Source organism: Harpia harpyja, chromosome 3, assembly GCF_026419915.1.
Source record: "Harpia harpyja isolate bHarHar1 chromosome 3, bHarHar1 primary haplotype, whole genome shotgun sequence".
In the NCBI taxonomy this organism is placed as follows: domain Eukaryota; kingdom Metazoa; phylum Chordata; class Aves; order Accipitriformes; family Accipitridae; genus Harpia; species Harpia harpyja.
Window position 1 is genome coordinate 44,167,489 of NC_068942.1, and position 288,358 is coordinate 44,455,846.

The window sequence follows — 288,358 nt, forward strand, 5'->3', positions numbered from 1 at the left end:
AGCCTTGGGTTTGAAGCCAACAAGCATCCGACCTCCCGCCTCCTTACCCTCCCTTCGCCATGCTTTTGGGGAAGGGCCTGAAAAAGATGGGCAAGAAACCCCGAGGCCAGGCTTCTGCCGAGCTTGCCGGTCCTTCTGGCCCCCGGCTGTGCCCACGGCCACCGAGAGCAGCTGCTGCCGCCACCGGCCACCGCCGCTGCCCGCCAGCCGGGGACCCCAGAGTTCACACGTGCGACACTGAAAGAAAAATTACAAAAGCTCCAAAATGCTGTCTGTGGGGATTTAAAGTGCAGCTCTCAAGGGGAGGTTGTTATCATTGCTGTTTTTAATTTGGGCATACAAAGTCTGTTGAGCTTTTATTTTACCCGTGGCAGCTCACCCACCCCTGGGTAAAGCCCGGCCTGGGGAGCTGCTGTGCTGTTCTTCTGTTGCTTGTGCCGTATCCACCATGTGCTTTTCATCTGCTTCCTTCTTCAGCTGATTGCAGGGAGGGGATGTGGGAGGAGGACTGGCTGCCATGAGTGCCAATTGCATGGGGACCATGGTGCCCTCCATGCACGAGGGCGATATGAGCCAGGCCTACAACATCTGTGGAGTGTTTCTTTTATTTTTATTTTTTACTTCATTAAAAAATATGCAAGCTAAAAAAAAAAACAGGTTTGGTGCCTTTGGGGATTTTTTTTTTTTTTTTGCTGAGGCTTTTATGTTTCATTTTGGGTCTAGCTATCTGCTTGCTCCTGCTTTCTTTTGGGCAGGTGCCTGGACTTGGTCACACTGGCTCTGGCTGGTTTGCCCCCCCCCCCAGCCCTCCAGTTTGGTACTGCTGGGAGGACCCTGCAATGCTTGCCCCAGGCTGGGTGGCGGAGAGGAGATTTTGCTGCTGGTTTTGTTGTCTCTGCTCCTTCCCCTTTGTTTCTGCTGTCAGCTTCCCATGGCAGCCTGCAATAACAGCCCCTGGCCTCTCTCAGCAGCCCTCGTACTTTGGGTGGCACATGCTTACCTTTCTGCCTCCTTCTCCCCTCCATCCCTGCTCCTCGCTGAGGCCCTGTCGCTTCTGCGGTTGTGGATAAATAACATGTCCTGACATAGGAGGGAAAAGCCAAGGTGATCAAAGGAGCTGCTTTGTCCCTGGGACCTGCCATGGCACGGGGACATGGTCTAAGGGCCACGCATGGTATGGGGCCAGCGGTACCTCTGGCTGCCTTCCCACCACTGCTGCCATGGGGTGCACCCCTGGCACCCCACGGGTTTTGCCATCCAGGTGATGCCGCACTGCATGGGTGCTGGTCAGAAATCAACCTTTGGGTAGAAAAGACTTTTGCAAAGAGGAGGAGTCACTCGCCTGTCCCCCTCAAGCTGGCCAGGAATCGTGTCCTGGGTTTGGCCGGTACCCTGCTGCCTCCTCACCCAGCGTCACCACTGACTGCTTTTTTCCACTTGTACTTGGGCTCCCGAGCCCAACAGTGCCCTTTACAGTGGGCCTTGAGCTAGAACCGTCCCCAAGTACATTTCTGCATTAAAAGGGTGGCTGGTGCAGCCCGTAACCCCGGGAACCCATCTTTGCCTGCCAGCATGGGGCTTTGCTTACGGGCTGCCAGGGGGGACCGGGGCTTGGGCAGGTCAGGGTGCAACGCAGAGTGCTCAGGCGGGGTGGGAGGACCCGCCAGCTGGGCACCGGCGCTGTAGGAAACACGGCCCCGGCAGAGCAGCCGTGGGGAGGCTGTGCTGCACATCGCTCCCTGGGGGCTGCCAGAGCTTGGCAAAGCCACAAAAAGGCCCCTGCCCCACTGGGTCCTGCACGCTCCCATCTCCCCGCAGGCCCGTGGGGTCACTTCCCACCCCTTACCCTGTCAGCTGGCTTGTGCCCCCATGAGCCAGCAGTGGCCACAACTGGTACGCCTGCTCCTGACCCAGGGGAAGCACATGAGCTCTGGCTCTAGCCAAGCACCCATTGCCTTTGACTTCAGTGAAGGGGCTGGGGGGGGGACGGGGGGGGGGGGGTGAGACCCTTTGGGGCTGGCTCACTGCCACTGCTGCACAGAAGCATCCTGGTCCCCACAGGTGCTGAGGCTTAGTCCGGGACCGAAGGGCTCCATCCCAGAGCAAGCTGGGAAGAGTAAGAGGAGCATGCAGGCATCAGGAATCAGCTGCGATTCATCAGTGAGAATGAAGTGTTAGTTAGAGCCATTGAGCAAAGGCTTTTCAGCTAGGAAGGAGGCAATTACAGCTCTTGGATTGGGCTTTGTCACCTTTTTGGCAGTTACTGTGGTGTTGGTGTGATCAGGGCTCTTCTGGACAAGGACAGATTAAACACAAAAATCTTCTGTGATGCACGTTTCCTCTGATTCCATGGCTGGGGCTGCTGGATGGTTTGGAAGTCACTTGTCCCTGGTATGGGACCCTCCATCCCAAAGTAGCAACACGACCTCACCTCACTGCACCATCTGCAAGGAGAAGTCCCCATTATCTATGTGTGCCACTTTGGGATTCAGCCACCCTGGCCCACTGCTGCAGTGGGATGATGCCTACCTGCATGTCTCCACCAGCGTAGCACTTCTTGCTTCAGGAAAGCATTTTGGAGGACACATAGTACTGTTTTACCCAGCCGCTGATGAGATAAAGTGTAAGTAACAAGACATTTGAGGAATGACCATCATCCACCTCTCGATAGCGCAATAGGACAGATATAGATAGTAACACAGAGGCATCCAGGAGATCTGGTCATGCTTGAACGTGCCACCATTCAAAGCCAGGAAATTTCAGCCCATTCTCAGTCACACTTTGGTGTTAAGTGGCAGCAGGTCATTGCTTGTATCATTCACCTGGAATTGCTTTTTTCCTGGGGAAAAAGCCAGACAAAAGCTTTTTGGGGTTAATTCTGCCAGGAAGTGGTTGCAGCCCTGACCTTGGTGTAGGAGCCAGCCTGCACAAATGGGAGCAGCAGTTGCTCAGCCCTGGCTGCAAGCTGGAAAGTACTTGTCACTGAGAATAACCTTTGTAGTATTATATGGAAAAATTGTTTTTAATGACCGTTGTCATCTATATGCGTGTGCCAGCAGCAGCCAGCTTGTTAATAACAGAGCTATGTGTGCCAGTGCCACTTAGTGCCCAGCAGAGAAGACAGTGCTCCCAACTTGCCTCTATAGCGGGAGGGGATTAAGGACCTCTTAGTATTTAAATGAGTTATTTAAAATATGTAGATAATTAACACCATGAGTAGATTTACCCCCCACTCCCTTGCCCTTCTCTTTGCCCAGCAGGTCTGTGCTTTCCCAGCAGCGTGCGGTGGCGGGGACAGACCAGCCCCCCAGGCCCATGGCTCTTCCCGGCAGATGGCCAGGGGATTGCTCATGCTTGCACCCTCTGCCAGCAGCAGAAACCCTTGGCCCCTCTCTACATTGCACTGGGAAACGCAGCCCTTCCCCACACTTGGCCTCGGGTGGTAATTTGAGCTTAGACATGGAGCCTGCAGGCATGATGTGAGGTTGATGATGAGCTCATCAGATGTTCTTGCTGCACCTAAAAGTGAGCATTCACCAGTGTCTCAGACAGTACCGCTGCTATTGCCACATATGTGGCAAGTTGAATGGGAGCTCTGGCTAAAGGAAAAATGGTGACCTACCTACTACTCATCGCTGGGTGTGCACTCAGAATTTGGCCCAGTTTGAAGAATGCAGTAAAAAAATTACACAGGTCTAGGAAGTACTTTGAAACTGGTATGAAAGCTAGGTGAGCTAAAGAAATATATGGTTCAAAAACAAAGGTATTTTTTTAGGGTGTAAGATGTGAAGTTATAAATACCTTCTTAGGAAGATGTCTCTACTGTCTAAGAAAATAAGCTTGCATTACAGAAACACTGGTCCCATTTTGTGAGAATTATTTGTGTACAGCTTGTGCACATCCTTGGCACTAAGGCATACTGTACAGAGCACCTCCATGCCTCTATCAACACTGTGGTTGTCCAATAAGCTCTTAAAAAAGCTATCAGTCCAAAGATGTTTGTTTGCCTCCTCTTCTTCAGGAACATCTTGGGTAGAAACTAACAGCAAACCCAAATGTGGGGGTTTTTTGACCCTGCTAATTTTTTTTCTTCTTGTTTTATTCACAAAGGCATGGAAAACAACTGATTACTATCCTTGTCGTGAGACCATTTTGTATGTGGTAAAGCCCTTCAGGTCCTCCACTTCCTCCTCTTCCAGCTTCCAAGAAGTCATTTCTGCTGGATTGCTGCCCGCTGGGTCTCGCTTTGTGTTTGCACATTCACACCAGCTGCCTCACGGCAGGTCATGGCATGCTCCTCTCTGCTGAAATTCATCCTGTTGACTTGGACTATTTCTTCAATCTGTATCAAGCATTCCGGTCCTACCTTTCATAGGACCCTCACAGCCTGCCCCCCCCCAGGTTAATATCACCAGGAAATTTTATAGCAAAGCAATTTCCTAAAGCTGCTGCTGAAAACACTGAACAGACCTGGACCCTGGACAGCCAGTGGAAATATTTCCCCAGAAAGCTCTCTGACTTTGACACCGAACTCAACATATTGTGAGTCTAAATAGGTTGCATTTCCTCAGCTTGCTTACAAGAATGTCTTCTGGGACAGTGCCAGAAGCCGTACCAAAGTCAAGACATATCACATCTAGTGCTGACCCCCCGAGCCGTGAGGCTAGTTATCCTGTCAAAGAATGGAATCAAATTAGTTTGATATGATTTGTCCTTAGCAAAACATCAACAAACCCATTCCAGCCATTTTTTTACAAATTTATAAATCTATCATCTAGGGCATTAGAGAATAACTGGTCAGTAGCTTCCTATTTTAGGTTTTCACACAGAGATATTAGGACATCAGGACTATAATTCCCTAGGTTTTTCTTCATCTCTAGTTAGATGATGTTGCCATGCCATCCTTAAGTCTCCTGGAAGCTCGCATGTAGCCTACAATGCTCCAACACCCATCCCATGTTTCGTATTTTTCCTTTTCGTGCTTCATTATGTGGAATAGCTCTTGATCCCCTTTATTGGTCTCTACTTACGCTCCCTTCATTTCCCTTGCAGCATGATAGTTTCTTATTGGGACTTTGACCTCAGCTCTTTTATCAGTGCTCAGATCCTTTTTTATCCTTTAGGACATCTCTTCACAGATTCTGCCCACCAGTTTTCTGAATTCATTGATACTTGATATTTTATTTTTTGGAGTCTAAGTACTTTAGATTAACTCATTTGACAAAGGTCTGGTATTCAACTGCATTTTGAGGAGAAAAAGCCTGCAGCAGACATCTGAACACTTGAAACAATCGTAACAGCTCAAGAGATGCAAAAATTCACAGTCACTTTAGGCTGCAGTTGAGCAGATCCAACTTCAGCCACCTTCATACAGCTCTGTCTGTTACAACCTGCCAGCTCATAGCGAGAACATCCAAGTCACTTCAGAAATAGCTCCGTCTCTCCAGCCAAATGCTGTGTCAACTCTTTTCTGACATGGTGAAGTCAGCAGGGATTACTTCAGTGGTCTCAGCCAAAATCATGACTGAAGGAGATAGTGGTACTTTGTGCTATGCAAGGCAAGAGCTGTACTGTGCAATGGGACGCTGGGCATTCAGACTCTGCAGTTTTTATTGCTTTTTTTGCACAGCACTGAGATGCTACAGAAGGACTTGTTTCACCGAAGTGAGTCCTTCATTCACATACCAAAAGGCAATGAGTTAAGGATCTGTTTTGTACTGGGACGGAATTTGTCTATTTTAGTAAGGTGAGCTGAATTCACCTGTACTCCAGCCTCCCAGATCTTGCACTGAGGAGCTACTCTGAGCTCCGAACTAGGGCCACCTAGTTGTGAATTGCATGCAGGAGGCCTAGGCCTGCTATTCCTACTGGCACCAGAGAAGAGGCAAGGTGTGGAAACCTCAACCTCTGCAGGAGCCACAACCTTCTGCCTCCCTCATCACCCCACGTACACCCTGTGCACCCCTCTGCCTGCAGCACAGTGCGGGTCTAGCTCAGGCAGGGAGCAGAGCCACCCACCGCCAGTGCCTTGTCTTCAAGGGGAGGCCGGTCGGCTAAGTACACAGCGGGGTCACGGCTCCTCTGCCTGGGCTGAGAGCCAGAAGACCCTCAGCCCGGTCCCAATGTGCTGAAAGAAAATGCGTAATGTGGAATAAACATTCATTTATGCTTTTGCAGGAGGTGGGGATATAGGTTTGTGCTACAACACATAGCACAGAGCCGGTGGTGTTTTCTGAACGAAAGCTAGGCACCTCCTGGTGTGCACAGGCAAGGCACCTCTGAAAAACAAAACCAATCATTAAAATCAGTAAGCAGGCCCTCAGATACAGAATGGCAGAAAGCATCATTGCTTCCCAAAGCAGCCAGCCTCGGCTCTTCTGGCAAACACTCCATACAAAAATCCTTGCTGTTATACTCCTAGTTCCTGAGGTGGTGGTTTTTTTAACCCACTTTGTTTTCAAGGTGTTTTCCAAACTAAGGACCGCCACTTCTGCAGATCCCGCTGTCCAATTTAATATCAGCTTTTGGAGGGTTGCCAAGTTCTTTTGCCTGAAATGGCTTGTAAGGGCTGGCTGCTGAGAAGTCAGAAGGTCGGCATTCTGCATGTGGATTTTGTTAGTTATGTCAAAGATGGGGGGGGGAAGCAGGGAAGAAGGAAAAGTCTTTGGGCAAATATCACTGTTGGAAGCAGAGGCAGAAGCAAGCTCTTTGTAGTTCTTTTGACTTGCTTACAGAATGACTGCACTGCCAGGGAAGGGTGAAGGCCTCTCAGAGTGCCTTATGTTGACCCCAGAAACAGGAGGCATGACCAAAGAATTGCTCTTTTTTTTTTTTTTTTTTTTTTAAATATTCTCTTCCTATTTTTAGTTGAGTCTTGCAGAACCCCGGAGATGACAACTACTGCTTCTCCCTTAGCCCCCATACTTGTTACCTTGGTAATGCAAGGAAATTAGCTCGGTTTGCCAGTTTATTCTTAACAAATCCACACTGGCTGTCACTCATCCCTGCATTTTCTCCTTTCATCACCAAACTTGCATCTAAGCCCCTCTTTGCCCATCTACAAACAATCCAGCCTGTGACTACTATACAAGCAGAAAACCTCCCTTTGGGACTGCAACTGCCTCCCCTTTGATGTGCAATAAATGAGTTGCAAGAGATTTACATGTGATCAAGCGAAATGACATAGACAGTGATGAGAAAACTGGTCATATCTGCTAGATGGGAACGGTGTGTGGCCTTCTCTGTCACGGACCTCATGCTGCAGCCTCTGATGAATACCACCTCCCTGTAGCCTAGGAAAAAGTGTGTTTTACAATAGCAGCAGCTTCGCAGCATAGCTTGTTACTTGTCATCTCTGAGGATTAAAAGGTTTTGGACAACAGCTGGAAGATACTATTTCAGGCTCCCATGTAGTGAGGCGTGACCTGCAAAAGTAAAGTAGGAAGGCTCACTTCTGAAAAGGGATGAGGAGATGTGAGGTGCGGTGCCTGCCTTCTATCCCTAGTTTAGGGGGACTGTGCTACGAGATCCCACTTGGCTGTGGGTCCCACCTTCTGTGGTCAACTCCACTCTCCTGCTGAAGCTTCACAGCCTTTCTAAGCAGCCTGGACAGATTCAGGCAGCTGTCATCACACCACCAAGAAGCACTCTGGGGCATGTTTTAATTCAGCCTGGAGGCTTACACACAGGAGAGAAACATCCAAGGACCTCAGATCCTGACCAAAGACTGACACATGACTCTCCGAGCAGGAAAGTCCCCTTCCCTCTCCTATGGCACTGTGTAGGTAACAGAATATTATGTGGAAGAGAGAAGTTCTGGAAATCAAGACTCAACAAGAAACCACCACAAGACACTGGAGCAAAAGTTATCTATTTTATTACAAAACCAAAATCAAACAGATGCCTTTCAGTCTAACAAATAATGCCATAGGCAGAAATGAGCTGGGGCAGGGTAAGTTCAATATAAACTCAGGCCATGGAAAGCAGTGCCTTCACACAGATGTATCCCACCGTAATGCAGTTCCCTCCGACACACTACACCTTTGGAGGATCAGCAAAAAAGGAAAGATTTTTGCTTCTGGCAGGAAGAGCAGATGACTTGCACTGCGGAGCCCTGGTTCTCTTCTCTGTCCCAGCTGTTTTCAGCTGTCATTCAAAGTAGAGCTGGAGAGGCCCAGGAGGACTTGAAGGATAAGGAGAGACATGCCCAGGGTCTGCGTCCAGGCACAAAACTGACACTCCCCATGCCCCAGCTTCAGTAGGATGCTACTGATGCAAGGCAGAGCAGAAGAATGCTTACCACCGCCAGGTAAGGACACGTTTGGCCTGGCAGCCAGGTGGACTGGCCAGTTATCTGGCAATAAAAGCAACAAAGGAAGAGGGGAGCTGAGGCACTGCTCTCTTCTGATGAGTACAGACTGTTTGGACAACTCATAGGATGGGTTGTATGAATCAGGACCAGTACTATCTGCATGATCTTCCAACAAACCCAGAACCCACAACAAGTAACCTAACCTCTATCCGGACGTTACCCAATCATGCTGGCTGGGTATTGCATGCCAATGTGCAAGTGTTGCCAGAAGCTGCTCAGAGGCCTGTGCAAACCCAGCGAGTCAGGATGCAGGGACTTGTCTCATGGAAGTAAAGGGGAAAGCAATATAATGTTTGGACCCAAATCCAACCATAAGGTCAGCTCTAGCATAGCAACATGAATACCCACCAATACCAAAGCTAACATCAACAGCCACCCCTTGTTTAGCCTCCTTGAAGAACTGACCCAATTTGAATTGCAAACTACATGTGAATGCAGGCCTTTTGGAGGGGAAGGACACAAGGATGAGAAAAAAGAGATCTGCAGAAGGATCTATGTGACAGGCAGGAGTGTTGGCTGGCTGGTTTACTGACATTTCCAGACAAAAAGATGCAGTGACTTTTAGCAGCTCTGCACTCCCCCCACAATCTTGTGGGGCATTGCCCAGCGCCAGTGGCGGGCTGACAGAACTCCTATAGGCATCCAATTGGCTGCTTTTGCTGGATGCAACTATACATTAAAAAACACCAAACAAACCAAACACCAACCCAGCAGCCAGAGCTTTTAATTCCTAAAACTAGCATATTAAAAAAGGAGAAGTTTGGTTTTTTTTTTATACAGCTGGATTCATTCTTTACTCCTACAATAGGATTAATGAGTGACAGGGACATTTCTAACTATACACTAAACCAAATCATTTCAACACACAAAAGATGTGCCCTGGGCATTTAGAAAGAGAAGATGCAATCAAGAAGATGGGAGCTTGCAGGCCAAAAGAGCACATACATTGTATGTGAGAAACTACAAAGATCCAGCAGCAGGATCTGCTGTTGCTAGAGACAACTTCTTTATGTTACGGTGGTGCGACGTATACTTCAGAGATTACCAGAGGTGTTTTCAACCATGCCAAATGCTTTAATTAGCTCCAATATATGTCCCAGAAGAAGAGTTATTACTACTCTTAAACAGTTATTTACAGAAAGATTTTTTTGTTTTTTCTTTTTTTAAACTTTCCATTTTGTCAACAAGGCCCTAACTTACTGCATCAGGACACTCCTGCTGTGATGCGTTTATCTCATGCTATCCTCACGATGACATGCCACAGAGTGAAGATGCTGTGTTGCAACATCCTCTACCAAAGCAACAAAGTCTCAAGGGACGAGCCCAGTCTCTACAGTAACGCAATGCTGTTACAAGCAATTGTTGCTGTGATCTTATATTAGCACGGCATGTTGTCATCTCCGACTGCAGATTCTTGGTCCAGAGCCAAGTGGCACAAGGATCGCCAGGTCTGAAGTGGGAGGCTGCTCAGAACACCTCCTACGAACAGGCAAGTGCCGCCAGTTGTTCGAAATGCACCAAGCGAAACGCTGTGTGTCCCATCACACTCTGCCCAAACCTAGGACGGCTGATATGGGTGTTCCTGCCCTGCTGCTGACTTCACAATTGTATCTGAGATTAAATAAGAAACTTTGGAAAAACTGCTGGTAGTTGAAACAGCCCCTGTGGCCTCCAAGAACACCAGGCTCCTCAATCCAAGCCTTCACTGTTACTGTAATGTGACACTGGAGTGTGATTAATACTGGTAACAGTGAATCTGGTGAAGTGGATACTCTAAGCTAGGCAGGCACACCACTGTGCAGGAGAGGAGCTTGGGATTCACAACCACTGAAGACAAGAATAGTCACTGCAGACAGACCTTTGCCAGTGAGCATGGCCCAAGCTGCAGTGTTGAAAGATAAGTAAACCAGACTCTTGGGGACCAGCAGCATGATTGCGTCTTCCTGCACTGACAAATATGTTCTTTGCTCTTGAGCAAAGCAACAGGCAGGCTAATGCTGCTTTTAGCAGGCTTCTCTATTTTTATTGTCGTACAACATATATATGAACGCTTTGTCAGAGAGGAAGATGCAAGACTTCACTCCACCGACTCTTATTAGGCCTACAGCTCCCACGTCCTTCCTACAGCGTTAGATCCCCGAGGCATGGCACATCTTTGCTAAGCATGTCTTCTGAGCCTGGAGAGTAATGCGTTTGCCATTCATTTCTGCCCAACTTACAACAGGTGCAGAAACTACTTTTGTATGTCCTTAATACAACCCTTTTCTATCCCTACTTTAAGCAGCTTTGCAGTGCACCAATACTTAGGTGAAATCTGTGCTCTCTCAAAAGCCCAATTGTCTGTGAGTTGCACAGGGCTTTACAGCAAGAAAAGAAGGGGTTCAGCTGCTCCCAAGAAGCATCTGGTACCTGGGGCACTGTGTGCACATCTGCAAGCACAAGTCATGCTGATATACTCGCTCCTTTTTGCATGGGCGTGTTAAGGTTTGCAGCTGAATGATGGTTTGGTGGCAGAAATGAATGCATTACTGTAATCCATTAAATGCAAAGTGTTCCTCTAGCCCTAACAGCCTTCAAAAGCAAAGGGAGGAACAGAACAGTGACTCCAACCCCTGTACAAGACAACTGTACAATTTACATATATATTTATATACAGTATATAAAATTCTCTTTCTTTGAGTCCCAGTGAACTCAATTTTACGTCATCAGTAGCTGTTCCAATTTTAAGTCATGATCCTGCTTCCCCCCACTCTCCAAAGTATTAGATAATGGCATTGAAAAGCAATTAAAAACAAACCCAAACCCAAACCAATTATTAAAAAGTGCAAACGTTCTGGGTGCCACTTCTGCTACGTTGGATGTTGCTAATGCTGCATGCTTGCTCACAGGCAGCAAGGTGTCTGTCCGTCTGTCGCTGGATCTTTCTTTCCTTTGGATTGGCTCCTGCCTTCCCTTTCCGTCTTCTGCTGCTACACCAGGCGACCTACTGAAAGGGTGGGGTGGGCAAGGAGGAAAAAAAAACAAAACAGAAGCAGGGAAAGTGAGGAAAAAAGGCAAATTAAAACCAAAAGGGCACCTGACTGATAAAGATACAGCACAGCCTCTGCTGCAGCCGTGGCCCCAGAAGGCTGAGAGCCCAGAGTAAGCTGTGAGGCTGAAAACAACCAGGGGCTAACGAGACAGCCTTGCTGAAAAAAGTGTTGAATGAGTCACACGGAGCCCTAGGGACTGATGTATTTTTAAACATAAACTTTCCTCTCCCTCCCCCTCCTCTGAAATGGGCACGCAGGCTGGGGAAACAACTGGTCTGACATCTCTCCCTCTGCTCTTCTGCCTGCCACGGTTGATGCAGAAGCCTCCTGCTGCCAGGCTGCCCTGCCACCGTCTTCCCTGTGAGCCACAGTCAGCTGCCTCCTGCCCGAGCAGGCAAGCAGGCCTCGGAGGAGGCAGGCACGCAGGGCACGGGCAAGCCACCTCTCCCCACCTCTGCAACAGCCCAATGCAGCGGTCTCCCTGCTCAGTGGTTCTCAGAGACCTGTCTGCACCAGGCACTCTGAAGCCTCTGAAGCTACTGAACCCGCAGCGGAGACGCAGCGTACTTGGAGCTGAGGGTGCCAGGACCCTGCTGAGCTATTAGTGTCCCAGCGGACGGTGCAACGGTGCTGCCTGGTGCTTCAGATAGATGCGCACGGCGCCACGCTCGTCTCTTCAGAAAGCTTTCGTTAAGCCCCTCATCAAAGGTTCTTAAAGAATCAAAGCTCTTATGGGATCAGAGCGAGAGCTCTGTGGATTAATTACAGGTGAAAACATGCTGAAGAGAAGGCAGAAGTGTGGATTTGGTTTTCGGAAAGGAGAAAGGTTACCAGACAGGCCTCACTGGGATCGGTGCTAATTGGCGTGCCCTGCCACGGGGGGTGAGTATTGTCAAATGCAAAATTATTCCAGATAGTCATATTTGAAATTGACTGCACAGCTCTGCCAAAGGCTCTCACAGTGCTCAATGACCAGCTCATAAAAACAGTGGATTGACTTCAATGTCTATACATGCAATGCAGTGGGGAGTGGGGATGACCTGTCCTACACTGAGCACTGAGTGACCAGGAAAGAGGTTGAAGCCAGAGTACGCAATTATTTGAATACCTCCGCTCAGCTTTTAGTGGCAGACAAAAATCAAATACGTGCTCAGAACTGAGGACACACCAGGAAACATCACTGCATCAATGTATAAGGCTTAGCTGATCTTTATCTTCAGTTCTCTGTTCAGCCCATCTCATCAGGACCAGATGAGGTACCCAGAAAAGTAAGGAGGATAGCAAGAAGTATGGGAAGACTTCTGTCATTAAGCAAATACGTAGCCTAGGTCTTTTCAACACAGAAAGGAGTCTAACCAGACATATGTTGGAGGGCTATAGAACAACAAGTAGCAGGTGAAAGATAAGCAGGGGAGAACTGCTCACGGTTTCTCACAGTCCAAAATGAGAAGCACCCAATGAAACCATGAGGCAGCAGGTCTAAAGGCAAAACAAATAGAAGTTGTTCTTCATGCCTGATGAATTCGTTGGCACAAAACACAGAGGAGAGCAGACCTTCACCGGGACAGAGAAGAGTCTTCATGGCAACTTGTCCACGGAGAAATGTAAACACAACAAATCACCTAAATCATTGCTTGCTAGAATCAGTGAGAATTGGGTAGGAGAGTGTTCCTCCCATAGCTGCTGTATCCTATTCTAATTCCTTAGCAACGTACTGTCCACCCCAGCTAAAGACACAGTGCTGGACTTTGAGATGATGCAGCGGAGCTGCATATTATTATATTCACACCTCTTATGAACAACTTTGGTTTCCAGCTGTTTCTGTATTGCTATTCATGAACATAGGAGAGCAGGGGAGACTGAATTTTGGGACACATGGTTATCACAGAAAAAAAGGAAACATTTTGACAAGATACTCACTGAAAGGGTTAAGGCCTTGTCTTTTTCCACTGGGGAAACTGCTCAGGCTACCTGTAAAATCCAAGAACCACATTAAAGGCAATAAATGCCGTGGCATGACAAAGGAGCCTCCCCACTGTCTGCTGCCGGAGGGCAGGTTCAAAGGAACTCCTCTGAGCGTGCACACAGCAAGTCCTGCCAGCACTCCTTAAGATTCACATGCAAGAATCAGATTAATGTGCTTGAGAGATGTTAAATACCTGGTGTTGTAGTAGCTGAACGTCATGAAATCCAGAGGTTTGGTGTGGGCAAGAAGCAACGATTAGAAGGTTAAACCGTGGAAGGAGGAAGAAGAAGAAAGGAAGGATGCAAGTAGTGCCATGAAGTTTCCCAAAACAGTTTTTGCTAACAGCAAGCAAAATAATGTCATGTAGAAAGGGGGCAGCCAGAAAAGAGTGAAAGCGTAGGCAATACAGATAGCCCAAGTTTACTAAATCTTTAGCTTGGGCCAAACAATCAAAAAGGTGCCCAAAATCAAAGACCTGAACTCATACCTGGCAGAAGAGCAGGGACAGACTGCAGAGCTGCGACTGTGTCATGAGGTACAGGCAGGCGCACCCTACACCAGATGGAGCTCATGACAAGGGTTCTCACCTCAGCAATAAACCTGTTCCTACCATGCCCTGGGTACAGGCAGCTCAGGGATTACAGGAGCTCTCGAAAGCACGTCACGTTTCCTGCTAGCTACTTGGTCCGACTTCAGATGAGAGATTAGCTGGGAATGGGAACTCCTGCTCCCCCCCAGAAGCAGTAAGCCTGTTGCCACCCTATGCTTCAGCCCAGCCTAAGACTTATCTTCGATTTGTGCATGCGTCTGACCTGATGGCACAGCTTGCTTTGCACGTTAAGTACTTTGCACGCTCGGAGCTAAAGCGCACTTTGCTCCGTGTGAGAGCAAGATGAGCAGAAGCTCAGAGAGCAGGGCTGAGACGGGGGAAGCCCCGGGGGACAGGAGGCTGGGCTGCAGGACAGAAGCGGAACCGCGGGGAAGGAAAAGAGAGGGGGAAAGAAAGGTGGCAGCGGCTGAATTTGAAATGGGTCACAAAGCACATCCTGTTGGCTTTAGAGATCGCTAAAAAGAGAAAGTGTATAAACACGGCAAGTTATTTCAAGGCCCCCGAACGCCACCCTTGTATCGGCCATCTGCCCTGGCGAGATCAGAGGAACCGTTGTTCCCTTATTTCTGCACCCGCGTGTAAAAAGCAGAGCTCCGTCGCCGAGAGGCAGCTTCCTCCAGAGCGGACTGGGACTCCCCCGGGGGGCTGCCGATAAAAACGCAGGGCCTTTACGAGCCGCGGCATCCTCGGGGGGGCGGGAGCCGCCGAGGCCGGGCCGCTCCCGGGGCCGGGGCCCTGGAGGGCGCTGCTGGGCCGCGCACGGCCGGCCCCCCCCCACCGGCCGGCTGCCGGGGTAAGCGAGAAGGCATCCGAAAAAAAGCCCTTTTGCACCCAGTGCAGCTAAGCCTACAGCGCATTGCTGTGAATGAGACGTACTTGTCTTCGGAAAGAGGCGGGGAGCCGGCCGTAAGTGGATACAAAAGGCAGGGAGCATCCGTGAAACGGCAGGGATGCTCCAGGCTGGATGGTGCACGCTTTTCCAGCAGCCAGGTAGGGCTCTGTGCTTTCCGTGGGTATGGTCCCATACATCCGTGCTGGGAAACCACCCTTGTCACTCCAAAGGCAGAGAGTATCGCCTTCAGCCGGCTGCCTTCAATATAAACACAGGCCAGCCACGTATACCTACAGAAGACAAAACCCCGCCAAAACAACACCGCACCAAGCATAAAGCTGACGTGAAAGAGAGGAAGGAATATGGCAGACGGTAACAGCCGGTTACTAACATATACCTGGGAAGCCCTTGGCTATTATAGGTAACATCCCATCATTCAGTAATTTCCATAATGCAGAGTATTTGCTCAGCCTCACAAGTACACCATTTTGGGTAACAATTCTAGCCACAGTGGAGTAGGCCAGGTGTCTTTCAAAAGGAAAAGCACCAAGGAAACCCCGCCAGCTTTTTATAGGCAGAAACGATGCCTCAGACTTACTGAGCAAAGCTCTCACCTTTGATGGGGGAGAAACACGCTACCACAAGCCTTATCTTGTGTTCTCAATGCAATACTGATGTCCTGATTGATATGAACCATCAGTAACTTTCCTCAAGATTAAAGGCGACAAACTACAGCACCTCTGCTGAGCTCCAAAGGGGTATAGCTGAACAAGGCAAACAAAACCAAGCACTGAACCAATGGACCTCGTTTGCATTCTAATCTAATTGTAATTACACATACTCTGAATTTCCTTTTTATTAACTCAGTCGTTACCTGGTTACAGTTTTCTCATAGCCTTTCAGACTGTTGTCAGCTTTCTACCATCATCGGTCCAGAGGCCCTTCCCAGGTGACTGCTCCTTCCTACCTGCTCCCACACAGCTGCTTGCACAGCAGTTGTACAGAGCATCCTCGTTCCCAGAAGCCTCCCAAGCACGCAGAGAATCAGTTACTTCTGCAGATACCAAGAAGAAGGGTCCCAAACATCACTGAATTAAATGTTTAGATTGTCCATTATTTTTCCTTCTTTATGAAGCATTTGCTCAGCTCCAGTAGAAAGTGACATGCTGTTTCATTACGCACACACCCATGCACTTTTTAATTGAGACATTTTGATCCTGTTTCTGGACTGTGCTCTTGGTAGCTGGCTGTTGGCACAGACAGAGGCTGGGTTCCACCCTAGAAGTCCTCACAGCCTATGAAGCGCGCCCAACACCTACCATCTGACAAGCTCTTGGATGGCAAAGCAATCACAGGATCTGAACTGGCAGAAGGAAACTTCCCGTCAGCTGGCGGAGGGACATTTCTTCATTGCTTAATCCCTTAGCTCCTCTTTGGGCAGGCACAAAATGCTGACTTTGTCTTCTGAATTTGGAAGAATATAGAGGTAAATCTCAACTCCAGCATTTTGCAGCCAACACAACTAATATTAAGCCTTGCTCAGATCTACAGTCCTCCTCTCTGAGATCACTGGACTCCAATTAATCTTGGGTCCAGTAACTTTCCAGCAAAGCTTTACAGTGCGTGTCCATCTCCACTCAAGGACCCTGCCTTTTGACTAATGCAGAGCGCTAAATTTGTTCTTTGATCACAGATGGTTCCCCCCTTAACTCAGGTTGTGCAGACTGCACTGATGAATCCTAACTTAACAGGCTGTAAATCAGTCTGTTTTCCTTCCACAATTCCTCAGACAATCCTAGATCAAATGATGGCAAAGACTGTTCCTGGTGTACTCCGAGCTACAAGCCCTCCCTGCCTGTTCTGTCCCACTTTAAGAAACCGTTTGCAGACTTCTGCAAGCCCTCAAAGGCTGGCTTTATGTTGCTACTCCATTCTGAGATCCAGGAATGGCATTTTTCTATCTGAGTTGCCCCTGATAGAAACACATCTGGTTTAAACAGAGGGGCAAGAGCTGTGCAAAGCGGCCACCAGACCTAGCTGACTTCCCAGCCACTTTCTAGGTCATTGTGCTGGTTTTGGCTGGGATAGTTAATTTTCTTCATAGTAGCTTAGTATGCGGCTATGTTTTGGATTTGTGCTGAAAACAGTGTTGATAATGCAGAGATGTTTTCATTATTGCTAAGCAGTGCCTACACAGAGTCAAGGCCTTTTCTGCTTCTGCAAGAAGCTGGGAGGGGACACACCTGACCCCAGCTGACCAAAGGGATATTCCATACCATATGATGTCACGCTCAGCATATAAAGCTGGGAGAAGAAGGGGACATTTAGAGTTACGGCGTTCGTCTTCCCAAGTAACTGTTAGGCATGATGGAGCCCTGCTTTCCTGGAGATGGCTGAATGCCTGCCTGCTGATGGGAAGTGGTGAAAGAATTCCTTGTTTTGTTTTGCTTGTGTGCACGGCTTTTGCTTTACTTATTAAACTGTCTTTATCTCAGCCCATGAGTTTTCTCACTTTTACCCTTCCGATTCTCTCCCCCATCCCACCAAGGGGGGGGGAGTGAGCGGCTGTGTGGGACTTAGTTGCCGGCTGGGGTTAAACCACAACAGTCCTTTTTGGTGCCCAGCGTGGGACTCGAAGGCTTCAAGATAACAACAGGTTTGACTGGAATGTGCTAGATTGAATTTATAGCTGTTATTGCTGTTTAGCTATTAAATGGCAGGCTCCCGTGCTTGCCATGGAGCTTGCTTGCCTTACTGTATATTAGAGTCTAGTGCTCGTTAGCGGCTGCTTTTTGCTTACGCTGCCTGCTGTACTGCTGCACTGCTTATCATCTGACTGCTGTGCCTGGGTACATTTTGATAACAGCAACGGCGATGTGCCTGGGCTGGCAGATGGCCAGGGCATTGCTGCTCCTTCTGTGCTGCTGGACAAGCTGGAACTCCAGTGTGAACTCGAAGGGCCCGTGACCTGAGGTACAGAGCAGGTACACCCCTGAAGAGACTGCAGCCATGGGTAAGGCCATGTTGGAGAAGGTTTACTTCTGAAGGGACCGTGGCTGTGGGTAAGGCAACGCTGGAGCAGGTATATCTCTGAAGGCATTGTGGCCCATGGAGAAGGCCATGCTGGAATAGTACCTCAAAGCGACTGTGGTTGTGGATAAGTCTATGCTACAGCAGGTACACCCCTGAAGAGACTGTGGCTCATAGATAAGGCTCCACTTGGAGCAGGTACACCCCTAAGGGACTGCAGTCCATGGGTAAGTCCAAGCCGGTGCAGGAGCAAGGGAAGGAGTTCATTGCAATGTTAAACCCTATAACCTGGCCCAAAGGGACCAAGGGTAGAGATTGTAATGGATATACCTTTAAATTGTTGTAACCTGGGACTTGAGTTGCATGTTATAGGAATTACTATAGCAGGAACCACCCGAACCAATGAAGGACAAGCCTCACAAGAAGCAGAGCAAGTGCAGCAGCGACCCAACCTGAGCTGGCTTTGGTGCCCAGTAACTCCATACAACACACCACCTCTCCTGTCCTGAGTGACCATCATAACAGATGTAGCCCAAAGCCATAGACTAAATGAACTCAATGGACATTCGTGGATATTTTACAGGGGTGGTCCACAGACTAAGGGAATGATATCTGGGTATTATATCAAAGGATGGGAAGGAGGGTGGTGGTTAATGAGGTTCTATTGGATAGTGTGGTAACTGAGCATGACATAAATGGTATGGAATAAGGGGTGGAGAATGTGCTGGGTTTGGCTGGGATAGAGTTAATTTTCTTCATAGTAGCTAGTGTGGGTCTATGGTTTGGATTTGTGCTGAAAACAGTGTTGATAATGCAGAGATGTTTTCGTTATTGCTAAGCAGTGCTTACACAGAGTCAAGGCCTTTTCTGCTTCTCACATCACCCCACCAGCGAGGAGGCTGAGAGTGCCCAAGAAGCTGGGAGGGGACACAGCTGACCCCAGCTGACCAAAGGGATATTCCAGACCATATGACATCATGCTCAGCATATAAAGCTGGGGGAAGAAGGAGGAAAGGGGACGTTCGGAATTATGGTGTTTGTCTTCCCAAGGAACCGTTACGTGTGATGGAGTCCTGCTTTCCTGGAGATGGCTGAACACCTGCCTGCTGATGGGAAGTGGTGAAAGAATTCCTTGTTTTGCTTTTCTTATTAAACTGTCTTTATCTCAGCCCATGAGTTTTCTCACTTTTACCCTTCTGATTCTCTCCCTCATCCCACTGGAGCAGGGGATTGAGCGAGCAGCTGTGTGGTGCTTAGTTGCTGACTGGGGTTAAACCATGACAGTCATCACAAGGATGGAAAAGAGGAAGGGTTGCTGGTGGACTGGATAGCTGTCTTCCCCACTGAAGAACCACTGGCTGGCAGTACCCACATATTAGGTTACCACAGGCATCAAGAACCTGCTGAGGAGGGGAAGACAGACAGGACTAGGTATCTCAGACAGATTTGATCCTAAACTGGAAAGAGCTCAGGTTTAGTTTTTGTCCTTATGAATATCCCAGCTGAATCCTCCCACATAAATCTTATTTATTTAGACTATCCAGTGCCCAAGAGGCATATAACAGTGCTGATTTATCTATGCCCTGTGCTTCCTTCAAGCAACACTATTTCCGTGTTTGGATGGAACTGGCCACAAAAACAACCCCAAAAGCAAAACACTGACAAAAATGCAGAAGCCTTAACATTTTTTTTCCTCACCATCCCAAATCCTACAAAATTTGTATTAAGTTTTATTTTCAAAATCATTACAAGTGTTCAGTTTGCCTAGCAGGAGGCACACTCACCTGGAATGATGACCTGCTTAATTTTAGTCCTTATGCTGCTGGATACTCAACCAGGATTTGGAACATCTGAGGCAAGTTCATTTGTAATGAAGTATACCAAGGGGAAATGATGACTTTCCTTGCCTCCCTCCAACCCTTCCTCATACAATCCAGACCAGAAAAATGTTTCCAGCAAAGCTTTTGTTGAAACATAAACATTTCCATGAAAAGTTTTGTTTCATCTGACTGGCAGTTTACAACTGAAAGTACGTCATCAAAAAGGTTCCGAACTAGCTCTGGGCTTGGACCCACAGTGACCTCAGCCCCAGCAGATGTTTGGAGGCCATGGTATGGAGAAAGAAACGGAGAGCAAATACACGGACTAGTTGACTGACTGCATGCACCCACGATCAGGATAAGGGAAAGTTGGAGAAGTGGTAAGCTACCGATTATTTCTTAATTTAGAAGTTCTTGTGAATAGAAAGTAGAGCAAACACGTCATCTATCACCTCACAAATTCATGACTTCTTAAAAAAGATCCATCACAAACTTGCTTACTGCACCTCTAGAGTACTCAGTTTTTTCCTACATGTTAGTACCTGCTCCCTGCACTGCCCCCTCTACGTCTTTTTAGCCCTCACCATCCTTTAGCCCCCCTCGGCCCTCCTTCCACATAACTTACCCATTTATCTTTGATCCTCAAGGTCTATCAGGCCTTTAGTAGGTATGTGGAGCTGTATGATAAAATGAGGTCAGAGCCTCCTTTTGCACACAATCCTGTCCTCATACAACAGAAGAAACCATGAAACGTCAAGGCTGTGTTCTCAGCAAATAGTTGGGCAATTGGGCACTCACAACAATGTCTCACTTTCTTTCCCCTTCACACAGGCTCAAAGATTCACATTTTCTTCCTTCTCTCCTTTCCCCCCCCCCCCCCCTTTCCATAAACTAAATTTTGAACAGTTGGTTGGCCAAGGCAGCAGATTCCAGAGGGTCTTATTCCAGGCCAAATAGCAATAAAACTCATTTGGCATATTCTTCTTATTGGGAAGGTAATAAAATTAAGGAACAGGGTTGCTATTTTGGTATGTCATTCCTCAGTAAGGTACCGATGACTAAGAAAAAAACTTCCACGGAGCTAGTGAAGCTGAATGCTTCTCACAGCTCACAAGTAATGCAACAGGCTTATCATAATAACTAAGATGTTTACAAAGCACCTAGAAAAGAAAATTTCCCAACACCCGAATGCACCGACTCCCTTCCCACTTGTGCTAAACCTGAGGAAAGAACTAGGGAAAGGTTAAGCCTGGCGAAACCAAGCTACCCACCCTTCCCAACTGGCACGATGGTTATAACAAGAGCTGTCCACACAGCCAAAACACCTGCACAGGAAATTAGTCCCCTGGAATCTCCCTGTTTGCCTTCTCCTGCCAAGCAAGTCTGCCCACAGTCAAGAATGACTGATAATTATTGAATTTGGGTTGAACAGTTTCAATTCATAAAATTTCCAAAAATATCAATTTGGTCCAGGTCCCAACAGAAGATGAGGTGAAGATGAAAGAGGAAGAAAAGGAAGGAGGGCGAGTTGGTTGCTCAGGCACTAAACAGAAAGGAAAATACGTTATTCATATGCCCTACTTCTCCCCCAATCTTAAAGTGCAATTTAACTCTGAAGAAGGGTAACAGTACAGCCCTGCGCTTTCTGAGTTGTTCTCTCTGCGTCATCCGCTTTCCTGCATGCTGGATTTAGCAATGAAAATAAATATTATTTCTGTTAGTCAACAGGGTCTCTGGAGAAGGACTGGGTCTGTGCTGGGTCATACATCATCCAACCTACATGGTTGAGACAACAGAATATTGTTAGTGTATTACTCAGAAGGGACCTGATCTGAACTATGGTTTCCAAGGACTTCTACAGTACAAGCAGGGTTCTGCGCAAGGCTCATCTTTTTGCCCTGTTTCTGTATAGTGCTTAGCACAAAGGTCCATCATAAGGGATGTGAGACAGAGCCATAACGCAAATAATGAACTACATTTGCGTGGCAGGGTATTAATCCCACTCATTTTCTCACACAAACCGTGGCACTTTTGATTCACCTGGGAGAAAAGAGATTCCCGAGTTTGCTTTAACTCCATGGATTCCTGAGTTTGCTGTAACTCAATGTCAGTCTTTCATTCTCATGCAACGGGGAAGCAAAGGCACTCACCTCCTTCTTTGCTGACTCCCAAGCACCCCTTGAGCTCCTGAAGCGAGATTGACTTGTCCTTGTTGAGGTCACAGTAGTCAATGAAACGTCGGGCACATTTCTTGGGCTTGGCTTTCTTCTTTACGTAACGCTTGAAAGGCTTCAGCTCCCGCTTGTTGATGTCATTACTGCTGTTGTTGTCCAGCTGGCTGAAGTACCAGTGTACCACTCGCTCCTCCAGTGTGTGGCTGGGGTCTGGCTCAGAGAACCTGGAACAGAGGAAGCACAGGCCCCCGACAAGTGGGTGCTCTCACCAACACTGTCAAGCACATGCTGAGGAGCCAGAGCTGACACGCATTATGCCATACTTAAAGCAGACAAAATACGCAGGTCTTACAATCTCCTCCTTTTAGCTGGGCTCTTTTCAGAGAGATGAACTTTTTCTAAAAATGTCCTTTAGCATTAACAAGTGGTGCCAAGAGATTCCTGGAGACTGATACCCTCAGTAGCTCCAGTTCTCCTCACACCAGTTGCTGAAACTCTGCCTAATCCCAGAATGATCTCTCTTTAGAGGGCAGGAGGCAACCTCCGTGGTCCTTTTGACCCTTGGACTCTCACTCAAGTTACCAGCAGGAAAGCCATGAGTGTCAGCTGTCATGGTAGTTTCTGTGATAGCAACATCTAGACTTCAGAAAGGGAACAAATTAATTTCATGCAAGACACATTCATTATTTGAAAATGTCCTTGGCAAGATGCAACATTCTTGCTGTATCTATTTATACGATCAGAACTCCTGTGCTGTATTTTCAGCATATTTAATGCTTTTCACATGGTTGATTTATGTACAAGAATTCCACAGCAGATAAGCACCACAAATCCATTAAAAGCAATACTACGGAACTGGCAACTTCAGTTTGCTTCATTTCCTACTCATTGTGATATTACAAGTTTGGCGTTATGTGGCTCACATTTTCTTTCCGTGGACAACAACAAACAATATCAGAGAGGAGGAGAAGAGGAGCAGGAGGAAAAGCAACAGCTGAAGATCCACAAATAGAGAATGCTGCCATTCAACGTCAAGCCAACACTGAACAGGCACTGTTATGTCGTACCATTTAAGCGGCGTCTGGTGTTCTGCAGCAGCAGTGGGAAAGGGGTTATTCCTCAGTGATACAGAGAACCAGGGAAGAAACTCTTTCTAAAGAAGAATTCTTTAAAAATCACACTAAGCTAGTCCATCTTTTCTCCATGTGATGAGTGTGCCAACAGAGAAAGCTGAAATAATGCTGAAATGAGGCTGAGACTTGAGCCTTTTTCCTCACTAGAATAAAGCATTTCAGTGCATGGAAATTAGTGGATAGGTAGTCAGACACACTACACTGGCAGTGGTTGCTCTGACTTATTCCAGGAGACACCTCCAGCTGCTGCCTAATTCCTTCCCCAGCAGTGAGAGAGGGTCAGTTGCGTGCTGCGGGCAGCCAGATTCTGGTGTGTTTCAGCATTCTAGCTGATGGGGAAGTATGAACCCAGGTACCTTATAAAATGCACTTTAAGACTGTCACCAACCTTGTTTCAGATACTGGTAGGATATATATTTAAAGGGTCACTGAAAATTTCTTTGTTGGGAACTGGAAGGAAGAAAATTCTTTTGACCTTCCAGTATGACCAGTTTTGCCTCTAAAACGCAGCTGCAGAGCCTGAAAAAGAAAAAACCTACCCTACTGCCATGGTAATTTAAATCACTAGTGAAGGGGAGTCTGCAACATGCAGAAAGCAAGCACTGGAGCTTAGGTGGAGATCAGAGATCCCCATTAACCTTCTCTGATAGCTTTTACAAACGAGGATACAATTTAGAAAGGTAGCCCCTATCCAGAGACATCTGGATCCTCGAAAAAAGTAATCACACACAGTAGGGAGAGGCAAATAAACTGCACCACATTTTTCCCAAAGTTTTATTTCAAACTATCTCCTTCATCGTTCAGTTTTTAACTGAGAAGCAGCCTGGCATTCAGTCACAGCATCTGGTCAATGTACGGTGGGATAAACACTGTGGGGGAGGAAGAAGAGGTTGGGAATCAGTTTGGCTTAGTTTGCGGAGCCAAAATACAAGGCAAGCCCCTGGAGCCACCTATGGACAAGCAGAAATTGCAAAAATCTCCCCAGGAAGCTAAGGGAGTGCCCGGATTTTTCAGAGCCTTGAAACTGTATGTGAAGACCAGGATGACAGGGGAGAATAAAAACACATCCTGTGGCTTGTTTTTATGACATTTATGAACACAGTCACTGGCCTCTCTCCCTTTTGGAAATGAACTGGGTATCATTTGAAGACTAGCACATTTCCAACAGCCACAGGGAATTCCTGTATTGCAAGGGCCAATATTCTGCTTTTGCTGAGATAGAGGAATAAAACCTGAGCTTTTGCATGTGAGATTCCCCTTGTCCACACCTTTGTCTGCCCTTTGTTTCCTGAAGGCCCACAACTGGACAGGCAGAAACGGAGAAAATAGCAGAGCATCTTAGAACCAACAGCAGAAAGATGACAGGAACACAAGCTTCCCTCTACCTGCTGAAGAGACACTCAGAAGCAGGACTTAGAAGTGCCTCTTCTTCAGAGGCACACCAAGGAGGAGCTCTGATGAGTTACCAAGAGAAGCAATATAGCTCTCTCTAGCACTTCCATAAAGAACATCAGGGAAATCCACAGGCTAATACAAATACATTGACTCATGAGGTGATGATATATCAATTTTTGCCATTACAAACATGCTGAGAGCTCGTGCTGAAAACTGCAGCATGCTAATGGAGCTAAAGAGAATTAGTTTGATTGCTGTGATTGTAAGAGGAAGGAAGGTATAGCCATTTCTGAGTTTCTACCACTTCCTGTTGGCTGGCTTAGCAGGACTGCAGTTCCTGAGTTGGTTGCCTGCCCTTTCTGATGATCATCCAGAATCCCAGCACAGGAAGGATCCACATCATCTCAGTGCAGCCATATCTCCCTGGCTCGTGAAATTACATGATACACTAAAGAAGGCTGAGGTTACAACACCATATCTAACTGTCTTGACTTTTGACAGCTGCCCATGCAAGACACTTATGCACCATCCATGAAACAAGAATTGATGCAACTTCACAGCACTGCTAAGCCGCCCAGCTTTGATGATGTGCCATGACAACAACCACACCTGCTGGGTCATCTGAAATAAATCTGGGGGTTCTAGCTGTCCTGCAAGCACAGGCTTTGCAGGAATATTCCAGGGGAATTTCCCTCTACTACCTCTCCATTGCTGTTGCATGAGAAATAGGTCAGCCCTCACGCAAACTTCATTTGTTGGGCTGCCTCTCATTCAGACCATAAAGGGATCAGAAAAACCAAGAGAGAACAAAGCTGCTTTGTACATTCTCAACCCCCAGCAAAACAACATCTCTTGCTCTTACACCAGTCACACAAAAATCCACTGAATTCCAGTCTCTCACTCCAGTGCTGCAGCAGCTTTGTAAGACCTAGCAAAGACAGACATTACCAAAATGCAGACAGTCTTCTCATGTTGACTACATTACAGCTGTACTCACTTTTCTTCCTAATTGTTTCTCTTTAGCACTCTATGGCAAAACAATCAATCCTAAAGAATGAGTGCTTGGTAAGCAAAGAGCTCTGTGCAAGCTGATTTTCCAAATCTAACCTGCTATTGCTGGACTGCTGCCATACATAAGCCAGCAAGTTTAGCTGCATTATGCAGCATAAGCCCACCCACAGTCCAACAATGAAGAGAAGCATGGTCTGTCATTAACAGTCTAGGACAGGGAACCTACTCTCTCGCCTTTCTTACAAATTTGTTGGCATCAAGTACATAGTCTTCTCTAAGTAGGCTTTTGCTCCTCCTCCTGTATAACGTGCTATCAGCTCCCTCATAGGAGGAGAATACTTATTTCTTAGGTGGCTTATGCTTGGAGATATGGTTTAAGGTACTGTTACTTTTAACAATACTATTTTCCAGTCGAGACACTTCCACAGAATACCTTCATATCAGCTGGTGTAACTGGGGTACAGGCAGAAAGCAAAGAGGCTATGAAAAGACATGGGCATGCACTTTTGCAGCTGCACTGAATTCTGGAGCAGAGAGAGAAGAATATGCCAAAACATCAAATAGACAGCTTGAATATGCACTTTGCATGCAGTCTGTAATGCTTTCCAGCCCTTGAGGCCCCTTGCAAGAAAGGAGGAGTTAACTCAGTGGGAAGGAGTAGGGAAGAAGGGGAGGTATATAGGGTAAAGTATACAAAAGCAGCAAATGTCAGACATTACTCACATACAGAACCGTGTACAGTGTGCAATCACATTATCTTCCATAGAACTGTGCTGTCAAAGTGTAATATGTCCCACTAAATTTTACTAAGTAAACTGAAGTCCATTCCTACCAAAGCTGATCCTTTGCTCCCTGAATACTTGCAGCCCCACTGCATCCCACTGCAAAGGCTGCAGGGACCCACAGTACTGTTGCAGTGACAGAAAATCCTAATACAAAATACTGCTTTGACAGAAAGCGAGGTTGCAAACTCTGAAGTACCCAGCAGATGATCACCTGTTTGAAGACCTTTAGAAAACCTATTCTTTTGTAATATAAACTTTATGTAGCAACAATAGCAGCTGAGGCAGAAGGAGGGGAGTAAGACCAGCCTAACATCACCCAACGGGACTGCAAACAGACACTATAAACCAGAGGGAGCTATTCCAGGATGAAAGAACACTGATGGACAAGAAGCTGCTAGCAGAAGTGACAGAGTAGAAAAAAAATTAGTCCAGCTTCCACTCCTAACACACAAGGTATGTTTGTGGTCAGGATGTCTACAGGAGTTAAAGTTGTAGGTTTCTATGAACTGAAAATATTTTGCAAGGATATATACATTGCTTGGTGCTGTTGCTGAATGAAGAACAGATGAGAGCAAAGGTAAAGAAATGACAGGACTGACCCTGCCAGTCAACACCCATGACAGCATTGATGATGTCCACCAAGGTGCCTGTCGGGAGTGGTGGAAAGCAGTGAGTTTAACAAACTGAATTAAAATTCAGAATTGTTCTTGCTCTGCTTCCTCTTTTTAGTCTCCTTTTCTTGTTCTTCGTGGTTGTCTATTCTAAAGTTAGAGGCTGTAATGGTGGAACATGGCTTGAATCAAAGAGTATTACTCTAATGGAATTGCAAAAGGATCCTGTATCTGTTTTATTATTCTCCCTTTCCTGTAGCCAAAGAATCAAGAAGCCAACAAAAAACTAAACTGTGTTCAGACTAAACAAAAGGGTACTACGCAGTCCAAATTCATTACAGGGAATGCATAATTCCTCTACAGTTAAAACTTATCTTCCTATTACAGGCCCAGTTTCTTCCTCTCCTCCAGCTAAGTTGTGTATGAAACATTATTCCAAACACTTTTCTGAAGATTGTGGGATAAATCGTTTAGAAGGTTTAAAAATCACCTCCCTTCACTCATCATTGACTGTTCAAGATTGTCCTCTTACATGAACTCTCCCGTATCTTTAATTAGGCTAGAATTTCCATAGGAGCACAAAGAGAAGTTGGTATCCAACTTCAATTGAAATGCAATAGGAGTTGGGCATTAACTTCCCCGCACTGTTCGAAAGCGTCAATCTTTATTAAAACATGGCTCGGCTTCAGAACACCCTGGAGATGTGGTGAGCTGTGCTTGCCTGCTTCAAACTGCTCAACTAGAGCATGAAAGGGAACCTTGGGGGCAATTTTCTGAAGTATTTTTTAGGGCTATTACATGAGGAATAATTGGCAACTTAAAATGAAGGGACACAGCCGCTGTGTTACATGATAAGGGTGGCTGTTGTAAGCTGCCCTTTTAACCCTGAATTCCACAGGGCAGTAATATTTTTGCTGATAATGTAGCAAGCCATAGTGCACGTATTTTGGCAACTAAAATTCATTTCTGAATTGGCAGGGACCAAAGAGAGTTTCTCAGATCAGGGACACCCAGGCTGGGATCCCCCTTTGGTCTATTTTAGTTTAGGCCCTGTGTGATACGAATATGTCAGAGTTAGAAAATAGACTAAAATGTACTAAAGCGAAGTCTAAATTTTAAAAAGTCCTGCTCTTATTATATAGGATTTATACATGAACAATTTCAATGATGCATTTTTTCAAAAAGGGTACTAAACACTGGTTAATAAACCAATTTCCTACAAGCGCTCCCTCAATTACTTTGAAAACATACAGTAACAAGATGTGCCTTGGAGTTATTACATAAACTTAAAATTAAGAATGAATTTTACCAGAGATTTTCTGTTTCAAAAGTCTAAATGAAGTCTACTTGGCTATTTTGCTGTAATATAAACCAGGGCCATGAGGAAGGGAAGTTCTCATCTCATTTACATTATTGTAAAGCAAAAGTAACTCAATTAAAGTCAATAGCTTTGAACTTGCTTAAACGAGACAAGACCTATAAGGGATTACAAGGTCGTTTTAAGCATGCCCAATAAAAAAAAAAAAAAAGGTCTTATCAGGTTTTACTTACATGGCCTGCAGCAATCCAAGTTGTACAGCCTCACTTTGCTGCTACTAGATTGTTTCTGTGTGTGCCAAGTATAAAGTCTGCAATTTAGCACAGCTCTATGTAGTACTTTAAATGCAGATCTCCATCGTTTCTCCCCATGCTCCCCCCCCCAAAAAAAAGCTAATATGGACATTAACTGCAAGGCCACAGATAGCTTTGCAGCATAAGTAGGTAAAGTCTTGAAGATGAAGACACTCAGCAAATGCAAGAAGTTTTCACTCGTGTATCCAGATTCAGACTGAAGGCAGCAGGGTAATCTAATCTGATTTCCTGTATTACATACTCACAGAATGTGAATCAAATTACTCTTAGGACCATAACTCGGGTTTGACTAAAGCAAGTCTTTCTGAAAGGCATCAGGCTTAAGATGAAAGCCTTAGAGAGAGGGAATCTGTCAGCTCCCTCATGACTTCATTCTGCCTTAGAATTGCCCTCGCTTTAAAGAAATTTTGATCACAAGTTTGTTTATATTCAGCTAATCATGTTCTTCCCTGCTAGAATAAAGAGCCTGCAGAGCTTTTGTCCCTATGGAGATACTTAGATTATATGAAATCATCTTTCAACCTTTTTTTTCTTTCTTTTAATACGCTAAGGAAGGCTGAGCTCCTTAAGATTCTCACTGTTAGGCTTTTTCAGTCCTTGACATTTTGGAAAGGCTCTTCTCTGCGTTTGGTCCTATATTTTAATGTTGATACTAAAGACACATATTGTATGCCAGCATCATCTCTGCTGCCATGGAGAAACAGGAATAGTCCCCCCTTCCCCAAAACTCCTACTTGCTGCTTCTCTGATTGATTAAAATACATAGGACAACATATAGGGCCAGTCGACATGGGGGTACGGCTTGCTGTTTGCTTGGCCTGCCCCCTGCAACAGGCACAAGCTTTGCTGGTGATACATTAAAAATTTACCTTGGATCATTGGATGCATTTGTTCAAACTCTAAAAAAGGCCCAGGAGGATGAAATGCTGAACACTGTAAAGGAACAGAAAGAGGAAGGCTACAGAGGGAACCAGTGCGTGTTTAAATACAGAATCTATTCTGCCACCATTATGGCAAAGATGGATAAGAGCCTGCAATAGGTGAAGCTTGCCTCACAAATAAGAAAACTGATGTTAAGACATTAAAACTGACATGAGTGACATTAAGAAAAACCAGGTAGCCAGATCTCCAGCTTTTCTTTTCAACATGACCTTCTCAGCAAACCTGGGCCAGGGAGATACAGGATAAGCACTGTCATAAATCCAGTATTTTGTTAGTTGTTAAGGTTGGAAATGAATTAGCCCTATGATTAACCCTATAGGTAAAATATCCCTTCGTCTTTGAAAAGAGCTTTCATTTCCAGTGCCAAAGTCAAGTTAGGTCACCCAGACAATTTCAGATATTCCTGAAGAGAGGACTCAGGACATTCGTCCCCTTGGGAAACTTGGAAAGCAGGACTCATTATGCAGGGACAGCTTCCCAATTCTGCAAATCCATATGAAATGAAAGCTGTACTGATTAAAATTTTATGTAAGTACCAAAAATTCCTTGAAATGCTTTTTTTTTCAAAATAAATGGTCCCATCATGGCATGGTGGGATGGAAAAGCTTGACGCACTTTCTTTGGGATATGCGCTTAGCCTAGCTGATGCACACGGAAGTTCACACCAGAGCAGTTTCCTGAATTTCATCGTGGCTGTGGGCAGGCAGAGTATTTGGGTGGTAGCAGTCTTTCGCCTTACAAAAGACAGGCTGCTAAAAGATTTCTTTTTCCCCTTGCAACTGGACTGCTGACACTGGAGCTGAAAATAAATCAACATGATGACTGTGTGAAGAGCTGGGCAGTGAAAAATTCTATCAGAAAGGCCTCTATTGAAAGCTGAGAAATACACAAAGCTTGGGTAACATTAGGAAGCAAGCCTGCTGGTTTACAGAAGTGCAGTGGGGGCATATATCTCTGGTCTCTACAATATTGGTTTATATTAAGCTTTATTTTAAGAGTGATGATGGCATTGGCTGGGCTTCAGTCCCAGTGCCAAAGATGCCAAACAAATATCAGATACTCTCCAGGGCTTCCCGCCACCCCTACCCATTGCATTTGAACCATGCAAATTAGACAGAATTGACATTAGAATGCTTATGGCTGGGAGAGAACGACATTATTTCCCATCCTTGGGGCATTTTTCATCCTGTTTATATGAATACAGACATGCTAGGCGAATACTGCTAATTCGATGGGTTACGGAATATTCAGCGTGCAGGCACTCAGCCACTGGCCTGATTTGTAAGGTCCAAATGCGAAGTTAAAACCATACAGGTTCACAAGCAATCCATACTGAAACCAAGGGGCACAGAGGTGCCACCCAGGAAGTTTTTTGTCTTAAGTAGTTAAAGATGGCACAGCTTCCTTCTACATTTTGAAAGAGGAAAGCAGGGGATCAAAATTACTCTCAGTATGTTGGAGCAATACCCATGGTAGTAACACATGCACAGAGGCACCTCCTTCATCTCTACACCCCTATGAACATGAGCACACTAGTCGTTGTGGCATCCCTGCGTGCTAAACTAGTACTGACTCCATTTATAGTTGGGGGAATCCAGAAGCATAGAAGCCCTGCCTAGCCAAGGCAACACAGCACTTCTTTTAAATCCATGACAGTCCATTCTCAATGGCCTGGCCTGCCGCAGCACTGCAGCTGCTGCGCTAAGGGGATTTGCTGTTATCAAGCAGAAGGGGGAGACAAGACCTCAGCTTTTCTCCAGTTCCCCAGAAACGCAGACTTCTGCCCACCTCTTGCAACAGGCCTGACCTGCTGCTCCTTCGAAGAGGGATGGATGAACAGGCAGCTGGTCAGAGGGGAGGGCGGTGAAAAACAGCTCCTCTCCTCATCGGCAGGCTGGCTCCAGCCCCACAGCAAAACCACAGCACTGGTACTGCCAAGAATTCAGTTCACATTCTTCACTCCCTGTGGTAGCCACTAGGCCACACGGTCTCCTTCAATCCATTTGCATTTTATTAGGTCTTTTCATGCACCAGGGGACAAAAGAACAAGCCACTTCCTCCCACTGAGCTCTCATTTCACACTTCAAATGGGCTATACTAACCTTTATGGTGGAGCAGCTGCCAGGGAGGAGGGGTGGCAGGAGGCAGGCAGGGCTACGATGACAGGACAGAGCAGCGGCTGAAGATGCAGCCTCAGCTTCTCTCCCAGCAACCCAGAGGAACCTGAACCAGCACACAGCAACACCTTTCCCTCCCGCCCCCACCTCAGGGGCACCCCGAGCTCTGCAGCCACCTTGGTGGCATTCAGCCTGAGTGCTTTCTGGACTCACCTCCCACCCCCAGTAGGTGCTGCTGAGTTAATAGCCTGTACCATGTCCGTAGTCAGAGCATCAAGTAAGCTGGTAATAAATTCAACTTTCTTCCCTTCTGGGCAGCCTGCAGAGAGAAAAGAGGAGGTTTAATGCAAGAACACACAGGATTGGTCTCCTACCCCAGTTCAGCCAGAACCTCCTTTGTTTGTAACATGGCAGTCATCATCACAGTCCCTAAGGAAAAGCAAAAGAATCCCTCAGTGGGTTTCTCTGCATGGCAGTTTGTCCTGCAGCTTTTGTCCAGGCACACACAGGGTCACCAACAATATCTGGCAGGAAGACTGTGTGGTTAGCTTTATGGCCGCTCCCAGTTCTCTACCAGCATAACCACAGGGATGTGCTGGAAGTGCCTGGCAGACAGGAGTTCCCATGGTGACATTTGTAGAGAAGTTTACAAAACAACTCATTACCTCCTGGGTCATCTTCCTCGGCAAACATGGCTGTTCTGAGGTCCTAACTGACAGCTTAAAGCTTCCCAAAGCACGGGGCCAAAGCAAGGACTGTTGCTTGCACTCTCCTGTTCAGGCACAGAGAGGGTTGCCTGCCAGCAGCTACCACAGTAATTCAGTTCTTTGCGTGATCACACTGCATGGGAAACATGTCAGTCTAAGTCAACACGAGGTAATCGCCCCCAGTCACTGCTGGCTTAACCAGGACAAAGCGGGCTAAAGACAAGCTTGGTAACCATTTCCATTACTTAGTGCTGAGGCTGTCTAGTTCCCCACCATCATAACCACAGACTGACAGAACCTCCTATCCTGAACAGTGCCAGCCTGTTACGACACAGCTGAGATGAAATTCTCCATCTCCTCACCTTTATGAGGCAATCTACGCTGTTTCCTTGCTTCTTAAAGGAGCAAAAGCATGCTTCATTTACTACCACATTAATACCATAACAATTGCTCTAGGCTACCAAGAAACGAGCATACTTAACTTCAACCCACCACCTCCAAATCTATTGTCCAGAATCCATCACCTCCGGTCCTATTGTCTTCTCTTGATGTGACAGAGAAGCCATCACGACATCCCTCACCTCTTCTCTTTCCCCAAACCACCATGCACTACCAATTAGTCAGCTGATTACGGCAGCAGACGTCAGACAACAGCCTCCCCCAGCAACATACAGCAGCGTCAACACTTTCTGCTTTTCTCGGACAAGCAGAGAAGCACGTGTACCCCAAACAGAGCACCAGAAACTTACTGTAATCCCTTGACAGCTGAAAGCAGCTTGCAAATTGATCTGACAAAACTCCCTCCTTTGCTGTATTACAGGCTCTGTTCCCTGCAATAGCTAACCAACAGTCCCTCGCCTGTCTCCATATTATGTGCATTACACCCCCCCCCCCCCCCCAGCACTCGTTTGGCACATGGTCCAGAAAATGTCAGCATTGTAATGGGTAAGCTGCTATGGCAGCCAGAGTAGACCACTCACTTAAAGGAGCTTTTTGTTGCAGTAATGAGAAGGTTGAAAAACCATTTGCTAGAAGTCATCTCCCTGGGGCCTCAGCATCTCACCGTCTGCAGGAATTAGCAGCTTGCCATTTGCTATGTGCAAGCAACACTTTCCTTCCTTCTTTTTTTCTTTTTTCTGGCCACAGCCATGACACAGTTTGTGAAGAGGGTATGTGTAGGTGTGCAAGGATCTGGACTTATGTCTCCCCCACCTTGGCCTCTGCTGTGTCTCTTCACACAGGTCAAGGAGCACACTGCCTGCAGCACTGAGAGTCTGAAGAATGGGCAAACCTCTAGAAGAGGAATAAGGTATGGGGTCCCCCTTACAGAATTGAGTGCAAATGGAATGATCAGTCTCAAATTAAAAGAGGGGGTTTTCTTAAAATTCAGTTCTGCTAAGAAATAAGAGTGGGAAAAAAATAAAAAGAAACATCCTCTCTCACCCCCTGCAGTTCTGGCTCACCAGTGAATTTTTGCATACAAGGGCATCTAATCAAAAAAACCTCAAGTCTGCATCAAAAGATCACGCAGCACAGCATCTCTCAAGCAGACAAACCAGGATCAGATCCTCCATCTCCTGGTCTCTCCATAGACAAGGGTATTTTCAGTGACAGGAACCATCATGCCAGCCAATACAGCCAAGCACAGAGCTGAAAGTTTACTCAGGCACAGAAAAGTGGCTTGAGCAGAGAGGGGAACTCTCCTGGAGTCTGATGCTGGGACCAGACCACTAAGCTACACAGTATCATGTGTCCTCTCCTGCGTCAAGCAGTTCCTGTCCCCTTGTCTAGCTGCAGTGCAGAAGGGCAGGGAGAACGGAAATGAAACCATACTGTCTTTCTGAGAGATCAGAAAGAGACTCTCAAAGAAAAAGCCCAAGAGCAAAAGGATTTCCACAGAGGAGTTCTGGAGAGGCAGGGGGGAAGCGCACAGAGAGGCAGTAAAGCAAGGGAAGAAGGGGGTAGGGAAGAAAGGAAGTAAGGTTATTCTATTTTAGCGTGATTTCCTAAGGAAATGAGCCTTAATGCAATCATTTAGCTGGTTTCCCTCTCCTTCCCTCTACCCCCCGAAGTAATACTTGAACCAATTGGCCAATTTCATTCAAATTTGAGAGGGAAGCAGATAGGAAATTTCTACGTGACTTGTGAAAAATGAGGAGCTGCATAGAAGAGAGCCCTGCTGAGGGCAGAGTTGCTAAGCAGAAAGCTATGGGGCCCAAGGTCAGGAGCTGGCAGAAGAAGAATTAGGAGACACAGAAGGCAGATCTGGAACAAATCTCATTTCCTTTGCTAACCTGCTCAGAGGCAACTCACTTTATGCTAGCCCTAGAAAGGGCCAGGAGAAAATGAAGGGGATCCAGGGCTAACACCTCTTTCTGCAGAGTTCTTGGTCTCTACCACTCCCTCATGGTGGAGAGGGACCCACTGTAGCTTCTGTTTTCAAGCAGTCAGCCCCATCCAGAAGAGCAACGGCTGACCTGTCAGTGAGGGCACACTCACTCTGCTCCTTAGGAAGATGTCGGGAAGGCAAAAACAGCACAGGCAGGTAGAATAGCATTTTTAAGAGCTGCACAGACACCTATGCCCAGCACATCTTCCTAGCGGAAACAAGGTAGGCAAACAGTAAATTATGGCTTGTCACTCTGTTAAGAGGAAAAAGCAGAATATAAAACAAGCAGCAATGGGAGATAAAGCAGGTCACAGGCAGAAAATAAGGGATAAAGTCCAATTAAGTGAGGAGCCAGCATGAGTTAAGGGACCTTAGTGCACCAGGAACGCTGCCCTGCCTGGTCCATGCAGTGTCAGGGAGCCAGTTGGTCCACTGACAATTGCCAGCTGTGTCCTCTTTCATTGCTCAGGGGGCACCAAGCTGCTGAAAATCCCCGCTAAATGGAAAGAATCCTGTCCTGGCCAGACTTTGAAGAAGAACTTTCAATGCTGAGCCCATTCTTCCCCCACGGGACCTCCAGGCATCCCAGTTTCTTTCCTGAAAATTCTGATCCCAGACATGTTTTCAAAGGGCAGACAGGCAATAAACCGTCCCCCAGGACACTCCCAGCCTTTTCCAATTCACTGCTGACACTGGAGGTGATCCAAAATAACACAGAATAAAACCCATGGTAAAACATGCGTGGTGAGGGAAATCCCGCATCTCCTCAACAATATTCTTGGCCCCTTAAGAGTCCCAAGGTGGGACAAGGGAAGAAGGCAGAGACAGGATCTCGTTCCTCTCTGACCTGGAAGTTCTCTGTCCTTGAATGGATCATCAATCTCTGTGCTCTTCGATCTGGCATCGCTTTCACACACTGGGGTCTCATAGCTGAAAAAGGAGAACAGCAGATGCTAAACTATGTGATAGCTTTAGTGTCATCAGATCATTGCTAAGGGGTTGTGTCTTATCTGCTTACTGCAGGGGAAACCAATAAATCTGCAGAAGAAATATTATTCTCAAGCATCTGTCTGTTTATGGACAGTTGGTAACAGCAGCAGAATTGGAGAGAGAAAGAAGAGCATACTCTGAAGTCCAGTACCAGCTACCAACCCAAACCCACAAACAGCACAAGGCCCTCTTCCAACTCTTGTAGGCACAGGCTGAGCTTTTTTTCAAAGCTGTCCACGCTCTGCAGAATCACTGTATCTAGCAGAGTTTAGGTCCCAAATCCTACTGGCCTGTTTTTATAATTTGCCAGACCCACAGTTTGTCTCCAAAGCCCAAGTGAGAAAAGATTCCCCAGGCAGTTTTAAGATACAGAGTAACTTAAAGAAAAATCTATCACTGGTTTAAAATCCATGAATGTACAACCAAGCAGTCTTCTAAATCTGTACTGGTGAGGGTCCAAGTGGCTGCAGCATGGAAGTATAAAGCAGAGGATAATGCACCAAAGCCACTTGCCTTTTCACTGCTCATGCCCCTGATCTGTACTCTTGAGAAAAGCCTTGTTTCCTGCTACTGCCCAAAAGCTGCAAGCCAGATTAAAAAAGGCTGATTGGCTTGAATACTTAACACTCAGGAAAGTAAGGGCAGTAGTTACTATGCACCAACTCCTACAGAGAGGGAGCTGCAGAGTAACATTCAATAGGGAACATCACAGAGAGCGTTGCGAGCTCTAGGGAAGGTAGTACAGAGCTGACTGCTCTAGAAGTAGGAACTTATCTGATATAGCTACAGTATTTTTTTTATAAGTCATCTTCTCCATGCAGGCATCTCACCAGGCCTATAGCTCTTACCGAGTGGAAGTGCCAGGCAGCGGGCGTCCCGTGTCCACCAGGACACACCAGCAGTACCCAGTCGACTGGTGGCATTGCACTGGTTTGTAGAGCCCTCCAGGAGCGCACTCGGGGATGACGATACCCTCACGGGGATTCTGCCTGGCCTCCTCCAGGGCGCTCTGCCTTTCCTGGTCACAGGAGTGAACTTTCTCTGGAAGATGGGAGGGAGGTTGGAGGGGGGGGGGGGGGGGGGGGGGAGAAAAAAAATCAAATCAAGATCACCTTCCTCAGCTCAGCAGGATATGGGTATCCTTCACATCAGGAGACCTTTGTGTCTGTTTCCTTCTCAGCAAACACCAGTAACTACATCCCTAGGGACTCAGGGACCTCTGGGTAGTGAGCTTCCTCCTACATTTAGCTGTGACACAAGAAGATTATGGATTATAGACATTGACTGCCAAGTGCCTGGCAAGCCAGGAACAGCAGGAAAAACTGTTCCCATTCACCTAGGTTTTGGAGCAGAGCTATCAGATAACAATAATTCACTATTGCTGCAGCCACGGGGTAAGCATTTCCCAGATGATGTTTTCACATACTGAAAGATCCTAAATTGTGACTTGTATTTTCAAACACGAGGGCAAACACCCTGCCCTACGCCACATCTCTTTCTCCAGACTGCAATGCACTCTTCCCTCTCAATAGCATCTCTCCAACACAATCCCAAGAGGAGCAGAAGGTTTTAACACCGCCTTATCCGGTGCACCTGCACACACCTCAGCAAGAAACAGAATGGGATATCCCATTCTACCTATACTGCCATCACCTCTCCAGCACACTCCACCTTTGTCTTCACCTGGAAAACAGGGAACCCAACATTGCTTCCTACCACGGGGTAGATAGGACCCTGTCCCTTAATAGCTTATTACACAGATAAGGTTATTTCCAAAGACATCATCAACCAGAGAACAGAGTACACAGATGGCATGCACCAAAGAACAGAAAGAAGCCCAGAAGTGGCTTCTGCAGCCAGCCTTCCACCTTCCACCCTAGAGCTGCCTCTTCAACCACCGCCTGCAGAGGAGTGACGGATGCATGGAGAGGTGCCAGGCTGCTGCCTCTTATATGGACCAGCCATTAAAAGGGGAAGAGATGCACAGAGTACCTGTGGGACGTTAAGACCTATTTGGCTCAACAGCCGGAAGTTCTCAATTACAAGTCTTCAAACATTCTGGCCCTTTGAGGAGTAGGAAAATTATTTAAACTTTAGAAACCACTGAAGGTATCACAGAGAGAAAAAAAGCGTGCATGTAGGACAGAAAGCAGTCCAGGCAGCTGATCACGGGATTTAAAACATGTCTAAGTCTAGGGTAAAAAAAGACAACAGTGTAACTCCTAACTTTTATCCTTAGGAGAGTGACAAAAAACAGAAGCAGGAACAGTTGTTCTCTCCTTCCCTAGCTTTCCTCTCCCTTGCAGTTTAGTGTGTTTTTTCTTTTCTTTTTATAAATAAGCCACATCATCTGAAATTCTTTGCCACAGCCAAGAATCCCCTCAAGCTTTCAATACATAAAATGCTTCAACACTGACAGGCAATGACACCACAGGTTCATCCCAAACCTGCAGATGTTTGCATGGTCAGCCAGCAGACATGGCATGACCTCAGCATCCTGCCCCCAGGACAGGCTCTGCACACAACTAACACACGCTCACTGTTTCCGTGTATCTTGCCTGCCTGTCTGTACCCCATCAGTTACATCTTATATTTTGGTGATAAATTCTGGTGCAGAGAGTAATTTTTGTTCTGTATTTGGGGAACAGAAAGGGTGCCAATTCACAGCTAGAATTCCTCAGCTTGGTAGCAGCAGGTACAACACAAAAAACTCCAGCACGTCTGCACAGCGTCACCTGAGTACAGCACGCTTTGGGTACCAGAAGCACCTTTACTGGTTTCTAATTGAACTGTAGCAGCTAAAGAGTCTCAGAGACCCAGAACGGTCTCCCTCTCCTCAGCATTTCAGATCACGGTCAAGACTGGGAATGTGAAGGGCACCTGAACTTTGCCACACAAATCCACACAACCAAAACACAGAATAGAAACTTTTAAGTGTCGGCAAGTCTGACTCAAGCAGAGAGAAACTTGATCGGGAAGGAGCAGGAGGGGATAAAGTCAACAAAAACCGAAAGGGAGCTCAAGCCTCAGCTGATATTTAAGCTGACTTCACTTTGCTGACAGATTTCACATGTGAAAAAAAAAGCCCCACGACTGTTCCCAAGCTGTACGTGGACAGAGAAGTCATTGAGCAAGAGGTCTGCAGGCTCCTTAACAAACCACTTACATCACGAGGGGCCCCCGCTTACCCACGGTCTGCCAACAGTAATTCACACCTTGGCCCTCAGGTGAGGAGGATCATTTATGCAGCTTGGGGAAGCAAAAACAGGTGCAGAATTCCCTATCATCATTTTATATAATAAGCAAAAGAAAAAAAACTTCTGCTGAAGAGAACTACATTCCAGGAATTTTTCTATCTAAATCCCCAAGGCTTCCTGAGTGCACAAAGTCAAACCAAGGTCTCTCAAGTCCTTTGAGTCTTGCAAAACTAGCACTAAAAATGACTCTGAAAAAACCAAAGTGGGGTTTTTTTGTGTGTCAGAACAAAAAATATGCCACTTTTATTGAAACCAAGAAAAAAAAAGAAAGAATAAATGTCTTTGAATGAGTTAGTATCTTATTTTACATACACTTGCAGTTAGGTATGCAAATTACACAGAATAAATGTACATACTTAGACACACGTTTGTACTATGCCATAAAAAATGGCAAAAAATTCTCTGCACATATTAACAGAAATTTGTGGGAATTGAATAGTCACAGCATTTACTACCAGAACACAGAACTAATTGGTAGTCACTCCTGTTTGAAGGGTGTTTAAAGGCTGAGTGAAACAAATCTTACAGGTTTTGTTCAGTTGACATCAAATAGACGTAATGATGCAAAATCCGCCATCGTCACTAGTATTCAGTGGCCCGTCATTAGCAGTACAACTGAAATAGTAGGGAGATCAGATTTTTCTCATTTCTAGCATACATCTAGAAGTAGCCACTATGAAAGTCTCATCTATTCTGTTATATCCTGAAGAACATAAAACAGACATACTGGGACAAACCGAAGGCCCAACTTGTCTGTTTCACCTCTGGCCATGGCCAAAAGCAGAAGCTTAGAGGAGAACAGAAGAACAGGACAAGCATATACTTCTTTCCCCCATGTATTTCATGTCTCAACCAGTTGTGGATCAGAAACTTGCAGAGACAGACATGGAGTTTGTATCTAGTGAGTGGCAATGGTTTTTCCCTTCCACCAGTTTGCCATGTCTCCCTTCATAAACTTTTATTGACTATGACATCCCGCAGCTAGTTCTGTGGCTTGACTACATGTTGCATGTGGAACACAGCACATTCTTTGGTTCGATCTAAACCTGGCTCCAACTAGGTTTGTTTGCTGACACCCTAGTTCTTCCAGAGGATGAAACAGTGAACAGTTTGCAGTCTCCCTCCCTGCCTCTCACTACTTTGCAGATTCCTATTCATCTCTTTTACATGCTGAAGAGTCCCAGCTGACCCAGTTCTTTCTCTGAACCCTTTCCAGATCCACCATACCTTCCCTGAGCTAGAGGGGATCAGAATAGCAAACACATTGACAATATATGGAGGCTCTGACAACAGCCTTGTGGAAAGTTCCTTCAGTGACATCTGTCTACTAAGCAGAAGAAAGTAATAACTAGCTCTAGCCCCCAGAGAGGCTCTTTCTGCCAGGCTACCACTCTAACAGCACTTAATTCCCTTAAAAAATAAACAGGAATATTAACAGTTAGGGTGTACTTCAACAGCCAGCAAAATCAGCTGGGAAATCCGTACCATCAGCTTCCCTAGTATGGGACTTGGCATGAACTGAATACACTGTCACCCTGAAAGATGGTCTTGTGGGTAATGAAGGGACCATCAAATGCTATCCCAGCTCCAGGACACTGAAGTCAGGCTGTTCCAGTCAGACTGCTTACTGGAAACTTTGCTGTTGTTGCCAAGGCTAGGTTTATGGAGGATAGTGAAAGCCTATGGCCAAGCTAGAAAGTTTAATGCCAGCTATGAAATTAAGCTGTCATCTTAGAAAGCAGCGTATATTTATTATACATGCAGGGTACTTAAAAGCCTACTCCCTGTTTGAGTTAATGGGGGTCGCAGGCACAGAAAGATAAAGAAAAAAGGTTTTCCTTCTTTCCCTATATTAAACATTTAGAGAGAGAATATTTAAGACAGCAAGTCAGTGGGACACAAACAGCCTTCCCAGGACCAACAATAATATTACAAACCTTTTTTTTTTTTTTTAAGGCACTGTCACATTCCCCTGTTTTCTGCCATCTCTGCTTTGACTTAAGACAACCATCAGCAAAGAAGCTGAGTAACACTTGCCAACTTGCTGTTGCTGGGGAGCGAAACCTTTGGGAGACAGCAAACCTAGATTACAACAAATCCAATGACAGCAAAAAAAAAGATAGGGAATGCATGCACACACAAAGGAGAGAATCACTGGCAGAAATATCCATTTAACTGCTCAGCTCTAAAATGCTGTTTGTTCCTTCTTACTCTTGACTGCTTCTAACACTGCTTAAAACATTAAAAAAAGTACTGTCTCTGAAGCCATGAGCTATTGCAGAAAAGCATGGCTTGGACATCTGCAGTTGTACATTATTTATGCAACAATTTTCCCCTAGTAATGGCCTTCTGAGAAATACATGGTCAGATTCATAAAAAGGTCTCTCATTCCTGGTCCCTTAAGTACACACATTCAAACATACATCTAGTGACTGCACAATAAAAATAAAAATGATGGATGAGGTAAGGGACTCATCTGACTGTCTAATAAACTAGATGGTTATTAAAGAGATGGGGTGTTTGTTTACCTTACAAAGGTGAGAAGAGAGGGTGTCTAGCAGCATCTAACCAAAGGCTTGTGCTTAACAGTTCTCATGCTCAGCTTGCATGGCTAGATGCAGCCAACGTGCTGCTCTGGGGACAAGGCAGCCTCCCCCAGCTGCTCTCCTGACACGTAACAACTCTCATAGCTATCACAGCCAAAGGACCAAGCATCAATCACTGGGGCTGCGAGGATGCTATGGATAATTAGGGTGGGATATAAGGAAGATATGCCACCCAACCACAGCAGATTATTTTTTGAATATTGCTCTTCTGCACCCAATTTTTTTCCTATTAAAAGAAGAGGAAGACTGTGACACCAAAGCTAACCACGTTGGAGAGATCCCTACACCATTGAGAGACAGGAGTCCTTCTTCCAAACCAGGCAAAAGAGAGGGTCTAACCTCCCTCTGTGCTTCTGCCCAGCCCCGATGAACCTATGTGAGTAGCCTAACCCCAGAGCTACAGGCTATGCCAGGCAGGGCAGATTTCCTTCTCTTTCCCTCTCTCATTTCTTTTGACCAGAAATTCTGTCTGGACCGGGGAAACTTTTCCCATGGAGTTCCCACAAAAAGCTTCAGTTTTAATGAACAAGCATTCATCAGAAGGCGAGGAAAAGGTCTTTTACTGAAGGATTCCTGACCAACCCCATTGTTAGTGCTGCAACAGGGACCTGACTTCAAAATACTATTTCAAAAAAATCAAACACATGCCTCTCCCAAATTTTTTTTGTTCAACTCCAAGCTTTCCCCTCCATGAGGAACTAGTGCAGCACAGAACAAAAGGCAGCAGCATGGATATCTAGTGCCAAGTTCCTACCGACATCCTGTGCCAACCCAAAAGTGAGGACTAAGAGTCTTTGTGCCTCACACTTCCTCTAAGTGAGAGAAAGTGTCTGCCTGTCTCCCAGGGAAGCTTAATTCAAACAGGGTTAATTTCTCATTTTTATTTAGCCTGTCTTTATGCTGCTCTGGCAAAGAAAAGGAGCCTTGATCTGGTTATTTTATTGTAGCATGTACACCAGCTTAAAGGTGCTTTTACATTGCATAAGGGAGCTCTAACGTGAACAGGACCCAGGTCTGCTCCAGGAGAACAGGTGCCTCATCCCAGTATGGAGCTTACAAAAGCTGTGGGCAGAAAGAACAGCCTCATTCCACAGAGAAAGTTGAGCAAGTATCAGCAGCCCAAATGAAAGTATCAGCAGCCCAAATCTGCATCCGTTGCACCTCAGGGGGTAAAAAGAATTGGAAAAGCCTTGGGTTTGGACATGCACAAGGGTTGGTAGGACTAGCAAAGCAATGCAGTGAATAGGCACTAGCTGCCGGTCCCCCGAGCAGGGCTGTGGGTGAAGGGAGAGGAACAACCCCTTCTGTGTTTACTAGGAGCACAATAACAGCTGAGCAAATACGGCTCATGGGGATAGCATAAATCTCTCCACGCCTCTGTTAGTCATCAGCACTGCTACCCGCTCCACCCTCTTCTGTCTGGGACTGTGGCCCTTCCAGGGTATTCTGGCTAATGTAAAGGTAAAGAATAAAACAAACCTTACAGGTGCTCCCAGACTGTACCAGTTGAGCAGTCCTTGCTTTACCTTGGTACTCACTCAATTTCATTTCTCAAGGCATAGGCTACAGAGGAAGCAGAGCTTACTACACGTTCCAGTGCTGAACAAGTACAACGCAGAGGTTTAACAGGTGGCTTATAATTTTTAAAAATACATTGTTCCAAGTGGCTCATTAAACTTCAGCTATCCAGGAACACGTCCTTCCTCTACCATTTTCCTTCTGCTCAAAGCGATAAAGCTGCACTGCACTCCTCCCAGTGTTACGTGATGAGAAGCCTATTCAGTACCTACCCTCTAGCTTGAAATAAGGAGGAATGGCTGAAGGAAGCACTGTCCCAGGGATTAGAGTGAACTTGCTGAGGGACTTTTTGATGCACAACTTGTGCTCGCTTTGCAGAACCTGTGGGCATTGGGTGCTGCCCAGCTAGGAAAGGAGTCCGCTCCACCGGGTTTCCAAACTACACAGGAATAAAGCTCTCCACCTGAGCATCTTGAAACCTGCCAGTTGAAAGCTACCTGTCCCTGCAATTCTAACCGAACTGTCTTTCAGGCAGAGCTTGAACTCCTTCTACCAGCCCATCTCTCAAGCAGTCAGTCACACAGTCCTAGCCCTCCTAGAGTTGTAGCCAGACTAGCTGAAGGATGGCAGAAAGAGAACAATACCTTTTTTATGGCTACAGTACATCATCCTGGCAAAAAAATGCAAATATTTGCATGTTCATACATAATGCATTAAACGGAGCTCCGATTAAATTCTGGTTCATTAGAGTAAAAGTTGTGTCATTCTCATAAGCAAACGAGGGAAGTGTAGACTACATACAATCACTACAAGATAGTTGCCTAACACTGCAGGTTAAGAAAAACATGGTCCAAGAGGAAAAGTCCCAAAAGTTCTCTGTGAAACACTTCTTCAGTATTGAAAGTGATCATAAGACTTATCTTGTATCAAATTAAATGACCAATTTGGCTAATGGAACATAGCACCAAATTTACAGACTGAAATTCAGGAAAGAATTCAAAGTCATCTTTATAAATGGTTTTAAATCAGCATGATCACAACTTACAAGTATAAACTGTAACAACCAGCAAGGAGAAATCCAGTGCATGGAGAGGAAATCACTGGCGAGACAGCAAGACTTGGAAAAAAATGGTCAGGAGCTTCAGTAGACCACAAAAAAGTCTGCAACTTCATGACATTGAAAACAACAACAAAAAAAATGAAAACAGGTAAATCTAGCTGTGGGATGTAGTGACAGGGGCCTCACATAAGAAACAGGCACTAAGGACTGGTGAGCCTTTAAATCAGCCCTGTGTTCAGCTCTGGGCACTGCACTTTGAGGGAGAGGTGGACTGTTTGGCAAGAGTGCAGGAGAGAGCAAAGGGAACAGGCAGAGGTCTAGGAAACTTGATCTATGAGAAAAGGCTGAAAGAATTCCATTTGTTTAGTCTAGGGATGACATTCAGTCTTCTGAAACATAAAAGCTGTTATATAAAAAAAGATGGTCATAGATCATTTTTTTAATTCCCCATGGGTAGTTCAAGTAGCAGTCAGCTTAGTTGGAGAAAGGAGATTTAGGTTTGATATAAAAAAGCTCTGGTGATTAACTGTTCACTCAATGGAAGAGACAAAGGGATCCCTGTCGCTGCATTAGGAACAGGTTACACACGACAGAGCTGCTGTTAACTCGATATGACCCTGAGTTAAAACGGGGAGGAAAAAAAGCTATGGGACCTCTTCAGGTCTTTTCCGCTCTCCTCACACAGACTGAGAAGCTCCAGGAGATCCTAGATGACTGAGGCAACCTCTTTGCAAATACAGCCTAAAATCTTGGAGATATTTGATTTGGTTTAAGTTTCCAGATTTGGGGGTCTGATCTTCCTAATGCACCTGGCTTCCATATTCTGTATGACAGCTGTCGCTGGGCAGTACCTTCACAACGACAACAGTTTCTGCAGTCTGAGCAGAGAAAGTTTGCCACCAAAATGCAGCCCTCTTCAGTTCTTTACATCAGCACAGTTCCTCATCAGTAGAGAAGCTTTCAACCTTAGACTGCCCTTGTGACTTTGAGAGGAAGCTACCCAGAGCCTGCATTTTTTCTTCCCTAACTCCCCTTTTCCATTTCACATAGTTTCTAAGCGCTGTTAGCTTGTGGCATAACTAGCTTTGAGATAAGCCACCTGCCTTTGAACACATTCATTCATTTTCCCTGTACTCCTTTCTCACTGCACTCTTTCCACACTGAGGAATGCTATTCAATAAAATGAGAAGCCATAGGTGTTTCCACTGGAGCCTTAACATTATTGGGAAACTATTTGCACTTCCACACCTCTTTTTAATAGTGCTTGGAACAACTAGCACAGCAATTGTTGGAGAACTTGCCTACCTCTGCTGCCTGGAGTATACGAGCACACTATTTTTGCAGTATTGTAAGTGTATAACTATAGGACACCAAAGAGAAAGCTTTTGAAAACTGGCACAGGCAGGTAAAAAGTATTTCAGACTGGTCTTTCTAACTACAGTAATATTCTTTTTTTATGATGCTGCTGGTGAGTAAAAGGGGGGGGAAGAGGGACAGGTTTACAGTGTGATGAGTCTTTTCATGTAATGACAGATCAGCCTTTTCCCTATAGTATTTAGCACTTTACGAGGAGGCAGAGGGAATTGCCTCTGACAGGAGTACTAGCACTCACTCTTGGACATTCAGCTTGAGCCAGCTGTCTCTGGGCAAAATGTTCAGGCTTTGGAAGTTCAACAACATAACATGGGATTCAGACATCAGCCACAGGACAAAGAAACTGCTCCCACTTCAGTGGTATTGTGAGATGGAGGTAGCCCTCTTCCACGCTCTGGGTTGAAAGACAAGGGAAGGACTACAGAGTGATACTATAGCTGAGGTTAGAGTTCTTTCCAGCAGGACTTCTCTGAATTGGAGCCTTACACAGGCAACAGTCCCTCCAGCTGTGGGACCCCATGCATTCTGGGGGTCCCAGCTCCAGAGAGAAGCTGCAGCTTTGTGCTATCAGAGCCTGTTCAATGAGCCTAAGATGAGGTGGGAGACTGATGACACCATCAGGATCACAGACCTCCCTGCATTAGAACTAGTGAAACCAGAGAAATGCCATTCCATTCACCCAGACTCAGGGTAGCCACTTTAACACATCTTCTTCCCTCATGTGTTCCAGGAGATTGAATGCTGCCTTGCTTTTTAAACATCTCTCTGTTTGGCTCTGAAGGTGGGTTCTCCGGCCAGCCTTCTTTCCTGACTCTTCAGAGACAACCCTTGGGACCTTCTACCAAGAGGTCTTTCCAGCAACTTGCACACCATTTCAACAGCCTGAAAAGCATGCAGTTTTAGCCACCCCTGAACCGCACCACAAAATGTACTCATTGGTTCCCATTGACCACTTTCTTATTTTGGTGGTCTGGCAAAATGCAAAAATGAGATGACCACAAAGAGAAAGGGAACATGAGGATGGCAGCTTTTACTCATGTCCTCTCCTCCCCCCGCCCCAAAACATACATAGTAGTCTTACAACACAGCTCACAAGTATGTTGACATCAGTTTGAAAGTGAAGAGAACACTGTCAACGTACAAGGAGGTTGTAGCGAGGCGGGTGTTGGTCTTTCTTCCCAAGTAACAAGTGATAGGACGAGAGGAAATGACCTCAAGTTGCACCAGGGGAGGTTTAGATTGGATATTAGGAAAAATTTCTTCACCAAAAGGGTTGTCAAGCATTGGAACAGGCTGCCCAGGGAAGTGGTGGAGTCACCAACACTGGAGGTATTTAAAATATGTGTAGACATGGCGCTTAGGGACATTGTTTAGTGGTGGACTTGGCAGTGCTAGGTTAATGGTTGGACTTGATCTTAAAGGTCTTCTCCAACCTAAGTGATTCTACAATTCTATGACATTTTCCTCAAATGTCCCATGCTGCTGCTCCACAAGGCCTACTGATAGTCCTGCAGGGCCTCATACATTTCCCTTATCTACTCACTCCACCTCCAAGACCCACCAAAGCAGAGAACCTCTTCACCCTAAGCCTCGCACCAGAAGAAGAAAGCCTTCATGGGAGGGGTAGGGTTTTCTAGCAGTTCTGAATGCAGCTCTGCTCCCTCACAGCCTTGTGCTCTACTAGGTGACATCCGTGGCCTCCTTGGACAATGCTGGGGGCAGCAGACACTCGTAGGGATACATTGATCTGTGTACCACTGAACCCTTTTTTTCTTCAGTTGTCTCCTTGCAAATCACTTGCAAGCCCCACCAGGGCTTTTGGTTTCAGGAGAAGTCTAGGTCTAATAATTTTCCAGAGGGAATCTAGGAGCGCAGGTCAAGCCGTTACTTTGAAACGGGACCTCCTTATCTGTGGCACCTTAGAAATATTATAATCTTTCTTGTGAAGTTGACAGGAACATTTCAAGAGAGGCAGGAAGGTGAGTCAATATGTGTAGTCTATCTGCAGGCGTCAGCATATGTTCAAATGCATGTCTGAAGTGCAGATCCACATACAAGCCTGTGCCGAACACTGCTATTACATACTGCAAGGAGCACTTTGCTGCTAAGGAATTACTTCAGCAAATCAATGAAACCCCTTCAATATGAACCAGCTTCTGCTACAAAGCAAAACAAATTCCATAAAGTTGACCTCTCCATTCTCTGTTTGTCCCTGTATGTCCAGGTAATGTCTGGTGCTGGAGCTTATTTTGTTTCCTCTCCCCTCCAAATTCTCAGTGGTTTTAAATGCAGGGTTGGGTTTTTTCCCTTTTACCCCAGCTTCTTCTATCTTTGCCCCTCTCCTACTGCTCCCTGTCCACTCGCCTTAACTGGCAGCTGTAGAGTAGCAGTTATGACTCCATGTCTAGAGTAATTTGTTTTCTTTCTTTGGGGGATAGGGAGGGGGAAGTGACTGAATTCTTTGGGAATGATTTATCACACAGCGCTCAGGGGGAGCTTCATTTATTTGCCTAGCTGCATATGGTTTAACACCTACGGTTGCATGCCGATTATTATACAATGTTATTTTTCCCACTCGTATACTTTGCACCTTTTCATAGAGCAGATTAACTGGTCCCCAATGGCATGTTATTTATAACTTTGTTTGCTGGCTGTCTGGTAAGGGTCCTGATCCTAGATTCTTCCATTCTCACTGCTTCTGCTCTCCCCTACATACTCCCTTCTTCACCACACCTGTCACACTGAGACCGTGGGAGAATCACACTTGGGCATCATGTATATTGTACCTTCTCAGAACTTCCAGGAGGGAGGAAGAGACAGAGGCCTCCCAAGCAGCAGTCAAGACAGGAAGGGGTGGTGGAACCACAGATGGAGCCAGAGGGAAAGAAGGGATAGAAAGTAAGGGAGAAACATCACATTTTGGCTTGCAAGGAAGCAGGACCTCAGCAGAGAAGAGCATAGAGATTTGCTGTGAAAATGTAATGGAATTAGTAAGTTTTCATATCATACTCAAAAGGAGCTTCTCCTGAGATTGCTTCTTTTGATAACAAGCCAGAACCTAAATTAAAATAGATTCAAAACCAAATCAAAACAAACCCTCACAAAAAAAAAGGGGTGGGAGGACTAGTACAAAGGTCTGAAGATAAATAGTTCTGGCAGGTGGGACAGTCAAGTGACACATTTTAGCCCAATAGTTTCGACAGGTCAGAGGAGCACTGTGTTGGGAGGCACTGACTCAAGATGCGGGACAAGAGCCAAGGAGGACACACTAACAGAAGATAGTAGAAAAGGCAAAAGCTTTCTGACTCATTGGTTCCCTCCCATGAACACTTGCTCGTGACATCATTACTGACACTTCTTTTTTCCTCTTCAGCTATGGGGAAGTTCAAAAGCCACTACTCCGAGGTGTTATGCTCAGAGGAGACAGAAGCACCAAAATGTTCACCAAGGAGGACTGCAGTCAGCATTAGGATGTCATTCCCAGGCACGAAAATTCTTCAATTCCAATGCCACTGTAGCATGTTATTCAGATGTCACTAAAGCACAATTGTGCTTGGCTACCTCCCCTTCTCAACCTTTCCTGCTAAAGTGAGATCAACTTTTGCTTCCACCCATCTCCTCCACTTGGTGTCCTGACTAAACTAACCAGCCACGGATTTTGGGGAAGAGCCTACAATCCTGTAATAGACATTTGGACAGTAACATTAACACAACCGGCATGGAGAGACAGCCAGTCAGTTTGGAACTAACACATGTCGTGGTTTAACCCCAGCCAGCAACTAAGCACCACACAGCTGCTCACTTACTCCCTGCACCCCCCTCCGCCCCCGCCCCAGCGGGATGGGGAGAGACTATCAGAAGGAAAAAGGTAAAACTTGTGGGTTGAGATAAGAACAGTTTAATAGAACAGAAAGGAAGAAACTAATAATGATAATAATAACAATAATAAAATGACAATACTAATAAAAGGACTGGAATATACAAAACAAGTGATGCACAATGCAATTGCTCACCACTCGCTGACCGATGCCCAATTAGTTCCTGAGCAGTGATCCACACCTCCCAGGCCAACTCCCCCCAGTTTATATATTGGACATGGCATCCCATGGCATGGAATACCCCTTTGGCCAGTTTGGGTCAGCTGCCCTGGCTGTGTCCCCTCCCAACTTCTCGTACCCCTCCAGCCTTCTTGTTGGCTGGGCATGAGAAGCTGAAAAATCCTTGACTTAGTATAAACACTACTTAGCAACATCTGAAAACATCAGTGTGTTGTCAACACTCTTCTCATACTGAATCCAAACCATAACACCATACTAGCTACTAGAAAGAAAATCAACTCTATCCCAGCCGAAACCAGGACACAACTAGTTTAGCAGTAGCAGAAAGTAAGAGAAAAGTAGCAGGAGATGGAGAAGCCCATGGTCTCACATGTCTTTAAATAATGAGGTGGGGAGTGCTGTGCACCATGAGTAGAACAAGATAGCTAAGGAATAAGGCTGAGAAGATGGGATAAAGGACAGGTGAGAAACTGTCCCTATTCAAAACAGTGCTTTGCTTTTCAAGAGCCTCATCTGAATTTACCTGCAACTCCCTGGTCTCTGCAGTGTTCCACATTTCCAAGGCACAAGGAAATTTGCTCCAACTCCAAATAACTATACATTCAACACAAATGGGCGCACTGTCTCCCCACTCTGGAAAATAACATAGGCGTTCAAGCTCCTTGTGGTTAGTCCTCACTGCTAAAAAGGAAAATCCCAATAACAAATCAAACTTTTGTCTAACCTTGGCTATTTTTGGTGTATCCCACCAAAACTGCCATATTCCTTTTTTAAGGGCAAATCAGCAGGCCCTCCCTGTTATATGTCGGTTGGTCTCACCTGACAATCTGACTCAGGAGGAACTACATTGATTCTCAATACAGGTGGCTTAAAAGCAGACTCCTTGTTTATGTATGGGATCCTATAAGGACTCCATATGGCTAAGGCAACATACCATGAGCACATTTCCCCTAGGAGCAATCACTATCCCTGATCCTTAAGAAAGGCATGCAGCAAAATGGTATTACTTCCTACCTAAGTTCTAGAAAGAGGGAGCTATTTTGGGGTGCCATGTGGATTGTCTTGCCTTTTTTTTCCTGCAAGTGGGAAAAAACTTAAGGAAGGAACACAGACAAACCACAGAACCCAGGTCCTGGTAGTACACTTGATATAATCACATCCCACCTCACTGTGCAGATCTCTGGAGACAAACTCCACCCAAGAGTACACAGACTCCCTTTGGGGTGGATGGTGGGGTGTGCTTCTGCTTCTTGCAAAAGCATATATGGATACGCAGCTTTCAACCTGTTTCTCCCTTTTCAGAAGCCCTAAAGTTTGGGCTCCAAGTGAATTCAATTAACAAAAAAGAGACGTGAATACCACCATTCTTGTTTTCAAAGCTCATTTACGGTTATACTCTGTCCACTAAGAGCTCCTGACAACAGAAAGCTCTATCACTGGAAAGCTGTCACATGAGATGCCTGCATGATGCTTGGGTGCCAGAGCTGAACAGAATAGGCCACATGGAGTTGGCCCCCATTCAACATGCAAGATTTTGAAATAAACAGCTATGGGGTTTTTCTTTCTTTTTTTTTTTTTCTTTTTTTTTTTTTTTTTTAACTAGGCACACACAAACCTGTCTTCAGCTGCTAACCTTAATATATTACTCATTCTTCCTTTCAAATAACGTCATGTTCAAAACTCCAGTGACTGCAGAACATTTACTTGAGATTGCTACTGCTGGTTTCTCTAGAGCTGTTTATTTTTCCATGCATGAGCTCATTACATCACTCTGTGGTTTTCTTAAAGGTTGTCAGGGTAAGCTGGATACAGGCTGGAATCTCTTGCTAACTAAAACCAAATCACTAAGTAGCACAAATGGATTTGGAGATAACCCAACTCTCAAAATAAGGAACAACCATAGATTCTTCAGTGGAGATGGGGTGCTCCCAAACAGGCAGACATTAGATGTATTTTCTTGGAAGAGAGATACGTTATCAACTGTTTTCCTAGATTAAGAACTGTAAAAGAATAATCATTTGGACTGTTGCAGGCTGGAATAGGTCGCAGGGAGGAGGTAGGAAAATAAGAGGCTGAAACAGTAAAAGCAGAATGAAAACACAGTTCCCACCCATGTTGATTAGAGAATGGCCATTGCAAAGGTCCCATCTGTATCACCTCCTGCTCTGGCAGTATTAAAAATCAATGACACATCACAGAGGGCAGTGCTAAATAACAGGCTTAGTTTGGGGTATCCATGTGTGTGCACATGCAGATGTGCATGTTTGGGGAACATGAAAATCAATTCAAAACAAACATCAAAAAATGTTTTTGTTACCTTGCCACAGCAAACAAAATATTGTATTGATCTAGATCTTTCGCTTGCCCGAAAAAGAAAAACTGACTTTTGGGCTTTTAGGATTCATAAAGGCAGAAGACTTAGCTCATAAGTGTAGAAAAACTGTAACTTTTCTACTACTCAACAATCCAGATGTTAGAGCATGTTCATATTTTGGCTCCTGCCTCTGGCCAAGAAGATTTGAACCTGCATCTCACCCTGCTGAGAAAGAGATCTAGTCATCATTTCATTCTTTAAGGCAAGCTGGGGTAACAGCACTAGCAATCCCTCCTAGCAATGCTGGTTTACTTAGCATAGAAAAATTCACTGGCAAAACGCCTGGAGACATATAGATTCTCAGTCAAGTGCTCTAATCACCAGAATAGAGTAATTCTGCTTTTCCTGATCCCTATCTTGATTAGTATTTACACATGCCAAGCAAAACATAAATGGTCAAAAGAGAGGACTGCTTCAGGAGAACCTCTTCTGTTTGTCAACACTAAATGGAAGGTGGAACACTCGGATTTGAAATGCAGCTCTTACGAGCTACAGGCTGCGTATGCAACACAGGATGTCACCAGCTCTGCAATGCTCAGCTACATGGTGGTTGGTTTGCTCTGAAGCCTAACATTGACTAGAGACAATGACAGCAAATTACAGAGCCTATTTGTCTCCATATAGCAATTCTTAAATTCTCCTCATGGTTGATGTAGTGATGGTGCTAGCTTTCCAAGATGTCCAGTGTCAGTGCTGATTAGAGAGCAGCACATGTCCTCTGACAGTACTATCTACTGGACTTCTCTTCACTGCAAGGGACAGGGCTATATAACGACCACAGGGAGGAGAGAGATCAGGGTTAAGTGTTTCAGTACACAAACTCCAAGGAATAGGGCAGGCTTTCAAGAACTCAAGACTAATGAAAAAGAACAGCAATAAAAGAAGAGTTAGGCTGGATATTACAAAAAGAAAAATCCTAAGATTGAGTTCAGACAGCAGAGCAGTTTCCTGTGGGAAGTGAAATCTTTATTGCCTAAGGCATTTATGCTACACTAGAAAATGCTACTCTTCATACAGTACAAACATTCACTAGCCCTAAGGCAGTAGATTAGATGACCTACTAGGTCTTTTCTCACCTCTAATTTCAGTGATCCCATTAAATTGCTGCAAGAGGATACCAGGCTGTATCTGCTTCAAGACAGTAAGTGCAGGCTCAGAAAGACAATATAGCTGAGTGAATATCAAAACCAAAAATCCAATCTTGCACTAGTACAACTTAACCCTTTAAAAATAACTGAAAAATCAGAAATGTGCTAACCATTAATATTTCAAGCTGACAAGGGCCAAAAGCAATTAAAAACATCCCCTAATTTTGCATGCCCATCTCATGACAGCTGTTTCATTATCTTCAGCCAAGACAGACTTGAAGACATTTGAAGAACCTGATTCTAAATGATAATTTTCCTCCCCAGCTCTTTGTTGTTCAATCCCACCTATCCTACTGTATTGGGTTTGTGCGGCAGGGTTTTGGTAGCAGGGGAGCAGCTACAGGGGTGGCTCCTGTGAGAAGCTGCTGGAAGCTTCCCCAGCTCCAAGTCAGAGTTGCCTCTGGCCAAGGCCAAGCCCAAGCCCATCAGCGATGGTGGCAGCGGCTCTGGCATAACATATTTAAGAAGGGAAACCTGCAGCGGAGAGAGGGGTGGGATGTGAGAGAAACCCCTGTGCAGGCACCGAGTGAGGAAGGCGGGGGAGGAGGGGATGCCCCTGCAGCCGGTGGTGAGGCGGCAGGCTGTCCCCCCCAGCCCACGGAGGGGAGCGGGGGAGCAGATGCCCACCTGCAGGCTGTGGAAGGGCCCCACGCCGGAGCAGGGGGATGCCCCCCAAGATGGCCGGGACTCCGTGGGAGAGGCCGCCCTGGCGCAGCCTGCGACTGAAGATCGGCCCACGGAAAGGACCCACGCCAGGGGAGTTCGTGAGAACTGCAGCCCGCAGAAAGGACTCACGTTGGAGACGTTCGTGGAGGACTGTCTCCCGTGGGAGGGACCCCACGGTGGAGCAGGGGAAGAGTGTGAGGAGTCCTGCCCCTGAGGAGGAAGGAGCGGCAGAGACAGCACATGATGAACTGACCCCAACCCCCATTCCCCGTCCTCCTGCGCTGCTGGGGGAAGAGGGAGAGAAAATGGGGAGTGGAGCTGTGCCCGGGAAGGAGGGAGGGGTGGGAGAAGGTGGTTTTACTTCTCATTATCCTGTTTTGATTTGATTGGTAACAAATTAAATTGATTTTGTTTTTTACCCAAGTTGAGTCTGGTTTTTGCCTGTGACCATAACTGGCGGGTGACCTCTCAACCCACGAGCTTTTTGTTATATTTTCTCCTCCCCATCCCACTGAGGGGAGGAGTGAGCAAGTGGCCCTGTGGTGCTTTGCTGCTGGCTGGGCTTAAACCACACCACCTACATTGCCTTTTAACATATATGACAAGGGATGAAAGGAAGGAAAGGTACTAAATAAGGGGGTTAGGCTTCCCTGGTTGAAAGAAACAGGCTAAAGTAGCCCACACCTAATATCAGCTAAACCATAGCCCTATTTTGATGAGGCAGCATTTCTTGGTATCAATAATTTGGTGTAAGAAACAGAGATGGCTGTGTATTTGTATGGCCTAATGTGGAAATTTGGGGCTAAAAATTGGCAACCCAGTCTCTTAATGAGGTCCTACAGCAAATGAGTGTCAGGGCAATCAGTAAGGCTGAGTGAGATGAACCACACGTCACTTTTTAGCTTGCTGTAGAAACCACCTCTTACAGAACTCTTCAATTTTCCAGATGATAATTTATTTTCGATTTGTAGCATGCACCCACAATAATCATTTGAATAACAGAAATGACATGAGAACCAATTGAAAAAAAACAAGTGGACAAAACTAAACTCACAAAAGGAACTCTTCCATGAACAAAATTCCAGTTTACATCAGGCAGCTTCCTGACTAAACACTTGAACAAATAGATTGCCTTTACAACGTGAAAGCCAGCCTACTTTAGCTCTGTTGGACCAAGAAAGAGTGGGAGACAGACTCTCAAGTAAAAGATGCTCCTGCTCCCAAGTCCCTTTATAGCCTCCTAGAACCCAGATTTAGGAACTCTTATTTCCATTGCAGCTACCAGGTTTGCTGCATTGGAAGGAAAGTTGGTCTCCAACATAGGTAAGACCCATTACACAGGATTTTAATATTATACCGTCACCTTCAATTGCACTGTGAGCTGCTGGGACATCCAGCAGCTCACAAAACACAAGCTGCATTTGCTCTACCGTGAAAGACATCCTTAAACAAGTATGCTGATACTCCTACATCATCTGAAGCTTCTGGATGATTCCCACTAGCAGTTCTTACACAGACCCCCCTGCTACAAAAACAGTCAGGTGAGGCACAGGAGACTGTTGCTAAAACTGGGGTCTGGGCAATGGTGGATGTCCTCCTGCTAAGAGCTCCTCTCCACCATTCAGCAAGAGGATCTCACCTAACCTAGCACTGATTTCACTCTGTAGTTGGAAAGTGGCACAGGAAAGTTAAGGGAACTGCTGAGTGCCATGACTGCTCTCTGGCTAATCCAGAAATACCAGGTGAGGAGGTACTTCAAGCTATCACAATTTATCTGTTCTGGGGACTGGAGTTATTCCCAACAGCTGTTCTAGGCATATATTGTTTCATAAAATATATGCAATAGTGGCAGCTCCTATTTAAACCTTACAGTAAGCCCACGCCTTTTTAAGGCAATTTTCTTCTTTTGATATTCCCTTTACATTTTTCCTTTCTCCCACTTCAGTTAAAATATATCAGATAGAAACCATTCTTACCAAGAATCCCTAACTTTCCTCTTCAGATTCTTCCAGTTTCTTGTGATTTCAGTGACTCCACACAGTTTCACCTTCATCTCCAATCTCAAGTTTTACATCCTAACTTCACATCTTCCTGCTCCCCCTTTTCCTACTCACATTCATGATCTTTTCTTTGCTGTTTTTTATGCTTGGGTCTTCCCTCATCCACTATTACCACAAAAATAATCTCAACATTTACTTAGGCCCAGACATAAATAACTTACTTTCAGTTGTGAAATAATCCAATCATTTCTCTATCAAAAAACATCCACTGCAGAGAAGAATCTTGAAGTTGCTAGAAAAGAAGCCCCTCTCTGTATTTTCTCAACTGCTTAGACCAAAACCACAGCCCAGATCTTGGAGCCAAATGCATCAGTTTGTACATCCACGAAAGACTGCTGAAGAGCAAACAGAATAAAGATGACAGCTGGCTGGGATGAATTAACAGAAGAAGAAATTAGAGGTTCCCCAGTTATGGTTTGGGGAAACAGAAACATCCCTCATCACACATTGACTGTGGCCTTCTGGATACAAAAAAGGATGCTATCTGAAATTATTTTATAGCCTACACTTCAAGTCCCGCAACACTGGAAAGCAGAAGGATAGCTACAAGGAAGAAAGAATGAAACAAGAACAGACAGTGAGGGACTGCATCCTAGTTAAAAGAAACCTTTATTTTTTTTTTTTTTATGATGGAACATTACCTGAATTCCTTATACTGGAGCTGTTCAGTTTGGAATCTTTGATGACTAAGTGCTTAATCCAAAGGGTGGGTGCCGTGATTTCTGAAAGAGAAAAAATAACTACCTTAAAGAAACTACAGCAACTACTGAATACACATGGTTGTTACTCATGAGGACAAGATGTTTGCTACAATCATGCCTTAACTGATCCATCATCTTTGTAGAGATCAGGTCATCCCCTGGTAAGGTCTTCCACCTCTTACGAACCACTATTTGTAAATCTTCCACAAGGTTATCTCATTATCTTCCTGTTCCAGAGTACCTCTCTGCCAGCAAAACATTTTTTTTTTTCCTCCCTCTAGCCCCCACTTCCTAAATTCTCAAGTCTAAAGCCTTTCTCCTCAACACATAGAGATCTCAAAGGTTATGTTCTGTGCTATAGTATATATTGGTTTCCAGATTAAAAAAAAAGTCAATTCAGACCTTAAATATTGCTTTAACAGCCCAAGAAGAGCTGACCACAGCCAGTTCCCTAAAACAAGCAGCAACAAAATCTGAAATAAATAGGCAGAGAAATGAAGATATTTCTGGAAAGACTTAAAAGGAAGTCTGTTAAAGAAACAAGTTCTTCTTAGAAAAGCACGTCTGATGCACTACAACCACGACATCCAAACATAAATTTGTGGGAAAAAAGTGCTCAGAGCACCTCCTCCGAGGTGTTACAATCAACTTCAAAACACAGCAGAACTTGCCCTAAGCCACAGAAATGACACAACATCAGCACTCGATTAGAACTTAGCAAAGCAGGACTCAATACCACGGGCTAGAGCTCCTAAAGTGACATTTTCAGAACTGATATCTTCTGAAAAAAATTTCAGTTTCCACAAAAGCATGCCTTTGATACTAGATCCTGGAGTTTGTCTTAAGTTCCTCTAAGAAGTTTTTACAAGAGTTTTCCTGCTCCCTTGTTGACATTTACATGGATCTGCTCAGCAAGGGAGAAGCTGGCTGACTGCAAGAGAAACTGATTACAAATTATAAGAGCATGAAGGAAAAATGAAAGAGAATTTTTCCTTCCTAAATGTTTTCAGTTACATTGATTGTAGGCATTATTGTAATCATGTTCAGGGCATTTTTTTCATATGGAAATATAGGCTGAACACTGATATTCCAGCAGTAGTAATAGTTTGCTAAACAAAGATTGCCATATCTACAGGTTTCACTACACTATTTTATTATCACTCAGTGATGATGTGCTCCTATAAATACATATTCCCGTAGACTTTGGGCCTTTTGGGGGGAGAACTACATCAAATTAAACACCGAATGAGAGGTAGAAAGGGGGAAAGCACAAAAGTAGAAAAAGTCCAAAGTGCTAGATCCAAACTCCTAAATCTGGGATGAAATTTAGCTCTGACTCTGTACTGTATGGACTGGGTATGCCTACAGCTGAAAAACGAGGGACAACCAAAGTCAAGAGATGACAAAGAATGGGTCAGGGCTTTTAGAGACACAATGGTGCATACTTTAAATGAGATTGAAAGGTGCAGGAAAAGGAATTGTGAGAAAAGAGGAGAAAGGAAAAGAAAAGGAAATTAATCCTTTGGAATCTACCATAAAAATGTATTTTCCATCCACTTAGCCTGGACATTTTTTGGAATACAGGTAAGCAACACAGACTCCTCTGAGTAACAGATTTGTGGACAGAGTAGATTCCCACTGAGTTAAGAGGTGAAGTTTACCAAAAAGAGAAGATGTTTAAAGAAATTATTCTTTAGGAAATGAATACAACTTGTACATTGAAACTAAATAGAGGGTGCATGCAAAGAAAACAGAGGGGGGGAATAAAATTTTTTTAATTCAAAACTATAGCAAGGACCATTAATAAAATACTCTTCTGCAGAGGAGAATCTTGTCCTAAGAGGAGATTCACTATAAACATCGCTGAGATCTGCATTGTAATGAAGTGAAATAATTTTTAAAGAGATGGCTGCTTTATGATTCAAACCTTGGACCGGAGAGTTTAAGTTGTGTGATCTACATTATCTCTGGCACTGCTCTGTTATGCCCTCAGGCAGGATAGTAGGGAGTGGGAGGGGAACTTATTATGCCCGAAATGTGAATTTTCATTATCCTCTAATGTAGGTGAAAACATGAGAAAGGTGAACCTTCATCTTGGAGATGTTGAGGTCCAAGAGGTATCACACATTTCAGAGGCAGCTGAGTGTATTTAATGCCCTTTGAAAAAAGTCAGCCCCTTGTGGATTGAAGGTAGGCACCCAAAAACAAAGCATGAAAAGAAATTCCACATTTTTATTTCCATTCATGTTGCTATCAGTTCCACCCTGGTTGCCTGACTTTGAATACACAGGTTTTCAGGAGCCCAGCAGATCTCAAACCCACTGAAATTGAGTGGTATTTGGACTTTAACTCCTTTGAACACCTATGAAGAGTCCAGACCTGACAGGTGAATGGAGAACTGTTTTGCCCTTTTCTGTCATCTGACGTGTGTCAGACACCAAGTACAAGCTATTCCTCAAGAAGACCTACCCAAGACACTGGGAGAGTATTCTAGTGAAGTATCATGACATGTTTGCTCAGAAAGAATCAAGGGATTGTTCAGGATGACAACCTGAGGTGTCTAGTCCAACCTTGTCCTCCAGACAGGTTCAGCTACAAGAAAAGATCAGGTTGCTCATGGCTTTATCCAACTGGCTCGAAACAGAAGGACAGAATATCGCCTCTCTGGGCAATCTGTTCCACTGCCTCATTGTCTTCATGGTGACTAAGTTTTTCCTTATATCCAGTCCAAACATTTTGTTTCAGCTTACAACTGTTGTCTCTCATCATGCATTACTGTGAACAGCCTTCTTGATAAACTTCCCTGTAGGTATTGGAAAGCTGCTATTAGGTCACCTTTAAGTCTTCTCTTCTCCAGGCTAAACTCTTCTTACACTCTTCCTGATGTACCCACTTTAAGCTACTGTTGGAGACAGTATGCTCAAAGGTGGTGGATTACACAAACTTTTGGTCAGACCCAGAATGGATTTTCTTGTGCTTAGTGCTACAACCACCACTGAAATCTAGTTAGTCCTATTTTACTAAGAGGGATGACAAAAACAGAGTGACAAAATTAGCAGAGGTTATTCATTGATGCATAGCTTGATTAACCTGCCTGTCATATTCTCTTCTCCCAAGTCATAAGGGACACCGCTAATACAACAGGAAGCCATTGCATTACTCATTCTCTTGAGAAGTCTAGGAGATAAGGTCTTGCATAATGTATTGCAAGATTTGTGAGAGGCAATCTTTCATCGTACAGTCCAAGCCCATTTATAAGACTTGATTTCACCTACAAATCAAAGCGAAGGTTTTTGATTGAAAATGTTTTTCATAGAAGATAGGATAAGATTTTTTTCAGACTCTGCCTGTCACCAGAAGGACCAGAAAAGGTCTGTTCACTACATCATTTCTCAAGAACTTTGCCCAGTTCTATTTGAATGACCAAAATGTTGAGTCTCTCCTAGAAGGAGCTTCTGAACGGGCTGTATTAACCCAATCAGCTCACTCCTGCATTTTACTAGTGCATTCATTCCTTTGAATATCTATGGGCAACCTCTCAGGGGAAAACTTAAAGGCCAGAAGTTTGTGATTACAAACAGCAATTTAATACAACATCAGTTTGCTGCCAGGTGGAACTTTCTTTTGATATAAACAAGAGATAGTCAGCAAGGCTTCGGTCTCCTTTGTTTATTTGAGAATGCTTTTTGCTCTGAGGGCTTTGCTTTGTTTCTTAAAGCTCACAAGAAGATTCTTACAAACCCACAATCACTAAATAGAAGTGACAGGACTACAGTATCTTGCCATTAAATAAGCTTATTTTAGCAACAAAAAACCCCCACCTCATCACCTGTTTTTACAAAGCGGCAGGAGTTATCAACAGCACTACCTACTCTTGCTCAGTAGTCTCCATTTCTGCCTTTGATCCAGTTTAAAAAAGTGTCACGTACAGCAGCTGAGTATGAAAATGCATTTATGGTCCACAGTTTCAGGTGGGTCACAAGAGTGGTTCGGACTTCAGCCCATAGCTTGACTATAATGGTTGTGGATTTAAATCTGTAGAAAACATGCACTACTTCTAAGCAACATGCAAGATATAAGCAGCTGCTAATAGGCCCATTTGCTACCCAAGGACCACTATCCCCACTAGTATTTATGTTTGTATGTGTAAAAGGCTTGAACCCTCTGTGATGACAGCCATTTTATCCTTGTTTCAAGGCTTCCAAGGGACTAAGGTCTGATATTCCCTCTCCAAAATAATACAATTGCAAGATCAGCCCATTTGAGAAGGAAACTGCCTTGGTGGGCTCTGAATTAAGTGGGCCCAGGACACTGACTTCATTTGCTTAAATAGTATGTGCGTCAATGAAAGTAATTGCTAAATAAAGAAACCTCCCAGCAATTTTCTCCCAAGTCAACATTCACAAGCTGTGGTTTAGCACTACCCTCCCTTTCGTGAAGCTGTAACGCGTTGCAGAGGTTATGAAACTGCCAGCATTGCTGTCATGAGGGTGGAGAGAGTGAGGGGGTAAGGACAGTCTAAAGAAAGTTACCATTTCTGACTCAATGCACATTTTTTTTGCCGTGACACCTTTTCCTCTAAGGTTACCCCAGGAATCTGGTCAACTGCTGTTATTGTTGGATTCCAGGGAAGAGGGGAGGATGTAAAAGGATTAGGGAAAATGCCTGAGGTCCCAAGGGCACTGTGAAATTTGGATAACTTATGAGATTCACCAGTTTTTCTGCTTTGCAGGATAAAGAAAGCATTTGAGCCATAAATCCTAGAGAAAAGGGAGAGGGAAGTAGCTTTTCTTTGTTGTTATTTTAAGGGATGCTCTTACCTTCTCCATCGAAAATAGGCTGGGTTTCCATGGTAGGCGTTGGCTTCGAACCATCATCTGAATTGAGGGTTAAAAAGAATCGAAAAGAAACTACCATTATTGAGGTAAATACTATCTACTCTCCAGTACTGTTGAATGATTGGGATTTGTACATGGCCCGGCCAAGTCCAGAAGAGAGAGAAGACAGACAGAACGAAAACAGTTTACACTAACGGCAATAACATTTAACATAGCAAGCATGCATCAAGCACTATCCCTAGACTTACAAGAAGCCTCCCCACCTCCCTCCCCTCCCCCTCCAGAAACCATTGGTGTGCATCACCTGGCAGTCTCCCCTTGTTGCACTGATCAGGCAATCACCTTTTTTGTTTCAGGTGGCTATATATCCCACACAGGTCATTTCCTGAGACAGCAAAGGTCTGGAGATTGCTGTCTCACTGTGTCTTTCTCCTTATTCTTTTTGTTCAAAAGGAAAACTCTTCTTCTGAAACTTACCTGTGCAGAACCTGGCACCAGCATTCACTGAAGAGCTGTTAGAAAGGGATGGTCAATAGCAAATCTTTTTTCTTACAATGTCTGCATCAAGGTGTTCTCTAATTGCAGTGGTGTGGCAGTGTCTTCTAATTGCAAAATCGTGGAAAAAGAACTTCTCTTACATTAGGGTTTTTGTGTGCAAGAGCTCTCCATGTCTTCTGACCACAAGTCTTTCATAATTAAAAGATTCAACCAAAAAAGATTCCACAGGAAATATAAATCTCAATATTCACAGATGGACCACAGGGGAAAGTGTTCAGTTTACACTCTCTTTGGCTTAGTATGCCTATCCATCATATCTACAGGCCCAGCTTGGATTCAGGCTGAGTCTAATTTCCTCAGTGCTCAGAAGGATCTGGATTTCAAGCCCCAGCTTGGAGCATCTTGACACAGCACTAGAACAGTGGCATAGCTTTAAGTGAGGCAAAACTTTTGACTGTGGGCATGCTAAGCTGGAACAAACTGTAGAGGAAAGTCTTTTGTTACATTGCAAGATTAGAAAATAGAATATTGCATTCTATTGCATTAGAAAACAGAATATAGAATATGGGATCTAAACTAAGATGAGATTAGCCTAGAATTGCTTTTCTTTTCCTTTTTGGAATACAGTGACTTTTAAAACTTACAATTTATAAAAACTACTTTTTGCATATTTTATAGGCAAAGATGACACTAGGCATCAGCAAGGTGGGCAGTAACCTAAAATGTAAAGTTACCCAGCGAAAATCAGGAGGGAGGAGTCCATTCCAGAAAAGCCAGGCTTGCCACCATCTCCATGACAATCAGATGCACAGGGCAGACAACATTTGGAGGAAAGGTGCTTGGGACATCCCCTCCTAGAGGTAGCAATAACTGCCCTCAGCCTTCCCTTATATTAGTTCCAATTACAAAAGTAAGAGACCATTGGAACGGGAAAGAAAGGGCAGAAATGGAAAACAGAGGCTTGTAGACTATTTTTCCACCCATACCCGATTTGCAGTTTTATAAACTGAGCAAAAGCCTGAACACCTCTTCCACAGATCATTAATTTCATGCATTTCCACAGAAAGCAATCTAATTCACAGAAAGCAAAAATGTGCTGGTAATTCCATTTCAACCTCAGAGATCCACTGAAGTAAAGGAGGTTGACAGAAACGAGCAAGAGAGACCCTGTTGTCATTTTCCCTCTTTGTCATCACTTAACTGCAAGCAAAGCAAAAAATATTTGAAAGAAAAAATACTTACCATTCCTCAGTCAACTCTTGTTCTGAGTTTTCCTGTTATTAGGTATTACGAGTAACATGGATAAGCAGTATTTTTCTTTAAAAGTTTGAGCAACTGATTTCTTGGAAAAATTCCCTGAATTTTGCTTACTTTATAAGCAGGAAGATTTTGCCCTTTAAAGAATCTTTGGATAAAAGTAAATAGTTGATCTTCACTTTTTTGTCATAATAGGCTGCTCTGCTTCTGCAAGATCCCAGAAACCACAGCTATGGGTTGTTATTTATTTAGGATGGCACTTCACACTTTAATGAAGCAGTGAGCAATATGTAATCAGCATGATTTGCTTTACAGATTGAGAAACCAACCCAAAACTGCAGAAGATACTCATAGAACAACTGGAAAGGTGAGTAATTCTCAAGTTCTATAAAATAGGAAGAGACCTGGCATAAAAAAAATTACCAGTATGATAATAAGTTTATTCCTACTGTTCTCATGAACGCTTCTGCACCAAGTAATTACAGAATTGCTTTTCAAATTTAAAGCAGCAACCCAGAAGCCAACGATGGACAAAAATTAAAAGTGGATCTGAGCCACAGCACTTTATCCAAACCATTATGTGAACTTTGGCAGAACTCAGGACGCTTCAGGTTCAGGGGGTTTCTTCTAGGCTCGTGTGTGTGTGTGAAGAACAGAGATGGTAGCAATTACAATTTGGGAAAGACATTCTTAAAGAAAGAGAATTTTGTAGCAGTTTTTGTATAAAGTTAGCCATTAAGCTACTGGAGAGTATTAAACAGTGACAGAATAAATGCAGCAAAACCCCAAAATACCAAACTAACCTTTGAACTGAGGGGTTTAAGATAATCTCAGTAAAATGGCTCTGAGCTGCACAATCATTTCCTCACTGGGTTACTAAGGCCAAATTGTCACTCAGTCCACATTGTAGCAGCACCCAGTACAGTATTAAGGGTTTTGCAAATAGAGGGAAGTATAATTACTCCCCTGTTGTTCAAGCAAGTACAGTTCTTTCATCACACATACAAGAAAAAATACAATAGACAAGAGCCCTGTAATTACATTCACCATATTTCAAAAATCAAAAGCCAGGGATATTTCTGATTATTTTTTTAAAGGTCATGAAATAGTCACATAAAAGACAAAAATTGCACTTTATTAAAAACACCATGCTCACTTCCCAGCTGCCAGCTTCTTACTCTGAAACTACCAAATCTATTTCTTAAACTGGAGAATTCTCAGTAGGTCTCAGTGTTTTAAATTAGCTTATGGCAAGAAGTTTCATTGCCGTTCCCTTTGGGCAGAACCACCACCCTAATACTTGTCTACTCTCATTTGATTTTTCCTCTCACTTAATACACTGTTCATCACTCCGAACATTTGTTCCACTGGCCTGTTTGCTCCTGGTAAACAAGGAGTAAGTTCTATTTTACATACCTGAAAGTTTTGAACAAATATTTTGCATTCCTTAAAGAAGCATTTTAACATAGAACAGAAAACCCAAGCTATTTCAGAGACCTGGGGTCTCCTGTGATATTATACGAGATGTACAGGATATTGTTACTTTGGAGCCAAAGGTAATCAAGCATGTTCAGCAGGTACAATCTATTCCTTTCTTCAAAAAGCTATTAAATTCTACACTTCTCCAAAAAGGTGTGTAACTGCAATAGTTCCTTATGTAGAGCATGTCACAGAGGGATCAAAGAGGTCAAGTGCTTCCTAATCCCTCCAGATGGAAATGCTTCCAGATCAGAAACTCATGTACTGCAGAACCATCAAAGATAATTTCCCTTGGTTGCAGAACATTCTCAAAGCCTTGATGAAGAGTGCATTGGCATCCTTCCCTTCCATGTTTTACAACCCAACATGAATACCCACTTTTTTTTTTCCAAGACAACCACTGAATACAGACAGCATCACTCAACAGAATACCTCCCAATGGGACATTGTTTTAAAACCATAGAACTCCTTTCCAGTAAGCCTCCTTTTCCTAGGGTACACTTGCAAAAGTTGAACCGATTTTTCTGGCTCAATTGGTGTCAACTTAAAAATGGTATTTTAATCTTATCACTGGTAAGAGTGAAACAGGCAGGTCCAAACAACTCTCCCTAAACCATTTTCACATTAAGACACCATGGCTATAAGCCAGAAGCCCGCTTGCACTACTACTGTCAGAGACCCATAAGCTTAAGAACAGCTTTTGTTGCGTTAGCCTGACAATAACTCAAACCAGCAACAATTACTTGCATGTCCAGATCTACTGCCAGTGGTGGGCAATAACTCTTTATGCTCCCACTAGGACCCCCTCCCTTAACCTTATCCTTGCAGAATATCTAGCAAGCATCTACATCTGGAATGACTGTAGTGTACACTGGGGTTGAGGGACAAGGAGATTCAGTTCATGTAAAAGATGACTGTAAAAGCGATCTTTTTACTCTGAAGGACAGTCACTGAGGCCATGAGCAACTCAAGTTATGTCAAGAGAAAAGTAAACTCCCTGACAAAGAAAAAGCATAAATTACTATGGAAGAATGTGAAGTAACTGCCTGCTGCTGTAAATCACTGTTCTTGCCTCAAGCCACCTAACAGAAGCTGGAGAAAGGGGATAAGTTAGGTGATTTAACCTCCCATATCATATCTCCTACCCAGGAAAATACACCCACTGCAAAAGTCATCTGTATACTTGCATCACCTCGTTAAGAGACCAAGATCTATAGACTTCCTAAGCAACCTCAACCTTTGGTACATCACTTGTGTGTTTTCACTGGAATCCATGAAACACTCTGTAAACATTTCTACCATTTTAAAGAGTGCTAGTGTTTATGGGGTCAACCATCAAGGCCTTGTACAAAATCTAGTCTTTTTTGTAAGTCTACATCAACAGTTCCCAGGCTTTGAGTCAGCCTGACAGAATAAGAGGATGACAATTTTAAGTGCGTAGCTCTGCCCTGGGAGGAGGCAGCCTTTTTCCAGTGTCAAGTGGTTCCTCCACTTACCATCATATGGTTTGGGGTGAGCGATTACAGAGCATAACTGAAGCTAAATAGGCAACTTAGGGCACAGATAGCCAGGACAATGAGTGAATTCTTAGCATGTCCTATTCAATGCAGCAAAGCCCACCTTTAGTGAGTGTCAAACCAACGGTAAGGGAGAAGAGCTTTCCTAGACTCCTGAGGGATTTAAGTCATACATACATCTTTCTGTGGCTTTAGTAACTCTGGTCAGATGCAACAAAGACCTGCCAGGTCAACTCAAGCTCCCTGTATCTGTGCAGTTCCTGAATCTTGAAGATGCAATTTTACAACTTTGACATTTCTATGTATTACCCCCAGGCTTGAGGGTGTTGTTTTAAATATTAAATAAAAAGACAACAAAACCTGTGTTGGTACTACATGGGGTCTTACACAAAAATACACATCCCTTCCAGTATCGTAGGGGGGAGCAAATTGTTGCCTTAATCACAATGCTTCCCTACATCAAGTGAAAAAGTTTCAGCAAGTCATAATTGATTTAATAGTCTATGCAACTTTTATGCAGAGACATATATCGCCAATATAAATGCAGAAAGTTAGCACTCATGCCAAAAAAATGTGAAATTCTTACAATCCAGCCAAATCAAGATAATTTCTTGCCAAGCAGCTGAAATAGAAATGCACCAGTGCAGATAGACTCCTCTGCCAGGTTTTCACACCCCTTTGCATAGAATCGTTTAGGTTGGAAAAGACCTTTAAGATCATCGAGTCCAACCACTTCTATGCATGGAGATCCCACAGCTGTTAAGAAAACAACCCAACTTTTTAAACCAAATCAGTAAAAGCAAGTTCTCACTCTTTATTGCCTTCGTTTTAAGAAACAGCAACAATGCGCTACCTTTGGATATAACAACCCACAAACACTTGGACACGGACCAAAATATGGAAAAGTTTTGCTTAAAAAGGTGAAAATGAGCTTAAGTGCAGAACATGAAAGGGTTCTGTACGGCTTAAGGAGCTCTTAACTGCAAAGGTTGACTTGCACTGTCACTGCAGTGATTTTTCCCTTCCTACATGAACTATTCTGTATGCTGTACAGACACAGGCACTGTTTACTTCAGCGCTGCATTCCAGGCATCATCCAGATAGGATAAGGAGCCTTCCCCTGTGCCTTCTGGAAAGCATTAGTTCCCCCCACTTCTTCCTCATATCTCCCTCACAGGTGCATCAACATGAAAAAAGCCACTCAAGCCCTGAGGACTTTGTGGTCCAATGTAGTCAGTGCATTTGTATGGCAGCACAATTCTTTGCCCTGCAAGAAAGCCTATCCCACGCACAGACAGCTGGAAGTAACTCTGACCCCCGTGACACAATTCAAAGCCTCCTCTGTTTGGCTTTTTGATTCCTGATTGACACATTCACTGCCAGGCGGAGATAAATGCTGCTGGGAGGACAATGTTGATCCGCTCCGACTATTCTTGTGAAGGACTTTTTCAGAATAATAAACAAAAAACATTGGTGTGCTTAAGTGTCTGAATAGAACTGGAGATAGACATAGAGAGGGGACCGGAGTGCTTTACAGAGGCTGGCAAGTCGATTGAAGAGTTAATTGTCTGGGTGTACAATGAGTTTATTCTGACCGCAAACAAAGAGCTCCCTCTTCCTGGGCCTGGTCCTTCAAAAGCAAACGTGTCAAAAGGGGTCTGGAGTAGCACTCTGTATTAATAGCAATGCTCTAGTCTCTGGGATTCAGTGGCTTTAAAACTGTTGAATCCCAAGATTCAGATAGGATCTCTCTAAAATCCAAAGTCCTCTTTTACTGCTTAAGTTCTCAAGGTACTTTTACAGTAATTAGCCAAAACAAACCTGCCCTCTAAGTTCTCATTCTTTGTAGCTTTCAAACGGCTCCTTTTGAAAAATAAAGGCACAGCAAGATATTACCCTTCAGACACAATGCTGTAGACACCTTCCCCAAAATGAGATCCAGTTTTATATTATTTCAATTATGTGTCATTTAACAGGAGTCAGTTTCAACAAAACAAGTGGCCCTGAATGTCTCATACTTGGGAAGATACAGAATCCCAGTCCACATCTGGACGTGCATTTCAGAGCTTGCACTATAATAGGTCAAACCAACACAATGTCCAAATACACACCCTGCCTCTGGGAAAGTTCAGATCCAGATTCAGATTTGAACTTTGCAGGTTGAACCAAGCCCTATGGTAATTATCACTTAAATACCTGACTCACTTCTGTAAGTTATGCAAAACTTTCTGGGGAGAAAGAAAAAAAAAAAAAAAATCTTCCTAGTACTGCTGCATGGAGGGCAATGCAGCTGAAAACTAAGCCATTATACTTTACCACTTTGATGGCAAAACTCTTACGGATTTTGGTGCCAATGCAGAGAGAGACATACGTGTTATTCTAGGAACAAGCACCAGTCGTGAAGGCTCAGAGAATTAAGCTGAGTTGGTTGTGAACTTTCTAGTGATGGAAATTTGTTTCAGTACTTGTGAAAAGTTTTTTTAACCCACTCATAGAAATGTAGCATTCCAAATAATATTTCTCCTCAGGTATACAGGCATGTTTCCACCAAGTAGAAGACAGAGCAAGAACCTTAAAATAATTAAAGCCAGCATTTAGAGCACTCACCTAATTCACACTTGAGACACCCTTTGCTCTCCCCTTTCTCAAACTAAGATCCCAGCTATAGTGCTATCAACTAATTTGGGAGGACAGCAGGGAGCCACTAGTCTACGTGATCTCTCTTTTGTTCTAGCGAGTAATAAATGAGGGGTTCAAAACCTCAAAACCTGTGAAATAAGATTTCTTGGTTTTCAGCCAGTTTCTCCCCAAACTGTGAACAGTAAACCACAATCTTAACCAATTCTGCAGGCTTGCAGTTTTGGACAAGAAGCAGCAGTATCTCTCAAGTAGCCTGAATACAGAAGTAATTCAGAACAAGGAACCTGCACACAGTCCTGCTGTTTTGAACTTAACTAGAATTTTCAGTTCATTTTTGGGCCAAAGTCCGACACGGAGGTGCTCTTTTCTATCAAAGCAATTTGTCCATATAAGATGGGCAGAGCAGCAGATGATCAGATTTCAGTTTGGTTAACAGAGCATTTCTAAGGTCAAATGCAAGGAAGCCGGGATGGAGAAGACCTGTCATTGCACACAGGTTTACCTTATGCAGTTCTACAATTTTCAGACTCCGCAGCCAAGGTCCTACCCAAAAGGCGAAATAGGTCTCTTCAAAGATTTGGAAGTAATGGGAAAATAAATGCCCAAGGCCAGATTTGAACCTTATCTGCTAAAAAGGAGAAGCAGGTAATAAAGGTCAGGGTAGTTTGAGACCATCTCCAGTTTAGAGTTGCACAAAAAGCTTTATTTTGATCAATGTGGAATCACTCTCAAGCTGTGAAGGCATTTCCCCCCCCCCGCCATCTTCAGAGACTTATTTCCACCCTCCCCCAACACTCCCGCAGCAGTTTCATTTGTGAAGCTAGACAGAAATCACGTGGCATCGTACGACTTAGAAATACACCCTGTTGTCATCAGCCCTGACCTACAGAACCAAGCCTTAACTCCTTCAGTTATGTCCTTGCCCCAAAGAGAATGGCAACTAGCTTGGCAATGGTTTTAATTGTCTTGATTTAAGCCAAAATCTTCAATTCACTCCCAGAGTGGCTCAAATTGCCAGGAGAAGAAAGAAAAGAAAAGGGAAAAAAATCTTAAAAGAACCTGCTTATCACCCCTTCAAAGGCTCTTGAGGGAGCTACTAAGATGCAAGTCATATATATTTTTGTTAATCTACCATTTCCACTGTTATCAGATTTGACCATTTCTCCCTTTGAGCCACGTTCCTCCCTTCCCTCATAGGCAAAGTGTCATAATTCCTTGGAAGAAGGCAGTATTTCCCTAGTATTGCCGCATCTTTTCTATCCTGCTGCTGTTCTTGCCACCCTGCTGAGATAATAAAAAAAGTCATTTCTTAATGACTGTATAAACTATGCAATGCTTTTATCTTGAAAAACAAGCATATTCCCAATCCCACAGTGTCAGAATTCACCCTCCTTTGTATTTTTCATACACCTCATGAAATCAGCTAGGCAGCAGCAGAAACAACACTAAAATCCCTCTTTGGCCTAGAGTCCATTGGCCCCACTGTACAGCTTGCCTAGAAATGCTACATGTAAATGCCATATATTTACATGTAAACCTGTTTATTTCACAGCATATAATTTCAGAACATAGCATTTTGCAGCACACAAGCTGCAAGCCCATCCTCACCAGCCACGCAAGTATAGTTAAAAAACATTAGTTCAACTACTTGTCAAGGAATGAGAAGTGGAGCAAAGCTCAGAGCCCCAGCTCAGTTCCCAGGCTCTGCTTTGGTCATCTGGCAAGTTTTCAGTCGGGATCGCAGCCTGCCTGTCACAGCAGACTGATGTTTCACAGCTTCTAGCAACGTTCTGCATGGCTAAAGACAAGAACCTGCGACCATCACTGAGTGTGGCTATTTTACTTATGTACCAGCAGCAATTTCAGTGGCGTAAAAAGCTCAGCTACAGTGACACACCGGAAGGCTATCGGAATACCTTAAAACCTAAAGAACTCTTATAGGCTGCAGAAAGAGGCTCCCTATGGAAGTAAAGAATATTTTTCTTTCAGCTGCATACTTACCTGTCCTTCAAAAGTCTAATGTCATCCCCCTACTGATACACATACCCAAGGAGAAATGGAGGAATACCTAAAAGAACCAAGGGGACTGGATGGCTTTTGGGACTGGTCATAACACATAGCATCAAAAACTACCTGTTACCAAAAATCATGACTACCTGATGCTTGCTGAAGAATCGTGACATATTTCCTAATGGACAATGGCAGCTGGCTGTGGGGATGGCACTCAGTTTCAAAACTGAGTCTCCAAGGCTCATTTTGACCAGCAGACACCTTCACGGGTCAACTGGCACAGAAAAGCTTTCCTGTGGTAAATGCAACCCAGCAATTACACGGCTGTAAATCCAGCACTTTCCTTTTTCTCTAGAGAAAAGGATCAAGATAATGAAGAGGAGAGAAAGAACAGGAATAACCTTATTCTTCAGGGAGATAAACAATTGAAAGGAAATAAAACAGCTGTAATAAACAGTGAATAAAGAAGAATTAGTCCCTGCATCTGTGTAACAAAAGTTGTATCCAAGTGCATATCGATATAGGGTACAACCAAATTATTTGGAAAAGGTCATGCCAATCCATAGAAGGGATGTTAAGCCATCTTGTCCCAAAATGGAGCACTGCCCATAGTAATAAATGGAGAAAAGGGAGGCGAGTCAGAAGAGGCAGTATGGTACACAGCTGCTCCAGGCAGTCCTGGCACTAAGCTTCACAGGGAAAGTGAAGAGGACAGATAGAACACAGAAAAACAGAGCACCACTATTATAAGGGCTGGGTAAATCACAGTCCCCCTTCAGCAAGAGTTGGAGTACGCACTATTAGGAATGTTTGTTGGGGTTTTTTTCCAGAGCAGAAACACCTCCAAAGTGTCAGTGTTACTTACACTGTGGAGTGAGTGATGAGATCAAAGAATCAGCAATAGCCAGCATTGAGAAAGCTTAAAAATAGACTGAAAGAGAGGAAGCAGAGGAAGAGGCTTACGTTTTTTATAGCTTCCTACTTGGTAGAAGAATATATTTTTATCTCACCCTTTAAGCACTAGAAGTATGATAGATACTGAAGGATTTTAAACCACAGTATCTTAATTTTGAACCATCTTCCATTTGGCTCACTGCCTTGAGTGACATTTGAAATAAAACAGGGAGCAAAAAAGTTTCCGCACAAAGAAATATTTCACTTAAGACACCATATCTCATAGCAAGATTTTAGCACTTCACATTGCCCCAAACTTGGAGAGAAGTTTGCAGAAAGCTCTGTAGCACTGTCAACAGCTGCCTGATCACTGTTGGCAAAAGCAACAACCACCACAATTATTTAGTTTAGCCTCTCTGGTTTTATTCTACTTACAATATATCACATCTTCTTTCAGGAGCCTCTGCTTTGATGTGAAGTATTCTCTGTTCCCCCCCCTTGCAACACACACACACCCTCCCTTGACTATCTCTCCTGAAAGGCTGTTTAGACTCCACAATCAACTCTACCTTGCCACTTCTAGGCTGTGTAAGAGGGCAGATACCTGCAGCTGTGGAAAGGAGAGCACATCTGAAAAGCCTGCAAGGATATTGTGATTCTGATCTTAGACTGCTTTGCTGAATGAGGAAAAAAAAAAAACAATTGTTATGCAAGCTTCATATGAATAATGATCAGATCCCTGGCTTTGGGACTGTTTTAGAAGCTACCTGAAATATATGGTGGCCTGGGGCAAGGGGCATGAAGGGTGTGATTGGAATCTCACAGTCTCTCTTCCCTCTCTCCCCAACATCACACACACATTCCCTTTCACTCCTCTCCTTCCAGCTCTGGTCTCTTCAAGGTAAAGACTCTATAAATTCCCCCATATCTTCAAGGAATACGGCCTATAAGTGGGGGGTGGAGACAGCAGCAAACTTCCCAGATCAATGGCCATTTGAAATTCAGACATATGGCTGAAGCCCTACAGCTGCATGTGTTAATTACCACACGTGTCCCCTGTAAAGCAGTCTGTTAAACACAAAAAGAAAACAGAAGAGAAAAAAGCTGTTCCAAGGGATTAAGTAAATAGTCTAAATTTTTGACCCTGGTCCCCCAGACACATGCCTATGTATAAGAACACAAGCTCCCTTCCTTTCTGACACCTGCATGCTGAGGAAGCACAAGACCCCTTCCATCTCTAGCCATGTGCACTGAACCTATCTCAAAGTGTACTTTCCCCCTTCCAGCTCCCCCTTCCCCCTGCCCAGCCTCTTCTCTCACCGGCCCCTCTCCCTTTCTCCTTTAGAGGACTAATTCCTGGCTGACAACCAGACTAGTCTTGGGCTTACAATACGCCTTTTCATTTCCTCGCAGGCAAAGAGAATGGATACCTCGCTGCTACGTCTGTATTGCATGTGTGCAAATGAGGGAAAGGGGAAAAAACCTAACTATTTTTTTCACTGCTTGTTTCTGCAGGTTTCCCCCCTCCAGAATCATCAAGCATAGAGGTTCAGAGCTTTAGTGAGCACAACTCTGCTCTCTAACTATATTGCCCTGCTAGTTTAACCACAAGATCTGAATTTAGTCTAAAAGACTTTTTGTATAAGATTATGAAACTGAAGGAATAGTTTTTCTACATGAGGGATGGAATGGAGAAGAATGGAGGGAGGCAGAGAGGCAGGGTAACCAAGTTGTGCTGGAAGGACCTCCAAAGAATCTAACGTGCTTCAGAAGGAAATCTGTACGTATGGAACAAAGCACATCTCAAAAGTGTACACAGGGTACAACTGACACCATATTCTCAAAATTAAAATATTTTTATTTTAAGAGGAGGAAGGTCATTCCTCAAAGTTACAGACTGCCATACACCTACAGATTGACTGTTCAAAATGAGCCCAAGACAACTGATCTTAAGAACCATCATCATTTAAAGGTGTATTTGTGAGTAGCTGAACAGTCAAGATGAAACCTGTCAAGTTCTGACGCTTGAGAATTGCTTTGCTGCAGCACCTAAAGGTCCCATCAGAATCTGAGTACCAAGCTGAGCACAATGACATGTAATAAAAGACACGGACACAGCCCAGAGAAATTCAGTCTGTCAGGAGGCCTTCTCCCATCCCTACCCTTTGTCAAAGGCAAAGCATTTTGCAATACATCTCCCTTGCTGTCAACATAAAACAAAAACCCAGATGAGCACATAGAGGGAAGCTATTATTCCAGCTAGAGCTGTTCTAAAGAAGCTTTAATTCCCATAGGTGCCATCTCAGGAACTTGAAAAAACTTTGTGGTTGGCCTCTCCAGCCTCCCCCTACCTTATTTACAAGCACACATGCTCTGCATGCGTTCAAGCTTTCCTATCACAATTTCATTGTTTCTCTCTTACAGAGAAACCTTGACAGAACTCATGGAGCAAAGGAGTTGAAAGGAAAGTACTTCCAGTCCCTCAACCAAACCCCTGCACCCACAACAAAATACGTTTCCTGGTGCATTACATTGATTTGAAAGAAAACAACACTTAATGTTCAGATGCCTAGATTCTTCTGCAGGATGCAAATACTCAAACAAAATAGGGTCATGTTAGGCTGGTACAAGAAAACAACTTCTAGCTTCATTTATCTGCAAACCCAGCAATTTTTCCAATTTATCCTCAGGTTTATTTTTAAGAAACAGCTACAGAAGACAGGAAGTCTAGGACTATTAATTTCAAAGTTATAATGATGCTGTTTTAAAGTATCTAGAGAAATACATAGCGTAATAGTATAACATCTTGGCATGCTGATCCAGACACTCAAAGCGCATAGGAAGAATTTTTTTAACAACTCTTTAAAAAAGAAAAGGTGTTGAGGCCACATAGCTACAAAGCATTTAAACGACAAAAACAACCCACAGACCCCAGAACTATTCCATTTCTCTGCAAGCTGTAATTGGTCAGACACCAGAAATCCCTGTATAGCACATAAACAGTTAATAATACCTTAACAGATGTTGCTTAATCAATTGTTAGTCTGCTTATTAGATCTACTCACCAGGCTGCTCAATACTATGACTTAATCATTTAAAAACCTTTACAGCTGTCCTTAAGACATTACAGACATGAGTAGTCTGTAGATTGCTATAATAACACTTGTAAACTACAATTTTATTAAGTCATATTATATAGACTAACCTACCGATTAGAACTGTTGCTTTATAGATGAAAGCAGAATTCTTGCATTATATCAACCAAAATATACTTTAAAGCAGAATTTGCCTTCTGCTTAAACTTGCCAATGAAACTTTCTTCAGCCTCAAATTTGATACATATGTTCTGAGGCCCACAAAAAAAATGCCTTGATGAAAACTAAACAATTTCAGACAAGTCAGTGATGTGGGGACCCAAAAGGATTGTTTTTAAATTCTACTGTTTATGTAGCAAATTTGAGGTTGAATTTTTCTTCTAGACCTTAATATTTTGAAAATCGGTTTGATTTATGAGATATATCTAAGTGTTTCTTAGAACGTTGCTCTACGCTGGAAGAGTGATCCAGTATACACAGTATTGTGAAATTACATTCCTTTGTTCTCACAAAAATTGATCACAACTCCCAGTTAAAAGCTGGGTTCTCTCTATCTTATAAAATCTGTAATATTGACAAACTACAGTCTACCATACCTGTGAAATTCACTTGCTTTCTACAATTACATTTAACTGGAATTTAATAAACAATTTTGTAGATTATGTAGAGCATAGGGATAGCAATGGGAACCAGACAGAATTCTGAATACCTACAAACTGGCAAACCTACTGATTAAAGTAATGGTACTTTTTACAGAACTATTTTTATAATAGAGAAGGAAACTTCAATTCCACTGCTGAGTTTGTTCGGAAATACAAATATGAGCTAACCAAAATCTTATGTGCTACAAATTCCATCTACAGAATTTTTTATTCACAGCCCACTCAGGCCTTTGCAGGACAGTGTTTTTGTTGCATTAATCTCTCCCAGTTACTTCTCAGTCACCTGAGTTTTTATCCCAGTTTCATGAAAAGCAGCACACATTCACATTTCTCCCAGAGATTATTTCCTGCCCCCTGTTAAATTTTATCAGGGGGATTGCGAAACTGTCACCATCAGTGCAGGATAGGACAAATCAAGCTTTTGCACATCCAGATGACTTGGAACACTCACGTAGCGCACACAGCAAGTCTGCTGCTTTCAGGAAGCAGACTTATTATATACACATAGCACAGTCTGACTTTCCACATAGTTACACTACACATGCAGCGCTGTCCAGATGCATCAAACTGTATGTGCACACTTTGTGTACACATGTATATTTTACCCAGAAAAGACCTGACAGGAACATGTCACGTAATATTCCTGGACCAGGGCTGACAAATAGTTCAGAAAGCAATTTTCCCTTGAAAATTCTCCTTCATCCAGACTTATGACCTAGTGTATTATTGATTTAAAAATAAATACATAACATAAGGGATCCAGAAGAATTGTTTGGGTAGCACTGCAGACTTAGTACCTGATAATGTTCTGCAATAAATTCATCATAAGATGGTGTCCAACAGCTGGAACCATCATGTGACTTCATACTGCCCCAGTCAACTTGTATTTCTTTCACCTTACTGATGAAGGCCATGCAATATTTCTCCATCTTTCCTGTATCCTTCACAAGGTGCTAAAGACATCACAGAGCATTTTCTCAGTATTTATGAGGTTGGAGAGGCAGGAATAATTGGGCACTTGAAACTTGGTTTGTGTAATAGCACAGCTCTGTTTCAGATTTGATAGTACCCGGTTGAATCCAGAGAGAACTGGAAAAGGTAAAGACCAAAGTCCCAGTCTCAGGTTTTGGTCACATCTCAACTTGACGTTTTTGTCAAGATATTATCTGTCCTTTGAGACGTACTAACCACTGTGGAGGCAGCATGCTCCCTGCCCTGTAAGTAGACAGCAGGTGAATTAGTGCCAGCTGCACCTGACTTCTTACCACCAGCAGACAAAGCTTCCAGGTCTCCATGTACAAACGGTTCCATTTATTTACATCAGCACAAGCCGTCCTCCACTTGGGTTTGCCTGAGGAGAGCGTTCACCCTTTACTGCTCAGTCTAATTACTGACTCAGACTAATGGCTCATTACTGATTCAAATTGCTCAGTCTACTGGCTGCACAACTAGGCCATTAACATTTTCTAGAGGTAAGACTCTTGGAATCCAGCAGGAAAAGAGCCACAGAATGGGCCAACTTGCCCACAGTTGCAGTGGAGAATTTCCCTGCAACAAAGCCTGCCTTGAAGCCCATTTTTCGCAGTTAAATCCACAAAAAGGAACCCAATTCTAGATGTTTAATTGACAGGAGTTTTAAGTTGTTCATCTTAGGCTTCTCAAATTGCTTCAGTGTTTTCTTGTAGCCTGCAAACTCATTGGGCAAAGCTTTTCACAACTCCATACAAGAGACATGTCTACATGCAAGATAGCAAGTGTAAAATGAGCTCGAGCCAGGCTTTGCCTTCTGTAGGGCCATCAGAGCTTATGTTTCACCAACACCACTGTACCTGCCCCAGGTTCAGGGAATTGCTGATGCTATTGCCACCTTTTGCAATAGGCAAACAAAGCAAGTCAAAACAGGCCTGGAATTTTATGCACTGGAAGAGACTTTATGAAAGAAAAAGGGAGTTCATACCACTCAAGACTCTTCATGACTGACACTGACAGTTTATCCAGCCCATATTTACCCTATACTTGCATCATCTTTTAATCCCAGGTTATAAAACCAAGCCTTGTTTCCCATTTCCTTCATTCAGTTGATTTAAAAATGGTATCAACACCTCTCACACAGTGTCCAGAACAGTTAACCACCACTAACAAACCCAAACCAGTATCCCCACTTAGATTTTTTTTTTTTTTCCCCTCTTCACTCATGTCCAGACTCTCCACTTTTAATTCACTCAGTTTCCAGTTTTAAGAAGGAAGACCAAGTGACTTTATGGAGATAAACAATGACATGGCTGCTTTTTACATCCCTGTCTCCTGACCAGCCTACTTTTTAAAACCTGCTTGGTGACTGCAAAAGACACTACTCATGGCTGCAATATGCCAAATCTGTAGCTTTGAGCTCCTAAAGCTCCAGCATTCCTCAGATAAAGAAGATAAAGTTTTGTTTTGTTTCGTGTTTGCTTGTTTTGTTTCAACGTGTGGCACAATTTCCCTTTGGCTGGAAAGGAACGTTCTGCATTCTTTAGGCAGGGAAGAAATCCAGTCGTGTTGGCTCCAAGGATGCCTTTCACTGCTTCTTAAAACATTAACAACCTCCCAGTGGGAGAAAGGGGGGAGATCCAGCCCTCTAGGGGACGGCGTGCACCTTCCAAGTCTCTCAGGCCTTTCAAACTAAGCAGCAACTGGAGTAAATTTGTGCAAGAAGCTCCTTATGAAAAAGGATTGTACAATGAACAAGCCAGAATAAGGAACAGACAGCAACAGAAGTCTGCAGGTTCTGGATATCCTAAGCCCACCCAAGAATAACTGCATTCCCTGACAAAGGTCCTGGAAACTTGTTCTTCACTTGCAGGCTGAATTCAGCATAGAAAGAACAGTGGTAAGTGTCTGAGCTGCCAAGTCCACACACTGAGCGTGTCCTGGAGAACCTGGGTTTCCGTTCCATCTCATACGAACATGTCTCCATCTCCCCAGGCCCAGATCTGCTCTGCCTTCCAGCAACAGAACACTTCTCAGACCCAGAACAAATCAATACGTCCTATTTTAAAGTTTTACATTTGGTGCCAATTTAATTTGATTTAAATTACCTTACAGGGCAAATTGTATGACTAACTGGCATTGCATCATACAGCAATAGCAGCAATGTAAATATGGGCAACCAGAGCACGGGATTTAAAAATAAAAAGGATTTTTTGCCAGCACTCTTGCCTGTTCTCCACAGAAAGCTCCACAGAGCCACTTCTGGAACTACATGCCAAGCCACGTGACCATAAAGCCATTTCATTTTCTTTTCATCAGTAGTGAGAGAGCCTGTGAGTGGAATCGCATGTTACCTCACATCTTCTGGTGACTCCATCATAGCTATTTACCCCCAGAAATTAGAGCTAAACAGGATGGAAAAGAGGCCAAAACATTTGGAGAAAGAGAATTATTACCAATAACCAGCCTTCTTCTTCTTCCAACATTAATCTGTCTCTTTTAAAGGAGAGCTAATATGCTAGTAAAGTCTTCATTTATTACCCAACAGCTTAAGCCTACCCATCTGCACTGTTTCTAAGGCAGAGCAGCCTCCATCCAAAAAACTATTTTGCCCTGAAGACTTGAAAGGCACCAGCATCACACAAAGTTTATTAGCTCCACATTTTACATTCCTGTATGAACGGGACAAAAGAAATCACTTTTGAGAGTCTTAGCTATTCCTTTTCCTTCTGAGAGCACCTATTCTGTACCAGATAATGCTCCTTGACTCAGAGACCCTCATCCACGGATGGAGACAGGAGTCTGCTGTGCAGTAGGAAAAGCCCCAAAACTCCAGAGTCAGATGGCAGTTGCCCAAAGTGATGTCAGAAGTTTCCAAGATGTACCTCTACAACAGAAAGGTCATCACTGACCCAGTTCCTGCTGGCCCCCTCCTCATCCTGCCCTTTTTGTCTTCTTGCAAAGGGCAATCTTTGCAGAAAGAGTCTGAACACTTAGCTAGAATGGATGGTTATATGCATGCTGGCTAGCCACCAGTCTTCAGAGAAGCCAGACCTCCAGCGACCACCTTGCTTCAAAGAAGCCAGGCTGTTCTTGGTTCCAACTTCCTTATAACAGGACCGGATACTGGAATTTTGAACCAAAGTAACTTGTCAGGAAAAAACACTGCTAAGAAAGCCAAATTCATTTTTAGATTAGGCATTCATCACTAACCAAAAAAGTAATGCTAAGTCCATCAAATTTTAAACCAAATTATTCCAGCTTCTAAAAGCTTTCTTGATTTTAAAAGACCTATTTAATAATTGCTCACAAGTATTTTTCTAACGTGATGGAGAAAGGCCAAAGTGGCTTGTGCAAGGGCTTCCAACAGAAATTAACAGATTCAGAATTGGAGGGGACACAAAATTTACATGACTGCTTGAAGCATGCTGGCCCAAAGGGAAACATTTTCCTTTTCTTGACAGCTACTGCACAGGATGTTTCTGCAGCCACGTGACCAAGCGTACCATTCTTGAAACAGGATGTCACAGGCAGCACCAAGGAGAATCAATTTATATTACAAATTTTAGATTAATTCATTCCATTTCAAGTTCTCTTTTTTTTTTGCGTGTTCCAACCTCTGAATTAATAAAGGAAGTGAAGTGGGAACAACAAGTTCAGATGTCTTCCCCTTTTGCTTCTGTTTCTTATGAAATCCAACGTCAGCTGCTTCCAATTCTAGAAGAACACACCAGGACTACTCAGGTAGGAAGCCTACAAACAACCCCCACTCAAAAAATAATGCAGATTTCAAAAGCTACTTGATTTGCTTGTACTTCAGGCTAGACTAGCAATGATTGCATTAATGGAATGATAACAATGCGTTCAGGTGCCAATTATACATTAACACATAATTACAGGTTTACAGAGACATATCCTTACCTAAAATAAGAAGCAGGCTTCAGCATTCATTCTTAACTAAGTAGTTTTCCTTGCATCTTTCTTCTCCCTACCTTTTCCTAAGCTACTATACACAACCAATAGATGCTCAAAATGCATCACTGCTCTGAACACAGCAATCTGTAATTCCTGTTAAGTGTCTTCATGATTGACAGTCCCAGCATGGAAGATGTTCTTCAAATTAAAGTGTTGGCATCAAGGTAGGCATTATCCTGCATTTTGAAGTGTCAGGAATAATTGGTTTAGAGAGTTAGCAGTAAAAATCCTGCTTCAGATATCAAAACAGGAACTTCTCCCAGTAAACAGCCTTCATCCTCACCAGCAGGAGTGAGGATGCATTCAGCACTGTTTTCCTGTAGTAAGGAGACAAACTCAAAAGTTGACTCTGAATAGGGGGTAGCAGGGGGCAGGGATTGAAAAGCAGGGTGTGGAGAAGGCCTACAGACAAACTTGACTGCTCCTCAACATATACTTCAGTGGTAACCCCTCCCAAGACTATTTCAATGAATGCAAATCAGAGGACACAGAGAAGGGCTATGAATACACGCAGGAGAAGAAAGACACATCTCTAGTGCCCAGCTCAGAAAAGGCAAGGACTGAAGAAAGGAGTGTAAAGAAGAAGGAGGACCAATGCCTAATGCACAAGAGAGTGAGGTTTCCAAGCACAGTTAGCGTTTAATCCAGTGCTGCTCCAGATGGCCAGAGGGTTTTATGCTCTGTTAAAAAAAACCCACCTTTCAATGCATATAAAGCCACAACCGTGACATTGGCACTCCTGACTCCAAGTGTACTAGTCATACTGATAGCCTTCCAAATCTCTAGTCATTTTACTGGGAAATGCTCAGTAGTTTACTTCAAGGTGAACAAGCAAAGGTTATTCTGTGCCAGCCACCCCTTTGGGAAGCTCTGTTTTCATGTACCACACCTCAGCTGACAAGCACAGAGCAGAGTGCACCATTTTCTGCTCCACAGGGTGGTGCACCAACAGACCGTCACCTTATTCCTCCTACTGAAGGGGGAGGTCTAAAGGCACGTAAGTCTCCCGCACACCGAACTGGTTAGGAACCCAGGTTCTGAGTTATCTCAAGGGACTTGGCTGGGCAGCTGCTATTACAAAACAAGTTGCTGAAGCACAGGACTCCACTCACCTTTCCTTCCTGAATTACCCTGGCTTGATGGTTTATCAGTTACGGAACCTAAAGGGGAGGGGGGGGAAAAAAAAAAAAAAAGAAAAAAGACATCTATTTAGATGCTGCATGATCACACAGAACATGTAACGTCACGTTAATACAGTCAATATCTCAACCCACAAAGCGTCTGTTTTACTTGCCAACAGCTCAGTTTAGGATTCAGAGAGCCTGTGGCTTCAACCAACTGGGATAGCATAAGAAAGTTTTGTGTTAAGATGTTAAATAAGGATGAGGGTAAACAAGAAATATTTAGTAGCTGGATCCAGTGATTTGAAAGAGCTCAACAGAGCAGTGTGCTAGTAAGAAACCTGGAATAAATCCAAGGGCAAGAAGGAAAGATCAATAAGAGTCACTTCTTTCATTTGCAAATGTCAGGAAGAACAAATCAAAAACAGGTGGGGAGAGTGTGCAGGGAATGCAAGGGGCAGTATTCTAAAGGAAAGGGATTAAGTGGGACAATTTGCAGAAAATGGATTTCAACCAACCCCTGAACATCCCCAGCTGTTTGAAAAGGGACACTGAATAAGATCCAGCATGTACTTGAATAGAACACATCTTGGGTTTTTTAATAAAACTTAGATCTTCAGATAATATATATGATTCTACACTTGTTTCTGCAGTTTGCTTTAGTGCTTCATCACACAGTTTTCCACTAAAACTTGAACTGATAATAAAAGCTTTTTAAACAAATCCATTACCAAAGTGTATAAAAATCTATAACACAATTTTTTTCTTTTTTTTTTTAATTTCTTTTTTTTTTTTTTCGGAATAGCTTTATTCCCAGGAAACTGATTGTTCCATGCACCATTACTAAACAGTTCCAGTGATTACTGATACTTCAGGAAACATGGATTAAAACTCAGCTCCAAAGGAGGCAGCTCTGACAGGCCCAAGAGTCTGGTCAAGACAAACTCTAAACGTAAACTCTATTGCCCAGGCACTTTCACTTGCAGAACAGTTCATCTCAGATCTACTGCTGAATTACAAGTAGGAAGCACATACCCAATATTAGTCTTCATAGGCCTAACATCTGTGTGTCCTACAATACACCATGACTTTACTTTCCTGGTAACACAATTTTATAAACAGCTCAAGACTAAATGAACAGATCAGCAAAACTCTAAAACATGCCCTACCAAAACCATATGCTGGGAATGGTGGAAGAAAGTAATATTCTAAGGTTTAAGGCAAATTACTGTAGCATTTCACCTTACACTAAAACAGAATATTAATCTTATTTTCTTTCCGTGTACCTGTGAAACACCAAGCATTCCCTCAAGCTACATTGGTTCCCAGACAGTTCTCCCACTCATCCCAGTTCAAGCTACTAGTTCCCAGACAGTTCTCCCACTCAACTCAAACCCTCATGCAAGTCACTATGTTTGCTTATTACCACAAAATACCCTACAGCCAAGAGGACACTGAACAAGGTGAGAAGGATTTAAAAAAAAAAAAAAAAACCCAAAGGTTTAACTGCTGTCATGCTCCCATCTAAAGGGCTGCAAGGTGTGAGAGGCAAAATACATTGAACACTCATGGGGTGCAGACTGCAGAGCATGAAGCCAGAGGCAGCAGCAGTGCCTACATGGCATCACTGAACACATTAGAAACACACACCTATCACACCTATGCTTGTTGCCTTTTCTTCTTTTTTTTTGGGGGGGGGGGGGGGGGGGGCGGAATGAGGGGAGCAGCACAATTCTAGTGTTGCCCCTGAATTCTCCCAAACAGCACGGAACAGCTTCCCACCCCTCCCTGTGCCTAGCATGCTGCTGCCACAGCAGCTCTGTTCACCACAGCTCACAAAGCTAGACTGTACACTACTGATCAGGGCCACATGAAAATGTAGAGCCCAACCTCATCCCATTTGAGCCATGGGCTGCCATATTGAATGGTGGGGATGAAAAACAAACAGCATCACTCTGTAGTACAGAAAGCAATGGATTTGGGCCCAGTAAACCATAGGGCGACAGAGCAGTGTCAGGTTGAGTGCTCAGAAGCACATCACTTAATAAACCCATGAGTAACAGCCTGGCTCTGGACCTCCCTCTTGTGAGCTGTGGTGCAAGGCCAGTGCTGTCCAGCACCGTGACACAAACACGGGGATGCTGGAACTGAGCAATATGATCAGAAGACCCAAATCCATTATAACAGCAGGACCCCAGATTTGGGGGCTAGTAGTCAACAACTACCAGTTTCTCACACAGAACCACCTTACCAAACTTTTAACTGAAGTCACTCTGATGGCAAAGTGACTCCATGGCCCACTAAATACAGCCTGAGAACCACTTCTTTAAAATACAGCTCATGGAAAAATATTATCCCATCTGTTACAGGAATCTCTAGTTTTGGTGTACACAGCAACACTGCGACTCCTGCCTTGGCTACCACAGGCTGTTACCTTAGTGGTCCTTCTCAGGGAGCCTTGCAGGAGTGTCTGTACCCTAACTGCAGGGTGGACATGCCACAGTCCAAGCTCCCTTGCAGCTTCCAAATACCAGCAAGCACACAGGGAGATATAAGCACAACTGCAGTGTTAAATCGGGTAAACTGGCCAAGTCACCTGAAAAGATTAAGCACTCTCAACAGGACGCATTCTCCCCAACCCCCTTCGGTTATCAAATTAGTATTTGTTGAAGTGACTCCCACAGTACCTGAACATACAGGAGTTTTGTTCTGTACAGAAGAGCCGCTAATAGGCTTGCCATCAGGTGTCACACACCAGCAGTATCCAGTGTAGGTATGGCACTGCACCTGTTTAATAAAACAAAGAGCAGGCATTTCATTTCTCACTATCACCCACCACTTCTATTATAATCCAGCATCTTAGTGGAAGTCCCAACCCAGACACATCACAAACACATGCTTCAGAGTAAGGAAGTCACACAGAAGACTATCTTTGATATTGTTATCTTTTCTTTCTCCCCTCACCTCCCTCCTCAAAGAAAGGTTGTTTCTCCTACTCCAACTCCTTTAGCTGCAATTTAGGACGCAAAAGAAGTTACAAGTAGTCAGCTGAGAACACTTCTGTTTGGGGATGCAGCAGTTGTGTCTCAGCTCATTCCACCCTCTGCTAAATCCCATTTACCATTAAATAGTTGTCCCACTGCATCCCAGCTGGGATGTGGAAAGGCCACCCTGGCCCAATCCCACAGCTGCTGCTTGAGAACAGCATCTGTGGGTGTTTCAAGAGCATTTTGTTCAGTAAACATGGCTGGAAAAATGCAACACAGACTAGTTATGTCAACAAACTTTCTCCAGATAGATGTAAGGTCTCTCCTGTTACTATGTCAACCTAGGCAGTAGAAGCAAGATCCATCATGCTTGCTCTTCATGTATTGACAAGGACTTAAGAACATTTGATGAAGGCTCTAATAAGCCAAAAGATACACAGCATAAGATTCATCTTGCTTAACTTTAAAGCTCTACTTCCGAACTGAACATCTAGAGTTGCTCAGTTCCTTCCTTCACCAAGGAAGGACACCAGAATGACTAGTTCAGATGTGGACCTCTAAAGTGAGAACAGATAAATCCCCATCGAGCAGACTGGTCTTAGTAACATCTATGCAGGTATTTGTTCAGTGGCACTATCGTTTCATCCAGCTTAACGAATCTAATTACAGCTTTTGCCTCAGTTTTCAGCGTGGTCAGCATTTGGATGAAATTCGGGATGCCTTTGACTTCCCTTGAGACAAAAGTAAATGATCATCATACATGCATCTGTGTAAATACTAACAGGTTCCAAAATCCTTTCTAGCAAACACACTTTCAGTTGTGGCTCAGTGTGCACATTAGTACTTCCAGCATCTTGAAATGGTATAGAAATGACTACACTACTATAAGCTAGAGATGACTCCTTCAACACATTTCTGAAAAAAAAGCCATGAAATGAGATCACTTCAGAAACTGCCTTTTTATTTTCCTTGTGAATTGAATTCTGTCCATTCTCTCTTTTTCCAAAAAAGTTCATTGAAGCTGATTTCCCATTCCAGTCCTCTCCACACAGAAGAGTGATGGGGTGTTTGTGCTGTTTCCTTCATTAGGGATCCTTCAGAGCTAAACCAGTCATTCCCCCTTGCTGACAGCTGGCTTCGATTCCCTAAGGTAGCAGAGTTTGTTCACAGACTTAATGACAGTCTTTTTAAAAGGCTGTGAGTATCACATAAAACATGATCTAAGAGCCATTATAACACCGTACCACGTGTTTATCTTGGGTTTTACTAAAGTGCAAATCAATCATTTTGCCTCAAGCAAATTCACTTTTAGCAGCCAAAATCAACAATAATCTCATGTGCCCACGTTACTAAAGTCACTGTCACTGCTATCTGCACACTTTCATTTTTATTCTCTCAATATATCACAAAATTGATTGCAAATTACTCAAAAGTACTATGAATACAGTTAGCAATAATCAAGTTGCAAAACATTTCTTACTGCTCAATCTAATGAATTGTACATTCAAAACAAGTGTGATGGAACCGCTTGGGTTTCTGTGTTTAATGTTTATCTTTGCTGATCACACACACATTATTGCATCCCCAACAGCACAAGAAGCTGTCTTTAGATCTGAGCATTAATTGTAAAAATATTACCAGAGATGAAGCCAAATTCCAGGATAGGGTCTTGAATTCTTAGGGCAAGACCATTCCATGTTACAAAGAAAAAATCCAGTGTACCCAGCATTTAAAAAATTCAAGTGTTAGTGACTTTATAGTCCTTCAGCCAAGCCAGAAAATAACAAAGTACATGGCAGAGGAGTCCAAAAAATGTATTGACATAAATTTAGGATAGATGCATTAACTAAGAGCATGTTATACAACTCATCTCAATGGAGAGCTACCAGTTACATACACTCATTTATGCAAGACAAGCACATTACATCCATAAAAGCAAAGCAATTTCATAAATAACTAAGCTAAGGAATGCTGGTCTTCCTTGGACTAGTATCCCATGACCCTCTCTTCCCTCTGCCACCATTAAAAAAACAAACAAACAAAAAAAAAACAACCCCAAAACCCCCCTCAGATTGACAGCACTTTCACAACAACCACATGTTCTACTGCAGCACCAAAGGACTTCCCTGTTACAGATAATAGCAGCAATTATATCTCAGCCCTTATTCTAAAGGCCAGACAACTACTAATGAAGAATGGACACTTCAGAAACCTCAAAAATCACTGCAGTTGGCTTTCTTGAATGTCTTCATGTTGAGAGGTGCTACATTTCACCATGATACCTGACCAGGTCTCAGCATATTTAGGTGTCATAACAACAGTGGCGTACAGCCTAGAGTTTGCTGCTTAAAGGCTGGGGAAAAAAAAAAAAACTGGTATACTTTTCATCAGTTACATAGCACTGGTATGGCATTGAAAAAATTTAAAGGCAATAGCTGATCCAGTACCATTTCTAAACACTGTATGTAAACGCAAACTCTATAAAGTGTCAACTATTCCAGAGCATCTTAAGTAAGGAATCTTGAAAATTCAGGTTTTTCCTTTACATTTTTCCAATGAGTTTCCAATGATCATAGGTTTGAGGTTTTGTTTCTAAATCCCATTTAAAACTTCTACCTGAAATTCAACCTCATTCTAATCCTACTCCCGTAGTAGCAAGATTTTTAAATACTGTTATAATCAGATGAGTAACCATGTAAAAGTGACACCTGTTTATCGCACAGATCTAATCTTCAGGTTTTGAGTTAATTTAGGCTCTACCAAAATACATGTTAGAAAAAATGTGTTTGACTTTTTTTGGGTCTCAGTCTTCTAAAGCTAAGCATTGTGCTAGACAAATTAGATTATCAATTTTATATACAAAATAAACTTGATTGCTAACCAAGCTCCAGCTACAGAACGCTCATTACTGCTGGAAAAGCACATGACTGATGGAGTTTGACATCTCAAATTAACATACACCTGTCCAACAGCTGAGCATTTTCAGTTACATAATAGGGAATCAGAGAAATAAAACCTGCAAATCGTTTGAGGTCTTCCAACAGATTCACCATTAACATCTACACTTTCAGAAAATCAAACTGCAGTTTAAAGCCCTGCAAGTACCCAAATCCCTGATCGTGCAGGAGGGCACTGCTTCTATTTTACAGGGGTGAGAGATATGCCATCTCAACTGTGACTCAATTGAAGGGTGAAAAGCATGAGGGACAAACCGAACAAAAATTGCTGTGCCACCATTGCCCAAATTAAGAGTGTAGCAGCAGTCCTCTATCCCGCCCCCCACCATTACCATGTGGGAAATCAAATTGCAGCTAACATACTAGCCACTGGCCACATGAATAAACACCTGCTCTCATCAAGTTCATTACAATATGAAAACATAAAAAGCGTAGTCACTGGCAGATGACTCTGCCTCTTAATTTCCTGAGGGAAAAAGAAGCCACTGTTTAAGCTTCTTCAGTATCTCACTGACAAAGCCAGAATCAGATTCCCAAGCAGTCCAAAGCTTCTCAACAAGCAGCAGCATCCCTTTACAGTCATTTGAGAAAGGAGGATCAAGTGGTTGTTTTCAAAAGATAAACCAGAAACAGGACAGAAACTGCATGCACACGTACAAGGGAGAGAACAGGGGCAAAGCACTAATTCTGTGATAGCTGAAACCAGTCTCTACAGAGTAATAGAAAGAAGTTTGCTGTAAGAGGCTTGAGAGCACCTTGGACAAGCACTGGGCTGAGCAACGCTCAGACTAGCCTTTCACTGCTGTTCAGATGAAGAGTTTGGTAACCGATTCCTATCTCATCGCAGAGCAGACAAACATTTCCTGGGTCCTTCCATAATGGGGGACAGAGAGGAGAAGGGAAGAAAAACATTCCTTCTGCATTCAAAGCAATACTTCTATGACAGAAGAAAAAACACATCCAGTTTTTGAATGGCACTGCTGAGGGTGAGGGCAGGCAGCAGAGCTGCTGCCTGCACTCACAGCATGAGGCAAGGCTCCAAACCCTGGCTGCACTCAGGTGCTCCTTGTAAACACTGTAAAACCAGCTAAATAAACTGTTCCAAGCCAGTAGGTCATCTGGTCTGACCCAGAGAGAAGCCGCAGTGTCACACAGCAATCCTTTAATCAAGCCTTTCCTCTGTTTGAGCCATTGAGGCTCGTCTAGAAAGTCCTCTAAACCCAAGTTAGTGGCGCACAATCGGCACAAACTGGCCTGACGGCTATTTATCCTAACTCTAAGTGGTGATGCCTCTGTTCTGGTTTAAATGTCTTGCTGTACTGCTCAGACCCTGGATCTTGTCATACCTTCTGCTAGATTAAGAGTCCGCTGACTATTGTCAGAAGCCTGCCTCTCCTTTACAGAAAATTTTAGGGAGCTATGAATCGGTCTGTATCTTAAGTTTGAGCTTCTTTGGGACTGCAACCCCTTAAATAATTTTTGTCACTTTTTGTGTTCCCTGCTCATACTTATTTCTTCCCAAATGATATTGTGCAGACAAATATTCCCACCAGGGCTTTATGCAGCAGCCATCTCCCTCACCTCCCTGCACCATTCAAGAAATGCTTGCTCCACAGGAATTTCACTATTCATATAACCAGGGAAAGAAGTTACCTGTGGCAAAAGAATCTTAGCCATGGTCAAGGGCATTCCCCACACACTCTCTGGCACAGATACTATTTTTAGCTCAGGAGAGGGATCCCCAAGAGATACTCTCTGCTTCTGACACAGAACGTGACCCTTTGAAGTTGGGAATGATCTTACATTGTCACTTTCCTTAAGGATGTCCACTCCTGGTTTAAGAATCTGTTCCTTTGCTCTCTTGACTGGTACTTCTTTGAGGAAATGCCATATATAACCAACGTTGCTACCTCCTTACCCGTCTATGGCTTATCTTTAGCTCAATATACAAACGAGAAACACAATGAAAGTTGCAGGAAGAAAAGAAGTACGTAAGTAGCAGACAAATCTGCAGAGCAGTATTCACTGAGAGCTCCAGCTACAGTCTTTTATAGAAGGGATGTCTTAATAAAAAAAGCCAGAACCATGTACTAATTAAAGCCCAGATTCTTTATGAAGAAAGAGTTCCTTTAATCTAGCAAGACAGACTGTGTTCTTTCCTTCTGAAAGGAGAGGTTAAGTCCTTGAGAGCTTAGTATTGCTAGAGTACGAGCACTGAATAATGGAATAATAGACAGCATCCAGGGAATGCAGGACATGTCTACACAGTGCCCTGCAGCACTGTGCTGCATTAAGAAATGGGTTTGTAATTCTGCCCAGCATCATGCTACACTAGCCAATGCAGAGGAGCAGACTTGGATCATGAAGTCACACCAAAGCCTGAGAAGGTTCCCCATGTCTTCAGAAAAGGGTCTGTTTGTGAGACTTAGGAGAAAGCAGTACTTTGTACATGCATTAGCATAGCACAGAATGAAACTATTACTATGGACCGTAATACAGAGCCCTCTTTCCAAACAGACCTGTATTACCAGATGTGCAAGTGCTCTGGAAGCTATCTGACAACAGAAAACTGCTCTGATAAAGTCAGCCCACTCACTGATCCCGTCATAAGATGACAGGACTGACTGATGCACTTGCTTGAAGAGAAATCTCAGTGCTGCATCGTAACTGCACCAGCAGCCGCAGTTTTCAGACCCCTAAACTCAAAGAAACTCTTCAAGGAGACTTGCTCTCAGCCACTTGTATGCAGACTTGCAAGGAAAAGAAACCACAGCTAGACAGTGGAAGGTGGCGGCAAATAGCAAGACACCCCACAAAAAGCCCCACAAGACTACAGCCCCAAAGCAGGGTTAACATTATTCATGTTCATAGTAATCTGAAACGGATCCCGTTTCAGACCTCAGCAACGTTTTCTAAAAAACTGCTTGGAGGAAAACTATGAAGAATGCAAGTCTCTCTCAGCCCATGGCAACAAGCCCAATGGCACTAGGCAGCAAAAGAAAGTGTGCAGATTACCCAATAGAGCCTGTTGTTTATGAAGAACAGATCACAGCAGGTTAAGTGCAGCATGGAAAGGGAATGGCATTTATGCAAAATACAGCATAACAGCAAAAAGGAGAGAGTAAGTCTTGGGAATAGAAACTGGTTTTAGTCTTGTCCAATTTTGCACAACAGTACATGACCTCAGTTTTATACAATTAATCAAATTATGCATATCAAACAAACATTCTTATGTTGTGAATAACTCAAAATTTTATCTGCATGCTTATATTACTGTGGGCTAAGTGCAGAGAACTTTCATTATAGGAAGTAATATTCCCCACAGACTGAAATATAAAGAAATAGCAATTCCAGAGCAATTCATCAGGTCTGCTCCCATTTACAGTCATCCCATCATGCCTGCAATGCCACCACCTCTTCCACGCTGCAAATCCATGCCACATTTTTAGATGTGTAAGCAGTGCTAAAAAGGGATTTGATAAGATCTTTGCAATACACAAACTCCCAGAATAAGGGAAGCAGCACACATGGTGCATAGAAACAGTTATGAAAACCAGTGAATTGACAGGTGCCTGCTCCTCTTCATGCAGTACACAAACCCCATTACAACTAGCCATGTCTAGGAAAACTGGCCATCCAAGCAATAGAATCAGTGGCAACATTTCTTTTTGGTCTAGATTTTACAGACAATGAAAAAAAAGACAGATTATACAAGTGTTTAAAACACACAGGATGTCTAACACCGGGTTTAAATGCAAGCCAAACCAAGGTCTTTGCCTTCAGGCCCTCGTCCCTTTCACCCTTGTTACCACATCTAACTGTTGGGTCTCAGAGCCAGGTGCCCTGCAGGGAAGGAGGAGGAAGAGGAGATAAGGATGGTCTCCCCTCTGCAGCTGCTGCCCCATGCAGCACATGCTGTGGGTCACAGAACAGCAGAGTAGCTATGTTCTCTTCACCATCCTACAAGCACCATCCAATTTGCAGTGGATCCACCCCCAAATTCACACAGTTTTGCACTGTATGCAATTCCAGGAGCTGGAAAGGGCAGACTTGAGCTGCTTTCAGAGGAACAGCCTCACTTAGTGCTACTTTCAGTGTTTACCCATAGTGATTGCAATTTAGTTTCTAATCAAGAGGGTGATGCTAAACCACAAAAGCAATAGTTCAATCTGGTTAAGACCAAGCAGGTTCTGTGAACATACAGTTACCACTACCAAATGCAGCTCCCAAACCTGCACTGTTCGTGTTTTTCACTACTGCAAAACTTTCAAGAATTTCCAACAATTAATTAGACAAAAACGCAGATCTTGAAGTCTGATGGCAAGGACAATGTTATGGGCCTGAACGCCTACTGTGTATGCAACTACAAAAAAGAGGCTCAGCTCAAGACCTGAAAGCAAGTCATCCACATCTTGAGTGAGTGCTATAACAATTAAGACATTTCATATTCTAAATACATGCATGCATCTTTGTTTCCCCTCTGATCAGAATTTTTATTTTACCCAAAATATTCCTCCAATAACAGTTACATAGAAGGGGGGGAAGCTGTTGAAAAAATTTCCTTAGCCAACTCTACATACAGGGTATACCCTGAAGTGTATGCATCTGTTTAGATTCTTTTTGCGATGGGGGTGCAAAGTTGAAAAGCATGGTGGGTATTCCTCCTAGAAACTTCGTTGAGAGATGCTGCTCTGTTCTGGACTTCCCAGCTGAGATTTTGGAGTTTGGATGGAGCAGCTCTCTGGTATTGAACCAGAATAAACCAGTAACAGTTCAGAGCTGACTTCAGCAATGCCTCAGGGACTTCAAGAACTGGCGTACACAGCTTCCCTGCAGAGCAGAACCCAGGGGTGCCAAATCTCTGCACAAGTGATGCAGTATCCAAACCACCTCCACCAGATGAGATCTATTCATGAGTTGCTGGAAGCAAAAACTGTTTAGACTGTTCACCAAAATTCTAATTTTTATATGTCCTTTCAAAAATCAAAGTTTAATTAATTTGGACTACAAGCTAAAGGAAATATTTGTCTCAAATGCAGGCTGAAACCAGTTAGCTTCCTTGGACATTTTCGTCCACATCTTATGCGGGGACAATGACCTTAAATGCTGCAATATAAACGATGAAGCTGGTTCCTGAGGTATGTGGAACACGGGGTATTTTTACGATCCAAGGAATGATACAAATATTTCAGTTAATTCCAGCTACAAAGGGATCAGAGGCTTCCTTCATCATGCCAGGTAAAACAAGAGCATTTTAGTGTTCACAGATAGGACTGAACAGAGGAAGAATGTGAAATACTGCTTGGCTGCCAGCTGAAAACACACGATTTTTGTAAGCAGTTTCATGTTGCCCCTCCACTGGCAACCCACACTGGCCAGGGAATGTGCAGGAAGGAGGCCTAGCAACTGCTCTGCCATCCAAACACCAGTACCAACCTTCCAAATAAACCTGTCTGGAACAAAGCTTTATCAACTGCACTCTCAGTCCAGCTTATTAAGATAAAATTTTCACCTGCACCCCATACTTTACTCTCCAAGAGGTTGATGGACAGGTGGACAAACATTGTCAAGTCAGCTTTCCTTCCCCCTTTTTTCTTGAACTATAAAGTTTAACATGGAACACTTAGTTGGCCCACTGTGCTAGGTTTTATAAGTATTCCCCTCCAGCGCCAACATAACCTGAGTAGCTCTACACAAAATCAGATTTCAACAACTGAGAGTGTAGTTAGACTGCAAGAAACTACAGCCACCACCTCTCTTACCCCCACCTTCCCAAGATGGTCCACATTGTACACAAATACGATGCTGCTCCAAAGAAGTATGCAAAGTTGGCAGGATGGATAAGACTTTTCTCGCTTCACCATTAAAAAACAAAAACAAAACAAAAACACTCCCACACACCAGATAATGGGAGGGTAAGGTGGGGGGGGGGGGGGGGAATAAAAATTTTTGGTGGGTTATCACAAAAAACAAATCTTCCCTCTCCTCTTCCCCCAGGCATCACAAAGTGTTTGAACCAACCCCAAAGCTTTTTGTCTTTCTCATCTTTTTGAAGCCAATATTGATTATATTTTGGAAATTTTTTTACCTTCAAAAGGCTTTGCAAACAATAACTAATGAATTCTAAAATTTCTCTGAGGCACAAGATCTCTAGAGCACTGCTAGATATAGGGAAGCTAAGACAAAAAAAGGTGTGTGATTTACCTAAGTTCACAAAGTAGAGGTCATCAGGGTTGCAGGATTTTGGCTTTTGAGATGCATGTCAAACTGAGCAGACAGCATACCCCTCCTACCTGTTAGGGAACTGCACATGAGCCATTTTTAAGTCAGTTTAGTTAGCACTGGGACACTACTCAGCATGCTAGTGGTAACAGAACCAAGTATCACTCTTCATTTCTACCCTGCCTTGGCAAACTACTCTTCCTCTCAAAATCTCCTTCATGAAGGCTTTCTCTTTGCCATAAGTACTTCAACTTCTCTGTAATTCAGTAGGACCTCCCGCAGTCCAGCTATTTCTGAAGGATGCTCAGTGACCAGGACTGACTATTCATTTTTGGCAGATATTAAAGGCCAACAAACCATAAGCCTTCTCTGCTACCCCTGCCTGAGATAATTGCTTCTCAAGAGAAGCAGCGTTATGAAACAGTCTACAATCCCAGCACATCATTTAGTTCAGCAAGTGAACAGTGAAGAATCAAAAACCCAGACAAAGCAGTCTCATCACCTTTCTGCCAGACCCCCAAACCACAACAGGGCATAGAACAGGAAGAAGGAGTCTGTCACTAACAAGTACCCTGCAGAGGGAAGAGGCTCAATAGACCACTCTTTTTTGCTGGGATAGATGAAGCACAGGTAACAGCAGAAGCAGCTTGGTCCACCCTGTTCTGTGTGAGCCATAGCTCTCTTTGCAGCTCATCTTCAGGGAAAAATTGGCCTCCCCTGCAACTTGTTTTTGTTTCTGTGCTGTACTGGAGGTTGATGCCATTTGTTTTTGTGCTACATTGGAGGTGGATGCCATTACATATGTATGTGTCTTAAGGTACAGTGTCTGAATCAAAGCTTCCAGTTGGTTAAACAAGTCCCCAGCTTTTAACACTTTCACCTGAGTAACTGAGTGAGAGTGTGCACCCATGCTGCTATCATCACTTGGCTCATATCTTAACAGTGAATCTCCTGCAGCCACTGGGAGCCTGGCTGAAGGAAGCCAATAGAAATTTTACCTGTGTAAATGATCCATCCTCATTGCATTCTGGGATGAAGACTGCTTCCTGGGGCTTCTTTGCCTGTTCCAGTGCTTGAGCTCTCTCTAATCGACACTTGCTTTGGCCAGCATCTACAAAGAGACAAGCAAAATCCACTTAGATTGCAAACACCATTTGGCCTCTTCAAAAGCTACCAGATGCACCATGCAGCTGCAGGGGGGAAAAAAAAAAACCCAAACAAACAAATATAAGGCATCAAGGACCATTACTTGCACACTAACAAGGCAGCTATGGAGTTAGCACTCATGATCCCTGTCGTGGTTTAAGCACTAAGCACCACGCAGCCGCTCACTCACTCCCCCCGCACCCAGTGGGATGGGGGAGAAAATCGGGAAAAGAAGTAAAACTCGTGGGTTGAGATAAGAACAGTTTAATAGAACAGAAAAGAAAAAAACTAATAATGATAATCGTGACACGAATAATACTAAAAGAATTGGAATATACAAGTGATGCACAATGCAATTGCTCACCACCCACCAACTGATGCCCAGTTAGTCCCCAAGAGGCGATCCCCCCCAGCCTCACTCCCCCCAGTTTATATACTGGGCATGACATCACATGGTATGGAATACCCCCTTTGGCCAGTTTGGGTCAGCTGCCCTGGCTGAGTCCCCTCCCAACTTCTTGTGCCCCTCCAGCCTTCTTGCTGGCTGGGCACAAGAAGCTGAAAAATCCTTGACTTTAGACTAAACACTACTTAGCAACAACTGAAAACATCAGTGTTATTAACATTCTTCACATACTGAACTCAAAACATAGCACTATACCAGCTACTAGGAAGACAATTAACTTTATCCCAGCTGAAACCAGGACAATCCCAAAGACAAGTATGAACCTAGACAATCAAACTATGAGCCAGTTAATGAAGAGCTGCCTAATTTCCTAGGCAATAGTTTTTATGTCATCCAAGGGCTCTGGAAGCTTCTTCCAACAAGTGCTGGAGCACAATGTCCATGCAGTGAAAGGCCTTCCTGGAGGGAGTTGTGTTTGTGTTAAAATTAATAGCCTGAAACTGGATGGCTGAGCATAAGCCAAGTAATTCAGGCCCAGAAGTGAGTAACGTGGAAGAAGGGATAACCCCAGCAAAGCTTCTTCTCTGAGCAACATTCACAGTAAGATGCTAAAATAACCAGCCACCCATCTGAACTTCCACCTTTGTGTGGTTCAGATAAGGTAGATATGCCATTGCCTGTACTTTCCTGAAACCCAGCTTCTACCTCTAGTCCAGCACTTACAGCCAGGTGTGCATTATACTTTTTCGTATCAGTTACTCACTTTGCTGCCAAGAAAAAACACTGCTCTGCAAGCAGAGCTTGAAAGGGTTAAGATCTCAGCTCTGCACTTACTTCAGATGACGGCAGCATGTAGCATGACCTTAACCCCTTCCAGGTCCAGCTCACTGTTACAAAGCATAGACCCAGATTAAGTCTAACACTGATGACTGATGAGTCAAAGAGGAGAGTTCTGCCCTGCAGAGATACAGATTGACTCAGTGTTTACATGTAAAAACATGATGTCTAACAATACTCCTGTTCAGTCTAGAAAGAGAAGAAAAACAGTAAACATCTGTTTCCACAGGACTGTGACACAGGTACTAGCACCTTCTTTGTTTTCCCATGAATCCACTGACTGAAAGATTTTCAGTGCAGAAACTGCAAAATCTGGTCTTCGGAATCTTTCAGCAGCACCACAGAGAGTGATCAAGGTTAAATCCCCATCCTACCAGGCACAGAAATCACATTGGTTAACAAAAAAAATTCCACTAGATCCCTGAAGATCCCATATTCTGCTTCTCAGATCACATGAACTTCAACAACAGAATCATCAACACCAGCACTGAATTAGAAAGCCAGTCTGGGTTCTCAGATCAACTGAATTCACATCGCATGGCAATAGAAATGATTTCCATCTAAGCATATCTAGATGCAGAAACCAATGACAACGCTGTAAATAGTTTTGATAAAGACAAAGACCAAGCAGTACAAGACAAATACTTTATTTATACAACTGATGACTCAAGAGACTAAGTTTCTGGTTTGTCAACACAGTTTCATTTTAAACATATCACATTACTCTCCAAGAAGGATTTCACAAGTCTTCTGAGATTATGGAAATCAAACCCTTCTCTTTGGAAAAAGTCATTATCCATACCAAGAGCGTTCAGCAGAGATACCTGTAGCTTAGGCACTGGGTTACAAAGCAAGAGTGCCTATATCAACTCTGCCACTGACCCACTGAGTGACTACGAGTCAGTCACCTCACCTCACTCTGACCTTGTGTCCCTTCTGATCCTATGTCACTCTCATCTTTAGACTGTAATTTGTGGGGTGTTTGCATAATGGCCTTGAGCATGTGGAGCTTTGATCTCAGGTGGACCTATTATGAGCTTGTATAAAGAGCAAGATTGTTACAGAATGAAAAGACTTTCTTGAATAAAATTTACATTGAATTTAGAGAAGCAGTATTTGTTTTTCTAATTAGCCATGGCATAACCTCCAAGCTGGAATATCCTTTTTTCCCCCTGCTTGCCAAAGTGATTAGATGATCAGACCTTGTTTGCACACCTCCACTGGAGAACGGTCCTGCCAGCAGTACTGACCCTTCCAACACATGCTCGTTCTTTCAGCTGAAAAGGAAGCCCTGGCAATACTGTTAACTGGAACACCTAACTATCACCTGCAGATCTCCTGTTCAAGCTTAAGAGTCTAATCTTGCTTGGCACAACACAGGACATTATTACAAAAACAGATGGTGTGGCTGCACCTTCTGTTTTATAGCTAGCTGTCTGACTAAAAACACCTTCAAGTTCTGCTTCACAGGAGACAACTAAGTAGCAAAAAAATCAGCATAGATTATGCAGATCTGCAAGTATAAGGAAAGAAAGGAAAAAAGAGCACTACGAATTTCTCACATGACTAACAATCAAACCACAGATTCACAAATGAAAGTGTGTTTTCTAGTCTCTCAGTCTGAGGATACAGGACTGCAGACAGGCATATCTGGTTCCTCTCCTGAACATAAAACAGAAGCGTAAAGCGTTTCCACATAGCATCTACTTTAATGCTGGTGCACTCACAACTACATGACTGAAACTGGATGCTTCACCACGTAGCTGGTAGGAACAAAGATTTTGTGGTATCCCGTGTAGTACAAATACATCAGGAGCCCAGGCAGAAGGGATCTTTGCCCAATTTGTCTAACGAGCAGACAAACATGCACACAATCAAGCCCTTACTATAAGGAGAAGATAATAGAAACATGTTACTGCTAAGGCGGGACTATGTCCCTCCTGGCAATTTTAACTGGCTTTTATAGATTGAACTCTCTACTACCACCCAGTAGACCACACTGTGCAGCACATCACCACTACACCACAGCACTTAAGAGCTCATCATTGTTGCAGCATCCTCTTTTACAATTCAACCCTTGGCTCAAGTGATGTCTCTTCGCAAATTGCTGCTGAAGTGCGAGAAGACAGACAATTTTTCTCCTGTTCATGAACACTCACCCCTGATTACTTCTCCCATCCTCCTTCATTGATTTCCAAAGGTCATGCCAGTCCTTTTACAGCCTTGACTTGGAACAACTACCTATATACCAGACTGGCTGAAGAGGTGTGTGCATACCGTTATCTTTTTTGTCTGTCATTTCACAGTTCAGTTCCAGTAAAAACAGTGCCTTTAATATCAACATTTACCAGTTTGTTTTTAAAAGGACTGTCAATCCTTCTCTTCCTCACTCCACAGGCTGGTATTTTTATAATGTTTGCATCAACATGTGATTTCAGTGGGATGATTTCACCTTACTATTTTTGCTTTGTTAATTAGAAAATGTAAAATATTACATAAGTGCCAAGTGTTAAAAAGTAGCTGCCAAATAGCTTACCCCAAATAAGATGCATTACAGATTTTACTAAAGCCTGATGTTATGATGTAGATTCCTATACCCTATTCTGCATTTTGATTGTTTACCTGAGTGTTTCAGCACTTTTTCTTCCCTCTTAAAAATGTTCTCTGGAATATCAAACACCAAGCTTATAAAACAGAATGGCATTAATGCATTCCAGTTTCACAGTTCAGACAGACTAAATAGGACTTTCTCCCTTCCCTTACATAAGGAGAAAAAACAAACCAGGATGACTTTTTTAAAAGCAGAGCTGTTTAATAATTTGACTTTAAATATCTTCAAACTTAGGACAGATTTACTGCAGCTCAGAAAGCTGCCTTTTAAAGAAAATTCATTCTCAAGTTGGTAGATGGCAACTAGGAGATAGTAAACTACAAGTGATGTTTTTTACATCTGTGGCCTAATCTGCAGAATGCAGGTGCACATAATTTTGGATTTTGCAATGAAGTTGGCTAGTTACCACAGCTGATCTTATCCATGAACAGTTTATTCAAATGAGACCACCATGTCCCTCATAATATACACAGTGCACTCCTGAATAGGCCCCAAGAATTCCAGCATCCTCTCTTCAACAGGCAGAGGCAGTTTTGACACCACACAACATCATGGTATAAAGACCCAGGCTATCCTAATGATGCAAAGTAAAACATCTCCAGGCATCCACATAACACTAGCAGCAAATCTATATGACACAACTACAAAAATCTACCTATTTAATTTTAATTCTACTTAGTTTCTATCAAAAGCTCAAAGTGTAAAAATTGATCCAAGCAGCTTTTGAACTATTTCTAGTTCCATTAGGTAACTGTCTCACATACAGGCCAGGTCCCCACCAGGCACAAAGCAGTCCAGCTACACTGAAGTCAGCAGATTCATACCCATTTACTCCAGCCAATGATCTGTGTCTTTGCATAAAACAGGCAAAAATGGAATCCGAGCAAACTACAAAAACATGCCCATCTGTCCCACAGGGTATCAATCATTCTCCACTCTCCCCATTATCTTCCACTTCATTTCTGACAAGTCCTACACCTGGAATCTTCAACTTCTTTCCTTTCATGCTGACGTGCTTCGCTCCTTTTTTGACACCCACATACAACTTCTACTCCAGAGTTCCCTAACTTATTTGGAGCATACTTAAAAACACGCCTAAATTTGCAAAACGATTGAAAGCGTCATTTCAGTTTGTATTGACTAATTGCTGCCAACGAGGGACCCGCTTTATTCTCCCTTGTCTAGGAATAAGACAGTTCAAAGACAAAACACATGGATCTAGCAGATGGACACACATACAAAAAAGAGTGATTTCAAAATATCATCTCCTGTCCAACGAGAACAGTAGGTAGAGGAGAAAGATTACCTTCAAACAACCCATCACTAGTCAGAAGGAGACCTTCCTTTCCAGCGCATTAGCCAAAAGTTGTGTTCATCCAGGTGTCCCAGGAGATGGGTTGAAGACCGCTGTTACAATTCCCATCCGTAACTTACAGATAGGTTCATTCTATATAGTGACTTGTGATCTAAGAACAAGCTCTATACCAGCAGACTTTCAAAAGCAACCATCATAATTCTAAAGGGAAGTTTTTAGAACACTGCCACCCCCCCCGTTTTTTTTAATTGAATAGGCCAAACAAGTTTCTAGAAACCAACCAGTTGACATAGAACTTAAATGTGTTTTAAGCCACAGACATCCAATATACCCTAACAATCACTGCATAATCTTGATAGCTTGCCAAGACTCATTTAACAAGTATTTGTCCTTCATCCCTGCAAAGTTTTGAGGCAGAACTCTTATTTGACATCAGATCTTAAGATGCCTGCTGACAAAAGATCCAGGTAGGAGTGCTTGGCTGTGTATTTTACACACAGCTACGCCATCTGGAACTATTCTCTGGAATCTCATCAATGAGGCTCCATTTGTCATGGATGCCGTAGTTTGATCATTTTAAGCTACTCCTGACTTTTAACCCTTTGTGATGTGTGAGTGAGGGTTCGGAGGGAGTTCAGATAATTTAGCGCTGAAGGAATTTCATTGAAAAGCACGTGAGGAAGCTAGCAAGGAGCGAGAGTTGAGTAAGAGTTATAGTTCCCAAAGGGCTAGCAAGATTTCATCTTTAAAGGTCCTTAACTTCTTGAGAGAGAGCAGAGAGCTAAGCTTAATCAAAAAGGTTCTGTTCTCACTATGGAAATGATTCTGCTTGCCTTGGCACAAGCACAGTTCAAGTTATCAGCATATGAAATTGGAAACCTATAGTAATTGGGGGTGCAGAACTATGCCTTGCTGTCCACAATATACTTCCTTCTTTTCCTTATTTTAGTTACCTGTTTCCCCCCCTCAGAGAAGGAAGCACAAGTTAAAATTGCATGTGACTGGGCTCGATGGCCCATGGGATCCCTTCCAGTTCTATGGGAGTTCCCCTGTAGAGCATCTCTGTCATGCAAAAGGAATGAAGGCTGTTCAGGGTAAACCTGGTGCCCTACTGCAGCAATAGAAAATGCTTGAACACTGCTGGTGATACCTTCCTTTGTGCAAGTACAAGATACAGACCTAGCCAGCTGCCTGTAGTTAGGCACACCTGCCGTGCAACTGTTTGTATTTGCCAAGAACAGTGATCTTTATGCACAACTAGAGGTCATATTCCTAATGCAAGTAGAAAAACAAAATACCTTTCAATAGCAGCACACAAAAATTACCAGCAAGGTTAAATTTGAATGTAATAGTTAAAACACTATTCCTACTTCCTAGGGATTCATGGGAGTGTTAGTGGGTTAAAAGCAAGACTTGCAGTTGTCAAACACTCCCGGGTTATTAGGTAGTGTATAGTACCACAGGGTAAGAGGAAAATGGAAAGGAGAACGTGAGTAGTTTCAGCTAAACATTTCAGTTGTGTCTGAGAGAGCAGAAAGAAAAGTATACTCTACCTATGCTTAAGACAAAAACGTCTTTAGTTACTTCTTTGGAACCCTTTGTAATCACGATATAAAGTAGGCTGTGTAGTTTGGCATTCAACATTTTCTCCACTTCCAGAAACAGATACTTTTGCATATGGATGTACCACATTTCAGATCCCATGTTTTAAGTGACTGAACAGTGCCAGTTTATATGCCAATATCAGCTGTGGAGTTGCTTATCTAAGCCACTCTGCTCAAGTGATGAAAGCAAAAGCAGGACTCCCACTCTACTGCCGCTTACTGTGATACTCAAAAATGCATCACTTGCAAGAACAGTCCAACTGCCTCTTGGGCCCTGGGAAAAAAGCTTCTGGGATTCCAGTACTCAGAAAGCAGCATGATTCAAAGGTCTTTTTCTATGCTATGGGAGAGAAGCTGCCATAAAGCAACCCAGCAGTGGTGAGGGGAAAAAAAAAAAAAAAAAGAAAAAAATCATACAAGTAAGTTTTTTTCCAATGAGAAACTGTTTAAAAGAGAGCAATATTTGAGGTCATGCTCATAATTCACCTAAACTATAAAGCTTGTCAATATTTTGAAAAGGGATTTCCATTTTAGAACAAGTAATTCTGACAAAGATACATTTTTATAATAGTAAAAAAAGCCTTCATAAACAAAAGCCAGGCTTAAACGAATGCTTATTTATCCTTCCACAGGGATTTTAATGAGTTTCTCCTGTCACTTTAACCAATTGCTAAAAACATCTGTGCCATCTGCCCTCTGAGTCAATTGTGCTCTCAGAAAATGCACTGAACTTGATTTTTCACTTCACTGCAGAAGCAAGCCATTTGTGTGACAAGACACCAGTATTCCTTAAAAAAGTTTCAACTTCATCTTTAGGCTATACTAAAGAAGAGCTGAATTGAGAGGGAAACAGTATTCTCATTTTTAAGTAGATGTGTAACAGCAAACAGGCAAAAAACAGGCCATGTAAAGCCTTGCATGCATTCTGTCTTCTTAATTAGCTCAGCACAGAAAGGCTGTGTATGTCTGAAAACGGACTGGACATCTAACGTGCAATTCTTCCTCACTCCACATTCCTATCACTCAAAGGTATCTCAGTTCCTCACCAGCACAGGTAGCAAGGAAGATCTCTTTTTTCAGGAGTTGACTTTGCATTTCCATGGGGCCAGCTCCTTCTGCTCTGCAGACACATATTTTGGCCCTTTTTCAGCGATGTCTCTGGCTCCTTTGCCTTCTTTCGTTGATAATTTTGTCGGTTCTTACTCCTGCCACCTAAACCCAGACTCAGATACCCTTGCTCACAAATGCACAATTTCAGTCAGATTACTCACAGAGCACAGTACAAAATTCAAGGGTCTAAGAATCCAGTTTCTTAGGAGGTAGGACTCCCATTCCTCCCCTCAAAGGCATTTGAAAACCACCTACCTTTGCACCGGCCACGATGTGTCACACTCAGACTTGACTCCCGGCATTTGGCTCTCTGGTAGTCGCACATTGACTCGTATGTTCTGCCATCAGAGGCACAGAGGGGTTTGGACTGGGACCTGGAGCAATGCAGGTTACACTGAGGGTCTCTGTCACGGTCGCTTATTAAAAACTGAAGGAAGTGGAAAAAAAAGGAGGGAGGGAGAAAAAAAAAAATATTGGTTTTGTTTGGTTTCCCAAAACAAAGCCCAGTGTATTTTGTTGTTTTTATGACAATAGCAATATGGTCTATAATGCAGTTTAAGCTGCCTACCAAAGCTGACTTTGCCTGAAAGGAACTTAAAATGAAACACGTACATCTTTAAAAAAAAAAAAATTAAGGGTCTTTGCCATTCCATTTTCTTTAATAGAACGGAAACATTACTCACTCCACCTCACCTCTGAAAACATAAAATGTGCAAAGCCAAACACAACCCACGCGGGAAGGGCAATACTGAGTCACAACAGCCCAGCCTGCCCAGCAGCCTACCACAAACAGTATCTGGTACTAGACAATTTTAGTCAGAGGCACAAGACACTTATCGCCAAGGACCGAGGAACCCAAATAACCTATCAAGATTGGCCTTGGTAGTTGAACTATGGATGTGGCCAGCTTTATATCACCAGTTATTTGTTTTTTAAAGCATTACTTATGTCATCTGTGGATACCACCTGCAACAGCACACCTGCACACTCCCAAAGCCACATACTGTTCCTTCCCAATGACATCCTGCCCAGCTGGCAATTGCATTCCATGCATCCCACAATCTAATTGCACACTATGTGAAAAGGTATTTCCTTTCAGAAGTTTGAATTTGTCATCTTTCTGAATACCTCTTCTTCCCAAGCATTCAGTTCGGATGCAGCCTGTTTTATATAAACATGGCACTCCTTGTCAGCCTCTCAATGTGAGCAACCCCAGTCTCTCAATTCCTCTCCCAGAAGACCTCCTCCGTACCACGATCACTGCTGTTTCCCTTCTCTGAAGACAGCCTGGCTTCTGCCTTATCTTTTGGAGATGGGGAAACCCACAATGCGCATGAACGAGTCCCTGTTTTCTGTCTGCTTGTTCCCTGCAAATCCCAACATCTGGCAGTAGTTTACTGTTGTACCCTCAGCTGTATTCTAAGCTGCCTATAGAGACACCGAGGTCTCTTTCCCAAATTCATACTGCCCTCCTGCACACCCCGACTGCCAGTCCTCTTTACATAACCATTGGCATAGAGTTTCGGCAGGACGTGATAGTAGCAGCCCTTTTCACTTCCCATGCTACCCTGCTTACTGGTTAGTCAGTCAGACCTTTAACTATTACCCAAACCCAACTACCCGCTCACAGGAAGATTTCAGGGGACTCTTGAAACAAGACCCATGAGGATTAAGCAAAGAAAAGGGAAGTTAAAGCTGCCTTGCACTTCCCCTTCCCAAGCTCCCATCTCACAAGCCTGGGGGGACCAGAGTTGCACTCTAATACACCAATATCCCAGCTCGCTGTCAAAGCAGTTATGAGCTCAGCAGTTCAGAGCTGGCTGGCAAGTGGGCACTGACTGACACCCTGCCTGCATGCACAAAGCCACGGCTCTCCAAGTGTGTTGATAGCTGGATGCCTTACAGGGAAGTGTGAGTCATTGCCATAATCACCTTGGTGTTACAGTTGCCTACAAAGCTGTCTGTTCTATGCTTTGAGGTTAAAGCTGTTGAAAAAACATTGCCTGAAGCCTAGTTTGGGTTGGTTTTTAACCACTCCAAGAACATGCATCTCTGAAATTTGTTTTTTGGCATTTAAAAAAAATTCTTTACCCCCTTTCTCTCCCCAATTAAATGAGATGAAAAACAATTGAGAAGTTGCATATTTTCATATAAAAGCATATTAGCTCTGTACTGCTGGATCTTTTGAAGACTCACGCATTACTAAAAACCCTATTTAAACATGACAGCTGGGAAAAGTAAGCAAGGTCTGCACTTGTTTTAATTTCAGTGGGGCAAACTTTTTTTTAAAATCTCATCTGTCAGAGACTTGCCAAAATTTGTAACAGCACGGAGTTTTTAAAATGTTTTTGTTTCTTTTCTGCAACACTTTCTATAACCTGGCAACACCTGTTCCAAAGGGGAAATTGGAAAATTTAAACCTGCAGGCAGTTTTAAATGGTTTATAGAGACCTGGACTAGACTATAAAAACACTGTAAAGCTGGACCAGATTTTTGCCCAGTTTTTGTCAGGGATTGGACTATCACAAGTTAGTTTGGAATTGCTCTGGCTACAGCAGTGCCTTTCTGTAGCCTCCGAGGTGCAAAGATCACCAGTGACTGTAAACATACAGCAAAAAGCAGCAGACTGAAGATGCTGAAGCTTCCTCCCAGTGTGTGATGTAAGAGACCCTGAAAGACTTGCAAGGCTTTTCATCTGTCTGTATAAACAGACTTTAAAAGCAGAGCTGCCTGATAGCACAGTATGGTGCACATACAGCGATTAAGTATTCAGTTAAACACAGAAGCCATTCTGGTTTAGAAGGAACGTATGCATCTGCCGTTTATCACAGCTTTGAGGGCTTGAGCTACTGGCATGAAACTTTTTGCAAATTCCTTATGTCAGAAGCCAAGTTCCACAGAGGTACACCAAAAAGGCTAGAATACTGGTTCCCAGCTTCAAACCCTATTACGAACTTATTGAAAACTCACCTAAGCCTTCTGCAGCCTGTACTTAGTATAGAGGGGCCTTGCGGGCAAGGAACGCCTGTTCTTCCAGAAAGGACATCTCTGAAGAACAGAAAGTCCTTCTCAGGGCTGACAAATGAGCTAAACCTAAGGCTATGGAACAGCTTTCCTCCAGTGCCTCCTTGCAGAGGGATGGGGAGGAACAGCTCAGCGTTGATTAATTATGAGGGCCTGAGGAAACATGCAGAGCACCCCAATGCAGTCTATGAAGTTCTTGCCTACCCAAATTAAGCCAAGAACCACGTTATAAAAAAAAAAAAAAAAATCAAAGCCTTTTTAGCATTTGTAATTTGGATTACAGTAGGGGCCCACACAGCATGTTAGGTGCTTTCCAGAAACTGAAGATGCCACACCTGCCTTGCCAAAAAAGTTTATGGTTTACGTAGTTGCACAAGATGGTGCTTGCTTTGTTCAGCTAGATTATAATTGTAAAAGTCTGCATTAATTTCCAGAAGGATCCAGGATCATACCTGTCTGATCAGGGTTCTTCTCATGTGATCAGATTGCACTGCCAGAAAGGCTGGATCTCCTGGAGATATTACTGAAAGGCTTCAAAAACTCCCCTTACAGTAAGACACCTGCTCCACTGCAGCTCAGAGCCCTTGTCATTGCTCAGCAGCTCTGCCAGCTTTCAGATGTAAAATGATGGTTCTTTGTCCCATTTTTGGCTGTAAGCATTCATGCTACAGAAGTGATCATCAACACAGACCATCCAGAGACACTTAACATACTAGCTGGTTTGAGTGTCCATCCCCTCCTGCCCAGCACAGTGTTTTCTTTCCAGCATTTTGCCTGTCCGAGAGCACAACCACCGTTCTCCTTTATAAGCAGCCTCAGCCGCTTGAAGAAGAAAAACACTGGATGAATGCCAAAATACGTGTCTGCCCATGGGGAGAGCACTTGAACCTATCATTTTAACAGCTAGGACTACAAGTCGTAAGTTACTTATTCGCAGTTCTTCGGGCCCACTTTGAGCAAGCAGGCACTGCTTTTCCAAGGAGCACAGCCCTGCTCCAAAAGGGTACCTTGCTCACTGCAGGAGATACTGCTAAGCCAGGCAGAGGGCTGCAAGCAACGTGCACAGGGTGCCCTGACGCCTGGCTACCGACCCTCCCCAGACACAGCTGACGCAGTAACATGAATCTCTAGTCCCCTCAGGGAAAGAGGAGCAAGATAAAGTATTCTGCCTTTAACACCAAATGTCCTATCATGACCCTTGAAGCTCAAATCAAAGCTTGATGTCCCAACAGCTTCAGGACACCCGCACAAACAGGCTTTGCAAACAACAGAATCGACACTCACAGAGCAGTGCTTGGTGCTGTACACACAGACACGCAATGTGAACAGATCTGGACTCATGGAAAAAGTAACCCTGAAAACACATGCAGCACCAACAGGTTTCCAAGCTTCATCTAGAAAGAAGAGGGAAATAATTATCTTAGCTCTGAGATTCCCAAAGCCTCTTGATATCTGTGCTCCCATTTGTTTTGGAACAGACTACATCCAAAACAAGTGGGACTGGAGATGGTGTCACTGGCTTATCAGTTCTGTTCTCTCCTTTTTCCTCCATGAGAGAGAAATATTAAAAGCAGAACTACAAAAAAACCCCAAAACAAACTTCCCCACAAAAAAACCCCAACCCAAAACCTCACAGAAAAAAAACCCAAAAAACTAGCAGGAACAACCTATTTTCCAGGGAAATGTTAAAATTCACCAAATTGCAAATGAGATCCCTTGAATGTAGACTCAATAATAAAATAAGCATAAGTAACACTAGTATTAGACAACAGCATTTGTATTTTTGTAGCATTTGCTTACATTATGGGAGCCTGCACAGCTCCTACACTAGTCAGTTTGAGTCCCGGCCCTAAAGAGCTTCCAGTTCAATGCAGCTCTCAGAGCATCTTTTTATGTCAAATGTTGTATCTGTATAAGGACATAAACTGCCTCCTTCAGCAAATATATTTACACAGGTGCTTTCAGAAACCACTTCCCAAACTACTTTCTGCTTCTTCAGACTTGAAAAGAAAAAGGAAAGATAAGAGGTCAGAATGAAGTTAACTTTGCCAACAAAGCATATCTGTTCTTTTTCTCCACACCTCAACACCACTGCTGACAAACAACAAACACTGATTAAAGGGTTTTTAATGCCTGTGAAGGAAAGCAGACTCCCTGCAGCTGCACAGCAGCTGGGAACACTTGTGTTATTTAGCAGAGAAAGGTCTGACCCCACAAGTGAAAATGAGCTTGGTGGTCACTCATTCTATTCACCATCTGGGTACATTATAAGCACAAACAACAGCACAGCCCTTTGTGATGGAGGTAACGAGAAATGGCCAAGGCATTGCAGTACCAGAGTAACATGCTTTAGCAAAGCTTCAGGGGAAAGAGGGAGCAAGGGACACAAGTGACATGAACATGAGAAAATGGAAGTCTATTAAGAAACAAATCTACAAGAGTCCACTACAAATCAAACCAGAGGCGCCTCTGCTGTTTAGCAGCTTTGCTTGTGATTAGTACTGCACGCTGCTGCCTAACAAAACTGAGGAATAGAGAGATCAAGAAAACAGCACATGCAATGCCTTACTCCTGTTTTGGCAGACTTCAAGTTTGAAGACCCTTAGAATACATCTTTGGAAAAAGTGATCGATCCAGGTATGTTCATATGGCACAGATCACCCACGCATTTGTCTAAGCACTCAGACTGGCCTGTCTTAAGTACAAATGAGTGAGTCCTCCCCCAGGAGAATTCCCCAGGAAAACTGTACCATTTTATACACTGCAGGAGACTATAAACTTCTGGACATTTTTGTTGCTATTGGAAAGCATCGTTTCACATCTCCTAGTTTCAACCTCACAGATTTATGCCTTGGTTTCAGGCTCTGAACTGGTGCAACCACCCATACTGGAGGCAGAGATGGAGCCAAGTCCCAGACTCTCAGCCCCATGGCAGGTTGCCTACAGGGTGCAAGGACTTCAACTTCAACCATGGGTTTGGGACTTCAGCCAAGTTTCCTGCCATGGAACCAGAAGCCTAGCAGGCCTCAAAGGTGTCAAAGATCCTGCTCTAAGCCAGAGACTCAAAATGCTTGGCTTCTAGAAATACAAAAAGAAGATTTAAAAGCCTTAGAAACTCTGGCAGAGATGGACTGTCAGGGCTTGCAGTCTTCCACGTGCAGAAAGATATCAACCAGCCAGAACCACCACCACCACCACAACTCCCAACAGCTGACGAGGGTGTCCAGCCTCTGTGCTGAAAGTGCCCATGCAGCCTCGGAACCTATCTAGTGAAAAAAGGCTTTTGAAGTGAGCTTCCTGGGAAGTCTGTCGTGTTTTGGGACAGGGGGAGGAAGAGATTGGTTATTTTAACATTCCGGTTTTGGAAATGCTCACAAGTTTGTATTTCACTTGCATCTGGACAACTTTGGTTTAAGAATATGTTTTTAAACCAAAGTTTCTCCAAGTCCTGCATCTTAACAAGTTCCAGTCTTTGTGTGGGTGTTTTCTAGCATCCTACAGTTTTATACTGAGACTTACGGCTTTCCCAACAAATTTTAGAAGGGCACAGCACTTTCCCCAGACAGGAGGGACTTACGAAAAGGATATTGTAATACTTTTATTACTTGAGTCATCCCACCTGCAAAGTGAAGAGTCTAGCCTAAGTTAAAGCACCACTTATGTTTCAACCCCAGGCCCCCAGCTGTGCAAACAAGAATGGGTTCAAAGCACACAGCCTGTGCTTGAGGATGGTGAAGGCTGGGCAAACATATGGGATCACACCACAAAGCAGGCAAACTCTAGATGTATTTGTACGAGTTGAATTCAAGACAGTTTTCTGCCCTTACAGGCTAGAAACCTCATTTTCTCCAGTGATTCTCCCTTCCCCCCACCATCCTCTCTCAATCTTTGTTTTGTGTAAGCCACTACAATGAAGGAGAGTGCTGAAGTATTGTGCTTCATCTGCTAGATGACTTCTAGCTAGGAAATAATACTTCGGTTTTCTTCACAAACTGATCCCCAAACATGATGCAGCAGCTGTGCTCTGCTTTTAGAAGATGAGGTACTAGATCCAAAGAAGTTGCCTAACAGCATATTTGAAAAGCCCACCTATGACAAATGGTTCAGGAGAAACCCTTAGAATCTGACCTCATTCCAGAGAAGCTCTACTGGGTTTTTTGTTGTTGAAGCTCAACTGGGTTTTTTGTTGTTGTGTTTGTTTTTAACAGAAAAAGAAAAAGCCATTGCTGTCAGGGAGTGAACTTTTAAAATTATATCTCTTCTTTTGCTTTTGAGGTGCAAGTTTATGCAAGTGCTTAACTACAGTTGACTTGTGGGAAGGAAAATGCCAGAGACATCAAGGACAAGAAGTTCATTTCAGATTTTTAAATAATCCCTTCTTCCACAGAATTTTTATCCACATGCCTGTATCACCTTTATAAAAAGTGACTTCGATTTTACAAACTTCATTTGTTTAAGCATCTCATAAGTTGTACCACAGATCAGTATACCAATCAACTGAACAGAGGAGGAAACCAAAACTCTAAAAAACAAAATAAAAATTTCAGCTCAAGTCTCACATTTCAAACACACAACTTCTAAACCTTTCTAGTAAGTTTGGCAATATTAAGGTAGAGACTGATTTAATTCTTTCAAAATAACATTACTTCAGCTTCTGTCAAAGCTCACACTCCTACTCAGATTATTCTTGCAGCCAAGATGACATGTAAGCCTAGAACAAACTTGCGATTAAATTTAATTTGTCAAACACATTGACAAGAGAAGGCATGTTTAACTTGGACTATTTCTTCTCTCTAGCTTTGCTACTATACATGTTGAACCAGACAGAAAATCCAGATGTTTGCATAGTCAGGCAATGAACTTCTTGTCCCAAAGTAAACAATGGCAAAACTTCCATTGACATAAAAGATGGAATCCTGTCTTTAGTAAATTGTATTGTTTAATGACCTGATCCAGTCTTTCTGGTTTAGGGAGTCCTCTACTTATTCAGCATAACTCAAAAACAAACTCAAAACATCTTTCGGTATAACTTATGCCAAGTTAGTGTCCTTTGAGTAACCATATCCCCCACTTTAGTTTGTCATAATGATAGCTGAGGCTGTTCTTCTCCCCTAGCAAATGTAGCAGGGTTACAACTTTGTGCTGTCACTAGAAGGTGAGAAGTCAGCTATTCCATTGTAATGGGATATGTTTTCCACAAAAGAAGCTTTCAGGAAAGCAGAAGGGTTGAAGTAATGTCAGGTGTATACTTTAACAAAGGACAGTATCTCAAGCAAGATTTCCAGGAAGAGTGATCCCTACCCTTACACAAATGCTATCATGTTGAATGCTTTAAACCACTGCATGTGTTCTTCGTGATCCAGAACAAACCCTTTTGGCCCTCATTCTCTTGAATCATGGAGGAGACTGAGGTACATGCTTTCTTACCCTCCACTGTATAAACCCCTAGAAGTCAGTTCCAGGATTTGCAGAGTTCTGTACACTCACATAGGAAGTTTAGCCACATACAGAAAGTGGCTATGAAAGAATACTTTCTTGAGCCTATTTTTCCCCTTGTACTCCCTTTAGTAGGACTGGCTATGCAGTCAGCCTAGGAAAGCTTCTTCCCCATTTACAAGAGCTTGGAGTACTGCAGACAGGATGGGCAAGCTGTGGGGCCATCAGTTCTGAGCTCTTGAAGTGTTAGAAGATGGAAGTTTACATAATTAGATCCAGCTGTGTAATCCACAGCAATCTTCTCCTCCACCTATATTTAATTCCTTCCTAATAATTCCACCAGAACCTTTCTGGGGCCTACCACTGCTCAAGAACAACAGTGCAAGACCCTTCCCTTGAATTTGCCTCAAAATTTCTGCTAATGTGAGTTTGCCAACATTACCGTAATACCTTTCACTATGCTGCAATGAACAGCGTAACACTTCTTCCTTGTTTCAAAGGGCAGAAGATTAAATCCTTAAGGATCCTTGGGATCAAATAAGCTTCTCACGTGAGTCTTTGCTATATAAGGCAGGGATACACATTAAATGCAAGCATGTCTGATTACAACCAAGTTTTGCTGAAACATTCTTAAATGCATAATTTAATGAAATACAAATTCTCTGTTGAGTTTCCATTAGTAGCCTGGTAGCTATAAAGGGCTTCCCTTTAAATCCAAAGCCCTTAAAATTTGGCTTCATCACCTGACATCAACTCATCCAGACCCCCTTCTCCTAAGCACTTTCTCATGCTGTCTCTCAAGAACTCAAAGTACTTTGCCCTTTCCTTCCACAGTGTTATTGCTGAAAAGCAGGGGCACCTATTTTAAGTGGAGTCTCCAAGTCACTTGATAAGCTTTCTAAACATCCCAAACTGGCAAGAAGATAAAAACCACATTTTCTCCCATCACTCATTCCCCACAATAAGACAAAACCTTCTGTACATGCCAGAGACCACCCACTGCAAAAAGCGGATATCAAGTCTTACCAAAGACAGCTCTGAAACCCCCTGAACACTGTCTCTTGGGTGAGTACCATCAATTCCCTTTAGCATGCACACAAGGCACATTACATAAGCACACACAGCAAAACAGATACAACTGAGCTTGTATCAAGCCAGACACTCTTTCCCCACTGACTGTCTACACCACAGTCAGTGTCTCACTTCAGTCACAGCCATATGTATCAGATACCATTATTGTAAATGAGGCAGGTGTATGATGAGGACTACCATCTCTGGAATTGCTCTGCTCTGCTAGGAGATCATCGTGTGAGGAGACATGATGATTAAACACAGTTTACAAACACAGTTTGGCAGCCGTATCTTCAGAATTGAGCTGCAATGGAAATATAACTGTACAAAGGCACTCCTTAGACCACAAATGTTTTGTTCTTGTAGATCTTCCAGGATGGAAAATGCCACCCATTAAAACTCCATAGCTCTACAAGTTTCAGTCCTTCTTAAATCAATTCTTCTAAAATGCTGAAAGAGGCATTCAAATTGAAGCTGGCATCCAGCCTTCATTATGGTTGTTACTGCTGCCAACAGCAGAACCAAGAAGTAGATATTAGAAATAGCTGAGCTCATTAGTTGAAAACCCAGCAAGGGCTGGCTGCCCATCAGTAGAGGTATACTAACTGAATGCCAAATTCCATTGCACAGGAGGGATATTTAAAAAAGGAGGTATGGTGAACATTAAAGGGTTCGCTTTTCTTAACTATAATTCTTACCCCTACATGATCCAAAGACAATGATTAACCAAAGATAACTCTCCAGGGAAGATGGCTGCATCAGGGACTTCTCCCCATTTCATTTGACTTTACCTGCACATGTATCATCAACACTAAAGTGTCAAAGCTTCTGAAGCACTGTTACTACCTCTGTCTGGGGACATAACTATCTTGACATGTCTCCTTCTATAGGCCTATCTTGGCATCTCCAGACAGATGCTCAGAGTTGGGTTTTGGCCCCATCAGCTATACAGAGTAATAAAGGAGGTTGCCCCTATTTACTCCATTATTCCTCTAAACTGTCAGAGACAGAGAAACTGAAGAAAAAAAAGACAGGAATTTCACCTTGTGCATACATAATATCAAGTTCCCATATTAAATACAGAGTAGCTCACGTTGCCAATAATGTGAAAGCAGCAGCGCTGTCACATTTATGGCTAACGTTATTCCAGTGCTCTTAAAAAGAAAGGGTTTTTTCCTAATATCATAGAGGTTGTGTTATCCCCGGACTTTTAGCCTATGGATTAAGAGGCAACAATAAAGACACATTCTCATTAGTAGAAGTATTAACTATTCAGTTAATAGCTATGAGGTATTCTTCGCTCCCCCTACAAAACACTGCAGTAGTGATGTTCACCTAGCAATACATGCAAGTATTTGACATTAAGATTGCATATGTCTGATCTGCAGACAGGTAGTTTCAGAGACTCAACTTTATACAAGTCAAATGATAACTTTTAAAAACACCATTTAGACATCTTAACGCTTGCTTTAGCAGGCCAGCTGAGACTCTTCAAAATAGCCCTCTAGTAGGGTGCTTTGGTCATCATAAGGATCCCAGACTTGGCTTCTTAACACTCACTGCTTCAAGTGCCAGACCTACCTTGGTGGATTCTACAGTGACCCAAAGAGACACATTAAGTCTAAGGCAAGGTTTAAATTCAGAACCAAAAAAAATAGTCCTGCTAACCAAGAAAAGAAATACGCCAGCCAGGAATTTAGAGCAAAAGGGAAAGAATCAGGAAAGGATGTACAAAAGAGAACTGAAACTCCTGTCAAAAGTCAGAAAAAATAAACTTTTCCCCCTAACTCCCTAAGGGAGGGAGTCATTGTTTCATTACTTTGTTCTGCAGTTCTGTTTGCATTGTACTTTACAGTGTTTACAATAATTCTCATCTTTCTACTTACATTTAAACCAAATGCTTCCCTCGGTTTTGTAGGGGTAACCACCCGCAGAGTTTAGCCCTTTGTACGAATTAAGTGCTGGACAATGCTTCCTTCGACTGTCAGGCAGTCAAAGCTTTCTGGGGCAGCACAGGCAGTAGCAGAGAAGCTCTCCCCACTACTAAGGTCTTTCTGGATCACAAATGGAAGAACCTGCTGTGCACAGAAGCCTCAGGATATGAACTTCAGTTCTGCTAGTATGAAACGAACTCTTTGCTCCCTGCTCCCACCTCAAAAAAAAGTCACTTAATATGACTATCTAAATATATGATAAAACCTTTCCATAACAGACAAGACGCATGTACTGGTTGCTTCAGGAGTTTTAAGAGCTACAGAGAGACAGTTCTAAGATACAATGCCCATGCAAGGCAAGAATGACGGATTCTTTTTAGCTGCACCATGGTTAGGTTTAATGCCAGCACAGACAATATACAGAAAAGTGTTACTGTATACACTGAAGAGTAAATACATTTTCCAATTTCTGCAGACAGGATTCCTTTATAGTAGTTACTCGTGTCTGTCTTGAAAGTTGCAGCAGTAACCTAGCTGCTGATGGCTGAACTTGAAAGGGAAAAAAAGAACCAACAACAAAACAGGTCAAGCATCACTACAGCACTGCCATTTACTGCAGAGTCTAACTAGGCAGCACCACTTCAAACTATCAAGTTGTTAGTGTGCAAGGTTTTCTAGCCTATTCAAGTAGAGTTCACATGACTTCCAATAGCTTGGGAGTAAGATTTTGCACTTTATCACTACTGCTGAACTACCCAGCAATATTACTGTTACACTAGCATGAAAATCTGTTTCAGCATGAAAATCTGTTTACAGCAGTATTTCAGCAGTATTTTCCATACTGAAGTGACAGATGTGGTTTGTACAATGTTCCCAGCAGAACCCCTCCTGCTGAGATCTACAAGGAATCATAGAATTATTTAGGTTGGAAAAGACCCTTAAGATCATCAAGTCCAACCATTAACCTAGCACTACCAAGTCCACCACTAAACAATGTCCCTAAGTGCCACATCTACATGTCTTTTGAATACCTCCAGGGACAGTGACTCCACCACTTTCCTGGGCAGCCTCTTCCAATGCTTGACAACCCTTCCAGTGAAGAAATTTTTACCAATATCCCATCTGAACCTCCTCTGGCGCAATTTCAGGCTGTCTCCTCTCATCCTATCTCTTGTTACTTGGGAGAAGAGACCTACACCCACCTCGCTACAACCTCCTTTCAGGTAGTTGTAGAGAGTGATAAGGTCTCCCCTGAGCGTCCTTTTCTCCAGGCTAAACAACCCCAGTTCCCTCAGCCGCTCCTTATGGGACCTGTTCTCTAGACCCTTCACCAGCTTTGTTGCTCTTTGGACATGCTCCAGCATCTCAATGTTTTTCTTGTAGCGAGGGGGGACATCACTAAGCTGTCAGGTTGCTGCTATGAGGTCTGCAGTTTTTAATATGTAGAAGGGGAAGCAAGGACAGAGGTGTCTTTAAAAGGAGAAACATTTACAGGTATCTTGATGGTGCCTCAGGTTGTTGATATGAGTTTCCCCAGCAAGATACAAAATTCCTCTCCCATCAAAGCACTTTCCTTCCCCCCCACATTACACATACACTTAATCCCCACATCCAAGCAAAAAGACATTAGTGACTGACCTTCACACAGGCTGTTCACTCTCTCAGGTTGACAGCTTTTTCACAACATTTTGTACTATAGAACTGTTTATTTTAGCATGTTTACTTTCAACTTGCAGAAAGGGTGATTCCAGCTACACTGAACTATTTTTCACACTTTTGGTGAGGAGCTGCAGAATACTCATGCTGATTCCTTGTTGCTAGAGGCAGACACGCTTTCCTTATTTTCTGCAGAAATAAGTTTTAGAGATTTCTAGTTTTACAGTACTTCACCTTAAACTCAAGTGAAATTAACCTGCATTGTCACCAAGACCCTTGCAGTTAAAAGCCATCCAAGCTAGTGGGGTATCTTCATACATGACCCATTCAGTCCAGGACTGACAGCTTTCCATACAAGTAGCCACCTCTAGTCCAAATTCACATAGCACTCTCCAGGTTAACTTTCCTCCAATTGCACTCACTGGCGTTCTGGAAGTGCTCAGCTAACTTTATGCTGCAATTTGTATGTGTGTCTCTAGTGGAAGCTAAAAAAAAAATCTCTAACATACATATTGGTCTATTTTTGCTGTCTGCCTCCCTGAAGGGAGCAGGGTATCAGTCTTAATATAAGCAAATATGAGACCTTTGCACAATAAATCTTTGACACAGATAATTGGCAAGATTATTGCAGTCTCTCATCTTCCTTTTCAGGGCATGTTATTGAGAAAGCTGTGGCAAAGCAGCTGTGGCTTTATCTGGATTCCTCAGATTTTCTGGATCCCTTTCTGTCTGGTCTAAGACCTGGCCTCAGTACAAACACATACTCAGGCTCACTGGTCAGACTTCTCACAGTGGACAAAGACCAAACTGACATTTTTAGTTGACAGACTTAAAGCAGGCTGTGATACCAGCTTCCACATACAGTTTTTTGTGACTGCTTCAGACTGTGAAGAGTAAGTAGTACTCCTACCATCACCACATCTGGAAGAGTATAGTGAGCTTCTGCACAGGGTTAAGTTTTCTTTCTTCGTACCTTGTATAGCCTAAGAAGCTGCTGGGCCTGATCTCATCTGAAGGAATTTGCTTTTCTGACCCCAATGATTGAGGTTCCTCTTCTCATTGGAGGATATTGCCCACCTTTCCAGCAGCCTGGACTATGGCCTATAAGAAGGTGAGCCCAGGAAGAAGTGGCACCAGTAGGAAGGATCAGAAGAAGCAGAACTTGCTTTATCACTGAATAGCACAACTGAAGGGTAGGCAGCTTAGCGCTCATGTGATACTGTACTGCTGGAGGGGACAGCAGGCAAGCTAGTGCATTGGCAGGGGACAAGGGAAATTAAGTATCGGTAATCACTTCTCTTCATTCACTTGCAGCCACCCATGTAGGAATTACAGCATACATTTCTCTTCATCCAAACAAGAAGACACTAGCAAATCACACTCCCTCGCCCTGCTCAAATGTAAGCCTCAGGAGAGCTCCAGTCACTATAGCTGTGAAGTGCTGCAGAGCCCAGTTGAGGTTTGTTTAAAAATAGGTAGATAGCAACAATGAAGGCCTAGACTGTGGTGGCTGGCATCCACCCCCCCAAAAAAGCAGCTCAGTGCTATCTAAATATTAGCAAGACTAGTGGCAGCAGCATCCAGGGCAACCAGCTCTCAGCAGGCTTCTGGTTGAGGAGGAGCTTGTTCTGGAGCAAAAGACCCTTCTCCTCTCCCCTCCCCTGAGCTCAGCAAGCTCTTCAAGCTGAAAAGTTATCCCAGGCACTAGCTGTCTTAGCAAAATTGAGAAGTCCTAGTTTCACCTAAAAAAGAAAAAAAAAAATCTTGACATGCTGAATCATGTATCATCCCACTTCTTACAAGCTTTTTGGTCCATACCAGGAGGCAAGAGATAATTGGAGGGGGAATAAAGTTTAAGAAATCCAAGGAAATTCAGTCTTACAAATAGGAAGGGAAGAGTTAGAAAAAACTGACTTTACATTGTTTGATAGGACTCCAGACAGACAGTAAGTCAGTTTAGGCCAACTGTGACCCAAGAGGAAATACCTGTTTTGATTGAAGAAATTGGGCTGACAGTCACATTAAAACTCGTTTTGTAGGTGCACGAGAAATGGCTGTGTACCTGGCCTAGCTGTAAGATTTCATGGACCTTCGAAAATTCAAGATGTGGCCACTAGTAAAGATTCCAGCCTAATTCTGTCTGAATCAGCTTGCTTACCCTTGTCAATCCTGATTTTGCCATGACTGTCTGCTCCACACATTTCCCCAGTCAGGTCTCCTTGTAACCAGACACTCCCCATTTCGCACTCTTACTTGCTCACTCTTTGTCTTTGCTTCTTTTTAACTCCAATTCTCTTAAGATTCAGAGAGGTCCTACACATTTAATCAGCTCTCTTCCAGTACCTACTTGGAAAATACTGAAACCTTTGAGAAAACATTAAAGCCAAGAAGAGTCATCTCTGCTCCTCCCAGCTGAAGTTTGCCAGCTCTTGCACACAGAAAGACCACTCCTATAATTGACTTTGAAAGACTTTTTTCCTTTAGCAATTATAGTAACATCTTACATATACAAATATTGTTACCAGCTCATGCACCAGACATCTTCTTCTTAGGTTTATTCGCATGCCAGGCTGCTGGTTCATTCCCATCCCTCATCACTGTTCCAGCTCCTCCCTTCCCATTTTCAACTTGTCCAGCTTCCTAGAGCTTTTCTCTCTTCCCAGTACCAGTTACAAACCCATACAACCTCATTAGCCAATTTCTCATTTAGAATTCAAGTAGAAAGAGGAAGTTATTAACCAGACCCTCAAAAACCCGAATTATACTCAGTAATCCAGCTTTATCCCTGGATACTATTTCAGTCCCCAATTCTCTGTTACTGGTTACAGCTCAAGTACCAGCATATTCCTCTGTTTTCACAGGACTTCTGACCCCAGACTACAGAGAAATAAGTCAGTTCAGTGTTGCCCTGTTTTTGATCATCAAGCCACATGACAAATTTTAAATCTTGAAAGCAGATTTTATTCCTATTAGTTTTCAGTGACAAAGCAAGATAAGTGTAGCCTAGTTTCCTGTTGCTAACAAGCCCCTGGATATCACATAGTTGTTGGCCATAGGGCAGTGAAGCAGTAGCTCAGTTTCTTGCAAAGATCTTTTAGAAGCACCACACTACAGTTACACTTGAGTATCAAGACAGTGCCAAGAACGCATTAGCATTATCTAAAATAAAAGCAGAGTGGAAAAGAGCAAGAAAAAATGCAAACTCAAATTATCCTTAAGAAAATACAAACCATCTGAAAACAATACTAAGTTGTTCTGCAGAGAATCCATCTCTGGATTCAGCTACCTTTCCCCTGGGCACCCAGAGCCTGCTAAGAGGATAGGTATGTTAGGGCTCACACAGGACGAGGACTCATTGCAATTCCCAAGTCTGACTCTGAAGTCTCTGCGAAGGAGCTTCCTTCTTCCCTCTCCCCCCACCACTGGAATTTCCTCATTTGTAAAAAGAGCCCAACACAAACTTCTTAGAAAAGTTTGCAGGGTAATTTAGTCATCATTAGTCCCTAGGTAGAAGGGAGGGAAAATTTCAGTAGGTAAAACCAGAGCCAGATTTTGAACACCTGTGAGCAAGGTTTAAGGGAGGGAAGGTCTGAAGCTTGCACGCAAAGAGGTTGACAGCAGTATTTGGCTACAATACAGATTTATATCCCTTGCTTATTTCATCATTCTCCACGTTCATACCCAGAAGTGGATTCTGTTACTGAGGACTGCCTCAGAGCAGAGATCTTCAGCTGAGCACTGTTCTTAAAATGGAGTCACTTAAAGTGCTCTAAATCAGACGAACTCCAGATTTGCAATCAACAAATGGACTACTATGTGGTAACTTACACGAGAAAGCCTTGAAGCAGGACCTACATATATCCTTGAGTATGGAAAGAAGTTTTTTCAGAAGTGCCAAAATGTAAGTATGGATCCTTAAAAACCCGTTACTGAATGAATTGCTAAAGAGCAGGAAACAAAGTTGGAGTGCCTAGTCTCCCTGAATCACAGGTCACCATGCACTAATGACATTTGCCCCAAACATTTTTATTTAAGTCAGTTCTCTGAACTGGTAAGCTCAGAAGGTATGTAATGCTTCAGGTGGCTAAGTACTTAAAAAAAAAGCCTCAGCTTGAACTGGGAACAGATCAAGCCAAGGAATGGAAACACAGCATCCTCACAAACTCAGTATAATGTGAATTTAGAGATGAGATTTTTGTTAGAAGATGGTTGTCTTACTGTTGCCTTCTCAGGAAAATTCAAGGATCTGAAGATTCTGTGAAATTATGGCAGCTCTGATTTTAACATTTGTATGCAGAAAGGAGCTCTTGTCCAGTACTTATGTCAACGCAAAGAGGCAGAAATAGTGTATCTTCTCCAGAACTGCACCCTGCAAGGAAAAGGATCTAAAAGACTCCTTTTTAGCTCAAAACTAGGAGATTGCTCTCATAGAAGGATGCATAAATCAGTAGTTAGCCTTTGCAACATTTTACAGGCTAGACCATATTGTTCAACAGGTAGCAATTAACCCAAAATCATTGGTCAAATTCATTAGGTACATAGTAAGCACATAGAAAAAAAAACCTAAGTCAATCTTACTAGTTAATCCTATTTTTCCTCATCTTTTTTCTACTTAAGCAGAAGTCATCTTTAACAGCAGAAGCTGCCCATGACAAACATTGCTTCAGCTAAAATTCTTCCTACGTAGTACTAAATAGTTCAGGCAGAAAGAGACCATTACTGGTTTAGAGCAGCTCTACTCCTGCTGGTGGTGCCACACAATAGATTCACAACTAGATGATACTGGAACTGCTTATCTTCATCTCAGTACTTGTTATCTAGGACTCCTCAAAAAAGGGAGACAACATCCATAGCAACAGCTACCCATAGTCAATTGTACCAGGATGGATTAATGCAGGCAATGCACAGGTAGGGACCTGCCTGACAGGTTCACTGTAGCTAGCTTGTTGACTTCTATTTGTCACCTTGTCCCTGGGCATCTCACTCCATTTTCTACTCATAATCATTCCCCCAGCGTAACTGTATTTTCTGATAAAGTTTGCCACTCTTAGGCTTACACCAGTCATCCTTCTCCCCATAAGCACCAAGAATAAGAGATTACCCCACCCCTTTGATCAGGACCAGCCCACTGAAAGCAGCAGTACCACAATCCTGAACACACTGCTCTTCCCTTTCACACAGTCTAGTTTCACTAACTGGAATACAGGATACAAGAGCCACAAGCAATCTGCCCCAACACAAATACACACCACACACTGCAGAAGTATCACTAAAGGTCTGTTTCAAGACACCTAAGAAGCAATTGATCATAAGCTCCTACAATAACTTTCTTCACAGATGTTCTGACTACTGAGCCATGCATTTATTTTACCCTTAAGCAATGTCCATGTATGCAAAGGATGTTTATCCAAATACAGAAGTTACCAAATACAGAAGTTACTTTCATTTTTTGTAAAGTCAGAAATTAAAGAATTAAACCAGTAGTCAGAAAACAGTAGGTAGCTGCATGGAAAGCAATTCCCATAAGAAGTCATACAGCAACAAGAAAACTTAACAAGGGAATCAGTTTGAGGTTTTTCCAACAGTTTGCTTGTGGGAGGACTTACTCTTATGGTAATCATTAGCCAAACCGTTCACTGACCTCTAGACTTCCTCCACACACACTAAACTGTCTGCACTGGGTTCAAGTGCTGGAAGAACATCTGTGTCCTAAGCACAGGGAATTGGGATTCTCAAGTCCACCAATCTCTTCAGTTTACCATGCTTAAGTTCTCCTTGTCAAGAAGGGCAGAGCAATGTTGCCTGAGAAAGGTAAGTTATTTAGCCTTAATGAAGTGATATTGGTAATAAATTAAGAACACCAGAGAAATCCTGTAGCTTTTGACTGTCTGAAGAACTGTTTTACATGGTGATAATCTGTGGCACCAGCTTGGTATTCTAGCATCAGAGGCTAAGCATCAGCAAGGAGCTTCAACTCAGCATTTAAGGAAAAAGCATGACACCTGCAAAGAAAATCTGCAGCAAAACCAAACTGAGCATCAGGAAAGATACTGACAGAGCTTTAAATGACAGCAGGCAGAATGGCAAAGGAAAGGGTCAAATGAAAGCCCAGCACAAAAGTCACAGAATATTTAACTGTGAAGATCTTTCCTAAGACTGTATGAGGTTTTCAAAACAATGTCCATCACAAAGGTTGTTTTAATTACTCTCATCTCTAGCCAATCCAAATATGGTTTATCAGGAATGATCTCTATCTGCTTGAGTCTTTCAGTCCAAGTCTCTTTTCCACAATCTTCTGCAAGATTTAGGTCCTTGCACTTTACAATAAAAAGGAAACAATGCCAAGAATAAGACTTTTTCTTTCTGAGATGTTTTAGAAGCAGTGAGGACAGCACATCTAGTGCCAAGGCAGCTCTTAGATATTACCACTATTCTACCGCTTACCTCCCTCCCCCTCCGTAAGAACTCTTACATGGCAAGCATGTGCTTCTGCACCAAACCAATACAGCAATTAGCATGAATTCTGTTTCAGACACTTAATGCCTATAAATAAGCAGCCCAAAATAACTGAGGATTACAGAAAACAGCAAGAGACTATTGCCACCTCAGGCATTCTTAGATAACTTGTCAGAACTCTTTAGCTGGTACCCTACAGACTGCATCCAGCCCCCAAAACAGCAGAGTAATCTCTTGCCACTCAGCAAGGCTACTCTTTGCACTGGGGCTCTGGGGTGCAGGAGCACAGTGTTGACGGGAAGGGCAAATTCTACCATATTAGCCTGTCCCTTGAGTAATCAGCACCTCTGAGTCAAAGAGCATTACTACATACTGATGCAATGGAAATGGTGTTCCCAGTAACAGCTTCAGTACCCCAGAAGCAAAGGGGAGGGACACATCTACACTTCCATCCCAAGGCATTGCTATTTCAGAGACTGCAAACCAGCCTCAAGGCATCAGGGTGGGACTGTCTGCAGGCAATCAAAGCCTTATGCACCAGATATGCTCCCTTCCTCATTCTCCCCACCCTTAAGCCCTTCTCCATTTCCTAATGGCCAGTGGCTTCACTAGATACTACTCCCCCAGTTCTCTCCCAGGCACTGGCATTCATCCCCCTACTATGGGCTTCCAGTCTGTCCCATCCAAAATCCTTATCTGCTCCCTGAATTAGAGGCAAAGGACCATGCTTACTTACATCAGCATCTTTATCAAGTTCCTTAAAATCCAAGGAACATTTTATCCTAAATGAAATGGTCCTGACACCCCGCTACTCCTCAAATCCCTTTTTCGATTTATTAGAAAGCATGAAATAAGCACTTGCCACGTGAGTGATGAGGAAAACTGTTAGGACGAAGTTCTTCCTATTAAGCACATTCCTGCTCTTAAATTTAACTGAGGACATACCAGACCCCCTAGTGTATCTTATTCTAAGTTTTACCAGATTGCAGGAATGATATTGGAAGAGTTTCTTCTCTGCAGTTCCCAAACCAATACAGCCACAAAAGCACCCCAGACATTCTTTCCTCTTGTTTGAGCTTTAAGGCAGGGATTCTCTTAGGTGCTGTGCAACACATGAACAAGAATAATTTGGGGTCATGTTTAAGAACAAGAATGGCCAGGATTCCATCAAATGCAACAGGATACATACTTGGCTGCCTCTTATGAAATAAAGAAGACCTATTAAAAATATCAGTTTAAAACATCACCTGTTCTCTTGGCAGGGCCTGAAAACATCCCTCATTAACTGGAAATTGCATTACACATTGCCAAACAGCTGTTTAATGGGGATATATTATAAGCATGCTGTGCAGCTTCAGAGGTTTTACACTTCTAAGGCTTCTTTTATCTGTGGACTACAGCATATTTACTAGGAAAAAGGCTCCACCATATACCTGTAAGGCAGGCATTATCCCACTCCAGGTGAAAAGCTTTAGAGATGGTAACTCAAGTTCACAAAACAGGCCAGTAGAAAAGATAAAAGAGAGCACAAGCTACCACCATTCTCCAGGCATTTAAAGCCTGGAAAGCTATTCCCCCCCAGCCTCTGGTCATGTTCATAGTTACCCACCAAAAACACATCCAAGAGTACAATAATGCATCACTGTGGTCAGATGCAGTAACTCCTTACACCTCAGAGCTCTTTCCTCTTACCAATTACAGCTGTGAAGGAAAGACAGGCTTCACTTACATGCAGTGTTTGAACTATAGGGAAGCACTTGCTGATGCAGCCTGGCTATCTAACATAGGAAATGGATGAATAACATTGGACAGAAGTGAATGAAGCAGCACTACTGCTTTAACCTAACCAGTACAGTGAACACCCTTCAATAGGGAAGAGTTAAGCAAGAACCTATCACTGTTCTTTTATACCACTGCATGAGTATTGGCCTGGGGACAAGACAGACCACTACTACACATTGTCTGAGATTTTTCACCTGTCAAGGAAATGTTAGGTAGAAATACACAAAAGGTGGTAAAAAAACAAGAGTCAGTCCCGCTGAGTGAATACATGGCATGCTTATTGTGGAGTTACTTGACTTGTTTGGGCTTTTAAGGAAGTTATGTATATACTAATCTAAGTCCAAGAGTTAAGTGGTATTTGAGACTCAGACCCATGCAGTTGTAAGAGTAAGATGCCACAGTTTTTCTTACAAAACTAAGTTGTAACTTCATTAGTAGCTTACCCAAAACCATAAGATACTAACCCTCAGTAGCGAAGGGGCAAGTTATTCCTTTATTGGCCTGCAGAGACCTGCTCCCCCTCCCACAACAGCTAGTACCTTCCCCCTCAAAGGAGGGGGGTCAAAATGGAGTAGAAATTCAACACTAACCTGATGCTCCAAGTTTGACAGAGAGACTTAGATTGTCCATAGAAGACTCTGAAGCTTTCCATCACATTTGACATGTTTACTCGTTGTTTGAAAGACTTGAAAATCCTCTTAAGTTACCTAATCACATCCTGTGGCAAGTTGAAGATACTTGACATTCCTCCCTTCCCTTTCCCCACCTTTGGGGCAAGCTAAGTGTAAACATGGCACCAACCCAACTACAGCAGAGCCAAGTACCATTTAGGATCTCAAAGGAGTACCCTGTGCCCTCAGAGGTTAGCACAACACAGGAGGTCCAGGCACTGTCCCTTCCCATCACCTAACTGGCCTGTGAGATAGAAAGCATTGGGAGAGGCAGTGAAGGATGAGTTTGTTTTCTATTCCAGTGCTGGCACTTCCTCTCAGCTGCAAATCTAGAAACAAATGGCAGCTCCTTTGTAAAAGAAAAAATAATCACTTATCTACCTAACTAGGAACAGAAAAAGGGTAAGGCACCCCAAAATAAGCAATGGGGCAGCACATGCAAAAAGGCAGAGACACCCTTCAAATTACAAGCAGCAAACAAGAAAGGAGCCAGAAAAAGTAGCCAGTCTGATGTGGCGTTTAATTCTCAAGATGACTCACAGCTTGCATAGATTCTTCCTGAAAACTTCCAGGGCAATTCCTTTGGACTGTTCCCACTCTGCAAATTTGTGGCAGAATATACATGCTGCTGACAATCCAGCTTATAATATGAGGAGAAGATCAAGTAGGACTGCTGTTAACATCATTCCCTTTCACAGAGAAACCCACTCAGCTGCTGACAAGCTCAGAGTTAAAAATACCAGATCTAAGGCACGTACCTTTGTGGGAGACCAACAGCTATAGGCTTTGGCAGATGCACCCAAGCCAACTGCTCAAAGAGGCTACAGAAGTTGCACGCCAGCTTTAGCAACTGTTTTGCTATCTCAGTATTGCTCCTCCCTATCCAGCACAGGAATGTCTGCTAAGTTCAGTATCAGACAGGACTGACTACATAAACTCAGCAACAAACTGTAATCAAGTGTAGTATCCATGATAAAACCAGAAGCTGAAGAATCCAATTCAATGCTTAATCACTGGAGTACAGATCTGCTGAAACAGTGGTTGAGAGCCTTAAAGGACTTCCTCACCTGCTAAATAATGATTAAATTTCTAGACTTGAGCAGAAGCCTGACAAGTTTCTATCTTTACCTATTTCTTACTTAGACAAGTCCACATTGTACAGACTGAAGCAGCAGTCAGCATCTGCTTAACCCCTCAGACACCTAGCCACGTCTGTGCAGAAGTACTACATGGCAAGGTAACTTTAGATACTTTAGAACTAGGAAATACAAAGCTGCAGTAGGCATGATGGGGAAAAGAGACACCACCCTGAGTTGTTCAGAAGCTTTATTCTCTTCCTACTGAAGTAATCAATCCACTGAACTGAAAAAAAGAGGGATCAAGCAAGTATTTTGGCAGCTATACATCCACTGTGTTAGTATAGGACAAGGTACCCTTAAAACAAAGTTCTTACCAAGCCTGTGATTTACTTCATTGAAGAGTTACTCAAGATCCTAGCCTAGTGAAATTAAATCCTTCAATTCTTGGGACAAAGCCTTAACACACTGGGGGAGCACCACTTCAAAGAACACAATCTAAAGAGAAAAGACAAGTCTTACTGCATTTTAGGCTCTTTTTTTTTTTTACCATGTTGAAGCTATTTAGGAGTTCTCTAACTTAAAACACAACCCAAGGAAATTACCAGAACAGAGCTTCTCCAATCCACAAGCACACTCAGATGAGACTAAGTCTTCAAAAGCCAGATGCATAACCCAATCTTTGTTCATTCAGTACAATCTACTAACTACAACTTCCACTGCTCTTATTAGTTGCTTCCAGAGGTAATTGCTCAATTTCCAGTTCAAAGCACTTTACACTAAACATGCAAGAAAGCCATCTCTGAGACACCTTATCAGTATGCTGCACACCAATGCATACAACTCCAAATGGCACAAATGGCCAATTAATTATATCATTGGTCAGGCAGACTATTCAACTGGAATTAAAGCATCTAATTAACTTTCACCAGCAACATACTGAATGAAAGTTGAACTACTACATCATTATTAGAAGCCACAGTAAATTTAAAGATCAGATTTAAAGGCAAGAGTCTTGCAAGCAGTTTTGATCTTGAAAACTCCTTAAGGCATATTCCAGTTTTCATTCTTGGTAGTAAGCAAGTGCAGACAGCCAATTATGCCACCAAACACATTTTTACCTTCTATAGCCACACAAACACCGAACATCCCAGGTTCTACTCCTCAAAAGAACAAGAAACAGTGTTAGAGAGCACACAGGCAACAGCATTCAAAGATAAGCAGTTACTTTAGGAGATTAACCTGTTAGGAGCTCACACCTATAGCCAATGTGCCTATACAGACCTGCAACTGCTCCAAGACCCCAAGCCTGTACAGTCTTCCATGCTCTTGCACTGTACATAAAGTGCTATCCATTCTATCTACATGGTGTGAGGTAAAACAGGTTTTACTGCACACTGCTGATGCGGTTCTGCACTGTGCAATTCTGCAAGTCTGCTTGGCTAGCTTCCCATTTTAGTGTCAGAGTATCTGATTCTTTTCTTAAAACCCAGGCTCTTACAGAAGGGAATGAAGAAACTCTTCTGCAGTGGGCTCCTCAGGGAAGGTTTATTCCCAGCCTAAAAAGGCAAAAGTACCCCCAGATCTCACTTCTGGAATGCTTGGCATTCCATAATATTTAAATAATTCAAGTTGGGAAATATTTCCTGGATGTTTTCCATTGTTCTTCCTCATACAGTTACAGCATAGCTGTGTCCCCAGAACACACACCTCCAGCTACCTCTTCCTGCTAAGCAAAACACCCGAGGCTGGTGTTCTAGATAACAACCCAGCCGTTCCTGGTACCGTTAAAGCCACTAGAGGGCATTGAAATTTACTCTGAAAACAGGATTCAGTGTGAGAGGCAGGCCTTGCCCTATACTTTATAGGGAAGTCAGACTTTTGATACTGGCTTTTGCTACTCAAAGTCCTCTGTCTACAGGGATCACATCACCACTTGGATGCTCATGCCTAGAACCACATGAAAGACATCCCACTGTTATCGTAACTGCCTTAGTGCAAGTCTTTAGCTTACATCAGCAAATTTACTTCATCAAGCCACAAATCACGTCAACCCTTCTCTTCCCACCCTGGCACACCACTGTGTACATTGGTCAGGTTTTTGCCATCTCATTTCAATTTTTTTGATAATTTGGAAGGCAGAAAGGATTTCTGAGCATTGTCTGCCCCATCTGCAGACAGCAATATTGTCTTCTTCCCTTCTAGGCTAAGTTCAATGTCGCTACATGTTCCAGACCTACTTTCCTCATTCCCATCAAGTGCCTTGTTCACAGTTGTAGAGTGAATGCTTTAACATACTGTGTTTACATACACCCATGACAGATTCTCACTTTCGCATGCTGCAAACCTAAACAAGAACTGAAGGCGACTGACAATCCTGCATTCAGATTTAACAAACAACAGATGAGCAGAGAAGCCCTGCACTCAGCTGAATCATTTCACTGTTCTATTTCAAGCAAGTACTTAAGTATTTGACAATGGAGAATAAAAAGCAGCTGTCAAGAACCTTGCACAGGTTGGCCATGGGACTTCATAGCAAAGAGAATGTAGATATTAAAAGCCTAAATTAATAGTGTGCCCTAGCTAGGCTAAATCTAGTTCATCACACCCATACCTGAGGGCTCAGAGTTTCCTTCCTCTATTCAGACAAAGGCCTTTCAGGGTATACACAGGGCCAAAGCCATCCGCCAAAACCTCTTGAAAATTCAGTTTCTAGTGCACTGCAGATAACTCTTCCAGGTTCTGAGGAACCACATCATCCCCTCAAGTGCTGCTCAACATCTAGTTTGAAACCAGCTTGCCCAGGGTGCCACACAGCAGTGTCATAGCCATTGTGATACAACCACATTATTCCAGGGCTTGCATCTTGCCCTTGTGCAGTTCAGTAAGTGGGAGTACAACATGACAAAGTATGCCAGTTTAGAGCATCTCCAGGTCATCCACCCAGATCCATGAAGTCCAGGCAATGCTCTTATCAAGTCATAGGCATGTCTTCTATAGTTGTTGGCAAAGGTGCGCATCCTTGCTGTCCTGGTTTCAGCTGGGATAGAGTTAATTGTCTTCCTAGTAGCTGGTACAGTGCTATGTTTTGAGTTCAGTATGAGAAGAATGTTGATAACACACTGATGTTTTCAGTTGTTGCTAAGTAACATTTAGTCTAAAGTCAAGGATTTTACAGCTTCTCATGCCCAGCCAGTGAGAAAGCTGGAGGGGCACAAGAAGTTGGCACAGGACACAGCCAGGGCAGCTGACCCAAACTGGCCAACAGGGTATTCCATACCATGGGATGTCACATCTAGTGTATAAACTGGGGGAAGTGGGGGTGGGGGGATCACCACTCGGGGACTAACTGGGTGTCGATCGGCAGGTGGTAAGCAATTGCACTGTGCATCATTTGTATATTCCAATCCTTTTATTATTACTGTTGTCGTTTTATTAGTGTTGTCGTTATCATTATTAGTTTCTTCTTTTCTGTTCTATTACATCATTCATATCTCAACCCACAAGTTTTACTTCTTTTCCTGATTTTCTCCCCCATCCCACTGGGTGCGGGGGGGAGTGAGTGAGCAGCCGTGTGGTGCTTAGTTGCTGGCTGAGGTTAAACCACAACACTTGCGGAGTTTAAAGTACATGTAAACAATTTGGATCTACCCACCACCACTATACCAGATACGCAAGGAAAGCTTCCAGACAAGTGGCAGGATAAAACGAATTTCAATGCCAAGGTTGGGACATACAAGTTACCTCAGATCTCTGCTGGAGAGATGTATAGTTTTTCTTTTAGCAGGTAAGTTCTTATAGATAGCCAATATGGATATTTAAAGCAAGACCAGACAATTCTGGTGTTAAATTATACCTACACTACGTGTAGTGTAGGTAGAAAGCTCTGCCAGCACAGGACAACAGCAAAGTGTTCCTGTGTTAAAAGCAGAGAGATTTACCTTCAGCTGAAGTTAGCCCAGACACCCTTAACTGTTCTCACATTGAGCTGGTTTGCCTCATTTTACATTAGCAAAGAAATAATCTACTATTACTTTGAGACATATACCCTATTCAAGATAGGGGGAATAAATCCTCCCTATTCAACAAGCTTTATGCAGAGCCTTAGCCTATTATCTTTAAAAAGCTGAAGAAATAGTTTGTCTTAGACTTTCTTGGAAGTAAAGTCACTCCTCATGCATGCAATACTGCTCTTACACTTGGCTGGAACATCATACCAGAACACTGCAACTCTTAGCGCAAATCTGGATGGAGTAGGGGTCTATTTTATTTATTTTTTTTAGTAGATGTTAACATTCACTCCTGTTCTCAGCTATCAGAACTCATGGTGAGTACACACAAGCTCTGTTTTTGCTAAGGAGACAGCATGAAGAACTTTGCATTACGAACAGTACCAAAAAAAAAAAAAAAAAAAAGACTTTTGTTACTCTGAACAGAGGGTAGGAAGCATAACTGTTAGCATAGCTCCCAAGTGTACTCTACAGGAAAGGAAAGCAGTGTTTTATCTTTAGAGTTTAACTTGTAGCAGAGACTCAGAGCTGTAACTCCTTTTTTCACAGGGGTTATGTAATGGGACAGCATTAAAGGTCATAACTAGCACTTCCAGGCTTTGCCTGGAGCTCTTAAGTACAACTCTAGGATATACTGCACATTGTGTACCTACCCAGTGTTCATAAGCCTCTTGCTTAAGACTAAATACCAGGTTCTATTACTGAACCAACATCTCTGATCCAGTGATGTGCAAGCAGTCTAACTATGGGTGATGGGAAGAGTTAATAAACTAGTCTGAGAGCACATAAGAAGCTGGGCTTCTGAAACAGAAGATGCACCTACTGCCAATGTAAGTTGAGTGTCCAGTCTCCAAAAGATAACAGTTGCAAGCAGCCATGGATTTTTTAATTACTGTACTTTTAGAAGCTATTTCGAAAGTTAACCTTAATTCACTAGTATGCTGCATGAAAGAAACAGCTGAAGCACTTCCAAGTGTCTTAATTGCCTGAAATTTAGAAGTGCTAAGTCAGTAGGAACAGAAAGAGCCCATTTTCAGCATGGTCCTACAGCCAGCACAGGCTGGCTATCAGGAACTACAGTATCATGATGAGAGCTCCTGTAGTCTAAAAGCTGCTCAACTTCCAACATATGTCCGTGCTTCAACCAGGAGACTAGAGCTGTCCAGACTGCCTTCAGCAGCTGTCCATCTAGACTTGACCACCAAGGCAAGTGACTAACACATAGCAGGGGATCAGAAAACACAAACCAACAGTATGAATGCAGCGTGATTGTTCATGGGTTGAAAAACAGACTGGAAACAGGAGGCTGTTACAGCTCAGGAGTACGCAGCTAAGCTTGTTGTTTACTGCCCTCAGTTGCCAACAATCTTAACTCAAGCAGTGGTGCTTCTACAGCTAGGACAGACCCTTATTTTTTCATAAATTGCTTTATCTTACTTAAAGCTTGTACTTTCCACAAAACCCTGCCAAAAGGCAGAGAGCAATGCAAGAAAGGAAGTACAGTTTTATTACTGTTTTAAAGTGTAAGGTCAGTAAGTGCTCGTTAATTACTGCAGTGGCATAGCCTTCACGAGGCTTTGAGAAACAATTTGGTAAAGGCCTTAACCCTCAGATTAAAATGCTAGAGAAGTTGGCAGATTCTGGAAACTTAAAAAAGTTTATTTCTATCCTGTTTGGAGACCGTTTGTGACCAAAATTACTTAGTTCTTGCTGTCCAGCAAAAGAAAGGTTTTAGCCTCAAGCAACAGTAAGAGAAACCTGTTAAGAGATAAAAGTGAAGTTTTGCTCTTCAACATACAGGATATTAAAGTAGACAACCTAAGTATTTGGGCAGTAGCTTTTTTCTGAAGCTACTTCTGTTCAAGTATTTCATATTCCTTTCCACCGTCAAGCACAGAGCACTATCACTGTTACAGGTCAAGTTTCAGCACCTGTAACTTGAACTCTAAGAGAAGAAAACTGCTCACAAATTAAAACTGGTATAAAGCTTTATCATAATCCTGTGCCTCACTGGATAGCACTAACATAAGTCTAGCTAGACTTTTTGCTGGTGTGGGCCAAACATACCTTCATCAGGGAAACAAAGCATGGGGGCTTGTCCACACCCAAGGATGCAGAACACCAGATCCGTATATTATAAAGGTGCTCCTCTAAGTTCCCCAGGTTGAAGTTTGTCAGGAGTTACAATATCTGGCACACCAGGACCAGTAATAGCACTTCTTCCCATTGTTAACTGTGTGCTCTCTTCCCCTTCCAAAAGGGGAAGATGAAAAGCCAATCCTTGCAGTGCCATGCCAAGATTTTTAGAGGCTCCTCAAGGAGCCAGAACTTACAGAAATAGCTAACATCTAGGTGCTTGAATTCCTGTGGGATTTAGCACCCATCATCCACCCAACTCACTGCCAGAAAACTTGCAACAGTACCCCATAATCTGAAACATCAGTAGCATGTAGAAGCTAGAATCCCAAAGAACTTCAAGTAAGGTGACTGGTCTTTCCCCTCCCTTACTATGGAAGTCACTTGCTCCCCATAAGTCACACACATGCCTGCAAAGCAGCTGTTCACAATCAGTACAGAACTGCAGTACTCTGGAAGCAGAGGCACTCACAGAAAAAACAGAGTAGCACAATCAATACTGAAATCTACATTCATATGGGAACAGAACCTGAAAGTACTTAGTCAATTTGAGGCTACACCTTAAAATGAAAAACACTGAGAGTAGAATATATGTTAGACTACATCTTCTCTGACTTTATGCGCGCTGGCACCTTTCACAGCAAAGCCATACACAACCTCTGTAAGACATCCACACTGCCTTGAAAAGGATTGAAGCAGTTGACTTCAGGGTACAACCAGTTCAATTGACATGTGAACTCTATGTTGGTGGTACTGCCAGAAGCACAGGCACATCCATTGCTGATTCCACTAGAGGCTTTCCAGGCCAAGGCAGCACTGCTTCTTCAGCCTGTAGACTAACAGTGCAGAACCTGGTCTTACTAATTGTGTTGGGTTTACATGGCAAGGTTTTGGTAGCAGCATGGTGCAGAGGTGGCCTCTGTGAGAAGGCAGGGGCTGCCCCATGCTGGACACAGGTGGCTCCACAACATACCCACAGCAGACCAAAGGTGAGCCCATCAGCCAAGTTGGCAGTGCCTCTGAAAACAAAAGGCAAAATGTCACATGGTAGAGAAAGAAGTGTGAGAAGCCACAGTACAAACAAGGTCAGAGAAGGTGGTGCTCTAGATGCCAAAGCAGAGATTCCTCTGCAGCACGTAGAAGAGACCATGGTGGAGCAGGTATTGCCCTGCAGCCCATGGAGAGGATGCCACATGAGAGCAGTTGGACATTTCCTGAAGGAAGCTGCAGCCCATAGAGAGCCCACGATGGAGTAGATTTTTTTCTGAAAGATTGCAGCCCATGGGAAACACCCATGCTGGAGCAGGGGAAGAAGTAAGGAGGGGTCTGGCAGCTGGGCAAGGTCAACAAACCACACCAGCAAGGAGAAAAGCAGAAACCTTTCCAGTTTGCAGATTCTAGGCACCATCCTCACACTTCAGCTAGGAACTGCCCATGCCATTTGGTCCTGTGGATAACTCAGTGGCAACTTGCTCATCATTACAGGTGACTGTAGCATAAGTGACATGTAAGAAATACAGGGATAGTTTGAAATCTGGAAAGGAAACTTTCCCTGGCATAAACAAACCACCAAATAAATCAACCAAGGGAAGAAATGGGGAATTAAGTGAATGCAAATAATTAATTACCATTCTGCTTAATCTTGTCATGTTGACTGACACCGAGTCAGAAGTATTGAGCCCTCCTGTCTTTCCAGGAGAACTGCTGACCTTTCAGACTGATAAAGAAACATCTGTCTTTTGTTTTTCTTTTCTAGCCTCATAGCTTATATTGCAATTACCAGAGTGGATTCCAAGCTTCAATTAAGACAGACACTTGCCAGTTATTCATTCAGCCCTCCACAATTGCCTCTTCAGTAGCTTGTAGTGTTTGTTGAATCACTGCCATTTGAGTTTTAAAGTGGGATAACTCTATAATCTTACTCAATTTCCACAAAGACTTCCCCCAAAGGGGAAATCACACTTAAAGGGAAACTTCCTACAAAGTCAAGCTCATGGTCTGAAAGCAGTAGGTCCAACTAAAACTGTTCAAGCTGAGTAGCCTCTGCATACAGCACTAGATTTAACATAGATATTGCCCTATAATACATCTGGAAAGATTCCCAAGAGCCAGCTGCACACTTAACCATCATCAGCTGTGAACAAGGTGACACTGGGTACCATCAGCTTCCTCCTCAGAAAATACTTAAGACAGAGGCATGTCTGTCCCTAAAGTAAGGGGAAACTTCCTGGTGCTTTCCCTTCACTTCAGGGATCTGGAGCTCCAAGCCAAGTGCTCAAGATGAATAAGAAGCCAGACAGCAGCTTGACAAGAATTTCAGTTAAAGAGTTGATATTGCAACCCAGCAACTGCTTTATCAGCAAAAATAAGAACAGAGCTGGGTAATGAGGAAGAAAGTACTCCCTACTCTTTGGGAAAGAAATTCTTCCTCAAACCCTGTCCCCTGCCTATTTTAGGAGGTTTCCTCTATTCAGAGCCATCAAATTCTGATTGCAATTTAGTCCAGGGCATTAACTAAGCAAGCTTCATCAGTGTCAGCATTTATAAATGCTGTCTTCAGTTACTATCTTGTTGAATCCAGTAGTGACTTCGTTCAGATGCTTTGTGTAAACAATGCCTAGCACTGCTGTCAATCACCTCACAACAAAACAGATGCCAAGAGAGTCTTGTATTTTTACATCAGCATCTGCTAGTGAAACAAAAGCCACTAGCAAGTCCCACTAAAGCAATTTTAGATAAGTATGGTTCTACCCATCTGAACATTGGCATGAGATTTAACAAGATTATCTCTTCTCACTTGATCCTAATTGGTTGCCCTAGGAAATGCATGGATATGCATGAACATTCGTCTGCCGTACAGTGAAGAGTTGACATGCTTGGCTTAGGTTGTTTGTGGTAATCCCTAGGTTTGCTTTCTAATAAATACTAACCAGAGTCAAGCCAAAGATAACACCCTATTTTGTCCTCTTAATCTGAGGTGACCTCATCCTGTCTATCATCAGCCTTCTGGCACTTCCTGAATATAAGTGCTTGTATTTTCCATGGTTTCATGCAAGGTGAAGACAAGGAAAGAGAAGTGAAAGTCATCTTTAGCATTTGCTCTGACATGCTGCACTTAATCATTGCACCAAAAGATTGGTTACATCTCTACACCTGAGAAGAGTTTATCAAAGCTGAACAAACCAAAGGAAAGCATGTCAGGTGGAATATGTATGTGCAGTTTAACTTGATTTACTTGCCCCAGTGATTTCCAAAGAAAAGCATGAATTCCTGAAGTTGGACTCACCTTTGCCAGGAGGAAGGCTTCAGGCAGTGTTCAACAAGAACTACCAAGTTCAGAACTGTTCTCCCACTCTCCTTGCCCTGCCTGAACAGAGGCATACACAGTACACATCTTGGAGGGTGTAGAGCAGATTTTGACAACAGTCTGGACATAAGGAAAAAGCTAGTCAGACACTTTTCATCTATAGCTATTCTAAAGGTGACACTATCAGTGGGCAGGTTAACTTGGAAGTAGTTATAGTGGAGGTTCCCCACTTAAGGTCAGATGTGGACATTTTCTTAAGAAAAGCAATAATGAGCTAAGAGCTGCATGGGACACCTGAGAAGGTATCGAGTTTAACAGGAAGAACAGTTACTGTGATAAGATACCTATCTTTTTTTAACACAGGGAAAGAAAGATATGCCTTTGGAACTCAGTATTCTTTGCTACAGAGAAAAACCTGCTGACAGCTGAAGTTAGACTTTCTATTTGGGACTGTCATTCACTCATCAGCACAAATGTTGCTTGTGGTTTTAAAGCTTCAACTAAAATAAAATCCTTCTCTTTGCAAATTGCATGGGATTTTCCTAGTGAACTCTTCCTATCTATTCTGGGGCTCCTGGGGAGGTGGGGCAGGGGGGAAGTCCCTGGGTTACATAAAGCAATTGTGGAAGCTTTTTTGGTTTTAGTTTGTCTTCACGCCAGCAGAACTAGAAGCAAATCTTGGACACTATTAGGTAAATTCTTAGAGTTCCAACAGGAAATTAAAAAACTTAGTTTACTTCTGACACTCACCAGCTATTCAAGCTAGAGTGGAGTCTCAAATATTTGGGCCCAAGATGTACTTGTCATACAACTGGGTCAATTCCAGAGATGAAGGGCAGGTTTTAAGAATGCTCAAATTTACTCAAGTGTGGCAGTTTTCTTCCTCCCACTCAGTTCCAATTTCAGCAGCAAAAAACCCTAGTGTTCTAGAAAACATACTGAGTTTTTCTGAAGTTAACTCTACAGGCAAAACTCAGTTTGGAAGTTGAGACTGATTTTATTTTTTTACTTACCTTCATGCAAGAACCACACACACATGAACCAGGATAGCTCTTATCCTATGAGGATGAAGCTAACATAGCTACACATTATAGCTGTGTTTACACTAACAGATTTTACCAAACAGAGCAGATGAATTAAGGTGCTTTGTCCTATGGGTGCTTTTACACCCCAAGTAGAAGTCTGCAAACCATACACTGCAATATGTTGATGAGCAATAGCTAGCTTCAGTTCCAATACTGCTGCCAAAGTGCTTGAGGTAAAGAAGCACTTCTGTTGTAAAGAAAAGCTCAACTTCTTTCTGTTCCCAATCCAGCTAGTTTGGAACTCCTTTAGGTATCTATCCTTCACAATAAAAACCCTGAAATTTAGACACTCATTGACAACTGAGGACAAAGACAAAAAAAGCACCAGCAGCCCTAGTTTCACATTGATTGCTTCCCACTCCCCATCCTATTCACGCTCAAGAGGCACCTATACTATTGACAACATGGCAAAAATTTAACTTGACTAGTTATTTAAAGCTCCATCAGCCACCTTAAATGTAATCCTGATTTTCAGTGTGCATAACTGATAGGTGAGCTGTGAAGTTCAGGAGAATTTCTGCAGTTAGATTTTAAAAACTCTGCAAGTTTTAAGAAGGCTAGTAGCTTAGGTGACAGCTCAAGTCCAGGAGAATACAATTTTTTTCTGCCAATACACTTGTTACCTCAGAAGAACCAAGGACAAAACCTGGCAGCCTTGGAAAACTTCAACAGCTACAGCCAGTAACATCCAGACTACTTTGGAGGCAACTGGCCTGCATCAATGGAAAAGTCCTTAATTTAAAAAAGAAAACCACCACCAAGTTGGAGCATAAAGCACTTTCAGAGTTGACTGTGAAGAAAATGCTCACCTCCCTGGAAGTTCCTGAAGATGAGCATCCAAAAAAATAAATTTAGGCTGACATAATTCCAGACAATGATTAATAAGCTACCAGCAGCAAAGTATGTTTATGTCCATTTTGTAAACATCTGTAGAAATTGCAGCTACTACTCCTACAGTTCAAGCTTAAACTAGGAAGAGTAAAGTAAGTGCAAGACCAGTTACTGCCACTGAGAGAACATCCCGCCTCAATGCAGCAGAACATCACTGGCTATACAGAGCACCTAACAAGCTAAAGCCTATAGAAGACAGCTTTGACTTCCAATCTTGCACCTAAGTGTGTGATTCCTGCTCCTAAAAATACTGGCTGTACCTGTGTAATAGTAAAGGAAAGATAGCGCATAGACACTGACAAAGTCAGAGGAATGCTGGTAGCAACCCTGAGAAAAATTCATAGCAAATTCCTTCAATGTTTATCCCCGTATGGAAAACATGAGCCACTCGTTAGGTAGCACAACCACCACTGAAATACCTTCTTCCACTATTAGGTATTACCTATTCATATAAGCAGTAGCCACTTTGCCATCACTTCAGATTTTACCTATAAAGCTGCAGGACAGCACCTCTAGCATAACCTGAGGCCTTTAGGTACCGCCAGAAGCACCATTCTCTTACAGTCAAGTAAACCCATGGACTTGTACACATGTGCAGTGCACTTAAGATATCCTATCCCATGGCAACTGCTTTCAGAAGCTAAGTTAAAGCTCTAGCAGGATAGATTTCTGCATCTAGCATAATTATCAGGAATACTTCAGATTGCATCTGAATAGATGCAATTGCATCTAATTGAGGGCAAATAACACCACCAGCAGCAGCGCTGAGAATCCTACTGGCTACAGTTTACTACAACAGCAGGAAGATATAGCAGCAGTGCTGCATTACTGCCTTACACCAGATCCCTTACCTAACAGAACTCCAAAGCCTTGGAGGTAGATATCAGTACTGTTTAAGTTAAAAGGGTGGAGCAAGTTGTTCTACATTTACATATTTTTATATTAAGACACAGAAAGGGAAACAAGTGAAGTTAATATCTAGAACTGTGTGCAATGAACACTGCTTTTTTGCTACAAACAGCCCTGTTCATTTCATACGTATCAGTCTTATGGACTTCTACCTTAGAAGCATTTTGCTTCCACTAAGACTGAGAAATGTACACATTAAAACTCATCTTTCCCTTACAAGTTCGGAGCATATTATCCTTTAGTGTTCCAGACACATACACATTTTTAAAAGCTCCTTTTGCACACAGCTTATCTACTTTTGCAACTTTTAAGAGCAGAGGAATAAGCCAAATGCAAAACTCCAGGCAAAAGCCAACAAGTTACCACCATTCTGTATGGCAACTAGACCTAAATCAGAAGTAGCTACTTGGCACAGACAGAAACCCCTTTATCTGCCCAGTATCTACAAACTCCAACTCATTTAATGTCCTCCACTTGGAAATTACACCCAAGAGCTTCTGGCTTTTTAGTTCTTAAACTGCACCTCATTCCACCAAGTATTTGTTTAAGCCTAAGTATAGACTGCATGTAAATCCGCTTCAAAGAAATAGGAAGGGAAACGGTTTGATGTACCAGCTAGAGTAGGCTCTTTAATCTTCATGCTACTCAAGCAAGTCTATGATGCAACAAAAGATTATCATCCTATCTGCTTCTGACTAGTGTGTATCTGGTACACACAGAAGCAAGATCTAGAGATAGTGTACATCTGGACATCTTTCCTAGGCATGTGTCCCTGTTGTACATTAAAGGATACCACTACCTTTACCAGGTGTTTTCACCTGAGTATGCTTATCTATTTGATTCCTGGTTCACTCCTCCCTCTATACCAGAGGTAGCCACACTGCTGCTTCTGCAGCCCAAGGAACAGCCATGAGTCTGCTCAGTTTCATGGTGGCTGTAGAACATACGATAGTTACTTTTACATTAAGACTGTATTGGATTATTTTCACTTGCTGGAGTGTCAAACCTTAAAGTATTAGAATTATAACTGAAGGATCAGATGATCTCTTATTTCAGGTTCTCTGTACAACCAAAGAAAAAGTTCTTAACCCAGTATTCTAGAACTCCACAAGATTATAGAAGAAGCACTATTCCACACATCACAACAAGCCTAAGTATAGCAGCTAAGCTAGTGGACTTTTCTCATCAGAAGGCAGAGTATGGCTTCCCCATGCAATTCAAGTGATTGATCTCAGTCATGGAACAGGGATGGGCAACATTTTCCACATTCCTTCTAGTCTGTGACCCAGCTAATGGTAACAGAGGACTGGTGGCCAAAAGAAACTCTGAAACCAAATCTGCCCACTAAGTGCTTGGAACCTCTCCCCCCTATTTGAAGATCAGCACTTCTCTCTCGATATGATTCCAACTACCATTAACTGGACCAGTGGCCAAGAAAAACCTCAGAAAAGCAAGTTATTTCATCTGTCCTGCTTCCCCATCTTCCTTATTCCTATGCACCTTCCCTTCCACTTCCTGTGATTCTTTCTATCAGAAGCTCACCCATGAGAAAGCCCTCGCTTTTACCACCCCCCTCCACCCCAGCTTTAATCAAATGTCTCAGTGGCACAGAACAGCAGGCTTCCTCCACTCTGAAAACGGTGAATAGATTCAGTCTATGCCTTGCACAGAAAGCATGTTGCATGCAGACAGTCTGCTGCTTTCCCCTTAGCCACTCCAAGTCAAAGATTTTGGTGCAAGGCAACCCAGTTTACAGAACCGTGGCACATGGTCTGGGTCTGTGCTCAAGTACTGAGCAGTGTGGCACTCTGTGGCACTTACCTGTGTACTACTGTCCTGCTCTCATTCATTCGTGTTCTTCATCCAGAGGCAGTAGTTGCTCCTCAGGAACTCCAGCTCCAGCCCAGGAGAGGAGTCTGGGTGCCCATGGCAGAGCAAGTTATCTGCCTACACACACCAGTTTCTGTATGGCTTCCTCCACCTGCATGGAAGAGTCTGCCAGCAGCACTGATGGGTAGCTTGTCTAGGCTTTGCTGCCAGACTCTACTTGACAAAACTCTGAGCCAACCTTTAATGATGCAGCCTCTGTTCCTATAGTAACTAACATTATTTTCCCATCTCCAGGCACAGGTGCTTTCCCTCAAGGTCTAAGTTCACTCTCTTGTCACACCTACCACTCACTTCCCCACTGCATAGCTACGTGCCACTCCAAATGAGAACACCTGTCAGTGGGCTCTCAAAAGCAGCTGGCTCAGCCACAAGCCAGTGGGAGGCAAAAATGCATAAACCCAACATGCAGGCATGTCCTTCTAAGCAGGCTACAGCTGGGAGACCACCAGGGAAGAGTTTGACAGTGCAGGCATTTGGAGGCTTATGGGGGCTTCTAGGCCACTGCTCTGTAGACAAAAGCACAACTGCCCCAGAGAAGCCATCATGAGAAACATCTGACAGAACCACCTTCCACCAAGGCTGTTACTCCAGGCTACCACTGGCACCTTAGCATCATCCAGTCAGGACCAGACCAGTCTTGAGGCCACCTTGGAAGGGTCACGCAGACTAGAATGAATCCCTTTATAAGCCAAAGCCTCTGTTTGCTCCATCACCCATACACACACACACTGTAGGGACTGCACTTCCAGTACGTAGGCCTTTTACTCAGATAGCACAAGCCTCCCTCAGCAATTCTTGTAGGGGAGCATAACAACCATATTTGTCTCCTCAATTGTGTAAGGAATAGCATTCGTCAGTGGGCAGGCCCACTATACAAGGCAATGTTTTCCTCAAATGAGCAGATGATTCTTCTCTAATGCTCATGAATATCGCTAACACTACCCACAGTGTTACTGCAGCATCCCACAGGAGTCCAAGTTGCATCAGAGGCTACTCTGATAAGGAGAAAAACCATCCAAGACAGGAGCCATGAGCCCAATTTCAAGGTAAGGCCTCATCCTGAGGGAGCTGACTGCTCTCAGGCTGAAGAGCCGCAGATAGCCTACATGAGGTCACATACAAAGAGCTCCTTTGTATGGTGGGTGGTTGTTTTCACTGCCCTGAGTGCAAGCTTTACACTCTGGTGTGACTAGCTATGCTTTCCTGCTGTTACTCTCCTATGGCTACAATGCCTCCCCAAAAAGAGAGGGCAGAGTTGCACTCTCAGTCATGACCAGAAGGTTTTCCGTGCCAGAATACTCCCTTCTCATACCTACAGGCAGTAAAGCCACCACACACAAAAAGTTTCACAGAGCTCACATGCAAGCTGCTGAACACGAGCCTGGACTGCTCATGTGAGCCAGTCAGAAGACAGAGACAGTTACAAACCACATTCATCACATCCTGGTAGTTTCTCTGTGTAAGCAAACATCTCACAGTGACCTCACACCTTACCTAGGAAGTTCCAGCAGGAAAGTGATTCACCCACAGCAAAGGCAGCCTTCAGTGTTGGGGCAAGAACTCCACAAATGGAAGAGCTTCTCACAAACAAGCTTAGGAAGCTTAGAGTCCTATCAATGCAACAACAGTAGTTAAGCTTGTAATGCAACAACAAAGTAGGCTTCATAGTTCAAGTCACAAGTTGGAACATCCGCTTCCCTGCCAGAACTTCACTCGATAACAAAGCAGTAAACTACCACCACTGCACACCAAGCTTTGCTCAAGGTCTGCTGTGCCACAGAGTCCCTGGTTGTCAGTACCAGAGACCTTGTGGCAGCTGCTGGGGGGCTCCAACAGGAAGCCATCATGCTGTCACACAGGAGGCTAAGTGTGACAGTTGGCACAGCAGCCTTCAGGGATTAGCTTCAGTTTCACCTGTGTTGGCTCCATGTTTAGCTTTTAATATAAGCATAAAGTTTATTGTGTAACACTTAACTGCACTGTCAGATGTGCCAGCCCCAGAAGAACTGGGGATTCAGCAGCCAAGTAGGAGACAAATGGGTTTTTGTTTGTTTGGGGTTTTTTGACATAGTAATGTCACAATTAGTTTGCGATGGCAGGATAAGAACTTCTAAGATATTTAAACAGCAATATTAATATTCCAGAGCTACTATACCACTGAAATGAGGTTTACAGTCATCTTACCAATTGCTTCAGGCTATCTGGAAATGAAAGAAGCCAAGACAGCATCTGCTCTGCACTGATGGCAGTGAAGATTACCTTAGCACATGACTAGTGCTAGAAACTTGAAAACTAGTCCAAGAGGTTATCACTGTAGTTGTTCCACCAGCTACCGAGCTTGCTGCCACCACCAGCAGAAATACATGAGCAGTTTCCTTTTCTGTATCAAATCTTTTGGTGGCAAGAAATCTTTCACAGCAACAAAGGTCATTAACATGAGTGAAATATTCTCGTAGCCAACTCAGCTCAGGCAACTAAAACACCAACTCTAAGACTACACAGAGCAAGTTGGATCCTACAGTGTTTTCCTGTTTAGAACAGGAATGTATTGGAACATAATGTTTTAATACTTCTCCACACAAGAATTAATCCTGTTTTTCAACACAGTTGCATAATGTATAAAAAGCAAGTCGGATCAGTTTCTTTGGTACACATCAAGGAATTCAGCTGTCCAACGTTAAAGGTCTAAATAGGAACAAGGAGAGAGAGAGAGAAATAATTAGTATAGCTCTATATACAATTAGAGCTTCCACTTAGGGAAGAACATCTCTTGCCCAACCAAAACAGAGTATCTGTAACCAAAAGCTATTTGCCATAGGGTAACAAATCTGTCCTGTCAGAGGATGCTTTTTCTAAAGACTTGCCTTCAGGTACTTATTCCTTCACTAAAATGAGTCTTTCCAACAGTAAGGAAATCTAAAACATTAAAGTGCTTCAGTCGTTACTTATCAGTGTAGACCTTTGCAATGCACAGCGATGATTAAGCTCAAACCAAGAAACAAAATTCAGCCATTGAAAACCTATCCTAAGTTTCACTCTTCTGTTCTAGATCTTCATATGGAGCCCTTTGCTTTACATTTTTATCATATGTCCTTTTCTAATTTCTTCCCACCATGAAGAACACAGTCTCCCTAATTTTAGTAGAGCATGTGTAAAGACACCTGCTTTGTGGAACCCTCCCAGCAGGGCTACAGTGAGAACACACAGCGGAACACAGGCTCCTTGGCACAAGCTGCAATGCTGCTTGCTCCTCCAGAGGGAATGGCAAAGCTGCCGGAACCTTTTCAGCACTTTTTATCAAGGTTCTTATTTGGGGTTCTAACTAGCCAGCTGCAGCAGGGAATTCCCATTGCTCTGTGGCACTCCAGTTTATACACTGGAATCTGTGGGTATCTTCATAGTTTTACTATCTACTACCTCCCTTCACAACAGCACTGAACTGGAATGTCCCCCCCATCTCCAACCAGCATGCCTTCAAGGATGTACATTGCGTGTTTCCATACATGAAACTAGGAAGAAAGTTACAGTGACTGCCCTGCCCTCCCATTTCTTAGTCCTCTGCAGTCACTGGGGGGTACAGATCCCCAATCTTCCAGAACAGCTTTTGACTGCCACAGTCATGTTCTGCTCCTTCCGTAAGCACCCACCATTTTCCTATGCTAGTATTTGTCATTACTGCCACCAACAGTTCTCTGCCATAAATGGAGCAAGTTCATAATGGTCAAGCATTACACTCAAAAAGCAGGGGCCTACACAGATCTATCTTTCTGAACTAGAAAGACAAAGGTCACAATTTATTGTCCAGATGGGAGAAAACAGACCTTAGTGGCACAATCTATTTATTCTGCTATGAAAGAGTACTGCTCAAATGCACCACATAGTAGGTGATGCACGAGCCAGCCCAGTCAAGCTCCCCATCTATCACTTTGGGGCCAAGGAAGGGAAACAGCAACACCTGGCTTGTCACACAACTCCAGATCTCATGCCAGCAGAGAGAGAGAGGCACACAGGAAGTGAATACAAATAGAAAGTAAAGCCTGATTATCTTTTTCCAGAAGGCAACATCCTTCAGACAGACATTTTCCAAGTATAGTCAGTTGATTGCTTCCACAATGCTCTTTAGACCTACAAGACTAGAAGTGACCAAGCAATTGCCTAACACAGCAGAAGCTGTTCTAGAGTCTGTCAAGTGAGGAAACAAGTCACACAACAGCCTCGGGCTTCCTAGTTATTTCTAGAACACCCAAGATATTAGACTTACTATGGGCCTTCACTGGGGATAGATGTTATTAACTGTCAGTGGGCCACAGTGTATGTACAAAAGCCAGATGTTTCCTACAGGTCATTGACACTTCCCAAGTCTAAGGGATTCATGTCACTGCTCATAGTTTTACTATAACAGAAAACAGCAAGCTTTGTACATCTTTTCAGAGCCAGAAGTACCTCAGCAGGCCCATAGATACTAGCTGCACTTGTAATTTACCTTGGTATTCAAGTAACCATCTTGAATTAACTTGCTTCATCTGAAAGTTTGATCCCTTATTGGCACAAGAGACATAGATATACCCATATCCTTCAATACCCTTAGCTTTTCATAATCTTCTGCAAACAGTAGCGAGACTTACTCCTCTGCCCGGGTATTCAGTGACAGTGCTGGCTGCCTAAGCTTAGCAGCAACACTACAGTAGTAAGAGGGAAATGCAAGGCAAAAGATCAGGAACTTGCTTCAAGCATCACTGCTGCTCATTTAAACTCACTGAGTAGGATTAAAAACTTCTGTTCACCTTTAAAAGCATTTCAGCTTGCAAGTATTGTAGTTCTAGTGCTTACCATACAAAAAAGAAAGTGTGAAAGGGTAAATATCACACCTAGCAATTGAACACCTACAGGATCAGACCCCAGAACTGCAATACTGACACACACACACTCCTCCCCATCCAGGGAGCGTTCCTGACAGGAATACACTCTTGATCAAAAGTCAGCATGAGAAACACTGGTGTAACTTGATAATTATCATTGAAAACTGAATAATAAAGAATTTTCTTGTGTACATTGGAATCTAAAGTATGGCACCTTTATACTAATGACAACTTTACTGGCAATGTCTAATCACAAGAAGAGATGAAGCTCAGGGGCTTATGGTATCAATCAACATAGTTGCAAATGAGTAAACCAAACTCCCCACCTCCACTTAAGCATGACACTTAAAAGGGTGAGAAGACAGGCTTCATGAGTTAAACATCCTGAAAGTTCACAGCCTTCCATTTAAGAGCTCGTAAGTTAAAACTTTGAGGCACATCTTTCTACAGAACTGTAGACATTGGTGCTCACAGCTGATATTCTCCCCCAGTCATGAAGGGAGAAATAGCAAAGTCAGAGAAACAGCAAAGTCAGTTCTCTTACTTCAAGCAAAAAGTAAATCAGTAGTCCTTTGTGTTTGGTTTTCCACTCTCCTGAAGTAGCTCCCACTCCAAAGACGACACAGCACAGGGAGCAATTATACTGCCTTGTAAAGTACAGTATTTAAAAATGTCATATATGGAAACTGTTTGATAGACAGGCTCATTGTGCAATTATGCACTGCCATCAGGATTTTTTGTTTTGTTCTTTGTTTCAATTGCTCTTCATTAAAGCATTTAGATACCAGTGCTGATGAAGGGCCCTAGTCATCCAGCCTGACTCTTACTTACACCTCAAAGCTCCTCTTTATTTGGCACCACTCCAATTTTGAGGTTTATGCTTGATATCGGGTAATACAGATATATGCATAAGCACCCCTATGTTTCCCCATCCTTTAAAACAGGTCTCCAAGAATTTATGGCACACACTAGTTCTGATCTGCCACGTTCTAACAGTTGCTGTTACACATCTGGCCGTAAAAGAGGCTACACAGCACAGCTGAACATAAGGACACCAGTGCAGCCAGTACACTTTCCATAGCTCTAAGAAGCATTTAATAGCCATCACAGTCAAACAGTGCTTCTATTAAAAAAACTAGAACGTTGCACTAAAATCCCTTATTGCTATACTTTGGCTGAGTAGGGATTCCAAAGGCTCCTTGTCTTGCCTAACCATGGTGTAAGTTAATTAGGTACTACATTTCATAGCATTTCAGATTGATGGGTCAAGAATGCACATGGTCAATGCATCCAACACGCCTGCAGAGAGATCAAGTTTTTCCACTTACCCAGAGCAGTGCTTTTATTGCAGCATTGGCTGAAGAACAGCTACTGTTTTGCAGCTTTATAATTGAAAGCTCTCATACTACTCGGTAGCGGTGCTGCAGTGGTAACATTAGCTCACTGGGAGGACCATATTTAGAAAAGATGTTGGTTCTCCCCCAGAGCAATGTAAGAGTTTGGTAAGTGAAATTAACAGCCCCAGTAAGAGTCAAACATTGTCAGATTAAAAAAACAGAGCTAGACTCCTACGGGGAGAAGTCTGGGCTGAATGCATCTAGCTTTATTGCAGAGATTCATTTAATCCCTACTTGGGAACATAAAAAAAAAAAAGTCCTAAAGCTCTGCGCTAGGAACAGGGGCTACATTAAACGCAAGAGGAGCAATATAAAAACACAGCCTGCCAACTCCCCCCCCCTCCTTTTTTTCTGCAATAAATACCAACGAGTCATACCGATGGACATACTTCGCGCATTCAGCCGGTACCCGGCTTTTAAGGAGCGGGGAGGCCCTTCCGAGGGTCTGCGCCCGCGGGGAGCCGGGCCGGGAGGCGCTGCGTGCCCGCCGCGGGGCGGGGGCGGCCGGGGCTCCCCGGCGGCGAGCGCCAGGGCTTCACCTGCGGCGCTGACAGGGCGCGGGGGCGGCGGGCCGGGGGCAGGGCAACCTGCCGCGGCGGGGCGGGCGGGAGAAAGGCAGCCCCGCCGCCGGGGCGGCGGCTCACTTACCCGGGGCCCCGTGGCTCGGTGGCCGCGACCCTGAGGCAGATACACCAGCAGCAGCGCCAGCAGGAGCGAGCGAGCCCCCGCGCTGCGCCAGGCCCGCGGCACCATCGTCCCTCGGGGGGGCGGCGGCGGCGTAGCGGCGGGACGGCGGGGCTTTGCGGCCACCGGAGGCGGCTCTCCCGGGCGGCCGCCCCTCAGCCCGGCGGCGGCGGCGTGTCCGTTGGGCGGCGGCGGCGTGTCCGTTGGCCGGCGGCGCGCGCGGTGCCCCTGGCCGGCTCTGCCCCCTCCCGCCACGGCAGGTTACCCGCCTCGGCCATGGGGATGCCCGTTATAAAGCCGCGGCGGGGCGGGGCCGGGCGCCACTGACTGCGGCGCGCACCTATGGCAGCGCGGTCGCCGCGGGCTGCAGCCAATGGCGGGGAGGCAGGGCCGTCCGCCCCGCCCTACTCCACCCCGCCCCGCCGCCGCTCCCGGGTGTGAGGCGGGCGGCGCAGGTTGGCCCCGGGCGGCCGCGGTGCTGCCGGCGGCCCGGCGAGGGGCGAGCAGTTTCCTCAGCGGCTGACGGGGTGCGCGGGTGCCAGGCAGCCCCGGCGGGGCTGCGGTAGACGACCAGCACTCGCCGAGGGGCTGCCGGGCTCCGCCGCCCGCCCCAGAGCCCTGCTGGGCATCCCCGGCCCCAGCCCCGCGGCGGCGGCTGGCCGTGGCAGTGACAGCTGAGCCGTGCAGTCGGGCCGGGCCAACGAGCAAGTCAATTTGGCGTAGGAAGTTCCCTCATGGTCCACATACCCTTTTCCTTTGGTTCGGCACTCTTGGGCAAAGGCTGCTGTAGAAACAGGTTCGTGTCTCCGGGAGTGTCTTGTCACCGCCATGCCAGGGCTCAAAGCACGGGTGGCCCACAACCATAGAGACTACCCGTCCCTGAAGATCTTCCCCCTCCTTTCCCAACTGCAAAAGTAGCCCCACGGACCGTTGCTCTACCTTGCCCAGCGAAGCCTGGGGACCTTGCCGTGGAGGTGATACGCTTGGGGTCTTTGGCAATACACACCTTGCACCCGGAAAACCATCCCCAGATCAAGTTTGACATCTCTTGAGACAACAAGCCCTTCCAGGCTGCATGTGACTCCCAATATGTCCAAGCATAACCAGGCACTTGATAATGGGAAGCATGGGTAGAAAGTCAGTGTTGCGTCACACAACAGGCGAGTGGGTGCAGCTGTGGAGCCGGAGCAGGGGAAAAATGGACATGCATCTACCGGCTGGGCCCAGTCTCTGCAGGCACATCTGTCCGATTAGGAGCCAAAGAGAGAGAAGTACTGCGGCAGCATAATGGCAGTAAGCTGTAGACCCTGAGCAATGGAGGCGGGGAGCAATGCCAAGCCTCTGTCTACCTGCTGACTGAGTGACAGCGGTATCTTGTGAAGTGGACTGACTTGCATTTACATTGAGTCCTTCATTTTTAAATTACAAGCATGAGTTTGATGGAGAGCATGGCAGGGCAGAGGCCCAATATTTCCCAAAACAATGTGCATGGGAGGTCATTGCTGTGCACATAATAGTGATGATAACCTTTTTGTGGGACTGCTTTGGGGTGCTCTTATGGAAACACAGAAGACATGCAATTTCTTCATACAACGTATTTAACTTTACTCAGTGACCTTACAAGAGGCAATACTCACACTTGTAAAAATTCCCTAGAGTGTATCCGCTAGGTATGGGGAGGGGCTGCTACGCCCACACAAAGAACCTTGTTACACAGTAGAAGTCATATAATTCTGGCATCTTATCAGAGCAAAGCAGGGTGTTTAGCTATAGCGGTTGCTTTAATCTTTCTTTTCTTTTAAAAAAAAAAAAGTATTTATTTAAAAAATGCCAGTACGTAACATTTTGTCATTAGCCTAGGCAGGATAAGCCGTTTGTTACTCATGCGGAGCTCTGCCAGCATTCATTATTCTTGGCTTGCAGATCTCTCTGGAGCTCCAAACCCAGCACCCCATACAAGCCTACCGATGTACCTTAGTCCTAACCCTCACCACTTTGCTATCCTGGTCCTAAGCTTTGCCAGCTCTTCTTCAATATGACCTGCGGTATCCTCTGATTTTCCATTTCAAAGTCTCTCTGATACACACCTGAACTTCTGCCATTCCACATGACATGAGCAGAGAGACCTTGAGGGGAAGAGAAGGGGGAGAGCTGGGAAATCTGAATATGAGTGTCCTTATGTACATCAGGATCAGCTCTGTTGAGGCTGGACAAGTTATACCAGTGCACACCTGACATCTGTGAAAAGACAGGCAGAATCTAGTACAGTTTTGTTGAGGCGGTGATCCCACTACTGAAGTACCACATCACCTCATAGTTAAGTCTTGATTAAATTCCAGTCCAGATAACAATATCCCACTTGCCTACATTCCACCTCTCCAGTTTCATAGGGAGTTTTTTTGCATCTGACCTATTTTGTGTGATGCCTTCATGTGTTCTTTATCACTTGCACTTTAAACGTGGATGTCTGTCTTTGGTGTATTTTCCACAGACAAACCCATGCATACCAGGATCTCTCTGCTATGTAAATACTCATTACCACCATGAAAAAATGGTTGTTTTCCTGTTCCCTAACAGAGGATACCAGCTACACTGGAAGCCTACCCTCCAATCCCTATGAGGCCCTGACACCAGCAGCAATTTAACACCGAGTATAAGTTCCGGAGAAGGTCAGAAATTCCCAGTAACAGAACCTTTTGACCCCTTTATGGTCAAAGCTGTTCATAACCTTGCAGCATGTACTTCCAGCCTTGACCAATATTCCCATGGCCAGGTGTTTCTCTGTGGGCGTGTGTATTTCCTTTGCAGATAGTAACTGCCATAGTGCAATAACCAGGCCAGAAGGGACTCCACAGCCTGGCCTATCTCACAACCATTAAATTTCACTGAGCTGTTCTGAGCCCAAAAACCTTAGCGAAGCACCATCCAGGTGGATGGAGGACATCCAGCCCCAGTTTAAAGACACCAGCAAGAGAGAGACTACACGTCTTTGTTCCAGGGGGTGAATCACCTTCACCACTGAAAATGCGTGCCTAACTCTTCAGCATACTGGGCCTGGTACTCGGGTTGGTATAGGTGCACTTTACTGGTGTGCCATCTTCAAAGAAAAATCTAGGTAAATAAAACAAACTGCTGAAACAGAAAGTTTTGTACCACTAAATTGTCTGTTAATTCTCCCCAGGTTGGTGGCAAGCAGGAAGTGCCTGCCTTGGGCATCAGTGGCATTGCAGAGATGCTGATGAGCTGAGAGGAGGCTAGTGTCCAAACGTAAGAGGAATTGGGCGCCTAACCTTCTCGCCTGAGCTCTTCCAAAAATCCTTGCCATCACTCTGAGGATGCAGTGCCAGATGCTGTGCTGGCACAGTGCCACTTCAGTCAGTGGTGTCTCACCAGCAAAGAACTTGCCCAGGGTGTTTAACTGAAAACTACAAAGAGAGAGGGGCATGGAACTAGAAGGGAAGTTGTTCTTCATGTCCAGGCATTCATATGCCAGGCCCAATGTTCGGATCCTTCCGAGGTAGATGTAAGCCCAGCTGTAATGAATTCAACTATGCAATGCTGCTGGAGGTAGCACTGAAACTGGTACCGTTGGGGCTTGTTCTGTATACCAGGTACAGCCTACAACTTGCACCTCTGAAGACTTACCCCAACATGTGCCTGTATGTGTTGATGATTAATATCTTGTTGCTATGGTGCATGCATATCATGTGCACCACCGCAAACCCATGGCACAGGACGTATATATTGGTGGTCTTGACAACTGTTCAGGGAGAAATGTTTGATTGCTTTGATTATTTGCCTCTGCATCTGCTTGTCTTGTCCTCAGACAAGTTTCAGAAGATCACTGTCCTCTTTTGAACAGTATTGGCACCCAGAACAGAACCGTCACGGGATCTGTCTGCCACAGCTTCCATCAGGGAACGTATACCCTCTTGCACACTTTTAGTAGAAACGATTACTCACACTTTCAGTATAGAATAATCTGCTGCCTTCAGATATGAGGTAATTGCTTTTAGGGACCAAGTTAATGTTAGTGGATGCTACAGTTGCTCCTGCAGCAGGTCTAGATTTAGTTCACTTCTTGTCACAAAAGGAGTAAAGAGGAATATGGGGGATTTGCTGTGAAATTGATTGTTGTAGGTTGCAACAATGCAGAATTTAGAGCTATTTTGGGGGGACATCATGCCTATTGAATCATTTGGATAATTATAATCAGAGAATTAGCCATTGCTGCCAGGCCTTAATTGCTGAGAACCTGCAGCAGTGAAAGAGCTTTCTACTATGCTGACACCCCCAAATCTCCATCCAAAGGTGAGTTCAGAGCAGCCCAAAATAAAGACTCAAAAGCCACAGCTGAGCACATTCATGACCCTATGCAGGTTGGAATAGCAGCCACAGGATGAGAGAGTCTGTGCAGTCACCCTAAAATGAGGTAGAATACAATTTCCCCAGCTTCCCAGACACAGGTTGAATATGAGGGTAGTGGGAAGGAGTAAGTTTAACTCATAGTGATTATGAGGCTGGAAATCAAAAGTCATTGGGCTTGAAAGGATTCCCATCACAGCATACAGCAATTCTACAGTGTCATCCCACTGTCAGCACAGTTGCTGCTGTGGGCAAAGTATTCACACTTGTTAAGATGTAGAGACACATTGCTATTAGCACGTCTTGGGGCATACTTGCTGGATTATGTCAGCAAAAAGGAGTCTCAGCTTCTTATGAAAGCTAATTATATATATGCCTGAATGAAACAGAAACCCTGTTAGCAATAGTAACTGTCCTGTTGGGCTTTTCATCCTGGAAGATCTTTGCAGAATGTTCACTTACACTTGAACAAAAAGCTTTGTTAAAAATTTGACAGGATTTCTAGTCTTTTTCCATGAAATCCATCTAGAGTCCACCATTTCATTCATTACACTTAGTATAGAAATTCTGTGCAGACCTTTTCTCTAGAAAGTAAACTAAATTGTGTGGGGCCTGGCTGCACTACTTTGGTTTCCCAAAGAGTTGCTAGTAGTTCTGGTTAGTTCCTCATCACTGCAAAACCCTCACCTCTTACTAATGCCTGTCCATCTGATCTTATACCCAGCTATACCTTCATGCCCTTATGTTATTCCACCACAGGAAGAGGCTATTGGCCACACACAAGTATTATTATGAAAACAAAACCAAACCAAACCAAACCCAAAAAAGGAATTCAGTGAAGTGCACAATGTAGTAAAGAGGCAGTAAAGCCCATTTGCGCTTCAGTATGTTTTTTGATGGTGCTGAAGCACATACCTATTTTTAAGGATGGAATCTCCACAGTGATGTGGCTGATGTTAGTCTATAATCTGCCAGCTCCTTGAAAACAAGGATATTCTCCTTTTTTGCCTTTTTACTCTTACTTATGTTTTGCAAATTCTCGGGTATAATATTAAGAATCGGTATGAGGTCCAGTGCAGTGGTGGTGAATGATGGGTATTTATGTGGCACTGGAAAATTAAATTACTCTTCCAATAATCTATCAGATTTCTCACGTTCATTATGCACTTTTTTAACTTTTGTGAAGTAAATATAATATCACTCCAGGCTCTAAACCATATCTTTAACCTTTAGAATCTCTAAAAGTACTTAGTACTTGCCAATTTTGGGGGGTTTTTTTGAGTCAGCTATGAGATTGAAGTTGGGTTGGACTCCATATGGACTCCAGAAGAGAGGAGCTCTGTTCCAACTTCATTTATCAATCTTATCAAGGCAAGGATTCTTTCTGCTCATCCTGTCTACCTGGGTGGGATAGACAGAAAGTGGGTGGGGAAAGAAATACCTCTGTGCTGAAATTTTGAGGACTGGATACTCTGGGCTGGAAATGCGAACGAGAGCAGGTGGTGAATCTCCCATACCCGAGCACTCTCTGCCCACACAGAATGGGCTTACTATCGAAAGCACAGAAGAAGTGCGTCTGGGGGGATCATGCCAGGGCCCATGGAAGGCAGGGTCCCTTGCCTGACCCCTCCTCCATGTGATCCTCCACCAGCACAGACAACAGCAAAAAAGAGGAGGAAGCAGCTGAGGATCAGGCCCTGTGAGCTCAACAAGTCATGACATTGGGATTATTTTTTGTCGCTTGAACACATTTAGCTTGTCTCAGACAGAGGCTCAGATGAATAGAATAAAGTATTTTGTGTCACAGGTTGGCACCCCCCTCATCTGCCTCCCTCCATCAGCAGTCCTTATCCTCAGGAAACTCAGAATCAGAATTGTGTCCTAAATGGTATTAAAGCAGCTCAGAAACACACTCCATCAAAGAAGCCCTGGCATCATATTAGACACTCTTTGTCTTCCAAGTTGGGGAGGTAAAATGGTGACAAAACAGCGGGATACAAATTCTAAGATGCCTTGATCCTGCAATTTTTCATCAGGGCCGAGAGTAACACTTGTTATCGGACAGCCAAAGTTTGTTTTTTCTTCCCTACCAGTTTCTTAGCACTGATTTAGGCTTCACACTGACACCAGCAAAACTGCACTTAAATCACAGCCCTGAGAACCCGCTACACGTATCCAAAGCTGAGCAGAGTTCAAACCTCAGTCCTGTGCTGATACAGAGTCTTTTCTGTTTTAAATTGCCCACCCACTCACTATTCCCAGCTGCTGAGCCACATAACGTTCAAAGACCACACACAAGGTGCAAGAGCAATAGGGGCCTGTTGAAAATTAAAGTGCAACAGCTTAGTCAAGAGGATAGGCTCCAGCATTGCTGCCTAGAAAATGGGGGCAAGGAATGAGGACGGAAGGGCAGACAGAGACCGTGGGAGATCCATACAGAAAGCAATGGGAATCTACACCAGAGCATATTTTACGGAAATCCCCTACCCTCAGCTCACAGATCAAGAGAGACACAGAGCTTCCCGTATGAAGACAGGAAAGAGGCAGCTCAGAAAAGGAGGTGGTTCTTTCCAGAGGCTAGAGATGATACTGGGGTCCCAGGGTTTGTTCTCAGCTTGGCTGTTGGCTTGCTAAAAGGACCTGGAGCTGGTTAAAAAACCTTTCTGTGCCTTATTTCCCCCTCTTGAGTGAGTCTCAAGAAGTGTAAGAGCCTCATGTGAATGTTGTGCTATCATCTCCCACAGCCCCCAACAGGCAGCAAAACTGTCAAAGAGCTCTGGTTTCTTCTCTCCAGTGCTGCTGCTGAAGGGACCTTGCTCTGAAAAGCACTCGTTTGAATGCCGTATAGTAGTGTCGCCTATTCCTCTTCACCCCATTGTGAGAGCACGTTACCATTGAAAACTAGAGAGTGTTGCGATACCACTCAGTGGTGACACAGAGACAGGAGCAGGTCAGCACCATCACACATCACAGTGCAGCACCCCCGCTTTTATAAAAGAGTGGGGCCCTTCTGCTGACCCCTAGGCTAGGAGTCGCAGGGTCTGAGGCAAACTGCTGAAAATCGGTCTTATAATGAACATAATCTGCTCAGATGGCTGAGTTTGCTATGAGTTTGCACAAAAAGAGACTGTTCACCTCAAACCATTTTAAAAACATTCTTAAGTTTTGTCTCATTGCTTCTATACATAAGGAACGTGTGTTTATATGTTTACACATCAAGATTTTGTGCTTAGTCGCTAACCAAGGCTAAATACTTAAAGGCTGAGTCAAGCTGTACTCTAAATGTGGGCTATTTTACCCATCGCTAAATGAAACGGCTTCACTGCTGAGACAAGGCAATGTTGTAACGGCACACGGCACAACCCAGCAGTCGGAACAAGAAACAACAAAGGTGGTTTCTGACAGAAAGCGCTTAGGGTGTTTGAAGAGGCAGACTGCCAGGGCTCTACGGGTATCATCCTACTCCCTAGTCCTCAGCTGGGACAGCATCTCAGGAAAGATGAAAGAAGGAAAGACGAAACACAACATGCCATGAACTTTCTTACTGCAACTCTGATTACTGCTAGCAAAAGAAAGCAAACCAAGGAGACACTAGAAGGAGACTCAGTCAAGTACCCCATGCCAAATACTCTGAGATGGTGGTTTGAACCCAGAGCCACGCATGGTAGCTAGCATGTGTGCCTGTAATGATCTAAACTGGAACCACAGATACAAAAGCGCTTGCAGCATTTTCAGGCTCTTGCATTTGATCCCAGATTTGAGCTTCAGAACACGTTCAACAATAAACAGAGCAAATGATAATGAGACTGGAATTTTGGTAGTTAATGCTATTGCTCTATTAATTTTGCTACCTTCTTAAAAAAATGGTAAATTTACAAAAAAAATCTAGGTGTACAAGCATACCACTTCCTTCTTCTGACCCCTGTCAGAAACTCGGTGGAGAAAGAAACCTTCCAGCGTACAATCGCCTGCAACCAGCTTTTTGAAATATCCCACTGTGATACATATCAACCTTTTTCTTTTGATGGATAGACTTTGCTAGGGAAACACGGCAGAACAGATGTGTGTGCATGGGTGCTATCAAATGAATTTTAACGCTCTTTCTCGCCACCCCCCACCCCCCCAGCTTATAAAGTTATTCTGGAAGACATGCAAATCCTAAATAATGGGGGAGGGGAGAGTGGGGATTAGGGGACATCTGAAGAAAGTAGTATAAAATTGCACTGAAAGCAAAAATCCTCCCACCATAACCTACCCTTGTCCACCCCTGTGTCAACAAATATGCAACCAATTAATGTAATTGCAGAGTTATTTATGGCGCACAGGAAAATGTAGTCAGGGACCCTGAGAAACAAGGTTGTAGGGATAGGAACGCCTGCGTTTCCCCCTCAGCCCCTCCTTTGCAGATGTTTAAGTTGACTTGTGGTGTCCATGTGTCTCATAACCAAGAGCCTGTCTACTTTGCAGGTGTTGCTTGCTGCATGGGGGTGGGTAAAGTGGATGAAAGGAGACCTGGAAAAAAGTTGGGGTCTCCTGATTTCAAACTGTGACCAAAAGATATTGGTTGGGTTTAGATATCCCCCCCTCTGCAGCCTACAAAAGCCCCATACTTAATCCCTTCAGATGACCCTTCCGACAGCAGCAACAACATTTGAACACCACAGGGGAAAAAAAATTCTTAGCTCCATGATTGGATTGTTCGGGGTGACAGTTTTGTTACCGTTCAGTGCCCTGCACAAGAGAGGTTTTAATTAGAGCTATTGAGTGGTTTGAATTGGCACAATTAGGGTCAGCATTAATGATTGCTGCATGTGTTCTTTTGAACAGTCAGGGCTTTTTTTTGCCCACGGACAGGAGGGGGTAGCAGCTAATGAACTAGGAGAGTGCAAATTATCTCTGCAAAGCTGGGGCAAGTGTAATACACACTGGGGATGAAGCAGAGAGCAGGAAGAGAGACCACAGCTTATGGGGCTGATCCAGAATACTTCCCAGCAGAGTGCTGAGCACCAGCAGTCCCCACTGCTTGCCATTTGCCTCCTCAGGTGCTGAGGCTGTATAGAGCACCGACAGAGACGCATTTCTTGCATTGCAAGGGAAGACTTCAGAAAGGCAAAGCATACGCAGTGTTTCCGTACTGAAAAATACAAAAGGAGATGGGGAAAAGGCTGCAGTCTGCTGAGAACAGTAGTCTGCTTCAAAAACAAGGTCATGCTTGTGCAAATTGGTACTCCCATGAGTAGGCTTGTAGGCTTTACCCACCTCCCATTCACTTCGGTGGGATACTGGATCAGTTCAAAGAAACACAGCCACATAAGAGAGATATATATATGTGTGTGTGTGTGTGTATATATATATATATTTGTGTAGAAGCACCCCTCCTGTGTGTGTGGAAACACCTCCCAAATACACAGACCTGCCTTAACTGCACTGCAGGTGGATGCCAGAGCCCCATGCATACAACAGTGCTGCCAAAGGCTGCTCCCACCCCTGCTGAGAAAGCAAGAGTCCTCATAGCACATGCAACTTGACTTAAAGAGAAGACCTCCTGGGGGCATAGCTATGGTCTCCTTAGAACTTGCAGGTCTCCTGAAATGTGCTCATTACACAGCCTCTTCCTGACCCACACAGTCCGTGAAGGTGTGCAGAAATGCTCCTGGGTTGCAGGGGGAATACACTCCCACGCCCCTCCAGCAGAGTCAAAGAGGCCTCCCTTCATCTTAGCTGCTTGTTGGAGAAAGGGCAAGTAGGTGATGGTGACAACAAACACGTGGGTGCAGGGACTGACTGGCGGCACAGGACCTGCCCCACTTCTGTGAAGAGCCTCCATTGCCTCTGGGCCATGCAGGTCCTCCCCAAAGCATGAGCTTTTTTGCTCCGGGCCTGGAACAAAGTTTTCCGAGTGCTCTCCATTTGCTAGAATGAGCTCTTGGTGAGGCATTATATTAGAACCACAGGGCTCTCTGCACCTTCGAGCTATAGAAAGAGTTTGTTCATGTGCCAGCTCCCCAGCATAGCAGTTCCTCACTGCCTTCCACCATGAGCAGCAAGAGACAGCCATTCCCCACTTACATGTGCAACACATCCCTTTTTACTAACGGTGGGGTAACCCTCTGATGGCTGCATCAGCCTACAAGTCCCTTCTGGCCTCCAAAATACAGATAGGGCATCACTGGTAGGGGTACCTGTGGGCCTGTCTCAGGTCTGGCAGTACCAGCCGAGTCAGATGCTGGCACCAGTCTCTTGGTCTGGCCCCTGAATACCTGTGTAAGCCAGCAGGTCCACTATAAAATGTCACCTCTAATTGCCTGCAGTAGTAATGTCTCCTGAACATGACCCAAAGCTGGAGGTACATTGTCAGGCATCATGCATCAAAGAAAAAGTTGATTCTTCAGTAAGCTAAGCTAGCTGGTAGAGCAGGAGAAAATAGCACATATGTATATACTGTCAGAGGACTGATCCTCATACATTTTTCAGAAAACATTTTCGGTCAAACTTTCTGCAGCCATCCCAGAATGTGGCCACCAACAACTAACCACTCAAATTTTTGAGGCCAAGCATTAGCACCAGCCAAGGCTGCACACCCCACCAGTGCCTTTGTTGACAAAGCAGGTAATGCTGTGTGCACAACTGGAGAGGAGAAGCTGGGTGAAATCCTGGGTGTGCAATCTCAGTTGGGAACTAGCCAAATACTTCACCTTTCATATATGCAAAAGAAGACAAAGGTGCCCAAAATATAGAGAGAATGGGTCTCTTTGGTGTGGTTAAACAGAGGTTTCTGTGTATTTCTGTTAGGAGGTGTTTTCAGGTATTGCAGTGTCTCCCTCTCTCTCTAAACATAATCTGCTTCTCTAAAAAACAAAAAATCCCATTTCTCTGACTTTTTTTAAGTAGGTGATATAAATTATATTATTCTTATTTAGGATACACAGTAGCCCAACACACTGGGGAAATAATCAGAGGCCAAGATCTTGCCATGCAAACAGAGGACAAACCGATGATTTGTGCCCAAAGAGCTCATATTCTGTGGGCCTAAACCAGCAGAAGTTTAGTCTGCCACATGAAGATTAACTAGCGATGCTGTTGCAATCCATTTGTAGCCTGTGGACAGATAAAAATCCCATGGGCACTCACAGCTAGTTTAGTCTCACTTAGTTCTCAAGGTAGAAAACAGTAGCCTGAACTAGAGCCCTTCCCTAGTGTGGGTTACCTACTCATTTGTCACACCTGCGGCTTCACAACAAGTTCTTTACCTTATTACAATTTTTTGTGGTGCTAATGCCCGGGATCCGCGAGAGCCAGCCTCGTAAAGGATCTCTCCCCAGGTGTGCCAGCCTCCAGGTGTGCCAGGACACAAAGAGCCCAGCAGTGTCAGGCAGAGGTCTGCTGTTGCCGGCGGGAGCTGGAGTTGAGCAGGCGGATGGCAGGAGGGTGACAGCAGACCTGCAGCGGCTGCTGAACCAGAGCAGCCACCTGGGGCAGGACTTTACCCCCGGCACTGCTCCGTCCCCCGGCAGCAGCGTGGCCCTCTTTGGGAGCGAGCAGCGTGGCCGCAGGTGGCTTCACCTCACCCAGCACCCCTGAGTGGAGGAGACATCCCCCTGCCCTCAGCTGGCCGGGAGGAACAGGTTCCACCGGCGCTCAGCAGAGATGCAAAACTGGAGTGCCAGGGAAAGGGCAGAGACACAGGGACACTCACGAGTGCTTTCCCTTTTTGCCATTGGCTGCTTTCGCCTCCTCTCCCCCAAGTCTCTCTCATAAGGACTTCAACTGTTCCCACGGCCAGCGTTTTGGTTTGGGCAGGCATCCAGCATTGCTTAGTAGACCCAAAACGACACCTCACACATTCTTGAAGGTGTGAAAGAAACAACCAAGCTGAATCGTTTCACCACCCTCGGGGTACTAGAGGTGATACCATAGACTTGCCAAGGAACATGCAAGGACATCCACAAACATTTCACGACCACCTTCTTTAAGTCTGCTTTGTTATTAAACAGCCATGGGTTTTGGCATTAGCTGGAAAGCTGAACATACAACTGCTCAGAGGCGGCCTCTGCCTTGACTTTCTTATCATATATCCTCAAAAAGGCAAGACTCTTCAGTAACAACTTAGATTTACATTGTCAAATAAATATATTAATAGTCTTCACATAGATAATTTACAAGCAATTAATAATGCCGCAGCCTGCACGATGGGGATGGGGATAGCACTGCAGGCGCCAGGCTGAGGTTGAGCTACCTGGAAAGGGTGTGGAAGCTAATGGTCGTGAGAGTGGATGTGACGTGGAAAGCTGGATGTGAAAGGGAATATTGTGAGAAGCTGGCAAAAGCTACAGACAGTGTTGTGAGGGCTGGCTGGATCCCTCAGGTGGTTAAGGGAGACGTGGGTGAGCAACAGCCGAACCACACAGATAGCTGGAGTGGAGCACTGGGGACATTCTGGGAAATAAGACCTTGCCAGGCCAGTGTGCGTGGTAACCAACCAAACCCGTAATAGCACGTAAGGCTGAGATAACCTGGCTAGCAGTATCAGAAACAACAAAATCAGGTATGGATATGGCAAATCTAGGACTAACAAGGAAAAAGTAGGTGCAGGTTGTCTCTCTCGATTGAGGAAAAGAAAAGAAGATGCAGGAGTGGCAAAAAGTGGGGTCAAGAAACACAGAAATGGATCATAAGATATGCAATTCTTGTGGCCGAGGGTGTCCGGGGGCATTTGTCAAGCAGCTCTACACTTGATCACTGCAGCTGGAGCCAGACAATAAACCAAACCCTGCGTTTCTGGCCGTACCAGCAGAGTCAGCCCTGCTTCCACCCCAGGCAGAGGACAGGGGTTAGCAGTGCAGGGGAGGTGCTTTCACTTGCTGGCAAGTAAACACCTGGACGGACAGATTGAGCATCCCAGCCTCACCACGTTGGTGCCTGTTCCAGGTCAGATGGCATTAGCAACTGCCCACCACTGAGTAACAGACAGGATTTTAGGGTTTTCTGGTTTTTTGGTTTTCAGTTCAGTTAATACTGAGATAAACTCTTGGGACTAAAGAAAGTGCCTTGTCTATCTTCAAACTCATGGTCTACACACAAGAAAAGTGTCTTCCAGGAAAACAATTTGCACTGAGAAATTCGTATTGCCACTTCTCTGCCTTAGTGCAGACACTGATTAGGAAATATGAAATATGCAACGAGCTTGTCTCTGAAGTGATACTTAGCAGTTCTGCAAGCACTCCCAGCAGAAGCTATAAATGCAGACTTCAAAAAGTCTCAGGAAAAGCAAGTTACTCAGAATTTACTTAATCTGAGCTTTGGTGGAAGGTTTGATACAGTCTTATTTTACCGGAATTAGTCAACCCATCTCCAACTTAAAAGAAATACATTTTGACTTTAAGCTCCACAACATTTCATTTACCATCCCTCAGATCACCTATAAACCAGCAGAGACTTTGCTTTTCATAATTTCTCCATATTGGTTTTTGCCATACCACTACATTTCTGTGCTGCAGCCAGACCAGCACAACTTGGGAGCAGACTGACTAAGCTACGGTGATGAATGATCCCCTAGAGACTAAGCTGTGAGACATCTCTCCTTGGCCTGAATATTGAGCAGTGAATTTCCTCTCACGGCCTTTCCACCATGTTCCCAGGTCTCCTTCCCCTGGCAGGTCCAGACTTTGTCCTAGCTTGGACCTCGTGTAGGGAAGCCAGTAGCCCTCAGCACCCAGCGCTTCAGCTCTTCTTTCCTAGGACAGACTGCTCTCCTACTCCAGAGCTCCTGTTTCCTTGCCCTCTGCTGTAACTGCTTCTGAAGGCAGCTTGCGCTCCAGCCTTGCTACAAGGAAATTACTCAGATTCTGTATCTAAGAGCACTTTGGAAAACTCCAGTGTTGCCAGGACACTGGCAGGGGCTGAAAGCAGCCAAATATTTTGCTGAATGCTCTCTTGCAGAACAGAAACATGTGCAAAGCCAAACTCAGTGAAACATCAAATTCACCAGATATAATAACCGATATCCACTGCGGAAGTGTTCGTGAGAAAGCTGGGGACCTTTAGTACAGCTGGCAAAGGGAACCACCTTGAAGAATTCTACACAGTTTGAACTACTTATTCAGTTGCCTTTTTATTTAATTGTAAGCAACATCCCTTTTGGCCACCCCAGGGTTTTCTTCCCCACTGTTACAGAGATTTTTTGATACTGTTGCCTTGGTTTGGGGGAAGGGTAGGTTCGTCCTTTTGTCATATCGAGCTCGCTTCTCACATAAAAGAGAAATGTCAGGCAGACAAGTTCATTTTCAGTCACGTCTGCTTCCAGAGCAGAGCTCTTCCCCTGGTTAACCAGTGGGCTGGATCTGAAGACATGGCTTAGGAGGCATGTGCGTCTAGGCTCCATCAACAAGCTGATAGGCTTGAAAAAGGGCAGATGATGTCAGGAAAAAGCAAGGAAAAGAGCACCATGAACCGCCCGATAGTTTAGGAATGCCATCAGGAATTCTGATGTAAACTGTTCACATTTTTGTAAGTAAATCCTTCACTCAATCCACAGCCACAAAGAGCTTGTATGCAAGGGTTTCTGCAGCCTGGGAGGGCAGCAGATCTTCCCACCTGCACCACAACTTGATCAGCACCTTTGCAAAGGTCACAGTGCCCAGCAGCCCAGCCCCTTCACCACCACCCTGGTCAGGCTCTGATCCCATGCTAGGTACCACAGACAGCAGTGGAGCTGGCTGGAGAAGAGGTACATCCACGTATGACTTCTAAACTTCCCAGAGTTCCTCCTTGCACTGATTTCTCGGCAAGCCTGAGAACATCTGCACTTATTGGAGACTCTACAAGAAAGGGCAATTTGTCACTGCAGGAGCATATTTCATATGCGATATCCATTTAGAGTGGTGTGAGTATTCTGTAAAAATCGAGCTAGAGCTGTGGTCTTAAGTTTAACCCGACTGGTTGGGGAACCACATCCTCACTTTCTTCAGCTGTCCCATTTTCACTGCCTGCAAATTATTCACCTACCCTTAGCCCCATCTCCTCCACTCTTGAACTAAAGCAACTCAACATAGCCTGCCTTGGTTCTGTGGCAGCTAGTGGCTGTAAAGCAAGATCTTGCACAAGAAATGTAGAAGTCATGAAAAATCAGCATTTTAGCTCAGTCCTCAGCTGACAAACATCAGCAAAGCTGATGCTGGTAGCATGGCACCAGGTCCTTCAGCTATGACCAAGGTCCAGGAACAAACCAGCATAGTCCTGCTATCCAGGCAGCTCTGAACCAGAGTGCCTTAGGGCTTCAGCACTGTCATGATGGGGTGGCCCAAAGGAAAGCTTCACGCAGGGAGTTATGGCAGGGGCATGGATAGGTGGTAGAACCTTAAATATAGTGCAAGTGAAGATCCAGTGATCCAACGGTAAGTACAAATGAAGAACATTTATTGGGTCCTCTAGCTGATGAAGTATTACAGCCTTTCTGAGAAACCGGTCTTTGTCGGTGTATCAGTTAAGGTCCAGTTAGCTCATACTGTAGGATACAAAGAGCCTGCCTGGAGACAGTCCTTCATTGCCTGCGATAGTCCCTAAGTCAGGTGTCTAGGTAGCTGATCTTCTCCTTGGCTCCTGCAGCCCTCTCCCTTCCAGTAGGTAACTTACCAGCTGTCCAACGGGTGAGATTTCTAGCACATTACTCTTCCTCAGTGAAAAGCAAAATTGGAAAGATGAGCAAATGCCTCTTAAAATGACTCCATGCAAACGATGGGGAAAACAAAATCAAACCAACGAAGAAAAACCCAAACAAAAGCATGAGCAGCAGTTTGCCAAACACAGGTACCACTGCACGGAACTCAGGATGCTGAGAAACAGCCATGTTGCAGTAAATGCAATGCCCTCTCCCAAAAACTGCAGAAAGCCAGTATCTTGGAATTTGTCTGGGGCAACAAGACTAACTCACTCTTCTGAAAAACATCACATTCACCTTGGCGAGAACAGCCATTACAGAATTAACTTGTTTCTGATGTTTTTTTAAAAGAACTACCATGCACAGTTCATAGGAAGAAAGTCCTTTCAGCATCAGCTTTCCCAAGGATAGCTGCACTCCAAGGGGGCAGATATCTTGGTGGGGGGCAGCAAGAACAATTGATGGGGGGCAGACCAAGGAAAGAAATAATAGTAGCACTGTTCATCATTTTTGATGAGCAGTCAGTCAAGCAGGTTGTAATGCAACAACTGGCATTCATCCCTGCCGAGGGCATGTAAGATAAGTAAGGTGCTGCACCCTCTGGAGTCCCAGAGACAATCAAGATGAATGGCTTCAGCTGGGTATCCAGCTTTTGGGAAGTTTGTTAGGCAGGGAGGCTCCCATCTCAAGAGCTGTAGGATTGGACTCCCTGAGATGTACACTGGATAAAGCCTGTGTCATTATTTCTTGCTTCTTATGAATCTAGATATCACTGGGCTTAACAGCAAACAAATTTTGCTCTTCTGCCAACAATTTAGCTGAGCATACAAGCATTGCCAGGTCACATTAGTACTTATGGAGTACCTTTCCCACATAGCTATTGCTGTGATTTACCAGAGAAATCACCTACAATCGCCACAATCAGAACTTCCACTGCTCGAGCGCAGCAATTCCCTGTGTGCCCTCAGCCCCACAACACCCCTTGAAGGCAGTGATAGCCACCGCCAGATTTTTCTCAAAAGGATGCTGAACTAGTCTGTCAAGTATGTGTAGGTTACTGAGCAAAATAAATAGCTAATTTTCCAACAGCAATCAACTAAGTTCAGCTCTGAATTTGAGGTGAGATTTCTGTTGGGTATACTGGCCTTCGTGGTTTCTGTGCTGATATTTCATGCCGCCTCCTCACCACCTACTTCATCTCTCCAAGCCAAAACAGCCTAGCAAGTGGCTGGTCCACCCTGCCTCCTGCACAGCTGTCTGTGCTGCCAAACCAGTACCAGTAGCAATACCCTTTTTCGTCACCAGGCCAGCAAGAATCCAGCTTCACCTTCACAGGTGTGCTTGCAGTTAGAATAACTTTTGTTATCATGATATTATGTGAGGCCCGAGTCTTTGGCCTGCAGCGGTCCAGGGAGTGCAAAGCTGGAAATCTCAGCAGGCATCTGCAACAGCCCCCATGCCATGCTGCCCAAGCCACGAGACAAGCAGGTATAGGGTTCCCAGTAAGGACAAAAGAGCATAACAGAGTCCAGCAGAGGCACTGGTATTCATGGTAGTCCTCATCAAGTTCTGTCCTTCCCCTCGCATCATTCTCCCAAGTGGGGAGAAAAGATCAGTAACCTCTTCTGCTCTCTGCGCTGAAATCCTCTGTTTGGATGCAGAGGGCCGGGCTGGCACAGGGAACATAATCTGAGAGTGTCTAGCCTCATGCTTGGTAAATTGGGCCCATTATACAACCCCCTGTCTGTATGTATCGCCTTACATATAGAGTATGTATTGATGAAGGGGGATTTTTGCATGCTGAATAACATCCATATGTTACCCAGGAGATATTTCCTGTCCTTGGTGCTGCGGTGTCATTAATTTTCCTGCTTGTTTTGACTGTTTATCTCTCGAGCTGAAGTGTCTAGAACCATGAAAGCCACAGCCAAGAAAAAGTCAGTAATATAAACATCATCCATATTTATGATGGAGACCCAGAGAAAAATATTCCACGATGCAATGCCTTGTTTTCCATATAGCTCAGTTAGGGCTAGGATGCCTCAGAGTTCTATTCTGCTTCAGCTCCCTTCCATTTTCCTCTCCAAGCAGCGAGGGCAGCTCAGAGCAATGAGGATTTTCTGGCCCTTTAACAATCCCCTTGTCCACCAGACTTCCTCCTTTCATAGCCCCCATGCGCTCCCTCCCCTCTCCCCCAAGGCTAGTTAATATGTGCCAAATCCTGACACCCTGAATGGTTTCCCAACGCCGACACTAATCACGTTTTTGGGAGCAGGTCAGCAGTGAAGGAGCTGAAATTCGTGTGAAAAAGTCCCCGGGATGGCCCCGGTGCCTCACACCTGCGTGCCCTATTCATCTGCACTGTTTACACATTGTCATCCACAATTAATTCTTTCCAGGGACGCTCCACTGCCTGCCCTCCCGTTGCACAGGGACCCCATTCTGAGCTGTTGTGTCTGTTAAATTGAGCATGGGGTGCTGCGATTAAATTAAGTTTTGTGGCTCTCTCTCTCCCTCCCTCCCCTTCTCTTTTCTCTCCGTTAATAACGATGCCTGATGGAAGATTGCTGGCACTGGAGTAAAGAGGTAATTACAGGCACTAAAAGTAGGGGAAGAAAAGTTTCTATGTGGAAATGTGAATGGGGACATCTTTTCTGGCTAGCCGGCGTTGCCCTCAGCGCGAGGTGGGAACTGCAGCCCCATGCGATGTCCAGGGTACAAGGAGGAGAGGAGGGCACGGGGCTGCGCACAAAGGTCTCCCATAGACCAAACTGGCAAAATTTGGATCTGCAAGAATCTGTACCTGCTGGCCTGAGTGCGGGTTTTCTTCAGCAGGTGGCATTCGCACCTTCTGCTACAGCTGTGCTTGTGCATATATGTGGCATACACCGGCCAGACTGCTCTTCTCCCGAGATACCATACCCAAACCCACTGGGAGAAATTCCCTGGGCTAACAAGTCACCTTCCCACACTGACACACTCCTGCACTCTGGAGTGAAACATGGAATGAGAACTGCTTACTGGAGATGAGGAGGAAAACAAGAGAAGAGGACAGGAACATGACCAGCTTTTGCAAAACCTCCACAAGGCAGCAGCACTTTTGCAAAGTGTTTTGCTTGTGCGTGAAATGGGCAACTGGTTTTTATTACTGGGATGTCTGCAAAGTCAAAGAGCCATTTTTGCTGAGAACAGAAATCTGCAGCTCTCCCAGCAAGTGGAGTCGGGTAGATTTGGCTTTACGCCTTCGTTCAGCTGCTCGCAGGACTCACTACCACAATTGGGCTGCAGCCCTCCAGCACTGCACACAAAGTGTCCCTACGGCAAAGAGGGCAGAGCTCAGACTGTTCCAGCCAGCAGCCTGGACTAGAGCTACGGCCAAGCTAAAGAGCAGCCTCTACTTGCTGTTTGCTCATGTCAGACAAAAAAAAAAAAAAAAAAAAAGACCTGAGAATTGCATTAAGTTCTGAGGCCCCAATATCCAAGACACACATTAAACGCAACAAAATTCATTGGCTACAAGCACAGTCTCTTAAGGCTTGGAAAATAGCAGCCTCTCTGATTTTTATCCTGTGCAAGAAAATTGCCCCTGCAAGACAAAAATCTTCATGTCAGCAATTAAAAAAACAGCCTCCTCATAAATACTGCTGTAAAATATTGTTGCATGTACATACGAAATGTGCTGGAAAGCGCATGCTACATCCCCCTCTAGTGCTGAAGTACTACAGAATAACAACCTAATCCTGCTACTGCTTTCTTCAGCTGGAGCGTAGACTTTTCTGCAGCAATCCACGATTAAGCCCCATAAACGAACCAGGAAGGTGGCTGCCACATGCGAAGGCATCTTTACGGGACGACCACTCTGCAGCAGATGGATTCAGAGGAACTGAGAAGCCTGAGAGTCCCTAAAATGAGTAAGGTTTTAATACCCCCTAAATACCAATGTGAATCCAGGGCAAATCTGTTTTGTTTTGCAAGTTTCCTTATTCATTCTGTGCCTCCACGTAAAAACTAGGGAGCTGTGCACATCACACACCTGATCAATGCCCATCCCACAGCATCACAGGTCTTTAGCGCTTCGTACAGAGCAGTACCTGGGGAAAGCGGCCCCTCCAAGAGCACCAGCTATAGTTATTGCCCTCCCAATCACCTTCCATCACAGCAGCCATGGTCCTGCAGGCCTTACTCAGGAAAGGAGCCTGCCCGAGTCAGACAGGGAGCACCAGCTTTCAGCAGCTGCCTGTATCCTATTGCATCAGCCCATCTCATCACCTGCACCTGCAAAGACAGTCAGGCTTGACACCGAGGTCCTACCAGCCCTACGGGTGTCTAAAGTACACGACAGCTCACACCGAAGCCGTTCGGACTGCAAGTCCCATTTCTCAAGCATGCAGGGCAGTGTGTTGCATGTCCCAGACTCTCCTATGCTTGGTGAAGCAGAGCTCTTCGGGGGGTCAGTCTGCATTTACCTTGCATTCCACTTCGGGATAGTCTCAGCTTCTTAGCAGGAGAGGGAGGAAGCCAGAGGGAGGCCAGGCTTCAGGGAAAGGGTGCTGCAAAAGTGCTCGCTGATTTTGCGCACTCACAGCTTACGGAGCCTGAAGAAAGTCCTGGGGGCTGGAGGGAGGAGAGGCAGGCTGGCTTCAGCAGGTCACCTGGGTCAGGCTGGGCAGAGATCAGGATTCACAACCAGCATAGGCAGCAGACGTGGGTCTAGCTGGCGTCCTCAACTGGACGTGGGAGCAAGGCAGCAGGCACAGCACCGGCACCATGCTCCTGCTCCCATACTTCCTCACCCAGCCAACACAGCCGGCTTGTACGGTCCTTCCAACCCGATACTACAGGCACAGAGCGCACGAATTTTAGCAACAGCCTGCATGGCCTCCTGACAAAAACGCTATCACTCAGCAGGAGAGGAGCAGCTGAGCCAGAAGTCTCCCCGTACTAGCCAGCCACGCTGCACCACCAGCTGCAAGCGCTCTCCCAGGCCTCATGTCTTTATCCAGCCTCAAGGAGAAGCAAGCCTGACCCTTCTTTCCAGGTGTGTAAAATCTGCCAAAGAACAGCTGAACATAGGTCTTTGTAATGGAGGCGTTTGAGCAACCTCAGTGGCAGGTGTTGGGAGCAGCCCTGCCTACAAAAACACGGAGCGAAGGCTCATATTTAAATTACTTTCCTGAAGCAGAACTACTAGTACTCTTAGTAATATAATTATCACAAAACCTGCAAGCTGCCTACCACCCTTTCCTCCCACTGAAACCAACAAGAGCGGAGGACGTTCAGCAAATCATACCGCTCGCCCAGTTAATAAACAATTTACAGAAGGATGCATGGTTTTGAAGTGCTTTATAAACATATATTAATCAATCATTAAATAATTAAGATAATTCTCTGTTCTTTTTCTCTGGCACTCCCAAGTTGATAGACGTTCCTATAGCAACAGAGAAGGAGAACTGACGGCAGGGGGAATGCAGAGCTCAGGGAGGCGATGCTGGTGCGGGACCTTTGCTCTCCAGCCCTCCAAAAGTCACGCAGGGCAAGCGGAAGGGGGCTGCGAGAGGTGACATGCAGGAAGGAGGCTTTCAATTTTAATGGAGATTCTTACGATGACAGTCTATGCAAATAGGTACATGAAAGAGGAGAGGAAACAGACTGGGGGAAGGGGGAGAGAAATTAACACTGGTTCAGATTTCAAAGCAAAGCCAGGAATAATTTTTGGAGCTAAGAATAGTTGCAATGCACCTTGTTCTCCTCGGGCTCAAGCCCTGCAGAATCCTTAGGCCCGGGGTCTGCGGTTCCAGCGGGGGGGCAGGGGGCAGAGGGAGGCCAGCCTGCACAGTCCAGGAAACGCGGCTGTCCAGGCTGCAGCTCCATCACCTTTGTGGTTCCTTTGTGTCACCAAAAGCCACTATCTAACAAAGGACCCGGCCCTCCGCTTTCGGAGGGCCCTTGCAGTTGTTTTGCAAATGAGATTGCTTGATTGGTGAGCAAAATCAGAGACCTTTTGAAGCCGTTGCCCAGGAAAGGGGGAGGGAGAAGGGTTCCATTATCCCCCACGCTAAGTAGTAGGATCTGCTTGGTCCTATTGAGAGCTGTGGAGAATGAACCAAAGCGACTTTTGGACCGACTTTTAGGTAAAATTCTTCAGAAATCCCAGGAAGACCCTGCAGCCGCTTCTATAAAAAGAGCGGGGTCTGCTGGCGTCCTAAGAGAAACTCCCGTTCCCATCGCAGCCCCCTCAGGGACAGCCGAGCCAGAGGCTGCCCCGGCTTCAGCCAGCCCCCGAGCAGGCGAGCGGGGGTCTTTAGCCTCTTGGAGAATCTGCTCGATGGCTCTAAAGGACAGCTTCACCGCCAAGTCCAGGGGACCAGTCTGCAGCCCCCGGGGAGCTTATTGGTGTAGATCACATCAACACCTATGCAGGCGCTCACTGGGACATCTCCTTTTTTGATCAGAAAACAGCTTCTGCAACACAAAAAGTGCCTGTGGGAAGACAGGGATGCTGCTGACAAGAAATGATGTTTTGTTGGAGGTGAACTGGAACAGAGCACTTTGCTTCAACTGCCCCCAGATTTTTCATTTTAGTCGAGTTCAGCATCGAAACGAACTTTCCCGAAAAGGCCTCTCTTCTTTCCTGTGCGTGGGGCTTGCGGCTGAGCTGCATTTACTGAGAACAACGTGGACCTTGCCCAAGCTTTATGGGAGCTGGGCAGAGCTCCCAGGGAGCACAGCCCAGAGGAGAGAATGGGACCCAAACCCAAGGAAAGGCACTGCCTACTTTAATGTTAAGCAGACTTGAAAAGAAACGTTTCATGTCAGTTCAACAAATTGAAACAAAACATTCCTACCTCAGAAACGTCAAAATGCTTCACTTCTTTGATCCAAAAAATGTCAAAACAGAACACGGAGGCATTTCTGAACATGACTGTTTTAATTCCAGGAAACAATTTTTTCCTATTTTTTTGCCCCAGTTTGTTCTGTTCTGGAAAGCAGAAGCAGAAATCCAAAATTCACGTAGCTCTACTCAGAGCCATTTATCACAGGAGGGACCAGTATTGCCTACACACGCATGCGTGTGTGAGTACTCTCACTCGCACACACAGCACATCCACAGCGCCTTTCAGTGGCAGCCCCAGGCCTCTCTCCAGACTGGTTTCACCACCCATATAGCTGCCAGGCCTCCGGCCCCATGATCAGAGGATGCCCTTCTATCTGCAGGAGGTCCCAAGTACCTGGGCATACCCAGTACCAGTGTGCTGTCAAACGTGAGCAGTGGCTGTCAACAGGGTACCCGAAAAACAGGATGTTTAGGGCTGGCACAACCATTACTACTGGCACAATCATTACTACTGTCACTGTGGGGTTCACACACAACCCGGTTCCCTTTAGAGTCCTCCCGCTCTCAGACGGGGCAGACAGAGGGTTTGGTCTGACCCATTTCAGACCTCAGTTTGGTGCCGATGTGAATAGTGAGGAACTGGTTTGAATAGTCCCCTGCTTTGGGAAGCAATGCTAAAAACAGCATTTATTGAAGGAAAAGAGGGAAGGGTGTGGGAATTTCACAACTTTAGTATAATTTGACCAGTGATCTTAATTTATATTGCCGAAGATTATGGATCCTGTCCCCCAAGTATGGTTAAGAGCATATATGGCTCTACAAAGAGATCTGGACAGGCTGGATCGATGGGCTGAGGCCAATTGTATGAAGTTTAACACGGCCAAGTGCCGGGTCCTGCACTTCGGTCACGGCAACCCCATGCAGCGCTACAGGCTTGGGGAAGAGTGGCTGGAAAGCTGCCCGGCAGAGAAAGACCTGGGGGTGCTGGTTGATGGCCGGCTGGATATGAGCCAGCAGTGTGCCCAGGTGGCCAAGAAGGCCAATCGCATCCTAGCCTGTATCAGGAACAGTGTGGCCAGCAGGAACAGGGAGGTGGTTGTTCCCCTGTACTCGGCACTGGTGAGGCCGCACCTCGAGTACTGTGTTCAGTTTTGGGCCCCTCACTACAGGAAAGACATTGAGCTGCTTGAGCATGTCCAGAGAAGGGCAACCAAGTTGGTGAGGGGCCTTGAGCACAAGTCTTATGAGGAGCGGCTGAGGGATCTGGGGTTGTTCAGTCTAGAAAAGAGGAGGCTGAGGGGAGACCTTACCGCTCTCTACAACTACCTGAAAGGGGGTTGTAGTGAGGTGGGTGTTGGTCTCTTCTGTCAGGTGTCTGGAGATAGGACAAGAGGAAATGGCCTCAAGTTGAGGCAAGGGAGATTTAGGTTAGATATTAGGAAAAATTTTTTTACTGAGAGGGTTGTCAGGCATTGGAACAGGCTGCCCAGGGAAGTGGTTGAGTCACCATCCCTGGAGGTATTCAAAAAGCGAGTGGACAGGGTACTCCAGGGCATGGTTTAGGGGGCATGGTTAATGGTTGGACTTGATGATCTTGAAGGTCTTTTCCAACCGAAATGATTCTATGATTCTATGATTCTATGGAGAAAGGTGACACACTCCTAATCATGCGCTGCATGCCCAAGGTGGATCCACAGGTCTATTTTTGCCTCAGTAGGTGTAATCCTAACACTGCATCTAGTAACAGTTCGACAACATTGTGTGGACACGACTTACAGTGTTCTTGCCGTTCAGCTGAAGGCTGCAAACGTGGCTGGCTGTGTCACGGGCCCCTTGGAGAAAGTGCTCCCCTCCTCTGTGCCAGGTAACAGCCAAACCAGGGAATAAAGTCTTCCTCTGTGCTCCCCCCACCAAAGCTTTTTAGCTGTCCTGTGTTTCCCACATGCTTGGGATAGCCCTCTTCTTCCCAAAAGCTAAAAAACATCCTAAATCATCTTTGTGCATTTATTTTTCACAGTCTTTCAGCATTGATTTCCTCTCCATTGTATATCTCCAAACAGAGTCCCTTGATGCCACGTCCAATCTTGTTTGTCCAGGGTGAGGTGTCTGCAGGTGGGCTCGCTATGTCTCTCTTGCACTGGTGGGATAGTTGACATGACCAGACTAGCCATGTACACTGCAGCCCTCTGGGACCAGACTGGCCAGGACTGGGGCTCCACAATCCTCTCCCGCCGGGCTCTCAGCACTCATTGCCTAGGTTTCCCTGCTACAGACCAGTCTTTCCCTGATGCCTTCATCTGGGGGAACTCTTCTGTATCTTGGTCTTTTCCTTATTGGGGGAAAAAGCTTCTTGTAAATATTTCCCAGTAGGCATTACTGCAAAAGCAGCAACTCACATTAGTCCTGGACATACACTGTTGCACCAGGAGATATATTTCTCTCATTTTGTATAAATAACCCCCAATAATAATTCATTCTGCTAATTCTCTGATTCTCTCCAACTCTTCCAAATTCATTCACCCTCTAAGCATATAAAAATAAACTGCAGGAACAATTCGTATTGCATCTACAGCTAAACAAACTCTCTTGGGTTCCACTGTTACCCAAACAGTACCCTCCGGACTCATTCCCTGTGGGTTGGCAGTAGCTCAGCGCTTGCAGGCTCTCTCAGAGGCTTGGATCTGACGCAAAATCAGTCTTCTTGCTGAGACCTTGCAGTCTCTTCATGAGGCTTCTGCAAAAGCCTAAAAGAACATCGAGAAGGCCTTATCCATCACCAGGCTGTCCTGAGCTGTGGGAGGAGAGTGGATCTGAGATGGGCTGGCTTCCAGGTGATGATTGTTCCCACCTCCTAGGAACAGCTTGCAGCAGCCTTGCCAACTGCCGGGATGCATCCCTAAATATAGGAAGGTTTTAGGCTTTAAAATGTGATGCAAATGATTAGGAGACCTTCCTTTTAGGGATAAAAGTATAGAGACATTTCGTGGAAGCAGTATATTACCTTTGAGAACCAAGGCATGCATTGTTTTAAAAATAAAAGATAATAAGATAAAATAAAGAATAACCACAGGAACAGAGGAAATCAGCATGCAGGTTTTGTTCCAAAAGTCTCCCCAGTGAAGCTTCAGATGTGCTCTGTTGCCATCATCCCCCTTGAAGATTATTTCAAGGCTGTACTAATATGTGGATCATGAGTGTGGCTGTTACCATGGGCACATATCTAATCAAATGGGGCCTAATTATGTATATTACCCAATTTGGCACTTTGAGAGCACTTCAGTGATGATTCTTCTGCTTGTCTGATAAATAACATAATTATTCAGTAAGCTGCATATGTTTTAATGTTCTGGTTTTGTTCTTTGATAAGAAACTGTCTAGCTAACCAAAAGTGCTTTTCACTTGTAAAGGCATAGCTAATATTCGCAAGCAGATTCAATTATGCTTAATAAGCTAATAAATATATTTAGGACTTTTTGTGCTATGCTCAGTCACCTTTAGAAAACACTTCATCATTAGTCACCAAAAATTAAATGGTCTCTTTTCTTCAAGGATGAGAGCTCTTTAAAAACTTCAGTTTAAGATTATAACTTACAATGCAATTCACTTTTAAAATAGATTTTAAAATTGATGCTTGTCTTTAGCTTTAAGACTGAAAACACATTTTTTTATATACGTCTTGGATTTATGGGAGAAGCAAGGAATTTTTCAGAAACATGTCAGAAATAAGTTCGTGATGATCACTCTGATGCCCTCACTATATGAAAAAGTGTAGAAGATTGCTGCTTCTCCCACTGTGCTACAATGCTCCCTGGCACGAGCAGAAAACAGGCTTTTCCTGTGACACGCATGGAAGGAAGGAGATTGCCAGCAGAAAGACAGTGGGATGGGTAGTGACGGAGGCTGCAGAGTTGAGCCATGCTTTAAATCACCTGTGACAACGAGCTGGGAGACAAGATGGGAGCCTGTCAGACTTGGGTCAGCAGGAGTCAAGCTTTCGGGGAGATGAGCGATCCTACCCGCGCAGGTACTGCTGCATACAGCATCGCGCTTTCCTTCTCTGTCTTTCTGCCGACTCTTTACTTGCATAATTTTCTCCTACGTATTTTGAGGGAAAGGACAGAGAAGGGCCCCTCTGGAATTTGCCCCCGCCCCGTGTTGTTTTACCTTCCATCCCCATCACACCCACACAGCTGCCAGTAGAAGGACACGTGGTCAGGAGAACCTGCCAGTTTGAGCAGCCTCTTCCTTCCCCTCCTCCATGCACTGAACAGATAATGCAAGGAGAAAGACAGCTTGTAAATCACCAGGTGACCAGAAGCACACCACCTGCTGTGCTTTTCTTCCTATGACAAGGATTCCTCAAGTCTGCAAGAGACAAATACGCAACGCGTGGAGTTAAGATGTTTGGTACAGGAATGAAGCGAACTGTGGAGCTGCAGGGGAACTAGTGTAACAGACTAGGAAACTACCCAAACTGCGAGGTGTCTAGTTAAGACTGACAGTAGAAAAGTGCGATCTACCAGAGTCAGCGACGACTAGGTAAGATCGTGGCAAGAGGACTGAGGAAGTACCCGACAGGATGACCCGTGCGAAGTCCAGATGAGAGATCACTGACACAAGCACAAGTCATGGCAGGCTGGCTTTGGGGAAATTCTTTTGGAAACTCATTGGTGAGCCCAGCTGCTGACCAGAGAGAAGACGAGGACCCTCTGCCCTTGCAGCCCCAGTGTGGATGGGTGAAAACCCCCCAGGGTCAGTGCCAGTTGTCCACTGCCATCAGCACGGGTACCTTGCCCTGATCACCGGTTGGGTGGCCTGCAAGGACACAACTTACCTAGTGTGGCCATGCTGTGTTGAGAGGTGGTGGTCCTGCTCCAGCCGGTCAATTAGCATGGGAATGAGCTGGTATGATTGGTGTTTGTGTGGCTGTCACTGTAACACTTAGGTGAGGTGCCATTTGTGTATAATTGAAGCATTAGTAATAAACCACATAACAGTAGTTGGAATATGGGTATCCTAGTAAAAGATGGGATCGTATCATTCAATATTCCCCACATTGGTCATCATCTGATTCAGCCAGCGGTCTCTTTGCAACGATCGATCTTGAAGTTCCCAGCTTCAGTTGCTCTGTGACACCAGGCACCACACGGCCTCCTCTCCCTCTCCCAGCCCCCACATCATTAAAAATAATTAAGCTCTTGTCCTGTGGTGTCCAGGTGTCACAAGACACCTGGTAAGTCTCACCTCTAACTACCCGCTCGGCTGTGCTGGAATAGCAGCGCTGCAGATGCTGCCTGTGGGGCTCAGCCCGCTCCCACCGACACGCCGGGCGAGCTGCTGGCGGGGCACCCCCAGCTCTCCTCGGCTTTCCAGGGCACGGTAGGGAGCCGCAAGTTAATCAGCAGTGCCCCGCCGCAGGTCAGCACACCCAGCTATCTGTATTTTCCCTTGTTTGTCATTTTCCATCAGCCTCCATTTTCCTCCAAACCTCTTTGGTGTACCAATTAATCCAGAGGGTTTTCATTTACTCGGGCCGTCCAAAGCAGCAATACACAAATACCCCCCACAATCACTGCCAACAGCTCGTAATACATTTTAACTGCTCCTTGGCCTTTGATGTGTTAGCCTTCTGGGCAACATTATCATTACCCTTTATATACCTCCGTAGGTGAATGCAGCGCTGCACAGGGGCTTGCACATGCTAAATGCGAGCTAGGGTTTGCTTGTGTCTGAAATAAAGTGCGTTGTCCTAAGAACCATGCAAGAATTGTGCCCTCTTTGCTAGCAACCCCCTGAACAAGCCCAAAATAAACACCAGTGATACCCTGGGCTCTAGAGAGCTTATTTTCAAAGTGCATGAGCAAATATAAGAAGGAACAGGACAAACCAAAAGAGGCACTTACTTGGGGAGAAGCCTTAGCGGGAGAAAGGAGTCCTGGTAGAGTCTGAAAGTGTGGGCACCGCATCAGGGTAAGCAGATGGTGTGCCTTGCACGCATGCACGTGCTGGAAGTAAAAACACCATTCTAGCTGAAGCATCGGATAGAGCCAAATTCAGGAAAATATAATGGCAATTTTTAGGGAGCCAGGGGCATTGCAGTCCCAGACTGGGGCATTCTTCACAACTTTGGAGCCATTTACGGTTTTGAGGGCTCTTTTAATGGAAATAGTTACAATTGCATTTCGCAGGGAACATAAATCAGCATGGGTGGCGTCAGGCTGACGATTTGAAAGGGCTCTCAGCCTGGCTAGGAAAATGTGAAAACATTCAAAGCCCTGAAAGTTTAGTTGGAGATGGTACAGGTTAGCCAAGGGTGTTCCGGAGTGGCCACACAACTCACAGGTACTTACAAAAGGGGGTGGAGAAACAAGCTTCCTGTAATAAGCTATTTTTGTGGGAAATGATGGGTACACAACGATGTTAATATGGGTGTGTGCAGAGGAGTCAGGGGGACGTGGTGCAAAGTCATTTCTAAGGAGAGTTGCCAGAGTCCCCGAGCCCAGCTAGCGAGGGGGAAGATCCTGGCCTTGCCCAGCCAGGCTGTAGCCTCTGAACTTTTCTACTGATCTTGCCATTTTTTCTGACAAAAGGTGGTAAATGGCTCCCCCGGTCTCCACAGTCAGCCTAAAGCTGCAGAACAAAGCCCTGCTCATCATTGCCCTCCTCTATCCAGAGGGCTGATTTTTTTTTTTTTTTTAAATAATTTAAAGCTATCTTTGATTGAGCAGGCCAAAAACATAATTTCCCTGTTGCAGGCATCATTCTGCAAAGGCTGTGCCCCTGCAGCAAAAAGCCTGGCATAGCAAGCATGGCCAGCCCCCAAACCCTCCAGTTCTGCAAGGGGCTCACACTGGATTAAACTAGGACTACCCCAAATAGTTGGGAGGCAGGCAGAGAAAGGGGTCTGCTTGCAGAATGAAGGGGCTGCTCACAGAACGTTGCTGCATGGGTCCCTAAAAAAGGAATGAGCCCTTCCCCACTCCCCCCGAAAGCACTGGGGGATAAATAGATCGCAGAGAGGAGCTATTAAAACGGGTGCCGGGGGGACCTGGTTTCAAGCAGGGCCTGGGACACCGAACAATAGGCTGCCATTTTGAAGCAGCTAGAGCCCAGGGTGCTCATGACGACGTGACAGAAAACACTGTCGCAGGGTACGACCCTTGCTTGCAAAATAAACAGGCCCCTGAGAGTTCATTGTGCAGTGGCCGCTGACGTGCAAAGCTAGCACTGAAAAACATAAACTGTGCTTTCTAAAAATATAAAAGAGCAGTGCCCGAGGGAGGGCGGCTGGGGGTAGGAGAAGCGGAGGGAAGAGCCCGGCGTTGTCGCCGAATCCCTGTGGGATTTTTGGGAAGGCACCATGCCTCTCCGTGCCCCACTGAGAGCAGGGTCACGCTGGGGGCCCTGCTCACAGGAGCCACCATGCCATGCAAACAGGCCCCCGAAGGAAAGATCCCCTTCCCTTCATGAGCCCTCGGGGAAATTCGCATCCCTCCGGCAAGTTTTGCAGGCTGGAGATAAACCTCCAAGCAAAGCTGTCGGTTTGCAGAGGAGGAGCCGCGCACGCCGGCTGTGACTGAGCGGGGGGACAAGGGATGCTGCTGCTCCTGGTGAGCTCCTCAGGGCTTTCCCCACCAGGACAGCAAGCTTCGAGACCTTGGAGAGGTTTTGCTGCCTGGCAGGTCTGAAGCACCCATGCAGGGCAGCCTGGCCTCTGCCACTGGGGCGATCCCGGCCGCCTCCGTCCGCCCTTCCAAGCCCCCAGAGATGGAGAGGGCTCCTCAGCTGCAGGAGAGGCCAGCCAAGAAAGAGGTGCATAAATGGTTAAAGTAGCTGGTAAATAAAATTCTCAGTAGAAAAACATGATCCGGGCAGAGAAAAGCATCCTTTCCAGCACTGCCAACCCCACATACTCAAAAATTATGCGTCAGGCTCTAGAGAATCACAGCTTAAAAATCACAAGGGTTTTTGTTCTGTTTTTTAAAGAAAATTATAAATGTTTGAGCTTTTCCTAATTGCACTCTGGTTTCTTGAACTTTATGATCGCATTTTCAAACTTTTCTCCAAATCCCTGAGGGCTACAAACTTCTACATTTTTATTATAAAATAAATTTGAGAAGCTCACCTAATGCCCACAGCTCTGGGGCAAACAGCAAAGATCAAAAGACTTACACTAAAATGAGGAGAATAGGAAATACTGGAGATCTCAAGAATTAACACCCTGCAGTATACACGTCTCTTACCATTTTTCTCCAGCATTGTGCAAAAACACTTTTAGAAGATATTTTACTGTTTTAACAAACATCACGTTGCTTAAGCACTTTATTTGCCAGCATGAAGAGCAGGTCTTCAGTGACTTTTTGCCTCTGAGAACAACGTTGCTTGCAGCCAAGGGCTGCGGAAAAGTTGAAACTGAGGCTGCTGTCACAGGCTAAGGGATCCAGAAGAGCACACAGTTTCCAAGAACATGTTGGGTGCTTGGGGTTGCTGCTGTTCGCGGAGCAGGGAAGGTTGGGAAACATAATCCAGGGTCAAACCTAGACCTGACCTTCCATCTTTAGCCTGATCCATACAGAAACGTATTGCTCAAAAGGGGCAGGTGGTTGCCATCCAACTTTACCTCCGAAGGTGCTGAAAGAACTGCCATATGTCTTTACAGGGATACCTATGTTACGGGGCAGATAGATTGTGGTAAATGTATCAGCCTGTAAAGAGCTCAGTAATCCTCCAAGATTAAAGGCTGATCTGAGTGCGGACTCACTATCATGCCTCTTGAAAGGATCTGCCTTGTAACAGCCTGATTATTGATTGCTGCCCTTAGAACGTGATACTCTTTTTTGCACTGATCCTGTTAGCTTTATTTACCGTAACACTTGCTGAAACATCCTCTTGTAGAGATAATGGCTTCCTTTGGTTGCTGTCGGAGTGAACAAACGGAAATAAAAACATGCTGCTAATAATTGTGTCCTACTCTAATTAAAGCAAGACAAAAGCACTGCACTGCTGGGTTTGGCTCGCCATTGCCCGGGTGCTTGGGCAAGCCTGAGCGCAGGGGCTGACCACAGGAACGCCAATAACCAAAAGACAACGGTGCCTAATGCATCAGTGGAACTCAAAGCTACAAGGTTTCCACCAGCCCAGATACTCGGCAAAACATCCAGGAGGACAAGGACAATGTCTGGCACCCGGACCGGGATCCAGCTGCCCGGAGGTGCTGCTCTAGGCAGAGCTCAGCCCACAGGGGCCTGAGGAGCTGCAAAAGGTGAAGGCAGATGGGTAAAGTACACAAATAAGCAAAGGTTTTTCAACAGTCCCCTTGAACTTTTCGTGGCCCATCTGCACCACGCAGAAAGGCCAATGGCTCAGTTCAGGCAGGAGGCAACAGGACTTGAGCAGAATGGTGGAAGAGAGGCAGAAATTTGTTTGCCTGTGTCCTACAGCAAGGGTAAGCAAGGAAATAGGTCCAGCTCTCTTGCCCTGCAAGCGAGCACCATAACCTCTGCAGTCCTGCCTCTTCAGGTGGAATCAGGGTCCCGTCACAACGGGCGCAAGTTGAAGAAAAGGGGAACAAACTAAATGGGAGGAAAAAAAGAGCAAAAGTCCCCCCAAACCCAAACTAAGAAGCAGTGGCATAACCACATCACTGAGCACTCACAGAGCTTGCCCTGTTGTGATGGGTTAACCCTGGCTGGATGCCAGGTGCCCACCAGAGCTGTTCTATCACTCCCCCTCCTTCTCAACTGGACAGGGGAGAGAAAAATATAACAAAGAGCTTGTGGGTCGAGATAAGGATAGGAGAGATCACTCACCAATTACCGTCACGGGCAAAACAGACTCAGTTTGGGGAAAAATTAACTTGATTTATTACAAATCAACCGGAGTAGGGTAATGAGAAATAAAACCAAATCTCAGAACACCTTCCCTCCACCCCTCCCTTCTTCCCGGGCACAACTTCACTCCCGGATTCTCTACCAACCCCCCAGCGGCACAGGGGGACGGGGATGGGGTTTACGGTCAGTTCATCACACGTTATTTTCTGCCGCTTCATTCCCCTCAGGGGGAGGACTCATCACACTCTTCCCCTGCTCCAGCGTGGGGTCCCACCCACGGGAGACAGTCCTCCACAAACTTCTCCAACGTGGGTCCTTCCCACGGGCTGCAGTTCTTCACGAACTGCTCCAGCATGGGTCCTTTCCACGGTGTGCAGTCCTTCAGGCACAGACTGCTCCAGCGTGAGCCCCCCACGGGGTCACAAGTCCTGCCAGAAAACCTGCTCCGTGGGCTCCTCTCTCCACAGATCCGCAGGTCCTGCCAGGAACCTGCTCCAGCGCGGGGTTCCCACGGGGTCACAGCCTCCTTCGGGAACCCACCTGCTCCGGCATGGGGTCCTCCACGGGCTGCAGGTGGATATCTGCTCCACCGTGGACCTCCATGGACTGCAGGGGGACAGCCTGCCTCACCATGGTCTTCACCACGGGCTGCAGGGGAATCTCTGCTCCGGCGCCTGGAGCATCTCCTCCCCCTCCTTCTTCACTGACCTTGGTGTCCGCAGGGTTGTTTCTCTTACATGTTCTCACTCCTCTCTCCGGCTGCTGAATACCGCCGTCCCAACTTTTTTTCCTTCTTAAAAATGTTATCACAGAGGCATTACCACTATCGCTGATTGGCTCGGCCTTGGCCGGCGGTGGGTCTGTCTTAGAGCCGGCTGGTATGGGCTCTGTCGAACACAGGGGAAGCTTCCAGCAGCTTCTTACAGAAGCCACCCCTGTAACCCCACCCGCTACCAAAACCTTGCCACACAAAACCAATACACCTGTAAACAAACAGGTGAACATATCCAAGTGCTGCTGTACACCCAGATATTTATTTAGGATTACTCCACTGATTGACTGTGGATCACACGAGAGCTTGGCCAGTAGTCCAGGACCGACCCAGGGACAGCCAGGCTTCAAACACCCCTTGGGACATGGTTTCAGGTACTCCAGCTCCCCTGCAGTCCTCTCTCATGGAGCCGTGCTGTCCCCTACGCCCACTTGGGGTGCTCCCTCAGGCTGGCACACTCGGGGTACCCCGGTGGGCTATGGGAGTCAAGCTTGCACACCAGCCTTTCTGTGGCTGCTGAGAACTGAAGCAGGCTTGAAGAAAATTCTTCTGCAGCAAGAATGTGCTATGCTCATCTCTTATTAAGCTCAGACTGCTTCAGGAGCTTTCCCCACTGCTTTTCCCACACTGGAGATGGTGATAAAGCAGGGAGCAAGATCTAGACCGACCCCAGCCTTCCCCTCAATGAGTTTCTTGGTCCTGAGCCTCATAAACAAGTGCAGTGTGGCTGCTGCAGCCATTTCTGCCTCTTGGGGAGATCTTCCCTGCTAAGCAAGAAAACATGTCCTCCTCTTGAAGCTCCTAACACACCTAGGGGAGAGAGAGAAGTCTGACCTTCTAATACGCACAGCCTACAGCTTCCCTGTAAAATCCATGAGTAACCACAAGAGTAAGAGAAGAGAGACAAGGTCATTTCCAGGCACCACAGTCAGTGATGCAAGGGTGCTGAAGAAGCAGACAAGAACCAGTCAAAGCCACAGGCTCCACGGTTGCAGCACTGTTTTCCTCCTTATTAGCCCTGTATTACTCCAGAGGGTCAGCTTGGTCCTACAAGGTCAGGTACGCACTTAAACATAGCTCTGGTTTGGACGGCATTACTTAAATTATTTTTTCTTTTTGTTTTCCAAAAAATATATTTTTCCTCCTCGGGCTAGCAAGGATGGTGGCTGAGGGCATCACAACAGAGTTGAGGGACAAAAGGATATGAGGGCCAGCATATTGACAGATAATTTACCCAAATTCATCTGCAGGTGAGGATTAAAGTTTCCAGGTGGCTCAAGCTGCTTGGCTGCTGGCTGGAGCATTGTCTCAGCAGCTCAAGGGCAGTCTCCAGAGCATCCCACCAATGCCTGCCAAGGCACTGAGGAGCATGGGACGCTCTCCTCCGGCACTGCCAGGGAACCTCCAGCTCTCCCACTGAGCCCTTGCATGAGTGGTTCTGCGGCACTGCTGCTCTGCGCCCGCTGGAGCACCTTGCTTGGAGTTAATCCCTGTTATGTAGCCTGGCCCTTACGTGCTTTTTAGAAGTCTCCCATGCAGCCACCTGGGGACTCATTTCTAAGATTAAACCCTGGTGGTAGTTTCCATGCCTTCTCCTTGACATGGAAATTTCTTCCCTTATGAAGGCAATTTGGCTGCCCTTGCGATGGGAGCTTGGGGAATAACAGGAGAGGAAAGACTGGGTGATGAGTCTGCCTTCTCAGAGACCTCCTGGTTCTCGCCTGGGGTTTGCATAAGGGTCTTGGACTCTTTCATTAATCCCTTGGCTATTCCTGATCACCTTATTTCTTACTTCCCACTTTCCTAACCATCTCCTTTACTAAATCTTCATATTCATCACGTAGGAAGGAGGGCTAGTTCTTGTCACTAATGGAGCACTTTAAAGCTGCGGAGTTAGAACTTGAGCACAATCTACCCAATTAAATTATTTAAAATATAAGCTTTGATACAAATGAAGCACACTCGCCCCAGCTCAAGGTGCAATTCCCCTTTGCAGGTGTATGGCATCCACAGCTGGAAGCTGGGCAAGGGACTAGGGAACCTTCTGCTACCCAGATCAGCTCTCCCTAGCTCATGCCAAAAAGGGTTCTCGTGACCCAGAGAAAACATAGCATTTTCTGAATAGTTATCACCCTGCAAAGGTCAGAAGAACAGCAGACAAGGCTCGTTTCTCCCGTGAAGCTAAGAGCAATAGTCAAGGGGCTATACGGGTCAGACACAGGCTTAAAGAAGGTCCTGCTGGCCTGCTGATAGCATTTTACCAAAGTTTCAAGGAAACAGAAGCTGTCAAATTTTTATGAAGCTGTCTTTGACATCTGGTCCCTAAGGAAATGAAACAGTCAAGATTAACTAGATCCACTAATTACATAGTTAACAAGTGACTACAATAGACAACAAACAATATCTCTTTTCCCACGGGGAAAAATAAGCATCACGGACATGAACACACTTCCTTTTGTGGAGTTCTCCCCCAAAAACATCTGCCCTCGAGGTGAACCTGCTCCAGCACCATGCTGACACTCTCCCTGCAGGCAGGGGTAGAAAACCAGAACCACCCTCTGTATCCGGGAATACGGGGTGCCCCCCAGTGCTCCCCTCAACCCATCAGCAGGTGGGTTTCTGCCCCAGACCTGCAGAGTGCTCCCCACCAAAGGAAAATAAAACCTCTCCCATGTATCATTACCTTGCAATGGCCGCTACGGGCTCCTTAGGGAAACGGAGAAACTATCACAGCGGCCAGAAATCCATAGCAACCTGTGTTTGCTAACCATAAAAATCACCCTTCTCCAGAAGCAGAGCTCTCTGGAGTAACTCAAAGTCCGTTTGGGTAGTAACACCACTGAAAGGAGGGGGCAGGACCCTTCCCTGCCTTCAAGGCCCTTTGGGGCTTCACGGTGCTAGTGGAAAGCCTCCCACTAGAAATTCGGAGGAAGAGGCAATGTACTGAAATCATAGAAATGTTGCTTTCAATGGCTGAAGGGCCTCACGCTCTTGGGAGCAGCTTCTTTCTCTGGAGCTCCCCACACTGCTCGAGGCACAAGCAGTGCCCACCTGGCTAGCAAACTCAGATTTAAAACCACCTCCCTAACATGCAGAAGAGGCATTGGAGCAAGCTCGTTTTTCACTGCTGACCGACCGAAGCGTGCTCCAGCTGACACTGCCGAGTCCTCTCTGGGTCTCCAGCTGAGAAGAAGCAGTCAGTAAAGTCACAGGAGGGTGCACTGTCCCCTCCTCCGGCTGTTTAAAGTAAGTGTCACTAAACCAGACAGATGCTGGCGCTGTGTCTCAGCAGGCACTAATTTAGCCCATACGGAGTGCTCTTACATCATTTGTTCTGGGCACAGCTTAATTGCAAAATTAATTATTTTCCTATCAAACAAAATTGTGTAAGAGGGTAGTCATGGGATTTTTAAGCCTGATGGATGCTAAATGGGATTTGAATAAATATAAACAACTTTGGCTCCTGTCTGTGCTCAGGACTGCTAAGAGAGTAGCACCACTGGGGCAGGGAGCCAGCAAACCCCTGGCGGTGGAGGACAGGGCACGGCTGCCACTGGGAAGGCAGGGGTGCAAGGTCCCAGCCGCCCTGCTGTGGGGTGCCGAGATGGGGCCCCCATCCGTGCCAGGACGCTGCAGCAGACACAGCTGGGCAGTGAACTGCAGATCGCACCGCCATCCATCTCCGGCACATCCCGGAGGCTGCGGGAAGCCGCCGGGGCGTGCTGCCGGTATCACGGCAGGGCTTTCAGACTTGCTGCAGGGAGCCAGCAGGACCGTGCAGAGCTGGGGGAGCCTCTCCAGCCCCCCTCACCCTGTCTCACTCCAGATATGCCCCTTCCCAGTGACACACCAGGTAGCCGTCCCCAACATGAAGCTGGCATGGCAACACGATGGCACCTGGCATGGGGGTGAGGAGAGGGGAGTGTGGCCATCACCATGGCATCAGGCTACAGCTGCCCTGGCCAACAGTACATGGCAGCTTGTGCCCAGACTGCTCCACGCCAGGTGGTGAGTGGTTTGAATCTCAAGACAAGCCCATTCAATTTGTTCTCGTTTCTAACCCTATCACGGGGGCTCAGACACGAGTAGAGCTAAGCACCACCCCAAACACACAACTTTTCCCATGACGGGGCGGACCAGACCTAGATTTTAATTGGAGGGCATCCCATTTAAGTGGGCTGCATCCTCAGGTGATGACAGAAATGAAAAAACATGGATAGGACCAAAACTGTGGCGTGGGGAACCACAGCTAGTACAAGTCGCGATTGTCCCTGCAGAAGCCCTCCCTCTTCAACCCCCTGACAGCCACTCCAGCACAGTGCCCACCATGCGGGCAGGGCTGTGGTGGGCACATTGCCTCAAAATCACACAGAAATGAGGAAATTGTTTAGTCAAGCACATAACCATACAGTGAGAAAACCTTACCTGAGCAAAATATGGACACCACATGCCAAGGTCATGTCTTGGATTGGGGGCCAACACAGTGTGAAATCTGACACAAATCAAGCCACCGCCACTCCTATTGGGCATGCCTGCTGAAGCACGGCCTTTGGGCAACCACTGGGCTGAGTTCAAGTTATGTTAAATTCTGTAAAAACACAGAAGAGATGACAGTCCCTGCTGCAAACTGGAAAACTGGACTTCAGCTCCCCCACCACTGAAAGGGCCATGTGAGCCGTTTCATATTTATCGGGTGAATTTATGAAGTTGCATTATAAAAGCATGAAGCACTGACTCCTTTGGTGTCTTTTAAAAAAACAGAAGTCCACAACACAGCTCATTTTGAGCTCCAACAGGAAACCTGCAAACTTGTACACAATTTTTTTTCAAATATCTCCTTTAACGCCTCAGGCTTGTTAAGCATCCTGTGATGCCTGTTGTATTAGACCATCTCTCTGAATTTGGGAGCATCTGACTTAATAAAAACGATCTAAGCGATGGCACCTAGGGTGAGACTTTGTTGTTTTATGAGGTCTTTTATCCTGAGAGCGCAACGAGGCTCTCTGGGCATGCAACCACTGCCCTCAAGTGGCACGAGCTGTGCAGGACCTTCCACGAAGCTCCTCGGCTTCACGCAGGGCAAGGGCACAGGCAGAGGCAATCAAACGCCTTTGGGGGGCGGGGGGGGGGGGAGCTGTTTGAGCATACTTGAGCTGTGAGGGGAAAAAAAAGGAAACCATTTAAAGAACATCTAGAAATTTCCCTTTTCAGAACCGAGCCCAGGAAGCGGTCAAGGGAAGGAAAAGGCACGCTTTGCCTAGGGGTGAAGCTAGGGGCTCACTCGCCGAACGGGCGGCTCCTCCAAGGCTGAAGCTTCCTCTGAGCTGATGTAGATGACCTGGCCATCAGGCCAGCAGTGGCCCATCGTGGGCTACCAGTAGCATGCCCACGCACCACCTGGGCCCCGCTGCCTCCCAGCACGGGAACCTGCTCCTTCCTCCAGCCATGCTCCTCGGCTGTCCCACCTCCCAGGTCCCACTGCAGGGAGCAGCAGCTTTAGAGCTGGGATGCAGCTCTTTGGCCACGTCTGAATGCAAACCCCCAGCTCCAGCGCCCGTGTAAAACAACTGGATGTCCCAGCATGAATCGGGGTGAAATAATGATCCTAATTTATTCTGCTTCTCTCAACCAGTCTCTCCCTTGACTCCCATGGCATTTCCTGCATTAACTACCGGGAACCAGCAGGAACGCTTGAAGAGCAAACAACTAGCAGGCATTTTTTTAATTATTCGGGTAGTTGAAACATTCTTCTACAGCCCTGCAAAGACAAAGGGTAAGAGCGTTACAACATCATCGTTTTAAAACCCTGAGCTGCACTGAGCTTGCAGGGCGGTCTGGGCGCTGCCGAGGCAGTGACGCTGTGTAACCACTTAATTGTTTGACTTGACCCTTCTCGCATCTTCTGACAAAATTCAGTGTACAGCTAAAAGGCAAACACAGTGAAAACAAGCATTTCCTTAGGAAGGCTAGAGATCTGCAGGAAGAAAACCTGGAGGGAGGGATAGAAAGAGAGAAGGAATTGCTGCGGGCTTTGCTCCTGCATTTTCTCCTAATTCCTATGGATCTTGCCCACGTGCTACTTGGGCAGCCCTTATTCATGCCCAGAAATCTTGTAGATGCCCAAGGAAAAACGAAACGCGTGCAGTACTGCAGGCCACCTCCTCCCGCTTGCTTGGCCAGGGCCCCAGCGATGAGGCTGGGCAGTACTGTCTGCCACCACAGTGACACAGAGGTCCCAAAGAACCGCCCGCGATGATTTACGGGAAGGGCCCTGGTCCCCAAGCATGGCGGTGCGGTGCTCGCAAGGGCGCAGGAGAAGCCATGGCCGTGGATGTGTGGAGCCACTGGGAACTGCTGGCATGGCTCTGTCCTGCACTGCTGCGGGCACCGGTCCTCCCTGCCCGATGGGGGATGCCCGTGCTGGGCTCCAGAGCCGTTGTCGGTGCTTTTCCGGCCTGGCTGCCAGCCTGGAAAACAAAGTTCCCAACCAAAGCCAGAGCAAGTGGGAAGGAACAGGGAGAAGGGGTCTGACATTCCTGCCTGCCACCAGCGGCGTTTCCAGAGCAATGGGGCTGGAGAGGCCGAGCCTGTTGAGCTCCCAGATGAATGGGAGCAATGGACACATTACTGCAGCATTATAATGCCCTTCAGCAAAGGAATTAGAGCTCGGCCGTATTGCAGCAAACCTCCCTGGTTAAAATCTCTTCCTCAGTCCTGTAACACAACTATCTTATAACAACTTCCCTATCTACAAGGCTCTTTTAGACCTGGGCTTTATATTCTGCAAGCAGAGGATGAGATTTTGCCAAGGAGGAAAGATTTTCTTGAAGCAGAAAGACTGAAGAGTGCTATCACTCACCGAGCTTGGCCAGGAAGGGATGGAGCAGCGGGTAATCTTACTGAAGCCTCCTACAGCCGCATCTACAGGCGTGTAAGGTAACGGCATTCACTTTGCTCTAATTTAATGTGTTCAGCTCTGTATGTTCCTAGAGTCCCACACCAGACCTAGGGGTTGGGTCAGGTCCATTTGAAGGCAATAAATGCCTTAAATGAAGGCAAAACCCGCAGAGGGATCAGGGAGCGCAGCACCTGGGGACGAGGCAGGCAACGTGCCATTCCCCAGCGTGGCAGACACAGGGAAGCACATCCCCTGGAGAGCCAGGGACAGGGAGCAAAGCAGCAGGGGGGTGAGCAGAGGTCACCTCTGCAGCAGCTGGAGGAACAATCTTCATCGGCCACCTCTGTGGTCCCTCTTCCTGCCCAAGAACCAGCTGCCCAGCTCCCATTTCCCTGCACACCAGAGCACTGAGAGCACGTCATGCCGTGCAGCCTCGTACTGAAAGCACAAGGCAGGTACCAGTCTGGGGTGGGTAAAAGCTGCCTATTTGGCTTTGCTTGGAGAGCTTGGGCGATGCCTGCACCCCTGGCTGGATCATGGTGCAGAGCACCTCAGGTCCTGAAAGCAACACTGCTGTGCCGCAGCGAGCACAGCTCTGCACTGCAGAAGTCGGTTGAGGCTCTCGCCATGCAGGACCTCCCCTCAGTGTTAAGGAGAGAATAATATTTTGGGTGTTGGTAAGGCTTGGAGAATTCATTCCCTTATGCAGTCAAAAAATTTCTAGACAGTGTCAGACTGACCGCATCAGGAAAAGAGACTTGAAGGTCCCTTAGAGTTTACTAGAGAAATTACTCGTCCACGGAGGAAGTTTCTTCCTAGTCTTTCTATCGAGAGATTGATTTATGGCCAGAAGCATAAGCATTTTATAACCCTTGTTAAAAATAAAGTACCCCGGATGCATCATGTTTTTAAGCGCTGGCCTCAGCAGTATCTTGTGGATGAGAATTCTTCTGGTTCATTTTCCTTTTTATGAAGTGCCCATCTTTACCAGTTTTCAACAAGTCTCCCTCTCGCTCTCGTCAGCTATGTCCTCATTCTCATGGTGAGAGCGGACACCAGAAGAGGTGGGGGACCAGAGCAGAAGCTACACAAACTGCACAACATATTACTGAAGGGAATGGGGTTCACAGCTGATTGCTCAAAACATGGATTTCTGTTTCAACAGCTGCTGAATGCTAAGAGTGGTGGCCTGAAAGAGAGCTCATGTTTTGCTTGCATTAACTGGATGGTATTTGGACTTCCGAATCAATCCCTTCCTCGCCTTCCCAGACACTTACAGAAGAAGGGACCTCTAAACCCTTAAGCAGGATGAACAAGACCAAGGGAGCTTCTGAGAGCCCAGAGCTCTGGAGCCCAGGTGGCACACAGAGCACCTCCTTGACCAGCGTGGCACCACCATTTGGATTCGGCCAACAGGCCACGGACAAAGCCCTGAATGCGATCCTTATTGTGGTCCTCTTCGTCACCATGGTGTCTCTGCGGTGTACGATGGAGATAGCCAAGATCACAACTCACCTCAGGAAACCCAAAGGCGTGGCAATTGCCATAATGGCTCAGTACGGCATCATGCCCTTGACGGCATTCATACTGGGCAAGCTTTTCCAGCTGGGTACTACAGAATCCCTGGCCATCCTTATCTGCAGCTGCTGCCCAGGGGGAAACGTCTCCAACATCTTTAGTCTGGCACTGAAAGGGGACATGAACCTCAGGTAAGGAAAGCTGAGTTTGTGTTCATTGCCCAGGCCAATCTAGTCATACGACTGGTTCAGAAACTAGTTTAATCAACATTAGCAATCCCCAAGAAGCTGGACAAAGACTGAAATACTAAGTCTAGAATATTTTTAAAACATCCATATTGCTCAATGAGCAAATTTGTTCCCATTTTACAATAAAATGGGATTTTGTACCCTTTTCTGAAGCATATTGCATGCTGCTCTTGATGAGATGGGTGCAGGAACACTTTTTCATCTCCATATAGCAGTATATATAGCACGTATGTGCTGTATCTATCCATATAGCGGCATATAGTTCTGTGTAAACTTAGCACACTGTCTGAAGAGGCTGCATCAGTGAGAAATGTTGAACTAGCAGAACACCACTCTCCAACAAACCCTAGTGATAAAACAAGTTCCGGGGTGAAAGTACGAAGTGTTGCTTTCCCTGTCACTTGTGAATTTCTGAAATGTGAGCGGTACCCATAACGAGGGTCCTTTCTGAGCTCGTATAGAACTTGAGTCATCTTCTCCCTTCTCTATTCATATCACATCTTTCTACAATCTGACAGTGATGTTGGGGAAATCTCAGTGACAGGTTGGGAAAGAGCAAGGTAAAGTCTTACATTAGAACCATGTGTCCAGGTTAGTAAGAAAATTAGTATATTCCATTTTAAAAGTGTCATTCTTCTACTGAGGGGTCCTTTCTCCATCTCAGCATTGTAATGACCACATGCTCAACGGTCCCAGCAATTGGACTAATGCCTCTGCTTCTGTACCTTTACTCGGGGGGACTATACGAGGGTGATTTGGAGGGCAAGATACCTTACAAAGGAATAACCACCTCTCTGGTGCTAATGCTAATCCCCTGTGCCATTGGCATCATCCTGAATGAGAAGAAACCACAGTACACTGGCTTTATCATCAAGGTAAGAAGTATCCTGTGCTAGTTGCCTTTTAACCAAGGGCCTCAAGGAAGTTTTCAAAAATAGAGGCACAGAAATACTAACTTCTTTAAGGCATGCCACAAATCAATCAAAAGGTTGAGGATAGAACTCAAGACATCCACTTCACCACTTTAATCATTAAAATATTTGCCCAAAGAGAAGTCCTCCACCTTTTCCAGACAAACATAGTTTTGTAGGCAACTTCCTACCTTGCTCTCCTCTGTTGGCTTCAGTTTTAGCTTTGTTTTCTTTTGCTATAAGCAGCACTAATGAACCTTACAGGCACTGCCCCCAACTACTGCTGTAACCAAAGCAGACCCCAGATTTAAAGTAAAACAAAACCAAACCAACCAACCAAAAAAACCCCACCCCACTGTTCTCAGAGGTCTAGCACAGGGCAAAATTCACATCACAAAGTTGCTGCTTACGTCAGTGAGATATTTATCCAGCAGAAGCCACTAGATCACTAAGCACCCGCTTAGGCCTGGAATCATCCCCCTGCCTCCTTTGTACATCAGGCATTTAAACAGCAAAAGGGAAATCTGGACAACCAGCTACACTATTGTCTATCTCAAGAGCTCCACTAGCAGTACCCAGAGAGCTGCTAACAACTTTGTAAACCTGTTTTTTGTACTTTCTTTCACTAAGGCTTCATCTCAGAGAAACTGGGACCAAGCACAGCAAGAAATGGGTGCCGAGACTCAATAACAGACCTGATAAAATGACATTAGGAATCACTAACCTCTAAGAAGCACGGGAATCCAGGAATCAGGCTAGAGCAGACACAGGAGGACCAGCACTCTTCAAAGGCCCCTTTACCCAGCACAGGGCAGTGATGACAGGACTGTTTCAAAAGAAGCTTTAGAAGCCTAGCATGACAAGGTGACCCACGCTGGTCCAGCTGACACTTGGGTCGTGTTCCTTTCTGCTAACACCACCTTTCCATTTACCTTCTCTACAAAAGAGGAAGGGCGTAGAGACTTGCTTTTAAAAAACACCTGGGGAACTCCATCCAAATTGGACTCCAAAGCGGAGAGACAGGCAGGAGAGCTGTGTATTCTGCTTCCCAAAATTCCCCAGCTGCTTCATCTGCAGAATCACCAGATGCCAACAAGACGATCTGAAAATGCAGCCACCACCTTCCAAACCTGCTGTAGGCAGGCTCTACCTGTGAGTAAAGTGGTTTCCTCCCCACCTGCTTTGGGTGGACTAGACCCACAAAGGGACCTGGGCAGAGAGACACACAGCAATGCCTGAGAAACAAGTGGCTAGTGGAGCAAGCATCAGTCATTTTGCATATAGACCAGAAAGGAACTTGATTATTTCAGGTCTCTCTAGGTTACACGTGAGGATGGTGTCTTGTTGATTACTTGTAACATTTATGTACATGAAATGCACTTACAGATTCTCACTGTATACTTACATATGTGATGGACAGGGAACTGGGCACAGCCGCTTCCAACAGCTGAGGCAAATTTTGCTGGCGACTTCTCTCTTGTCCATGTCTTGACCACTTTTATTTTAGGCAGGGATGGTTGTGCTTCTACTGTCATCTGCTGCAATAATCGTTCTGTCTGTGGCCAATGTGGGAAGCGGTATCATGGTCATCTTCTCACCATCCCTCCTGGGATCTTCTGCCTTGATGCCTTTTGTTGGATTCCTGCTGGGCTATGTTCTCTCTGCAGTCTTCAAGCTTAATGACCGGTATGTTCCTCCGCTCCCCCCTTCCCTCACTCAGAAAAACAGAGAGGTACGACAGCTCTGGTCTATGGAGCAATGGTTAAAACACGGGTTTCAACATGGATGTTCTTTTGTAAAATAAACACTGATTGCAGTCTCCCAAAACGGGCCCTAGCAGTACGAGCAAACACGCTGCAAGCTAGTCCCAAGTCAATACTCCCACACCTTGAGTAGGGAGAGAAATGAGTTCAACCTCTGCTCAGCTCAATGGAGAGGGGAGGAGCAGCTGGAGCTGGTTTTGACACAAGTACCTGATCACCATGGAAGGGGTGGAAGTCCATTATGCAGGTTTACTGAGGAAGTAGACAGATGGGGTTGACTTGAGGTCACTAGTGACCTGCTAAGCATACATTACCAGCCTCTGCTCTCAGTAACAAAGTTGGGGGAAGAAGAGAATGCATAGCACCAAAGAACAACAACGAATTAGGGAATACCAGCAGAGACAAAACCCCAAGTGACACAACTGCTCCTCAGCTGATAATTATCCCAAACCAGTCAGTGCATTCAGCTGAAACTCCAGGAATTCAGGATGGAAACCTTGCATATAAAACCCACTCCTGCCCTTTCTCATCCTACCTAATCCAGGTAGGAAGCCCACTAGTCCTCACTATTTTTTACCTTTGCACCATGGACTCCTCTTTTCACCTCGGAAGCAGATTCCTTCCCTGCAGGAAGCTGCAGCACCCAGAGCGGGACACAAGGCCTACAAACACCATTTAGCACAAAATCCACATTTACAGCGTACTCTGTCTCTGCACATTGCAACAGGAGCATGAGGCAAAACCTTCTAGGGATGCCAGTATTGCTCCTGATAAAGCAGCTTTTAGCACAGGCAAATGCACGAAGCACTGCAACAGCAAGGTGGGCAGGCTTCTTTTAAAATTGCTTAAAAGTGGATTAGATCCGTAATCTGTTTAACTCTTCCTCCTTCAGATGCAGGCGGACAGTGTGCATGGAAACTGGCTGCCAAAATGTACAGCTTTGCTCGACTATCCTCAAGGTCACTTTCGCCCCAGAAATCATCGGCCCCCTGTACTTCTTCCCACTGCTCTACTTGCTGTTCCAGCTTGGAGAGGGACTTGTGCTCATCCTGGTCTTTAGGATCCATGACAGAATAAAGAAACCAAGCGGCGAGTACAGCTTTGCTCCTGTATTTCTTACCCTTTCCAGTCCAAACCACATATGCTTACATATAATTACCAATGAATTGCTACTTTCTAGGCAGAATCAGGTTGCCCTTTAACTCAGTTACTGTACCCAATGCATTAATACAAATCACGGTCAAAAATTCATAGGTGGATGAAGACATTAGAAATTATGACTTCTTCCATCAGCAGAATGTTTCATATACTATCTGTATTATCAGTGCTCAGAGGTTTTCAGTCTCCTGTGCTTAAACTAGGACGGGCATCCTGCAAAAGCTACAATTTGCACTGAGCACATGCAAAGATCAATCACACCCCCACCCCCCCAAACTACACAAGAACATCAGATATTCTTTAATGCAACTGTGATGGGTTGACCCTGGCTGGATGCCAGGTGCCCACCAAAGCCGTTCTATCACTCCCCCTCCTCAGCTGACAGGGGAGAGAAAATATAACAAAGAGCTTGTGGGTTGAGATAAGGACAGGAGAGATCACTCACCAATTACCATCACAGGCAAAACAGACTCAGCTTGGGGAAAATTAACTCAATTTATTACAAATCAACCAGAGTAGGGTAATGAGAAATAAAACCAAATCTCAGAACACCTTCCCTCCACCCCTCCCTTCTTCCCGGGCACAACTCCACTCCCGGATTCTCTACCAACCCCCCAGCGGCACAGGGGGACGGGGATGGGGTTTACGGTCAGTTCATCACACGTTATTTTCTGCCGCTTCATCCTCCTCAGGGGGAGGACTCATCACACTCTTCCCCTGCTCCAGTGTGGGGTCCCACCCACGGGAGACAGTCCTCCACAAACTTCTCCAACATGGGTCCTTCCCACGGGCTGCAGTTCTTCACGAACTGCTCCAGCATGGGTCCTTTCCACGGTGTGCAGTCCTTCAGGCACAGACTGCTCCAGCGTGGGTCCCCCACGGGGTCACAAGTCCTGCCAGAAAACCTGCTCCGTGGGCTCCTCCCTCCACAGATCCGCAGGTCCTGCCAGGAGCCTGCTCCAGCGCAGGGTTCCCACGGGGTCACAGCCTCCTTCGGGAACCCACCTGCTCCGGCATGGGGTCCTCCACGGGCTGCAGGTGGATATCTGCTCCACCGTGGACCTCCCTGGGCTGCAGGGGGACAGCCTGCCTCACCATGGTCTTCACCACGGGCTGCAGGGGAATCTCTGCTCCGGCGCCTGGGGCATCTCCTCCCCCTCCTTCTTCACTGACCTTGGTGTCCGCAGGGTTGTTTCTCTTACATGTTCTCACTCCTCTCTCCGGCTGCCGTTTCCGTCTGTCCCAACTTTTTTCCTTCTTAAAAATGTTATCACAGAGGCGTTACCACTATCGCTGATTGGCTCGGCCTTGGCCGGCGGCGGGTCCGTCTTAGAGCCGGCTGGTATGGGCTCTCTCGAACACAGGGGAAGCTTCCAGCAGCTTCTTACAGAAGCCACCCCTGTAACCCCCCCCCCCCCCCACCAAAACCTTGCCACACAAAGCCAATACAGCAACAAATTCCAGCTTTGCTGTAAACTTTTGAGAGATCCACTGAAGGTGTCACTTCTGGAGTGGGGGGAGGAGGAAAAGGACAAAACTGTCAAGTACTGCAGCTGAAGGAAGGGAACGTGACTCTCTTGCTAGAGAAGTACATAAACAGATTCAAGCTTAATTAAAATATATATACAGTATTGGTACAGATGTGAGATAGAGTCTTCTCCAACTTCAACGGGTCCATAATGCCAAAGCCCAGCTGACTGTCTGCAAAGATGGTTGGAGAATGCACGGCTCAATGAGACCCTCCATCCCTCTGATGCTTCCAGACCAGCCTTCTCCAGTCCCTTGGGACAGGGAAGCAGCTGAGCAACTGCTACAGGGCTGCTACAGGAGCACTTTACCATATCTAATAGCTATAGCTGAAGGGTGACTGTTATTGGGGAAAAAACCACTGAATTTAGATCTTCAGGTGTGCCTTTAGTGCAAAGCAGTCAATATTGGTAACAGCCATAGAGGTACTTGCAAAACTACTATAAAAAAGGTGGCTTTCCAGGCTCCGAGTCTTGAAACAAAACTGCTTAAGTATTTTGGCAGGACTTCCAAGTTCCTTCCTTTTGCTTTAAATCACTCAACAACATCAGTTGTAGCTGTGTCACAATTCTTCCATAACCTAGTTTCAGAACTGCCTATTCTCACTACGTTTTTCTTTTTCTTCAGATGCAGCAAAAATTATCTGTGCAGGTGTGGACAGTTAGTGCTCAAGAAATGAAACCAGTGTCAACACCTTGCAGAAACAGTGGGAAACCAGGAAAACAATACAGACAGACTCTGCAGCCACCGCTATCACAACCCCTCCAAACACCACCTTCTGCAGCCAGCTTACAGGTCTCCAGCAGTTCCGTGTAAGACTTCTACCTCTATACTCATTTTATGCCAGACACAAGGATCGCCACAGAGCTATCTGCACCCACTGTTACTTCCTGAAGACCTTGCTCCAGACTAAACCTCCCCCCGCATGCCCATGAGGGACACCTCCAGTGACTTCCAAGTCACCATGACAATCCTCTGGGATAGCTTAGGGCCATGCTGCAAGCGACTGCCCGCAGTTTTGCCCCTATGAAAACCACTGCCTGCATCAGTTCCCTTTTTTAATTTCACTTACCTGTAATTGTCCCACTGGCACCTCCTGGAAGCAGCTCCTGAAGACATCGCTGAAGATGAATGTAATTTCTCTAACAAAGACCCAAAATGAGGTGTGAAATTTCTCAGTGCAGGAGCCACCAAGACTCTGTGTGCAGCTGAGCAGCTCATGGACTGCTGGTCACTCCTGTTTTCCAAAACCCGAGCACTGTGCGCTGTACCGCTACTCTCCACACAGCAAAGGCCACAAAAACCAAACAGGGCTATGCAAACTGCCTTAGTAGGTCGAGTTTGGGTCCGGCAAGCTGTACCTCTGAAAATAACAAGCCTCGAACGTGCCTCGTTTTGTAGGCGTCGGTGAACTAAATGCACCACCGGTTCAGGACACCATCTAGCCATTGTCACGCTACAAATACGAGTATAAAAGAACACTGGCAGTAACAAACACCTCCAATGTCCTAGCGTGCATTGTAACCTGAAGTATTCACCGTAACTAAGAATAAACAGGCTCGTACCAAGAACCTACGCTGAAAAAACACAGTATCATTTCTGGCCAGAAGTCAACGTAACCCTCCATAACGCAAAGCCTGGGGGTTTGTTTTAAACTGGAAGTTCGTCATCACGACAGCCAGCTCCCCAAATAAAATGCAGGCATCTATTCGTGCTCCTTGCAAGGCAAGTGGTGTGGTTTAGAAACAGAATTCGGAACAACTATTTATAGAGCAGGTAGTACTTTGTATTTAGCCCGATAGAGGGAAGTGTCCCCTTTCCCATCCCCTTCCAATTATCAGGTGCCTTCAGCCACCTGGGTTCCAGTTGGAGCCAAGTCCCCCCTGAACACAGATGCCCGTAATCATTCAAGTAAGCAGGAAGGATCAACTGACTTGAGGTAAGGCAGCTAACCTGACACCCGGATGAGTGTCAGTGCTGCCTTTACCCCTAGAGTTGTTAAAGCCCTCTTCTCCCACGCCTCTTAAGCGATCCAGCATCTGAACTACTAACCTCTGAGAATGAAGCCTCCCACTCCCCAAAGCTGACTAGTAATAAATCCAATTAATTGCGTATCGGCCCGACCACCTCTCAACGCCAGCTCCCAGGAGCGCATGGCAGTTTGGTACAGTGCCACCTCAATGAACAAATTCACAAGGCACAAAAGCTCCTTCTCATCCCTTCCCTTGGAACACGAGAACTCCGCAACAGTACGGAGAGAAGGCAGCGGGGCCTGCAGACACCAAGCGACTAACCTCCCCCAAGGCCAGGCCTCGCTCTGAGCAGAACCATCTTGCATTTCCCAGGACCTAATCCAAAGCCCAGCCTAGGCTCCAAAGATCTTTTTAAAGGTTTCCATGGATTACTGGACTAGCTTTGTAAAGCACTTTATAAGGAAACATGTTATTTTTAAAATTAAATTCTAAAGCTCTCTCTTGTAACTTCGGTGAGGGCTTGAGAAACACAGGGATTGCAGAGGGTTGCTGCCCCTGGTACGGCACAAACACTAAAACACAGAACTTCAGGGTACCACTGCCGCAGTACTCCCACCCACCAACTTAAAAATCCCTCCTCTTCCTCCAGAATGAGGACTAATGCCTACAAAAATGCTTTATCCACACATCAATGTTCTCTCATACGTGTATGCACAAACACACTAATGAACTATGCTGACTACATCCACCTTTAACATTCCACACTTATCTGAAGCGATTAAAACCTAAATGACTCATCCATTCCACTTTTGGCTATGAACTATGCCAGCATGATTCTCCTTACTATCAAGGTTCTTACTGCAGAACACAAAGACATCCAAGGACATAGCATGATGTATTTAAAAGGTAGTTCTCCCCCATGCCCAAAACACTCAGTGATCACTTTGCTGTAGACTCATCTCTAAGAAACATTTGAACACTGTCCAACATGAGCCACGGTCACAAACATTTTATTAACACTAAGAACACACTAGAAGCAGAGACATGTTTCTTTATACTTTATTTGAGCTATTTAATTCTTAAGTATCAAGAATTAGGGTGCTTTATAGAGTATTATTACCACAGGGCAGTGAAATGGGCATTTTCTTAGTGTAGTGCAAGCCATATCAAATGAAAAGCTTTTAAAATAAAGTTTTATTACCAGTACTGACCAGCACTTAATCTGCTGACCTATAACTGAAACAATGGTTCAAAAGCACAAAAAATACCCTCTGAAATAAAGCTTTATGTACAGCATATGTAGAGCTCTTAGATGCCTAAAGCTATTAGTTTAATTTGAGATATTAAACGAATGTTCTGAGTTGCTATTCACAGTTGAATATACTGGGAATTAAGTGTTCAGATGACTTTTTTTTTTTTTGGAGTACAAAAACATTTGTCTGCTTTAGTTATAAAGAGCTCTGCCAATATACACAAACTATACACTTCAGACATTCACAAAAAAATGTGAGCAAGAAAAGGGTTATCAAAAAACATTTAATACAATTAGTCAATAACCCTTCCCACCATGGTCCACATCTACAAAGTTCCCCCATCCCTCCCCCCTCCCCATCCAAACCCTTCCCCACAGAAAGTCACATACTTACCACAAGTTTTAGCAAGTATGGTTTTTAAAAAAGGGCCCCCAGGGCAAGTTACTTAGAGTTCAGTTGCCACTGTCAACAGATCTGGACCTCGATCTAGACCTCTGCCGATCCACAGATGACGGGGATTTAGATCTACTGGAAGAACCACGTTTCTGGCTCTTCTCTGGCACTGGAGATCTACTAACTGATCGAGACTTGCTACGGCTCCTACTCCTTGACCTGCTGTAAGACTTGCGGCTGCGGGAACGGGAACGGCTACGAGACCTGGATGAGCTTCTGCTACGAGACCGTGACCTGCTCCTGGACCTACTGAGGAAGCAAAGAGCATAGGTGTTAGCAATGAAATGTCACGGACCATGACAATAACCAGGCAATTCACCGGTTTCCAGTTTGGTTGCCTGTCACAAAGCTTTCTTAGTGGATATTTAAGCATTATTTAAAATAATAGAAATCCATACCTGTGCCTTTTGCTGCCTTCAATTAGTTTGATTTTCCTTCCATTAATTTCTTTACCAGAAAGCTTTTCAATAGCATTCTTTAAATCACTGTAAGAGGCAAATTCAACCACCCTGCAGAAAAAAATACAACAAAAAACAAAACACACAGCTCACTACTACAAGTTGTATTTTTCATGATAGAGCAAAACATACTCTGGTGAAAAAAAAACAACTCAAAAAACCTCACACTGCTCAGTGTAGTCATCCCTTGTCATAACTCAAGCACAAATTGAAGAATTCCCCTCCCCAAATACCAGAGAATGCATTTTCAAAGGGTAGCTAAATTAAACCATGAACAGCTGCTGAGCACTACAAGTAGCCAGCTTCCCTCCCCAAGTATTATACATACAAGTATTACTCTACAGCTTTCAAGAGGTGATTTTAGAGGCTTACCCTTCATTTAACTTAGGTCTGTGTGCATCTGCAAAGGTTACTTCCCCAGCTTGTCTCATGAAGTCTTTGAGATCCTAACACAAGACCAGTTATGTTATGCAAAGAAGCAAAATTAATACTTATCTATACAAAAATAGTTAAAAGCAAACAAAAGAAACTTATGATTACTGAAAGAGAAGATGTTAGATAAATTACAAACATGGCAATTGCCATACTTGTATTCTATCAAAATTGAATTATCTATATCAGGGCACGAAATAAATGAAAAAAGCATATTGCTTTAAGCAAAATGCTAATAAAGTGTCTTAACATTAAGGACAATATTAGTCTACAAAAATTATATAGATTTAATAAGAAAGAGAGAGAGAAAGAGAAAGAGAGAGAGAAATTAAAAAGTACATTTGTATATATACTGGACTGAGTGTGAAATATTACCCATATATTTTTGTACTATTTCAGTCTCCATTTACATTACGAGTCTTATATGCATACAGAATTACATTTACATAACACCAATTATTTTGTGCCCCATATGTCATTAAAAATATAGTTTACTTTACCTTTATTAACATTTCCCTAGGCTAGCCAAGCAGCAAACTGCATTAAGCGACCGGAGATACCGTCATGATATATGCCCGACTGGCTCTTCGCCACCCACTTGACGAACACTACCCAGTCGATGGAAGCCATTAATCGCACTGCCCTCCCTATTAGGAGACTATTGATGGATCCAGACATTCTCTATGCTTGATGTTACCAAGGACCACTTTACTGCGATCAGGATTCCAACGACCACCTAATTTCGTATCTTTCAACTCTTTTCGACCAGGACCTCTTTATTCGGAAGCGTTACAGGAAGAACAGCTCTCAACTTAGGAATCAGATCTCGTTAACGCTCTGGGATCGCTGCAATGTGGCACTTTAAGGAGTGCATCGATTACGTCTAGACCGGCAAACACAGATCTAGAGGTGGCCAAGTGACATTGTAGGAGCTGACTGGAAAGTCAACCAGGCCCAACCAAGAGTGACCAAGACAGAACGATTAGGATAACCCACAGGCACTCCTCGTCATAAGGCCAACGACACAGATAGGCTGGCAAATAAAGGGTTTAATATGTGGTTAAAATGGATTTAAAAAACAAGAAAAAATAAATATATATCCTCAAATATATACATTTATTATTATTATAATAAATTAAAATTAACTATTTTCATTCAAAATATTTAAATTACATTATTTAAAATTACATTAATTACATAAACATTTTAATAAATTAGATTTAATTTTAATTAATTATTTTACAAAATAATTACATTACATACCCATTAAACGAAGTCAAAATAGTTAATCGTGTTTCAACAAACCTGCCAGCTGACTCGGGAAGACAAATTTTCTACTATGAGGCGATTTTCTGTTCTTACAGGTGGGGCATTTCTGTTTGGAAATAAACAATTGAGACTTATTAGTAATTAATATACAACCTCATGTTAATATTAACAAAGGCTGTACCAATAACCATCTGTCCTGCTTTCGGCTGGGATAGAGTTAACTGTCTTCCTAGTAGCTGGTATAGTGCTATGTTTTGCATTCAGTATGAGAAGAATGTTGATAACACTAATGTTTTCAGTTGTTGCCAAGTAGTGTTTATACTACATCACAGATTTTTCAGCTTCTCACGCCCAGCCAGCAAGAAGGCTGGAGGAGCACAACAAGTTGGGAGGGGACACAGCCAGGGCAGCTGACCCAAACTGGCCAACAGGTATTCCATACCATGTGACGTCATGCCCAGTATATAAACTAGGGGAGTTGGCTGGGGGGAATCGCCGCTCAGGGACTAACTGGGCATTGGTCGGCGGGTGGTGAGCAATTGCATTGTGCATCACTTGTATATTCCAACCCGTTTACTATTATTATTGTCATTTTATTATTATTATTATTATTATTATTAGTTTCTTCCTGCCTGTCCTATTGAACTGTCTTTATCTCAACCCACAAGTTTTACTTTTTTTTTCCGATTCGCTTCCCCATCCCACTGTGGGGGGGGGGGGGCGGGGGGTGAGTAGCTGCATGGAGCTTAGTTGCTGTCTGGGGTTAAGCCACGACACCATCATATCGCCATTACTACTACAACTTAACTGTGTAATGCCCCAAGTAATCTAGGACAAGCATTAAGTACTTTGGGGAGGAAGCACAGCAGATGACAAACATATCTGAGAAGTTTTGTAATCCTCACTACCCTACTGCCACATCGAATGATTGACTAAAAAAGCAAGCAATACCTTTCAGTCTCTTGCTCTAGCTCAAGTTCTTGGATCAGATGAGCCCACAGTATTCTTTTTTTAAGCTATGTCAATCCAAAGCTATACATACCTCCTGTCACTACGTGGACGGCGGCTACTAAAACGGTCAGAGTACCTCCCTCTGCCTCTACCCCTAGAGCGTGCTCTTGCATGCTCAATTGTAACCCTGGGGAAAAAAAAAGAAATGGAAACCCATACATTTTTACATTTTTCTTCTTACATATTCCTTCATAGTTACAAGGGGAAAAAACCCCCACAAAATAGTTTAAACAGTACTGATAACACAATGCAAGTTAAAATTGACTAATTAATTTAGATATTCAAACTTATATATTCATGAAATAGGGTCCCTCACCTCTCACTGCAAAGCTCTTTTCCATCCAGTTCATAGACAGCGTCATCTGCATCCCTCGGATCCTCAAACTCCTGCAAAACCACCACAGCGAAAACATAAAAGTGAAAAAATTACATCTCTAGGAAATTAACAAACGCTTGTTTGCCACATAGCATGCTTAGGCGAGCACGTTAATGGCGTCATCCTTAGAAGTAGCTTCGTGCACATCAAACGCGCCTGAGATCCCAGCGACCGCCAGCGGACAGGGACCGCAGAGCCCCGCGAAGGTGGGGGGGGGGGGCACTCACCACAAACCCAAACCCCCTCTTCAGGTCGATGTCCCGGATGCGGCCGTATCCCTTGAAGAACCTCTCCACATCCTTCTCCCTGGCGGCCGGGTTCAGCCTCCCGATGAAGACGCGGCAGCCGCTCATGGCTGTGGGCGCGGAGCTCGCTGCGGGAGACACGGCGCCCAGCCCGTCCGTCAGCGCCGCCGCCGCCCCCCGGCCCTGCCCGGTGACTCAGCACACTCCCGCCCCGCGCGGCCGCCCTCCCTGCCGCAGTCCGCAGCAGGCCCGGCCTCGCCCCCGCTCCGGCCCAATGGGAAGGAGCCGGCTGGACTCCGCCTCAGCCTGCGCCAACGGGAACCCCGCGTCCAGCCTGCAGCCCCGCCCCACAACACGCCGAAGGCCGACGCGGCCACGCCCCTCTCCGCCAGCGCAGGCGCGCCACCACCCCCCCCCGCCCCCGTCGACCAAGGGAAGAAAAGCGAACGCCATCGCTCCGCCACAAAATGGCGGCGCGGGCCGCACCCAACAGCGCCCGCTCCGCGGAGGGCGCTAGCCTCAAGCGCAGCGACGACAAAACCGGCCGCCGGCCGGAGGCTGGCCGGCCCCACGGCCGGGAGCTCCCCGCTCCCCCGACGCCGCCCGCCCCGGGCGCCGCGCTCCGCAGGGAGGCCCCCGCGCTCCGCCGGGCCTGTCACGAACCTGGGCTGCGGGTCTCGGGGCGGGCCGAGCCGGGCGGGCGCGCGGGGCAGTCGGCGCTGAGGCTGGCGGGCAGCTCCCTCCTCCTTCCGCGACGGCCGGCTCTGGACTGCCGCGCCGCTGCGCCGCGAAATGGAGGCGGCCCCGCGCGTCACCACCGCCCCGCGTGACGCTGGGGTGGCGCGGCGATTGGCGGAGGCGGCGGCCCCGCCCCTTCCCCAGAGAGAATCTAGGTCAGGGCGGGGAGGGGGTGCGCCTGGGCCTGGCCCGCGGGGGGGGCCGCGGCCCGGCCTGGCCCTGAGGGACCGCGCCGAGGGGCAGCGGCCCGGCCGTGAGGCGCCCCGCCGGGGCCGACCCCGCTCGCAGCCCTCCCGTAGGGCCAGCGGCCCGGGGAGGAGTGTGGGGGCGGTCGCCCCTCGCTACCTGGCCCCCCCGCCCGCCCTGTAACAGGGCCTTCCCGAGACCCTCCTCGGTTCGCGGAGGGAGGATGGCCGCTGGTGTGCTCACCTCGGCTTGTCAGCCCATCCGGCCTGGGTTAGGTAACCGGTGGCGGTATGCTAAAGCTGCCTGTGCGGGGAGAAAACTGACAGTGGCGTTAATGCTGGTCTGGAGTGTGGAAAGCACAGTGTGTTACTTCATCTGGAAGCCATTTTGAGAAGGCAGTAAAGAGCACAAGCAAACCCGGGTCTTCACAGCATCAGGTAGCATGGGGCCGTCATTAGAGCTGAGGCGATGGGTTAAATGCAACCATCGGGCTCTTTTATTCATACAGTATGTAACAAACTAAAAACTGCTGTGCTTGGGTGCCAGGCAGGCACAGGAGTGGGCAAGGTCTTGCAGGAACAGGCGTTTCTCTCTTGGCCATGATGAGCAAAGAACGAGATGAGAAAAATACGTAAGGAGGACCTGATCTATTTGCATCCTCATTTGGAATCAAGTGTGTAATGACAAGGTAGAGAGCTGAGCTTTGTTTCTGTTTTACATAACTCTGCAGAATTTATCACAGCTTGGCTGCTAGATGATTGCAGTAAAGGCAACAGATTATCCCAAGGGGCATTTGATATGCAGAAGACATCTGGAAGTTGAAGATACACCCACTAGTTTTCTAATACAGACAAAGGTTGCGACTCTGTGACTGTCATTGCCAGATTTGTGCACTGCCGGATCAGCTGGCTTTACGCGGAGTTAGCCGACAATTATAGCTGCGTCAGGTTGACCTGAGGACAGTACGGCCCTTTTGATAGCGTTTCCCTGACTTGTCACCTAGAGTCCCACGCTGCCTTGAGTCCTATCCCCTACCCATTCCCCTTGTGGACTGTGAAATGCCATCTTTGTTACACCCCGTGTCTGTTATTAATCAGCTCTATGGGGACGAACTTCTCTTTTTCATGCTTAGTCACTGACACAGAGTAAATTTCCCTGGAACAATACCGCATATGATGCCACTGACGACATAGCTTTATATGACTGCCCACACAAACACTCCTCAAACTGCAACAGTATGCAGAATCCCCAAACTGGGAAAGTTATTTCTGCTATGTGCAGGCAATGACGAGACAGGCTACAGCGTAGCTAAAGGTTTAGCAAGGGCAACCGGCAGCATCGCCTGCTTTTCTCTGGGATTACAAAGATGCGTACTGCTGTTCTGCGTGGTGTCTGGGTGCGTGAGAAAAGCAAGGATGATGCATGCATGGGAGAATCTGCAGTAGAGGGAGGACTTTGAGCAGTGAAAGGCAACACTTGTGATTATCCTTGTGGATCATAACCTTTAGCTCCTGAGGAAGATACATTCAGATGTGCCATCTAACATTTAACACTGCTAATTTCATAATGAGTTACGGGGCTCTAACAGGTGCCATGGGAACAGGCAGTCTTGTTCCTGTCAACACTGGAACTCTTCTGACTGCAGAGTGAGCTGGTTCACAAAGCTAAACCAGCAAAAACTAGCCCTGGAAAAGGCAGCAAACAGATTTCTGCTGGTTTAACACCCTGAAAACCTCTTGTAGTGGGATAAAAACAAGGGTTAGCACTGGATAGAGAGGAGAGGCAAGAGAGGAGCACCCTGTTAAGGAAGAACTGTTCATTTTAGCAGTGTGAAACTGCAGCCTAAAAAGCATTGTCCTTGTTACTGCAAGGTGGTAATCTCCTCTCGGCATCTCATCTTCAGACCACAGGGAGAAGAGAAGCAAAAGTCAGGAGGGGATCCAGAAGACAACAATCACTTCTGAAAAGGTTCCTTAAAAGGTGTTACCCAAGGGTGTTACCGACATAAAGATCACGTGCTTTTTTACTCACATGGGCTTCCCACATGATGGTCCTGAGCAGGCACATCTGTTTCCTACCCAGTTTCTCCGAGTTCATGTTAACAGGAAGGAGTATTTCTCCCTTTGGCTTGAGGCTGTTTGAAGACGACCTAGGACTTGTTAATATTCTTGCTGCTGCTTAGCCCGGTAATGTCCACACCCCTACCTTCCTTGCAACTCTGGGCTGCTGAAAGCCACACAAGCAGGCTGAAATAAATCCCTCTAGTTAATTCATCAAGGTAACTAGGTAAATGCAGTCACTATTTGGAAGCGGAAAAGGCATGAGGCAGCAGAAGACTAACTGAAAGCTGAAATACATTCCCAGCCAGCCACCATTACTATCTGGTCCTGCTTGTGGAAAATAGTCAATAGGGATTAACTCTTCACTGTCTCTTCCAAATAAAAAAAAATTAGGTGTCATCAAATGAAACTAATGAAGTCCAAGTTCAAAACATGCAAAAGGAGGTGGTTCTTCACCAACTGGTAGTAGACCTCTGGCATAACTTTCTGGAGGATGCTCTGGATACAGGAAGTTTATATGGTTTCATCCTACACACAGCTTTAAACCAGGGAGGAGGAGGGAACAGGAAAAAAAAGGGGGAACGAGAGAGGAAAAAAGAGAGGCTCCAATTCAGAGACTCTATCTGGCGTTGCTGAAGACCCTCTGCAAAAAATACTGCCCCTCAGATCCACGGTGAAGCTGCTTATATAAGCCATATAGCCAAAGACTCAGCGCTCGCCAAGTTCGGCAACGGTTCAGTGAATGGAAGCAGAAATGTAGCTAGCATCCTCTCCTCCTACTGGTGAATATATTTCTTATTACTTTCACTATGGTTCTCCATGTTAATCTCCTCTGCCTCTCTTTACTTTCTCCTTTTCTGTACACTTATTTACCTATGCATTCTCTGTCCTTATTTCCAAGGCTCTGTGAACTAACATATTTCTGTTACTGCTAGACTAAATGTAGCTCTCTTAAAGGTATCAGCAATGAGGGCTCAAGAGCTGTTTTGCAAAAGTCTCAAGGAGAGGAGAATTCTCAATAGACAATTTAATCTTTGAGCACCAATTGCTTTTCTTAAAAATATTTAGAGGGAAAAAAAAAGGGAATTGACCCAGAATAACAGACATTCAGAAATAACTTTGTCACTGGGATTTTCTACTTTTCCACTTTTCAGGAAAGCTAAACTTTTCAAATTGCTCAAATCCCAATATATAGATTTCTTATATGTTAGTATCAGGCTGAGAGTCCTTGCCTACCAACCAGAAATAGCACCTTTTTTCACTAGACTGTAATTCAGAGAGAAACATGCTGCCGTGGGCCTGTGTTACTGAGCGGTCAGTAGTGTTAGGGAGCCTGGCTGAGGGCTACTCTTCCACAGTCTGAACAGATCCTCACTGACTAACTGGCCTTGTTTCAGCTGGCTCCTGCTAGAACCCCTTGGATACAGTTCCTCACGCTCATCTTTCCTAGCCAAACATAATAATTAACATCCTATTAATTATAGCTCAACAGCAGTATTCAGCTAGTCCTGGAGGTACCTTATGGTAACAGGGGGATCTGTAGCTCATCACTGAAGTTGCAGACTTTAGCTCTCAGTTCAGGTGAGTCTGTTATTCAGGGCTATGCTAACGGCTGTGGCTCAGGAAAAAACTTTGGAAGCAGGAACCTATCACCTCCTCTTTAGGATACAGAGCAGGCACTGCCTATGCCTCTGCAGTTTGCCACTGTGTGAGGCAGTTAAGGCAGACTGACAGCAGAATAGTGCATCATCACATCAGATGACATCCCAACAGAGATTTCATACCCTTAAGGCATTACACACCATCACATTTTCTACATTATCTAGTACATGCAACAAAGTTCAGGTTAGCTTTGTGGTTTTATGCTGAATTTATGCTAGCTGCGGAAGGACAGGTGGAATCTGGTCCAACATGAAGCTTATGGGTACAAAGTGGAAATGATTTTTTTTCTCCTTGGGTTAATATCTGAATCATCAGAACAAGTTTATACCATCTCACTGCGTTTGGTTGTAGACACTGAATGTGAACTCGTGAGGAATTCTCACAACGCTGTGAGAGCAAGCTGTAGACTGCTACAAAAACACTTTACTGGGTCAAAGCTATTTATAAACCTTCAGAAGGTAACAGGAGAGCTTCTGCAGGATCATGCGTCCTTCCTTGGCTGGCCCTTTCAGACCTTTCCTGAAAACCACCTGAGCCCGTTTCTGATTTAACTCAATGTTAGATGTACCCCCAAATGCAACCACTGCATTCATGGCCATGGTCTGCCATTACATTTCCAAGCAGCTCAAATCATACCACGTCTTTGTTTTGACAAACCATCTTCTCTGTTTACACAGACCCAGGGACTAATACTGGCAATGGTTTTTGTTTTCAACAGACAGCAGATTGCAAACACTGAGCATGTCATGTCATCTTCGCCTTTCACTTAATTGAGACCCAGTATTCATCTTAAAAAGCATGTGAATAATATAGGTCGTAATAGGGGAAGAATAGGATGAAGAAAGTTCACATATTCTCAAGATGCCAGCACTTTTAATCCTTAAGAAACTCCCTGAACTAATGAACCATCACTGAGAAATCTCTAGCACCATCCCAAACACCCAACTTCCTGGCAGTGCAGTGATTTTTCGATTGGCAGGCTTAACTTCAAAGGTCAGAAACACAGTGGAACAAAAGATTAAATCATCAATTTATAAGCACGTTCATTCAGTAAACTGGTAAGCTGCTCATGCAAACAAAGCAGGCAATCAAGAACAAGCTGTTTCAAATGAACCCAGTAGTCCTTATTGGAATAATTAAGCTAGCAGGCAAGGGGGAAAAAAAATAGAGACGTGTTAAACCTGACTATAATAAAGAATTTAGTCTATTTTTCTTAAGCAAACAGGAAAATGCCAAGGTAAAATTAATTGTAAGTTGGAAGAACAACTTTTTCAGAGTTTGCATTCAAAATAGCTCTTTGACAAACTTGGGGACCGTTCCTTTGGGGAATCCAGGATCTCTTCTTAGCACAGGACCATTCAATACCTGCATTAATAATTTGTTAAGCAGATTAGAGCATGCAGTGTTAAAACGTGCAGATGAATCAGCCTGGGAAGCATTTCAAACTCTCTGAAGACAAGAACAGAAATTCAAAATGAGTCTCAGGAACCAAAGGAATGATTCAACAAGAAGATGAAATTCTGCAAGAACAAGGGCAGACTATGTTTAGGAAGTCTAATCCACCAGTACAAAATCAGAAATACCCATTTAGGAAGTAGCAACATCTATAAAGGCTTGAGCTAAAGGGGATCACAATCTGAAAATAACTCAGCAAATACACTGGCATTGCAGAAACAGGTAAAACCTATTCTGGGATGTGGCAACAGAGGGCATGATATTTAAAGGCCAAGTGGTGATGTACTTAATGACAGTAAGGTAAATAAGATTTAACAATGACCTCGGTTTCCTTACGGCACAGTACTACTCCAACACACATACGGCTGCCACACAGTTCATGAAGAGCTGTATATATTGCTTTGTGATATCTTTAAGAAGTAGATGTCAAACCCTTGTAGAAGGCTGGAGTGTTATCAATGCTGTAAGTGTCTTGTCCTGTTTATATCACCTACCTTTCACATGCTTTTCAAGTCTGGAGAGGATGGTACATGTCCCATCACTAGTAGTTTTATTTCTTATTTTCAGGCAACTGTTATACTAAGCAAAAACAACATCAAAACAATGTACCACAGTTGCACAATCCAGGAAAACTGTCATTAAGCTGTAATCACAAGAGACTGTTTAAACTAGGTGTCACATTACACAGGTAAAAACATAAAGTAGAAAGGACAAAGCTTACTTATCTATATGACATCCTGGTTCCTCCAACATTCTGATAGATGTTTCTGGAAAACAAGGTGTAATTTCACTGACTGTTTAACCAACCAGGAATTATGCCTAGCTTGTGCAGAATTTTTATGCCACTATAGTTACTCTGAAAAGTATACTTAATCATTATAACCCTTTCAAAGTACTCATACCAATACAGAGATCTTTCTTTTCATATTGCCTAAAGATACAGGAATACTCAGTCTTTCTATAGATATGATTTGATGCTACAGTCAATTCAGTGGCAGAGTTGGTTCAGGAGGTTTCCGCTCCCAGCTTCTCCCACTTGCTGTTCTCTGTCCTTCAGTTTTACCGACTCAACTTTCAGGGCTACCGTAACACCAACTATTTTGTTTTTCAAACCAGAACTATTACTCCTCTCCCTTGACAGGGCTCTGCTGTCAGAGGAGTAGTAACTAGATCCACATCTCACCATATCCACACCAGTGAATTTACCTCTAAAGTGCTCTTTCCCTGCTGGGCACCGTGCCACCACGTGACATCAGGCCCTAGAGCTTTAAACCACCCTGTGATCTATGTGACAGCATACAGGTATAACAGCACAGAGCTAGAATAGTTAGGGAGGACACTGGAATTCACCCTTCCCCTAGCCCATAACACTAGCCACCCAAGCCCTCAAGAAGACAACGATTCATTCTCTGAATATTGCCCTTGCAGTCCCAAATGCTGGAAAGGTTGTTTAAATGAAGGATAAGATAAGCAGATTTTGGCTCATATTATGCTCAGACATGGGCCCTTTCTGCACGAAGCACTCCATCAGCACAGGGGGCGTTTGGTGCTACAAAGCACTCTCATCTGCAGGCATTAAGAAGTGATTTACACCAGCAGATAGAGAGGTCAAGGTGGGGCAGTCCCCAGAGTGCAATGGCTGGAAGGCTCAGGGGAAGATTTCACATGCATCTCTTAATCATTAAGCATACAGCTTTTACTGAGTGGTGCTACTCTCTGTGTAGACTTTAAAGGCCAGTATTAGGGTATGAGGGTCAGCTCGTACCAAGTTTAACCTCAGAGCCCTGACATCAGTGCGCAGTGAGCTGCTGTGCATGCCAAGCTGCAAAGCAGCAGTAACCCCAGGTCACAAATGTCTCCAGCATTGTCTCCCCTTCTCAACCACCTCAGTGGGCCTCTGAGGGCCAGTTGTCACCCTGCTGGGGCCAGGAAAGCACAAGCAGCACACAGAGCTGGTCAGCATTATCAAACCTTTGCCTCTGTCGGCAGTTTACTGACGTGTTTAGTTAGATTTGACAGCAAGTTTCTAGCCATGCACTATGTTCACATGGAGTGGCTTGGTATCTCAGCCTGGTTCCCAGATCCACATCCATCTGGGTCTGGCGCTTTCCGTTAATTGTCTGCCATCCTGCTAACCCGGTGCCAGAACTTAAACTTTCAGCCTCAGCGAGGGGGGTTCCTCTGGCTCAGAGTTTGGGCACAAGGACCATCACGAGGCAATGGCCGAGCTGCTGCCTGACTTGCCCACTCCAGAGAATAAAGCAGCTCGATTCCCAGACCTTTCACCAGCAGCACCTGCACTGTCCTGGGCTTGCCAGCACCGTGTGCGGGGCCTGCCGGAGCGCGGCTTCTCCTCGCAGAGCCAGAGAGGAGCAGAGCTTTCCTGCTCCGGCTTAGAAAACAAATGCACAGTCAGGCACCCCGGGGTTGTTGGGACACTGCGGAGGACAAGGCCAGGAGTGCTGGTGTCTGGTTCCTGCCAGTGAATCATTATCTGTTTGCATTAGCTTTGCTCCTTCTGCAGTTCTTGCTCCAAAAAGCCTGCTCGCTTGGCACAGGAATTGGTGTCATCTCCCATAAGGAAATGTCGACTGTGCAGTTGCCTTCCCAAATTCTGCACTCAGATGAGCGACTCTACTACTTTTTCAACACTGAGCTGAGGACAGCCCTTTTGGTGAAAATAAATTCAGATATTGTTCAGATACTTTTTGGACTTTGCTCAGGAACACAATGGCCAGAAAGTCTACTGTTTAAATTGCATTTTAAATTGTTTTAGTAAGATTAAATGCTTTGGGGAATAGGCACAGTTTCTATTTGTTCTTCCCCCGAGACCACTCAGAAGCACATATTGCACCTATTGCTCTAGGTTTGGCCACCATGACATCCTGACCGTGTGTCTGCCAGCAACAAAAGACACAATTATGCAGATCTCTTTTCTATTTGGCACCACCTCTGCAGCTCTGAAACAGCCAAGGCATCTCTCATGCAGCCCCCCGAGCCGCACAGTGCATTAAATAAAGCCACATCAGCTTTTCCAGGGGTCTGATTCTGCTACACAACCCTCCAACATCCCCAGTTGCTAATTCCCAGCACATACACTGGGACAAGAGTTTTCTTTCATTACTATTGTCAAATTCAAGCGTCGGATGGCACATAGGATAAGTAGCAGGCACAGGCTGTTATTTCTGGCAGGCAGAAAGCTGGAAGACAAAGAGCCTGGCAGACCAGTCCATCACTCAGTACTTGCCCTGTCTCCTCACAACCACCTCCTTCCTGCCTTTCCTGAAGCACAGGAAAGTACGTCCCCTCCCCGTCGTACAGACCAGTTGAGAGCTTGGGCTTCCGCTGCTCCCTGTGGGAAATCACTTCAGTTTAACAAATGACATCACGAGGAGCGTTTTTTTCTGTTTAACCTGTATTTGCCTTTCAAAATTCCTCCTGTCACACTGAGTTACAAGCCCTTGAAGTAGGCTAAAGACTCTCTTTTCCTCCCTGGAGACTGTTCGCTTTGGATGGTAATATCCACCTTCCTTAGCCATACCTGCTCAGCTGAGATGATACACATATTTATCCCTTTTCATCTTTTCTTGTAAGTCCTTCCAGTCTCTGATCATTTCATTGCTCTTGTGTGACCTTTCTTCTGCTTTCCTGTGTCTTAGACTTAACTGCAATACAGCTGATTAAAATGATAAATATCATGATGCTTGAATACGTGGCTGCTCCCCTGGGTGCCTCCCACCCCTCCTTCCCATCTGTTGGTGAGAGTGAAGCTCCTGGCAGCCCAGGGGATTTTTTTTTTTCAGGCAGGGCTGAATTCATGTTACAAGGCAGGCCTGATCAACCTTTGCCACTCTGAGCTGCGCTATGGAGAGGGGAAGGAAAACGGACTCCATGTCTGGTGAAAAAAGCTCTCCGTGACTCTAGCTCAGCCGTCCGACTGAGATGGAAATATGGACATAAGGTACTGGCTCTAGCAGGCAGCTTCATGGCGGAGGACAATAGTGACCCGGGGAAAATGCCGCCAGGCTCTGCACTCGGTGTGTAACATGCTGCGACCAAACAGGGCGCGCAGGGAGACTTGGAGCATTCCTGACAACTGCACTGGGGCTCCGTTCGGTCCTATTTTGGGTTTGGGTTTTTCCCAAAGCTAGAAAAAAAAAGAAGAAAAAAAGAAAATAAAGGACTTTTCCCATTTCACTCCCTATTTAAAGAAAAGACAATTCTAAACCTTTTCTGTTTTACCTAATTATTTTCACATTCAAGGAAAAAAAGGGTAGCTTTGTGGTTAAACCGTCAGGAACCCCTAATCGCAAGGGTAAAAGTAGCCATGGCTATGTAATAGCTGAGTGCTTCGTGATCTAGTAGATAGGTACGTACACAGGTGAAAATTCAGGCAAGATCTGCCTTGCGTGACTATGAAGCATCAGCCACAAGACAACATCATGCAAGCTTCTGAAAGAGGGAATAAAGACCCTTGCCAAACAGTAACACTCTATTTTTGTTGTACATGCTTTTAACCTCAACAGCTAAATGACATACTGGCTCACAGCTGCTTTATTTAAAGTTTCATTGATCTCGCCCTGTTGGGAGCTTATAATGAATACCAGACCCCATATCCCTAATATTTTCTATGGAGACAGGCAGAAGGAAAACACTTAAAACAAGGCAAGCTTTCTTTGAGAAGCAGGGGAGGGAGGGAATCCCCCTCAAGCATTAATATCCCCCTGCTTCCTCACCAGACTAAAAAGGAGACACATAAAAGTTTTAAATAACCTTTTTTTTTTGTTATGGAACCTAATAAAATAAGAAAAATATTTTGGGTTTTGGACATTTTAAAAAAAAAATCATATTTTGTGTTTTTGAAAATTTCAGAGGAAGCTGCAATATCGCGTCTGGAGCATTTGTTTTGTCTCATGTAAGAAAATGACTGCACATTGCTCTGGCAAAGCAAGCAGCTAGCTCTGCTAACTGCAGGGAGCAGACGATCACCCCAAGCAGCCACAGAGATTTGTTTTCCCAGTGGCCATTAGGTACCACAAACAAATTCGACACCCTCCCACTGAAGAAATCAGCAAGGTTTTGCCTGACAAAGAAAAAAAAAAACCAAAAACCAAAACCCAACCACATTCCACCATCAAGTCTTCTCCCAAGGAGTTTCTGGCTCAAGCCAGGTGAATATGTTTAGGATGGGCTCACGACCCTCTGTAGATGCAAGTGCCAGGTTAGAGCTGATGGAGAGGAGCGGCTTCCCAGTGCACGTCCTCGAGATGGCTTTCTCAGGGTGCCCTGGTGGCAATGGCCCTGCTGCCGTGCTGGTCACAGTTGCAGTGGAGCACATGCTGTTTGAGGCCAAAGCCACGGCTCTTTCAAATTTTGTCATCCTGAGAGTCTGTTTTGGTTTAGGTGTCCTGGCAGTTGCATTTACCCACTTCTTTTCAACTTGATCATCACTGCTGGCACCATTGGAGCCAGTTGGGAGTGCTAACGGAAGCTTGTTTTAATAATAAGAAAGTCCAGCTTAGGAATAACACTTGCAAGGCCCCATTGTTGGGCAAGTGTTTGACATTTCATAAAGCGATCACACTACATCTTAAAACCAGTCATCTTCCCGGCTTCCCCTAACCCCGCCGCAAGGCTTCCCTAGTATCTAACCAATGGCGGTGATCCTAATTTCTGGCCTAACGTCCATCATGGCTAGTTTAGACCCATTTATCCCTGTGCCAGCACTCCAGTTGCTAAAGTAGATTTGTTATTTCGATCTTAAATACAGATACCCTTTTCTTTATTCCCTCCCCAAATAATTTCTTTGGTTAGAGGAACACATCTTCATTTTTAACTCCTAACCGGCCTCTAGCTGCCGGAGGACATACCTGGAATTTGTGAGAGCGTGGGAATAGACGTCCACTCTTGAAACCCCCTATTTAGCCTGCCAGTGCCATCCCCTCAGCTGTGGGGCTCTTCGGGGGCAGCATCTGAGTGAGGTGGAGAGCTGCGAGGCGGCCGCTGATGCTGGCACCCCACCGAGCCAGCCGGGCAGGGAGCCGGGCAGGACGGGCAGGACGGGCAGGGAGCCGGGCAGGACGGGCAGGGAGCCGGGCAGGACGATCAGGGCAGGCAGGGAGCCGGGCAGGGCGCCGGGCAGGACGGGCAGGGCGGGCAGGGAGCCGGGCAGGGCGCCGGGCAGGACGGGCAGGGCGGGCAGGGAGCCGGGCAGGACGATCAGGGCAGGCAGGGAGCCGGGCAGGACGGGCAGGGCGGGCAGGGCGGGCAGGGAGCCGGGCAGGGCGCCGGGCAGGACGGGCAGGGCGGGCAGGGAGCCGGGCAGGACGATCAGGGCAGGCAGGGAGCCGGGCAGGACGGGCAGGGCGGGCAGGGAGCCGGGCAGGACGATCAGGACGGGCAGGGAGCCGGGCAGGACGGGCAGGACGGGCAGGGCGGGCAGGGAGCCGGGCAGGACGGGCAGGGAGCCGGGCAGGGCGGCCGGCAGGGCGCTAGGTGGGGGTGTCGGACCGCCGGGGCCGGTCTCAGCCGCCGCTCCGGCGGGCAGGGCCGGTGGCCCCCCCCGCCTCCCCGCGGGGGCTGGGGCAAGCAAGATCTGACCCAGGGAGGGGAGAACGCTGGTAAAATCGGAGACCATCCCGGACAGGTTTTAAAGCAGCATTAGGAACTCGGACGAAAGAGACGCTCACGACGCCAGACTGAGGTAAGCTGGGTGCCACAGCACACGCCACCACCCCGTGGCCCAAAAGGTGATGTTTGGGTTTGCAGCATGTCACCCCTCCGTACTGCCAGAGGGAGACTGGCAAGACTGCTTTCCCTTCACCCCATTTACATCCCTTCCTGGCCACCTCCTTGCCACCGTGGCCTGGGGGTTAGCGACAAGCTGTTCCTGGGTGGGTTTGTGCTCCTGCGGGAAAGGCCGAGTCGCAATGGTGATTTGCATCCTCAAAAACCGACAAAAAAAAAATCCTCGGTATAAAATGAGGAAGATGGCTTCATACAAATGCAGAACGGGGGAAGAAACATTTAATCTCCCTGGATCTCTCAAAATTGTCTCTGCCAATTGCAGAGGGAAAGTACTAGGCATTAATCCTTGGTTCTCAACTCACGGAGACTGGGACTAGCCCAACAACTGCTCAACCAACCAAAACCAGCAAACACACTTTGTTCCCTATTGCACTAGTAAGCAAGAAAACCTAATTCCAGCGCCTCAGAGGTATCACAGCACCACGTACCCCTGCATCCAGACCCTTCCCACGCTCCATTCAGTTGCATTTTTACCACCTTGTTCTGAAATTCCTAATTTTGCTGCCAAAATACAGCAAAGAAGAAAGCTAACCTTCCTGCATGACTCTCCCAGAGTCCTCACTGACCTGGCTTGGACTGGGAACAGCAGGGCCTCCATTTGATTCCCCAGGGTAAGGCCCTGACTGGTTAGCCACAAGGCAGAATAAAAAGAGAGTGATTATATAGCAGGTGTTGCCCTTGGCATTTTGCTTCCACGATGAGGAGAATCAATATCTGAATTACCATTTCAGTCATTCCCTTCAGGCACAGCCAGCATGGGAATAAAGGGGCAGTCCCTTGGGGTGACGGCTGGATCACCCCATGCAGAAGAAACGGGAGCTCACAGTTAAAGCAGAGGTCTGGAAGAAGACATGCTGAAGGTGTCATTAAGAGCATTTGTTTCCCCGCCTGTAACACAGCCTCTGGTATGACCTGGAGAAGGTTACTTCAGTTTTCTGTGCTTTGTTTTTAACCCTCCCCGTCAACAGGGACAGCGTGGGCCTTCCCACCCACTGCGATGCCATGAAGATAAATTCCCAGTTATTTGTAAAGTTGTTGAAAAAGCACCAGAGAAGCATGAGAGAAATACTGAACAGTTTCAGTAACAAATCAACTATTTTAAAGCTTCCCAGAGGAAGCAATTATTTGGAGCCAGGTTACGTTTATGAGGGGAGACACAGACTGTAGGATGGTAACAACTTTGTCTGCAGAGCTGAACCCAGGATCATAAATCTCTTGAAAACAGCTGTTACAGGGACATTTCTGCCACCCTGCGCAGGCAGCTCATGGAGATGGAGGAAAGTTGTTTCTGCACGACTGCTGTCCTGTCCCACCCACAGGCAGCCCCATGCTGCCCTGCAGCACCCAGGGATGGGAGCATGAGGTGGGAAACCCAGCGCTGTCACTCCTTGGGTGCCAGGCTTCCGCTTCTGGCCCCCATCGGGCTTGTCCAAGAGGGCTTTGCTGCCTGAGTTTTTCTCCCCAGGAAAACGCCGCTACTCCCAAACCTGGCCCTCGACCTCCTCAACATGAAGAGACTTTAAACTTGGGTTTAAAGATGAACATTATGTACTTCCTAAATATGGGTAGCGCGTTAGCCCTTCTTAAGGGAGGGCCTGCCTGATGGGCACAGCCAGTGCAGAAGCAAATCCAGCTGTGTGCCAGCTGCAGCCAGCAGCTCTGCCCAGCCCAACCCCAGCCTTGCGAACAGCATCCCCAGCTGCCATTGACCTGTAAGGAGGGATGTGCACCGCCACTGCCAGCTCTCCAACCTGTCCTTCTCCTACCCCCAGCTGCCGCTGAACCGCAGGGAGGTGACAGCCCCCGGCACAGGGGCAAGTCTAACTACGCACACACCTTGTCCAGACAGCAGCGGCAAAGGGAGGGACGCCTACCTGCTGCCGAGGCCTCCTTGGTGCTCTCAGGTATCCAGAGCATGCTCCAGCCCACTATGGCTCCCTCCTCCTTCCCTGAGAGCATCAGCCCTGCGCCCAGCAGCGCCCGACTGCCCCTGCTGCAGGCTGCCCCGGGGGCTGCTAGGCGCCATGGTTTGGCACATGTGGGGACAGGGAGAGCATGTCTGCCCCATGAAGTGGCTCCTGCAGCCTCACTTGGGGTCCGCGGGCCTGGAAGACAAACCCCACTTGCCAGGCAGAGCTGCTAAACACAAGCGTGGTCTCAAACACCACCCCCTAAAAGAGCTACAAGGAGATCTGAGCGGCACGCCTGGAAAAGCGGACTAGGAGACAAGGGTGTTTGCACCACTCTGTGCCCTCTTGCCCCAACATCTGGGGTTTTTTTCACGGGTGTAACATGAAAAACCTGAGCTGTGTCCCACAGACCCACCACGAGCTCAGTGTGGGCCAGGTGACGAGCTGCCACAGGACGACCACCTTATGCCGAGGTACCCTCAGGGTCCCTGAGCTCTGCTGTGTCACAGCCCAGGTCTCACTGAAGGTTAAGGTGAGGAGTTTGCTGGTAAACATCATCCTCCTGCAAAAGGGAATGGAGAGAATTGGCAAGTCCATTGCGTGCATTTGTCCATCCCTTTCCCTGCACCCCGGGATGGCAGATTGGTGCTGAGAGAGAGAACACTGCAGTTTTGCCAAGTACAGCAGCTGGTGAGGGATGGGGGCTGGCGGTGTGTCCTGGCCAGACCCTGCCCTCTTCTCCAGTGACAGCACTCGTAAGGAGCCCTCTGCATGGCCCTGGCAGGTGAGGACGAGCGTGCAAACACTTGCTTTGTGAAGCACGGGGCTTGCTGGCACATAGCCTGCTGGCATTATTCTGCTTTCAGGAGGGGGAATCTGCATTTCCTGACACCCTTAAAAACAGGTCAGAGGCTGGGGGAGCTGTTAATGCAGGGGAGGTTTCTGGCAGGGGCAAAGCTACAGAACATCGAGGGACGATTTGATAACGCAATCCCACCGCAAAGCTTTCCAATGGTGGCGTTGGGGCATGCAGCAGCCAGGGGTGGTGAGGAAAGGCTCCAGATGAGCTCGGTTCTGTTAGAGAACGTGGTTGTAACGGAGCTGGTGCGTCCGTGGCTTTGTGTTCCTGGAAAATCCACACGCACAGAACATCCTGTTTGGGAACCAGGCAGTATAGTGCGCTGGCTGGCAGGACGCCTGGTGAGGGCAGGAGCCCATCTATCCCCTTTCCTGAACAAGTTTCTCAAAGCGGCTTTGTGGCAGGATCGATGTCTTTGTGGCGAGGCTGCTTTTCTGGAAGCGGAGGTGTTCCTGCGTGCCCTGGCCTTTCCGCCCTTCACCCGAAGGGCCAACTGTTAAAGAGGATTTCCCAGACCACCCACCTCAGGCTGGCTTCCCTCAGGCTTGGCTCAATTTCTCATTGCAGGCACAAACCAGAGATGACAAATTATTTCCAATGTGTCTAATAGATAAGAGCTGCAGAACAACAAGAAGGGCACATTCCTGGCTGCCAGAACTGCTGTGGCAGGAGACCACAGCCCAGTGAAAAATAGTAATAATTTGAAAGCAATTCCTGGAGGCCACCGACTCCCATGTGCCAACTGTCAGCTATAGGAGGGCAGGCACAGGCCACAGAGCTCCAGTTTCACAGTGGCAAAACTACAACAAGATCAGCTTGCTGTGTGGGAATAATTTAAGGAATAAATGGAAACGAGAGGAAGGTAGATGTCACCCTTTCCCTTCTCTTTAACCTGACTGTTCCTCCACAGAGGATAAAAATCATATGTGCAAGTATACAAAAATCTCGTAGCATCTTTAAGGATTTTGCTTTGAACAAGTTGGCCAAAAGGATCTCCTCTCTCCTTCCCTTCACCTCTCCCTTCCTCTCCTATTACACTACCGATAGATTTCCTTAAAAGAAAGGAACACTTATTAGTACACTTGCCTCAAATGGCCATGTTACTTTAGGTCTTCTGTGCGAAGCAAACATTAATAAAAAAGGACCATATACAGCACCAACAGAACAACAGGCGTCCTTTCCTTTGCAGTTTCTGCTTCTGCCATCCTCCCGGTGCAGCACGACTACCCAGAAGAGGGAAGAGCAGAGCCAGCACTCAGCCTCACCTCTGCACTCAGACCTGCACTGCCTACACCCACGTATTTGAAAGATCTCTCCCATGTCTCCTACGCTGTCCTGCTACCTGCTTTGGATTAGTATTTTGCTAGTGAGAGCTACCTTTCCTCTAAAAATAACATCCTCTTTCTATATATACACACCGTTCTCTTTATCTAGTCTCCAAGATTCATTAGCCATTTATTGTATTCACCCCTTCTTCCTTCTCTGAAGTCCTCTCATGCCATATATCATCTCTTTAAACCTTTCTCCCCCTCCCCTTTCCCACCCTTAACAACTTGGCCAGTCTCCCGACTTACTGTTCCCAAGGGCCCCGCTGATGGATGGAGACACCGCAGCAGCTATCAGCTATTGGTGCCGTAATCATCGATACAGGTTCCAAGCCCAGCAAGCAGGGGACTGTAACAAAACTGAGCAGCAGTTGCTTCCAACGCTCCCCAAAATGCATCTTCTCTCCTTACATCAAATCCAGACCCAACCCTATTCCCTCTTTGGGGCCCCCCAGCTTTCATCCAGCCCACGTCTCCTGACACATTCAGGCCCTCTTGCTTTATTGCTGTTGCCTTTTCCCATGCACAGCCCCAGCGGGCACACGTTTCCTACTGCTGCCGAGGGAGAGCCAAGTAACTGCCGTGTCCTCCTCCCAGCCCGCAGCCTTCCTCTCCATCGCTGACTGATCATTGCTGCTTGCTCCCAAGTAACTCAGACTATGATTTATTTGGGGGAGCAGAGGAAAGGACAGAGCACTCGTGGGGGTCTTTCTGCACCACCTTATTAAATTGCTATGCGTGCACACAGTGCTATAGAAAGTAAAGGCAAACAAATACCTCGCCCGGCCTCATGCAGCAAGTCTGCACATTCGATCAGGAGACTTCTCAGGCAGGCTGAGGAGCATCTTCTAAAAACGACTGCCGCGAACATCAGCCAAGACAACAGGTCCAGGCGGCACTTGAGTGATCACAGCCCTCCCAGAATGGCCCTTGAACCAACCTGGCCCGATTTCTCATGGAGTTATATGCAGGCACACCAAGGGTGGCCTTTGCTTCTGAGAGTGGAGGGTATTGTTGGAAACAGATGATCTTTCTAAGGCCGCACCAACTCTGTCCCTCCTCCCCCATGCCATTTGAGCATCCCTAGCTTTAGCTTCATCCTGGTCTTCACATGGAAGGCACTGCACTACTGCAACATATTCACTAATGATCTGCTGGATTTCCAGTCCACAAGGCCCAAGCAATTAAAGAAAATACACAAGAGATTACAGCTTCATTTCAAAAGAAATTTTTTTTTAATTTAGAAATGCAGTTATATACATAGAACAATTAAATTAAACTTTGTACAAATATTAAAATACTATCTTCACACCCACTGCAATGTACAGGATACCAGAAAATATATATAAAATAAAGCAAAATAAAACCAATTGAGTGACATCCTGCACAGCGTCAATTATGGTTTTGTTTTTAAATCCCACATATATATGGAGTACCATTCTGCAAATAATTCCATAGTGGTGCAATTCAGATAAAAAGAAAACGCATACAGGAAAGAAGAAAAGATTAATGCACAAAGGCAATCAAGCTCCCCTTGCATTTGCATCAGCAACTACCAGCAGTCTACCCACCACATCATAGGACATCTGCTTCACAGACAACTTCACTTTGTTTTCTTTTGGAAGGAAGCAGATTTGAGAATCAGAACTAAAACATTTTCCAGCACAACTCAGTTGCCTCTGTCCTTGCTTACTCGAGGACAGAAGCAAAAGCACAGCTTACAGAAAGCATATGCAGACCATCAGTAGAACCTGTTCTGGTGGGTACATATATCCGTACATCATCTGCACAGGGTCGAGTTTGGAAGCAGTGCTCAACACAGGGCCCTGAAAAGAAGTGTGGGAAGTGGTGTGCTCTGTCCTGCTGTGGAAGGGCAGGAGGAGTGGATGAAAGATTGGAAAAAGGCTTATTTCCTGTATAAAAATACACCTTAAAATGAAGCCTGCTCTAGGAAACCTCTCTGTACTTTCAAAGCGTATCATAGAGAATAAATGTTTTCTAATGAAGTCCTTCTGCAAACAAAGGTTTTCACAAAGAGCAAGTTCAATCTGCAGTTCCCTGGTAAGGACTGAAGAGTGAGGATGGGGTGAGGCAGGATGTGCAAAATAGATGGGATTTATTGCATTTATATGCAGAAACCAGAAAGTGAAATTGATTTAATTAGTTGTCTGGATAGAGTAAGGCAGATTTTTATTTTTTTTTTTTAAACAACTGCTATCAGAACAGTAAAACCAGGTTTTGCAAATATGTTCTAAAAAGGTCAGCAAGGAAATCTCAGTGTCCAACCAGTTGTACATTAATATTTTTTTTTATACAGCAAGCCTGCTGGTGTCTGCTAAATCATCTAAACAAAGCACAAGCTTCTTACAACCTGGTCAAGAATGCATTAGCTCATTAGCCTGCAGCATACCTCTGTTTTCAGTCACAGCTCTTCCTTACCCTCCTCCTTGTGTTCCCTTTTCTGTGCTGCAGATGACTTCACCATCCCAGATTATTTCCAATGGCTGAGCCTGTTGCGCTCTTAGCCCCACTCCTCAGTACTGACCCATCATCCACCTCTGGGAGCATCTTAGGATGTTTCCTCCCAAAACACGTGGAACAGACTTCTTCCTAACAAACCTGACTTCTCCATGTGCTGAAAGGCCAAATAAAGGCTCCAGATGCATTAAACAATTCAACACCCCAGAGTCGAAAGGCTAAGGAGAAACCTCAGGGGAGACGTCCAAGGGGTGAACAAGCAGCATGCTCGCTGAGTAAGCATTCTTCTACACAGCAAGTTCCCTGGTGGTTAAGAAAAAGGATAAAAATGCATTAAGCTCTTCTCCCTCCCAAACTCATGAAGTCTTAACTCAGCAACAACTCCACAGGCTCACATGCTGCAGCACGTCTCTCCTCCCGATTTCATTTTTTACCTCTTCTGCAGTTAATGATGGGGACATGCAAGCTATTTAAAACCAGAACGCACAAAACCATCTCTCTCACCAATGCTGCCAACCCCCTTCAAGGTGGCAGTAGGCTTTGACACAATCCAAGCTGGCTCATCCTGTGAGCTGAGCTTCATGATGCAGATCCTGACAGGAGACTGCCCCGCTTCCCCATGGGTTACTGTCAGCTTCGCTTTCTGGTTCTATCAGGCTGGTCCAGTTCTGCAACGCTTGGGCTGTAAACACTGCAGTAGGTTGCATTTTATTTACTTAAAAAAAAACCCCAACTATGTAACTGAGAGGGAGCAAGGAGGTTTTGCTATTGCACATAATACTCTGAATTTCTGAAATGCCCTTTTTTTTAACCTATCAAACTCAAAAAATAACATAAACCTTTCAAATAAGTGCTATTTTTATTTTTCCAATGTAAGTAAATCATTTTAATGTTCTTGAATATCACAGGATCCAGCATGTATGACAGAGCATGAGATGATTATGTCGGGAGTGTTAAATAAGAAAACATGCCTCCCTCTGAATTCTTTTGCCAGACATAGGTGGGAAAAAAGGTAAGGAGGCTGTGGCCCAATAAGGAGAAAAAAAAAAAGAAAAAAATTCATTTACTGTGTGGTATCTTGCAAGGCTGAGCCCCTGTGCTCCCAATCCACCACACTGAGATGCAGGCTGCATCTACCTATGGCAAGAGCCAACAAGGACACACTCTTTGCTCAGAGGTAATGAATGCTCCTGAGATAGAGCAGCGCTCACGACTGAGGGATCTTTAAGCCTCAGCCCTTGCTCCCATAAGTGAAGACAGGTCTGTACAATTTAGTTTTTCCTAAATCTCTGCTCAAAAGACTTTCCAATCCTTCAGCCTCCGCAGGATTAAAACAAACACGAACATGGAACAATCACTTGATAATGAGTTAAGTGAGGCCTTGCTCCCCCTCCCCCTAGGAAAAAAAACTGTAAAGCAGATATCTCTCAGGTTCCTTCCCAGCCATTCTACCTCATTTTATATGAAAATAAACTCTAAAGCTGAGGACGTGGGCAAGAGGAATGTGATGCCCCCAAACGGTTTTCCATGTTCTGGCTTGCACAGGTCCTTGGTGCCTGCTCCCACAAGTGTTGCTGCAGGGGACAGGCTCTTCTGCAAGCGCTGGAAACATCAGCTGGGGTTACCAGCCAGCACAGCAGAGACTGGCCTGGGAGCTGCTGGTGTACCCTCAGCAAGCCAACAGAAGCTGCCTGTTTATGCCTGATCACAAGATCTACGCTTGCGGAGGTGGAGCAAAATATGCATTTCCCCTGTCCTTAGTAAAGCCATTTCCCACAATTTCTATAAATGAAACAAAATTAAAGCACTCCCTCTTCTGTGCAGCTTGCTTCCTTCTCTTCCCCACCCAATTGAATTTTCTTTCCCAAACTGGCATCTGCTTGCTTTACAATAGCAGAGAGAGGAGGCAGGGCCACACGGTACATGCTTTCTGCTGGCGGAGCAGGCGCTTGTCCAGGGTAAGGTCAGGCCTTGGGATCAGCTTCCAGCTTCGTTGTAGGATTCTCCCACCAACCCGGTGCTAACACTGAGTTAAAGGACTGTCCCTTGCAGGAGGACAGCCTGTACCTGACTTCTGCACCTTGATTGCTGAGGGTCAGTTTGAGTAGACAGGACCTTAAATGCATAAAGAGCAACTCTCCTGCTCCAAGTTGGTTAGGTAGCAGGAAAGAAGTCACGTAGTCTTCCCTCCCCACTCCCTTAGCACAACACTCGCTCAATCCTTCCATGTGCCCCGATAAACTAGTGAATGAGACAATTCGCTCAAGCTTAGACCATTTCCAAGGTAGGAGTTAAAAACTAAATACAAACGTTCCCATGCTTATTTTCTAAAATTCCAATAGCAGATGGGTAAACAACATTTGCCCTCTACAGTGCTTGAAGCTGAGACACTGCAGCCCACTGTAAAACAATGTGGGATTTTCACCATCCAAACTGAACAGAAAATACCTAAACGACCCAAATGGGATTTATCAAATCCTTGTGTTACTGCAAGGTAACATGAGCAATAGGGAAGGAAGTTTAAAATACTGTATTTTTAAATTAATAACATCCCTCTAAAACAAGGATAGGGAAAATAGGATTCTTCCATCCACAGGCACGCGCTGTCCCAGGTGTCCTGGGATTTAACAGCTAATCAGGAACAAGAGCAGCAGGTACGTGGCTGGATACTATGGCCAATCCCCATTTTCAGGAACTGGAGCTAAGCCACAGTGATTTTATATATAAAGGTGTTGTATCACTTTTACCAAGTGCTGTGACAGTATGCTCCTGGAGCAACAAGGATGAGGATGGTGAGGTTTGTAAACCAAAAGCAAAGCAGCAAAGACAGCATCCCTATTTACCTGTACATTACCACATGATGTGTAAGGCCATGACGTTTTGCTCCTTCAACTCAAATAAAAATTTAGCAGCTTCTCACAGGGCAAACACTTCCCTGGTTACTTCAAGACAGTTATGACAAAGTACACGCACCTAAGAAGCCAACTCTTCTTGCTGAAACCAATCCCACAGAACAGCGTCCAGACCTCCCCAGTGAAGAGCCTTACAATCACCACAATGCTTTTGTGATCGGATCACCTACCCCAGACGAATGTGGCTTCCTGCAAAAGGAGAGACCTGTTAACAGCAACCAGGATATTCTGACCTGCTGTAGATAACTGTGGGGGGCAGAGGTATACATATTTTTGGATTTTCTTTTCCCTGCTACCAGAACTTGAAATAATCTTCGAAACTTAGGTTCAGGAATAAGCTATGGTCTCCTCTGGCACTGCTGTCAATGTAGCCAACCTCCCCTCACAGCAACAGGCAACTGCCTTGTATTTAGGAGACTTTATAAATGCTGCTTACCCCCAGCCACAAGGAAGAAGCCCTTCACTGTGGGCCCACTGAAGCCCATTAAGATAAAACAGCAGACTCTTGCTGTATGAAGCTAGGAAGACACACTAGCCTCTGAGATGGTAGCTACCCAGGATTCAAGTACCAAGGTACCTGTGTGGCTGGAAAGGTCATTTGGGATTGCACCAACGGCACTAAGCATTCACTACCTACGGGCATTTTTTCTGTTGACATTTGCAAACACCTGAACCACTTCCAGATTACATCTCAAAAGTGTTACCTCTGCCTGAAGATCTGACCAAAGGAACCTAAGCTTTAGTGCAGAACCACTTTAACTGAAACAGCTTTGAGACACACAGCTTATTCAGAAGAGCAGGGATACAAATTTGATTCCAGTCCTGATGCCTCAGTGAATGGGGCTAACTCATAGTTAACATAGGGTTGGTTAACTGAAAGTCACACCCTCCAAGCTTTCTGGACCCTGCCAACCACTGGCCATTCTCCAAGGCTCTTCTACAATCTAACACCAGGAGCTGCTCTGGCACCAGACCAAAGCTGAAAGGGTTGTTCTATTGGTAGTACAGTCCCAGTCCCAGCTTCTAGAAACAAAGAATAATCAAGTGGGCTGCACAGGTAGAGAAGGAAGGAAGGAGACCTAAGTGATTTTCAGGAATGGACTCCTGCTGAGATGGTTTTTGAGAAGGGGGCAGGGGGCATTCCTACACGTTGGACTTCTCAGCCTTCAGCGCTCTAGCAATTCTCAACGAACTGTTACTGCACAGCTAAGTTGTCATACAGCCCATCTCATCTGAGGCGCTTCTAGACATCACAAGCTGCCCCTTAGCTGGGATCCCTCCCAAGCCCAGCTTCAGTCCCAGCGAGGCGTTTTGTCCTGCCTTACCACAAACAGGATGCCGGAAGAAGAGCCTATATAACATACATACGTGTATATATATATACTGTGTCTGCACCCAGTGAGCAAGCGGTTTTAGCCCCTGCTCTCTGGGCAGCAGAAGGGCTAGAGAGGCTGATAAGCTGCAACAAGCCGGTGTGAGGAAGAGAAAGGCACGAGAAAAGAGCAGCTCTTCAGAGACTGCTGTCAAACATCTGGCTGGGGAAGAGGAGAGGAGAGCTCAAATCCACTCTGTTCCTTGAGCCCCTGATGCTGATGGAATGGGGAAGCCAGCGCTGCACCAACTCCACTGGTGCATCCAGGAGGCAACCTGGCGACATCCTTTGGATCTTCAGCTGAGGGCATCTCTGCTTGGAGGTATCCAGGACACAGCTCGCGAGGATGGGGAAGGCTGCACAGAGTGCTTCTGTCCTGAAGGCAGGGGGAGGGGAGGAGGAAGAAATCCAAGAGGGAGAAGGCTAGACAAACACAGCAGGCCTCATGCTTCCTTCAATAAGGGAATATCTGAACAGTGGGAAGAGAAAAAAAAAGAAAAAGTAGTCAAACTTCTGCAGTTCAACACACACCAGAAAAACTACTATTGAAAGCAAGGCAGGCTCCCACTTCCATAACAAGATAATGCAGTGGTCTTCCTGTCATCACAACAAAGCAGAAGGGACCTCTGGAGGACTCTGCTCCAACATGCCCCTGCGAGTGGGACCATCGCCAGCTGCAGCCTTGAAAATGTCCCAAGGACAGAGACTCCATCACCTCTCTGGGTGCCCATCTGGTCCTGCGCTACTGTCCTAGTGCAAAATATTTTCCTAATGCTCAATCTGAATCTGTCAAGTTACAGCTTGTGGCCACTGCCCCATGTTATATCATCTGGCTGAGAAGAGTTTGGCTCCATAGTCTTTTCAACTCCCTGTGAAGTAATTGTAATTAATTGTTGGCTTGGCCCTCAGCTGCTTCTTCACCAAATTAAAGAAGCCCAGCTCCCTTAGTCACTCCTCACAAGCCCCTAGCTATGGTGGCAGGCCTCCAACAGAGCCTGTCCAGTTTCTCCACATCTTTTTTGAACTGGGGGTCCCACAACAAGATAGAGTAAAGCCTCACCAATGTGGTTTAGGGGAAGGTAATAACTTCCCTTAAGAATGACAGTTTCCTTCTTTCCCGTGACTTTATCAATCTTTTAGTTCCTCAAAATGTCCAAGACACGTTTCTTACTGTGACAGGGATGGTTGCAAATACAAGGATCACACTTGCCCTTATCTAATTCAAAGAAATCCAACCTCCTCGCGTAGCTGCAGCTTCCTCATCTTTGAGCTATAAGCACAAGCTTCATGGTCTCCTGCTGCAAGGGGCAATCTGCTACTGTACAAGCCTTAGAGGCAATACATGTTTCCTGGCAGTGACAAAAATGATGCAGTGCAGAGGCAACATCCTCTAATTTCTACACTACGGACATTTTTTGTTAAGTTTCACTTTTGGATTTTTGCTGTTTACGCACTTGAGGTTTAATGCCCATCTCAGGACATGTTGCCACTTCCGCCCTTTATCAGAAATCCCCTTTAACTGTTTTTACTGCAGGCGTTCTGGGTGGCATTACTATGGCTCTAGGGCTCGACACCATGGAAGGAAGTTCTGCCCTGAGCTACCTACAAGCCAGTTACACTTCTTGCCTAAGACACAGCACTCTCTGCAGAAGCAACCTTAAGCTGCAGCTTCACATCAGCTCTGGCATTGCAAAGCCACTCCTTCAGGGCAGAACAGAAGTGAAGAATGCAAGATGCACTGATTGCTTAATAGACTTGCCCTTCTGCACCGTACAGTAAGTTCAATCACATCCCTTTTAGGTCTTCTCTGCCACATGCCAAGGCTGTGGCACTGTATGCACTGTAGCAGTAAGCTGCTTACTAAAACAGTCTAAGAATGAAGAAGTCCAAACATCACAAAAGGTTTGTATTCCAAGCATATCCTCCCACTCCCACCAACTTCTTTTCCACAAACACAGCTATTTTACTGCATTTGCACTATGATGCTGGAGGCTGGCATTTCTCTGCAAATCCTTTGCTAAGACAACAAGAGTGAGCAGCAGAACTCCAATAGTCTTTCTAGACTGCTCTAGGCTCCCAGTTGGGGAGTGCCACATCCTTCAGAAGAAGGTATTAAATACTCCTTGCACATCTAAGTTGTGAAACATGCCATGAAGACTGGGACACCTCTTTTCAAAAGCTCCTCTGGTGCCTGACATACATAGGGGCATTCCTTGCCATTTCCACTCTAGGTAGTCAGCTGCAGAACCTACTCTTACAAGGGTCTCATTCAGCACTTCTTACCCAAGTCACATACCATCTGTGTATTCCTCGGAGGAAGTGAGTGATAAAAGGCTCTGTATGTCACTGCTTTCTGAATCTTGGACCTCTTTGTGTACAGGTCTACTGCTAGCCATGCCAGCTACCCAGGAAGAGGTAGCAGCCTGATGCACAAGAACAGTTTCAGAGCGCTGTGAGCCACTGGCTTCACACAGTCCAGAATGTCCAGGGGCTTCATCTTCTCTTTCAAAGCTATTGCAAGCCCCTTGGTCCTGCTGCTGTATCTCTCTGGCTCCATTCTGCCCAGCTCCCTCCGAGAGCACGATCTGCACTCGGGAGTCCGAGGGTGGAATGCAGTTCCCTGTGCTCCCATACACCGCTTCTTCATAGGATGGCAAGGCCACTTGGACACCATCCACCATGATAGAGACCTGATCTCCAGACACACCTTGGTCTCGCCTCAAAAAAAGAAACAAAGGGGGGGAGAGGGGGGAGTCAAGTTAGCATTTATATTTTTATATATATATGTTACAGAGAACTCCAGTAACCTCCCACAGCAGAACTGTAATGCTCACCATTGACTTATTTAGGGGAGGACAGAAACATGAATGGTGGTTTAACAAGGTCAAGCAAGCATAGCCTTGCAGCCCTACTGTGAATTGCCATAAACATGAGCAGGGGCTGTAATTCACAGTGCCTGATGGATTTAGCTACAAGAGCTGAAAAGGTTACGTTACAATGCTTCCCACCTCACCTGCCTCCATAACTAAATCTGACACAGATCATGACTCCAAGCCCTCTGCTGTCACAGCCAGCAGTTAAAAAAGAGCTCTGACCGCTACTGATTTCAGCTTGTTACACTGCTATATTCTGCAACACCCAGCACTGCCTGTTCTGCTACCTTTGCTGCTGGCCAGATAACCTCTGGTGGGGTGGGGCAGACAGCTCTTAAACTGACACAGTGTGAATCACCTAGGCTCATGAGTCAGAGGCCTGAGATTGAATTTTTCTTTTCCAGTGGTTTGGACTTCTTCAGAAAAGGCCAGACTCCAAAGCCCCACCTCTCAACCTCCCTGCTGCTGGACAGCCATGTCTCTGCTCTTATTTAGGGAGTACTAGTAGCTGGTTCGGAAGAGTCCACAGTGACTTTGTTGACCTCAGCTGGCAGCAGTCTTATGGCTGGGTCTCTTCTCTCATCCACAAACCCAGGCCAGGAGGGTTCTCCTCCCACAGCAGGGAAGGATGGCAGATTTGCAAGTATATCTAATCAGCAGTACTGCCTGAATTCGTGTCCGTAGGATCTCACAGACAGACTGAGGGGGATGCATATACATATCCAGACACATTGGTAGCTATCCAAGGCTAGAAGAGGCAGGAGACTGATCTATAGCCAGGCTAGTAGGGATCATAACTTTTCACATTCAAAGCCAAGGAAAAAAAGCAAGGAAGCCACTCATCAGATGGCATGTTAGAATGGGGACTGCAGCTGGCTATTGCAGACCACCATTTCAGACTACTGCCAGACCATGGAGCAGAGGTGCCACTGAGGTGATTAAAACAGGAGCAGAGAAGCAAGGAGGTTAAATTGCTCCAAAATGAAGGCCTAAACCAAGTACCTTAATGGGTTTCTGCTGCAAAGAAAGAGGATGCCCCTGAGCCCCTCCAAACCCCAGCTATACTTACCTGCTATGATGGAAAGACTTCAGCTTTGGCTGCAGCAAAACAAACAGCACAACTAAGAGCAGAATCAGGGCGACGGAGCTTGCTGTGGAGGCTACTATGGACAGCGTGGGTACTCCAATTGTTGGAGGAGAGTCCTTTTCTACAAAACCAAGAGGAACACAAGGTAAAATGATCCACTTCCTTAAATCACTGCCATAGAGAAGGAAAAACATCCACATTGCCTGCTCTCAGGAGTTACACTTGGGTGCACATGTGAGGAGCCCAAGTTTCCCTTACACTCAAGGCACACCAGCTATTCTTATAGAACACAGTTCAGAGCCCAAGCTGACACCTCTCCATCAGCTGTAAAGGAAACCTAAAATAAAACATGCACATACAAGGGTCCTTTGGAAAAACACAAGGCAAACAGAAAAGCAGTGCAAGAAGGCCATGGGAACTGACAGATGGTGGTAAGGGTCATGTTATATATAGATCTGGCTAAGCAAAAGCTAAAAAATGTCCTGATGTCACCAGCAAGGCCAATAATTGTCTAGCACAATAAGCAGGATGTTTTAGGCTAAGCAATAGGAAAAGTTCCAAATAATGGGTTTTCTTGGCTAATAGAACAGCCTCCCAAAGGAAGGGGTGGAAGTCACCTGGCTGGGTATATTTAAGATGCAGCAAGTATTCAGTTTCTCTCTCACACGAACTTATGCCAGGGAACAGAGATGGAAGGCAGCTGTCGCTTCAGGATGCTGAGTTTTCAGTGTTAGATACGTGTGCCCTGTTCACATTGCTCCTTCCTACCCTTCCTCAGCTGTGCAGTGTAACTGTACAGGAACCAATTTGGCTTTTACAGGTCCCTTGCAAGACAGAAATAAATTGGGAGTGGAGTGAGAACGGCCTGGAACTGGTATTGCTGAGCACTGCATATCATGCCTAGAATGCTGCACTAGTCCTTTCACCTCCCTAGTGCAAATAACTATCTGTGTTGCCTCTGTCCCTAATTTATGTCTGTGGTAGAGATCTGAAAAACCTCACCTCCCCATTGGCAAAAACTATTGTGCACTTCACATTCAGGACATTCCCATGCATGCAATTCCTCAAGTCCTTTTTGCTATATTCAACACATTCTTCGGGAGCACAGGTCTCAAACTGCAGGGGGAATGCAGGACACACATGCAGTTAGGGACGAGGGGAAGAAGAGCATGCAAACAGAAGAGAAAAGCTGGAGAACCACTGTTTTTAAGCCTGCAGACTGAAATCTATGCCCAAAACAGGCATGTAAGCAGGAAAGCCAGTCTGCATTTTCTGCATCTTCTCTTGGGGTCAAACCTATTGGTTTAGTTGTTTTGAACGTGTTCTCCTGAAATTTTTCAGAAGTAGCTTGACCTCTCCCCAGGGAAAAAAAAAAAAAACAAACCAAAAAACCCCAACAACATCTGGTACATTTTTTCCCAATGGCAAATAGGGTTGAGTAAGGATTTCCATTTTCAGCACTAATCAGGGCACTTTGAGTACACTGACAGGGAAAAGGGTGCTCCATTTTCAGCATCAGTACACAATGCCGTAAAACTGCTCACTACCCAGGCTACGCTCCAGCACATTCACTGTCTCATATTCCAACAGGATGCTCACTAACTCACACAATAAACTCTCAAAAGGCTATGGGGCTGACAGGCTCAGAGCTACACAAAACATCTGATAACTGCTAGGGATTTCATGTACTCTATATGGAGCAGGTGGGATCTTACCCATTACCAATCATTTTAAGACCTACTGTCTTTCTCTCTACAGTCTCCCACCTCCTCCTCCTTTTAGCCCTGCGAAAGAGACCTGCTAGTTAAACCTCAGCCGTCTCTGACCCTGACCAGTTGTTTCAAAGTCCATGCTGTGAAAGCAATCCGTTTTTCAGTGGGTCAGACTTTTAAGGCTCCATATTTTTGATAAGGCCACTAATCCTTCAGAATGCTAAAGAAATTTGAGGGGTTTCTGCTCATCACAACACAATCCCTTCAACTCTGATATAGACCAAGTGCCACCATGCAGGAATGCCACCCAGGGAACACTATCTGCAATAGCACAGCTTTGTTCTCCAGCCTGGGTGCAGCAAGGGGAAGAGGGACCACTGTGGAAAGGAAGCTTATGCTGAATTTGAAAAGCCTCTTCAGGATCTAGTTGCTGCCAGGTAAACTCCCAGTTCCCTTCCTTACACATCATAGGAAAGGGCTATTGGAGCAACTATGACAGAGACACTGAGAAGACAGTGTCTCTGAGACAGGACAGGACGTTCCAGAGATCACAGGTATGCAGTGAGCTCCATAAAGAGCTTGAAGAAGGTGCTTTTCTGTTTCCTTCCAATTAAGCTAACACATTTTGCTTTATGGATAACGAGACTTAATTCTGGAGTGTACATCTCGCTGATAACTGATAACTGAGCAGCAAGACTCTATCAATAAGCCAAACTTGAAGAGGGGAGGGAGTTCTCCCTTTATACAGTATGCATACTTTTAAAACCAGAAGAGCCGTAGGCAGGCAAACTAAGAGCTGTATTATGAACATTTTCCTGCAAACTTTTCTTTACTTTCCTCCTTTGATGGAGGAATTCCTGTTTAGCTGGGAGAGACCCACAAAACAAAAGATGTCCACTTCCATGTGGACAGAAGCAGAAATCATTTGTCAGCAATGTTCTTTCCTGCCAGTACAGTGAAAAGCAGCACCATCGAGCTCTTTGCCACAGGAGGCCAACAGTTACTTAAGCTGTTCACAAGGAAGATCGGCTCTACATACTCACACACACATGCACACATGAAGACAGATGGGTACACCACTGAGGGAGATGTACTGTCAAACCCATCAGGAGCAAAACCAGACAGCATAGAAAATGCTTCAGTTAGGGCCTCCCCCATTTCTGGGATGAGAAATTTTTGACACTGTCAAAATAAGAGGCTCCACATAAGTAACAAGTTGCCTCCTTTATACTCATTTCCATGGGTTGTCTCCTTGTGTGAGGGACTCTCAGCCTGTATCTGATGGGCTGTTACAGAAGAGACATCTTTATTAAAGAGCTGTGACTGTGAGCCGCATTTATGAAATTGCTAGAGCAATGAGAGGCAGCTGTATGGACTTCCTCAGCATCACACTGACTCAGTGTTTAAGGATAATCTCAAAAGCCAATGCAAGGGCAATTCTGACTGTCCCACTGGAGTCAGGGAGCACTCACCCGGGCTAAGCCTGCAGCTGACTTCCATGGCTGGGTTCCACTCTCCATTCTTGCAGGTCAAGTATTTATAATCTCCTTTCAGCATGTAGCCTTCAACACACAGATACTCTATAACACTGCCTGAAGTCAGAGGGTTGTTGCAGGGGCTAGGGTGGCATTTATAGCCTCCATTCTCAGGCTGTGGTGGCTGGGGACAATCTGGAAAAAAAGAAAGCATCATGGAGGATATCTCAGAGGAAGACATCTGTTGCACAATAGATATGGCACATAGGCAGACTTCCACCTACGAACACCCACTAAATTAAGAAACTACCAAAACCAAGAAGAAAGACTGTTACACAACGGCAGAGAACACTGTTCAGTTTCACCTCTGATGTGTCTTCTGCAATTGCTAAATACTGCTTGTTATCCCAGTAGTAAAATCTAGTTGGCAGGCATCAAACTGGTGATATTTTTGAACAGTGACACAACAGAGATTCCACATGAGAGAGGCCCGGAAAATCCTTGGTGCTATCTTTTCCCCACAGCTGTTTCACTAGAGACTGGGGGGAACCTAACAGCCAGGCTTTCCTATTAGCCTGACATAGAAAAAACATGAGACCTCCTACAGAAACTAATGAAGAATGCAAACACCCCACTGTACTATGGGTACAATGTCGAGGTACAGAGCTGCCCCATAAGGCACCCTGGAAGCCTCTAAGAGCACACTGATTTTAGCTATTTTGCATAGATACACCATCAACAGTATTGGGAACAGAGCTTTGCTGCAGTAGGACCAAATATTCTAGCCTATTTTCAAAAAGGAATTAGTTATGTTACAAAGACATTTCTAAAAAACCCTCTGTTTACCTATATGAAGTCTGGAGTGCTGAAGGCACTTTACATTTCTCTTTGCATCTCCCCTATCCTGACTAACGGGTATAGACATAGCACGTGCCAGAAATTTTCTTGTAGAATTTTCAATAGCCATTCAAATAAAAACAACAAACCACAAATGAGGAAACTGCGCTGAAAACAGGATATTTGTATTGCTTAGAACTTTCTCTCCTCTAGCAGGTCACAGTGACCCTACAGATCAGCCCCAACACCCCCCACTGATGCTACGTATCTGCCTGGCTGAAAGAGGGAGAAATCCAGATTTTTTCCTTTAAATCCACATCAGCTTCCCAAACTTCACAAAAGAAAATACATCAAAGATCCCTCTTGAGATATTTTGGGGCATGGAAAACCAGCCAACCCACCCACCCTGCCCCATCACAGCATGGTGATCCAGGCCTGCCCTTAAACCCTGGAGCATGCATTCCCACCTTCTGCCTCTAAGCGTCCCACTTACTGTGGGACAAACAGCGAGAAACAGCTGGGCAAAGTTCAAGTGACTGGATTTTGGGCAAGATTTGAGAAGCAAAAAAAAACTTCAGAGATTCATTCCACTGTGGAAAAATTTGCCACATTGCTGCAGTGCAAGTGACCCTTGAACCTGATCACATGTGTGAATGCATCATAGGTATTGCCTTGTAAATACCAGTAAACCCTGAGATGAAGTGCTGAGCAAAGCCAAAAACCCTCTGGTGTGAGTTCTGCCAGCTTTATAACTGCAATTCAATTTACTTCTTGAGAGAAGGTTAACAGGGGTCTAAGCAGCAGCTTTTCAATAAGACTTTGTTCTTGAGGAGATTTATTCTTAAATAAGCTTCAGAGAAGCCACTGTCCCATGCCTCATGAGTATTAACTGTTGCCTCTTCTGTGTTTCTTTAGTTTTCCTTTCTGCAATAATTTCCCATTTTGTCACCAATGTTTTAACCCTTCACCTTATGAGGCTAAAACTTGCTTTTGCTTGAAGCCTGTCCAACACTTAGGGTCAGCCGGGATCAGCTGAAGCAACAGACTCATGACACACTTCACATTCAGGCACATAGACAAATGCCCTGCTTCACCTGCAGCCCAGGAGAGGGCTTTCTTGCTAAACTGCAAGGACGCATTTGAGCACCAGAAATATTCTCAGCAGTTTAACACATACCTCTCCAGGCAATGGTAGAGAGCTGTGGGGAAAAGCTACTGTTACCACAGCAGCTGCTGAAACTCAGGAGCAGAGGACAACTTCCCTAACACCACAGGAGGTACCTGGAATTGCTCAGGCGCCACACACAGTACCTTTCTGCTGACTGCAGCAAAAAGAGCTCGTTCCCTCTGTTCCCCCTTCTCCTGAGCTGTACCCACACGTGGCCACTGCACCAGGAGCCCTTTTGGACCAGGCAGCAGCTCACTGTTCGGTTCCCCTTCTATCATAAAGTACCACCTACACTGACAACGTTTGAGTTATGTGAAAAAATCAGCTAGCCAAAAAGAAACAAGCACTCGTTTACACTGCATTAGCGCTCTCAAAGCCTTGGAAATACCACTGCATCAGTGACCTACAGAACCCTGACTTGGCCTCCTTGCGCAAGGGCTTCAGGAGGAGATGCACAGCTACGCTACTGCAGATTGGCTTCCTTGTCACCTCCACAGGCCACTTGGCAAAAGGAGAGAAGCAGCTGATAAGTGTGTTCAGTCAGTTGTCCCTGACTTGTCCTCTTCACACAGGGAAGAGATTGCAGAATTAGTCACATTCCCTTTTTTACCCCACCTCCTTAGGTCATTTCACATCACAGCATCCAAGAGCATCACAAGTATTTTAAAACATCACCTCCACCGTGACAGAAGAACCCTGTTTATGTGTTGGGGAAATAGATAAAAAAAGATCTGGATCAGGCAGCCAGAACATCAATACCCTCCACCCTCAACCTGACTGAGCATCTCTGAGCAACCCCAGCTCCCCTGGAAGGCCACCTGAACTGTCCTTTGCAAGGTAGCCTCAGGGGAATAGAGCATCTCAGAGCCTGCAGCTTTGGAGAGAGCTACTAGACAGTGCTGATGGCTTTAAAGATTGCTGGAGGTGGCCCAGGCAAGGGTTGGGTGGGTAAGATGATGGACTGGTGGTGCCTGAAAAACTGAGGAAGTCAAACACCCCTGCTCCCTGCTGGACCAGCTCCCTTTCCCTGGCATCTCTGACAGAGCTCAGCACCTCTGCAAACCAGGGCCCAGCCCAGAGTAACACAGGTACCCAGAAAGCTTCTGTCCTGGTTTCAGCTGGGATAGAGTTAAGTTTCTTTCTAGTAGTTGGTATAGTGGTATGTTTTGGGTTTGAGAATAATGTTGATAGCAACAACTGAAAGCATCAGCGTGTTAAGTAGTGTTTAGACTAAGTCAAGGATTTTTCAGCTTCTCATGCCCAGCCAGCGAGAAGGGTGGAAGGGCACAAGAAGTTGGTAGGGGACACAACCAGGACAGCTGACACAAACTGGCCAAAGGAATATTCTATACCATGTGATGTCATGCCCAGTATATAAACTGGGGGGAGTTGGCAGATCGCTGCTCAGGAACTAACTGGGCAGTAGTGAGTGGTGAGCAATTGCATTGTGCATCACTTGTTTTGTATATTCCAATTCTTTTATTATTATTGTCATTTTATTATTATTGTTATCATAATCATTATTATTTTCTTCTTTTCTGTCCTATCAAACTGTCTTTATCTTAACCCACTAGTTTTACTGGGTTTTTTCCCTGATTCTCTCTGCATCCCACTGGGTGGGGGGGAAGTGAGCAAGCAGCTGTGTGGTGGTTAGTTGCTGGCTGGGGTTAAACCACAGCAGCTTGGGACAGACAATGCAGCCTTCCACTACAGCAACCTGTTCCTAAATTTTCAGTACTTCAGCTTTTACATGCTCCATAAAGGGTTTCTTTAATTGCCTCCATATGTGTGCTCTGAACTGGGGCTAACAGAAGAAAAAGTGGATTTTGATTCAGCACAACCCTTTATCTCACCAAACAGCAGCAAAGCTTATGCCCCAGGTTTGCAGCACCAGTATACCTACAGCCATACAGAACCAGGCAGAGCGGCCCATTTATCACTTTTGACAGAATAAACCAATGACACACCAGGGGTGAAAAGAGCTGGGTACCAACTGCTGCCAGAATGTGTGTCCAGAACAGCCCGCTCCTGGCTACACTTTGTAGCCAGAAGGTGCAGATGGATGGGAATAGCTGCCTGCATGAACAGTTTATTAGCGCTCCAGAGCGTGGCTGTGCCATGATAGTTTGGTACTGGGTTTGGGAGCAGGGAGCAGCCTGACCTAGCTTGCCTTCCAGCTCACACTTCCCAAGTGGTCTGCTTGCGTTTAACCCTTGGCATGCTGCTGTGTGGTCCAGTCCGAGGCTACAGCATTGCTGTTTGGATATTACTTTGGCACACTGATGCTTTTTGAGGCACATGAACTAAACCATGCAGGAGGGTCTTTCAGTACTTCAGCCCCAATTAAAGCTGGATAGATTTCAACAGACACTGCAAAACCATGACCCCCAGATTTACTCCTTCCAAGTTTCAAAGGTGTGTGGCACAGAGTGGGTACACTGAAGCTTCCCAAAAGGTTACAAAAATGCCTTTAAATTTGTGGGACACGAAGTACATATATTGTAACAATCAACCCCCTTACCAATAGCATCAGCCTAGACTCACAGTGGCACTGGGTTATATTTGAAATACAAAGAAACATGCAGGAATTTCATCAACTCCCTCCCTGAAACACGTGTTCTTGGAAGCCTCCCAGAGCTTATGAGACATCTTAAAACAAATGTTCACGCCAGGCAGGGAAGAGAAAGAGAGCCAAGTTACAGAAGTTATCAACTTCCTAGGGGGTTACTGACATCCTAGGCTTGCAAAGCTATTCCCAGCATCTTGATTCATCAAGCTTTGAGGATACACAGAAACAGTAGTTTTGAACATTGCAGCACCGTGTGCGAAGGGGGCAGAGCTCCACTCCCAAAGGCCCTGTTTCTAAGAGGTACTGAAATTTATTACATCTCCCAAGAGAGCTGGTTCTCTGCCCGCATACATTGCTGGAAAACAGGAAGGAGATAACAACTGACGAGAAGTCCAAACATTTTGAACATCACTGAACTCCATTCAGAGGTAAAGAAACAGTCACTTCCAGATTGACAGGCAGAAATAAAGTTACGCACTGGAGTTTCTGAAAATGCCATTCCAAAATACTAGGTATTTAATATATAGACAATTTTTAAATACACAAATGAAAAATACTAAGCCAGTATGCACCTCCGCCCAGTTTCCCATCAAACCATCTGTAAGTACCATATTTTTCTGTGTGTAGGTCACATGAGAAAATACTGTCCTTCTTCAAGGAGGCTTAACTGCTCTTATGTTCTTTGAATAGCTGTTACCAACTTGACAATAAGCAGCACAACACTAAGGAACCTCTTTTTTGTTGCAACCACAGTGTCATCACATTGTACCTTCACCAGCTCCCTTTCCCACAGCTCCGCTGGTAGTAGCAAGCTCCACTTGCTTCATTCTTCTACCAAATTCACAGACAGCTGTGAGAGGTTGGAACATGGCTTCTTTCAGAGACAGTAAGAGGTGTCAGTTGGCCAAACTGATTAACCTAATAACCAGAGGATGAAGTGGATCTTCCATGTCCTGGCTGAGCTGAAGCTGAGCTGTGATCCTGAATGCTGACCCGATGCAGAGCTACAAAGCATTTCTAACATAATGCAAAAATGACACAAAACCAAACCATGGTCACATATAATACCACAGATGGAAGTATGTGGTATTTTGTGTGCTGACATAAAAGTGAGGGGTTTACGTACTCAGAACATAAACCACAGGAACACAGTTGAGCCTTGATCTCTGTGAGTGAAATTTACAGATAAGCAGAATATTTCCAAAGCTCAAGCAGGATGAGCCTGTTGTGGCAAGGACTGAGTACAATACAGTCCACTTACACATACAATGCAAGATTAAAACATACTTCAATCTGACTGGATAATTGCCACAGAATTATAAAAACTCCCCAGTACTGACCTTCTTTGCACAAGCACAACACCATACAAGAGATGACTGAAAGGCACCTCTCTACAGTCATGTTTACTTGGCACTGTGTGTTTCTTTTTTCAACTAGTAGGACTCCCGGATCCTAGCAGGGGTCTTACACCCCTTTTTTCTGCACCTGAACTGTATTTCAGTCACTCACCTCTTTTGCTGGGCAGTCTGACCACACAGAGATGAAAACCAAATCCTCCTTAACTGAATGCATTCTTAGAAGGAAAAAAAAAAAAGCCCTAGAACAAGACAACTACTAATCATCATCTGCTAGAGTGCATAACTAGGTTTGTAACTGAGGGAGAACAAACCACTGCATTGCTCAACTTACACGGGTGGACAGATGGGTATAACATCACTTAACAAATGGATGTTTTGCACTGAACATCCAGTAACATTTCTTCTACTTCTCTCCAGCAAGGCACTAAAACTAGGATGGGAACAGTTTTGACAAATTAAAGTTGCTGTTTATATGAGTCAAGCCCAAATCCCAGCAACTTCAAGAGGAAGCTGGGCTGAGCCTCAGGTAAATTCCTCACTGACTACACAAGTGTTCTAGCATGTTTGACCATCCTCAGAGCAGTGTCAGAGGAATCTTACATGTCAGTGCTGAAGCATTTTGGAAGCAACCTGGGTAGATAACAACTGCTCTGCTGGATCCCCTGAACGTGTGCCCTGTTTGGATATGTTAACACCTCCTGGCCTTTCAGATGTACAACTTTTGTGGGGTGTGAAGACTGGAAATGGAAGATCCTAAGCTCAGTACTTCTCTTTCCTCATCTACATGATTTATGCCATTTAACTGGTATTATCAAGACTCACAGAGGAAAACATCCTACAAACAAAAACCACCCTCCTGATCTAACAAGACGAACATTCTCCTGGCTAGTCTGGTTAAACCTGTCATGATTGTCTCACACCAGCATGTCCTGCCTGGTGAGCAAACGTCTTTGTGAAGCAGAACACATAAGCACCCAGTTAAATTGCCCCAGTATTAGAGACCATACTATTTCCTTCATGCTGTTCCCTCTGAAGCCACATCCTAACTTTCTTGTGCTACGTTGACTCCCCTACAGTAGGATTTTTGTGGAGCAGCTTAAAGAAGGTTGTCTTGCCTCAAAGTATATATTTTTGTCTCTTTTCATATCTCCTGTCACACAGCAAGGTTCCCTCCTGGTCGCAGTCACTGCCTTTGCCTATTCACTCTCTTCCAAGTTGTGCTCCAGCACATTACACAGTAGCAAGGAGTACTTCCCTGTCCAAGTCTCCAGTTCTCCAAAACACCTCCACCTTTATTCTCTCAGCCAGGACTGGCCACTAGCCATAGAAACAGCACATCTAGAAAATCATCCAAAATAAACACAAGATATCCCCATCTTCCAGTTACTTGTCCCTGCTATGGAGGCTTCTGATTTTCGGCTTGGATAATTCATGCGTACATCATTTCAGTACAACAGAGGAAACTGCAAAAGCTATTACTAACTTCTGGCAAGGACCTTCAAAAAGCCCAAACTCTCTAAGGCACCCTTGAGAGTAATCCTCCCTCTCTCCTCCTCTCTTCAACCTGGGTCCTGCCACAGCTAAATGGGTGGTCTGAAACACCAGCTGCATCTGAAGCCTGCTGCAGAGACTGTGCATTTTCAGCATCTCAGACCTAAGGTTCAGGTTTAGTTAACACCACGCTGAAAACAGAGCCAGGTTCGCCATTTTGCTCCAGTTAGTGCCCTGAATGGGCTTGCAGCAATGGTTGGGGTTTTTTTTTTTTTTGGTTTTTTTTTCCCCCAGTTGCTATTTGTAAATTCATACACAGGGCTTCATCTTTTTTACACAATGCTTTTTCACAATAAAAATGTGACAGCCTGACACAGCCAGCCAGCCAGCGGGCTAGAAGTGCAACTCAGAGACCAGCAATAATGCTCACTTTGGCTTCTAGAGGGTCTGACAATTCTAGCACAGTGCTGCCCATGGATCCCACTCAGGGGTGACACTGAACATTAGTTTTGCCTTAGGAAGCAACTGAATGAATTTGCTAGCAAGAGCTCTGGCTGTATTTGCTAATAGGAGAAGAGACATTGTTTTCTCTCTTTGCAGAGTTTCAGTTCTTGCCAGCAGGGCACTACCCAACCTCTCCACTAATCTCCTGGTTGTTTAGTAAGCCAATAAGAAAACAATTTACTCCTCCCTTAGCCCAGTTCTTGATCTCTTCTATTTATTGGATATACTCCCAACCTCTGTCACCGGTACTCAGAGAAGCATGAATGTGACCCAACCAGATAATAGTGTCACTACTGTCCTTAGCCACAGCAGCCCGGTAACCAGCCAGAGTTGCCAAGCTCACTTAGCAGCTTCTTGAGCAACAACAAAGGCAACACATCAGCCTCCCAGTGCTGCAGACACACTGCAGTGCCTCAGCTTACACCTAACAGAACACACTGTCCAAGTTTTCATGCAAGTAAATTTTTTTTTTTGGTTTTTAAACTTAGGTCTTCCTCCTAGAGAAGCGGTTGTCTCAAATCCTCCCAACATTTGCTAGGGTAGGACAGATCCCTACCTAACATATGATGAACTCAAACCCCACTATATACCTACTAAGAGAAAAAACTAGAAAAGCAGCACCAAAACTAAAGGCATGCATACAGTTGGCATACATGCCATTTTCAACAGCTAGCACTTACTTCATAACCCCTTCCCAACTAGCAGACAGAAAATGCACTGTCCAAATTAGCTGCTTTTCTCACGAGAACTTCACCCCCTATGCCCTGAAGAGTCTGGGCTAAAGGTGGTTTGCTGCCTTGAGGAGAAAAAGAATAAAATACATATATATATATATATATATACACACACACACCCCCCCCTATTTGATTCAAAGAGCATACAGTTACCTATCAGGCCCCTCTAACCCAAGCCTCTTGCTGTGTCACACTCTGGGGGAGCAGGGGAAGGCCAGCATGTCTGCAGTAACACCATGACTGCAGAACAAAAAAAAAAGTTCCACAAGCTCCTCTTTGGGTCAGGATTTTTTCCTCTTAAATCAGGGCCTTCAGTCACACATAACATTTCCTTCTGCCTGAGGCAAGACTGGTGTTTGGCTCCAGGAGTCTTCTGCAGAGAAGGAGATGATGGGGGGAGAAGACTAGCCAGCTTTGCTTTCAGTGTGAAATCCAGACAGGCAACGTCCTTGTTTTTCCTCTCTTCCCTTGTGCACACAAACCAGCCTATAAACAGCAGAAGCCACTTTGGGAAGCCCCTCCCTCAGCAGCAGTTTGGTTTTAGTAAGAAGCAAGTCTGTTATCATTTCATACCCTTTTTAGACTAGCTACATTAACTAAGCACCATCTTTTACCAAAGCAAAAACGACTTCCCAGGCAGCTAGCGTGCAGAGAAAAAGCAGCTAGATAAACTTTGATCAACCCCACCCTCTTCCCCACCCACACCTTCCTTCCTGTTAAGAAAGCAATGACAAGGGGATGCACTTTAGTGGTAAATGCACAAGTGGTGGGTACAAAAGCAGTCACCTCCACCCACATGCTCCAGCTAGTCAGAGTGCCGGCTCCATTTCTGAGTGCTAAATACCTTCAGGTTTCCAACTAGTCATGTTTGCCTGGATGCACTCAAAAGTCTTCAGCACAGCAGCTTCCCACTATGCACCCTCTGCTCCTGCATTGTCCTCCCCAGTCCAAGTGTTTGGCTTAATACCAATATTAGCCTAGGAAATGGTGCATCAAGTATTCCACGGTTAAATGTCACTGCTTGTAACAGCAGGTCTGTGCTGAATGAAGAGCCACATGCTTTAGACCAGGGTATCTCTTAGGCTCCGAGAAGCACAGCAATGGCCTGCTCTGGGCATCATATTTGAGATTCTATCCTCTCCCAACATCCAGCATCTTGGGGACATTTGGGGGGACATTTTTTAGCCCACAATTAAATTCCAACATAAATGTCTCCTGCAGTCGTTACAAAGCCTTCTCCCTACAGGACAGGTGGGTCCTTCCCAGTGGAGGTAAAGCATGCTCTGCTCCCCTTTCAGGTAGATCAAGGTGTTTGCAGTTTGGTTTTTTTTGCTTATTGCCTACAAGCGTGCTAACCTGTGTGTTTTAACTACACAAATACAGTAGCTGCAGATACAACATCTGAAAAGGGACCCAGACTGAAGCTATCCTCTGCCAGCTGGAAACAGTTGAGAACTCAGTGTGTTTCTGGCCGGAGACAGCATTCACACCATAAAAGACAGATGACCAGATGCCCAGGTTTTCCACTGGCCTGTAATTTCTGGGGTGGAGATGGGGACTGGAACCAGGAGAACAGATTTTGAACCTTCTTTTCAGCACTCTGGCTTTCTCTAGCACATGAGCAGATGGGTCATTTCCCAGAGGGACAAACCTGAGACAGCAGCTGCTGCCGGGGCCCAGTCACAACAGCTGAGGCTAAAGGACCTCTTTATATTTCACTTACAGGAGGCAAAAGTCAATAAAAGGCCTCCATTGTGAGCACACACACTTCTTGCCGATCCTGCCCCTAAAATATTTTAAGCCTTTCTAAAAACACACTGCAAAACATAACCCTCTTTTGGGCTCTGTGTATTAAACAGAGGCCAAAGTCCACTGAAAAATACGCTCTCTGTCTTTACTGGCTCCAGATGCTGCTTACTCTGAAGTCAATGACAGAAGAGCAAACTGAGCAGGACTGGAGCCTATACAGGGAAATTACAGTTTCCCTAGCAAGGGCATACTCTGAAGAGGAGGCTTATTTTTCTTTATGTCATAATGTGGGTAAATGAGAAGAAACCAAAGCAAAGAGATTTGTATATATAATCATATAGCTGTGCATTTATATAATTAGACACAAGCACTTACACTGCGTACAGTAACAGGCACCGCTCACACAGCCATCCCATACACACCAAAGCTGCCGCCTTTTTTCTTTCCTTTCTTTTCCCTTTTTTTTTTTTTTTTTGTTTTAGGGCAGGGAAGAAAAAGCAAGAAAGAAAAGACTCTAATTGCAGCCTTCCACCAATGCAGTCACCATCTGGTAACTCAAGAGACACATGGAGCCGAATTATCTTAATTAACATGTTACAACAGTATTTAAAAAACCTCTATGCTTATTAACACTCAGCTGTGATTAGCCAACCATGGAGGAAGCCTGCTAGTGCAACATTAATTATGGGTCTTGTCTGTCTTTCTATTAGAAATATGATTTTTTTTTCCAGTGGCTTATCCCTCTCCTAAAAAGAAAACCATTAGCATTAAAGCTTGCTCTAAAATGCAAATTCTATTTACATTCTACAAAAGTCAAAATGTTTAGGCTATATGAAGCTGCCACTGGTGCTTCTAGAGTGCTACAGACTGTCTTGATATAAAATGTACTTCCCTCTGTTTGCCCCTTAGAAAGCTTTGCTTCAGTTAGAGAACTCCCTCTCTCACTGAAATTTTAACAGAAAAATAAATTTTATGCCTTTCAAGTTCCTTTCCCCTCCAAAACAGGACCACAGACTTTGCTGTATGCTAGGCAGGGCAAACCAAGACACAAAATCCAAGGCTAACAAAACCCACATCTGTGAAAGGAAGATTTCTGTGGCGGAAAGCAGCAACCAAAACACAACTGCACTCCAGCAGCAGATTAGCCTCCCTAGAAGAGTGCTACTCACTATGACAACTGTATTATTTTCCCCATAACAGGCCCACCTGTAATGTGCTCCCCTCGAATACATTCCCAAATGATTCAGCCCAACAAGCTCCGAGACTAACACTGCCAAGTTTTTCAGACTTGGCTCTGGGTTATGTTTGCACAGGGCCGGCTGCAGTGGGCCTCTCATCCGCACCGGGAGTTCTGGACATCAGGATAACACCAAATCATAAGACAAAAGCCTGGTGCTTTTAAACAAAGCAAGGATTGATAAATTAATTCCAGAAACATTAATGAGGAGGGGGAAACAAAGTGAGAACAACTGCAGAAGTGTTCTTAAGATCTTCTGATAAAGCAATCTTATTGTTGTACACACAGAAATAAATAAATAAATGAAAATTGCTGTTGGTGATGTTATGTGCAGCTTGCTCAGGTCCAGTAAGGATGAAGACCAGCTGACCAGTACTTTACAGCACCCCATACTGCCAGGACAGTATAAACAATTTGCATCTGGGCTGCAGCTGGAGCCAGTGGTACAGTGGCTCCAGAACAGCCAGTTTAATACAGAAACCTGCTCTCCCCTGTAGGCACAGCGCAGCTTTCCAAGTGGCACATGTTTCATTTGCTTTTGTTTTCCAAGGCTGCTTCCGGCCTCCCCATGCCTTCTTCCAACCACCCCATAATTACTTCCACATGTTCAGAGAAGGAAATTAAGCAAGTGCTGTAACAACACTTTGTATAATTGGCAGGGTCCCAGATTCTGCTTTTGAAACCCAAATCCACTGTCATAAGTAGCACCCAGCTAGTTTTGTGGGTTTCCCCCCACCTTCAAAAGTTTGATTAAGAGGGTCCCCCTAAGAAAGTTGCATATGGGTTTTAGTTTGAAATTCTGATTAAGAGTCCAAAAGTGTTTGCTGCACTGGGCAGCAGCAGCTAACATTCATCAGGGGCCTCTCTTCCTCTCACTGGCAGCTCATCCAATTCTAAATCTTACTTTATACTGCAACAAGGAGATTATTTTAAAAGATAACAAAGATTTGTCAAAATAACTTGATATTCTTACAAAAAAGGAACAGGCAGCTGCACAGAAACTTAGAGCACCTACTGTGTAGAGGCAGGTTAGTAGAAAATGTATTAGCATGGCATTTGAACTCAAATAACATCCACTACCCTTGATTGCTGGCACTAATTTTAAACTTCAGCTTCGCTCTTCACACAGCTTTGATTTCTCACCTTGACCCTGCTCGCCTCTTTCCAGAAACCTACAAAACTAAAAATTGGTCTCAATTCAGAGGAAACCTGCACATTTACGCTGCCGTTTCCTTGGCTGCTTCTAGATGGGTTTTCAATGTGAATATAGTAATACCCCAAGGCTGCCTTTCTAGGATAAAAGCCTGACACACACTATGGGCTCTGGTCTCAGGAAAACCATGTGGCCCTTCAGCAAAAACAACAAGACATGATGGGAAAAAGCATTGCTATCAGATGTTCATGCCTATTTTGGACACCAGGTTTTGATAGGACAGAGATGACTGATTTGTGCTGACTGGTCTGTAAGTCCTGACTGAAATAAATAAAGTCCCTCTATTGATGCTAGGTGAGGACATAGGGGAAACATACCTTCAGGATACAGCAGAGCAAAACTCATCTCTGCCAGCAAGTGACAAGAGGCCTGCAATTCAGCAGTGCCTCAGGAGGCTTAACTTGCTTGTGGATTTCCATATGACTACAAAACACTTCCACTCCCTAAACTTCAGCCTAGTACAGTAATCAGGTTCCTTTCTCCAATAAGGCCTTAAAAGTTCTTGCTATGGCAGTTTCCCAAAATATGTCCCTGTTGTAGGCTCCAGCACGACCGCTCAAGCTCTGGATGACACGCCACCTGGCTGGTAACACTAACAGCAGCAGGAGTCCATTGCTCTCCCTCCACTGCGAGGTGGAACTCGGGAAGACACCACCACCCTACACAACCACCGGCTCCCCCTTACCCAAGAGGCCAGCTCATGCCTACCTTCTAACCCCAGTTCTGCTATGGTTTATTCTGAGACTTGACACAGATCATTACAGAGTCATGAGGCTCAAGAGGCAGTCCTAAACTCCGGGGTACACAGGAATCTCTGAAGTAAGAATTTTAGAGTTTAGAAAGAAGGCCTGTCTTCTTACTTGTGCATGGGAAGATCCCTACACTAGCCAAGTCGCTTTAAAGCTCTGCCCTGGTAGGCCTCCTTCGTTCACTAATGAGCCTTTTGCAGCTGATTCATTTTTCATCCTTTCAGCAGCAGCAGCTGTTGCCTCTGACTCAGCCTATCCAAAAAGTACTAATTTGGAAGTTTGGCCAGGGCTGATCTAGTAATGGCATGCACACAGGAAATCGCTTTGTGCTAAACATTGTTCCACTTTCATCTGTGTGGAAACTGAACTGGGAAGCTCAAAGCCCTAGGTTACTGAAGTTCCCCTCTGCAGTATGTCTACAGACAGCTTTACTAGGGAAAGGTGGGTAAGGACAGCAATCCTGCAACCTCCATGTGATACATCAACGCACACTGGAGAATACTTTTTCATCCTGCCATTTCTCTTCTGACCTTTGGCTCTGTTCAGGACCATTGAACATATCAGAATCTAATATCGGGGCAGATTTGTTTGTCCTTTAAGAACGACTCATCTCTGTCATGGGACTTATCAGAAGCAGCACTCAAATCATTTACCACTGGCTGGGCAGCAATGCAATGAGTTATTAGTCCTGTCTCACTGGAAAGCCTCTCTTAAGCACACTTTGTATTTTCCCTCTAGATGTGGTTAGGTTAGCCGTAAATATTGGGTCACCTTTTTCTACCAGCTTTACAGGAGTTCAGCATCACAAGCAACTTCTCTGCAGAGTCTGGCAGGAAAACAAAAATAGCCCTGCTTGAACACCCCCTCGAGTCATCCTATTCAAAGTGGGAGGCACCTCAGACTACAGAGTGATGAAGTACTCCACATGGCAAACCTAGCTTTCCCAGAGACCACAAAGTCTTAGAGACTCCCAGTTATGCTGCAAGTTCAACCATTCTCAGCTACGTTTTCTTGAACTGATTAGCTGATACAGACTCAATCCAGACTCTAATAATTCAAAAGCTAAGACACACAGAGTATAGTTGAAGAACTCAGCTTCAAAGCAAAGTAAGAAGTTTCTTTTACTGAGAAGAGCTATGATACACCTTTCCAAATTGCCTAATACTTTAACAGCATTGGGCAATTTAAGACCTAGTGAGGTGATAGTAGGAAAGGTGGTGTCAGACCCTGCGTAACCTGCACTGAAACTTAACAGCTACTCAGTATGTGGTCTTCTCTATTTACTGGCAATGCAAGTAATTCAGTGTTTATTGGAAAGAAGGGAGGTTTCCCACTGAGGCTATCAATAAGCTTGCTTTGTGACTGGAGCATGACTAGCAAGAGGCATAAAGGTCTGGTGAGATGCTGCTGCTGCTACTTTGAACTACCAGTCACAGAAGACACCATCACTTCCGGCAGAACCAGGCAGAGTCCCACGCATTCCACCCACTCAGATTCTGCTGGGGATCAAATGGCACATGGAAAGTAAATGGCAACTTAGTATAATCCTTACAAGGGCAGTGTATAAAAGAATTAAGATTTTTGGCCACCTCCTTTTTCCCAGTACCTACCAACAGCTCTACACAACTCAATGGATATGAATTAGCAAATTGCCTAACAAGATGTATTAGCAAATTATCAAAAACATACCTAGCAGCAAACATGAAATCTTCCTTTCTGTCTTTCTAGCTCCTCATCCCAAACATGCACCGGGTAAACAAAGCCAAATTGAAAAAAGCCACGATTGGGAAACTGTTCAAAAAACCAAGCTCCTTCCACAGCTGGCAAGAAAAGTGTTCAGAAAAGATGTGTAGAAGGAGTTCTCACCCTTTGAAATACTACTTGCCCTTTGATGCTTTCACTATAGCCATTGGAATCAAAGCACAGACAAGTCAAAATATCCCGCTGAAAAAGCACACAATAAAAAAAGGTCAGAGGTAGCAACTGCCAAGACAGGACCCATTTGTAGCCCTAGATGCCTGACAAAAACATAAGAGATGAAATACCATTCTTTCCATTTGACATAAAGAGAGATTGTAAAACATACAACCCAGTATAACTATTTTCGAAACAAAATCTGCAGGAAAGAGACCAGATCTCCTCAGGGACTGCTAAAACTCAAGTCCTGCCTCTCTGCACTTTGCTGCTTTTGTGCAACAAGAAATACAAGACTTCATATTTCTTTGCTTCTTATTTATATTCTAGGTTACCACCTAGAGAGGGTCTTTGCTCTCTAACAATTAAAATACCAAGTTAAAGCTTAAAAAAAAAGAAGGCAAACACTATCGTAATGCTTTATTATGGGGTTGCTTTTGCTCCTTTCCTAGTGTTTTTTGAGCACAGCTGGCCTGAGAGATGCTCAAGAGCCTTGGAGACACACAACTCCAGCTCCTACCTACTGCCACAGAGCCATCCAAAACACATCCCACCGCTGACTTAGAGGTTATGGATCCTTACACCAGAGGCTGAAATTTCAAAGACACTGCAGCTTAGTGGTTGGAACTAAGGCCTAGGCACCAGGGACCTAGGCCTAGAGACAGGCTCCACCAATAGCTAACTTGAGGTTTTGCCTCCCTTCCTCAGCTTCCCTCTTCAGACAGCTTTCCTGCCTGCCTTTGTGAATATATGGTTTCAGGTAGTCCGGAGAGCCCAATGTGACGATTTAACAGTTCTTGTCACTAATGTAATTAATTTCAAATGACAAAGATTTACAGATTAATTTGACTGCTTTAATATTTGTGTCTTCTTTTTCTATACAAAGAAAGCCAACACAGATGCAGGATTTCACAGTTCAGTAGTTCTTCCACACAGGTCTCTCCGGCCAGGTATTTACTTCAACCTTTATTACCATAAACAGGACTAACACATGGCTAGGGACACACATGCTGCATTACCGTCTTGCAGTGTTACTGTCTGGTTTTAACTCAACAAGGCTGCTTTTGTGCCAGTGGTTTTTTTTATATTATTTGTGACATTTCATTAAATTTCATTTATTGTTTTGAGGCACTTATTTGCTCAGCTCTCTCAAGTGGCTTCCTTCAGCTACATCTTACCTATACAGCATCATCAGTCATGTCAGAGCAGCTCTTGCTAAACCAGCAAGAGTATTTCTCAGGGCAACATACCTTTAAACAGGATAACAACAGTGTGAAAATGCTTGATTCAGTTTTGGCTGCGCAAAGTACCCAGAATCACACCTTGATGATAGCATTTTACCTGGATCACTCTTGACTTTGCCAGGCCAAACCTGAACTATCATTTATTATCATTTCCTGCCAGCCAGACCTTGGGGTCTAGGACACTGCCTTATTGAAGAGAAGAGACTGTTCCAGGCCAGGTTCTCCCAGCCAACTCAGTTGACTTGCAGATGCTGTTACAAAACCTTGTTTGCTTGAATACCACAAGAACCAAAACAAAACCATTTTCATTTCTTGTCGCCCTCCTATGCACTTTCCATCCAGCATTTACAGCATTGAGTTGGAGAAATAAAGTCCCTCTTCAGCTTCTTACAGTTTTGCCTCCTCCTTCCTTAAGTCCTACTGTTCCTCCTCACAGCCATCTTCCATCAAACATGCATGAGAAAATTCTTGCTCAGCTGCAGCATTCCCTCACATCAAACAATTTCAACTCCTGTTTCAACTACCTAGCTCCATAAAAGAGATGGTGTGGTTAGCTGGGGTTCTGGGGTGTGTGTTGTTTTTGTTTGGGTTTTGTTCTTGTTTTGTTTTTTGGTTTTGTCATTTGGTGGTTTGGGTTGGTTTGGGGTTTTTGTTTGGGTTTTGTTTTGTTTTTTTTTTTTTTTTAAGCATTTACCTGCAAGGACAGTTTTTGTACATTTCAGTGATATTTAAGTAAAATATTAGTGGATAATAACAGTATCCACTACATTACTACTTGCTCCTTTTTGTCTAAATTGTGAATCCAGCAGGACAAGATTTCAAATTTGGTTTCAAGAGCTGCAGAACCATCTTATCTTCACTGGGAGAGACAGAAGACTTATCAGAATGAAATGCTAACTTTACATTATAAAATGTCATTATAATAGCTCAATTCTATGATATTCTGAGAAACAGGATGAGGTGGGAGGGCCAGATTATTCCAAAAGATAAATAATTGTTTAAAAGAATGATTTGTTTATTTATACGTTCATAATTCCCTAGAACATAAAAATCCCTTCCACTACTCTGGTCAACACAGCATATGTATGTATAGACACTGATCTAGCAGACAGATTTCACACCCACCTCCTTCTGACTCAGGCTTTGGAAGGGAGACATTAAGCAAGATCAACCAAGACAGTAGGAGAAGTTATAGCCCGCCAGCTAAAAACAACAACATAATCTTTCCCAAACCGTGCGAGAACAAAGCAGTTTCAAGAAGTTCCTTACACGGAAAAAAAGCATTTCAGATGCTCCCCAGGGAAGAATGCAGCAGAGGAAGCTGTTGCAGCATGCCTGAATGCCACAGGAAGCGCTCCGCTGAGCGCAAATGGGGGTGGGAAATTCATGAGTGTTCCCAGCTTCTGCAGAGCTGGGGTCAGAACGCGGAGTAATGCCGAGAACACCCTGGGGAGCCCTCACACTCACACAGCTGGATCCAGATCTGCCTCCCACGTCATCACATGAGCACATGTGGTAGGAAGCAAGTATCTAAATCCCAGCTTTTCCCCAGTATCAGTGCTCCCATCTAATATCCCCTCAACCTAGGAAAAAAAACCCAAACAAAAGCATCTGTTTTTTTCCAGTAAGAGTGCCTATACTATCAAAAGCTTAAACCAGGGGAGGGCAGAGGTTATGCTACTCTTTTTCTCTGTGTTCTCTCACGAGAGGCCTCAGTCTTACTACCACTGCCAGGGTGAAGTTTCTGCAGCTAGATTTCTCACCCTCTACAGATCCAGCTGCTGAACCTGCCTCACACACACCTTCCCAGACCTCACTAGGCTTCTGCCCATGAAGCCTGGCTTCAGCCAGACATCTACAGGCCCTGGGCACTGACTCAGAGAGACCCATTTCTGTGAAGAGGCAGCTGACAAGCAGATCACCTGACACTTTCAAGAAAAACGCAAGACCCACAAGAACCCTCAACACACAGGGCACCCCATATCCTAAAAGCTGACCCCATGCATGTTCCCAAGTCACTTTTTCAGGGAGCTGAAGAAAGCACCTCTTGCATGAGGCTCCCCAGACAGAGGGTTCAATTCAGGCTCAGTAAGTTCTGAGGCACCAGACATCGACACAAGGCTGGCAGATACGGCCCAGGGCTTTCAGGAGCCCTGTGCCCTTCCAGAAAGGCAGCTGAAGGGCAGACCAGGTGTGCAGGCCATGGACTCCAGCCCACTCTCAGTCACCGTGTCTACATCTGAACGCTTCCTACGCTAACTAATTCAACATCCCTACTGCCCTTTCTAGACCATCATCCAGCCTTACCTCCATGTCCCCCACAGAATTCAGGGTCTCTCTATGCTCCATGAATTCCCTGAATTGCAAAGCCTCTCCTCCTCATTTAAATAGATGATTCACAAGTTAATGCATTTTTTTCTTCCTCCCTGCAGCAGATGTTCAAATTTCTCCTATCGCAGCCTCTGGATTGTAGTTCAGTAGAGAGGCAATAAACCACCGAGTATTATGGCCAGATGGAGTTTACCAGTTGACACAAATGAAGACCCCAGACACAGCAAAAGTAAACAGTACACAGATAGTGGTGCCCCTACACCAACTGTTTCCAAGATGCAGTAATTCTATGCCAGGCTACACCATGATGTTTCTTCAGCCGCTCAGGGGAGCTCAGTCTACCAGAGGGTTTGGTGAAAATGCCCAGACAGCACTTATAGGGTTCTTGGTTGTGGAGTGAAACCTTCCTGTGTAACTTTGAGATCTCTTTACTGTATGGTTCAACCTCTTGCCAGTTAGTAAAGTTTCTCACACAAAGGAAATGGAAGACCCAAAGAAATCATGCTAAAAATAGCAGAAATACAGCCCCCCAGAGAGCCACACTTGGGAACTCTCCCAACTCTGTATGCAGAATCCTTGCGAACACTTAAATAACAGATACGGGTGCCTCATGCCTGAGAACTAGTGGGAAAATCCAGCAGTGAGGGTGGTTATTTTGATGCTGATAAATTAGCATCCAGACCATAAAACAGAGTTCCAGAGAGAAACCAGGAGTCCACTTACTAAACCTATCAGTTACTATTCTGTAACTGATCTCTTTCACACCAATACAGAGAATTTCAGAGAACAGCACACGCATTTAATCAGGAAGAATAAGCATTACAGGGATAACAATGTCAACAGAAATTGGAGAGCTCCAAATCCAAACTTGATCACTTGGGTCAAGTTTGCTAGGAATACATGGTGTCTTGAACATAAACCATCTAAGAAGCCTATGGATCAACAGCAGGTATTACAAAGCCATTCTGATACTAAACGCAGAAACAGTATCTCCTTTACCCAGAGCTTTCCTGGTTTTGTTTGTTTCCCCATCTCCTCCATCTGACTGGGGAAAATGGGATTTGAACTCTTTTAGGGGAAGGAAATAACAGAAAACCCACTTAGTAGTAAGGCAACAGGCACCGCAGAGCCATGTTTAGCTTGCAGCAGGGAGCTACCAGGACAAGAGGCAGTATAATGATTCCACAGCCCCTTCTTTCAAACTTGTGGTAATTTTCCTTTCTTCCAATCTCCTCCACACCCATGCAATTTGCTCAGCACATGGGAGTTACTCCCTCTCACCAGATACATACCATCAAGCACAGACACTGTCAGAACTTTCTTCCCATTGCCAACACAATTATAGTCAAAGACTGTTGCATTCAATTTCACAGTGCTGATCATGTTAGACAGCCTGCAGCGCCATCCTTTATTCTGCCCCTTGTCCACCCCTGCCTTTTCTATTCACTTTTTAGAAAAGGCTACTTTAGCCACACTTAGGATCTCAGATGCTACTCATAAGAACAGCTATATTCTGGCAGTTGACATGGAAAGCAGAGGACAATACTCCTAAGAGACAGCTTAGCCTCACTGGAAAGTAGCTCAAGTTTGGGAAAGAAGGGAGAAGTGTTAAAAGTATCTACTTCCCAGCTGGACTTCCTCATAACAATTTGTATCTTTCATCAGGGTATTAATGAAATGCTGAACAGCCCAATCTAAACTGAGAGTTCCTTTGTGAACCCTCCTCCCGAATCACTGCTCACTGGCCAGAGCACGCAACTGGAGTTTGACCACACATCCTCCAGCTAACACCACATTCCCTCTATGCATGCACACAAGAGCCTCCTAAAACCTCACAAGAGGATCTTACGTTAGGATCAAAGTACAAAAAGCCCTTTTCCAAAACCTCTGGACTAGATCTTTTCACCAAGTACCCAGGGATTTCAAAGTTACTGTTTCTAAAATACATGTTCAAGACTTAGCACTGCCAAGAAAAGATTTTCATTCTCCCAAAGGCCTACCCAGCAACAAACCTTAAAATAGGTTCTCAGTTCTTAAACTGATACTACCATTGTGCAAGAGGCCATTTTGTGGCTAAACACCATTATACTGTGTCAACTCCCACCAGAAGTAAAGGTGACTTTCCAAGAAGTAGAAACAGAATTTAATGTATGTAAAACAAGAGTGTTCCTCAAAAAACAGAGCCACTGCTCTTCTCCATTCTCTTTTTCTTGGTATCCTGCCTGAGGACAAAGGCGGCAAAGGCCTCCCAAGCACTGGGAAAAGTCACCTTATGACACTGGACTTTTTTCTCCCCATTTTTCTTCCCAGTTGGTATGGCTTCATTAATAAGGTAGGTGGAGGTATCTGTCTTATATTAAATGCCATGATCTACTTTCATAGCCCTGCGCCCACAAGCATCAGAACTTAAAGCCATGAACACAAATCACAGCAACCTAGTTACCGCACATCAAAGCTGTCACTGTCACTCTTCTTCTCAGGGTGGAAGAGACAATTAGACAGTTGACATTTACTTTTTAGCTCACAGGGTAAACAGAAACCAAGTCACAACATCTCTTCCACTGCTCCAGAAGGACACTGATCCCACACTACTCTGTAACAACCACACTGCCAGGCCTAGCATCCCTCCTGCAGTAACTCTACAGCAAAGAGCGAGCTACCCAACTGCACCTGTGTTTTCCTTTTGTATAGCTGTGCTTTTTGAATTTGTCCCTTCCTGCTCCTCTTAAACTCCTCATCAGCAATGAAAGTCACCCCCGTGTGTAGAACACACTCCAACAAGAGCATTCCTCCATAACAGAGGAGGTTTGTAATCATGTACCTTATTATTTAGGGGCACATACCTCTGCCAATTACAGAAACTGCTTGCACTGGAAAGCAAAAACACATTTAAAGCTCCATTTTAACACAATTAAAGCAGTTCGAAAGTAAGAAGCTGTCATCAAGAGGCAGGCAAAATTACATGGACTATTATTATGCGTTCTGAAGACCACTGTTTGGAAACTTCTAATCCCAGTCTAGCACATTTACTGGCAACAGATTTCCAGTCTAGACTGCAAAAAGCTCCTAGAAAAGTAGTTTTTCCATAATGCTCCATTCTGAGAGGTGGTCATGTGACTGCAGATACAAAATTAGGACATATTAAAGGACCTGGCAGTCCTCAGTAAAAGTGGTTAAAAACATTCAAAAAAACCAAGGTTCACAGCAATGGGAACATAACGTGGAAATCCTCTTGAGCAATCACAGGCTACCAGACTGAATTGAGTTCCTGTCTAGAAGTGCAAAATACCTGCACAGACAGAATTATGTTGCAGTCAAAGGGATCTCTGGGGCTGCAGTAGCCCACAGGAACAGGAAGGATGTTTTTGCAAGAGGTGCTCCTAGGACAAGAATGAACAGCTACCTTTGTCTTACAGCATCTGTATAAGCTCCAGTCAGGGGACATGCTTGTTCCATGGCTGAGCACCTCATGAGACTGACCAAAACATGGCATGTTGCTTTCAAACACTCCTCTTAATGACTTGACAAAAAGGGTCACTAAGAAAACAAGAAACTGCCTCACCATTGCTGCATAAAACTGCTTTATTCAGCATACTATGTTCTAATGGATCATGCTCCAGGAAGCCCTCACACTGGGGCTCATGCTAATGCTGAAGATAATAGAAGGGCCTGTTGCTACTGGGCAAACTGGGAATGCAGAAGCATCTTTCCAGGTAGAACTGCAGCTAGAGAATTAAGCTTTCCTCCATCAGTATTCAGGGCCCAGCCAGCTCTGGCAACGTGTCTGTTATCACAGAATTGGACAAGCTGGAAATATGAAGCTCTGTTGCACTGCTGGTAGACTTTTAGTACAGGTAATTAGTATTGTCTGGGGGTACATACCCACCAAAAGGAAATGAAGAGGCATATGGCTCTACCCTGCCTTCCTGAAAAAACTCAGAATGGGCTGCCACCACTGCAAATTGTTTAAGGGAATGGATTTGTGCCTTCTTCCAAATGCTGCCTCAATCTGCTTACTAGTCAAGTAACCTTTGGAGAAAGATACCTTCAGTGTCTCTTCATGGATTTCCAGATGTTACTCAGTTGCTCTGTTACTCAGAGCAATCTCATGTTAGTCATCATGGGAATTTTGCAGCTCTCCTTCAGTACCGTATTGCCTGCAAATTTAAGCAGCAAGATACTAAATCCCTCTCTCAGATTCTTAAACACACTGAGCAGGATTTTCAGCCGTGCTCACATGACTTGAGACATCCTCTCCCAACTGATTACTAGTGGGACACAAGGACTTTGGAAAATTTCATTTCATGATAAATATATCTTGACATCAGAGCCATCCCACCAGATATTTTCCCTAATTTAAAGAAGATGCAATGCTATTTTTCTTTGCTATTTACTTGCTTAGCTGCCATATCACTTCACAAAGACCAGTTTAAGCTGACAAAAGAGCAAGCAATTTAGTGGAAACTAAATTATACCATCAAGAAGGGAGGAATTTCTGACACAAGCTTTATTATACAAAGATCCTTTTCTGGCATTCTGCCCCATCTTCTTTCTCCTACCTCATGCACTCTTGCTGCTTGTTACACAGAATCCCATTACTCTGTTCAACCATTTCCTTTCCATATTTGTCTCTATTTTATGCTGACAGGAACAAAAGAAAGAACAACTTTATTATAAGGATCTATTTGAAAGTCGGTATCTCACTTGCTTCCCCGCATTTAGAATTGCATCTTCTTGCCCTGGTTTCTCCCCTCCCAGTACATCAGAGGCATATTAATTCAGTTCTCTTAACATCTACAGACACAAAGCACTTGCAACGGGGGATATAGCAGTTAAGCTCTTACTCACGTCTTCAATTATTTTTTGTGAATTGCCTCTTCTTCTTTTAAAATTTGCAGTCTTGTTAAAAGTACATTTGAAAAAACCCACAAGTTTGCTGCTAGCTATTTCCAAGTAATTAAATTCATTAATCCAAACAGGGAGCAAGGGAAATAAAACTACTTTCTCCTTCATGCTTTTTTCCCTTCCTCTTACTCCGTAATAATTATAAATGCTCTTATCCCACTAAATATTACGACCAGCACTTATTCATTGCATTTTATCTTTCTCTTGCAAGCCTTAAAACAGTAACTGCCTTGAAATTGGAAAGAATGACAGAGGGTTCCCCCCCAAGTAAACCTAAAATTTGATCAGACCCTCAGAAACCCGGCTGTTTGTTGTTTTCTGCATTCTTTAGTTCCTAGGTTTTTAGTTCACAGCATTCAGATTTACAGTTTTACTTTTTCTCCAGCCCGCTTCTACCATAATACTGAATATTTCATTTCTATCATCACTCCCAGAAAAGGTGTTTCAAAAAGAGGATGCTGAAACTCACACATCCCAAAACCAGCCACACAGAGATGCACAGTAGCTAAGTTTAACTGCAAATTCAAAAGCCCGTGCAACTAGAGCTGGTTGCACAGCGACTCAGTGACTAACTTCCCAAGGAGACAGCTGGCAGATTTGCATAGCTGTGTCTGCTGGCACATTTGCAGAAACAGAAAAAAGGAGAGAACAAGACAGAGTGACCATAGTGACTTGCGGCTCTGCCACCCTGTGCTTTCTGTCCAGCTCACCTGAGGCACAGGGCACCCAAAAGCTCCACCTTCACTCAGTGCAGGTTCAACTGAGTATCTAATGTTTAAGGTGCTCCATCCTTGTTGAAGTTTAGAGACAGATGTGTGCCCTACAGAAATAAGCAGATTAGAACAGGTGTGGAGACTGGTAGAGTTAAAAATACACTGAATAAGCACAGACACCTTGTCAGCAGCCACCACACTCCTGGAAGGCCTTCCACAGTTCCTGTTTTCACACAGAGAAGTTAAATGTCTCCCTTCCTCAGCACACCAAGTACCCTGCACCATGTTTACAGAGGAAACTGTACTTCTGCTCCTCCCTGATGCCCTGAGGGACAGCTTATCTATGGCCCAGGCTTGCCATCTCTCTCAGGAAGCGCTACGCAGTTCTTCCAGCCGGTCTCCGGCTGTTTGTCCCTGCGCAGGAGCTGTGACTCACTGCAGGAGACCCGGGCTTGTGGCTGCTCCCAGCAGCGCCCAGAGCAAGGGACAGCCGTGACTCAAGCCAGCACTGCTTTGCAAAAACACTCCGTGAACTATGCCCTATGCGAACACACAAGAGAAGTCCTTACGGGCACACGCAAAGATTAAGGCCTGTGAACACTTAAGCCTACACATACAATAACATCTCTTCAAAACACATCTTTCCCTTCTTATTCAACAGTTCAACACAAACAGCACTAGCAATACTGCTCAGGACCAGGCTCTACGCAACCACCAGCATCTTCTGCTATGTGTCTTCCAACCGTGCTCACACAGTCAAGCCAAGAGGCTCCTATTTTGGATGCTGTGGGTCAGCTACTAATTTTAGGGCCCACACATGGTTGAAGAGGTTGCACAAAGTACTCTTGCCTGTCTCTGGTAGGCAAACGAGACAATTCCTTTTGTTCTCTTGCCCCAGGGACCAGACAACCAACCTGGCCTGACCCATGACTTCTACAGCTAATGGAACTGGAGGGAAGATAGCAACCATGGGGGTTTTCCACTAGAGCCCACCGTATGTAGGGCCTTAACGCAAGTTTCCAGCAGAAGCAACATCAGAAAGGGAAAGTGAACTTAGTGAAAAACAAAAATCAACTCAATATTGATCTGAGGTGAGGGTAATGCAACGGAGTTGCAAGAGTCAGGAGTTAAGTTTCACTAGAGGAATTTTTGGTTTTAAACAAAACCTTATAAAAATACAATCATTTTCCCAAGGAACCACCCTGAAATCCTGCACCTGGGCACAGAAAGTGTTTTTCGGTACCACAAGAGGTGTGGAAAGCAGACAATGAACAGGATGCATGAGCTGCCCATTTCTTTTGGTTGAAATACACAAGACAAACTAGTGTAATTACCTTAACTTCTTCCTGTAAGGATGACTTCAGGATACTTCTCTAGCATACAGTTGTGATCCCAACACAGACCCTTTAATTTAACTCTTCCATTAGGAAATTATCCGACAGTCATCCCAAATCAGCAAGAAGGAATGTTATCAGTGACAACTTCACATCTACCAGCCCACATTTAGGCTAGTAAACAACCAGCTTCCTCCCAACAGCAACAACCCACTTTTAACATGGTGTGGCCACCTTCACCACCCCTTCAGGATCCACACACGGGGGTGGGGGGGTGGGGGAGAAGCAGAGATAGCCAGAAAGCAGCTTTTCAAAATATCCTTCCCTCAGAACCTGGGGGCCATGGTAATCCCCTTTTTGAAATGCTAATGTCATTACAACCATAGCACCAGAAGACAAGCGGCAGGGCTTGGGTAACAGAGCCTCCGCTGTGCCCTTACACAGATGATTTAAGCTGGGCCTTTTGTAACTCTCCTCCCCAAAGCTCCCTGCCCGGCATCATGCTTGACAGGAGCTGCAGCTGCCATCCGACCCTCCCGAGGAGCAGGGGTGGAAAGATCAAGCTGATGAATTCATGTGTGCCGGGCTCGGGCCCGGAGCACAGCAGACATACACCGTGGCCTTGTGTTCTCCAAACACGCATGCAAGAACAAAGATGGGCTTAAGGAAGACTTGAAAAAAGGCAAAGCAAAAGGTCCCCAACTGCTCTCTGGCTACTGCTAAACAATTGCACAGCAGTAAAAATCGTTACAGCTGGTCATTAAACTGGGCACAACAGATATTGGTATAGGAAAGCGTGGCTCAAAGAAATTCATCAACATAAATACATCTATCCTCATAACCTCAGGAACGAGCTCAGCCTCAGGGAGGAATCCCTCCCATGGAGAAAGCTACTCCAAACGGATGGAGAGCACTCAACTTCCCTGCAAAAGCAACTGGAACTAGTTGCTGTGGGGAGATCGGAGACCAGACCGGGCACCACAAGTTTCATCCTGCCACCATGCGATATATAACAACAGACAAACGGTTACCAGAAGGCTTTCTAGTTCTGTTTTCAATTTAGTGTTCAGTTTTCATTACCTCCGATACCAGTCAGGGCATCACCAGGGAAAAGCGACTTCAAGTAATGATTCTGTTTTAAATACTACAGGATTTGCTGCAAACATGTTTCCTACAACTTACCATTTCCTACCACCTCCCAGAAAGCCTCCCACGACAGGAGAAAAGGGAGACCATGAACCACAATGGCTGAGAAGTAAACCAAGTTTTACACCAAGTGAAATACAGGTCAACTGGAAAAGCAAGCTACAGACTGAAACAACTTTTGCCTTTCACAAACACTGCTGTGATTACAGCAATTCCCACTTCACTATGAGATTGGGTGAAGGTACTCTTAACACCACAGAAATAACACATAAGAGTCCCAAATCCCTCCCCTGGAAAAGAAACAGGAACTATTTCACCTTGAAAGTTCAGTCATCCCACTGATGCTTAGGTGTTCTATCCTACCTATAGAGAAGTATCTGCGTTTAATGAGGATGCCAGCCTCTATTGCCACAGAAAGAAGAAAGGTGACAGACCGCTCTGGAAAGGGAGATGTGTTTGGTTTCATTTGTGCAGGGTGCACACTGGCAAACAGCTTTGAAATGCTGCCACCAAATCAAAAAATTTTTTAAATGAAAAACACAAAAGCTTCAGTTCTGCAGGCACCCTCCCTTGGTGCTACTAACTAACCAATGTCAGGAGAAAAATTTCTTCCATTTAAAGCAACTGTCATGGTTTCAGCTGGGATAGAGTTAATTTTCTTTTGAGTAGCTGGTATAGTGTTACATTTTGGATTTAGTATGAGAATAACGTTGATAACACACTGATGCTTTCGGTTGTTGCCAAGTAGTGTTTATACTATGTCAAGGATTTTTCAGCTTCTCATGCCCAGCCAGCAAGAAGGCTGGAGGGGCACAAGAGGTTGGGAGGGGACACAGCCAGGGCAGCTGACCCAAACTGGCCAAAGGGGTATTCCATGCCATGGGATGTCATGCCCTGTATGTAAACTGGGGGGAATTGGCTGGGGCAGGGAAGGGGGTGTGAAATCACTGCTTCGGAACTAACTGGGCATCAGTCAGCAAATGGTGAGCAATTGTACTGTGCATCACTTGTTTTGTATATTCCAATTCTTTTATTATTACTGTCATTTTATATCATTATCATTATTTTATTCCTTTCTGTCCTATTAAACTGTCTTTACCTCAACCCATGAGTTTTACTTTTTTTTTTATTCTCTCCCCCATCCCACTGGGTGGGGGGAGTGAGCAAGCAGCTGTGTGGTGCTTAGTTGCTGGCTGGGGTTAAACCACAACAGCAACTAATTAAGTTAAGAGTTCAGCAGGTGGAAACAGACTTAGCAATAGATGCTTCCCTGCTGTCAGAGGATGCAGAACAGACATTCATTATCATCCTCTCAAATCTCTCCACAGCACCTGACTCCTGACCTGCCTCAGACAAGTGGCAGGTGGTATGTGGCAGAGGTATATGGTAAAAGAGCATCCTGGTTTTGGCTGGGATAGAGTTAACTTTCTTTCTAGTAGCTGGTATAGTGCTATGTTTTGGATTTAGTAAGAGAAGAATGTTGATAACACACTGATGTTTTCAGTTATTGCCAAGTAGCATTCAGACTAAGTCAAGGATTTTTCAGCTTCTCATGCCCAGCCAGCAAGAAGGCTGGAGGGGCACAAGAAGTTGGGAGGGGACACAGCCAGGGCAGCTGACCCAAACTGGCCAAAGGGGTATTCCATACCATGTGACATCATGCCCAGTATATAAACTGGGGCAAATTGGCCTCAGGGGTGTGGATCACTGCTCAGGAACTAACTGGGCATCAGTCAGCAAGTGGTGAGCAATTGCATTGTGCAACACTTGTTTTGTATATTCCAGTCCTTTTATTAGTATTATTATTATTGTCATTTTATTATTGTTATTATCATCATTATTAGTTTCTTCCTTTCTGTTCTATTAAACAGTTCTTATCTCAACCCATGAGTTTTATTTTTCCTATTCTCTCCCCCCTCCCACTGCATGGGGGGGGAAAGTGAGTGAGCAGCTGCGTGGTGCTTAGTTGCAGGCTGGGGTTAAACCATAACAAATAGTTAATTCTTTGCTCACCCTGACTGTAGTCAGAGAATGGATCTCCTCATAACACCCCTAATTAGCAGCTTCCACCAGTCTTTTGGTTTTACTGACAGCAAGAATCAAGGATGCTAAAAGCAGCCCTACTTGTGTGCTGGATGACAGGCTACAACATCCCCTTTCCTCCATGCAGTCATACCGCTGCCCACCCAAGGACTCAATTCTTACATGGGATCAGCTCATGACTGGAGAGAGCTGGTTAAAGCAGGACCAAACATGACCAAGGCAACACTGACAGGAAAAATAAAGGGAAAAAAAAAACCCAAAAAACAGTGCTCTCAAAAGGTGCTCCAGCCCTGAGGAGTCTCCAGCCACAGCTGGAGGCACATGCCAAGTGGCAGTCAGTCCTCCAGGGTGCTAAGAGGAGGCAAAACTTCTCATAGGGGCTAAACTCTTCCAGCACAGCACCCGTGCTGCAGGTCAGGTGTTTGCCCACCAGAGGCATCACCTTAGGCCAGCGGAGAGTTATCTGGCCACCACTGCATGCACCTCCCCTCCCACACAGCAGAAGTGCACTGCCAGTCTTGTGATCTGCCTCAGACCAAACTTGCCAACTTGCTTCACTACCGCCTCAGTGACACAAAATTGAACAAGGATCCTCTACCAACAGAGAGCTCAGCTCTGCCAGCACTGTATATCTCCCCCAGCTATTCCAAAAGTGGAGTCTAGCTTACTAAATGCCATGAAGGAAACAGCCACCATCAAAGCACAAATTGCCAACTTAAAGATAACATTTCAGTATTTGAGAAGCAAATGCAAACAGATTCAATGTGGGAAGGCCCGAAGGTTAAAATTATGCTAGCTCAAGGGCATCACATTTCTACATCACAGCAAGACTCATTTCTGCTTTGGGCTACTGGCAATAACATTTGCAACAAGACTAGCTTGTTGGGAAAGACAAAGAAGTGGAGGACTACAAGAATACAATTAGAAAAACAAACTTGCCACCTTCATGGATTTCATTAAGACTTGCACTCAAACTCATCGCTGCTTGTGACTATGTTCCGATTTTTCAGCTTACATATCAAAAATGAATAATTTCCTCAGTTGAAAGAAAAGTGGCAGTTGAACCTAAACACTCAAATGATAAAGCCTTTATCTTTTCTTAGTATCTTATAACCTAAGTCAATTACACCCAAGAAAGTGTTTACAATGAAGCCTGAAGGTTGTTCTCCAGGAGCATTCAAAGGTTACTTTTGCTAGGGAAAGCAAAACCAGTGACAGAATGGAAGTAGTACTAGCTTTAGGATAATACAGCGCATTACAGTTATGGCCCTTTGCCTATGCTAAAGAGAAGTAAAGATTTGCTGTAGCATAACACATGGCTCAGCACAACTCTGACAGTACTGGTCCTTTTCAAGAAGCAAGTCAGCAGGCCTAGAACTTGAACTACTGGACACAGGTTACACAGCAGGCGCATCCCCAGGACTCTGAGTTTCAAAGTCAGGTGCTCTGAAGGCAGGAGTGGAATGGGGCAGAGGAAGCCACGTTAGAAATCTACACTTCTCCCCTCCCAGCCACGGATTAAATCAACAGCTGTGGGTTTTGTATGATGCACCAGAAGCATGTTCCTAAAGGTCTCTGCAGCATCAGGTAAGTCTCCTGGAGATAAATCTCCAGGACACTGGTGGTCCAGAACAGAGGTAGCACCAGCAGTCCCTAACCCACTCTAATATAACTTCATCCACCTGGAAAGCATCACCATCAGCAGGGAGTGACACCTTGGTGTTGACAAGGATCCAGGATACAGCAGCTTTAATAGGTTTATCTTGTTTACAGGAAGGGTTCCTCTAGAGTGGGTGTAGCAGCCAAAGAAATACAGGATGGGGGAGAAGAGCAAAACAGCTTTTAACTATAAAACTGAGCACAAACTAAGAAAAGCAGAACTTTCTCAGAAAGTCATGGATATTTCTCTGAACATGGCAGAAACTTCCACTTGAAATTCCTCCCTATGTCTTGTTTCACACACAGTTGCTATATGATCTTTTACAGTTTCTCTCCCCGCCAGCTCCCCAGACATGATGTTAGAGCACTTGTAGGCAGACACAGCCAGTACTCCAGTAACTGGCATCTTCACCCTGCTCTGCTCCTGCCTTGAGGACATTCCTGCCTTGAAGCTTCAGTCCCTGGAGGGCACATGCACTCTGTACCCCTCAAGTTCTTAAACTCTGTTAGTGTCTCATTAGTCAGTCCTGTTGCATATAGAAAAGCCTCAAAGCCTAATGTTGTAAAGGCATATCCTTTATCCTCCTGCATTAAAACATTCTTACCTAACCATTAAAAAAAATAAACACACATATATATATTTCTGCTAGAGTCCTTCCTCCCAAGGCCATACTATTCTCAACCATTCTAATCTGCTTGCATAACTAAAACACCACCTTCTCTCAGGACTTATGCTACTTAACCACCAAGCCACTAATTGGCTTTTTAAACCACCAGGATCTTTTTCACAACTCCACCTGTGGAAACCTTCACCTTCCTGTTTTGCTGCACTCCCCTGTCCCCCTCCTCTCCTTCATAGAATCTTATTCTCCTCTGATCCTCATTCACTTTCAATCTACTCTACCACCTTCCTACAAATCTCCATTCGCTTCTAGTCCTTTTCTATGCCTGAAGAGTCTCCATATAGCTCAATTTCCTTCAAAATATTCTAGTTCTACCTAAACCAGAAAAACTTTGCCTGTTGTCTCAGCAGCTGACATCTCTGCTGAAAAAGCAGCAGAAGAAAATGCAAAGTCGCCTAAACAAAAACATTGGTAAGATCACAAACAGCTTTGTTCTCTTTCTGATGGATAGTTTTATGGGGTGCCTAAGGGTATGTCTGACACAAGACTCGTTATACACCATGTTGGTCTTTTCTCAGGACATAGAAAATGTTCCTTCAAGCCAGAAAAGCAGCAGCAGCCTCAGGCTTTCTGGTTATGACTCTGCACATGTCAGGCCTACCATGTTTCTTCCCTGAGAGTGGGTTGAAAACTCAAGACAACGTCCACCAGAGGTGCTTATCTCACTCTACAGCAAGGCAATATTCTTCAAATCAGACATGCTTCTCCCTTTACTGACAAAGTAAAAGATATATCTCAAAAGCAGCAGCAAAGTTTCTTTCTCCTCTCAAACAAGAAAGATCTTCCCCATTGAATTAAGATGATGGGCTAGACCTAAAATCCTGAGCCCGCAGGATTTAAAGATGCTCTTTTGTTACCCTACTGTTCAATTCTTTGGCTTCTGCTTCCCCTGAAATGTTTCTTACCACGCCAAGCGGATAAATGCACTTATCCTTGCGTTCACGGCATAGGCCCTACAGAGAAGGAAGGCAGAAGGCATCTCCATTCAGCACCAGCCAGGCCAAGGTACACAAGCAGGGAGGGAACATCCCCACAACCTCTTGAGATTAGGCAGTCTTCTCAGCACAGGAACTCCAAAAGTTCCCCTCCCCCTTCCATAATAAAAGGATCACTGCACTAGGCTGGGCCTAAAAGCTCATTCTATTCTTCAACAGTTTAGCAACAAGCCCCCTGGTAGCTCAATCCACCATCCTGTAACTCATCTAAGCAGCCTCATACCTAAGGTATTACTTCAAATCCCTTCAACATCTGGAAGTAAGCAATTCGCCAGTCCTCCAACTCCAGTACAACACTTTGCAGAAGCGGAGCCTCAGGGGAATTCCTGCTTGCAGAGAAAGATGAACACTCCCCAGAGGTTCATTAAAAGGAAAATTTTTTTCGATGCAGATCAGTACACGCAGATAAGCAGGTACAACCTCTTGAGACAATGCCATAATCCGGTTACTGGGTTCCAATCACTCTCATGAAGGTACCAGCATTTTTGAGCTTGCTGTTCAAGTGTCTTCAGCGCCCTACCTTCACTCTTGACTATCAGTGGCTTGCTACCAGCAGTGTTTTAGCAATCCTCATCTAGACACAGATTGCTGGGTTTAACACAGGGCCTTGACAGACTCAGGCACAAAAGCTGAAGGCTCTACAGTCTACAGCTACCCACCTTGCCCTACCGCTTGTTTCCCCCTTATCACCCACGCAAGCAGGCTGAGGACACATCTGCTCCACAGCTTTACATACCACACACCAGCTATTCCAGCAGTATTTGCACTAACGGCCCAGGCTGAAGTTTGCTGCAGTTCCAGACCAAATTTACTTGTTCTGCCATCCCTGCTGCAGAGTCATTAATAGCTGACAGCATGAACAGGAGGTGGTAACTGCTTGTGCTGCTACAGTTAAACATAAGAACTGGAGAAGCAATGGCAGATATGGGTTGCACAGATGAAAAACATTCAATATATCCTAAAAACATACAGCCTCAGTTGCAATGGTAACCAGTTTAGGACTCAAAAGGGACAGAAGCAGGAAAGGAATTGTCAAATGGCACAAAGTGATAGCAAGGAAACTTTCTTCTGTCCTGCTGTCAGGACCTTCCCCATGAGACTAGGAATAAACACAAATTCTTCCCAAGTGATTGCTCAAGTAGATAAGGAGGAAGGACTCAGTGATAGAAGGAAGCTGCATAAGAAGACAGACAAGCCTGTGTCTCCAACCTAGCAGGCAGCAGTCATCAAGGGACACCAGGATGGTGATGAATCAGAACCTGGACTGAAGTTCACAAATACTTTCTCTTGAAGAACAGATCATGCCATTCAGCACCCCTCCTGCTTCCCTCTACAGTGAAGCTCCTACCAGTTTCCATATTTCTCATTCTAGCCCAAGAAGCTAAGGTGAGTCATACCAGACAACTCTTGAGTTATTTCCTAAAGCAGCTTATTTTCCTGCTAGCAACCACGGCCAAGAATTGAAAGCCCGTCAATACTAGGTGTATGTGATACCAGTCTTGCCAGGAGTAAAATTCAGGCATTGGATAAAAATCCAGATTCAGATGATTCCATCAACTCTTCTCCCATCTCTCACTCCCTGAAGACCAAAATTTGGTAGGTGGTAAAATTCCCCTCCCATACCTTTAAATACTTCATTACAAATCCATTCCCCTCAGACTCTGTTTCTGTATTCCTTTTTATTTTTTTGGAAGAGAGGGGAAAGTTCAGACTAAACAGATCAAATTTCAGAGTTCAACAAAGATTCACACAAAATTTTATACATTTAAAACAGATTCAGAAGCCAAATATGCTTCCCAATTCCTCCCAAAGTTACATACATCCATAACATGCACACAGGAAAGATTTTAGACTTTTTCCAAGCACAGGAAATGAAAAGCAGGAGTATCCAATGGAATATATCCAGAGTCATGCTATGTGATGAGATGTTCACCTTTCTTGAATAAAGGAAACAAAGGGAGTTTTGCCTCAGCTTGCCCTGCCCAGCCTCTCAAAACTCTCACAAGCAGCATCTCTCTCTGGGTTTTAATGAAATACTTATTCTATTTGTTTTTTCTTGAGTCATTTGAAGTTAAATGCTATAGAAGGTACAGGAATCCCTTCAAGCACAGTGAAACACATGAAGTTGATCTTCCTCTCTCAAACCGAGGGCAGTCATCTTTTCCAAATACAAGGGACAAAAATGGAAATGGGGCATAGAGATGGATCTCAGCTTATCCAACACAACAAAAGTATAATGGGAATCCTAGCTCATAGCCACTTATATTAACCAGTAAAACATCACACTCATTCTTCATAGTACAGCAGTGAATACAAGTCTACTCACATGTAGGTCCTTTGGATTTGCTGAGCCAACCTAGGACAGACAAAAGGAAAATTCAGGATTACTATTATGCTTGCTTTAATTCATCCTTCAACCATTAGAACTGGTTAAAATTAAAACAAGTTGTGTGGCTTCTTGAGACTCCTATTACTCCTTCAAGCCAGTTGCTTAAATAGCACTGCATGGATCAGTGTAGTAGCAGTGTGAATATTATTATTTGAATAGTCTAATTCTGGGCCCGTCTGCATCTGCTTCCTAGCCACCTCTGGGGCCTGGCCATTATTCTGCAGGTCCTCACCATGCTCTTCTGTACCACTCTGCTCTTACTAAGCTCTCCAAAGGGACTGGAAAGAGTAATTACACCAGAAACTGCTTCCCCCTTCTCTCCATGGAAAGCTACACACTTCTTTTGGCTGACCCTGCAATTTCTCCAAACCCACACTTACTTGAAGAATGCAGTTTAGAATCAAGATCCTCTGTTCACGCATGACACCTCCCCTCATTTCTGTCTGGCCATCCAATGTTATAGAGTCCTTGTTTTCACGACCATTGAATTCATCCCTAGCTGTATAAATGGCTTCCTTTCAGCTGCATAATCAGAGACAAAGGAAACCTCTGCTTTGCACAGATTCCCAAAGAATAGGAACAAGTCCGAATCTGCTCCATGACTGGAGTGCTCTCTAACAAGCTGTTCTATGCAATGCAAACAAATACCAGCAGTATCCAAGAGCTTCTGTGCAGAATAACCTTGGCACTGAAAAGACCTTAGAACAGCAACCATCAGATTGGCTGCATTTGCGTCAGAGACAACACAGAGGAATGAAGTCCTTTCAGTTTATTCAAGCTCAATTTATCACTTTAATGGCAATCCTAAAAATTAAAGTGCTAGCTTTATAGTATTTCACACGTGATCAGTCAACAAAAATCAGGCTGTGTCTAAATCTTAATGGACTTAGATTCACCGAGCCTGCATTATTATTAATTTTTAAAGGTTAATATTTAAACTCTCTCCTTTATGGGTATTGATATTTGCTTAATTCAGGATGTTTAATACTTTTACCAACACGTTTACTTGCATTTACCAGGACCAGGTGATGCTATTATGAATAATGAAAAGCCCAACCTATGCTTTGATAGGTTTCCAACAGAGCTGGTTATGAATCCAAGAGAGATTACACCACTTGGAACACAAATGATAGGAAGCTTTCAGAGTATTTTAGTGACTGCATGTTAAAATTTAATGAACAACTTATTCTGATCCACTGTCATCCTTCCAAAAATAGCCTGGCCACACAGGAGGACCACTGTGAATGAGATATAAACGCAAGGCGTTTGAGAGCTTGGTTATAACCTTAAGGGCCAGAGATGGAAGGGAGGAAAAAGAACAACCAAACAAAAAAACAACCAAAAAACCCCAACAAAAAAACAGCAACAAAGAAAGAATGGAGAAGCATTATCTGCAGAAAAGCAGACAAAATGGTTGTTATTGCTCCTCTCCAAAACTTAAAAAGTTCCCTATCTCTATCTACTAAGCACCCTGGCTCTTAGCTACATTCCAGATGAACCCTCAAAGAAAACAGAAGAAACAGACAGAGAACTAAGACTCAGCATTTTGAGTCCTTGATTTCCAAGTCTCTTCACCTGCTCATTCCTTATTTCCCCCAACTAATCTTGGAGAACTTTCCAGATGGGGAAAAAAGGCACAGCAGTGATAAAGCTCAAAAAACATTTCTGAACAACAGCACTGAAGTTTCCACAAACCCTTGTTTTCTGACATAGCTTCATTGCTTGCCCATCACCAAATGCTGCATTTGTTTTGTGTCAAAGTATGTGCAGTGGTTATTTTTATATTCATGGATATCTTCCTGTGAAAACGGAGCAGTTTCCCCAAATTCTGCAGTGTGCTTAGTGACTAAGCAACTTATCATACTCATCTCATGGCACTCCAGGATATTTGGATAGATTGCTTGAGACAAAGTGCTGAAGATTTTTCTTAAAAATTCATGCATAAATAAAATCAATTTATTACCAGAAGACAGACCAGATGCTTGCTGACTGGAAATGAGTCTGCCCTCTGCATTAACCACATGGCAAAGAGAACACATTCCTGCCCAGAACATGAATATATCTCTAAGCCTCCTGGAACTCAAGCAATAGAATTTCTAAACAGCAAAATGACTGCAATACAATATACATCATATGGTTTTAAACATATGAATCACAAGCTCTGCTTTCTCACTCAGACCTGAGCCAGCCATTGTCTCCATGCTTGTCTGTCTTTATACAAGAGCATTCTTCAGCTTTTGTAGCAATTGTGAGCATGTCACATTGGCCCCACATTCAATATAAGCATTACCACCAAGAGATTTAATACCACCTCTTGCTTCATGTTAACATCGCTTTGCTCTGCCTGCTCTGAATGATTTTGCTATGTAAAGTGAGGATGGTGGGGTGGTTGGGGGACAAAGATGAGGGAAAAATGATTTTCCAAGCACCTCGCCAGTACTCTTTGTTTCTCCATCTGGCTCTGCGCGCCTCGCCCGACTTGCTCATTAACGTTACTCATGGCTGGCGTGCTGCTGCAGGTGCAGCTCTCCAGGCCCATGACGCATTGCTGAGCACCCCCATCCCTCCCAGCAATTGGCAGTTGGGTTGCTACCTCCCAGTCTCAGAAATCCTGTACATGGAAGCGCTCCTCAGCGAGCCCTTCCCCTCCCCCAGGATTTTTAGCCCTGCATGTCTTGCCTTCTGCTATGCTCCTGGGCTCCCCCCTGCATGCACTCACTTTCTCACTTCCCCTGCAGGAAATGGTTCATGCCTAGCCACTATAATCCTATTTAGCTGATCATCTGCCTTGATCAGTTTACCACAGCTGGTTTCAGGTCCTGAAGCAAAAGGAACACAGAAAGGGAAACAATGCAGAACCACTCTTGGGTCTGATATGCTTAACTAGTGCTTTTGTTAATGTGACTGGATGCCTCAAAAATTATACTAAAAAGGCTTGCCAGTATTGTGGCTGCTTTTCCCCATCCAGCAACCCCGTGCAGCACAGGACATTTGCATACTGATTACAGACTCAATTGAAGGTGCTGTAGTGTGTAATGGGAGTTTCAGATGGGGATGTTGCACTCCAGCCCCAGGCTGGGAGGCATATCTGACAGGCCTACATCTGAAATGAGGCAGTAACATTATCAGCAATAACAGCAAGACTGGAAAAAAACCCCAAGGATAGACCAGATCCAAAAAGACCTTGTCCCCTTCCCCCCTTGCTATCTGTTCTTGCCAATTTGTCACTCTCTCACATGTGTGTCCCCACCCCTCATTGCCTACAACGCCAAAATCAGGCCAGGAAGACCTACAAGTCTGGAATATCTGATTTCAGCAGCCTCTCCCTTCCAAACAAAGAGCCAGAAATACTAAAAGTAGATCAACTCCTCCTCCAGAAGTTTGCAGCACCAGCAGACTTTTCCATACAGGATCACCTTGGCTTGTAGTGCATCTGGCAACTAACATTTATTCTGCTCTACCACACAGAGGCCAATTCAAGCTTCGCTGATGCTGAGGAGTGTTGGTCACAGGACATTTTCAGGTGCCATGATATGTCAAATAAATAGGACTTTATGTCGAGAACTGAGGTTTTGTTTTCAAAGGCAAGCTACTGTTGTACATTGTAACAGTTGCTGAATTCAAATCTACATGCCTTTTTGGGACTAACCTCCTTCAAAGTTCCATGCAAGAGCACACAAAGTTATTGCTTCCATCCCATGCCACTTATGATCAGGCATCTCTCTACAGACTACATCATGGCTAGTCTAAGAGAACAGACATATTTCAGGGTATACTGGGTAAACAAGCACATACTTCACATCATGTACTACTTTGTGAGTATCCAGTATATTTTCTTCTTCCACTCATTTCTAAAAGGCAGATCCCCTCATCTCTGCTGACATTTTACATATCATCCCATTACACTGCTCTTTACATTATTCACAACACTTGTCCATCAGATAAACATCAAGAAGATAGAAAGGGGAGATGGAAGAACTCAAGCTGCAAAGAGGATCTAATAGAGTTAGCAGTTAGCAGGTGCTGAGGTGTCAGAAGATAGCACACAAGGAAACACTGAACAGAGTCATCAGCTGTGCAAAGAGCTGAAGACAGTCTGTGCTTCCAAAACTACTTCACATGAGCAGTTGCTACAGGGCATACAGGTAAGAGTGTCTACATGAGAGTCTCCCTTAACTAAAACATGGTCCATGCTCTTGAGATAGTCCAAGTGCTCCCAGCTGCAGTGAAGGCATGAGAATGGAGGGGGAAAAGGCTGGGGGGAATAAAAATGACAGGGTAAAGGACAAGCACTTATTTACTAACGCGTAAGACTCGTTCAGTTCAGACACTGCCCTCTGCTTTACAAGTAGCAATGGAATTTTTCCTTTGAGTACTGAAAGATGTGTACAAATGCATCAACCATCACCAGCTTCCCCATAAAAATGTAACGCCACCCCATACTTAGACATCTCCCCCTCCCTGCAGCATATGCAAAGGTTTCACTTACCTGTGGCCTGTGTTTCCAAGATAAAGCTACCAAAGATAACTAGCAGAAGAAATAACCCATGGCTAGTCAAGGCAAGAGACGATCCTGTGTTGCTCTTTGGTGCTACCATTCCATGGCACATCTTTTACCCACCAAAGTTTCTTTTTAAAAAATTCCTGAAAGATCTGGTTGATCAGGAGCACCTCGGTCTACAAAAACAAAGAAAGAAACAGTAAGTGTTGAGCCAAATACCTACAACATCTGGGGAGGGGTAGAAAGGGGAAATTCAGAAACAAACAAGAGCAACCTTTTGCATGTTCTAGCATTTAGGAATCTTGCCAAGTATTCACAGTTCACAAGGTAACAGCAGCAGAAAGGGCAATCTTCTGCATAGGAAATACTAAAAGGAGCTGCATTATAGAGAGACCAGAACTGTTCACTCACCCTCTAATATTTCAGGTGTGAAGACTGCCTAGATTACAATTAATTTTAGGTTTTCCTTTCAAGACAAGCCCAGAGGATATAGCATCTGGAGAATCTGTTCCAAAATAACTTCAAGAGATCCAGCCTTCCTACACCCCCACCACCTTTCAGAAGGTCTCCAAAACACAGCAGACAGTACTAGACAGCTAGGATAAATAAATCAAATGCTTCTTCAGCCACCTGGAGAAGCACAGCAAACCTGACAGCCAGCCGGCAGGCAGGCAAACACACGCTTATGAGGAGGAATGTAAAACAGCTTGCAAACCTCAGGTATAATGTTCTGACAGTACTGAGCATAGCAATTAAAATTGCAGGATGTGACACTGCTCATACCTGAGGACTGAGGGATTCAGCCATAGCCTATCAGGCACTGCCGCAGCAAAAACAGACTCGCACACAAACACACAAAGCGCAGTTGGGAAATCAAGAAAGCACAAAGTTGAACCCCTATTTTTAATGAAGGAAAAAGACCCAGCAGAATACATGTCCTACCAACCTAGCATGGTTTTAGCCTGCAAGACCTCCAACAGTAACTTTGGACCTGGATGAATAACAATGTCATGCATAACTCCAATACTCATGAAAGCAAGCTGGGACTAAAAAAAAATCTGTGCATACTGGTTTTACAGAGGAGGAAGGAGAAAACTGAGATAAAAGACAACTGGGTGAGAGATGTAGTGAAAAAAAAAACCAAAAAAACCACACGGAGACACATCTTAATACTTCTATCATGCTATTCCTTACACAAACATCTAAAGCTCTCAGGGGGGAAAAAAAAAATGTGCAGAAATTAACATTTCTTTACACTTCACCACAGGAATACTTCTAATTTTGAGGGAAACCCCATTCAGCCACAGCTTTTTCAGTTAAATCGGTATTCATACTGTAGGGGGATTTTTTTTTTTTTTTGGCCAAGTTTCCCATAGAAATTCAGAACTGCTGAATAACTCCAAACAAATTTGAGAGGTGCAGAGACAGTTATCGTACTCTTTCATACCCTGTGAGAACAGATGGGAGACCTGGGTTAGTACTCCTACAACTAGGGAAGGCAGTATGACTTTCAGATCCTTAAGTACTTCTGAGATGAAGTCAACACGCCAGCACTGACCAAAGAAACACAACTCAAACAGCCACAACTCATGTTTCCAATTACTCAGGCAAAAAAGAAGCTGCATTATGGAAGGGAAGGTGTAAATTTGTCATTAAACCTGGAAGTCGTCCTAGTGAGAAGAAGGTCTCCTTAGTTCCCTATCACTACTTTGCTCATATTTACTTTGCAAAGGGGCTATCTTTAACATTTGGATCTTAAGTCAATTAGTCTCTACCAAAGAAGAATTCTTTGTCTGCATACACCACCGCCTTGAAATGACATTTCAAGATGACATTTAAACTGCCATGTGGCAAGTCTGGAGCTGATGCTACAATAAAGTCTGTGTCTGCCCCTTTTGTTTCTTGCTTCATCTGGAGGGGGAGGAAGAGAAGTGATGCTATCCCATTCTACGCCTGTAGCACAACCTATAGATTTCTCATGTCTTCCACAGACAAGGAGCCAATGCTTTGTTCACCAAACTCCTACCATGCAGAAAAGAGTAACGATGGTGCCACTCACCTGCTGGAATTCCTTCATCAACAATTAGACCATGGAATGAAAAAATACTCCTGTGAAGAAAGCCAAGCCAGCTAGTCTGTACATCTGCCCCTCAAGTCAGATCTCCGACATGGATTTTAAGTTCATATTCAGTTGGAAGAGGCCAGCATCTGGCCTATACTCCAGGCCAACAGCTGGCTGCTTTCTTCTAAGACTCACTGCTTTACACTGAATTACAGCTCTGACAAAGCAATACACCATCTTCAGCAAATGGCCCTTCTGATTAAATCAAGACAGGTCTGTCCTCCCCATTCCAATTTAATGAAGCCTCATTAGTATAACAAACTCTGCAAGTCTTGCCAAGGTATCTTTTAAAGGTGGCCTTCCCTGCTCTTAGAACAGTGCTTGCCAGGTGACATAGCAGCAGCCAGAAGGAGAAGTAGGGAAGAGGGCATGCAATTATCACAGAATTTGCTGAGCCGCCTGAGGTGTGCTACCTTGCCCCCGAGATGTTTTCCTCTCCCAAAGATTGCACATGGAAGCCAGCAGTCCAATTCTGGTCTCTGAACAACAACCAAGTTAGAGATACCTAAAACAAAGAATATCTTCTGGGGGAATCAATTATTGCTTATTCTCGATTCACTAATAGATTGCTCCAAAGCACAGTGCTGTTTCTCTCCTTTTTTCTGAAGTCAGGCACAGTTTCCCTATCTCTTTTCAGCTAGCAAGTCACTTGAGTCCCAGGTTATCAGGGACCCTCTCTGTCAGAGGCATGGGGCTGCCCCACAAGGAATGCTGTAAATTGCTGCTGCTATGCCTACAGTAACATCCCACTAAGCTGATTTAGTTTAGTGTGGGATTTGAAGGAGACACAAAGGCAGCAAAACTATTTAGTGGAAGATAGCATCAACAAACCCCTCAGAATTGTTAGGAGACAATGGGCACAGGTACCGCCTGTGAGGATCCTCCCTCGGGCTTCAGCCAAGTTACAAAACTTGTTCTCAGCCTTGACTTTTCCTTGACAAAATTAGAAGATGAAAGAGATTCTGGCTGGATAAGAAGGTATCCTTTCTTCCCAGAGGGGAGCTGGTGGTTGGGAAGCTATTTAGACAGACCTTCAATTCTCTGAAAGTTGACTGTTGTTTTAGCACACTCCTTATTACCTACAGCTCAGAGGGAAGCAGCTTTCATAACAACTCTACAGGCCTCCACCTCCAGAAGTTAACTGGAGTGCATTGTAGAGCACACACATTTGTCAGAGACATACTCTTAGGGAGATAGCTTAACAGTTCATGGGTTCATGAGAATCAAAGCCATTCCCTGTTTAAACACAGCATTAAGGAACGGGCTGGTTTCTTTAATGGATCCTAGAAACAATGAGGCAGAAGCCAACAGCAGCACAAGTATACAGAGCAAGGACACTTCAGACCCATTTCACATGCCACAGCCTAGGCTGAAGGATTATGGGAGGATTAAGTTTAAACAGAGATGTTTTCAAAGAGAATATTTAGTACAGCCAGCAGTTCCCATAAACACAGTAAGGAGAGGAGAGGAGATTCTTCTCTGTTAACGCTACATCAGTCAACAGCGGTTTCGGGTTTTTTTTTTTTCCTTTCTTTTTAATGTGCACTTTGAAAAACACCTACTAAATATGGATAAGAAAATAAACCATCCTCCATGGCCACAAAGTCAATAGCCACACACCCTCTCAGGGAATGCTATGAACAAGAGAAAAAGTACTCATTGCTCCTGGGTTACAGCCATTCCCAGGTCTTTCTTTTCTTGAAGTCTTGTCATCAAGCAGCCTTCCCAGTGATGCTTCAGCATTAGTCCCCCTCGCTGCACGGCCAGCCCTGCTCGCACAACGAGCAGTAGTCCACTCCTACATGAACTCCCTGAAGCAGGCATCAGCTTCCACTGGAACCATGCAGGCCAGACTTCCTGCTCACTCTTAAACCACAATTGGCCGTTTCCAAAGATGACGCACTCGCATATGGCAGGAGCTTTTTCTAAGCTAAGCTGTTTGGGGACCTCTGCCATTTATCTACTAGACCTTCAGAAGCTGCCAACTCACATCCCTTGATCGAAGATCCCTTTATAAGCATGCATACATTTTCCCAGGATTATGACTATTTTCTGATTTTTCCCCATTTCATCACAGCAGGACTCCTAGGTCCCCATGGAAAAGTGTTCTTTGGAAGGTCATATGCTCAGGACATGAAAGACAGCCAGATTCAGGTAGTTCTGATGCACTAAGGACATGGGATGTCAGGGGGTAGATGCAACAGTCTGAGGCTCTCCAGTTGCTTAAGATGCCTGGCACAGCTATGTCCTGTGCCACTGTTGCTGGAAAACAGGTCTTCAATCTGGATTCTTCACAGTTTTAGGGAAGCATTCAGTATGTTTGGAGTGCTACGGGCTTGCTTTTAAATACCATACTTGAAACTTGCCAAAAGAAAATTAGTTATCCTCATGCACATCAGAAATCTCTTTTATGCACATAGTTTCCCCCTCACAGAATAATACTCAGAAATTGTTTGCTATCTCTTGAATGCACACAGCAAAGATCTTGGCAGTGGGATGAGTTATGGGTGCGCACAGCATACCTTTTGAAAGGCTAAGGACAAGGATTGTTCTTGTCTCATGGTCACACTGTAGGTAGAACCTAAGGTGAGTGGTGTGGTTCAGAGGATTTAACCTTCACTCATAGTTGCTGGTTTTGTTGTATCCTTATTTTGTCTGCTTTCAATGACCAGTCAATCTTTAAAACAAAAAAAAGTCATCCTCTTGGCTGCTTAATAAGAAAATTACAGAAAAACCAAGTCCAAGTGCCAGCAGAGGAAATAATCTCTAATTCTACTTACTTTCTGTAGCTAAATCAGTTGAATTGAAAGCTTTTAGAAACAGAATTGTATTTTTAACATTTTGGGATAACTTCACAGTTCAATTAAACTGTTCAGTTAAACTAGACACAAAGAAAAAAACCAAAGCATTCAACATTACCTGCAAGCAGTTTAGAAAAATCTTAATCATCTGACTTTTCAGCACAGCCAACTCTTAATTATCCAGGATAATTGGAAAGGTGGAAGAGGAAGAGAATAAATAAGAAAAACCAAACAACCCATGTAACACTCCCCCCCCCCCCCAAAGTAACCAGATGATTTAGAACACATATATTTGGTAGCTTCGTTTTGCACCTTCATCTTTGAATTATAAAAAGGCAGATTTCTGCATAGCACAGGCACAGCATAAAGCAGAGGGCTGAACTGCAGATATCCCCTGCTACAGAGAGGAATCACTTGGTAGACTGCGCTCCTTATTCCAGACACTGGAATCAGCGCACATCCTCCTGCAAACCAAAACCTGCTTGCAGCCCACAGTGGGACCCGAACTGTTGGGTTTTCTTCCTCATTCCCCAACTGTGCCACATGGTTTGGCCTATGACCTGCAAAGTCAGCCAAATGAGGAGCTCCTGGATCCCTCAAGGAAAACCAGATCAAGCATATTTTCACTGCACACTTTAAAAGTCCACTGCTACATCCCTGTCAGTCATAGTTCACAGATTTACATCTCCTACAGTCTAAACTGCCATCCTTTTGCATGGTATGTTAAAGACTTAAGAACCAACCAACCAGCCACACTGGTCTGCTAAATAAATCTGTGCGCTGCAGCAGTAAATTCCATCTTCCCAAGAAGACATCAGAGTAGGCCTCCAAAAAATGTACTTCACTTCAGGACCGACAGCATCAGACACCCAACTGCAGAGGACAAACTGTGAGCAAGGTGCTCTGATACATCAACATGTAGTAACATTGTTCCACATCATAGCCTTTAAGCCATAAAACGTTTTCTGTTCAACTGACTTGCTTTCCCATCCTGTGTCAGAGTAAAGAGGACACCACAGCACAGCTTGCTCTAGCACTAGGGTTTCATTCTTGCAAATACCACTCTCATACTTTTAGAAACAGAGTCAGAGACAAATTGTTAGAAACAGTCTCAGTCTTGTGAGGATCCTCCCCCATTTCCAAGTCTGTGGTTGTCATGCCAGGTCTGACACAGTCACAGAAGATTTGAATTTTATGACGGGGGGGGGGGGGGGGGGGTGGGTGGACCAAAAAAAAAAAAACCACACCATCCAATTTTCCTTGCCTTGGTAAGTCCGAGAGAAAGCCCTAGATATCATTAGCTTCCCAAATTTTAAGAAGTCTCCTTGAAAGTCACAGAATTTCACTGGAAACTTTTTCTTGGGAAGAAGAAGGTAAGAGATCAAAATCCAGTTGTCCTTCCAAATCAGGAAGGAGAAGCTAGTTACAGGCAGGCTGTGAACTTCCAGGCACCAGTAGAAAGGAAAAGCAGAGCCGCAGAGGGGCAGGGTATAGAGTTAGACAGGTTAATGCACGCAACTCCAATGCACAGGACATTTCTGTGCTATTACAAAAATGTTTATAGCAATGGGGTCACATAACCAGTGAATGAAGAGAAACCAGTTACCAAAAAAAGAAGTGGTGGATGTGCTTTAAGGGATTTTTTTTTTTTTTTTTTTTTTTTTTAAAGCATGCTGGCATCTATGCAACCTATGGGAGAAAGTAGAAACGGGGGGACAGTGGAGAATACATCTCACATGAAATCTTTTCCAGTTTGTTTTGTTTGGTTTTTTTTTTTTTTAAATATGTCTTTATTCGGAAAAGTATTCCCTTTGGAAACGATTGTTTCGGCATTTTTCCCCTGCCACACTGCATCAGAAAGGCTAGGTTTCATGCTTTTAGCTTTAATCAGTACAACAGCACATTTACAGAGAACCATATGCACAAAATGTTCCAGAACGCTTTCCAAAAATAATAAGTCCTAAAAAAGAAAACTCACAGTAAACTGAAATGGCTTAAGGGAATGAGAATAAAGAAAAGCCATGCAAAGGCAGAACCTCTTAAAACCACATACAAGCTTGAAATATTATTTTCAGTAAGCAGGGTTCTTAAAGCAGCACTGGATTGGTAAGTTCACTTGTATATCCAGGATGCTTTTCTCATTTATGCAGCTGTGTTAATCTGTTTCAGGGAACGCACCACGAGCCCCATGTACAGTAAAGTCTTATTTTATAATCCTTCACTGCTAGAACGTGCTTCTCCCCATCCTTACCACTTCTTGTGCTTTCATTTCAACTGATGTGGCTAAAAGCATCAGTCTGCTATACATGCAGCTACAATACCACCAGGCAGTACAGCCATTTGAAGAAGACACCCATTTGGGAAATCTTTTTCCTATCAAAGCCCTCTATATATAAACTTCAATGAACCAGTCTGACATTTAAATAAGGAACTATACTAGAAGATAGAGGCACTCTTATGTTTATTCCTAAAAGCACAGCTGTGAGACACAACTCAAGTTTAGAATGATCAAGTTTCCCAGATACAAAAACATCCACTCACCCACTTCCAAGCGATGATGACAATTGCTGTGCAGTGCTTATTACTTGTATCACAGTTTATGTAGAAAGTTGTCCACAACAGACATGATGTAGTATCAGAACCTTCCCAGTTAACAAATCCTTGATGTTTGGATGTCTGGCAGCACAAAGATGTTTTCAAAGATAAACACACACACACACACACAAAAACTCTGAGAAATAAGACTGCCCCTTAAGTCCTCTGAAAACTTCATCTTCCAACAACCCAGTATCACTGACCAAACTGAGAAAGTTATAATGCACAGCTTCAAATTCTGGTTCTGACTTTAAGACTGCAACTGGGATTCTAATGCAGCAGAGAACAGCTTCAATAGATCTCAATGTGGGGCGGGGGGGAAAGCTGGCTTTCAAAAGGTCTCAGCATCATGCTGAGTCTTATATCTATTAACTCACTATTTTCCTTTTCTTTTTTAGTAGTAGCAAAGTCATTAGATGTTTCCTAGTGCTTTTCCTATGTAGGATGCACATGTATTGCCACAAACCTTTCATTGTGGCTGAGACCAATCACAGTGGCATTGGGCACATTTCACTCCACAGAGCCCAGCCACATCACTCTCACCAGCGTACAACTGGAAAAGGAAAAGTCAAATTTTGCATCACCATTCAAACCCCTTGCAACTAAAACTGTAGGACGACTAGCACACTGCCTGCATGCAGACCTGCTCCTGTGAGGCCAATGGTCAAGGGCGGCTGCAGAAGGTGGCCCAGGCAGGCTCCCCAGCTGGGCACCCTCACTGGCAGCAGGCACACCAGCATCCACCCCAATACTCAACCTGAGGCTTTCAGATTCCAGGCAAGGTGCCTTAAATTAATCTCAGAAGTCAATACTCAAGGGCTGAGAGAAGAAGGGTGGGGAAATAGGAGTCTTAACAGCTTCCTTTCTTTTAAATCACTCTCACAATTACCAGCTCACAGAGAACACACTTCACTATGCAGAAGACCCCCACAGCCTTTTCTCTCTAACTGGCTTCCCTCAACAGGCTATGCTTAATTTGATTTTCTAACAGGGGATCAGTTGTAATTATATTCTGATTTAAGCAGCACAGGCTAGGAGCATCAAGCCAGAGAGGCACTCCAAGAAGGATTGCTGCTCATTACATGTCACAAGGGCACATACATACACACACCACGAGGAGGCCAAGCAATCCAAGCAGAATCCCTGGGACAGGTCCCATTCTAATAGAGTGCCAAAGCAGCTTCCTGAGACCTACAACCACCATTCAAAGGCTGCACATTAAAGATTTCCACCGATACGTTGGAGTGGGAGAGAAGCATGCCAGAAAGAAGAGTAGAGAAGTAAGAGTCCACAGAATAAAACCTGTCGTAAATAAAATCTGTAAGTTGCATCTCAGTAGAAGGTCAATTTGAAGCTTCAACTTCTCCCTCACTTGAGTCAGTCACATTTAGACTTCACAAAGCATGGCTATTAGCGAAAAAATATTTTTAAAAAAATCTATATGGACACTGTTTGTTGGAACTAGGACAGCCCAGAGGTGGGACCCAGGATGCTCTGACCGGCAGCAGGAGGAGGAGCACACCCACAGCCTCCTGCACCCACCCTACAAGTGTCACAGGAATCGCCATTCTTTAGCTCCTTGAGGAAGGGCCTCTGCCTAGCTGCTACCAAACAAACTCAAAGGAAACATTAAGCAAAGGGTCTTGAGACAGCCAAGGAGCACTGCCTAGTAGCAACTGTTCATTCAGCAGCTCTGAGCACTTGATTATGTAGCAGCAACAGTTCCTCAGCCTTTACTGACCCATAGCCTAATCTACCCTTTGTACATCAGCGCTGCCCCTTTGCAGAGCCAGCTGGGGTTGAGGCCTGTCCCTCACTTACAGGTTTGTGCTGCTACCTTGGCTGAAGGATGACTCCTTGCTCCTGGTGACTTGACACCCCCACGCTGCTGCTCCCACACCCACGTCACAGCTAACCGTCCCCTCTGCAATGCTGATGCAACTTTCAGGAGCTTGTTGGGGAAACTGGGTCCTCGCACTGGCACAGCTCTGGTGCCAGTGGACGCAGCAGCTGGGGAGAAGTAAGAAACTCCCACTTCAGCTTTGCTGCTGAAGCCTGTAGTGTGTGGAACCACTCTTTGACTTAAGTTAGTAGCCTGTACAACATGTTGGGCCAAGTAATTGCACAGGCTTCTTGCTCCTAAAACCAGCTCCATTTTCAATCCACATTAAAGTGTGGCAGAAATAATGTACTATGCATAAAGATGTTCTACATCTAAAACCCTCTCCCTAAATCAGGGCTCCGAGCATCCTGGTTTCTATGCAGATTAAAAGCCAGAATGCTGGGTGAGAGCAGTCCGTGATAGCCAAAGGCAACACAGGCTTGGCTAGTTAGAGGAAATCAAATAAAATCGAAGCCGAAACAGGGGAAAAAGTTGTACAAAGCAGGACAGCAAGAGTCAGCAACTTGCTCTGGCAGTAAATCTTACAGTTTTGTGCAACGAGAAAGGCTACGAAGTGCTGCTGCACACAGGCAAGAATCACACACGTGCCAATGCTAGGTCAGAAGGAGATACACCCAGAACTTAAGAGGATACAGGTTATTTAACCTTCTGCCTCTCACCTTGGCTTTTTCACTAGACCACCCAGGACTGCAAAAGCACAGCTAGGCTTTGTCCAGTCTGCCTCAAAACTCCAGGGAAAACCCTTGCAAAGATCAGATTCCCTCTCGAATGCACATGTGCAAAGACAAACCCTCGATAAAGCCACACGCAATGCCTCTCTACCACTGGGACCAGAAGCTAGATGTGAAGCATCCTGCCAGTGACCTGGGCAGCTGCCTCCCTGAAAGCAATACATACTGCCTGCTGTTCCTCAGCCAAGAACACCACTCCCAGACACTGCCTCCCTCCTGGTTCTAGGCATAGTCCTCCATCCCCTGAATGGGCCAGCTACCAGGGAAGCATCCATGAAACACAAGCAAGAAGAGAAAGAGAGTATAGTCTTCATTGGATTTCTGCATTTTGTTACTTCTCCAGCATGCTTATATTCAAATGTCACCAGGCTGGGCACATGAACATAAAGAATACCACACATGCTGCCCCAGACACCTCTTCCCCATGCTCCTTCTGCCCACACAGAGCTGAAAAGTGGAAGATCCTTCCCCATTCTCCCTAAAAAGGGCACTTTAGAGCAGGCACATTTAACTCTTGGTTATCTGCAGGGTAGGAAAGAACTCTGTCAAGCCACTAGCAGCTAAGTGAATAGTACATCCACATGGGAAACAGGTCACACTCTGCCTTGCTTGGGGTTTTGATTTGTCTCCCAGCATCCTGCATGAGTACACTCAAGCCATCAAACTATTTGTCAAGAAAAAACATTCTAGCACAGAATTCCCAGCGACCTCTACTCAGCCTGGCAGGAAAAGTGCAGCAACTCCAGCTTCAACTGCCTTTAAAGGAGGACTGATTTTTTTTTTCCCCCAGACATTTTGCAAATAAATATGAAGGTCCTGCCACTGCCAGTAATCCTCAAGCAATTTCCTGTCTCTGGAGACAAGGTTCCCTCAGAGTGAATTGATTAAATAAAGGTTATTAGAATTAGTATAAAGCAAGCTAGTTTAAAAGTCATCCTTTTCATGTTTTAACCTGTAACACTGTGCTCCAAGCAGCAGCACAAAGAGATCAGCTATAAGAGCTTATGTGATAGCGAAATTAATATGCAAAACCCACCAAACTGCGAGATGAAGATTTAAAACAGCTTTCAACAGCAGAGGATTTTCATATTCATTTAATCTATTTTCAAGTGAGTTTCCTCAAAGGGAATTCACCCAATCCCTTTATTACTGTACTCTTAAGATTAAATTTGTTTTCCCCATTTTGTCAATCTGACATGCAATTTAGACTTTTGAGAATCAGCAATCGTCCTCATCAAAGCTGTTCTCCTTTTGCCTTTGCAGTCTAAGACTTTGCTGCAAAACAACAGGCTAAATACATTTGCGACATCTTTCAGTGTTACCAATTTCCTTTTCCTGTAAGGCCAAACATTTTAAATAAAAACCATACAGAGAGACAAGTGTTAGTTCCTACAAATGCTGCATGTGTGTGGAAGGAAGCAAATAGCCTGCCATCAGTATCAGAAACTTGCTCAACAATTCTCTAGCATCTCTTGAAGAGGCAATAGGAAGTAACAGTAAAGTAACAGCACTGGAGCAAGTTTCAAAGAAACAGAGCAACCACTTAAATTAAGGCATGCTTTACAAATAAGAAAACCTGTATCTTGCAGAAAGGTCTACTACACATCAACAGATTGGCAACTGTCTCATATGCACAGGTAAACTGAGCTTCTCGTTCTCATCCACAAAAACCCCCCAAACATTATGTAGAGTTTCCCGAAAGGGTCCCTGCACAGGAACTGACAATTTTTTTTAAGCTAATCTCACTTCACTAAATGCACAGATAAACAACTGTTGGGAAAAAAACCAAACCAAAACAAAGCCCCCCCCCCAGATGTCATCTGTAGCTCCACCTACAAAGTTCAGGGCAAGATTGTATTGTGAATGTCATGTACAGCAGCGGTATCCGGAGGAGTTGGTGGTCTGTCATTTGCAACTGTCCAGGCTTCCATCAGCATCTTTTAAAAGGCCACTTACAAGCTTCACTTTGTGAAATGGCTAGCCTCCGCCTGCTTTTATACACATTCTAGCTCACCTAAAACTACTTTTCTGGGTGAGCAAAACATGACATTTAAAAGATGTAAGCAACAGTTGGCTCTGGACAACAAACTATCTTTGTCTCCCTCTGCACTTCAGGATCTACTCTCCTCATGAAGCAGAGTCACTGATTCACATGCAGAGGGAAGTGAGGGGAGGACAAAGAGAAGCCTGCATTGTGGAAAATAAATGGCTCCATTAAGGCTCCACAGGATGCTATAAGGCACATTTTGAGGAAACTACAGTCCTTACAGCACACTACAGAGCACAATAGCTATCAGAAGCCCTTTCTCCAACAGCCACATCCCCTTCCCTGGCCTCTAGCAACAGTCGCGCAGCCTCCACCTCCCTCTCCAGCCTCCCCACCACCTCCAAAATCACACTCAGAGGCGCTTGAGTATAGCTGCTGGGAATCACTGCAAAAGCTGCTTCACACAACCCGTGCAAATGGAAAGAAATCCCAGTGAAACACTATTACAGGCCCTTTTGAAAGGTAGGACCACCTGCTGATGAGGACAGAGCCCAACAACTTACTTCTGAGAGACCAAGGTTAAGTTTCATCTTCTCTGCAAGAGAAGCAAGGCCATGGTTTATTTACATCAAAGGCATCAATAGTCTTCACAAGTTCCTTGCAAACAAACCAAATCTGAAGAAACTAATGATATTTAGGCTACATTTGCTATGAAACAGGTGTCATAGGGCAGGAGTTTCAGTTCTTTGAAGAAGCATTCCCATTCAGAAATCTTTATTTCCAACCAAAGAAAGCTGTTGGGTTTTGTCACCAGACCAACAAGTTTCAGTCTCAGAACTCTGCAGTACATGACGTAAAAAGTTACTCTTCTCAAGAGGCAAAGGCTCTCAGGAGGGAGGCCTCTGTAGAATGGACGGGTACACCCTTAACACCACCATCATCAAGGGAACACTAAACTATTCCTTGCAAACTCTGCAGGTACTTCTACCTGCAAGGAGAAAAGCGGAGCGGGTGATGGTCTGCAGTGTCAGCAGTTGCAAGATGCCCGATCCAAAATGCTTGCTTTCATTTCTGAGGAAATAAGCTTGACCATCAGACTTCCTAACCACAGGAAGGACTTCTGATCTGATGAGAATGAAGAAATGCAGAAAAAGGAAAGAACCAGCCTCTGAGGCCCATGCCATTTCAGAGCACAGTAAAGCTCGACACCCACTGCACGTTCCTGAGGGCAAGTTATAGAACCCACCTACAAACCAATCATCAACAGATAACAATAAGCAGAGGGATCCCAGTTCACTTCTACAAGTGTTCACCAAGGCTTACACACAAAATTCAAAAGCTTTGAGACTGGTGAATTAAGACCTATGCTAGTAATGTGAAAGCCATTACAACAAAAGAAAGATGCACAATGTACAATGAGACTCTCAGACTTTGCAGGAGCCTAAAAAAAGCTGAGGATGAGACTGGAACAGGGGACATGCATGTTACTGCCTTAATATCATCAATATTGGGAGGGTCCAGTTCATGGAATTAGCCCATGTTAAGGGTTGGAATTATTTTTTAGATATTTTAGATATTAAGGTGCAAACACCTTCATTGCAAGAAGCAAAAAGGAAACCTCTGCTTCTTTAGACAAGAAATGTTTAAATCCCCATTTCCTACACAGAAATTTTCTTCCTCCACTATTATATGCCAGGAAAGAAGTATGAGTGAAAAAGGGTATTGGGGAATGAACCGGTCTTGAAGAACTTCAGAAAAGTGATTAACATAATCAACACTTATTTTCAAAACCACACCTGAACTGTGGGCTGCTTTGTATAGGTGACTTGCATAAGAAGAAATCGTTTACCAACAGTCAAACCAGAGCTGCAGAAACCTTCTGGAAGGGTTTCGGCTTACCATCAGCTGGGCAATACAATTATGTTGACTTGAGAAATGTCAGGCCTAACCCCAGCAATGCTTGGCTTATTCTCCTCACCTACAAGTAGCCAATAGACCTTAGGCAAGCCTGTCACCTCACTAGAATCAAGTTGGAGAAGACTGGTCTTTAAATAGCATAAATGTGGGCAACAAAGACTGCAGCTACCACAGGTCTATCTGGTCTGTTTTCTTATGTTTGAATGCTGAAACACATTTTCTGAAATAAATGACAGCCACGTGCTTCCTTACAGCAGGCTCTCCTGTGCCTTACATGGAAAACATTTCTTGAAAGACACACAGGAAGAAAAGGTTAGATCAGATTTTCGTTGTGGGATCTTTTCATGCTGTGCAATTGTCCTGGTTTCAGCTGGGATAGAGTTAACTGTCTTCCTAGTAGCTGGTACAGTGCTATGTTTTGAGTTCAGTATGCGAAGAATGTTGATAACACTGATGTCTTCAGTTGTTGCTCAGTAGTGTTTAGACTAAAGTCAAGGATTTTTCAGCTTCTCATGCCCAGCCAGCAAGAAAGCTGGAGGGGCACAAGAAGTTGGCACAGGACACAGCCAGGGCACCTGACCCAAACTGGCCAACAGTGTATTCTATACAATGTGACGTCCCATCTAGTATAGGAACGGGGAAGTGGGGGGGAATCACCACTCGGGGACTGGCTGGGTGTCGGTCAGCAGGTGGTGAGCAATTGCACTGCACATCATTTGTACATTCCAATCCTTTCATTATTACTGTTGTCATTTTATTAGTGTTATCATTATCATTATTAGTTTCTTCTTTTCTGTTCTATTAAACCATTCTTATCTCAGCCCACGGGTTTTGCTTCTTTTCCCGATTTTCTCCCCCATCCCACTGGGTGGGGGGGGGAAGTGAGTGAGCGGCTGCGTGGTGTTTAGTTGCTGGCTGGGGTTAAACCACGACAGCAATAAAAAGCCCGTGATCTCATGCTGCTTCTTCCTCTGCTGCATGCACCTCCCTTATCCCCTCACCCAATGAAAGCCTCTTGGCTGAGACGTCATTTCTTATCCCCATCTCTTTAGCACATGCTTTTTAACACCCTTTTTCATACATAACAGCTAGTTGTTGTGACTCACTACGGAAGTCACTGCAAGGGAAGAGATGCAGACAGGAAGCCTGGGGCTCATGCCAAAGGATAAACTTTTGCTTCGGACAGGTATGTGATTAGGCAAAGAAAGCCCTTCACAAGCACTTCTTCCCTCATTACCATTTGCAAGGCAAAGGGAGGCAGAAATTGGAGCCTAGGAATCAGACCACACTGTGCTAGGTGCTGTATAAACGCATAACAAAAAAGACCACTACTACAAAGATATTATGAGCTACCATCACATGGAGGGAAACTACCTCTTTAACCTGAAGTACAACTGGTTCCCTGTGATCTTCCTCTCACAGCAGGTTCTTGCTATGTAACACCCAGAGAAATCCAGATCTATTTGGTCTACTGCAAACATGCAATAAAATCTGCACCACGCCTGTTCTTAATGCTTTCTTTGGTCATTACAGTGGATTCAGAAGATTGAAAAGGAAATTAAAAGGTCACTCAGACACAGGAGCTATTTCTGTCCCAGAACATGCCAATAATTTGGCTCAGAAGCAAGAATCAAAGAGCAGGACTGCTTGGAAACAGGCTTCCCTCAAATTATCAGCAAATATTTAACTCCCTTTTTACTTTTGTAGCTACAGTCACTGACATGAGCTTGATATTTATTAATTTATAAAACCAAATTTATGAAAGGAGTAAAGACTAAGACTTTCCTTGCCAATGGCTCTCCCTCCTCTCCAGTTCCCAGCTCTTTCCCCTCGTCTTCAAGTCTTAACACAGCCTCACCTCTGCTTTTGTTTCTTCTTAAGATCACTACCACACCTCCTTACCCTCTCTGCACACACTCCAGTTCACGCTTCACACGCAAGAGTGAGCCTTTCTCTCTCCCACAGTTCCTTGTGCTAGTTCCTCAGCTGAACTCATTAACAATGTCTCCAGGACTTCCCACGACTGAAAAAAATCGCCCCTGGGCATATAGGAATGAGTTTGTAAGGTTTTGAGGGCAGTTACTTTGTGCATTTTGCAAAGGTCCTGTGCGGCTGCAGCATTAGCAATCTAGGAGACTTGTGCGGGCACACCACCCCCTCAACAAGGGCTGAGCTGTACTC

General features: G+C 44.9%; 4 protein-coding genes and 2 long non-coding RNA genes across 15 annotated transcripts in view; 1 reads left to right on the forward strand and 5 right to left on the reverse strand.

The window, feature by feature from the left end:
- Positions 1-7,860: 7,860 nt before the first annotated feature.
- Positions 7,861-146,981, reverse strand: SMOC1 (SPARC related modular calcium binding 1). Of its 6 annotated transcripts, none has more exons than XM_052782337.1 (13): positions 146,758-146,981; positions 102,775-102,946; positions 94,489-94,601; positions 84,012-84,111; positions 81,316-81,363; positions 61,190-61,246; positions 56,310-56,390; positions 36,396-36,588; positions 35,405-35,487; positions 31,675-31,780; positions 21,812-22,059; positions 13,324-13,374; positions 7,861-11,357 (listed from the first exon to the last, which is right to left on the reverse strand). In XM_052782337.1, the coding sequence occupies exons 1-13, from the start codon at positions 146,860-146,862 to the stop codon at positions 11,341-11,343; spliced, it is 1,374 nt and encodes a 457-aa protein (XP_052638297.1). In that variant the 5' UTR covers positions 146,863-146,981; the 3' UTR covers positions 7,861-11,340. The 6 variants fall into 6 exon arrangements, with proteins under 6 accessions (XP_052638297.1, XP_052638296.1, XP_052638295.1 ...); XM_052782336.1 differs by having other exon boundaries at positions 7,861-11,354; positions 61,190-61,279; XM_052782335.1 differs by having other exon boundaries at positions 61,190-61,279.
- Positions 146,982-171,300: 24,319 nt separating this feature from the next.
- On the reverse strand, positions 171,301-174,792 carry LOC128140223 (uncharacterized). The gene is made up of 3 exons (XR_008234652.1): positions 174,484-174,792; positions 173,814-174,014; positions 171,301-172,545 (listed from the first exon to the last, which is right to left on the reverse strand). It is a non-coding gene; the product is annotated as an uncharacterized LOC128140223 (long non-coding RNA).
- A 90-nt stretch (positions 174,793-174,882) lies between these two features.
- On the reverse strand, positions 174,883-188,727 carry LOC128139643 (uncharacterized). The gene is made up of 3 exons (XR_008234453.1): positions 188,665-188,727; positions 184,677-184,839; positions 174,883-175,654 (listed from the first exon to the last, which is right to left on the reverse strand). It is a non-coding gene; the product is annotated as an uncharacterized LOC128139643 (long non-coding RNA).
- Positions 186,889-192,982, forward strand: SLC10A1 (solute carrier family 10 member 1). Its single transcript, XM_052782341.1, has 5 exons — positions 186,889-187,187; positions 188,315-188,858; positions 189,580-189,790; positions 191,334-191,512; positions 192,482-192,982. Exons 2-5 carry the CDS (start codon positions 188,458-188,460, stop codon positions 192,789-192,791), a joined length of 1,101 nt encoding a protein of 366 aa, XP_052638301.1. The 5' UTR covers positions 186,889-187,187; positions 188,315-188,457; the 3' UTR covers positions 192,792-192,982.
- A 4,308-nt stretch (positions 192,983-197,290) lies between these two features.
- On the reverse strand, positions 197,291-202,552 carry SRSF5 (serine and arginine rich splicing factor 5). Of its 3 annotated transcripts, none has more exons than XM_052782343.1 (8): positions 202,408-202,552; positions 201,727-201,872; positions 201,440-201,510; positions 201,155-201,250; positions 200,149-200,218; positions 198,784-198,857; positions 198,352-198,462; positions 197,291-198,199 (listed from the first exon to the last, which is right to left on the reverse strand). In XM_052782343.1, exons 2-8 carry the CDS (start codon positions 201,850-201,852, stop codon positions 197,953-197,955), a joined length of 795 nt encoding a protein of 264 aa, XP_052638303.1. In that variant the 5' UTR covers positions 201,853-201,872; positions 202,408-202,552; the 3' UTR covers positions 197,291-197,952. The 3 variants fall into 3 exon arrangements, with proteins under 3 accessions (XP_052638303.1, XP_052638302.1, XP_052638304.1); XM_052782342.1 differs by having other exon boundaries at positions 197,291-198,202; XM_052782344.1 differs by lacking the exons at positions 197,291-198,199; positions 198,352-198,462; positions 198,784-198,857 and adding an exon at positions 199,600-199,876.
- Positions 202,553-219,958: 17,406 nt separating this feature from the next.
- Positions 219,959-288,358, reverse strand: part of SUSD6 (sushi domain containing 6) — an 89,852-nt gene continuing 21,452 nt past the window's right edge. For 2 of the 3 annotated variants that reach the window (XM_052782346.1, XM_052782345.1), the window contains exons 3-8: positions 272,110-272,297; positions 267,558-267,587; positions 232,653-232,850; positions 229,451-229,589; positions 227,805-228,226; positions 219,959-225,977 (exon numbers count right to left, since the gene is read on the reverse strand). In XM_052782346.1, the coding sequence (XP_052638306.1) occupies positions 225,952-225,977; positions 227,805-228,226; positions 229,451-229,589; positions 232,653-232,850; positions 267,558-267,587; positions 272,110-272,230 (936 nt within the window). In that variant the 5' untranslated portion in view covers positions 272,231-272,297 and the 3' untranslated portion in view covers positions 219,959-225,951. The remainder of the gene's footprint in view (positions 225,978-227,804; positions 228,227-229,450; positions 229,590-232,652; positions 232,851-267,557; positions 267,588-272,109; positions 272,298-288,358) is intronic. The other variant, XM_052782348.1, reaches the window with a different exon arrangement.

Coding starts and splice junctions, on each gene's coding strand:
- SRSF5 (XM_052782342.1), bottom strand. CDS start 201,852: ATGAGCGGCTGCCGCGTCTTCATCGGGAGGCTGAACCCGGCCGCCAGG. Junction 198,858..200,148: donor CTTCCCGAGTCAGCTGGCAG/GTTTGTTGAAAC, acceptor GTCTTGTGTTAG/GATCTCAAAGACTTCATGAG. Junction 198,463..198,783: donor AGACCTAAGTTAAATGAAGG/GTAAGCCTCTAA, acceptor TTTTTTCTGCAG/GGTGGTTGAATTTGCCTCTT.
- SLC10A1 (XM_052782341.1), top strand. CDS start 188,458: ATGAACAAGACCAAGGGAGCTTCTGAGAGCCCAGAGCTCTGGAGCCCA. Junction 189,791..191,333: donor ACACTGGCTTTATCATCAAG/GTAAGAAGTATC, acceptor CTTTTATTTTAG/GCAGGGATGGTTGTGCTTCT. Junction 191,513..192,481: donor GTCTTCAAGCTTAATGACCG/GTATGTTCCTCC, acceptor TTCCTCCTTCAG/ATGCAGGCGGACAGTGTGCA.
- SMOC1 (XM_052782335.1), bottom strand. CDS start 146,862: ATGGTGCCGCGGGCCTGGCGCAGCGCGGGGGCTCGCTCGCTCCTGCTG. Junction 35,488..36,395: donor CTGCCTGGCACTTCCACTCG/GTAAGAGCTATA, acceptor CTCCTTTTTCAG/CTATGAGACCCCAGTGTGTG. Junction 22,060..31,674: donor GCACCTACTGGGGGTGGGAG/GTGAGTCCAGAA, acceptor CCTCTGTTCCAG/GTTCTCTGAGCCAGACCCCA.